At 41.5% G+C, this 257,230-nt stretch overlaps 19 protein-coding genes across 37 annotated transcripts; 10 read left to right on the top strand and 9 right to left on the bottom strand.

Moving 5' to 3' along the window:
- Window positions 1–4,020: 4,020 nt before the first annotated feature.
- On the bottom strand, window positions 4,021–9,107 carry reep6 (receptor accessory protein 6). Its single transcript, XM_085381253.1, has 6 exons — window positions 8,893–9,107; window positions 5,479–5,572; window positions 4,783–4,921; window positions 4,400–4,568; window positions 4,169–4,311; window positions 4,021–4,032 (listed from the first exon to the last, which is right to left on the bottom strand). Exons 1-6 carry the CDS (start codon window positions 9,023–9,025, stop codon window positions 4,021–4,023), a joined length of 690 nt encoding a protein of 229 aa, XP_085237379.1. The 5' UTR covers window positions 9,026–9,107.
- A 1,129-nt stretch (window positions 9,108–10,236) lies between these two features.
- On the top strand, window positions 10,237–26,190 carry sgta (small glutamine rich tetratricopeptide repeat co-chaperone alpha). 2 transcript variants are annotated; one of them, XM_085381466.1, is made up of 12 exons: window positions 10,237–10,374; window positions 12,192–12,375; window positions 18,847–18,950; window positions 19,364–19,454; window positions 21,161–21,260; window positions 21,613–21,717; window positions 22,887–23,022; window positions 23,105–23,167; window positions 24,242–24,279; window positions 24,358–24,501; window positions 24,589–24,712; window positions 25,680–26,190. In XM_085381466.1, exons 2-11 carry the CDS (start codon window positions 12,276–12,278, stop codon window positions 24,698–24,700), a joined length of 993 nt encoding a protein of 330 aa, XP_085237592.1. In that variant the 5' UTR covers window positions 10,237–10,374; window positions 12,192–12,275; the 3' UTR covers window positions 24,701–24,712; window positions 25,680–26,190. The 2 variants fall into 2 exon arrangements, with proteins under 2 accessions (XP_085237592.1, XP_085237593.1); XM_085381467.1 differs by having other exon boundaries at window positions 10,270–10,294.
- Window positions 26,191–29,602: 3,412 nt separating this feature from the next.
- On the top strand, window positions 29,603–36,256 carry LOC146653261 (zinc transporter ZIP3-like). 3 transcript variants are annotated; one of them, XM_085381470.1, is made up of 3 exons: window positions 29,603–29,759; window positions 32,750–33,056; window positions 33,351–36,256. In XM_085381470.1, the coding sequence occupies exons 2-3, from the start codon at window positions 32,850–32,852 to the stop codon at window positions 34,095–34,097; spliced, it is 954 nt and encodes a 317-aa protein (XP_085237596.1). In that variant the 5' UTR covers window positions 29,603–29,759; window positions 32,750–32,849; the 3' UTR covers window positions 34,098–36,256. The 3 variants fall into 3 exon arrangements, with proteins under 3 accessions (XP_085237596.1, XP_085237595.1, XP_085237594.1); XM_085381469.1 differs by having other exon boundaries at window positions 32,747–33,056; XM_085381468.1 differs by having other exon boundaries at window positions 29,677–29,759; window positions 32,711–33,056.
- Window positions 36,257–38,184: 1,928 nt separating this feature from the next.
- Window positions 38,185–39,533, top strand: LOC146653260 (uncharacterized). 2 transcript variants are annotated; one of them, XM_085381200.1, is made up of 3 exons: window positions 38,185–38,298; window positions 38,473–38,778; window positions 38,904–39,533. In XM_085381200.1, the coding sequence occupies exons 1-3, from the start codon at window positions 38,289–38,291 to the stop codon at window positions 39,089–39,091; spliced, it is 504 nt and encodes a 167-aa protein (XP_085237326.1). In that variant the 5' UTR covers window positions 38,185–38,288; the 3' UTR covers window positions 39,092–39,533. The 2 variants fall into 2 exon arrangements, with proteins under 2 accessions (XP_085237326.1, XP_085237327.1); XM_085381201.1 differs by having other exon boundaries at window positions 38,473–38,759; window positions 38,888–39,028.
- Window positions 39,534–42,006: 2,473 nt separating this feature from the next.
- On the top strand, window positions 42,007–73,987 carry slc1a8a (solute carrier family 1 member 8a). Its single transcript, XM_085382247.1, has 11 exons — window positions 42,007–42,255; window positions 62,472–62,551; window positions 64,064–64,279; window positions 66,235–66,277; window positions 66,356–66,563; window positions 70,048–70,147; window positions 71,012–71,245; window positions 71,395–71,589; window positions 71,794–71,928; window positions 72,025–72,127; window positions 73,330–73,987. The coding sequence occupies exons 1-11, from the start codon at window positions 42,007–42,009 to the stop codon at window positions 73,492–73,494; spliced, it is 1,728 nt and encodes a 575-aa protein (XP_085238373.1). The 3' UTR covers window positions 73,495–73,987.
- A 6,632-nt stretch (window positions 73,988–80,619) lies between these two features.
- LOC146653258 (tetraspanin-33) lies at window positions 80,620–88,747 on the bottom strand. The gene is made up of 8 exons (XM_085381749.1): window positions 88,643–88,747; window positions 86,647–86,704; window positions 85,494–85,618; window positions 85,344–85,418; window positions 85,174–85,269; window positions 84,955–85,083; window positions 83,147–83,308; window positions 80,620–83,061 (listed from the first exon to the last, which is right to left on the bottom strand). Exons 1-8 carry the CDS (start codon window positions 88,697–88,699, stop codon window positions 82,921–82,923), a joined length of 843 nt encoding a protein of 280 aa, XP_085237875.1. The 5' UTR covers window positions 88,700–88,747; the 3' UTR covers window positions 80,620–82,920.
- Window positions 88,748–92,577: 3,830 nt separating this feature from the next.
- On the top strand, window positions 92,578–103,689 carry plcxd1.2 (phospholipase C, X domain containing 1, tandem duplicate 2). 2 transcript variants are annotated; one of them, XM_085381746.1, is made up of 6 exons: window positions 92,578–92,945; window positions 94,082–94,218; window positions 102,207–102,335; window positions 102,663–102,818; window positions 102,907–103,090; window positions 103,161–103,689. In XM_085381746.1, exons 1-6 carry the CDS (start codon window positions 92,864–92,866, stop codon window positions 103,424–103,426), a joined length of 954 nt encoding a protein of 317 aa, XP_085237872.1. In that variant the 5' UTR covers window positions 92,578–92,863; the 3' UTR covers window positions 103,427–103,689. The 2 variants fall into 2 exon arrangements, with proteins under 2 accessions (XP_085237872.1, XP_085237873.1); XM_085381747.1 differs by lacking the exon at window positions 102,207–102,335.
- Window positions 103,690–103,725: 36 nt separating this feature from the next.
- gtpbp6 (GTP binding protein 6) lies at window positions 103,726–108,169 on the bottom strand. The gene is made up of 10 exons (XM_085381741.1): window positions 107,558–108,169; window positions 107,138–107,275; window positions 106,990–107,060; window positions 106,760–106,890; window positions 106,587–106,657; window positions 105,711–105,869; window positions 105,388–105,596; window positions 104,443–104,591; window positions 104,145–104,297; window positions 103,726–104,070 (listed from the first exon to the last, which is right to left on the bottom strand). Exons 1-10 carry the CDS (start codon window positions 107,955–107,957, stop codon window positions 103,944–103,946), a joined length of 1,608 nt encoding a protein of 535 aa, XP_085237867.1. The 5' UTR covers window positions 107,958–108,169; the 3' UTR covers window positions 103,726–103,943.
- Window positions 108,170–108,584: 415 nt separating this feature from the next.
- On the top strand, window positions 108,585–119,073 carry LOC146653254 (T-lymphocyte activation antigen CD80-like). 4 transcript variants are annotated; one of them, XM_085381743.1, is made up of 6 exons: window positions 114,607–115,413; window positions 115,489–115,812; window positions 116,558–116,836; window positions 117,326–117,496; window positions 118,693–118,810; window positions 118,971–119,073. In XM_085381743.1, exons 1-5 carry the CDS (start codon window positions 115,260–115,262, stop codon window positions 118,764–118,766), a joined length of 1,002 nt encoding a protein of 333 aa, XP_085237869.1. In that variant the 5' UTR covers window positions 114,607–115,259; the 3' UTR covers window positions 118,767–118,810; window positions 118,971–119,073. The 4 variants fall into 4 exon arrangements, with proteins under 4 accessions (XP_085237870.1, XP_085237869.1, XP_085237871.1 ...); XM_085381744.1 differs by lacking the exons at window positions 114,607–115,413; window positions 118,971–119,073 and adding an exon at window positions 108,585–108,796 and having other exon boundaries at window positions 118,693–118,945; XM_085381745.1 differs by lacking the exon at window positions 118,971–119,073 and having other exon boundaries at window positions 114,607–115,147; window positions 118,693–118,945.
- Window positions 111,852–114,250, bottom strand: LOC146653255 (uncharacterized). Its single transcript, XM_085382146.1, has 6 exons — window positions 114,144–114,250; window positions 113,095–113,333; window positions 112,886–112,997; window positions 112,481–112,569; window positions 112,196–112,368; window positions 111,852–112,032 (listed from the first exon to the last, which is right to left on the bottom strand). The coding sequence occupies exons 3-6, from the start codon at window positions 112,939–112,941 to the stop codon at window positions 112,003–112,005; spliced, it is 348 nt and encodes a 115-aa protein (XP_085238272.1). The 5' UTR covers window positions 112,942–112,997; window positions 113,095–113,333; window positions 114,144–114,250; the 3' UTR covers window positions 111,852–112,002.
- On the bottom strand, window positions 119,029–128,493 carry nit2 (nitrilase family, member 2). The gene is made up of 10 exons (XM_085381748.1): window positions 128,389–128,493; window positions 128,161–128,279; window positions 122,895–123,015; window positions 121,753–121,841; window positions 121,582–121,675; window positions 121,427–121,501; window positions 121,269–121,347; window positions 120,915–121,013; window positions 119,809–119,864; window positions 119,029–119,512 (listed from the first exon to the last, which is right to left on the bottom strand). The coding sequence occupies exons 1-10, from the start codon at window positions 128,414–128,416 to the stop codon at window positions 119,412–119,414; spliced, it is 861 nt and encodes a 286-aa protein (XP_085237874.1). The 5' UTR covers window positions 128,417–128,493; the 3' UTR covers window positions 119,029–119,411.
- A 1,069-nt stretch (window positions 128,494–129,562) lies between these two features.
- On the bottom strand, window positions 129,563–145,839 carry tbc1d23 (TBC1 domain family, member 23). Of its 2 annotated transcripts, XM_085381738.1 has the most exons (19): window positions 145,761–145,839; window positions 144,065–144,176; window positions 141,874–141,979; window positions 140,413–140,617; window positions 140,206–140,329; window positions 139,805–139,929; window positions 139,681–139,727; window positions 139,490–139,593; window positions 139,264–139,386; window positions 139,059–139,151; window positions 138,805–138,975; window positions 138,475–138,517; window positions 137,993–138,099; window positions 137,716–137,858; window positions 137,301–137,345; window positions 136,501–136,589; window positions 136,242–136,377; window positions 132,671–132,865; window positions 129,564–132,560 (listed from the first exon to the last, which is right to left on the bottom strand). In XM_085381738.1, exons 1-19 carry the CDS (start codon window positions 145,796–145,798, stop codon window positions 132,476–132,478), a joined length of 2,091 nt encoding a protein of 696 aa, XP_085237864.1. In that variant the 5' UTR covers window positions 145,799–145,839; the 3' UTR covers window positions 129,564–132,475. The 2 variants fall into 2 exon arrangements, with proteins under 2 accessions (XP_085237865.1, XP_085237864.1); XM_085381739.1 differs by lacking the exon at window positions 137,301–137,345 and having other exon boundaries at window positions 129,563–132,560.
- Window positions 145,840–147,572: 1,733 nt separating this feature from the next.
- tomm70 (translocase of outer mitochondrial membrane 70) lies at window positions 147,573–156,339 on the bottom strand. The gene is made up of 12 exons (XM_085381740.1): window positions 156,009–156,339; window positions 154,350–154,523; window positions 153,767–153,893; window positions 153,562–153,671; window positions 153,320–153,468; window positions 152,837–153,044; window positions 152,440–152,574; window positions 152,248–152,355; window positions 151,079–151,195; window positions 150,619–150,716; window positions 150,401–150,523; window positions 147,573–149,244 (listed from the first exon to the last, which is right to left on the bottom strand). The coding sequence occupies exons 1-12, from the start codon at window positions 156,240–156,242 to the stop codon at window positions 149,091–149,093; spliced, it is 1,737 nt and encodes a 578-aa protein (XP_085237866.1). The 5' UTR covers window positions 156,243–156,339; the 3' UTR covers window positions 147,573–149,090.
- Window positions 156,340–162,843: 6,504 nt separating this feature from the next.
- On the top strand, window positions 162,844–189,768 carry LOC146653249 (chloride channel CLIC-like protein 1). 6 transcript variants are annotated; one of them, XM_085381903.1, is made up of 13 exons: window positions 162,844–163,540; window positions 179,462–179,780; window positions 181,816–181,962; window positions 182,109–182,296; window positions 185,492–185,628; window positions 185,714–185,821; window positions 187,098–187,208; window positions 187,355–187,576; window positions 187,886–188,026; window positions 188,131–188,230; window positions 188,554–188,651; window positions 189,308–189,454; window positions 189,601–189,768. In XM_085381903.1, the coding sequence occupies exons 5-13, from the start codon at window positions 185,497–185,499 to the stop codon at window positions 189,766–189,768; spliced, it is 1,227 nt and encodes a 408-aa protein (XP_085238029.1). In that variant the 5' UTR covers window positions 162,844–163,540; window positions 179,462–179,780; window positions 181,816–181,962; window positions 182,109–182,296; window positions 185,492–185,496. The 6 variants fall into 6 exon arrangements, 5 of the variants coding, with proteins under 5 accessions (XP_085238029.1, XP_085238028.1, XP_085238030.1 ...); XM_085381902.1 differs by lacking the exon at window positions 179,462–179,780; XM_085381904.1 differs by having other exon boundaries at window positions 179,462–181,962; window positions 185,496–185,628.
- LOC146653250 (uncharacterized) lies at window positions 164,898–167,158 on the bottom strand. Its single transcript, XM_085382151.1, has one exon. It carries the CDS (start codon window positions 166,532–166,534, stop codon window positions 165,644–165,646), a length of 891 nt encoding a protein of 296 aa, XP_085238277.1. The 5' UTR covers window positions 166,535–167,158; the 3' UTR covers window positions 164,898–165,643.
- Window positions 189,769–190,117: 349 nt separating the features above from the next.
- Window positions 190,118–207,971, top strand: mcoln2 (mucolipin TRP cation channel 2). Of its 2 annotated transcripts, XM_085381899.1 has the most exons (14): window positions 190,118–190,195; window positions 193,092–193,245; window positions 193,730–193,903; window positions 194,193–194,349; window positions 194,727–194,805; window positions 194,879–194,975; window positions 195,071–195,170; window positions 195,604–195,716; window positions 195,861–196,010; window positions 197,620–197,721; window positions 198,034–198,156; window positions 200,480–200,686; window positions 201,854–201,987; window positions 207,573–207,971. In XM_085381899.1, coding segments are annotated over exons 1-14 (1,641 nt in total). In that variant the 5' UTR covers window positions 190,118–190,145; the 3' UTR covers window positions 207,574–207,971. The 2 variants fall into 2 exon arrangements, with proteins under 2 accessions (XP_085238025.1, XP_085238026.1); XM_085381900.1 differs by lacking the exon at window positions 190,118–190,195 and adding an exon at window positions 190,206–192,601 and having other exon boundaries at window positions 193,092–193,903.
- A 3,764-nt stretch (window positions 207,972–211,735) lies between these two features.
- Window positions 211,736–220,347, top strand: lpar3 (lysophosphatidic acid receptor 3). The gene is made up of 3 exons (XM_085382555.1): window positions 211,736–211,877; window positions 212,848–213,600; window positions 218,407–220,347. The coding sequence occupies exons 2-3, from the start codon at window positions 212,862–212,864 to the stop codon at window positions 218,730–218,732; spliced, it is 1,065 nt and encodes a 354-aa protein (XP_085238681.1). The 5' UTR covers window positions 211,736–211,877; window positions 212,848–212,861; the 3' UTR covers window positions 218,733–220,347.
- A 15,219-nt stretch (window positions 220,348–235,566) lies between these two features.
- Window positions 235,567–242,364, top strand: LOC146653246 (afadin- and alpha-actinin-binding protein-like). Of its 3 annotated transcripts, none has more exons than XM_085382972.1 (14): window positions 235,567–235,664; window positions 237,038–237,152; window positions 237,372–237,523; window positions 237,739–237,942; window positions 238,135–238,245; window positions 238,376–238,511; window positions 238,642–238,717; window positions 239,558–239,738; window positions 239,935–240,091; window positions 240,391–240,527; window positions 240,795–240,968; window positions 241,075–241,192; window positions 241,394–241,541; window positions 241,646–242,364. In XM_085382972.1, the coding sequence occupies exons 2-14, from the start codon at window positions 237,134–237,136 to the stop codon at window positions 241,779–241,781; spliced, it is 1,749 nt and encodes a 582-aa protein (XP_085239098.1). In that variant the 5' UTR covers window positions 235,567–235,664; window positions 237,038–237,133; the 3' UTR covers window positions 241,782–242,364. The 3 variants fall into 3 exon arrangements, with proteins under 3 accessions (XP_085239098.1, XP_085239095.1, XP_085239096.1); XM_085382969.1 differs by having other exon boundaries at window positions 241,391–241,541; XM_085382970.1 differs by having other exon boundaries at window positions 235,599–235,668; window positions 241,391–241,541.
- A 149-nt stretch (window positions 242,365–242,513) lies between these two features.
- On the bottom strand, window positions 242,514–255,107 carry LOC146653245 (vitellogenin-1-like). 2 transcript variants are annotated; one of them, XM_085382967.1, is made up of 34 exons: window positions 255,068–255,107; window positions 253,489–253,509; window positions 253,222–253,373; window positions 252,885–253,136; window positions 252,646–252,807; window positions 252,417–252,565; window positions 252,181–252,343; window positions 251,933–252,090; window positions 251,687–251,852; window positions 251,455–251,580; window positions 251,142–251,360; window positions 250,841–251,058; window positions 250,652–250,749; window positions 250,438–250,562; window positions 250,266–250,367; window positions 250,039–250,158; window positions 249,757–249,946; window positions 249,481–249,574; window positions 247,549–247,734; window positions 247,322–247,442; window positions 247,040–247,244; window positions 246,288–246,958; window positions 246,003–246,095; window positions 245,810–245,890; window positions 245,533–245,736; window positions 245,286–245,428; window positions 245,071–245,206; window positions 244,875–244,998; window positions 244,618–244,798; window positions 244,448–244,542; window positions 244,227–244,321; window positions 243,943–244,108; window positions 243,687–243,848; window positions 242,514–243,603 (listed from the first exon to the last, which is right to left on the bottom strand). In XM_085382967.1, the coding sequence occupies exons 1-34, from the start codon at window positions 255,105–255,107 to the stop codon at window positions 243,512–243,514; spliced, it is 5,310 nt and encodes a 1,769-aa protein (XP_085239093.1). In that variant the 3' UTR covers window positions 242,514–243,511. The 2 variants fall into 2 exon arrangements, with proteins under 2 accessions (XP_085239093.1, XP_085239094.1); XM_085382968.1 differs by having other exon boundaries at window positions 246,003–246,062.
- Window positions 255,108–257,230: the final 2,123 nt, after the last annotated feature.

Here is a 257,230-nt window from a genome sequence, read left to right as displayed (position 1 = left end):
AGATCAGATCAAGAATCAGAGCTTGAATAATAAAATCACTTCAGTTCAGGTGTAGCATTTCCCATTTGGCTTTGCTCACAGTTTGCTTTAAAAAAAATGCCGGTAACATGTATTCTCTTATGACTGGAACAGTACCTCCTGACATGCAACCTCCTAAATGAGGAATCCAACCATGACGGGATGGACATATTTTAGCTTCACTGGGAAGGAGTTCTCATGTTGTTCACCTTCATACATGTGCAATAATTATATATGAATATTAACCAAACCAGCAGTTGTTCAGTACATTTGCTGAAAAATGTCAGAAACTGTTTAAACTGTTGCACATTCATTTTCTTTTGATAGAAGACGAATCAGTAAATCTGCTAGTTTGCAAAGAGTTTTTATAGTTTTTCCTGCATGCTTGGTAGGAGCTGGTGAGGAGAGTTGTGTTAAGAAAACGATGATCTTACTGTCATCATTAGCAGGGATGGGCAAGATTTTCAGATATTTGTAAAGACTTTCATAGGAAACCCTGAATGTTTGTTTTTTATCTTAAAGTACTGTATGTAATTTGTCTTTGTTTCCAGGATGTAATGTACCAGAAGGTGGCAGTAATGCACATAGAAACAATATGTGGGCAATATTTCAAAAATAAAAACAGAAGGTGCAATAAACTAAAGCATGTGTGACACAGTGAGGTTAGATTTTACTGTACGAACAGGAGAAACATGCAAAGCCAAGTACAGAGCCAACTGCTGCTGTTACAAAGTCAAGTGTGCAACTACTTACATAACAAATGATAAAAAAAAAAGGTCAAGTGCAAACTCCATCAGGTAAGCATGTCACAGTCTATCACAACAATGTGCAAACATGTGAACACATTAAAGAAGCCGTTTAGCTGAAGAGTGAAAATTGAATTATTCTGCACAGTTCTCATGTAAAGTGGATCTCATTTCCAGCTCCATGACTCTGCTTAGCTCACAATAGCACAAAAGCATTCATTTATCTCATTCATCTCAAATAGGAACAGGTCTACTACTCTAGTACACCTGTTTACTGTGATTATACAGTATTATCCAGGAACACATGACGTATTTCTTTGCACCCAAAGAATGTGAATATGACCTTCTGATTACTAGAGTACTGTCCATTTTTGCCTTGTTATGCTCATGATACACCTAAATAACAGATCTCCCTGGCAACACAAAAAAATTGTCATTTATTCTATGAGAAGAATAAAGAAGCTACTCATCTAAAGTCAAACTAGTAAAAAAAAATAAAAATAATAAAGTCAAACTAGTCAGAGGGCAGAGCGAGTCACGAAGAGAAATAATTGGAATCCTTGGGCACCAAAAAAAGCAGTGCGGCAAGCGTTGTGCTAAACAGTAGATCCTGCAAATAAGACAAAACAGAAATCATTTCTGCTGAAGCCAGTTCATTCAAGTATTTGGAAAAATTTAAGTGCAGATGATGGAAAAAGTCTTTAGCTGCCCGGGTCTGAAAATAAATGATCACATCTGCAAAGACTTTGACAGACTCAGCTAAACAGTCCAGCCAGCTAGCAGTCCCATAGTTATGCTGCAAAAGTAGAATCCCCACAAACTTAGGTCAGACCAGCCTATAACAAAACCAACACTTAATTTTATTTCATAAAGAATCTTTAAATGTAAGGTGAACTTTTGACTTATTCTTATGAAGTGTGGATGTGAGCTTGATTTACTTTAGCAGACATTTAGATTCTGGGTCTTCTATCTGAATCAGGACAGTAGAAACAAGTAAAATCCAGGGCAACAATACAGCTTCTGTGAGTTATTTATAATCCAGATTCAGGAGGTTTGCATAGAAAAGATTTAATAACTTAAAAAAAAGAAGAAGAAAAGAATTGTTCCCAGAAATCTTGAAACAAAGAAGTAAAAAGATCTTTTCACAATGTCCTGCTGCACAACTACAACATGATTTTTAAAAAAAGGAAATCAGTCTCTTTGACAGAGGTAACAATCCTGTTGAAATCTGTCAGGATGATGAGGAAAAACCCTCTTTCCCTCCTTTTCTTCCTCACCAAGGCTCCTCCTCTTCCTCTGCTGCTATCTAAAGAACTGAATAAACAGCAAAGAAACACAGTCTCATTTATTATTTTACCGGATTGTGATTTCCTGCTTCTTTTTTTAATTTGTCAAGTAAAATCCTACCATAATTATTACGTTAATAAGAAGCATAGACATAGAATGTATTTATTATGGCGTGTTTTCAACACACAAACTAAATCCTGTTACTTGGTTATTTAAAGTAACTGAGTGTTTGTTTGCTTCCTTTTCATGTTCATCTCCTTTAATAGTTAAAAAAAAACTGATTGAATTCAATTACAGGACGTATTTAATCCCCCACCTCCCCTCAAGCTAACTTTTTACTCTCCAGCTCAGTTGTAGAAACTGTTTGAACAGAACACAAATATCTGGATGTGAAGTTTGACTTTCAGAAAATATTTTAGAAAGAAAGTTATTTATCACCTCTGTATTACTTTGATTTGTTATTGTGAGTAACTTACCATCAGTCTACACTGAGTTCATCCTGATGAGCAGACATATAACAGACACAACCAAAGGTTAGAAACAAAAAACATTAAAATGGGAAGTGAAAAGTGAATTATTTGGGGGCGGGGGGGGGGGGGGGGTCCTAAAACAACCTCATGGATTAATTTGAATACTTAAATTAATCTCTGAATGTACAGTTGTGGTCAGAAGTTTACGCACACTCATCATGGGCATGAATGTCATGGGTACTTGGTTTGGGACATTTTAATGTTTTTCACTAATCCACAGATGGTCAGAAGAATACAAACATGAACACAACTGAAACACAAATAAACAATTCTGCCAAGAAGAGTGGTTAAATATCTGCTCAAAGCTTGCTGATGGATACCAGAAGTGTCTGGTCCAGGTGCAACTAGATAATGGACATTTAACCAAACATTAGTGGGGGTATGTGACTGTGTGGACTAGAGAAAATCCAAAATCACTCCAAAGTGCATCCAGTTCTTGTTGTTTTTTTTAAACATGCAAGGTGTACAGTTATTCCACCGTGGGAAGAGGAACAATTCAAAGAAATCTTGAAAAGCCCAAAATACCACGAGATTCATGCAGACGATGCCAATGATGAGTGTGCGTAAAGTTTCTGCCACCATGGTATGTTGATACACATCCAACCCACATGTTCTGCTTTGGTGTAGGTAGTGTGGAAGGAGAGCTGCAGCAAGACTGTAATTCTGGACTTACTCACTTTCAGATAAAATAATAATACTAATAATAATAGTAATTTAGATTTTCTAAACATATTTATCTCATACTGGGCCTTTAGTTCACCCTCTGGTCCTGATCTTTACTCTGACCCAATGTTGAAAACTACTAAGCAGATCATTTTCTAGTGCTTCTGTTTCTTCTGGACCACTAAGAGCTGCAGGTAAAGTTGAGGAGGGAATATTAGAAGGTCAGTTCAGGTCTTCACACCTAGGATAAAGTATCCTGTCTGTTTTAGCTTCAGACCATTAAAAGCACTGCTGGTCTACATGCTTCACACCACATTCACTGTCTGTACAACACTGTGCTACTTTTTTAACACTTAACCAGCTGACTTACCAAACTGGTTAACCCAGGAAAGGCTGGAACAGGTAACAAGATAGCTGTATTAGCAACAGGTCAGAGTTTATTCCTCATCTCCTATATGAACACATAAACACTTGATGTAAATGAAGGACAGGTCTGTTCCAGCATCAACTGTGAGTCCACTTTAGCCAAACACAAGCAACAAAATCATAACTGGAGTCCACTTAACAGCCACAGGTGTCATTAATAACCGTGGATTTCTGTAAGTTATGTGGACAACTTTTATAGAAACAAATCAGCTTTCATCAGAGCCACTTGATCTAAACAATTCTTGAACTCCAAGTACTGATCCGCTACATAAACAGTGTTAGTGGGATTCTATATTGAAGGGACTGCTGATCAGTTTTCCCAGCTGGGTTACTGACAGTAAAGAGAGATGCTACAAGGCTTTCTGAGTGAGAACACATCACTCAGCAGCTTATAGAGAGGACATAAACCAGCAGACTGCAAGTTTCCTGAGCTGCTTTCACTGATATAATTCAAAGTGAACGGACTGAGTAAAGGGTGAAAACGTGTATTTTACATACTCTTCTTTCTTCGTTCATCTCTGATGGACCAACTTTAGCTGTGGATGTTTCTCCTGATGTACTTGGTAAACTTTTAGCTTCAGACTGAGCAACAGGTGGCGATGGTATGATCATGGCTTTATTCTTCACCAGAGTGGTCAGGACTAAGGAGGGAGAAGAGCGAGAGAGGAAGTACGTACATATTTAAATCTTCTGTAAAAGGCCCTAGCGGTGGTCCTGGGCCAGTTTTACCTTCTCTGGTGAGGTTCTCGGCAGCACTCATGGCCTTCCCACCGAGGTCGCTGACCATGTTGTCCACTGTGGCCTCATGGCGAAGGAAGACAGGCCGAACCACTTTGTTGTAGATAATCTGTGAGCCATTCCAGGACATTGGTGCCATGCACCATAGTAAGAAGAGACACTGGAACCACATAAGAAGGAGATTACTGGAGTCACTGAAACCTTTTACCTGATCTCAATTCTAGTATGACGGTCATAGCCCTTCAAAAAAGGTAGTAGTGGATATAAATGCAATATTGTTTCTATATTTCGTCCTAAAAGAAGCATTTTGTTCTTTAGGGTATGCTCCAAAAAGGGGTCTAGCATGTATCATTGCTTGCTACATGTCATCTCACCTTAAAAGCGTAGTAAAATGGGAACCAGTAGAGGAAAATATCAGAGAAGAACTCGCCCAGACTGAAGACACCGTACACCACCCAGTAGGTCAACCATTTTGTGTCATCTTCTTTGCACGGGCTTTCGATGGCTTTGACTCTGCACAAAGTTGGAGTATTGTAAAAGAGCTGAGAAACATGTTGATCCTTCAAATATGATAAAGACTTCTGTGCCTCTGCACCAGTAACACGACTATTTGCTTTAGTCACTGAACCGTATTACAGATATAAATATCATAAACTTTAACAGTGAAATCAGTCACAATTTCAATGATGTCAAAATTATCCAGACAAAGTCATCTTTATCAGTTGTGCTTCTTCAAGGGCAAAACCAGAATACACACCAGACAACATCCTTAAGCTTAATGACATTAATGTCTGAACATCTCTAATAAAATTATTTTTTGAAATGTCTCCAAATGTAGTAAAATGTCTTTATATAAATGCATAAAATGTCCAAATATCATTAAATATATACTGTGGAAAAGATCGCTGTATGCCAAAAATGTCACAAAAAGATAATAATACCAAGAAAACTCAGTGTATTGTAGGCACAGTTGTTATACTGAGACTGCCACATGGATCCACTGAGTATGACAATGACTTCCTACCACAACGAGGAAAAGAAAAAAGAAAAAATTAAAAATAAAAACTTACGAATAATAAGCTGGATAAACAAAACCAATCAGGTTGCAGAGGAGGGAGGCACCATATCCGTACACCAGGTAGAGTCCGGTCAGCGAGACGGCACCTGGATGAAGACACAGATGTTTTGTTTTCTATGTACTGCTGCTATTTATTAATATAGTCTATTTCATTAGACTGCATTGCAAAAAACAGCCAGTTTAGCACAGACTCGACCAATTTGGAACCAAAATCATGCAGAAGAAAGTGTTTCCTGCAAAAGACTTCTTACTGACCAGCAATGTAGACGTGGGCAAAAGAACAGGGCCATAGCATTACATAATTTGATTTCATATCCAATGAACATGTGTTTGGACTATGAGAGGAAGCTGGAGTGTCCAGAGAGAACTCGTGTAAACACAGGTGAAACATGCTCCCCACAGAAAGGCACCAGACTGGATTCAAACTCAGGACTTCTTCTTGCTAAGAGGCAGCATTGCGATCTGTGGTTCCACCTAAATGTACATTTCCATATATTTCATAGCCTTCCATAACTTACAATGAAGAAAGGTGATGTCCATCATGAACAGGAAGTAAAACCTGTTTCGTTATCCATGTAAGACAGGAATAACAAGGTATATTCTCTGCACAGAGTGCAGAGCTCACAGGCCAACAGTGTGGGCGATTCAGCCAAATATCAAAACAAATCTGAACAACAAGCAAAATTTCACTGATTGGCTGACAGCCAGACAGACAGGAAGTACTGTAAAAAAGTGTCCTACCTCTGATCAGCTTATGTTGCTGTTCACACATGGAGGCGGCGCTGCTCTGCTGCCTGTCTCTGTGGATAATCAGCTTTAACGTCAAGGCTCAGAGCGGGAGACAGCGAGCACCAGGCACCACGCTGACATCATGTCCTGCTTAATGTGCTACAAATCCACTGCACCAGCATCAACGTGCTCTCAATACACTGCTGTTCCCTGCTCACTGGATCACTGTGTTCACACGGACCTGAGAGCCCTTTTAACACTACCAACAAAATACGCTGTTTGATCTGTATCTATTTTTAGAAAACAACAAAACTTTCTTGTAAAAATGTCGACATATTTATAAAACAATATAATGTGCAACAGCTTTAGAAATTCAGCAGGAAAGGCAGAAGTAGAGCAACGTGGTTGTTCTCTTCCCATTTCCTGTTAACACTGAACACACTGCTGTGATGTTTGAATAACCTTTACTGAACTGACCGTAGACAAATCAAGTATGGACACACTGAGGTTTTGCCTTTAAGATTTTATGGCAGAAACGTTTTTTATTTCGAGCCAAACAATGAACTCCTGAAGCCACAGAGGTTTTCTTTGTCAAAGCTGGATGGAAATATATCAATCAGCAGCGGTTTGAGAGGGAAAAGCCATTTTTATGGTGAATGGACTGGTTCTTATATAGCACTTTTCTACTCTGTTTGAGCACTCAGAGTGCTTTACACAACTTATACATTCACACAAGCACTTTGTTCGTAGCTGTTTCTAAGCGCTTACTGTCTAACATTCACACACATTCATACTCCCATCCATGCATCGGAGAGCAACACGGGGTTAATATGTTGCCCAAGGATATTTGGCATGCAGACTGGAGCAGACTGGGATTGAAACACCTTCCAGTTAGTAGGTGACCTGCTCTACCACCTGAGCTCCAGTCACCCCATTTTTAGTTTGCTAATTTGGATGATTTGCCCTTTAGAAATGAAGATGAAGTAACATGGTGCAAACTAATTAAAATTCCTGAAACCAGAAACCCAACAAGACAATAAATCCCAAAATAATTAAATATGAAGAACAGTCTGAGAGTCTGTGTAACTCTTCCAAGGCCGGAAGTTTCAACCTTCCACCAAAGGAATTGGGTCCCAGGATCAAGAAGGATATTTGGATCTGTATTAGTTTGTGATGTCCACACAGGACTAAAAATAATTAACAGGCCTCCATCTAAATGGCTAACATGTTGTGACCATGTTAGGGACCACATGGTCTAGGAAACAACTGACAGTAAAGATGTATAATAAAGTCAAAAGAAAGAATCCTGTTAACAACCTCAGCTTCTGTTACCCTCTTGATACCCAAAAGATTACCAAAAATCTGTCGATGGGGAGAAGGTTAGGATTTGTTTTTGGGGGATTATTTGGGGGTTTTTTTGGAGTTTTTTGTTGTTGTTGTTTTTGTTGTTTAGCTTTGTTTTGCTAAATTTGTGAAAACATTTTAAAATCTATAAAATCTGACGTCACAAGTGAAGTCTTGTGTATTTTGCTGTAACAAAGTTTCTTTTAAAAGATTCTCCATTTGTTGCTGCAAACGTGTGAAACTGGATGAGCTGCCAGTGTGGGTACGATTATTCTTTTGATTGTTTCTAAGCAGTTATAATTCTCTTATATCACCTGTCATTGTTTAAAGTGCCCTTTATGCTTATGAAATAATGTATCATTATAAACAATGACTGGCTTTGATCATTAGCCAGTTATCGTGGTACCTCAAACATCTGGTGTCCTATCAGAATTTGTTTGGGGTTTTTTGTCTAAACCAAACTGTGACAGAGAATTTAATTAAAGGTGTTAAAATACAGCTTTAGTTCCACACAAGATACTAGTCCCAGTTTCAGTTTTTCCAATTTCATTGTACTATTGAGCCACGTATGACTGTGCAATAACAATAAAGAGTTATCTTGTCTTCCCCAAGAGAGAGAGTTATTCAAGGTTACAGCTGCAGAAAGCTTTGAGACTCCCGCAGGTTTCACTGAACCACATTAGTGTTTGTAGATATTTACCCATTCAGAGTGAAGGACTCCTGGTATGAAGCCTACACAGATATTTTATGACTGGTCTTCTGTGCAGCAGGCAAAAAGTTACACGTAAGCTCTGCGTAGGACCAGCATCAAACTGGGGTAAAACCAGTCCTTTAAAGCTGCTAACATAGTTGATCCAGGAACTAAAACATAAGAAGATAAGGAGACTTCTGCCCATCACTGCTTAGTCAGAGAAAGTACTAAACAGAAGACTTTCAGCTTTCAGCTCAGGGTGATACATGTCCTATCAAGGAACTGGACACAATGAAGCAGGCACTGCCACAAAACCAGGAGCTTAACGATGCTAAAACCCCGAGGGCCGCAGAGCCAGTTTATCTGAGTTCAGTATGACAAAATATTTATCAGTGCAGAGGATTAACTGCAGAATAAACGAAGCAGAAAACCTCCTGAACATTCCCAGCTTCCTGTTGTGGACGGTAGCTGATCACAGGAGGATTAACTGAATCCTCTTCAGGTTTCCACTGGCCTGCAACAAGCTTTATACAAACCAACTACATCTAGAACGAGAGCAGAATGATCCAGAATTAGCCATGTGCTACTACACAAAGCAGCAAGTTGGGAAAAAATAATTCTAGAAGATTAAATCACACGTACCAAGAGCAATGACCTTCTTCTTGATCCCAGTTTTCTCCTCCATTTTCCCCAGAATATCCGTCACCACATTTTTCTCATTTAGAAACTTTTCAGCTCGGTCTTTGATAGAGCTGATAATATTCAGCAGGCCCATTGTCCTCAATCTGGTCCTCAGACAGCAGAGAAGTCGGAGGACAACAGCCTGCGGTGAGTCCGGGGCCAAGTTTAATCCTCTGACAACCACAATCTGCTATAATGAGGAGGAGGAGCACGCAAGGAGGTGTTGAGAAGTTCTTTTTATAAATATTTTTCATTTATTAAAGACAGAGTAAAAAGTGAAGAAGCTATATACAGGATTATCAGCTAGGCTTTACACAGCTACACAACACTTTAGTGCAGTTTAGAACAATTCAAAATACTTCAGAGAGGAGTGACAAAAGTCTATTGTAAAAAGAATAAAGCCCAAAGCACACATAACAACTATTTAAGTGTAAAAGCATAATAAACATGATAACATAATAATAAACATGGGTTTCTGTATATATGATCCATGACAAAGGTTTGAAGGGAATTTAATACTCTTACCTGATGTTTTTCAAGAAAACTAACTAACCTTTCCTGGTAAAAATGTGGCATTATTCCTTTATGCATGTCAGTTTTCCATATATCAAAAATAAAAACAAATGAAATAGTTACCTGATTTAAAATTGACTCTTCTCACTTTGAGGGACATTTTGTTCTTGCATATTTGGAGCACCTCCATTTCTATTCCTTTAAAAAAAAATGCAGTTCTAAAAAAGTTTGAAAGTGACTGTCATGTGAAAATGGCCAGCTTTATATCAATAATAATAATAAAGAAGAATGAAACAAAGAAAAAGGATGCCTCACCAGTTGGAGGCATCACTTCCTGAAAAATGAGCGAGTCTACTGGATAAAATTCTTTACTTTCTCTCTTTTGGGGGGATTTTTTTTTTTCTGTCAAGTGACCTATATTTGATAACAGCATAATAAAAGGAGAAATTCTATTTTTTGCGTGCCACCCTGATATTTTTAGTGGTCCCCATATGGCCACCCCTATGAAAGAATTCTGGAGGCGCCCCTGTCAGGTACAAATTTTAGTGTCCGTAAAGATGCGTAAGAACGACGGAAATTTAAGCTTCCTTCAGAATGGCCCAGGACAAAGAGTACATACAAGTTGTGTTTTGTGTTAAAACCCTCAGTGTATTGTTTTTTTTTTATTATTATTTTTCTATTATTTCACAGTTGTGTGTTCTGCCAGACTTGTTCAATTTAATATAAATAATTAATTAAAAAAATAATAATAATGCAGTGGCAGTGAGTAAGGTCGCTAAAAATATTACGACCCCTCAACTGCATCCTCGCATGATGACATCATTCTGCGACAAGCTTATGAACGAACTGAGTGAGTGTTCCTCAAAGAAGCTAAGCAACGTAAATTCTCTTTTTTAGGACTGATTCGCATCTGAAACTCGGAGACGACAGGTAGGAGAAACGCTTAGCTGTATTGTCAGCCTCGCTTTGGCAGCGTGGAAGGTTTATTTATAAAGCAGCGCCTATGTACTCAAAGGAAAATGATCAGCTAGCCACCCGTTAGCATCGTGCCGCTATGGTTTGACGAACACGTCACGCTCCTTTCAAATCTCTTGCAGTACATCGTGGTCTTTCTTCTAGAATCTAGAGCGACCCTCAGGTGTAATAGAGGAAAACTTAAAGACATATCTTTAACTCTCGAAATCATCTGTCAAATCCGGCCTGTGTTGCATACAGAAAGTAACACGGGTTGACTAAATACAAGCATTTTAGCATCAGCTTCGTCTTTTTGTTGACACATTCTTTCCATTTCGAGTCATGCTCAGTCTGAAGATAAACCAGCTGCTTGTTAACTTCAAAGGAGATAAATTCGTGTCCGACGAGTCAGTTGTAGTCTTAAGTTTTCAGGGTTTCACCAATACAGCATAACCACCTAATTCAGTACCGATTATAGTAATAGCGTTAGACTGCGAGCTTTGTCATAGCAGTTCCAGGAAACCCATTTTAAAACGTAACGTATACCCTCAAGAGCCAAATAAACCGTAGATGTGTGCTGATTTGTAGTTGTCCTAACTGGTATGCTAGCACGCCAAGCTAGAAATTAGCCAGAGATCTTGAGTCACTGTGTCTGCGGTGACTCCTCATAAACTTCACTGATTTGAGCAGTTTAAAACACGACAGACAGATCTCCTTTATCAGCCCGCATCAGCTGTTGTGTAATGGTTTTATGTTCAGAGGTGTTTAACGTTAGCTCTGCTCACACAGTGCTGGAGTTGCTAGAACATTCTCCATGCTAATACCAAAGGGGGTGGCTAAACATATGGTGTGGTGGAAAGAAGGTACTTCCATGTCCCTGACGAGCATTAATCACTGTTGATACAAGGTGTTAATGTATCATTAATAGCATTATCTGGCAGAATACCCAGACAACTAAACTCTACGCCCCCCTCAAAACAGCAATATAGCAGAGGCTGAAACAAAGAAGTTTGTGCAATGACAATAAAGGCATTCCTTCATGCTGCAGAGATCAAATTCAAAATAAGCAGGTGTGATCAAAGTACATCAAAGTTAGTACTCAATCCTGGTTGATACCAAAGAAAGTAATAAATATAACAAAATGTATGCATGCATATAAATACATGCTGCATGTCTACATATAGAGAGTGATGTGATTTAAAAAAAATCAAACACGTCTGCAATATCTGACAGCTAATGAGGTTAATTACTGACCTAATGAGGTGTAAAAAAGGGCATTACTGATGCTGAGTATTTCAGAATTAAAGATGGGGTCTGCAGTTTGTGAGATAGAAAGAGCTAGCAGAAATGTCATGAGGGCAAAAGGCTGGAAACCTTTTCCTGTGACCCTTAGGCCTGCAGGCAGCACAGTTTTGAAAACAGACTGGTTTTTATAGTGTAAATACGCCGGCACGGCAACATTTCTGGTTTGGTCCGTACCGTGTAAGGTGTTTAACATAAATTCCTATAGTCAACTAAAGTTAGCCACACTCGTAAGCTTGAAAACTCTGGCTTTAGGCTCAGAACACATTACTGATATGCTATGTGCTTACCCTCTGATCTCCTCTTAGTGTTGTTAAAAGAAGAGGTTATGTAGTACATATTGAAACTTTGCTGAAATATGTTGCTCACATCAAATTCAAAGTTGGCACATATTCTTTTTAATGAACAAATGCACTGCACTATTTTCATATAATGCTTAAGCGGTATTTAAATGATTTGGATTTCATTGCATGCATTATGTACATTTACAGGGTTCCGGTTCTTATTGGAAACAAGGTTTTAGTTGCAGGGTGTCTCTCCCTCAGTGAGCACAGAGACGCAGCACCTCTGCCGCCATGACAGACAACAAACGCCTCGCTTTCTCCATCATCCAGTTCCTCCATGACCAGCTCCAGTCAGGGACTCTGTCTTCAGATGCTCAGGAGAGTCTCGAAGGTGAGTCCTCAGACATGAAGAAGAAGAACATGAAGCTGCTCAGTTCATTTCTCTCCTGACTCAGAATGCACACTTAAACTTTCTCATGGGGAATAAGTATGATGTTCAGAGTTTGTGTGGTTTGCTGCCGTGTGTCGTAGTGTCTTATAACCACGGACCAGGGATATCATAATGAATGGAATTATTATTATTATTATTATTATATTTGTTTTTATTACAAAAGCTCAAACTTCCTGTGACTCCATTTGACTGTGATCTTGGTCAAAATCATCACTGACTGTTATGCCAGCAGATCTTCTGACTGAGTCAGCTACAGCACTAAAAAAAAGTTCACTTCAATATTTCTTTCCACAACATATATACAGCAGCACACATAGCCTGGCTTCATATGTCTGAGTCTGGGTTGGGGGAGCAGCAGAGGAAACAGAAGTACAAATACTTCAAAATTAAGCAGAGTAACTCATTTTTAGGTATCTGTACTTTACTTGAGTATTGTTTTTTATGACAACTTTTTACTGTGACTGTCTACATTTTTACACATAATCTTATATTTTTTACCGCTTAAATTTACCAAATGGGTTTGTTACTTTGGGTTTAAGATGTTAGTCTGTGCCTTCAAACATCAGACGGATTTGAGCCAAGTAGCCCAGTTGGGACCAGTAGCACATAAAAGACAGTCCTATTGGTGTATCCATCACCAGGTTGTATCATGTACAAAGAAATGAAAGAGGCTTTGTTTATAGAGCTAAGTGGAGCAGAACAATCCAGTGGTGTTCTTGGTGCAGATATCCCTAAGAGGAGCGAGCATACAGGGAATAACGTGTTAAGTAGCAGCTATTTTCAAATGCAGCGTTTCTGTAATTGCTCAACAATCATCAGTAAACACACAAACTGTTCTTGTGCAGTTTGTCATGGAGTGTGTTTGCTAGCTAAAGGTCCAGCTGCTGTATTTCTCAGGGAGAGAAAAGAATGAGAGATAACTTGAGTCAGAGATAGAGAAAGATGTAGGAGAAACAGGACAGTAGAGGAGGAAGAGGGGTTATCTTTGAAGGTAAGGACTGCCCGCTGACAAACTGATACTAATTGACAAGCTGGATATAAAAGCTACAGTGGGGCAAAAAAGTATTTAGTCAGCCACCGATTGTGCAAGTTCCCCCACTTAAAATGATGACAGAGGTCAGTAATTTGCACCAGAGGTACACTTCAACTGTGAGAGACAGAATGTGAAAAAAAAAATCCATGAATCCACATGGTAGGATTTGTAAAGAATTTATTCGTAAATTAGGGTGGAAAATAAGTATTTGGTCACCTCAAACAAGGAAAATCTCTGGCTCTCACAGACCTGTAACGTCTTCTGTAAGAAGCTTTTCTGTCCCCCACTCGTTACCTGTATGAATGGCACCTGTTTGAACTCATCATCTGTATAAAAGACACCTGTCCACAGCCTCAAACAGTCAGACTCCAAACTACAATAGGCAAGCAGCTTGGTGTGAAAAAATCAACTGTGGGAGCAATCATCAGAAAATGGAAGACATACAAGACCACTGATAATCTCCCTCGATCTGGGGCTCCACGCAAGATCTCATCCCGTGGGGTCAAAATGATCATGAGAACGGTGAGCAAAGATCCCAGAACCACACGGGGGGACCTGGTGAATGACCTGCAGAGAGCTGGGACCAAAGTAACAAAGGTCACCATCAGTAACACACTACAACGGCAGGGAATCAAATCCCGCAGTGCCAGACGTGTTCCGCTGCTGAAGCCAGTGCATGTCCAGGCCCGTCTGAAGTTTGCCAGAGAGCACATGGATGATACAGCAGAGGATTGGGAGAATGTCATGTGGTCAGATGAAACCAAAGTAGAACTTTTTGGTATAAACTCAACTCGTCGTGTTTGGAGGAAGAAGAATACTGAGTTGCATCCCAAGAACACCATACCTACTGTGAAGCATGGGGGTGGAAACATCATGCTATGGGGCTGTTTTTCTGCCAAGGGGACAGGACGACTGATCCGTGTTAAGGACAGAATGAATGGGGCCATGTATCGTGAGATTTTGAGCCAAAACCTCCTTCCATCAGTGAGAACTTTGAAGATGAAACGAGGCTGGGTCTTCCAACATGACAATGATCCAAAACACACCGCCCGGGCAACAAAGGAGTGGCTCCGTAAGAAGCATTTGAAAGTCCTGGAGTGGCCTAGCCAGTCTCCAGACCTCAACCCCATAGAAAATCTGTGGCGGGAGTTGAAAGTCCGTGTTGCTCGGCGACAGCCCCAAAACATCACTGCTCTCGAGAAGATCTGCATGGAGGAATGGGCCAAAATACCAGCTACTGTGTGTGCAAACCTGGTAAAGACCTATAGTAAACGTTTGACCTCTGTTATTGCCAACAAAGGTTATGTTACAAAGTATTGAGTTGTATTTTTGTTATTGACCAAATACTTATTTTCCACCCTGATTTACCAATAAATTCTTTACAAATCCTACCATGTGGATTCATGGATTTTTTTTTCACATTCTGTCTCTCACAGTTGAAGTGTACCTCTGGTGCAAATTACTGACCTCTGTCATCATTTTAGGTGGGGGAACTTGCACAATCGGTGGCTGACTAAATACTTTTTTGCCCCACTGTACATGTAATGTCTTGATTTTTTAATCAAATACTATATATTTATGTGAAGCTTATGTGTAACATTCCTGCAAAATAGACATAATAATGATGCATTGCATTTATATAGTGCTTTACGAGACCCTCAAAGCACTTGATGCACGTGATGCACGAATGCATCGTGTCTATGAATGCATGTTGCATAAAATCCTGCCGTTTAATGCAGGATAAACAAGTTAGCTTGCTGTGCTGTAAAGCACTGTGTCGGGCTGGTGCACAACAGTTATTTTGTTTATGATCAGTATTAAGTCACAGAAAGGATGGCTTACAGGTTTACCCATCTGCCAAATTTCACTTTATCTCCTGACTATACTGTTATTGTGTCATTACAAGGATCAGCACAGGTTTACTTAGCTTTGGGCAAAAACAGCAAGTAGAAAAGAGCTACTGTTTACTCTGAAGTACATTTCAGAGCCTGTACTTTTTCACTTTTACTTGAGTGAAATTTAATCAGTACTTCACTTTTGTTTCACTTTTTTAACACAAGTCTCTGTACTTCTGCCCAGCAAAGAGTGCACATTAGATCAGTCTTTGAATAGAAATCTTGACCTAAAAACTATTCATTACTATAGCAGCCAGAGCCTTTAGATACTGGCGCTTCTTCATCATCCTCTTCCCCCCCTCTTTTCACTCCCAGCGTCCTTATATTGCATGTCACTAACTTTTGTAAACTCTCTAATTTTTTTGTTCTTTGTGTTCTGTTTTTATTTCACACTATACGGTGTCTTAAGACATCTGTTGTGTGTGCTGTAGAAATAAAACTGAATTGTAATAAATCAACAAGGAGCAAAGAGACCACTGAACCTGACACCCTTCACCTGCTGAATGCTGTTGCTCTGTGTTGTCCACAAAGATTATTAATAGAATCTGTGACATAGGGCAGGTTGGCAGTTTGCATTGCCATCACTAATTCAAAACTTGTGCCTGGTAGCCTGATAGAGACCAAATAGCTCACATAGCACTAGAGCTGGGCGATAGAACGATAACGATATGTATCGCGATATAACTTTTACTCGATAGAGAAATTAAACTATCGCGATAGACCTCGCCGCTCTTGTCCTCTTTTTAAAAAAAAAAAAAAAAAAAAAAAGGTCAGCCAATCCAAATTCAGTAGCGCAGAGCCGAACCAATCACAGCCGCAGCGTCACGTCGCGTGACTTGTTAGGTACAGCACAAGTGCCAAGCCGCACATGTGTATTTGTTTGGGAAGCAACCAGCCACCGTACCGCCCGGGTAATGGAGGAAATGAGTGTGCCGACTAGAGAAATCAACCGAGCGTGACCGAAGAGAAAACAGATGATGGTTCCAACGCCGGAGAGATTGTCGAACGGAAGAGCCATAGAAGTTCCGTAGTGTGAAGGTATTTCGGCTATTTCAAGTCTGACAAAAAACAGAGTAGCGTGCACTGTAAATGTGCCGAAAGCAAGTCTGGAAATACAATAAACTGGTGCATGCGTCACACTGTGCGCCACGTTATTGTTTCGGTGAAATGAATTTCTACAATACTGTTAATTCTACTCTCTGCAGTGTTTAAATGCTTAAGATAAGATAACCTTTATTAGTCCCACACGTGGGAAATTTGTTTTGTCACAGCAGGAAGTGGACAGTGCAAAAGTTATGAGGCAAAAATTAGAATACAATAAGAATAAATACAGTACACAACTGTACAGAATAGAATAAAATAAAATACTATATACAGTAGAATAAAATAAATATACAATAAGATAAAAATAGAATACAAATACAAATACTATATACAACTGAGTAAAAATACAACGACAACTTACATATACAACTTACATATACACACAGTTACTGTCCCTCCACACATACGACTCGGTTCTGCTTCTATGCCCCAGCTTTGTTTACTTTTTCCCACCGAGGCTTCTAGACTTCTGATTGGCCAACATTTCTGCACGGTTAGGAATCTAGCGCCACCTGCTGCTTTGGCATGTTCATAGCAGCGTTTTCCTTCATTTCTGCCTTTATGTGTGGACGGGATTATTTTTTAAAACGAAAACGGAAAATCTCCGTTTTCAAAAATACCCGTGTACGTGTGGACGTAGCCTCAGTCTCTGACTGGAAGCGCTAATTCGTCATTCGGCTTTTGTCAGACTAAAGTAACTGTTAAAACTGTTTGAAAAGCTCAGCTATACAACAAGGAGAGATTGAGAATTTCCTTTTAGTTCTCAGTTTATTTGATATTGACAAAAGTTAGTCAATTTTGTCTGTTCTTCTGTAAAACAAACTAAGATTTATTTTTAGAATTAATATTTTGTTTCTAAGTGGAATTGACAATTTAGTCTGTTTCGTTTGTTCTATTTTGAAACTTAAACGCTTTAGCGGCTGCCTTTAGTGTAGTTTACAATATTTGCCTTTATTTATCTGAAAAAGTCTCATGTTCCTTAAGTACATCTACCCTGTTGAACTTATTATGGGAAATAAATATTTAAATAAAAACAAGCTGCTGATTATTTCACATTTTACTTGTGAGCAACGGCACATTTAAATCTTACAAATATAGTTATTTGGCTGATATCGTGATAGATATCGTTATCGCCTGAAATGAAAAAAACATATCGTGATATGAAAAAATCTTATATTGCTCAGCTCTACATAGCACATGTAACACGTGCTATAACACTACATGGATGCCGTTGAATACTTTCTCGAGAAAAACAAAACAAATGGTGTCTAGATGAGTAAACCATCACTTCAAAGTGTCCTTGAGAGGATAAAGAGTTGGTCCAATACGCCTCAATCAGTATGAAAACCTGATTGTTTCTCCTGAATTTGAGGTTCACCTAATGGCTCCTCCGTTACTCTGGCATAGACATTCTCTTATGATGCTCTGTTGTGGACACAAGACAGCTGCAAATATCTGTTGACAAAATTTATATCACTCTGACCTAAGCAAACCATAGTGGACTTCTAGACACAAAGTATAATAAAGGCTTCAGAGAGGGAAAGGCATTTATGCCACGGAATGTTTTACCACCATATCTGGCTATTCCAGAGTCGCTGTCCTCAAGTGTGCCTCTGAAACAGTTGGATCATTTTATCGACGTGTCAACCAGGAAACCCTCACAACACCCGAAGAGCTCAAGACAAACAACATCTGCATAAAGTCCAGTCACAAAATAGTTTTTTAACTAACTCTGTGACCTCAGTTAATCCACGTTTCCCCTCAGAGGATGGAAAAGGACCTCAGGCTCTGCCAGATGCTCTAAGAGAATACCTCACTGTGGGCCAGATGTACTAAATTGGGCAAGATGCCATGTGAGCACAATTTCCAAATAGCACTCATAGGTGTGTTTATTTTTACAGGTGATTTACAAAAGTTGTGCTTTCTTTTTAAACACTGTCAGTCAGTTCATTATCAATTGCAAAAAATAAGACATGCAATTTTTAGTAAATCAGTTTGTGTGCTTGACTTAAATACTCTCCTCTCTGAACTTCCAGAAATAGATGTGCAACAGGGTCAGTCACAACAAACCTCAGTTCCCATTCCCATTGTCCCATTGTGCTCTCGCAGTAAATATCAACAATACTTTTACACCAGAACCAAGTTTGCAGTAGTAAACCTGGCCATACGTGCTCCCAGACTGTTTGTTATCCTCCCCCAACACCTGATCCAACTCCCCAACAGGTGAGAAGACCTCAGGACACACAGGGATGTTTCTGATTCCACATCTTGGAGTAGTTGAAAGATCACGACAGATTGAATTGTTCTTCTTTTTGTGTGGCTCTTTTATTTTATCTTTTAGAACCAGCTTGTTGTTGACATGATCTTATTGTTTTTCAGTTGCTGTTCAGTGTTTGGAGACGGCGTTTGAGGTTTCCACCGATGACCAGAGTCTCGCGGTCCCCATGACGTTACCGGAGATCTTTACCTCCGCTACAGCAAAGGTAAACGCAGAAGACCCTTGCAACTTTCCAAACGGTTTGTTTTGTATTGCAGAGATGACAAGTCTGAACATTTTGGCCTTTGCATCAATGTCCTGCAGCAAGTCTGAGTTAATTTCACTGTTCTTCCAAAGCCAGAGCTGAAACGAAATGCATAATAAATATCAGTATTATTTGCTGTGGCTTACAAAAGGCAAAGTAAGCTATTACATACTGGTGAAGATCCAAATGCCATTCTTTAAACGTTTAAATGGAGCACTGGCCTTAGTGCAGGTTGCACCAGATGTTAATTTTACATGAGCATTTTTTTTTAAGTGTTTCTCTGTGATCTTGCACACCTGAAGAGTCCGTCTGTCTGTTTTTAATAGTTGTTTTACAGGAAGTCTCATTTAACCCAGTGTTTGTTTGTTTGACAGTATTCAGCTCAGTCGCAGGTCAACAACAACTCCACCCCAAACTCCCCAACAGAGGAACAGAAAGCAGAGGCTGAAAGACTCAAAAGTGACGGTGAGTCCAGGCTGGTGTGAACACGTTATCTAGAGCAGCTAGTTTGTCTTTGTGTTCATTTGTAGGGTTAAGCTGGTACAAGGAAGAGATGATGCAAATGAACCTGCAGCTCCTTGAATCAGGTTTTTGGAAAGCTGTAGGAAGTAACCCTTGGTTTTCCTGACACTCTATAACAGAGACTCACAGAGGCAGAGCAGATACATTAACTGGAAATACAGCAGTCAGAAGTAAAGTTACGTGATAATTTACTCAAGCACAAATGCAGTACTGTTGATGTAAGCAGGCAACAACAGTGGCCTCAAGGCAGGTTAATGATGAAAGCTAAAGTGCTGACTTCTGTCTAATCATCTATCCTCAGTATAGAAATAAGAGAACATGTATTTATTGTTATCTGGTCTTTACGTCAGACATCAGCCGTGTCAGGCCCAAACTCTGCTGCAGGTTATAAACTCAAACGAACACTGCAGCATCACTGAGAGTTAAAAACTGCCTAAATTCTTTCATCTTTAATAAAATGATCAGCGTTGCTGCTTTACCAGGTGTAACAATGAAGTTTAACATCCAGGCATCCATGAAAACAGGATTTATTACATTTAACAGAGTTAGAAGTTAGCAGGAAGTTAGCTCGCTAGCTTCCACCTAAGCATGATATAGCACGTTCTGACTGAGAGGTTTCTGAATAAATTCAAACGTACAGCTCTGCTGTCACTTCCAACATAAATGAAGACAGAAAACTAAACAGCAGTGACGTTTGTAGGGTTACTGAAGTTGGGTTAGCTGCTATATAATGATGTGCTACGTGATCACTAGCCACACAACTATGTTAGCATAAACACAGTGAAGCTGGAGGATGAACGCTAACTTTTTTCCACTCGATAAAAGTTAACCTGAGGGCTCCTGATAGTTAGGGACAAATGCAGTCGCATGGCAGGATGCTGTAAACGGACCAAACTTCAGCAGGAGAACAACTGAGATAATCCATCCACAATACGAGGTTAGTCATTCATATACTGCTGCTGGGCTGCAGTTACATCGTAAGGGTTTAAACACTGAGCTGTAAAATGAACAGTGATGATTAAAACCGAGAGAGGCCGACAGTGATCACTGACTGTTTTTATGGGCTTGTTGAGATTAGAACAAGGTACAAAGTATTAAAACATGTTAAAAACACAACAGCCTTAATAAACACGGAGCAGTTTGGACCTGGAAGCAGGATTCATCACGTCATCACTTAGAGGATTAAAATGAAGTTGGGAGATTCCAGCAGCCAAAACAATAAATGCAGTTAAAATAAAAAAATTAAGCTTATAGTAGAGTAGCTCAGTAAAATAAAGGGTAATGTGACAAAAACTTTACTTAATAAGGTAAAAAAAAATCATAAAAAGTGTCTGTAAAAAATAAATAAAGTCAAATAAATAGCTTAAAAAAAGTGAAATAGAGAAAGTTAAAGATAACATTTAAAAGTAAATATAAAAGTCTATGTTTCACATGATACTATAGCATTAGTATCTCTACACAGCAAAATACTAGGAAAAATCAGTGATGCCAAATGAATGGAATAAATATTGTGTAATAATAATTAATGCTAATGATAGCAAGGACAGCAAGTGAGAGATGACATTAGAGTGACTTTGCTGTATAAAGTTTATTGCACAGTGCTCAGGTGAGTGGGGTGTTTTTGTTCTTTTCTGTTTTCTCGACTGGAGGCAACGACCAGATGAAGGTGGACAACTTTGCAGCTGCTGTTGAGTTTTACTCGAAGGCAATCGCCATCAACCCTCAGAACGCTGTCTACTACTGCAACAGGTCGGTCAGCATTTCCTCAGCATCACTAAATATTTGTTGTTCATTTTATTTTAAAAACAGTAAAATTGTATTTGATGATGAACCAGAAACAAAAGAACAAACACTTTTCATGTGTTTTCACTTGTTTTGTCACTTTAGATATTTTTACATACCTTGTTACATAAAACCTTTAAGTTTGGTCCTTTAAGAAAACAAATTCTTCACATCTTGTCACATGACAATATTGTTAGAAACGATTTTTTCTGTGCTGTTTATGTTTGTTTTATGCAAATTCTCTGTTGCAGTTGTTTTGCTGTGTTCAGATTGTTGACGTTCACGTGAAGCAGTTAGTTTTTGTGTGTTTTTTGTGCAGAGCTGCAGCTTACAGTAAGCTGGGGAACTACGCAGGAGCCGTGCAGGACTGTGAACGAGCCATCAGCATCGACCCCAACTATAGCAAAGCTTATGGGCGGATGGGGTATGACAGCATCTTCTCTTTGTCTTTCATTGTTGCCGTGAAGCGATTTCACATTGACATCAAAAACATCTCACATGTAGAAAAAATGTCCTGTGTTTATCAGAGAGGAAACTGCAGGAAGGCATTTCTTTATTCTTAGGCAGCAGAGAGGAGCTTTCCTTTTACACCAAGGATGCGTCTCACAGCGCCACCTGCTGGTGTGGACCCGAGCTAATAGCAAATCTTGGTGTTTTTTTTTCCTATCAGCCTACTCTTTGACATGTTTGTGTAAAGTTTGGTCAGAGGGTTCCTTTGTAAGTGCGCATGTGCCATTAGCCTGCTGCCTGCTGTAACCTATAATTTCCTTCGGGATTAATAAACTATTTCTGATTCTGATCTGCACCCTGGACACTGTTGCATCACGGCTGTAGTTTTCTCCATTACATATACACGTTTATTTTTAACAGACGAATTAGCAACAAAGGCTCATCAGAGGATTGTTGTCTCTATGTCCTTTAAAATCAGACAGACTGGGGATAAAAGAACGTAAATGAAACCAGGTTCTTCGAACAAATGGATTCCACAAAGAGATCCAACTTAAAAATTTTCCTATAACTTTTATTTTCTTAATAAGTGACTTTGGAGCATCAGAAAAGAAAGCTTTCACAGTGTTTGGCTCCTTCAGATCTCAGGATTTATCTGTTGAATAGTAAAATAAAATATAAAAATTGTGTTTTCTTAAGATGATGAGTATTTATACTCTGCCTTTGTAAAAGTATTTTAGGAACAAGTAAAGTTTGCAGTTTTCATAAATGAAGCTCTGTGCTGAAGCTGAATATCTTTGGATTTTGTGAAGCTGGTCAAATAAACAAATCTTGTTTTACGATATTTATGAAGTGTTTTCACTGCCTTTGGAAGAAAACTGTCAGTTATTAAACACAAGTGGCAGATTTACTGAAAATGAAGGTCAGTGCTGACTGCAGCCGTAAAACCAAAGTCAGCCAGCACAAAGTTATTTCCACAAAGTTTTTACATTATTTATTTATTTATTTTTAACCAGTTATACAGGAGTTTGCAGTTGTTTAAGTAGACAAACATGCAGCATTAGAGCATGAAGAATGAAAAGCTGGAAGCTCCTTGCGTTCTGTTTTCAGCTGTCTCTGGCCCTGACTTGTCGTCTTGTGTTTCAGTTTGGCTCTGGCCAGCCTCAACAAACACACAGAAGCAGTCAGTTACTATAAGAAGGCTTTGGAGCTCGACCCAGATAACGACACCTACAAAACCAATCTGAAGATCGCAGAGGAGAAGATGGACACGTCCAGTCCGGTGAGAAGAGGCAGGATGAGGGATCAAATTTCCGACTTCCCGACAGCACTGTGTTTACGTGAACCTGTCTCTGTTCTCTCAGACTGCAGGGCTGGGCGGAGTCGATCTAGCTGGTTTGCTGAGTAACCCCGGCTTCATGAACATGGTGAGATCTGAGTGTTTGGCCTGTAACATTTCTAAGCGGTCACGGAGTTTTGGCAGCCATCAGAACCAGTTGCACTCGTCAGAGCTCACAGCTAATTTTCTTGTTTCGGTTTCCTTTAAATCACCTTTTCTGTTGCATCGAACCATCGTACAAATGATGAGACCACATTCTAAGAGTTTGCCTCTAATATACAAAAGCACAAAGTCATGTGACTTCAGAAATTATTTTGATAATAAACAAGCAAGTGAAGGTTAGCCAGCAACATGCTGCATTGGGTACCACATTATCAGTGTGGCTTACTTTAGCAGAAAGAAAGCCAGTTTTGGGCAGTGAAGCCAAGCTCAGTTCATGGAAGCCACACAAACTCCAACCTGAGCTCTTTGTTTGTCTTTCTGCTGACACAAAATCGAATCCCGTTTCATGCAATATAGTTCTTTGAGTCAATGAGGTCTCCTGATTTTGGCAAAATACGTTATCGGCTAACTTTCCTAATTGACAGTAAACATGTCGGTGCGGTGTAGGTGGCTAACCTTATCTTGCTTGCTCCTGTAAATGCTAGAAAAAATCTGGTTTTGATAGCATTCACATGCTATTGCTATTTGGTTATTTTCAATAGTAAATCACAAATCTGTATGATGGCCAAATTTGCGTCAGAACCTAACGACCTTTCAGATGCAGAAACTGTAACATGCCTATTAGTCCATACAGCACATATAATGCTGGTGTGTGTCTTGTCAGTTTTGGTAGGTAAAACTCACTTGGATACTAATTTCTAAAAGATACATGCACACAGCAACATAATGAGTTCTGTTGACTCAACAGCCACGCATAGCATTGGTATAGTAATGTTTTTTATTTTCTCTTAATTACAAGACACTCCTTTAAAGAAGTGTAGAATTTCAGAAATGACCAGAAAAAACCACAGACACATTTGAACAGTGATTAAATTGCAGCTTACATAGACAGTGAGAACTCTGAGAATTTATCAGCATTGCTCATTATTTTTAATTTAGGTATTTACAGTTTCTGTTTCTACTCGGTAAATTTTTCCATCCTACTCTTGTCTCTTTGCAGGCCTCGTCTCTGATGAACAACCCTCAGGTTCAGCAGCTGTAAGTCTGTCTCACTTCATCTGAAATCCATTCTTCCTCTGTGGCTTTTCAGAGTTAACTTCCTGTCCTATCTTCCAGGATGTCCGGGATGATGTCTGGAGCGTATGGTGGACTGGGAGGTGGGGGCGCTGGAGGGGGAGGAGGTGCAGCCCCGCCTCCTGGGGCTGCACCAGCAGCTCCTAGTGCTGCAGCACCTGGAGATTTATCAAGACTGATCCAGGCGTACGTACCAGAGCACAGGGACTGTATTTTAAAGCTGGTGGTGTCAATGAATAACAGGTGATTTTGCCTTTCTGTTTGCTTCTGCAGAGGGCAGCAATTCGCTCAGCAGATGCAGCAGCAGAACCCTGAACTCATCGAACAGCTGAGGAGTCAAATGCGCAATCAGACACCCAGCTCTGGGAATGAGGAGCAGCCGTGACCCTCGCATAGAGTAAATACACACTAATTCAGTTTAACACACCACAGGTCTTACTGCTGTTCTTCATCCACAGTGTATGAGATGAGCTTCATCCGGATGGTGTCACAACCAGTCATGCATGATTGCATAGTTCATGCAACGTAGAAAAGCTCAGACAGTGAAGTTATTTAATTACAGTCTGTGTGATGTAAGATTTATTTTCCTTTCTTTGCGTTTTTGGCAACTATCATAAAAATGGAACCACAGCAACAAAGACATCAAAGTTTAATGTAATGTTAATGTATCCACTATTGTTCCTGGTAATAACTGCTATTCGCTGAACTCCTGCGCATATTTACAATCTTAAAGTTTGTTCTTAGCACAAACTTAGAGCAGTAGCTTAAACTTAGCTTGTGTCTGTACACATGAAACTGAACCATAATCATTGTCATTATTTCCTGTAAATGGTTTTTTATCATGTCAGTGATCACTGATCACAATACAGAGCAAATTTGCTGGAGAGCTGACGGCCTCCTGTGAGGCCTCAGCGTTGGTCACAATGTTTAGGCAAATCTAGCAGTGCCTTCACCTCGAACTCAGAGCGAAGTTTTGAATATCTGCCTGTAACAGCAAACATACTGAGGAGGAGGAGGACACTGAAAGCTGGAATTTAAAAAGTCATATGCACTATAGCACACTGATCTATGAGATAAAAGGGATTCTACATATTTTTCACCTTCAGCTGTAAAAACATTCAGTTAAAATATACATCTCTGCCCCGATAGCCTGTGTTTAGGTGAGTCCTCATAGATACAGAAAAACTAATAATTGAAAATACAGCGTGACCATATTGATGGTGTAAGACTTTTACACTCAAGTACAAAAAATGTGTTCTTCAAGACATGAAGATGTTCATAATTTCATGCTGTAATGTGGAGCTGTGACTTTATTGATTCTCCTTTTGGCAGGGTTTATATTTTTGTTTCCTTATTTATTTCAGGTGGGACGGGTTTATGGAGGAGGAGGAGCACGCACTGTCTGACCTGTTTTTCTTTCTGATCTGGATCATAATAACTCGGAGGACTCGAAAGAAGTTCTGTTTTCCATCGCTGATTAATTCCTGCATGAGAGAGAGAGCGCAAGCGAGTCCTCCCTTGTCTTTCAGGAGACACGTCACCGAAAACTCCACCCACTTCCTGCAACTGTGTGGTTTTTAGATCAAATGCAGAATAATCAGAGAAGTTCTGATAGGATATTGGACACCAGATGTTAAGCAACTGTAGAAACCTGGAAAGTCTTATCCTCTAGAAACTACACAGTGTACCTGTAAATGCATTTTTGTTGTTTTTGATGGGTGTGTCAGAGTATGAGTGTGTATGTGTGTGAGGATGAGTGTCAGGGTTAATTTAGTGTAAATGAACTAATGACTCCTCGGTCACACGAAGCTCTGAGGAGGCACCAGGGAGGCTGTTTGAACACAGTTTAAATAAAAAGACCATCTCAACATTTTACTCTTTTCCTCCAAAGTGTGGTTATCTATTTACAACCAGCAAAACTAATGCAGCTCCTCTTCTTCAGTGAAGTCTCTTCTTATAGCTGCTCCGAGTTGTAGTGTTGATTTAATTTAATTTAAAATAAGAAGAGATTCTGGCAAACCGTCAGACGTCTCAGGAGGGGAAAGCGGTGCTCTACCTGCACTGTGTATAGTGCTGGCGGAGCGCTGCTGACGTCGACTGAGAAAATTGTCAGGCGGTGGAAGGAATACTTCGAGGACCTCCTTAATCCCACTGACACGTCTTCCGAGGAGGAAGCAGAGTCTGGGGATGAGGGGAATGACCCGCCAATTTCCGGGGGCGAGGTCACTGAGGCAGTTAAACAACTCCTTGGTGGCAGAGCCCCTGGTGTTGATGAGGTCCGCCCCGAGTTCCTGAAGGCTCTGGACGGTGTAGGGCTGTCCTGGTTGACACGCCTCTGCAATGTTGCGTGGAGATCAGGGGCAGTACCTGTGGACTGGCAGACCGGGGTGGTGGTCCCCATCTTTAAGAAAGGGGACCGGAGGGTGTGTTCCAACTACAGGGGGATCACACTCCTCAGCCTCCCTGGGAAAGTCTATGCCAGGGTGCTGGAAAGGAGAGTTCGTCCGCTAGTCAAACCTCGGATACAGGGGGAACAATGTGGTTTTTGTCCTGGTCGCGGAACACTGGACCAGCTCTTTATCCTCTCCAGGATACTTGAGGGTGCATGGGAGTTTGCCCAACCAGTCTACATGTGTTTTGTGGACTTGGAGAAGGCATTCGACCGTGTCCCTCGGGGTGTCCTGTGGGAGGTGTTGCGGGAATATGGGGTGTCTGGCCCATTGCTACGGGCCATTCGATCCCTATACAACCGTTGCAAGAGCTTGGTTCGCATTGCCGGCAATAAGTCGGACTCGTTCCCGGTGGGTGATGGGCTCCGCCAGGGCTGCCCTTTGTCGCCGGTTCTGTTCATAATTTTTATGGACAGGATTTCTAAGCGCAGCCAAGTGGCGGAGGGCTTTCGCTTTGGTGGCCTCAGAATCTCATCTCTGATTTTTGCAGATGATGTGGTTCTGTTGGCTTCATCGGGTGAGGGCCTCCAGCTCGCACTGGAACGGTTCGCAGCCGAGTGTGAAGCAGCGGGAATGAGGATCAGCACCTCCAAATCTGAGGCCATGGTTCTCAGCCGGAAAGGGTGGAGTGCCCACTCCGGGTCGGGGATGAGTTTAGGGCTGCCACGATTAGTCGACTAGTCACGATTACGTCGACTATCAAAATCGTCGACGACTGATTTAATAGTCGACGCGTCGTTTGAAGCTTTGTAAGATCCCAAAAGACGCAGGAATAATAGCAGGATTTAAGAGTGTAATAACGGACTGAAACAGAAGATGGCAGCACTGCATGTACAAGGATGCCAGCTGCCGTTAAACCCCGAAGAAGAAGAAGCAGCAGCAGCTGTGTCCCAGAATTCATAGCGCAGCCCAGCTTAGTTTCCAACAATGGCGGCAGCTAGTTAGTTTTAATATTACTCTTATTATTCTTTCTGGGTCACAAAATAAACGTTTAACATATTTTCAGGCGAGAATGTAGCTGTGTAAACCTCAAATATCTGCTCAGTTTATCAAGACACCACATATTTTCAAAAGCGCTCCGACGTTTTCAGAGACGTCTGTTACCCACTAGCTCGATAGCTAGCCGGGGGCTAGGCTAACTAGAGCCGTGAGAACACCGGACTCCCCGCAAATCGTTTTCAAACCCACCGCAGTCTTTCGCTACTCAGGTTAAACATGATATATGAGTCACTTAGATAACTTAAAAATGTTATTGTTTGGCTTTTTTCAGTATTTTATTTGTTCCTGTTTGGCTGAGATTAAAGTTATAATTTTTACACAGCTGAATAAACGTCAAGCAGACAGCTGATCATCAGAAGTGTGAGATGCTGGAGAATTTACTCCGGTGTCCTGTTATATTTTAGAAAGCAAGGAGTTTATTAAACTTCACCGAAACAATCTGCAAATTTCATTAAAATGTAATAAACTATCATCTTGTCTTTATTTTTAGTTAGCACAGACCTTAAACACTTAAAGCTGTAAGCTAATGATAGTTATATAAGAGCAGATGCTGCTGGTGCAATAAGCTGTACGTTTTACATCCAATGGATGATGATCTGATTAGTCGACTAATCGCAGAAATAATCGGTGACTAGTCGACTATCAAAATAATCGTTTGTGGCAGCCCTAGATGAGTTACTGCCCCAAGTGGAGGAGTTCAAGTATCTCGGGGTCTTGTTCGCGAGTGATGGGAGAAGGGAGCCGGAGATCGACAGACGGATTGGGGCTGCAGCTGCAGTAATGCGGACGCTGCACCGGTCCGTCGTGGTGAAGAGGGAGCTGAGTGTAAAAGCGAAGCTCTCAATTTACCGGTCGATCTACGTCCCTACCCTCACCTATGGCCACGAGCTGTGGGTAGTGACCGAAAGAACGAGATCGCGGATACAAGCGGCAGAAATGAGCTTCCTCCGAAGGGTGGCTGGCCTCTCCCTTAGAGATAGGGTGAGAAGTTCGGCCATCCGGGAGGGGCTCAGAGTAGAGCAGCTGCTGCTCCACATCGAAAGGAGCCAGCTGAGGTGGTTCGGGCATCTGACAAGGATGCCCCCTGGGCGCCTCCTGGGTGAGGTGTTCCAGGCATGTCCCACCGGGAGGAGGCCCCGGGGCAGACCCAGGACACGCTGGAGAGATTACATCTCTCGGCTGGCCTGGGAACGCCTTGGTATTCCCCCGGATAAGCTGGAGGAGGTGGCTGGGGAGAGGGAGGTCTGGGACTCTTTGCTTAGGCTGCTGCCCCCGCGTCCCGGCCCCGGACAAAGCGGATGAAGATGGATGGATGGATGAATAAAAAAAGTCACAAGAAGACAAATCAAGAGCCAGAAAAAACAGAAAACGCTGGTTCCAAAAGTAGAAGTCTACTGAGTCCAGTAAAACACTGGACTAGATGATTTAATTAATTAAGTGTCAAATGTAAGATGGGTTGACTTAAAAAAAAATATTGAAAGAAATATATATTTACAGGAAAACATACACATTTATGAGGGGAGAAATTATAGTGAGAAGGAAACCCGAAGTAGGAATGGCAGAGTTTGGCCATTTCTCATGACTCAAAGGAATAAAAAGAAAAAAGAGGAAGTCCAGTTTATTCAATAACTACTCTTAACCTAATTTCACACCAATCGAAAACAATAACAACATGGTCGACACAATATTTAGCACTTTTGAAAACCTTAAAGAAATTACACGTATATCAAATTTGAATATTTTTCATATAACGGAATATGTTTAAAAAAATGTATGGACAGGAAAAAAAAAATCATACTTAAAAATCCGTTAAAACAATTTTCCTTCGGCTGGTCCTTTCAGGGGTCGTGCGTCTCCATCCTTTGTCACGCCAGGACGCTGCACGTCACCCTGTTTGTGGACTACGTCATCACGCCCGGGGGGGTTGCGTTGCGTGATGTAAACGCGGAAGTATTATTGTGCACCTGCAGTAGATGAGAGCGGATGTTCTAACAGGTAAACACGGTGTTTGAGTGATATTTGCGGTTTATCTTGTTGTTTCGGAGCTAAAGCCGCTGTTAAGCGTGAACAGCAAAGGAAAACAACTGCTTTCCCTACCTGAGCGCCACACCGGTTTGTTAGCCTCTTTAGCCCCCCATGAACAAATGACAGAAAGCTAATGCTAGCGTCAAGTTAGCCGCTGTTAGACAGTTTTCGCACGGAAACAGTGCGGTTATTTGCCTTGTGTAAACTTTCATCTTTGTATTACACACTTGATGAAATGGGACCAAAGACGTGATTACAAGTTGTGACGCTGAATTACAATAATAAATACAAATTGATTAGACTGTCAGACGTAAAGGAGGACCCAGTTGTCTTATTATGAAATTACCCACCGGAAGTAGCATGTATTTCCGCTTGGTGGTTTGACATGTTTTTCTCCCGCATCATATTATATATTAATATAACAAATAAAAAACGGATAAAACCAGTGGGACAGAAAACCGGTGAATGGGGTAATCTCCACAATGGGAGCGCTCGCGGTGTTTGTGTTCTGACTAAAGGTAGTAACTGTGTCAAAGGCGACAACAACGCGTTTTAATGGCTGCCACAAACTAATGAAAATCCACCTTCTGATTACATATGACAATACAAATGACCTAACATTCAGATCATTTTTCCCTCAGTAACAGTTTTTCCGAAACGCTATATTTAAGTTTGTAAATTCGATATTTGATAATAGTTAATGTATTAATAGCACGAGTGGTGTCTAAACTCAGGTGTTGCTTTAGGTCATAGGTGTCAAACTCTGGCCCGCGGGCCAAATTTGGCCCACAGCCTAATTACATTTGGCCCGCGAAGCCATACCAAATTACTATCAGAGCTGGCCTACTGGTATTATACAGCTAATATATATTTTGTTTAGTATTAAGCTTTGCTTTGCTTGTTCCATATTCAGTTTTTTAGCAAAATGTGTTTTGAGTCCATAAGAAAAGATTCATTCTTATATCTGGAGGAATAAATATATTTCAATAAATATTAACGTTAGCCCGCGACTTTGTTCCAGTTTTGAATTTTGGCCCACTGTGTATTTGAGTTTGACACCCCTGCTTTAGGTGACCTGCAAAGCCACTGTTTCATATTTGCTATTTGGTGTTAAGGCGACAACTCAGGTGATAATTCTTATTGAGATTGAGATTAAAAAGTAAAACATGTGGCCAAGAGTGCAGCAGGAATGGCGACAAATGTAACAAAGCAGTTCTATGGAAGGATTTTAGGAACCCAAATAGGGCTGAATTAAAATTAATGTAGAATACAAAGTAGGTACAATATTACAGTCTTTCAAAACAGGTTATTTCTTTGTTATACATATAACCCCTTTGTAAATCCTGTTGATGTCAGCCTGTTTACCAAAATAAGTAATAATACAGCATTAAACATAGAAAACGTATAGAAATGTCAGCAATACTTTTGTGACAGACAGTCACGTTTTTGGCACAGCGCCGGTGATCCAGATTAACTGGTGAGGATAAAACGGGTGTATCATACACCTGATGTTTTAGGAGGAAATAATGACAAACCAGGAAATAAACTCCAAAGGCACCAAAAAGGCATTTAACTGTTGGCATTGTCTCACAAAAGAACAATGCAGACTCTAACAAACCAACCAGATTAAGCTGTGATACATCTGCACCTGGATTCATCCAACCAGATTTTAGCCAGAGACTTCCTGTTCCCTGTTCAGTACATAAGAGATGACCTCTGCAGCTGTTTTTTGTGTTGCTCCATTACAAAGAAACTCTCAAGTAAATTAAATTTCAGTTTTATTTTCACTGTACTATACTTCTGATTAGTTTAATGGTAGTGTAAGTTGGGGTGTACATAAAGTGTTCGAAAGTTAATATAAGATTTGATATAAGAGTTAAAATTATATTAATATGCAAAAATATCGACTTCCAGGTGGTGGTAATGCATAAACTCTATATTTTTATATGTTCCCCATATGGTATAATTACATACATTCTTCACTCATTTAGAAGTACAGATACTTGTATTTTTTTTTAAACTGGTAGAAGATGAAATACAGATTCAACTTATTTACTCAAATAAAAGTGAAAAATACGGCTGAATGTATTTAAGCTGTGAAATTAAAAAGCAGGTCTTTGAAGGACTTTTCTGTTTTTGTGCAAATCTAACTGAACCTCATGTCATAACAATATAATAGTAAAGTAGTATTAATACACGTGAACAGGAGCATTTATTTAAATTCTAATCATTCTAATGAATGTACTCCGCTAGAACACGTGGCTGACTTTGTCTGAACACCTAAACAGAAAAATTTGCATTGTTCTATAAATGATGCATAACTTATTTAAAATGATTTGAAATGGTGGATTTAATGTTGTACTAATAATGACAAGATTGGACCTGCTGACATTTTGTTTATTTCATGGTTTCTTTGTAAGGGAGCGGTACAAAGAACAACTGCAGAGCTCATCTCTGATGATTGAAACAGGAAGTCTCTGGCTAAAAGCTGGTCAGAATGAAACCAGGTGCCATGGAAAATAATGATGGAAATGAGAACATTTACTGAATTCAACACCGGTTAACCTGTAACTTCATCTTGCTCAGGGGCTCTGGCTTTGACCTCTGACCTTCCTCTATAAAATGTCAAACTTCTGTATTGCTTTTTAATTGAAAGAAAATCCAAACCTAAAGATGAGAAGTTATTTTATAATAGTTTGCTGTTAGTAACATGTTTAATTCGTCTCTGTTTAGCTGACTTAATGTTACATGAATGTCCTGATACTAAACTGACTCATTGAACTAAAGAAAGAAAGATGAACACCCCAATTAAGGTATAAGAAAGATGTGAAATATATATGGGGGATATTTGTCGGTCATAATCTTTAGATGCATTCTTCCAGCACAGACCAGTGCAACATGTGTTTATTTCTTGTGTTTAGACCAACATCTGCCTGTGTCTCCTCCACTAAAACCAGCAGAGATGTCCCAGCAGCTCCAGTAAAGCCCATCAGAAGCAGCAGACAGGAGATGACTTTGTGTTCACCGCTCCGTTCGCTCTAGTGTCTCTGAAGCATCAGGATGCAGATCCTGGTGGCCAAGCTGCTTGGCCTGCTGGGCTTGTTCGGCCTTATGCTGGCTGGTGTGCTGGTCCCAGTACGTCTCCTGCTTGTTGACTGTGATAGAGCACAGAGATACAGGAGGCCATTGTCTCTGTGCAATTCATTTGGAGGGGGCGTGTTCCTCGCAACATGCTTCAATGCTCTGCTTCCTACTGTCAGAGATAAGGTAAACACACATCCTCTCACCTTGCACATACTTTGCATTCTTAAAAGTGAAGCCAAACTTTCCAGATGAGTTCATGGGCTCAGTCTCTACTTTCAAGTCTTAGTCTGATTAAACAAAACACAAAGTTCATTTTGTAACTTATGTTCTCACCAGAGCAAAGACTTTGCTCTGATGGTTTGTGTTGTCGTTGGTATTTCATAGCAACTGCCCCCTCAGGATGTCCTGTTTCAGAATACTAAGATAACGATGAAGTTTTATCTGCTTATTGTTGTGGTTTTCGTTTTGCGCCTTCAGGTGGTCGATGTGTTCCAGCAGCTGAAGATCAGCAGCGATTATCCTCTGGCTGAAACAATGATGATGCTCGGCTTCTTCCTCACCGTCTTTATAGAGCAGGCTGTCCTCACCTTCAGGAAGGAGAAGCCATCCTTCATCGACCTCGAGACTTTCAACGCCGGCGGCTCCGAGGCCGGCAGCGACTCTGAGTATGATACCCCTTTTATCTCCTCAGCACGGGGCTCACCGAGCAACGGCGGTCACCGCTCCCACGGCCACCACCACGGACACTTCAACCCGGCCGAGCTGGCGGGGGCGGGTCCTCTGCGGCTGGTCAGCTTGGTCCTCGCTCTGTCCGCACACTCCGCATTCGAGGGCCTGGCGCTCGGCCTGCAGGAGGACGGGGCCAAGCTGGGCAGCCTCTTTCTGGGCGTGGCTGTGCATGAGACACTGGCAGCCATCGCCCTTGGGGTGAGCGTAGCTAAGGCATCTCTCGGCATGAAGGACGCCACCAAGCTGGGTGTGACAGTCAGCATGATGATTCCGCTGGGCATGGTGGTGGGAATGGGCATAGAGTCGGCCCAGACGCTGGCGGGCAGCATAGTGTCCGTGGTGCTGCAGGGACTCGCTGCCGGAACCTTCCTGTTTGTTACCTTCTTTGAAATCCTCACCCGGGAGCTGGAGGAGAAACAGGACCGGCTGCTCAAAGTGCTTTTCCTCATCATCGGCTACGCCGCACTCGCTGCTCTCGTCTTCATCAAGTGGTGACAGACACCCAGCGATGCCAAACTACACTAAGAGTTCACTTTAATGAAGCAATCAGTTGTGAGAGGCGGGAACATGTGGCGTTTCTATTTGCAGTTTTAAACAGGAAATTACTCTAAAATCAGACTTTTGCCCCTGAAGGACGGATGAGTTCATTTATGTGTTTAATAACTAATATCTGTAAGTGGCTGCAGTGAGACTGCTGCTGCTGCACATCTGGAGCTGTAATATAAGGACACTTCAAATTTCCTTACAGCTACTTTATAGTCTATAACAAACCATTTATGATATTTGTAGGCTGCTTGGAGATGCTAAACAAAGGGGCTTAAAATGTTTTTAACTTATTTTTATAAACCTTTCCGTTACAGTGATTGAATCTCGCATTAGAAACTGCAGGTTGAAGGGGGCGACTGCTACATAGGGCTAGCGCTGCATTCACATATATGTGGGGTAACCAAAAAGTTCCAGGAATGAGCCCCTAAAAATAAAAAGCCGTCACTGATTTACATGTAAGGTCATCTTCTTGGGCACTTCTAGACCGTTTTCAAGGCAGCAGCTATTTTTAGATTGCTTCATGAAAGCCCTGCTAGGTCCTGTTGTACTAAGCTTCCTCTGTCTCCTTCACTGTGTCGACATAAGCCAGAACTGTTTTTAATTTGTGGGAAGCTGAAAAGTGCAAATCTGGTGGTCTGTTAATGTGGAAAAAGGGGTCAGAACAGGGCTTCCAGCAAGACATCTAAAAATAGCTGCTCTGCTAAACACTACCTGGATGTGTCTGAGATGATGACATTGACCAAGAGATTGTTTCATATTAAATATGGTCGGGTTGTTTTTATTTTATAGACTCGTTCTCAGGCCTTTTTGGTCATACCTCATAAGGTAGTATGTAATACCTGACTTCTCAGGATTCCATCTCACTGATATTGTTCCTAACATCTAGCATCCTCCCAGTTTTAGGTCATTTGTTTCTACATAGTTTCAGGCCTAAACGTCAGTTTTTATTTATTAGAGACAGGAGTGGTTCTTACGTTTATGAAACGCGCTACATCCTGGACGTTTCTTCTCCAAACTCCGAGTGAAGTCGATTCTTGCCGCTCCACCTATCTGTAAATTGCGAATACAAATGCTTGTCCTCCATTTCTTATTGTCTGTGACATCAGGAAAGTGATGTCACTGATGATGATCAGCTGATTAGCTTTTTCAACATAGTGTGAAGTGAATTTTTCACAGAAGTTTTGTGGATACGCATTCACATTTTCGCTTTGTCCAATCTTACTTCTGCCAATCTGCATCTTTACACAGACTTTGCATGTAACAAACAAAGTCTATGCAGAGAGAGACTTTAAAGTTGTGATTCTCAAACGATGAATGACCATGAAAAACAACTTTATTTTAGGAAAAAAGTGTTTTCTGATGCTGCTCGCTGACCTTTTTTAATTCATCTCCTATCCTTTTTAACCCTCACCCATAAAAGGCTGGTGAGCTGTTGTTTGCAAATACAATAACTCGAGAACAAGGCTTGGTCGGCTTTTCTGAAAATCACCTGTGATTTAAAACTTTATACCATAGGAGGCTATGAGGAGGAGGCTGAGGTGGTGGCCCCCACATTATTTTTTATTGGTGATCTTTGTTGTTGTTGCGCTATGAGAAGCACTGCTGTAGAGAGATTCAGGTTTTCATACAAACTGGGAGACCAACTCAAACATTTGGATGTCAAGAAGACGACAGAGGTGCAGTATCAGCGCGCGGGGATGTTACTGATGATGCAAGCCGAACACGTCCATGTTTATAGTTTTATTTACTATTCGTCTACTCAGTAACAAGCTAAAGCCTTTAGCTTAGAGGACTCAGAAACGGAATCAGAGTTGTCCTGCTCTCCTAGCCTAGAGCTGTGAGCCAAAGGTGAATCCCAGATATTTTCTGTTAGTTTGTCAAAGCTCTTCAGTTTCTCTTCTGTTTTTACATTCCTGCTGTATTCTCAGAAATGCCCACACAAACACACTGGAGCCTTTTAGCTGCTTTTTCTTTCTTCATGTGTTCATATTGAGATCTGGATCAGGTTTGTATTTATGATTGTTTTTGCCATCTTGTCTTGATGTCATTAATATGTTTTGCAAGGTGATTTTTTGTGTGTGTATTAGTTGGAAATAAACTGATTACTATCTGATACATCCATTTACGGCTTTGTGTTTGTTGTTTCACTCAGACTGTAGTCTGAACTTAGCCTAGGGCCTGTGCTATGAACCAGGTTTGGCATACCCAGGATATCACCACCATACGGTTTGCTGATAGCAGATTCGAAAACAAAGAGGTTAAATGCATAATACATGACAAAAGCAACGCAGCTGCACAGAACAAAAAAACTGGCTTAGAAATTGTAAACTTTTTGAAGGACATGAGTAGACAAAGGTTAAAGAGGAAATCAGGTGACTGGCCTGTAAAACCTTCAGTGCACCCTTACTGCTTCCATGGGAAGTAGAGAGCAAATAGCAGCACGATGCTGCTAATCAAATACATTCGATAACTGATCATCAGCGAGCATGAACGCCTCCATGAAAGCAAAAGTTTTGCCAGTTTGCTGGTCTGGAGCATTCAGGTGTGTGTTAACACATCGCCAGGAGTAGATGTAAATTCAGCCATAGCTCAGGCCGTGCAATGCTCAGAGAAACTGCAAAACATGGAAGAGCTGCATCTCAAACTCCACAGGTTTCTCTATATAGAACATGGCAGCATCGCTTAGGTTGGCAAAGTTGCATCTGAACAAACACAAAATTCCTGGAACAATTTCCTTGTTACAGAAGACCAAAGTGATGTTTGGCTATAATGCAAAAACACCGCATTTGATGAAAACCAAACACAGCGTATGAGCACAAACACCTGCACGTTGACAGTTGGTATGAGGTGCAATATCCTCTTAAGTTTATTGTACTAAGAGGATATTGCATATCAGATAGGTGGGTGGTTTGAGCTTGTTTTGCAGTATACTGCGAAGCCATCCCTTTCACCTCCTGCGTCTTTGCTAGTGTGGACCCAGAGCGTTTTCAGACGAAACCGCCATTTTCAAATCTATCCGGGCTAGTGTGGACATAGCCTTAGCCAACCCGTCAAGCTTTCTGACAAAAGTCACACTTTTCGAAAACTTCGGCTTAACGCTTTGGTAAAAGAGTGCTGATGCTGACAGGATGGGAGCTAAACAACTGAAACAGGTCTAACCAGTGTGACTTTTTCCCTTCTCTTGTGTAACTACATTGTGAAATAAAAGATCCTCAGGATTTTCTATACAGGCGCTGTGGAGAGCATCCTCACACAGAACATGACATCGTGGTTCGGGAACAGCTGTGTGAAGGACCAAAAAGCTCTCCAGAGAGTGATCCGTACAGCAGAACGCTGCTGCAGGATTGCTCTCCCCCCGCTTCAGGACACCTACACCAGGAGATGCCGGACTAGAGCAGCGCAGATACTGAAGGACCCGTCCCATCCTGGCAACAAACTGTTCCAACTTCTGCAATCTGGTAGAAGGTTCCGCATCTTCCGGGCAAGGACAGAGAGACTCAAGAGGAGCTTCTATCCCCAAGCCATCCGTGCCCTAAACACACACACCCGCCCTCTCACATCATCTATAATTGACTGAGACAGGACTCTTCCAGACACTAAACCAAGGCACAATGTACATTTCAATTCCTTTAAATTTAAATATGTTTATATCGTCTATCCTGTAAAATAGTCAGATATCTATTCATATTAATGTACAGAATTCACCTGCTTGCTGCTGCTACTACTGCACATTCACCCAGTGTATATACTATATGTGTATATATATATATATATATATATATATATATACACACACACACACACACACACACACACACACACACACACACACACACACACACACACCCCCCCCCCCCCCCCCAATTTTTGCACATGTCGAGGAGCGTGTCAGGCTACATTTCACTGTGTGTTATACTTGTATAACTATGCATGTGACAAATAAAGAACCTTGAACCTTGAAAAGAAAAGAAGACTCATCTAAGGTGTTAGAACATGAAGTGAAAATGTATTAAATTACACCACAGTTTAGGAAACACCCACTCACCAAAACTGTGAATCCAGTATCAGTCTGACATTCTTAACCTTTGAAGAAGCTTCCTGCTGTGTGACTGTGCTGCAGCGTCCGAGTGATACGTTGAGATGGAATCAGGTAAGAAATGTCTTTATATTTCAATCTGCTCACTGAAAAACTGCAAAAACCCTCAAAACAGACAAAAAGAAAATAACTGTCAAAATATGAAGTGGCTGTTTCGGTTATAAATGTGTTGTAACGTAGTTGCAAATGTGAATTTCGGTTAATTCTGTTTAAAATTCTCCCCCACAGTTAATAACATTGATGTCTATGAATACCTGTGGGTCAGTAACCAGGACATTGCTGAGCACACGCTGCATACACCGTGTCTACAGCACATGCAGCTTGGAGACCTGCAGGCAGACAACTATGTCAAATTCATAATCCAAGACATCAACTATCTGGTGGTGGTCACAGACATGTTGGATGAGATGAGAAACAAAGTCGAGGTCCCCGAGGACCTCCACGATTTCATGGAGGATAGGTGTGAAAGCTACAAGACGTATGCTGAAAGCACGTTAAAGGAATTTAACCTCAATGTAAGAAACCTTCAGCAACCTCCTTTAACATTTCTCTATTTAACTGGAATGTTACTGTTTTGAAGTCATTGCTACAATTTATATTTAACCTGTGTCAATAATTAAATCTACTTGTCACATCCACACAGTGTGTCAATCATTAACCAACCCCTGCCATGAAAAAGTACTTGTCTGATTACAAAGACATCATGGAGAATCAGATTCGCCGTGGCTCTGCTTCCCTGCTCCAGGCTGTGGCTGTGGCTAGCCAATCAGCTCAACGAGAACTGCTGCAGCGCATACTTCACCTGGAAGATGTCCAACATGTGCGGCCACCCAGAACAGCACTATAAAGCGCTGCTCAACAAGTATCTGACCACACCAGAACAGAAGGAACTGGCAAACAAACTCTTCCGCCAGCAAATGGACAACAAGCATGACGTTTGTGCGTCTTCACTTGAATGAAACAGGAGCAGTTAATAATAAACCTTCTTGCTTTCAACTGGTTAGAGTTAATGTGCCTCTACTGCCCTCTGCTTTTCATGTCTAACATAGTGCATGTGAAGAACATACTCTTCTTCACCAGTTCTGCACTGCAATAAAAACTGAGCTTTGTTCAGTCGGTGCCTTTAGATTCTTATTGCTGTTTCTCACTTAAAGCAAAATGTCTGTCTATCTATAAAATGTCCTTTATGGCCGTTACAGCGGGAAGTACGCTGTTAACATCTTTGTATTGTTAACATTTTGTCTCTGAATTAATGTAATACTCACTGTGCTTGTTCTTGTGTATTAACTAAAGTACAGTCAAATTTTTATTATATAGCATGTTTCAAGATAAATATCACGAACTGCTTCACAACAAAAATGGTAGAACATCAAAACAGAAAAAGTCACCAAGAAGCAAGTTTTTTTTTTCTTTTTCTTTTTTTTCCTGTCCCGTTTGGCTCTTTTGCATCAGAATTGTTGTCTAAAGGCAAAGAAAGATGCCCAACGGATTTACTTTACCAAATTTACCATCCCAGCCTTGCCGTAATGGTCCATTTGATTCACCTTTTATTGTTTATTTTATTTATTTTTTTAATTTTCACTTTTCAATTTTCACAGACTTGAATGAGGAAAAGAAAAGGGAGAAATGAAGAGGAGGAAAAAAAACAGCGGAGAAGAGGGACGGGGATAAAGGGCAAAAAACAAAAACCAACTAAATAAGCAGACAAAACATACATAAATCAATCACCTGGATCACCTGTTGAGAAAGAAAAAAGAGAAAACAAGCAGAAAAAATAGAGCAACATAATAAACAACATCACGATGATATATGGGAATATGACAGTAAATACTAAATGTTAAACATTATTGTGCAGCACATAAGATCAACAGAACACAGTGTGCTTTGAGGTAGGAGCCAAAAAGGGTGTAGTTTGTGTGTGTGATCACCCGTGTGTACACCTGTGAGCGTGAGCGCGCTTGTTTTTAAAAGGTTCCTTCATGTAATGATCTGCTAGAGGGTGTGGGGGGGCCACAGCCCCGTCCTCCAGGGCATGAAGCAGATATGGAGATCAAGACTCCAGACATCCAGAGGCCCCCAGAACACAAGAGACCAAGGAAGACCAACAGAGGGGCAGCCGCGCCACTGTCCCAGAAAGAGCTGAGGAGAGTCCCAGATGAGGGCTCACTCAGCAGCCGCGGAGCAGAAGCCAGGGGGGGTTGCAGTGACGTGCCCGTGAGCTCCGCCGGCAGCCAGCTGTGCCTGAGTGACCGAGCCCCAGGCCGAGAGGCCGGGGGCACCCCACCTCCAAAGTGGCCCGAGTGAGCCCCAGGCTCCAGGCCCTGACAAGCAGCCACCAAGGAGTGAGCCGGTGTGTACCTGGACGCCCACCCCCGGACACAAAGAACCATCAACGCACCGACACCTGAGGGAGTCCGCCACTGGCAGGGGAAGTGGTGGTGGGTGGAGATAGGCCTCCAAACCTTGGAGGGCCTGAGATGTCCCCAGAGAGGTGGCGCCTGACACCCAACCTGACATATAGACACAGACATACAGGCACACACAGACACAAACATCCATTCCCCCCCTCATGCTCTCATATGCACTTACTCCACACTCAACCAACGTGGAGACAGACATGAAGAGACGCTGTACACACGATCACACTCCCCAAGCGTACTCTACAAACCGGGTCTAGGTACCCTTGCCCCTGGAGGGGGAACTGCACCCAGACCCAGGTGGTGTTACCCTTTTCCCTGCAGTGGGGAGAAGCAGACCGCCCCGACTCCGCAGCAGCAGGGAGGCCCCACACTCCAGACCGCAGTCGGACGGCCAACTCCTCCTCCTCCCCCCCCCCCCCCGCTCCAGCAGGTCGCAGCTAACCAAGAAGCAAGTTTAAAAGATGACTTTTTAGCTGCTTTTAAAAGCAATCAGCAAGTTTCATAGAAGCTCAGAGAGAGATCAGGGCCCACTGCTGTTCTCAGCTCAACCCTTAAACCCACAGACTGCAGGTCCTGCTACTGGAAAAACATCTCCCAGTTTACTCTCATGGGGATTCTACATAATCTAAACTCCAAGAGCTCCAAATAAAAAACTGCAAAAGCACACAAACTTTGAGAACAGTGTTTGTTTGTTTTTTCTTTCTTCACAACATGATGCTTGGCTTAAACTTCAGCACTTAAAAGCATTGGGTTGCTGCCATGTGATTGGCTGATTAGATGTTTGCTAATAAAGTGGCCTCCTGTCTTAAGACAAAATGAAGCCTCTTGATTTATAAATGTGTTCGAAAGATTTGGGCCTTAAAAAAAACGTAGGTGCATGTGAATGTTAAACGTCCGACCAAAGAAATCGAGACTGAACTCTGGAGTAAATATAGTTGTTAATGAAGATTCATTGACCAACAGGTTCATTAACATTTCCTTCCGTCACGTGCAGTCACCCTGACCCTGATTTGAGACTTCAAAGTGAAAGCTTTTTGAGAGTCCAGCAGCTTTTCCTAAAGCTGAAGGTTCCTCTGACCCATGCTCACCCAGACTCTTTTGCCAAAAGGTGTAAAACCGAAACAACAACAACACGATTGAGTCTAGCAGCAGGACCAGATGCCAAAGGCCTGTGATATTTCCTCCACCTCTTTAAGCCTCTTAGTCCTGTAAGTCTGCAGGCTGTCTGCAGAGCTACCTTGTTGCTGATCAGTGATCATTTAATCCTTTAGTGGAAAGGGTTGGGTCTCACAGGTTTGTCTGCCTGCCAGCCACACATATAAACACTCAGATCTTCACAGGTATGGAGGAACTTCTGTTACCGAACGTTGAGGAGGAGGTGCGCTCTGACAGCAGCTCGTACGCGCCTGGAAATGCAGAGAAGACGATGGGGGACCAAATGAAGACTTTCCTCCTGAAGACAGTGAAGGGGGACCTGAGGACGGTGAAGAATTTCTTTAAGAGGAATGGGCTGCTCACGCTGTCAGTCATCTCTGTGATCACCGGCTGCACGCTAGGCTTTATGTTGAGAGGAAGTCAGATGTCTACACAGGTACTGTTCACCTTACAGCAAACAGCATGCCATTAAACTCTCAGCTTCACATTTACATCACGTCATTATGTCGACTGGGCTTCTTTCCTTCAAATATCCTGTTAAGTCACCTTCAGTGGTGCTGCCAGGAGCTCACCTTTAAGCTCCTGTATTGATACTGTCCAACACTTTTCCTGTTAATTACTTCTCTCAGCTTTCTGCTCAGTAGCTGCCTTTAAACACTCTGTTAGGATGTAAAATTTCAGCTTCTATGTTTACATTTTCCTGTGAAGCTGAAGGTAATATTTAAAATAACCTAAAGCTTTGTGTTGATATTTTTATTTCAAATGTCTTTACGTTGCTTCGTGCCTCGATTTATTGCGATATATCTTTTTAAATTTAAATTTCAGCTTCTGTGTTGATTACTTTTTTTTGGTTTGTTTGGTTGGTTTTGTTTTGTTTTCTGTTTATTTTATATATTTTTTGTGGAATTAAGTAAAAAGTATGCAAAACACACAGTAGCAGAGAGGGATGGAAGAGTTACCAAATTAACAACATATAATAACATAAAAAAGAAGATAAATCAAAAAACTGAAAAAAAAACTGCTGAACTTTTGATATTTTAATACAAAGGTTGGAGTCTTCTCCTCCACTTCTCCTAAACTCCAGTGGAGGAGTTCAAGTATCTCGGGGTCTTGTTCACGAGTGACGGGAGCTCGACAGACGGATTGGTGCTGCAGCTGCAGTGATGCGGACGCTGTACCGGTCCATCGTGATGAAGAGAGAGCTGAGTGTAAAAGCAAAGTCCTCAAATTACCCATCAATCCATGTCCCTACCTTCACCCGTGGTCATGAGCTGTGGGTAGTGACTGAAAGAACGAGATTGCGGATACAAACTACTTTATTTTGCTACAGAAATTAAGTCTTCCATTAAATGAAATCATGTCTGTTTAATAGACTCCAGTTTGCATGTAAATGAGAAAAGCTCTGCACGCAAAAGTTAGTTAAGGAGTCCCTCAGGGTTCTGTGCTGGAACCATTATTGTTTAAATGACACACATATTATACAGGCTTCCCTTACACAATATTATTAGAAAACATACATTTTCATTGCTATGCAGATGATACTTTATCTATGAAGATACAAATGAACTAGTTGAATTGCAGGAATGTCTTAAAAACACAAAGGCCTGGATTACCTCTAATTTGCTGAATTCAGGTAAAACTGGAGTTATTATATTTATAAGGCCCCAGTAACACTTTGAAGAATCTTGGAGTTGCTTATGCCCAGGACATGTCCTTTAACACACATATTAAAGTAGCATGTAGGGCTCTCTGCTATTATATCTTCTATTATTTGTGATGTTTAGTTAGTGCATCACTCAAAGACAAACATGTTGTCTTTGAGTGATGCTGAAAACTCGCTAGTTATGCGTTTTTTATTTCTAGACTGTACTATTGTAATTCATTATTATTAAAAGCTCCTTTCAGTTGATCTAGAATACTGCTGTGAGTACTGACAGGGACTTCTCCCGTACTGGTTTCTCTTCCTTTGATCCCTATTTAAGCCAAAATTGAATTTAAAATCAGAGTGTAAAGACTACGTTGGTAACTGACTGCTGGTGTAAACTGGCACTATAACAGTGAAATGAACTGAATCAGTTTCCTTGAATTCAGTTCAGTTTTAATTAAATAGTGCCAAAAACAGTCACCTCACGACCCTTTCGCACACCTTGAATGAGATCCAGAGTTCCTTTACGAAGACTGGTGAACTTTACAGAAGACATCATTGTTGTAGGCTTCTGTGGTGGTGATCGTTCTTTTGCAGCAGCAAATGGGAGACCCACTATTAGAGAGGGAAAGATGGATGTAGGAAAATAAATCCTGATTTTAAAAACATTTCAGCATTTACATTTCAACAAGATAACTCTTTATTTACAGCCTAAGTCTCTGAAGGGGCATGAAAAGTGATAATGTGCAGCAACTATACTTCTCCAGCACTGCCAAGTTTGCTATGTTCTACAAGAAGAACCAGATTTTTTTTTTAAAAAGTGTGACAAACCTGAAGAATAATTCACAGGGAATTTGACACAGTCATTACTGTAAACAAGAAAGAAAAAGACAGGCTTCAGGAAAACTGAAAGTCCAGGCCAGGCTAGATCCAGAATGAAACCCACCACAAGTCCAGGCCTGAACCCAACAGAGCATCTCTGGGGAGAAATAAAGGACAGTGAAAATTGTTTTTATATGTGATTGATTAGCAACATAGTAATATAGGTTGTGCTTCTTAGTTTCTAGTTCATATCAAATTTTTCTTGCTTACTGGATTATATATCTCTCATTAAGGAGAGTGAAGGACACAGCTGAAGGTAAGAAAGAGAGAAAAGTTGTCAGTTCCAGCGTTTGGATAGTTTAGTCCAGTTAGGTTTAGGTTTCTTTAATCACTGTTTTAATGAAACTAAACGTAGTAAAAATGTGACACTTGAATTTATGGTTTACATTTCACTCACATTTTCTTGTACAATCCCAGTGTTGGGGCACTCTAAGAAAAAAAGTAATGTATTTTAAATTATTCCTTCTTTTTTAAAAGATCTGTATTATATATTATTACTGAATTACTCTCAAGAATTACTCATAACAACATCCCAACAACATTATTACATGCTCAAAGGGACTTCAAAGAAGTCACTGCAGCGATTCTACTGTAGCAACATGAAGAGGCAGAAAGGCTCGTCCTTGCTTCTGTTGCCTTCAGTTTGGGCTCTGTCTGCTGGCCTGGGGTCGACACACACTCAGCACTTTAGTTTTGTGTAAATATGCTGTCTGTGCAGCTTGCAAGGAGCCCGTGTGTGTTAGTAGTATAAACGCAGTTGCTTCTGTCCTGGACGCAGCTTGCTCTTCACCATCGCGCCCTTGGCCTTTTGTGCATTGAAAGTAAAAGTAGTGTCCATGGCTTCATTTCAAAAGTTTTTTTTTCTTTGCACAGAAACTGAAGTCAGCTGGTAGCTGACAAAGACATGATTGATGTTTCTTTCTGATCAGATCTTTCTGATCTCCTGATCAGAACCTGTGTAACACAACAACAACATACTTGTAACTATAATGTGATTATTAAATTTAATACAGTAATGTGTTACATTACTGCATTACTGCATTTCCCAAATTACTCAGCCGTGACATCACTCTGGGGTGTTGCCTAGCTTCATGATTGCACAGTATCTCTGCAGATGCTTGCAAAACCCCAAATTTCTCTAACAGAAGAATGAAGTTTTTCTGTCCTTTTATGCTTTCTATATGCAGCATGCAGATAACTTAGGAAGCTTTATAACACAAGTGTCAGTATAACTGTAACTGTAACGTAATTATGGATAACAGTAACAAGTTACTTTGTAACATGTTAACCCAGCACAGGTAATGGTTCCGGTCAGCTCTGTGAAGAACTATATGAACGTTTAAAAAATAAAATTAAACAAATGTCATTTCATAACAAGATTCGTTTTTACATTGTCCAATGAGTTCTTACTGTTAAACGATGAATATGCACACCAAAGAGAGATAAAAGGGAAAACTAAAGTTTGTATCAGAAGCTAATTATCCAGATATGTGTTTACACTTAAACAGCAAATCTACTGCTGCAGAGCAAAGATGATCAAACTGTTTTGATGTCTTGGGCAAGACACTTCACCCTACCGCCTACTGGTGTTGGCCACTGCCCCAGTCTGCCCCAGGGCAGTGGTGGCTACAACTGTAGCTGCCTCCACCAGCGTGTGAATGTGAGAGTGAATGAATAGTGGCATTGTAAAGCGCTTTGAGGGTCTCAAAAAGCACTACATAAATGCAATCCATTATACTGAGGACATATATCAAATAGAATATTTCATTTTGTCTTTGCAGGAGTTTGAGCATGTCTGGTTGCAAAGCTTAATGTACTTAGCATAATAAATAGCTGTTTTTACATTTCAACCTGATACTCATAGGATTACAGATAAATCGAGCACCGTGCAGTTTCAGAGATGCAGATATGCAGGATATGCAGGATATGCAGTGCCACTTAATTTCAGCACAACTGGTCTGTTAAGTTTCCATGTTGAGGGGAACTTTTCCAAGAAATGTAGAGGTCTCTGGCCTTTTAATTCTCTGGAGGATACACTGTAGTTGAAGAAAAACAGTGTCACAGAGCTTTAAGAGCAGCCAGTCCAAATCCACCAACGTTAATCCGTCCATGTAAGGAGTGCCTCTCATGCTCTCAGAGGGCTCCTTCTCTCTGAGCTTTTAAAAGAAACAGTTAAAACAAAGCTGTTTGTGCAGCCTCTGAGCATCTTACTGTAAATATAACCAAAACAACTCTATGATAGTATAAACATAATAATAATAATGGCTCACTTTGATCACCGTTGGTTATTTTCATATTCAGAATACAACATGAGTTTTTTTCATTCATCTTTTTTTCATCAGTTTTTACATTTCAACACGAAATCATAGGATAAGTTCTTAAGCGATTGTTTAACAGTTACTAATTATACTCTTCTAATATAATGTTAATAAATAAAACCAACTCGGTTAAAAATGTTCATCTAGAAAGATTAAAGTTACAGATGAGAAATAAAACTGTTTACATTAATTGTTGCAAGCATGATCAGAATGACACCTCTGTGTCTTGTTTCACAAATCAAACAAAGATTTTAAAGTTAACTGAGATTAACTTAATCTGAAAATGTTGATGTGATTTTCCATCACTGTCAATCTGTGTGTCTGCAGATTCAGAAAACCCAACGAAACTACTCGGTTATGTGAACTAAAACTGTGACCTATGAGCACATGCACTTCAGAGTCTGTGTTTGTTAAAAATAGTTCCGTTTGTGTGTGAATGGTCTTTCTGAGAAGAATTGATCCCTCTCAGCTAGACTTAAGTGCCCTGCAGACTGTTCACAAAGCTGAGGGAACTGGGACTTAACAGCCGTCTGTGTGCATGGGTGTTGGACTTCCTCACTGGCAGAACTCAGGTGGTGAGGGTGGGTAGATGCGTCTCTAACAGCATCACCATCAACACAGGAGCACCACAGGGATGTGTCCTCTCGCCACTGCTCTACTCCCTCTACACTTCAGACTGTGTGGCCACCCATGGCTCCAACACCATTGTGAAGTTTGCTGACGACACAGTGGTGTTGGGTGCCATCTCCAACAACGATGAGGCGGCCTACATGGATGAAGTGAGGAATCTGGGATCATGGTGCCAGGACAACCACCTCCAGCTGACCGTCGGCAAGACCAAGGAGCTGGTGGTGGACTTCAGAAGGGGTCAGCACAGAGACTACAAGCCCATTATCATCAATGGAGCTCCAGTGGAGAGGGTGCAGTCCTTCAAGTATCTTGGTGTCCACATCTCCTCAGACCTGACATGGGCTGCCCACATTCAGGTCCAGACCAAAAAGGCTAGGCAGCGCCTGTATCACCTACGACAACTGAGGAAGTTCAGGGTCTCTCCAAAGATCCTCAGGATCTTCTATACAGGCGCTGTGGAGAGCATCCTCACACAGAACATGACATCGTGGTTTGGGAACAGCTGTGTGAAGGACCAAAAAGCTCTCCAGAGAGTGATCCGTACAGCAGAACGCTGCTGCAGGATTGCTCTCCCCCCGCTTCAGGACACCTACACCAGGAGATGCCGGACTAGAGCAGCGCAGATACTGAAGGACCCGTCCCATCCAGGCAACAAACTGTTCCAACTTCTGCAATCTGGTAGAAGGTTCCGCATCTTCCGGGCAAGGACAGAGAGACTCAAGAGGAGCTTCTATCCCCAAGCCATCCGTGCCCTAAACACACACACCCGCCCTCTCACATCATCTATAACTGACTGAGACAGGACTCTCTTCCAGACACTCTAAACCCAGGCACAATGTACATTTCAAATTCCTTTAAATTCCACAAACATAAATGACAAATAAAATAATGTCAATCCTGCAAACTTATGAGAGAATACTGAAGGTACAAGGTACCGGACTCTGCAATACAACTACCGGGGTTCTCTGTGCACCGCGCGGACAGGTCACAGGATCTTACTGGGATAAGCAGAGGCGGTGGTGTGTGTTTCATGATCAACAACAGCTGGTGTGATTATGCGAACGTGCACCCGGTCAAATCCTTCTGCTCACCGGACCTGGAGTACCTGATGATTAAGTGCCGGCCATTCTGGCTACCGAGGGAATTTACAGCAGTGATTATTACGGCTGTTTACATTCCCCCACAAGCCGACACTGACCGTGCACTCAGGGAACTGTACAGCGCGATCAGCAGCGAGGAAACCGCACACCCAGAGGCAGCGTTTATCACAGCCGGAGACTTTAATAAAGGAAACCTAAAGAAAGTCTCACCCAAACTCCACCAACACATCCATTTTAACACGCGTGGAGAACGGCTTCTGGACCACTGCTACACCTCTTTCCGGGATGCGTACAAAGCCCTCCCCCGCGCCCCATTCGGCCAATCAGATCACTGCTCCATCCTGCTCCTGCCCGCCTACAGGCAGAAGCTGAAACAGGAAGCTCCAACCCGGAGGGCGGTGCACTGTTGGACGGACCAATCGGAGTCTGCGCTGCGGGACTGTTTTGATCACGCGGACTGGGAAATGTTTCACGTGGCTGCTAGGGACATTGATGAATACACAGACTCAGTCTGTGGATTTATCAGGAAATGCGTGGAAGATGTCGTCCCATCCAGAACAGTCAAATCCTTCCCAAATCAAAAACCCTGGATTAACGGAGATGTTCGCGCGGCACTGGCGGCACGGAGCACCGCCTTTGCCTCCGCGAACACATCGGACTACAAACACGCACATTACCAACTCCGGAAGACGATCAAAGCAGCCAAACGTGAGTACAGGGACAGGGTGGAGCAACAGTTTGACAACTCTCGGAGTATGTGGCAGGGACTAAACACGATCACAGACTTTAGAGGGAAAACCAGCACACCGCAGACCACGGCCTCTCTGTGTGAGGATCTAAACGTATTCTACGCTAGATTCGACACAGCGAACACCATGAGACCGGACAGTGTGTCTGAGGCGGATGTGCGGAAGTGCTTCAGGAAGGTGAACGCGCGCAAAGCTACTGGTCCGGACGGGATTCCCGGCCGCGTCCTCAAGTCATGCGCGGCTCAGCTGGCTGGAGTGTTCACGCACATCTTCAACCTTTCCCTCTCTCTGTCTGTAGTCCCAGCCTGCTTCAAAGTGGCCACCGTCGTCCCTGTACCCAAATCCTCCACCATCTCCTCATTGAACGACTGGCGACCTGTAGCCCTGACCCCCATCGTGAGCAAATGCTTCGAGAAGCTGGTCAGGGACTTCATCTGCTCTGCACTACCCGACTCACTGGACCCTCTACAGTTTGCATACCGCCACAACAGGTCCACTGATGACGCCATAGCCCTGACACTACACACTGCCCTGTCACACCTGGAGAAGAGAGACACGTATGTGAGAATGCTGTTTGTAGATTACAGCTCAGCATTCAATACCATCGTTCCCTCGAAGCTGGACAGGAAACTGCAGGATCTAGGACTGAGCAGCTCCCTCTGCAGCTGGATCCTTAGCTTCCTGTCTGACAGACGCCAAGTGGTCAGACTGGGCAGCATCACCTCATCCCCCATCACACTGAACACTGGTGCTCCACAGGGGTGTGTACTGAGCCCTCTCCTGTACTCACTCTACACCTACGACTGCACAGCCACTAACAGCTCCAACATCATTGTGAAGTTTGCGGACGACACTACAGTGGTGGGTCTTATCACCAACGGTGATGAGACGGCTTACAGGGAGGAGGTCAGCGCCCTGACCCACTGGTGTCAAGACAACCATCTCACCCTCAACGTCGCAAAGACAAAGGAGTTGATAGTGGACTTCCGGAGGTGCAGAGAAGTACACACCCCCATCACCATCAACGGCGCTGCTGTGGAGAGAGTGAGCAGCTTCCGGTTCCTTGGAGTACATCTGGCTGAGGATCTTACGTGGTCAGTACACACAAACAAAACAGTGAAGAAGGCGCAGCAGCGCCTCTTCTTTCTCAGGAGACTGAAAAGATTCGGCATGAGCCCCCGCATCCTCAGGACCTTCTATCACTGTGCCATTGAGAGCATCCTCACTGGATGCATCACCACCTGGTATGGCAACAGCACCGCCTACAACTGCAAAGCTCTCCAGCGAGTAGTGCGGTGCTCTGAACGGATAATTGGAGGTGAGCTTCCCTCCCTCCAACACATCTACAGGAAGCGCTGCCTGAAGAAAGCGGGGAGGATCATCAAGGACTCCAGTCACCCCAGCCATAAACTGTTCAGACTACTTCCATCAGGAAGGAGGTTCTGCAGCATCCGGTCCCGTACCAGCAGACTGAGAGACAGCTTTTTCCATCAGGCCATCAGACTGCTGAACACTTCATAGACACCTCAGCTTCACTACTGGAACTTCAACATTATGCACTCCATACTGTACAGTAATGCCGCTGTTTTGCACATATTCAACTCTGTATATTTTTATATTTTATTTTATTATTTTTTTACTATTTAATTTGTAAAAATGTGTATACACACACACACACACACACACACACGTAGGAAAACATTTAGTATACACATCCAGAAATGCATACACTATTATATATTGTACATATATTTATTAGTTTCAGGTTGGCCATTCTTGTATTTTGCTCGTTTGTGTTGTTGTGTGGGGCTCGCACACAAGAATTTCACTCGCATGTGCTGTGCCAGTGTGCCTGCACATGTGATGTGACAATAAAAGTGATTTGATTTGATTTGATTTGAAGTGAAAGACTTCTTCTTCATTTTAAGTTAAATGCACTTTATATAAATTTAGTTTTAACAGCAGTTTTATAAAAAAAAATAATAATAAACAACAGGAAAAAAACATTTTGAATGAGCTGCATTTTTAGAAAGCTGAGAGTAATCACAGTATTTGCATTATGTGTTATGACACAGAGATTTATTCTTGCATCCTTGTGGAATGAATGTTTTTTGGTTTTATTTACTTTTACATCTACCATTTAGCTTGGTCCTAAACTGAACAAAAAACGTGAAAGAAGAGAACGACAGGAATGATGCAACAAAAGCACGACTGGTCTGTGTCATATCAGCAAACACATCCAAACATCCTAACTAACACAATGAACTCACCCGAAACTCTGGCTGATTGGGACCCACACCCAGTTTCACACCTTGGCTCAGGCGATTAGAGGATCATCAGGGGGTCCTTTGTCCCTCTTTGGGGGGAAACTCCCACTATGTTTATATCTGGGACTCTCCACCATTTGACCTTAGAACTGAAGAAGCTTCTCGGATGAGAGGTGAAACATCTTCAAGTAACTTAAAGAAGTCCAGACGCTTTTCTTTGCAAGCTCCTTTGACTACGATGACCTGGATGACTGAGAACCTTCACAGACATGTTGTTGTTGTTGTTACTATTTGGTGTTTAAATTTAATTTGTCTATAACAGATGAGACCGAATTGAGGACCTGATGTGTTTGATTTCTGATAAAGACTCAGTCTCAAATTTTCATCAGAACCTGTTCATAAGAGCTTACAGTCAAGTCATCTTTATTTAAGTATTTAGTATTTATTTATTTATTGTCATTGTCAAGAACAATGAAATTGCGTTTGGGGCTTCCATACAACCCAAAAAAAAAAGAAGAAAATAATAAATACCCCTTAAAACCCAAGTGTACATATTTAACCCAGTGTGACTCCAATGCAATAAGACAATCCTTAGCAATAATGTTCGTAGAAATTCAGACAAAGACCTGAGAAACATGACAAAATACAACAATGCAACCCATTCAATATTATTGTACTGTGAGATATGATATCAGATATGATAGTTATCTATTTAAGAAAGAGGGGGAGGGGGGGGGGGGCAGGAGGGGGAAGAGAATAAAGATATGATGCACCAATGCAGACCAGTTCATTGCTATTAAGAAGTTGGATATGGTTATTGTCCGTGAGAGGGGGGCAGAGAGTTCAGGAGCCTCACAGCCTGTGGATACAGGCTGTTGGCCAGTCTGGATGTTCTGGCCTGTATAGACCTGTACCTTCTCCCTGAGGGCAGCAGATGGAAAAGGTGGCGCGCAGGGTGATGTTGGTCCTGCAGGATACTGTGCACCCTCCTCAGACAGCGAGTGGGGAAGATATTACTGATCTCTGGCAGACTTGTTCCAATAATTCTGCCAGCTTCCTTCACCACCCGCTGGAGTGCTTGCTGATCGGCCTTGGTGCAGCTGGGGAACCACACTAGAAATCCATACGTCAGAACGCTGCTGATGGCACAGTTGTAGAAGTTCAACATCAGAGATCTGGGAATGTGTGCGCTCCGCAGTCTCCTCAGGTAGTAGAGGTGCTGTTGGGCCTTCCGTACAACTGAGGTGATATGGTTGCCCCAGGACAGGTCCTCGGTCACAGTTACCCCCAAGAATTTAAAACTGCTCACCCTCTCCACCGCCTCACTGCCAATGAAGAGAGGCAGATGGTTGTTATGACCCCTCTTCCGGAAATCTACAATGATCTCCTTGGTCTTTTTGGTGTTTAAGACCAAGTTATTGTCGTGGCACCATGACTCTAGTTGTTGCACCTCTGTCCTATAGTTTGTCTCATCATTGTTGGAAATAAGTCCGAGCACTGTAGTGTCATCTGCAAACTTAACAATGAGATTGGACGCGCAGGAGGAAATACAGTCATGGGTGAAGAGAGTGTATAGCAGAGGGCTCAGAACACACCCCTGAGGGGCACCGGTGTTGACCACAAGGGTGGAAGAGGTGTTCTTACCCACTGTAACGGCGGATATGTAAAGCTAGCGCATATTCACGTAATATAACATTTGTGCTTTTATTCTGGTAACTTCCTGTGTGACCGGAAGTGAATGATGTAACGGTAAAAATTGGATGTACAAAAAAGACGGAAGAAAACGGAAAACTAATACTAACGGAGAAAAGGGAGAGAAGATTATGGTTAAATTGTACGAAGACAAATGGTTCTAGCTACAGTCGACAGGGGAACAAGGTTTGTAATGTATAAGATTTAATTTGAGCAAGTTGAAATGCATAATATGTATTATATAGTTTAATAGATAACGGTTAGACCAGCGTAATGAGCGGTTAAGATGCTGTACATGAATAATATGGTAATTGTTTCATTTGTTTGTCTAGCTCTTACGTTGGTTCGTTGTCTGATACACGGCAAGGAATAATAAAGGTCATTCAACAACCATCAGTTCTGGCCTTCTCAGTTCGACTGGATGCTACAGTAAGAGCTTGACCGCCGCCATTTTGCTACAACACGAGGGCTCAAGGTTTAACGGCAATTCCCACAACGTCCAGCAGATGGCAGAAGCAGGTCAGAGAACAAAACGGCGAAAGGCATAAGGAAAATAAAGTTAAAATGGAGGATTCAGAAGAAGACATTAATGAACAGTTTGCAAACAAAGAACAAATATTAAATGAGCCACAAGATAAAGCTCAAAGTAACTCTGCGATTCCAAGGCGTTCAGAAAGTGCCAAGGTGCCAACCGAAAAAATGCTAACTTATCAGAAAGAAGAGATAAGTAAAAAAGAAAAAAGACTATTAACTCTTTATGAACAATGGAAAATACGAGTGCGAGAAACAAGAGAAAGATTAAAGTTGGACATTTCAGAGAAAGAAATGGCAGATCTTGCAGATGATGTAGAGCAAAGAAAAGATGAACTGCTAAAGTTGTACACTGAAATGAGAAGTCACATTGCACCTTCATCAGACATACGAAGAAAAACCGATGCATGTGAAGCAGTTACTCATGACATCGTGAAAGTCATCCTGGAAAGAACAAGCGGTGTAGATGGAGATTTTGATGGAGAATATGAAAGAAAACGTCTACGCAGACTATTAGAACATGATTATGCCCAATCCATCTATGGTTCAACTGCAGCATCGAAACATAGCCAACTGTCTTCAGCCTCACATCTTGCTTCAAAACGAGCAGAGGCAGCAGCAGAACTAGCAGCAAAGGAGGCAGAGTACAAGATTGTACAAGAGGAACAAAGACAGAAGGAAAAGATAAAGGCTCTAGAAGAGGAGCATAAGAAACAAATGGCAGTTCAAACATCAGAGTTGGAACGCCTGAAAGCCGAAAGGGAGGTGGAAGCCGCTCGCGCCAGGTTGGACGCCTACAACAGAGAGTTGTCGCAACTTGATGATGCATATTCAGTTAAGATGGAAAAGGTGAACCCAGAGCACACACCCAAACACACTGTACCATCATACTCCATACCAGCGCCAACAACCCCTCCTAGTGTCAGCCAGCTTGCACAGGCGGTACAAGACAGCATAAGAATAAATAGACTCCCCACGCCAGAACCAACGATGTTTAGTGGTGAGCCAATAAAATTTATTGAATGGAAATCCACTTTCATGTCACTTATTGAACAAACTGGCATGTCAGCAGCAGATAAACTGTACTATCTGAAAAGGTATGTAACTGGCTCAGCTCGCAAGTGCCTTGAAGGGACTTTCTTCAGAAATGATGAAGAAGCGTATAACGATGCTTGGGCAAAGTTAAACCAAAGGTATGGCCAGCCTTTCGTGCTACAAAGGGCATTTAGAGAGAAGTTATCTAGTTGGCCTAAAATACAGTCGAGAGATGCTGATGGGCTAAGGAACTTTGCTGATTTTGTGAATGCATGCACACTTGCTATGCCTCACGTGAAAGGACTGCAAATACTCAATGACTGTGAAGAAAATCAGAAACTGTTGCATAAATTGCCAGACTGGATAAACACAAGATGGAACAGACATGTAACAAAGATACTCATGGGCGGTGGTGAATTCCCCAGCTTTAGTGAATTTGCCTCCTTTCTCTCGCTTGAAGCAGAAGTAGCATGTAACCCAGTCACTTCCATACATGCACTTCGCTCCCCGGAAACAAATGATGACAAAAGAAGTCAAAAGAAACAAGGCAAGTGTATTTAACATTAACACAACTGAAAGAGATGCAAAGACTAAACTATACAACAGTTCTTCATGCACACTGTGCCAAGAGTTGCATCCACTTATAAAGTGCCCAAACTTTCTGCAAATGACCCTGGAAATGAAAAAGAAACATGTAAAGGACAATAAACATTGTTATGGTTGTTTAAAGCAAGGTCATAGTGCTAAGGACTGCAAACGGCGCCTCACTTGTGAAACCTGCTCTAAGAGACACCCGACCTGTCTTCACGATGAGAACTACAGCATTAGTCTGCAAAGAGAAAAGCAAGCTCAAGTGAGTATAGACAACGCAACACAAGGGAACTCACCTGAAAGTGCAACAGCCATAGCGTTAAATGTCGCTAGAGCAGAACACACAGTCAGCACCTCCATGATAGTCCCAGTATGGGTCTCAACGGCTGCTAATCCACAAAGGGAAAAACTAGTCTATGCGCTACTAGACACGCAGAGCGACACTGTTTTTATAGATCAGGATGTAACACAGAAACTGCAAGCAAATGTGTGCCCTGTAAAACTCAGACTTACCACAATGATGGGTAAAAATGCAGTAGTAAGCAGCGGAAAGGTGTGTGATCTTCTAGTGAGAGGTTACAATTCAGCAACTGTGCTAAGGCTCCCAACTGCTTACACAAAGGACTACATACCTGCAAATAGAGAACACATACCAACATGTGACACGGCAAAACTGTGGAGTCATTTGTCGTCCATTGCAGATGAGATCCCACCGCTCCTCAGTTGTGAGGTGAGTCTCCTGATAGGTTATACTTGTCCCCAAGCTCTGGCGCCTAGACAAGTACTCTTGGGTAAAGACAATGAGCCATATGCCATCCAAACTGATTTAGGATGGAGCATAGTTGGCAACTCAGTGCCATGCAGTGCATCAGAGACAACAAGGAGTCTCTGTCACAGAATAACTGTTAAAGAAATGCCTCCATGTACTCCCGCAGATGCAATACGTGCACTAGAAAGGGACTTTAAAGAAAACGAAATAAACGAAAAGACGGTGTCTCAAGACGACCTTAGGTTTCTTGAGAAACTTGAACAAGGCATAACACAAGCAGAAAAGGGACATTATGAAATGCCATTGCCATTTAAAGAAAGGCTACAAATGCCAGATAACAGACAACTCGCCGAGAGCAGACTCAATCAGCTCAAATGTAAACCAATGCGTGATGAAAAATACAAAAGAGACTATGTCACATACATGAATGACATTATACAAAGGGGTGATGCCAAAGAGATTGATGATAATGGACCTGAAGGCGAGACACAAAACAATACTACACCACAGCAATGGTTCTATGTACCGACGAGTGAAAACCCCGCTGACATAACATCAAGGAGCACATCAGTAGCGGAACTGCTATCATCAAACTGGCTCACAGGCCCTCAGTTCTTATGGGAAAAGAAGTTAAACCTTCCAACTAAAGAGTCTATTGAACTTTTGGTGGGAGATCCAGAGGTGAGAAACGTGCAAACACTCAACAGCCAAACTACAGAACACAGAAGTCTCTGTGACCGTCTCACAAGGTTCTCATCCTGGTCACATGCTGTCAGTGCCATAGCACGTCTCAAGCGGTTCCTACTCAGAGACAAATCAAAGTCACTCAGCACTGTAACTGAAAGACAAAACGCTGAAATGGTGATTATCAAAAACCTACAAGGACTAACATTTTCAGATGAGATAAAGACATTAAGCAAAGGAAAGGCACTACATGAGAGCAACAAAATTTACAAGTTGGATCCTTTCTTGGACGAAGACAATGTGCTCAAGGTGGGAGGAAGGCTACAACACTCATCGCTTCCTAACACATTCAAACATCCAACTGTCATTCCAAGAGACCATCATACTACAAAACTCATAATCGCTCACTGTCACGAAAGAATAAATCATCAAGGAAAGAGCTTCACAATGAACGAAATACGGTCCAGCGGTTATTGGATTCCCAAGCTAAGTCAAACAGTATCAGACTACATCCGTCAGTGTGTGACATGTCGGAGACTAAGGAGAGCTGTGGAAGGACAAAAAATGAAAGATCTCCCCACAGAAAGAGTCGAACACTCTCCGCCTTTCACATATTGTGGTATGGATGTTTTCGGCCCGTTCCTAACCAAGCAAGCAAGAAAAGAAAACAAAAGGTACGCTCTCCTTTTCATTTGTTTCTATTTACGAGCAGTACACGTAGAAATGTTAGAAGACCTGACTACGGACGCTTTCATTAATGGACTAAGGTGCTTTATAGCTCTGAGAGGCTCTGTCAGACAAATAAAATGTGATCGAGGTACTAACTTTGTAGGTGCCAAAAATGAACTGTGTGCAGCACTGAATGAAATAGACACTGAAAAACTGACAACCTTTCTATCTGAAAAACAATGTGATTTTGTGTTTAACACACCCCATGCTAGCCACGCAGGTGGAGTATGGGAACGACAAATTCGGACTGTGAGAAACGTCCTCAACGCCACACTTGCTCTCGCAAAGAGACGACTCACCGATTCATCACTCAGAACCTTTCTCTATGAAGCAGCTGCAATAGTAAACAGCCGCCCGTTGACGACAGACAATCTCAATGATCCAAACTGTTTGAAACCAATAACTCCAAATCATCTCCTAACTATGAAAACCACAACAGCTTTGCCTCCTCCAGGACAGTTTGTTAAAGAGGATCTGTATGCTCGGAAGCAATGGCGTCAGGTACAATACCTAACGGAGCAATTTTGGAGCAGATGGAAGAGAGAGTATCTTCACAACATCAGGGTTCGGCAGAGATGGCATGCTGCTAAAAGGAATATGCAAGTAGGTGACATAGTGATGGACAAGAAAGAAATACTGCCACGATCCCAATGGAGACTTGGTAGGGTTGTGGACACCATAACAGACGAAGATGGACTTGTGAGAAAGGTCAAAGTAACCTTTGCAGACAGAAACCTTAGTAAAAAGGGTGAACGTTTGCAAAGGATGTCTACAGTGGAACGCCCAGTTCATAAGTTGATTCTACTGTTAGAAAGTTGTGAAAAGTAAGATGCATTAAGCAGTTAAAATGCAATGAAAATTTGTTGTTGCATATACAAAGGTATTATCATTGTTAAGTTACCTGTTTAGAAATTATTTGTGTTTTATTTTGTTTGTAACAGCAAATAATTTGGTGGGAGTGTAACGGCGGATATGTAAAGCTAGCGCATATTCACGTAATATAACATTTGTGCTTTTATTCTGGTAACTTCCTGTGTGACCGGAAGTGAATGATGTAACGGTAAAAATTGGATGTACAAAAAAGACGGAAGAAAACGGAAAACTAATACTAACGGAGAAAAGGGAGAGAAGATTATGGTTAAATTGTACGAAGACAAATGGTTCTAGCTACAGTCGACAGGGGAACAAGGTTTGTAATGTATAAGATTTAATTTGAGCAAGTTGAAATGCATAATATGTATTATATAGTTTAATAGATAACGGTTAGACCAGCGTAATGAGCGGTTAAGATGCTGTACATGAATAATATGGTAATTGTTTCATTTGTTTGTCTAGCTCTTACGTTGGTTCGTTGTCTGATACACGGCAAGGAATAATAAAGGTCATTCAACAACCATCAGTTCTGGCCTTCTCAGTTCGACTGGATGCTACACCCACTCTGACACTCTGTCTACGGTTAGTGAGGAAGTCCACAATCCAGTTGCACAGAGAGGAGTTAAGTCCCAGTTGGTGGAGTTTGGGACGTAGTTCGTATGGCCGGATGGTATTAAAAGCCGAGCTGTAGTCTACAAAGAGGAGCCGTGCATAGGTGTTCCTGTGTTCCAAGTGCTTCAGTAATGTGTGCAGCACTGTGGCGATCGCATCCTCGGTTGACCGGTTCTCCCTGTATGCAAACTGGTGCGAGTCCAGGGATGGTGGAAAAGCAGCTCTGATGTGTTTAATGACCAGTCTCTCCAGGCATTTGGCGGGAATGGGGGTGAGTGCCACAGGTCTGAAATCGTTCAGACATGTGACATTTGACTGTTTTGGGATGGGAACGATGGTTGCTGCTTTGAAACAGGATGGTACCAGTGAACAGGACAACGAGGTGTTATATATAGAGGTGAAGACGTCCGCCAGGTCCGCAGCACAGTCTTTTAGCACCCGGCCCAGCACTCCATCCGGCCCGGCCGCCTTCCTGGTGTTAATGCTCCGGAACACACGCCTCAGCTCATGAGTGCTCAGGACCGGAGCAGGGTCGGTTGAGGGGAGAGGGGACAGGACAGGGTCGGTGTTCTCCCTGTCAAAACGGGCATAAAAGAGATTTAGATCCTCAGCCAGAGTAGAACTGTCGGCTGAGGGTGATGGTGTTCTTCTTTTGTAGTCCGTGATAGCCCTGATGCCCTCCCAGACCTGCCTTGGGTTTGTGTTGTTCTCAAACCTGGCCTCGATACGCCTCCTGTGCTGCTGCTTGGCAGTCTTGATGCCTCTTCTCAGGTTGGCCCTGGCAGCACTGTATGCCTCCTGGTCCCCGGATTTGAAAGCGTTGTTCCTTGTTCGAATAAGTTGTTGAACTCCGTGTGTCATCCAGGGTGGATTATTAGGGAACACACGGAATCGTTTCCAAGTTGTTACATTGTCCACACAGAAACAGATGTAGTCCAAGACAGTGGAGGTGTAACTGTCCAATGCGACACGATTGTCAGTGTCCTGCACCTTGAATACATCCCAGTCTGTGCAGTGGAAACAGTCCTGAAGCATCGGAATAGCATCCTGCGGCCATGTTCTCACGGTTTTGGTTGTAATCCCAGTGCTCTTGATCTTTTGTGTGTATATTGGGTGTAGCAGAAGGGAGAGATGGTCTGACAGACCCAGGTGGGGATAAGCCTGGGCTCTGTACGCATTCGCCATGTTGGTGTACACCTGGTCCAACGTTCTATCTCCTCTGGTAGCACACTTCACATTACGGTGGAAATTGTGAAGTACAGATTTCAGGTCCGCGTGGTTAAAATCCCCAGCCGCAATAAAGACACTGTCCGGGTGTGCTACCAGGCTGTTATTGATGCTGCTGCTCAATTGTGCTAACGCTAGCTTAGCATTAGCATCTGGTGGAATGTAAACAGCGCAGATGTAAACGGCAGAAAATTCCCGAGGGAGATAGAATGGACGGCACTTTAACACCAACAGTTCTACCTCTGTACTGCACAGTTTTTCCGTTACCGTGACGTTCGTGCACCAAAGGTTGTTAATATAGATGCACAGCCCCCCGCCAGTCTTCTTACCCGAGTCCGCAGACCTGTCGGCTCGATAGGCGGTGCGGCCTGCTAGATCGATAGCCGCATCGGGAATGGCGCTGTCCAGCCAGGTTTCAGTGAAAATCATGCACGAACAGTTATTAAAAGTCCGTCGAGTGGCGATCTGCAGTCGTATTTCATCCAGTTTGTAACGGATTGAACGGGCGTTGGAGAGGAATATGATCGGGAGTGGTGGTTTAAACGGACTAGTCTTTAGCCGTGCCCACAGGCCTCCCCGCTTGCCTCTCTTCTGCCTCCGCTCGCAACGTCTCCTCCTGCGGCTTGCTGTTGCGGGTAGCCCCGGGGGTTGCTTAACGATCTCCGGGGGGATGAGATACTCGGATGTTAGTTGAAGATCTCCACGGCTTAGTTGTAGTAGATCATCTCTGTTGTATTGAAGTAACCCCAGACTGTGTGAAATAATACACAGTACCACCAAAAGTGCAAAAGTGTAGGAGCTCCGGGCCGCTGCGTCTGTGCGCGCCGCCATCTTGGTTGAGTACTTGGTTAATTACTTGGTTAATTAACCACAAAATAGCACATTTAAAGGATATCTGTCTGCCAAAATGCTCAACAGAGGGATAATATAATCAAATAAAAAGAATTAAAATCAATAAGATGAAAACATATAACATAACAGTATATAGCTCACTGGCCACTTAATTAGTTACACCTTGATAGGTGTCCTGTTAGGACCACTTTTTTTGCTTTCAGTGCTTCATTAATTCTTTGTGGCATAGATTCAACAAGGTGCTGGAAGGTCCTCACTTCCTTAGAGATTTTGGTCCAGAGAGACATTATTAGACATTATAGCATCACAAAGTTGCTCCAGATTTGTCAGCTCTACATCCATGATTGAAATCTCATGTACCACCACATCCCGATGGTGCTCCACTGGACTGAGATCTGGTGACTGTGGAGGTCAGTCAGGCTGTGACATGTCAGGCATGTCAATGATCCTCAGTTGGTACTAAAGCACCAAAAGTCTGACAAGAATCTGCTCACTATGACACCTCCACATCCGGTATAAGCTGTTTGTAGGCAGGTTAGAACCATGCTTTCAAGCTGTTAACACCAAACTCTAATTCTACCTTCCAAATGTTGCACCGGAAATGAAGACTCATCAGACCAGGCAACATGTTTTCCAATTTTCTTTAGTGCCGTTTAGGTGAGCCTGTGTGGTTTTCAGTGTCCACTTTGCATTCTTACCTGCTGCTGTAGCTCATCTGCTTTAAGGCTTGATTCACATACTTTGGTTGTAATTAGTGGTTATTATATCTTATCATCTTCTGACCTCTGGCAGCAACGAGGCATTTTCAAACAGACAACTGCTTCTCACTGAATATTTTCTCTGTGTATCAGACAGAGTGAATGTAAGATAAATGCTTGGATTGAAAATTTGGAAACTGAAATCTCCGTGGAGGATTGGAAACCAGGTTGTGCTGTAATTCTGTGAAAACACATTTCAGACTTGCATGCTAACATTATTTAATGGAAATATATGGAACTCCTGTCAGATTCAATTATCTAAAAACGTCATATCTTTTTAAACATGGACCCAGAGTTTCTGTGTGGACAAATGGCATGTTGTAATTATCCGTTATGTGCACTGAGTTTATGAAGTTTTCAGTGATTCAGCACGATGTGCGTCATGTTCAGCGTGTGACCCTCTGTGGGTCTATGACCAATCTGTGGCTCTCCATAAAATCTGTCCAAAGGTTTGTTCCAACTAAAAGTTTAAGGCCATGAAACAAAACTTTAAGCTTTGTTAATCGATTTCTTTTACATTAATCTCTTGGTTAAAACTTTCAGAGAAATTCATGTGATTCAACTTATCAAATGTAAATGAATAAAATCTGTTTAAACTGTTACAAAGAGCTGGATTTAAGACCTTAAATGAACATTTTAAGTCTAACAGATTACAAATGAAAACCTTTGTTATTTTTTTTTTTAAAGTGATTGTTTTTGTCTCTACAGGCCAAGATCTACTTTTCTTTTCCTGGTGAGCTGCTGATGAGGATGCTGAAGATGCTCATCCTTCCTCTCATCACGTCCAGGTGGGTCAAAGTACCGACACACAGTATGACAAGGAAAATCACTGTAATCAGAACCATGAGGCTTTGCAACAGTCTGCATTCTGTAGGGTGCAGTTAGATTTCCTTAAAGTGGACTGTTTTGTATTCTTGTACTAGAGTAGCTTTGTATGATTCAAATAATCCATCCAGTCATGCACATGGGCTGTGAGAAATAGTCCCAATCAAATAATTATTTTTTATGCTGGGCCTTAGTGCAGACCCTAAGTTCACCCTCTGTCTGAAACATTGGAAATAAGCTATTTTAGCTCCTCCCCCTTGAATATAACTTTCTTCTGATAAGATGCTCCTCTCAAACGTCTTCAACCCAAAGGTTGAAGAAGCCGGTTAGTGGAGCTTCTCTGTTCACAACCATAGATGCACATTTAAGGATGCGACCTTTAGAACAGTCTGAAGCCTGAGTTTGTGGCTTGCAGGGATTACTTGTACAGAGGCTGATCTCATTATTTGAAACTCTGGCCATATGAACCCGTGAGAAGAGAAAAGCCCCCTATAGAACTCTTAGATTTAGAAGGCTGTGATGTTAAAGCTCTTGTTTTAACAAAAGCACCTTAAAGGATCATCCCACTTCATTTGAGCTTGCTGTATTTCCTGTGTGTTGTTTTTCTGCAGGTCAGCTTTGCGCTCCTCAGAGAGTGTATCTATGACGTTAAACATGAACTGTGCCAGTTGTGTTAAACTATTATTGTTGTTGTTATTATTATTACAGTTATTTCAGTTAAACATGCAGTACTTTACCTGTTTGTTAGGAACAGTCCAGTTGGCCTTCTAATTGAGACTAAATCTACCAGCAGGTGTTTACAGTGGGACCACATTTTTGTCTGTGTGTTACCACATATGTTTCCTCACCCACATTATTAAAGAAAATCCATAAATTATGCGTATAAAAATATCAAACAAAGGCATATTAACAGCATATTTATTTGGAAAGTTTTGCCTCGAGATACTGATTCTCACACTTATGACACTTATAACATAAATCAAAGTCCAGTCCAATGACAGGACTCGTGGACTTTATTCATATGAGTGATTTAAAGATTCTCCTCCATAAATTTTCAACTAGAAGGGTAAATCCTCTAAAAGAAAAACATGGATAGCTCCACATATTTGACTTGACACAGACTTTCATGGCCGTCCTCAAACAACCTCAGTGTGATTTGTGTCTCCTCCCAGCATCAAATCTACGCAATAAGACCACCCACAAAAATAACTGTGTCCATGGCTTTCTATCAGTAACATTTCAGTCTTTTCTTAAGTAGTAAGTACAGAGTAGTTTTCTAACAGCAGAACAGGATTCTGCTGTTAGATATGTCCCCAAACTGGTTTTAAAACAAATAGTCTGAAGAAGCAGAGATCTGTTATAGATTTTCTTATTCAGTACCTCTCAGTCAGCACTATGGCGCAGTTGTGTATCCTCTCTGTTGATGGATCCAGACTATTTTCTAAATCCCCCTCTGTCCTTGCCTTGCTGTGCAGCTTAATGTCGGGTCTATCATCGATGGAGTCGAAGGCATGTTGCCGAATGGGTGTCCTCACCGTCACATACTACCTCTGGACCACCTTCATCGCTGTAGTGGTCGGCATCTTTCTCGTGATCATCATCAAACCAGGTGTGGGCACAGAGATGGAGAGCAACCGGCTGGGTGGCGGGCCTGTCATGACCTCGGCTGATGCCCTCCTCGACCTCATCAGGTGTGACAGGTCAAAAGTCAGCTGGAGACTCTGGAAGGGTCCCTGCCAGTTATTTGTGTGGTGATAATTGTTCTCTGTGTTTGAAAGAGCAAACTGTAAAAGAAAAAGTGAAAGTAAATGCTAAAAAAAAGGAAGGAAGGAAGAGGACCCCAATGCAGGACTTGTGACACAGGCTGAACCTAAAACACAGCTTTTATTAGCTGGCAACTGACTGGTTAATAAAACACAATGACAGAGCAGGGCAGGAGCAAACTGACTGAGAAACTAGGTCTAGTGGAGAAACATACAGACAGATGAGCACACAGCATAAGGGATAAGAGAGGAAACAGCAAAGAACAGAAGCAGACTGAGGGTTCAAATACACATGAGGAGACTAGGACAGAGTGGACACGGCTGGGGAACACAGCACAACAAAATCAAAATAACAAGCCAGAGGAAGCAAAAACTGAACGTAACACATGAACGTACAAACTTAGTAAAAAAGGGAAATCAGACTACGGTGGAGATAGGACACAGAGAGACGGGACGGACACAGGGACAAAACTGGGGAGACAGAAAAAGGATCAATAAATCAGGAATCAGGAAACTGACAGCACAAAAACCAAGGTCATCGTAAGTCCAGGAATGTGAAAATAACACTATAACCAGAAGACTATAATGCACAGAATACAGAACAAAAATACTGTTATGGCAAATGCAGATGGACGCAGGGAGCAGAGTTGTGGTGAAGACAGTTTATTTACTGTGATGAGGAGGTTTTACAAGTATGTACAATAGCGTATGAATGGGGACGCGGAGCCAGGACGTGCAGGTGACGGAAACACACACAGGTAGTGCCCTCGATTTGGTACTGTTTATAAGCCTCCAGACGGAAACAAACCAGACGAGGCGAAATCCTGGGGAGGAAACAAAACTCCTGACAGTCACCAGAAATAATCCAACGGCTCCAGCAGGCAGGGGCAGAATTACAGACTCCAAAAACGTCAATACTCCGACACTAGTCTTCTGTCGGGAACACTTCTGAAGAATGCAGCTGACGAGTAACAGGTGTGCCAGGTTCAGTGACTCAAACACCACATAACCAGAACCCAACTCCTAACAAATACAAGATTATCAAAAATACAAACGCTGTATTCAGTGTGCTGAATCTCATTCTGTTTTGCTGTGTAGTTCGTAAAAAGTTTCACACTTAACTTGGAGAATGTGCAGAAACTAAATGTGCCAGGCTTTTCCTCTAAACAACAACAAAATTTCCATGAACCTCGGTTGTGCTGGTTTGGAGGAAAACACATCAAAAGGATAATTCTGGTTTATTTCACTTTGGTACATGTCCTGTAATTGTGCTTGTTGCATCTCTGTGGCCTCTGTGAGATTCAGGGAAATGAGGATTGGTGCACAGCAGCATAGAAACGTGCACACAGCTTTACAGTTTGTTTTGGGTATTAGAGATCACCGTCCGGATGCACATCCACTCTGACATGTTCAGCTGAACTGAGGTCAACAAAACGTAGAAAACCAACACACACTCTCTCTTCTTCTCTCACACACACAAATCCAATTAGAGTGCAGGGCTGATCAGTATATTTTTAGTAATCCTGCAGGGATAAGTGATAGATTAACCAAGTCAGTGGCGGTGCATGATCTCTGCTGTGGCACGTTGGCAGACCAAGCTCTCGTGCCATGTTTGAAAGTCACTCCCATGTTGGAAGGATTCGTTGGATTGTTTACCTCCTGAGGTGATGAACCCCTCCCAGCAAAGGGTGCAGACAGTCATCCTGTAGAAGAGCCACCCAAGTCGTGCTGCTAAATAAAATTTATTCCAAAATAAAAAATTAATAAGAACAAAAGAACAACATGGAGGAAACTTAGGCTCCTCCTATGCAGAAGAGGCAGCGGGTGGGAGGAGTTTGTTTGTTTGTTTGTTTAAAGCTAACGATGTAATTTGTTTATCACAGAAACATGGTTCCTTCCAATCTAATTGAGGCCACATTTCAACAGGTAAGACAACAGAATCGTGTTGTTTCTTTAATGCTACAAGCTTGAATCCTGTAACTAAATATGATTTTCTTTCTTCAGTACAAAACAGACCTGATTCCCATCCTCAAAGTCCCAACCAAAACAATTCAGCCCAACTTTGTCTATGTGATCCCTGATGACAATGACCCCAAAGGGCGCATGGTGTACCTCGAGCTGACTCCTCCTCCAGATGTCATATACAAGACAAGTCCAGGCAGCAGCCAGCAGATGAATGTCCTTGGCATCGTTATCTTCTCTGCAACTATGGGTGAGTGGGATCGGGCTTGGTAACATCGTAAATTTTGAAACCTCATCATTAGCGTTTTAACTGCCAACATGTTGGTTTTTGTAACCAGAAATGACCTGATCAGAAATGACCTGTTCATTTCTTTTTGGACTCCACTAGAATATTGTTTGAATGATTGACAGTTAAAAATAATCTTTATTCATACTTCTATAGTGTAGCCCCTAAGTTCATCCACCTTGTGAAACAAGCTTTTCCTGCTGTGAGGCCCTTTAACTCTTTTCTGCTTGAAAGCCTACTAAGAGTAACCCTTGAATCTTTTTTTCTAAACTGAGCAGTTTCTGTCATATCTCAGGCACAGAAGCCTGAGATATGACAGAAACTGCTATTTTGTTATATAACAAACTAATGTTATAAGATATTCTCTTTATATGACATTATATGGGTCCCAGAACTGAAAAAAACTGTCTGAAACTGAATAATCAGAGCACGGTGAAGTCTATTCTTTTGGCTTGGAGAGATTACTTCTTTTATAATATGTGCATGAGCACGAGCAAGTGTGACAGACAATAAGGAAAACACAATAGTTCCACTTTCAGGTTGTGTGATGAACCAGTCAAGACCAATTTTTCTTAATTTTGATTAGATCAAATCAAATAAAATCACTTTTATTGTCACATCACATGTGCAGGTACATTGGTACAGCACATGTGAGTGAAATTCTTGTGTGCGAGCTTCACAAGCAACAGAGTTGTGCAAAATACAATAATGTAAAACAAGCAAAATACAAGAATGGCTACATCTGAAACTAATAAATATATTTACAATATATAATAGTACTGGATGTGTATACAAAATATGTTTTTCTACGTGTGTGTGTGTGTGTGTGTGTGTGTGTGTGTGTGTGTATACATATTTTACAAATTAAATAGAGTAAACAATAAAATAAAAAATATAAAAAATATGCAGAGTTGGTGGCACGGTGGTTAGCACTGTTGCCGCACAGCAAGAAGGTCCTGAGTTCAATTCCACCATCAGGCCGGGGTGTGGAGTGTCTTTCTGTGTGGAGTTTGCATGTTCTCCCCATGTTTGCGTGGGTTCCCTCCGGGTACTCCGGCTTCCTCCCACCGTCCAAAGACATGCAGCTTGTGGGGATAGGTTAATTGGATAATCCAAATTGCCACTAGGTGTGAATGTGAGTGTGAATGGTTGTCTGTCCCTGTGTGTTAGACTGGCGACCTGTCCAGGGTGTACCCCGCCTCTCGCCCTATGACAGCTGGGATAGGCTCCAGCGCCCCCCGCGACCCTGAAAAGGATAAGCGGAAGTGAATGGATGGATATACAGAGTTGGTTGAGACGTGCAAAACAGTGGCATTACTGTACAGTATGGAGTGCATAATGTTGAAGTTCCAGTAGTGAAGCTGAGGTGTCTATGACGTGTTCAGCAGTCTGATGGCCTGATGGAAAAAGCTGTCTCTCAGTCTGCTGGTACGGGACCGGATGCTGCAGAACCTCCTTCCTGATGGAAGCAGTCTGAACAGTTTATGGCTGGGGTGACTGGAGTCCTTGATGATCCTTCCTGGTTTCCTCAGGCAGCGCTTCCTGTAGATGTCTTGGGGGGAGGGAAGCTTACCTCCAATTATCCGTTCAGAGCACCGCACTACTCGCTGGAGAGCTTTGCAGTTGTAAGCGGTGCTGTTGCCATACCAGGTGGTGATGCATCCAGTGAGGATGCTCTCAATGGCACAGCGATAGAAGGTCCTGAGGATGCGGGGGCTCATGCCAAATCTTTTCAGTCTCCTGAGAAAGAAGAGGCGCTGCTGCGCCTTCTTCACTGTTTTGTTTGTGTGTACTGACCACGTAAGATCCTCAGCCAGATGTACTCCAAGGAAGCGGAAGCTGCTCACTCTCTCCACAGCAGCGCCGTTGATGGTGATGGGGGTGTAGATAGATTAGATAAAACTATATTAATCCCTCAAGTGGGTTCCTCCGGGAAATTCGGTTTCCAATAGCACAGCACCAACAGAAGTTACAGAGTGTGAGCAGAAATATACCATATATACACATATATAAATACAGAGACATATATATGCATATACAGAGTATACAAAAGGGATAAATAGAATAAATAGGAATAAGAATACAAGGGAATTGCACATTTCAAGTATTGAAGTCTATTGCACTGTTGGATATTAATAATAATGGATTGGATTTATAGAGCACTTTTCAAGGCACCCAAAGCGCTTTACAATGCCACTATTCATTCACTCTCGCATTCCCTCACTGGTGGAGGCAGCTACGGTTGTAGCCACAGAAGCGAGGCTGCCATATCGCACCATCAGCCCTTCTGGCCAACACCAGTAGGCGGTAGGTGAAGTGTCTTGCCCAAGGACACAACGACCAGGACAGAGAGTACGGGGATCGAACCGGCGACCTTCTGGTTACAGATGCGCTTCCCAACCCCCTGAGCCACGGTCACCCCATTAACAAAAAGTATTTCACAGTGAAAGGCACTACAGCTTAGTTGTCCCCCCCTCCTTTGTCCTCCTGTTTCCCCTCCCTCTCCCCTCCAGAGAGGAGTTAAACAGTCTGATGGCGTGTGGGACAAAGGAGTTTTTAAGTCTGTTAGTTCTTGTCTTGGGGAGAAGCAACCTGTCACTGAACAGACTCTTCTGGTTGTTTATGGCCGTGTGCAGAGGATGCCCAGCATTGTCCATAATGTCCATCAGTTTCTTTAATGTCCTTTTCTCTGCCACTGTCACCAGAGTGTCCAGCTTCATGCCGACCACAGAGCTAGCCTTCCTGATCAGTTTCTCCAGCCTGCATGAGTCCTCCTTTGCTGTGCTGCTCCCCCAGCACACCACAGCATAGAAAAGGACTCCAGCAACCACCGACTGATAAAACATCCTCAGGAGCTTCCTGCAGATGTTAAAAGACCTCAGCCTCCTGAGGAAGTACAGTCGGCTTTGGGCTTTTTTGTACAGGTGCAAAAAACAGCCCGAGGTACTTGTACTTGTTGACCACCTCCACCTCCTCCCCCTCTGAACTGGCAGTGGCCCTGCTCTGGACCTCCCGAAGTCCACACCTAAGTCTTTGAGGTGTTGAGTTGCAGGTGGTCTGTGTGACTCCATGTGACGAAGTTCCTCACCACACTGCTGTACTCCTCTTTCCGATCATCCCAGATACACCCCATGATGGCCGTGTCATCTGCAAACTTCTGAATGTGGCATAATTCAGAGTTGGTGTGTCATAGTGCCAGGAAGGGGGGGAAGCGAGGGAGGTAGGAGAGTGGGGAGAGGGCTCTGTAGGTAAAGGTGAGGGTGGGGGGGTTGTGTGCTGGTCAAACCTGTTGAAGAAGTTGTTGAGTTCGTTTGCCTTCTCCACAGTCTGTGATGGTTTTCCCACCATTCCAGACCTCCCTCATTTATGGGCAAAGTCTGTGATAACATTTACAGAGCTGAAGCTTGCATAGAAACGCAAGCATAATCAGTGTTTATGTGTGCTGCAGGTTTGTTGCTGGGCAGGATGGGAGAGCGAGGAGTCCCACTGATCAATGTCTGTCAGTGCATCAACGAGTGTGTCATGAAGATCATCAACGCTGCTGTTTGGTGAGATGAAAACTCAGAGTACAGTCATACAGCTAGGGGTCTGTTTACCCCCACAATAACTTCAAATTGACAAACTGATGTGCAGACTCTCAGTTTGAATTTGAGGGGTTGAACAATGCCATGCAGAGCCTATGTTACAATTGCAGCTTTCTACACCTGTGTTTGAATCAAAAGTGCATGGTTGGCTTTGTAAATGAGCCATGAAAGCTTGTAGTGACTGATTCATTTGACTGTACTGGTATTCACATTACTGAAAATGAATCTCACTATCCCAACAAAGGTGAGCTTAATTAAACTAAACCACAAAAACAAATCCCACTGGGTGGAAAATAGTCACAACAACACGCATTGTGTATATTTTCTTTATTATATTCTTAACTAGCTGTGTTTTTGTGGTCATATGTGTCAACTGTCAAGACAAATACCAAATACGAGGAGATTTAAAACTGTAGCAAGGCTTTAAAACCTTAACGCTCAACACAAACAGATGCAGCTCTACAGGTTTTATTCTGTATGCATGTATACACCTAAGTCTGAATCAACCCTCAAAGAATGCTACTGTTGGTGAGAGCATTTTTTAAATTGAAAAATATTTTGCGAGTTATTTTAATATAGTAACTCTTTCTTGCAAAACCCGATCAAATTTTCTAAAATAATGCTCAGTGGACTTCAAGAAATCTATGTTCATAATTCTAAACAAACTAATGATATCTGAACTCCACTCAAGAACAAGGTATATATGAAAAATATGTGAAATGAACATGAAAGGAATGAATGTAAAACATTTAAGTTTTGCCTTAAGCTTCAGAGACAAACTTCACGTTTAGCTCTTATAGGATTCATAATGATGTTCTGTTCTTCCAGGTATTTTCCATTTGGGATTATCTTTTTGGTGGCGGGGAAGATCCTGGACATGCAGGATCCGAGCACACTGGGGAAGAAGTTGGGCTGGTACGGTGTTACTGTGCTCACCGGGCTCTTTGTTCATGGACTTGTCCTCCTTCCTCTCTTCTACTTCCTTCTCACCAGGAAGAACCCCTTCAGCTATATCCGTGGCCTCCTGCAGGCCTTGGTCATCGCCCTGGCAACCTCCTCCAGGTCAGCCCTACTTTAACCTGCTTCCTACGCTTCAGTTAGTTAGTCCTGGAAAGGTTCATAGCAAATATGCTAAACGCTAACTGAGGAGTGAAGATACGAAACAGAATATGGGCCTATTAATCTTTTGTTTGAATGCCACCTGTCCACAGCTCTGCCACACTGCCTATCACCATGAAGTGTTTGCTGGAAAACTGTCATGTGGACCGGCAGATCGCTCGTTTTGTTCTCCCAGTGGGTGCCACTATCAACATGGATGGGACAGCTCTCTATGAGGCAGTGGCAGCCATCTTTATTGCTCAGGTTAATGACTACGAGCTGGACTTTGGCCAATTGGTCACCATCAGGTAAAATGAGACAAACAGTTACTTTCACTTTATCTGTACAGAACCAGTCTGTGTGCATGGGAGACACAGATTATACTCTCCTGTAGCCAGTGGAGCCTTTTAAAACTTTATGAAAATACATAATAAACATTGAAGAAGCCTGCTGTCTGCTCATGTTCTTTCAGTTTTGATCTCTAACTCTCCTCATGTCTCCCCGTCTTCCAGTATCACAGCTACAGCCGCCAGTATTGGAGCAGCTGGGATTCCTCAGGCTGGTCTGGTTACCATGGTAATCGTACTCACATCAGTAGGCCTGCCACCAGATGACATCACACTAATCGTAGCCATTGATTGGATCCTGTAAGTACTGATTATGGAAAATCACAGGTTTCAAAGGATGGAATCAGTCCTTGGTGAGGTGGTCTTGTGGCATTTTGTCTTTCCTTCTCTCTGCAGTGACAGGTTTCGTACCATGATCAACGTTCTTGGTGACGCCCTTGCAGCAGGAATCATTGCGCACCTCTGTCGGAAAGACTTTCCCCTGAGCACAGCAGGAAAGGTAAAACCATGATCGATTACAGCTGGTAGTTTCTATTTGCCAGCATGAAAGGATTTGCTTGACAGCACTCTTTGAATTGACCGATGCTATGAACAATGGCAAAGTATCACTCCTCTTGGAAGAATTGGTCAGTCCAGTGAGTGCTGTCCAGCAAAAACTACAAATCATGTTTATCATGTGAGAAGTTTGTAGACCTTGGCCTTGTCAAGTCAAAAGACACTGTCGAACATTCAGCACCTCTTATTAAAGTATTTAAGTGATCATATGTACATATATCAGGCTGGGCCTGTTTCTTCTTGTACTGGCCTAATGTTAGAGATAATCCAAGGCTGAAAGATGGATGCTGTACAAGCATCCCATTCTGGAAAAAGAACAGTTCAAAAAATTAACAGAAAGCCCAAAATGACCATGAAATTTGTTCCTGTGATTAGCGGATGTAAACCTTTGACCACAACTGTATATTAGTATGATCCTGTTTCTAAAAAAGATTAATTTAAAAAGAAATGCTGTGTAATAGGGTAATATAACAGAACGTAGTGATGTGCAAACTGTTTAGAGTTTGTTTTGAATAGAAAATACTTAAAAACTCCCAACAACAAATTCACTCAAATCAGCAAATTCAAAAACATTTGTGTCTCATCGTTGTATTTATGGGACTTTTACCTTTATTAGAGGGTTTGGGACATGTTCCATTTATATGACTGTCTTTATATGACCAACTTTACTGACCACATATCTCTGTATGTACCTGATGACTATAAACCTGAGCCTGTGACCTGTTTCTTCATTCATGTCTATGGACATAATACGATTACAGCAGTAGGTGTGTTCAGATTGGACCAACAACTACAAAGGATTAAAGCTCCTACTGTCATCCTGAGCCTCAGACTAGCTCCTCCCATATCTACTGAACTCAGTGCTCCATGTTGCCAGGAAGAACAGTCTGTTAATAGCACACCAGAAGCTGTTTCTGTCAACTTACCAGCACTGATCAACATTTCTTGAGTTGTTTTGTTGCTTCAAACACCTCTTTGTGAGAAGGCAGATGTTCTTTTCTGTGTTCTGAATGAAGTTGAAGTTAGTTAATCTAGATTAGCAATGAAACTCAAAGCAGGGGCTAACTGGTCGTAGCTAGTTTGCTGATTAAGCATGCTGATCTTGCTGCAGTAAGAGGCTAACATGTTTTTGCACTTCATCTGCAGCCTGCGCCGTCCTATGGGACGCAGACTCCGCACAAAAACTCCAACACGGTCGATGTGCCAATGACGGAGATGCACACACACAAAGACTGCACGTTCGATTTGACGGGTGACTCGGTGAGCCAGATGAATGCACACACAGTCTACTACAACATCTGCCAGGTGTGAATGGAGAGAGTGGAGCAACTCACCTTGCAAAGGTCCAACTGGGTCTGTGAGACCTCATAGTGCCATCTGAACAGGATTGTTAAGAAGAGATTAATTCTATACAGGAACCTCCTTCTTGGTGTCAGCTTGATTAAGCTAACTTGAGGTGGAGGTGGCCAAAACTGGACTGCTTATTTCGGAGCTTCTCTTGCTCATTAAGGACAAGAAATGTGTGAGGTAACACATTTCAGCAGCCTCTATTGTTCTCATTTTCAGCACTCCAGCAACCCCTCAACTCATCTGTTGTCTCAAAAAAGCTCCTGTCTCTTTCAGGCCTGGGCATAAGCCCACATTCATCTGATTAGGCACTTTCTGGAAGCCTGCAGAGGGGCAGCACCCAGTGCTCATGAACAGCACAGAGCAGTCTGAAGCTGGCACTTTTTGTTCACTGGGATTACTTTTACATTTAATAACATCAGAGACTGCAGCAGTGAATGCAGGACAGAAAACAAGAAAAAGCAGATAGGGTCCCTTTAAAAGAAGCCCTCCAGCTACAGGAATTGCAGGCTTTATTGCATCGGCTTATTTTGGTCCACTGTGGCTGAAATAAATGGGTTTGTGTTGCTGTGCTGATCATAGCCACCATGTGGTTAGAATGACTGGGTGTCACATGTCACGAATTAAAGCCACCTAAATGTCAAACTATTGTTTTTATTATTATTGTTTGTAACTGCAGGTAAAATGAGTTTTCCTTTCAGGAGAAGTTCATTTTATTCCGGTTTCATATAAGAAATCCAGTTCCTGATGTTGCCAGTGGAAACATGGAGCTGTTTCCACTGGCAAGACACTGGACTGCGATCTGATTGGCTGATGCTCGGTGCACACACTGGGTGAAGGGTTAAAGTGTAATGAACAAATTCAAGTGCTCTTCCTCTTGTAGAGTCAACCTTCTTCTGATTCCTTTGTATACAGTAGCATGCTGGCATGCGTTCTCACTGACTTCATGCAAAGTCGAGGTGCATTATTTTCTTCTTTTTGTTTTTTGTTTTTTCACTTGAATATTGCAAAGGTAAACAAAGTGCTGTGTGGATTTGTGGAATTTTGTCGATGACAGTTGCAGCTAATGTGAACAGATTTTAATTTAATTCTGGGTCTACTAAACATTCAGAATTGGTTACTTTCAGTGATTTATCAGAAGCCTCTGGAGCCACAAAACCAACTTTCTGTTAAGGCCAGGAGATCTGAAAAGCACACCACAAATAAGTGCTCTCAATTTACTAATTCACTTGTAAGGATTAATGAAAGGAGCTCTGCATAATCTATAGCAAAATCAGCATTATGGGGCTCAAGTTTGTGCATAGCTGATGCTCACACTCCATCCTCAGTGACAAAACATAGTTGACAAGGCTTTTCTGAACCACTAAGATGTACTGTATGTGCTATATGTCTTCTATGTAATACAACAACTCATGTCATCTGAGTTGGCGTGATGAAGATACCAATACTGGCTACGTGCTGAGTGACGTCATGCTTATGTAGCTCAAGATGCAACCAACAGTTGCAAGGGAAAAATTTGGATGTCAGCTACAAATTGAAAGGTTGGTAGTTGGATCTCCATCTGCTCCAGTCAATATGTCAAATATCCTTGGGCAAGTTGCTCTCTGATGCATCCATCGGAGTATGAATGTGTGACAGATAGAAAGCATTTACATAGAAAAAGTGCTTGTGTGAATCGGTGTGAATGGATAAAATGGGTCACGAAGAGGGTGCTGTACCAAAAGCCTCCTTGTGATGGCTTTGGTTGCTAGCAGATTACCCATAGTTTGTTACCCATAGTTTGTTACCCATAGTTTGCATGTAAGACATGAGATTATATGCAAACACTCAAAAGCTACTCACCAGATGGTAGTCAAACTGTAAAAACTGCAACACAAGGCAGATATGGAGAATAACTGCCTTTAACGTAAAAGTTACGTCTCAGCACAACAATCAACACGTTTCAAAACACCCAACTCTATAAAATACATATGTCTATATTAAATTAAAAGCACAACAATAAGTAACTGGTATGTAGAAATTGGTATTCTGAGAGCACAACGTTGTCAGTTGCATGTTGTGTTTGTTGTTGTGTTTATCTTCACAATAATATTTCCAGGTCCGAATGTCAGAAATTCATCAATCTAAACAATATGGATCCCTGGAAATTCTGACACAATAATAGTGTTATTAATGTTTTCTAATTATGTACTTTTCTAACCTTTCCAGTACTTCTTAGCTGTGTATATTACCTTGAGTTTGGGAGTCTGTACTGAAAATAAAAATAGAATGAAATATTGACTATTTATCTTCAGGGCTAAAAGTGAGATGGAGAAATTAAAGGAAAGATTAAAGATTTGTATGCTGCATGAGTTGATGTTCAGTGGTTGAGCTACAGCTCTTTAAACTGCTTGAAGTGCCCCTGAACGTCTCTGTTTTAAAGTAGCTTTTTGTTTGTTTGTTTGTTTGTTTGTTTGTTTGTTTGTTTGTTTGTTTGTTTGTTTGTTTGTTTGTTTGTTTGTTTGAGTTAAATGTGAAAATGTGGACCTGCCTTAATCTACAGTTGTGGTAAGAAGTTACATACAATACATCATAGGGATAAATCCAGCACCAGTAACTTAAGGAACTAAGTTAGTACATGTATATACAGTATTGATTCTATATATAAACATCGAGGCCAGGGGTGGGCATTCTCAGTCCACGAGGGCCGGTGTCCTGCAGGTTTTAGATCTCACCTTGGGTCAACACACCTGAATCACATGATTAGTTCGTTACCAGGCCTCTGGAGAACTTCAGGACATGTTGAGGAGCTAATTTAGCCATTTAAATCAGCTGTGTTGGTTCGAGGACACATCTAAAACCTGCAGGACACCGGCCCTCGTAGACTGAGATTGCCCACCCCTGACCTAGACCCAATTATGATTTTTTTTAAGTCATTAAAGGTATAATGTTCAATTATTCCACTCTGGGAAAAGAACAGCACTAAAAACCATTAAAAGCTCAGTGTTACCATGGCAATAATGTCCATGGTGAGTGAATGTAAACTTCAGACCACAACTGTAAATACTGTTAACCTCATTGTTCTTCTGCCAACACACACCATCAGCCCAACAAACGCTAGCATTTTCAACTTTTACTGAAGTTTTACTGAAATTTTGTCTTCATCAAAATGCATCTTGTTGTATGACACTTGTGTTTTTTTACATGGTGTGTTATTTGTCATTTATGTTTGTTTGTTTTTAAAATAAATACATGTTAATATATACATAAATTCTTTTTCATGAGGATATTTCTGTACATATGTCAAAGTGAGTCAAAAATATCCTGCAATGAATGGAAAGCCAGAACTTCCAAACTTGCAGAACTTGACCTCCATCCATCTTTTTTGACTTATTCAGGATCAGGTTACAGGGACAGCGTCCTAGCAGAGCGAGTGCAGCCTCAGAGTGCATGGGGCCGTTATAGCTATGGCGCTGAAAGTCCAGTGATGTCATTTGTATGTAACACAAACAACACAGCAAATGAAAACATTGAGAAGGTGCTATACCTGCTGCTAAACGTGGTAAACGTGTGCACTGACATGTTGCTTTGTGTGAAGCCATTTCTCTCCTGTGCTTTCAAAAAGGGCAGTTTTGATTTTTGTGAAGGAGCTGCTCCTTCGTGCCACTGACTGACCTATCGGCAGTATGCAGTCTGTTGACGTCACATTTTCAGTGGCGTGCTTCACTTGGAACCCAGAGCAGTAGGTACTAAAAAGGTACCTGGTACCAGGTGCTACCAAATAATGGAAAGCCCTAAAAAAAAGAATTGAGTCACGCCGGGCCCAGTAGGTACTAGTGGAAAAGGGCTATAGAAAGGCCAGCCACCCTTTGAAGAAAACTCATCTCCACCTTTTAGTATCTACAATGTCCTTCTTCCAGTCACTACCCACAACTTGTGACCGTAGGTGAGCGTAGGGACACAATTACCTTTTATTTTGTTCATAAAAATTATAAACTTGGTGACGAAGGGCAGCCGTGGCAGAGTCCTATCCTAACCCTAACCCAATACTTATTGTCCAACTTATTGTTGACAATGCGGCCCAAGCTCTTGCAATGGTTGTACTCCGACTAAATGGCTTGTGGGAACAAGTCAGACAACCCACACAGCCAAAGCACCTCACAAAGGAGGGATGCAACTGATCACCTTCTCTTCACCAAGTTCACAAAACCCATGAGAACCCAGATGCACCTTCAAATATCTTTGAAAGGAGAGAGACCTGATCCAGCATTCTGTAACCAGGATAAAAACCACAATGTTTCTCCTGAATCTGAGGTTAGACTAATGATGAAGTCAGCAGGACCCCACTCCTCCGAATGCAGCTGACAAATGCGTCCTCCTTTTCCCCGAATTTGAAGGATGGGTCGGGTGTGTCCTTCGTGGCCCATCATATCCCAGAATTCATAGCGCGGCCCAGCCAAACTCCAGTTTCCAGCAATGGAGGCCGCTACTAAGTTTTAAAATTACTCATACTAATCTTTCTGGGTCACAAAATAAACTTTTAACATATTTTCAGGTGAGAAAGTAGCTGTGTAAACTTCAAGTATCTGCTCGGTTTATCAAGACACCACATATTTCCAAAAGTGCTTCGACGTTTTCGGAGACGTCTGTTACCCACCAGCTCGATAGCGAGCCGGGAGCGCGAGGGTCACTGAAGCCGCCGAGAACAGCACAACTCCCGGCACATCATTTTCAGATCACCGCGGACTTTGGCTACTCGGTTTAAACGTAATATATAAGTCACTTCGACAACCTAAAAATGTTATTGTTGGGCTTTTTTCAGTGTTTTATTTGTTCGTGAGTAAATCAGTTTGGCTGAGATTAAAGTGATTAGATTAGATTAGATAAAATAAAACTTTATTAATCCCCCGGGTGGTTTTCGCACAACTGAATAAAGTCAAACAGAAAACTGATTAAACAGAAGTGTGAGACGGTCGAGCGTTTACTCCAGTGTCCTGTTATATTTTAGATAGCAAGCAGAAGACAGCCGAGTTTATTAAACTCCACCGAGACAGCGGTGACGCTAATCTGAAGGCTAGACCGTCCAATTTCACGGCCGTTTACTTCCGGCCTACCCGACCTTCTGAGGCCCACGTAGACCACAAAGGCCGGGTCCTCAGGAGGATGCAGCCCATGAATTTGGACACGACTATACTGTGTGAGTAGAGGACTGCTTTCTCTTACTAAGTTGCCCGACAGTGTGCCAGAATCACTTTGTGGCAGATTGAAAAATGCAGCAATGGAAAACTTGCCAAATATTTATCTGCTAATGTCAAACAGCTTACTCAAACACAACAGCTGATTTACAGTAAATGCTGATTGAAGAATGGGATGCCATCTTTATGACCATGCTGGTGAGCAGCATGAGGAGGTGCCAGGCTGCTGTGCCTGTGTGTTCTTCCACACGCTACTGAGGCCACAGTTTATCAAATAAATGAATTGTTAAATTGCTTGTTTCTGCAGATTTCAATCATCTAATTCAATAAACCACAAAAGTCACAATCAACTCCACAGCAGAATAATCTGTTTGGCAATGGAAGTTTTTCATGGGTGCAGCCCACTCAACTCTGCTGCTCAACCCACCAGTGGATTTTTCTTACAAATGTAGCATATTTTAAGGGGAAATAAACAGGATCCAACGATCTAAGCATTGTTACAACAAATAAACAATTCACCAAATGCAATTTTTCCTTTGTTTTTGTGCTGAACTTAAGATGAATACACTGTGGTCATAAAGACATGCCATGAGTGACAACAAAACCAAGGTAGGCTGTGGCATTTAAACAATACTGCATTGCTTTGCTGCCATATGATTGCAGTATATATAACAGTATACCTAATAAAGTGGCCAGCCGGTGTACAATGAATTATGGCTTTTAGTAGAACACTGATAGTAATTGCAGTTTTTTAGTGTGCAGGTTGGACAGTAAAGGGACGTCATTGCTGCAGCTCGATACTGCAGTTATTTTTACCTGCACAAAGCACTGCAGCCATTAATCCAGTAAAGCAAGTGTGAGAGCCACGGGACTGAATCCGTCCAACGACATGCAACTGCAGGTGCCTTAGCTAATAATCCACCACAGATTAAAGGTACTATGAAGACTTAATTAGTTTGGGAAGAACAACAGGGATTAGGCAGGTTTACCAGGGGGGTCTCTTAGCTTTGTAAGTTTTACTTAGCATGCAAATCTTTCAGAGCAGATGGGCACGTTGTAAAATGACCTGATGTTCAGAGGTTTTAGCTTAGCAATAATTAAATGAAATTAAAAGATGCCAAGCCTTGTTGCAACTCTGTAACTCAGGATGAGACTTCTAGCAAGATAACGAGATTGGTCACTGGTGTGATTGCTGTCCAAGTTTTGAATTTACAATGCAGCCTGCAGGGGGCACTAGAGGAACAGAGACTGAAATGCACGAAGGACTGAATCCAGTCCAATCAGATCATTGTTTGGTTGGAAACACCAGTGTGGAATAGAGTCAGTGCAGGTTTTACAAAGTATGAAACAGGAATGAACATTTATAAAAGAGTATGTTCTAATAACAGAATCAGCTTCTTACAAAATCGTAATCATTTTTTAAAGACTTTAAAAGCACCTCAGATGGTCATTATACCCCAGCAGTTGTATAACATGTTTAATCTGTACAACTGTGGAGGGCCAGGAGTGACAAAATGAATTAATTAAATACGCAATTTAATAATTAATTAAATGTTTCATTCATTCATTAAAATTAGAATTGATTAATTGAATAAATATTTCAATAATTAATTACATGCCCATTCATTTGATTTAAAACATTTAAAAAACACTTTTTAAAATTTATTTCAAATTGTATTTAACTATTGACACATTTAATTAATTATTTATTTATTACATTTTTAATTAATCATTGACACAGTTAATTAATTATTAAATTATGTATTTTTTTTTTTCAATTCATTTTGCCACTTCTGACCCTCCATTTACAACAAAGGTACAAATAATGACAGTTTTGCATGTAACCCTGTGAATAATGCACACATTTTACTTTTATTTACTTTTATTCTTATTGCTTGTACCAGTTAAAATCATTTTACATGTGGTAACTTTTTTAATGAAAGAAAATATAAAAATATTGAAAGTAGATAAATAATCAAAGTACGAGGCTCTGATGTGAGAATGTATTCACACCAGGTTTATTATGCTTAATCAGGATTTTAAAAATACACATTTTTCACTAAAAAAAAAAAAAAGAAGAGGGGATAGTGTCCTGCTTTTTCACACAGCTTCCTTCTCTGTTTTCTTGTTTCACTGTTTTTGTCTTTGTTGCCATGACTACCTGTTTCCAGGAGTGTATTTTGTGTCCAATTCAGTTCACATCAGTTCAGCTTCATTTTATTCACAACAACAGTCACCTCGAGGTGCTTAATAATAATAATAATAATAATGGATTGGATTTATACAGCGCTTTTCAAGGCACCCAAAGCGCTTTACAATACCACTACAGTGCTTAATACTTAAAGGCAAGGATGCTTCAATCTTAGAGATAAACTGCAACAATCACACTCTCCCATCTGAGGGAAAAACGCAGAACCATCTGGAAACACCAATATACTGATACACAGCAGCGTTTGAGTACTAACCACAGCAGTATTGGAATTTCTACTCATAAATGTAATATATTGCACATAATTCATTCCGGTTTGGTAAAGTACTTCAGTAGCTTACTCTCTCTGCAACATGGCCTGATATGTATTGTTGTATAATTTCACAATATACACCTCTGGCCCTGCTGAGAGACCCAACCCTTATCCTAATGTAGACACAAACAAGAGCTCTCTGTTAATATTTAAGTTGAAACTCAAAGCAAACAGCAAAGTTCAGTTTACACTGTAAGTACTTTCCATCTAACCAATTAATAAACGACTTGCTTTACCTCCTGAGCTGCAGCCACCCCAATAGCACGTAAGCACGCCATCTCTGCAGGTATTTAGAAATAGTTGATGTCATTCAGCAGCAGCCTTTTCATACAATAATAATTTATGGTAATATGGTAAAACTTAGGTAAGGCAGTGGGATGGCAAGCTGCACAGGCCTGGTGTTTAAATCCAGTGGTTGGCTGGGGCCTTTCTGTTTGGAGTTTGTCTGCATGAGTTCCAGATACATGCATGGGGTTAGGTTAACTGGTTGTCCTAAACTGGCCATAGATGTGAATGTTTGTCTCTCTGGGTTAGTCCAGCAATAGATTGGCAACCTGACGGGAGAGGTTGGTCTGTTTGAACAGCTAATAGCAGACGTGCAGACAAACACAGCTTTTAGAGTTTTTGTTAATTTAGCTCTTTTTTTTTAAAATCTATTTCTATCACAATATGTATTTTATTTATCACATTATAGGATATAAAGGGTTCAGAACAGTTTCATAATAAAACAGTACAAACACAATCACAGACACATGCTCTGCAGTCTCTTTACACCAAAGCTTCCCCAGGCCGGATCTATTGGCAAATTAAACCAAATAAACACAGATCAAAATAAAGACTTTAGTTAGTTTTGTAAGCACATAATATTCTTTCAATGTTCATTCATTTCTTGTTTATAGATCCCAAACAGCCAACACATTCTTTTCCCATGTCAAATGCAGGTCATTCTCATTGCTGGGCTGTAGCATGATGAATATTTATTAAAGCAGCAGGTGTGCTTCAGTTATGCACAAGGTGTCCTTTGGCGTTTGTCATTCCTCAGTGTAAAGGGTCACATTGCATCCAGAGTCACAAGCCCAAACCGAGTAGCTTTTAGTGCAGGCGGCTGAAAACAAAACAGCAAGTGGGATGAAAGGCTGCAGAAGGTCCCACAAACAGGACGCAAACTTCAGTCTCCTGGCTGATAAACATGCAACGCAGGCATCAGGAGGTCGGGGAGATTAGTCAGCCAGGAGAGTGGGGCTGAGCGACAAATGTACTTGGATAGCTTTAGAAATACATTAGGCTTTCACAGCATTAACTATGCTTACTTTAAGCTTTACAAGCCTTCACACTGGACAGAACGAGGCTGACTGACTTATTTCACTGACCAAAGAACAGCTTGCACATGATATGATAATGAAACATTTTCACATTATAAAAAACATATCTGTTCATGTCATGTTTTGACTAACTCAGATCTTTTTGGTGAATTATAAATTCTGTTTAGTAGAAAGGCAGCAAGAGAAACACTGAGCGCTACATAAAAATGACAAAACTGAGTTTCAGGGCTTTACACGAGGTAGTATTTCAACTGCCTCCTGGAGCCCAGCATCGATGCGTTCACCCACTGTACAAACCTCAAATCCATAGCTCAAACCTATAAATTCACAGTGTAAACACAGCATCCCCCACTTTCTCAACAAAGGGTTTTATTAATCATCAAACTCTGCAAAAGGAGGAAACCAGAGGCTCTCCTTCCTCTGCGATTTGCTTTGAGCTGCTTTTCTTTCCTGTCGCTGTAGGACGTTTTTTATCCAGCAGATCTGAACAGCAGCCAAAGCTATCATGCAGACCTGCTCAAGGAAACACACCAAAGATCAGAAACTGCTGTCAGTGACTTCAGAGGGTTTTTTGCAGCCAAACGTTCACTAGTGTTACCTCGAGCAGCAGCAGGCCGGCGGTCAGACCAGCCACCAGAAGCAGATTGTGTTTGGCCCACCAGACAATTTTATCCAGGCAGCCGATGGTGAATATGTCTTGACGGGCCAGTTTCTCCTCCAGCTGCTGCATCCCATAACCACACATGGTGTTCAGTACAGTCTGCAAAAGAAAGAAGCTGCTTAAGGTAACACAAAAAGGGCTTTGATGCACTGAACACCAGCATGGACAAGAAGTTAATTTGTGCATGGATTCAACGTTCACCTGTATCAATAGTTTCAGCTCATCTTGTTTCATCCTGCCCATCAAACAGGGTGTGAGCTGAACTGGAAACAGCCATCGCTGCCTCCCAGTCTCCGAGTAGACACACCTACGGTATAATTTTACAATTTTGTCCTCGAGTAATCGTATTCACAAGATTTTCAGAACACTTGACCTCTGACCGTCAAATTTTCTGAAAAGCTCATTTAAATTTGATACCATAGGTGTGTCTCGTGTGATCTTCTTTGACTTTTTTAAGAATGCCTCCAGTGCTAGCTCTCCACAAGGACGCTACCTAAAAGGTGTACCTTAAAGGATCTGCAGCTACTGAAAAGAGTAAGCATAAAGGGAGGAACGACTTTAGGTGGCAAATAATTTCAAATCCCACAAACACAGTGGCTGTCGTTCTCATGGCCAGTGCTGAGTCACGTCGAGTGTAGCAGAGATTCATTTGCATTTAAGCTGATGATGCTTAGATTAATTCACTGAATTCCACCGTTATACCAACTGTATATGATTTAGTGCAGCGGTCCCCAACCCCCGGGCCACGGACCGGGCCCGGGGGTCGAGGCTCGGGTGTGAAATTTATGGTTTTCAGGGTTTTTATCGTTAACTCGGTTTCCCTGGGTCTTTCTCGTGTTGCAGTTGTGTCTTATTTTGAAAGAAATATTTACGCGTTACCATAGCGACCAGAGTGCATTAAGGGGCAGAGAGGAGGATGTTACTCTCAGTGTTGTTGGTGCATTTCAGGAGGACGCTGCTAATAAAGTTACACAGTGAATTAATATTTATTCTTATATTTACAAAACACCACAGTTTTTGTCTCGGTCGCATCATTTTATTTTGTTGTATTTATCCGCGACACCTTAAAGGCCGGTCCGTGAAAATATTTTCTGACGTTAACCGTTTACGCTGATTTAGTGTAAAGACAAAATACAGCATACTGTTAGTGAAGGAAAGGGAAATCAGCTCATGAAACATCTGCTTACATCCTGTTAAATTCAATTATAAATCCACAAAGACCAGCAGGTCAGCTGATCACAGCCTGAACACAAAGAAAATCTGAGTTCACATTAGAAATGATTGTTAGCTGTGACTCTTTTCCCCACGTGGAGCCACTACAGCCGCTCCCAGCTGTTTAGATGAAGAGGAAAACTTACCATTTACAACGACGCCATTATTGAGGCAACTGAAGAAGTCACTCTTGTGTCCTACATAACCGAATTTAGATTTGAACATTTGTATTATCATGTATAATATTATTTTATTATTATTATATTAATACAGCACAGGGTTCAGTTGCTTTTGCATAAACATCCATGCTAGAACTGTCCTTAGGAGCTACTTTTTACTTTCTTGCTTTGAGAACATTTCAGAGCTTTTTCACCTTTACTTGAGTAAAGAAGGAGATTCAGTACTTCAGCTTTTACTAGAGTGTTTTTTAAACACAAGTATCTGTATTTCTACTTAAGTAAAGAATGGAACAGCCTTGGTACACCTGAGGCATCCCAAACACATCCAGGACTGGCTCACTGACTGGTTCTGACCTGGTTCTGCAAGCGAATGCAGCAGGAGAAGGGAACTCCACAGGCCTCCAGACTCGGGTTGGTGTCCGAACACTCAAAGTAGGCGTTACGGGACCAGTTTTTATAGCTTTCAACTCCACAGCACTGGAACTGCAATCACAGTGAAGCAGAAGCACAGTCATCACAACAGTAAAAAAGAAAGAACAAAAAAGATTACTGACTCTTAAAACTCGTCTCCACCTTCTTCTGGATGAAGTCAATGGCGTTCTCCAGGTCTTGGTCCTCCCTGTATCGTTCAATTGCCTTCATCATCAGCCTCTCAGTTCTCTCCATCACCTGAAAAACAAGAGAACTGTCACGTTGGTTTGTTTACTGCTTCGGTTTAGTACGATTTCTCGACGTCTTGTTACCGTATCAGTGAAAAAGTATCCCACGAATGCAGCTGCGATCTGCAAGAGTAAAATGGCCACCAGGAGTCCCACAAACTGCAGGACAAATAGGAGCTGATTAGAACAGACGGCCAGAGTCAGAACAAGATAAAAACCAGCACACTGACATACCATCTTCAGCAAGCAGATGGTGTTACGCAGCGCCCCGAAACATCCGAGGAACGTGATGAGGAACATCACAGAGCCGACGACGATCAACAGTAGAGCGGGATCAACCGTCAGGGTGTCAACCACATCTATACACACACATACACACATACACACACAGTATATGTTTGCACTTCTATGTTTGTGGATATAATGGATTTCCAGGACCCTTATCCTGACTTAAAGATGATCATAACACGGACCCGAAACCCAAGTCCTTGAAAAATCTCTTTTAAGGTCTTTCCAAAAGTGAAGACATGGCTAAATGTCCTCGCTTACCTATTGTTAGCAGAACTTACCCCGACTTAAACCTGATTCCAAAATGGACCCTGGAACCCAAAAGGTCATTTTGGGAATCCTGGAAAAGTCCTTCACAAAGTCTGCCTCAGTGCTTTGACCGGGTCTAAATCCCAGTTGTTTTCCAGAGGTTCGTGAACGAGCCAACATTCACCTCAACATCAGTGATAACACAAGAGCAAGTAAACGTTGAAACATGTCTGAATAACTTTGTGGCTCATCCTCAGGAATGTGATCAACAAGCCTTGTTTTGATTACCCGACATACATACAGTCGTTATTCCAGGACCACCGACTTGGAGACTTTCACAATCCATAAAACAAATCTTTGCTTAATTAGTTTGAATCTTCACAAAGTGACTGTGTGGACAGATTTTATAACCCTGGCATCAGTAATTAATATTTTACATATCAAGAGACTGGTAGGGTCTGTACTCGTTACACTCTCACACTGTTTCCATGACAACTTGATCAACTTCCTCCCACAGTCCAAAACATGGAAGGTGATTCGAAATTGGCCACATGTATGAATCTGAGTGTGAATGGTTGTCAGACTCTGTGTTGTACCTGCAGTAGACTGGCAACCTGTCCAGGTCGTAGCCTGGTTCCACCCACCCTATGACTCATCTAGAGATAGCTACCAGATATCTATATGTGAGAATTAGACAAAACAAAGCCGAGACAAACCTTCATACAATCTTGACTGTGCACAATAAAGATAACATTCAGACAAAATGCAGAGAAATGAGGCTTAAATTCCTTTCATTTTTTAATAATGCCAGGAAAAAATCAATAATTCAAAGTGGACTAAACTAACCCACCTTTCTCTCTGGCGATCTTAGCATAGATCCCCACTGCTGTAAGTATGGCACTCACAACCTGCAAAGTGGCAGAGAAACGCAGATTTCATTAAAACAGAGGAACAGCTGTAACTAGCTCTACTGTCACTGGAATTAACATCATTTTCATTTCTGTGACTGTGGCTTAGCCTGGATGAGACGAAGCCCACTTGGAAATGACGACATGAACACCTAGATTTGCATCCTGATTGGGTCTTATCAGTCCCACAGATTAGACCAGAGCAGTTCAACTGACATATTGTTTTCACATTGTTGTGGCTTCTGCTGGCGATGGATGTCACACTCGCAGTGCCTCCCGAGTATGCCACCATGTTTACTTTGAAACAGGCCCCAGTCCAAAGTTTCCCCTGCTTTACGTTCCATCTCACTATCGGTCCAAGAAGACACGTTTCTGCTCTTACTTTCTGCTATTGTTCTTCCTCTGCAGTATTTTCTATTGCTTCCTGTTTACCAGCACATACATGCCGTTTTGTGTATGGTGAGAATGTAAGTATAAATGGAGATTATCTCTGAAACTGTTCTAAAAATACTTGACAGAACAGAGATGGTTTTATTGGAAAACATCGTCTTAAATATAAAGTGTATCAGTGTGGTTGTTATCCTGGCCCTTCACACAGCCCCTCACTTCATCCTCTCTGTGAAACAACCCGTTTTGGCCTCCTCTTTCTTTAAATGCCTCCCTAAGAGCCCACTTTCATTTTGATTGGCCAGCTTCTGGAAGCCTGCCCGGGAGCAAGCTACAGCTTCTAGGGCTGAAAAACGAAGCCATTGTGGAAGCATCAAAACCTGCAGTTCCTCTAAAGGCCACTTGGATAACTGTGAAAAAAAAATGTAATCTTATAATAAAGTTTGCACTGTTAAGATGTGGCTTCTTTAGCTGACAGCTAAATACTAACAGTGTTCAGTTGTGATAACAGACCAGGAAGTGTGTGCTCCGGTTTTGTTGAGTGAAGTTCTACTATTTGTATGTCATTTAGCACTGAGTAGCAGATATCTGCTAGCATGCTGGCAATGTCCATCTCTACGCCTGACATATGAAAAATAACTGGTTATTTTTACAGAGTACCTCCTTTGTTACTTTCTGTACACGCCATCTTTCTGGCCTTCATGGGAAAGAAGCCCTCCCCTGCTAGAGATTATTGATGATTGAAATCCGCATCATTTAAAGGCACAGCATAGATTTGTATTGCTATGCAGATGATACCCAGTTTCTATTCATGAAGCCAGATGACAAACACCAGCTAGTTAAACTACAGTCATTTCCCTGCTGGGTGAACCTCCAACTCTGAGGTCATGGTCCTCACCCAGAAAAGGGTGAAGAAATCACGGATACAAGCAGCGGAAATGAGCGTCCTCTAAAGGGTGGCTGGCCTTTCCATTACAGGAAGGATGAGGAGCTTAGCCATCTGGGAGCTGCCACTCTGGCCCTAAAACTCTTAGAATCCAGATACTTACTTTAGGTGGCATTGATTTGGCTTCCAGTAATGTTGGATTTGTTAAATATTTGCACATTAAACAGTGTAGGACTGCTTTCTTGCATTTCCAAAATATCTTTAAAGATGGAAACATCCTGTCTCAGAGTGGCGCTGAAAAAGTAGCTGATGGATTTATTACTTCTAGGTTGGACAATTGTTGTAGTTTATTATTATCAAGCTGCCCTAAAAACTCGCTGATCCAAACTGCTGCAGTAAGGGTACTAACAGAGAGAGAGAGCATGTTTCTCTGATACTGGCTTTTCTTCACTGTTAAATCCAACATATCTAAATAAAATCAGAAGGATAAATGAGTTAATATTAAATATTAAAATGCTGTTTGTAGCTCATCTTCTTCCTCTGTTATGGTGCAACTGAGGCATTTAGTCACTATTATGCAACAGGCTTGCTACTATCACGCACTAATGAAAGTATGATGCTACATTTTTTTAAACAATAAATTGCTTAAAATGGGAGAGACTCACCCAAAAGAAGTAGCAGAAGATGAATAAGGTGTACTTAACGCCTCGGTATCCTCTCATGTCCTCTCAGCAGTGCTGTTGTTCTGTCAGACTGTCGGAGGCTTGTTATCCACTGAGACTAAAGCAGGACATGTGTCGGCCTGCTGAGGCATTCCTGCTGCTGAGGGAGGAGACATCTGTCACTTTCTAATCTCATCCACTGTGTCTCACCTTTTTGGAGACAGCCCCTTCTGTTTATGATTTGATGTCTCCAAATAATCTTTAACTTTTGTGAATTCAGTGAACTTCTAGAATCACAGCTTTGCGATTTCAAAGAAAGAAACATAGCAGGAGAGCTAGCTCATATCATCCGTCTGTGTCACGCTGGTTTCCCTGTGGAAACAAATTAGTTAAAATAACTTTTCTCCACTCACTTCATTCATTGTGTGTTCTGTTACAACTGGCTCATGAGATGCAAAATAAAATCAAGAGTTCACGTTTTTTATTTTATTTTGTGTTTTGGAAACATGGGGTTTATTTGTTCACGGTTTTTATGGGCAGCTGAGGGTATGAGCAGGATGCTGACTCAAAGTAGAGCTGGGACTAATCCATATCAAAAGAAGCAGCTAGAAGGCCCCCTGCACGCCTGCTAGGTGAGGTGTTTTGGGCACACAGCTGCAGACTCAGGACACAGGCTGAAGAGATTATGTAATAGTAAATGGACTTTTTCTGTGCTTTTTTGGGGGGGTTAGGATACTTTGACCAGAGCAGCCAGGGTTTGAACCACCTACCTTCCAATTACACCTCCCTGCTCTACAGTCATGGATTAAAAAAAAAAATACAGGCTCATCAAAGTTCAAATGAACAGGTATTGTGCATATATGGATGCTGGCAAGAACATCTGGACACTTAGCAGTTAAACCCATGCATCACCCAAAGCCACAGTATTGCTAGCAAGGGTTCATAAAATTATGATTACTCATAAAGCTCATTGTGAGCTTTGCAAACAAAACTGTGTGCAGAACAACAGGGCTCCCAGATTTCATTTAAAATATATTTGTCCAGATTTGTGTTTTTAATCATGTATTTCTCTGTCTTTTTTTTAAGAACTCCCACAGCAACACGCCTGTAAGGAAGAGAAAGTTCCCACTTCTCACCTGTATGACCCGAAAGGAACTCCAGTCTGGAACAGGAGGTCCCAGAGAGTCCACACAAACAGGAAGCCATAGTTCTGCAATTTTTTTGAGAAAGAAATTTGGTGAAAGCAATAAACTAACATGCTGCATGAAAATCCACAAAGATCTCATCAGATGTTCACGCAAAACATCAGAAAAGATTCTGCTGTAACTCTGAACTACAAGCCGAGATGAGAACCCACATCAGTGAGAAGGCCACGGGACACGTGGGAAAAGATTTACCCTCAGTAGTAACTTGTCCTCATGATAACTCCCACATACAGTCATATTGAATTCAATTCAATTTTATTTATATAGCGCCAAATCACAACAATATTGCAGACACATATGTAAGAAAACATTATCTGAAGTTAATTTTAAAAAGATGTATTAATACATTTTACAAGATCTGGGTCTCATCTGTGTCACACTACACATGCGTGTCACAAATGATCATTCTTAGGAATACCATGGATTTTTATTTTAAAAGGTACCTATTGTAAATTAATGTATTTAAAATAGTTTCAAACCAAATTCACTAAAGCGATGAACAAATTTCAAACAAATCACTGCTTGTGAAGTAGTCACACTCGAACGTCAAGGAAGGTGGTAGGGAAGCAGACTATGCAGACATTTTGGGTTTCCAAGGTGAGCAATTTATTTGCAGTGAACTTAATTTAATGTATAACTTAACAAAACTTTCCCCAAATCAATTCATTTAACAAAACTCAACATAACATGGCTCTGGTGACACAGCTCACCTCTCCTCTCTCCTGCATCTGGTAGAGACTGGCTTTAAATAGGGCCATCAATTTCCCTCCAATTGCCCAGCCAGTACCACTCACTCAACTGAGGGATCTAAAACTCTACTCAGGTTATCTAAAAACACAAAACCTCTACACACTTCTAATATGCACATTTACACAACTAAATGGCAGTATTAACAAAAGGAAAAACATTCAACAAATCCCTTTAAACATTAACACAAACAAAAGGAAGCATCTCTCTGGAAAAAGAAACCCCTCCACATGGTTTGACCTGATGATGTCATGTGTGACATGATCAAGACTTTAAAATGAGGAAATGCCAAGCGGGCGTTTCCCTACACCTGACACTCATGATGACTGAAAAGACAAACAGAGTAAGTATGAACAAATGACTTAATCTGTAACATAATAAAGTATAAAGAAACATAACTTAGTATTTGTCTTAATTTGCAGAATGTTTGATTTGCCGGCAACAAAACGCTTACACAAACAAACCCGGGATAGTGAGTGAAGCAATGTTACTTGACAAATAGCAAATCATAGCAAAAACATAGAAACAGAATAATGTGTACAATGTGCAAAAATGGGACAAATGGAGAGAATTACAACTGCTTCTCCACTTTGTCACACTGCTACAGTTTCATGTTCAAAACATGAAGTTGTGGGGCTGAAATGCGCTTTGTGTAATGCCCGTTTAGACCACAAGGTGGTGCAGTGACTCAGTAACCTTGAACCAGGCAAGTCAACAAAACAAACACTTAAATGAGACCTTTTATGTTGCTATTACCTGGCATCATAAAAAGCACAGACCGCTTAGGAAAACCATGTGCTGAGGTGTGAGTGCTCTAATATTTAACATTTATGGTTCAGTACCCGCTGAGAGGTTTGTGCCATTTTTCTTGTTTGAGTTATTAATATAATTTGATTTTTACTACAGTTATGCAGCAGCTGGAACCTGGCAGGGCCTGGTGACTGCAATAAAATAAAAACGGCACAGAAAAAACTACTTTGTGAACGCGCTGTTTCCTACAAACACCGGGGTGAACGGTGCCGTCAAGCTGTGGCCCAATAATGCAAATTTCGTGCTGTACGCGGGTTTTAATGCAAATTTGGTGGATCCTGTGAAGCCTGTTAGCGCCATTATTGATTTATTTATTCATTCATTTAATAATTATTATTTATTTCCCGGTCTCGAGTACAGTTTTGGTATTTGGGACGTCACAGCCTTCGAAAGAAACAAAATACAACATTTTCCCGTTTCACAGTAAAGTCTTTATAGAGATGTCCAGCAATGAATCTACTGAAGTCTTTCCAAAATGTTCCAGTGTATGAACAGATCCAGAGGTGCTGCACAGTCTCAGGATGGCTTCCACAAAATCCACAGCTCACATTTATGTCCCTTTTGAACTTCGTCATGTAATGATTAGCAGGATAAAATTCATGCAGTATTTTAAATGAGACTTCCTTCACTTTATTCGTTACCAGATACTTGTTAGGAATTGTCCATACTCTTTTCCAGTTAATGTCACTGACAAAGGAATTCCAATAAGAGACCACATGTGGGAAAGTTAGAGATTCTGTCTGGAACAAAGCACGGATATTCTTATTACTTTTACTGTGGTTTGTTAGACAGATTCTTCCTATGTGTGAATCTAAAGGGTTGGGGAGAGAAACAGATGATATGCAAGGCTGAACACTCCAATGGACCAATCAGCATGCATTAGAAGAAGATTGACGTTTTAATGGCCCAAATCTGCTTCCGTGTAGGAAAACTAAAGAATACGAGTCTTGTGTTATTTACCTTTTCGTCGACTACTGTTATTGTATGTGTGTAAGGTGTCTTAAAGCAAGAAAACAATTATAATTTTCGCTGTTTAGCGCCATTGAGTTTACCTCCCGAGCGCCCTCTGCTGTGCCAACGGCTGAACTGCCGTAAGTAATAGCGGGGCGGCTCTTGGTCCACCATTAAAAAAAAAAAAAAAACTACAGTGATTTAGAAACAGTGACCGACAAATATAAAAATGACGTGTCGCTCAAAACTTCCTGTTTGGGGAAGTCGTGGTGACTTCAAAGAAACCCGCTGCTACGAAAGTTTTCGGAGACTTTTCCAAATGTCCCTAAATGATCCACATATGACTGAGCTGTCAGTGGAAACCAGGAAATTAAAGCTTTTCCTGAGTCCCTCCTCCTCTGTCTCATGTAGTAGCTTGTTTGCTTAAAGATCAGCGCACAGGGGATTAAAACCGCATCGATCACTCGAAACAGATCTACCGGATCAATAACTCGGTGAGTGACTGAGCGACATGGATGCGAGCTGCCGGGACTGGATGTCAGCCTTGCCTGAAGAGCTGTGGGACGTTCCTCTCACACACCTGGCCATTCCAGGTACATTCGCACATTTAGGATTCCTCGTGAATTTATAGACGCACAGCGCAGCCAACAGTCGTGTAATTGTCGTATTTCTGTGTTTAAATATGTTGACAGTCACCTGAAGTTTTAAGGCGCTTTAAACACAAAAATATCAAAAGCATCAGTGTTACAATTTTCTACCAATGGAAAATCACTAAATACGTTTACTTAATATTGAAGTAATACCTGGTAATACTTTATGTCAGTACTATTTATTCTACTTTACATGTGTACTTCAACACTAGACTTTTCCTTCCACTAACGTATTTCACAACTACTTTATATTTTTATTATTTATATGCAGTGTAAGAAATGTGTTATCTCTGTGGTTTAAAACTCTGCATATTCACAGACAGATTTGTTTTTGGCTGTGTGCAAACCAGACCACATTTCCCCTGTTTTGGCTACTTCACACTGGCTGCAGCGCGTCATAGATTTCATTGTTTGTTTTTAAGTCACTGGATGGGTTAGCCCTGCCTCACCTTTCTGGTTTTTAAACTATGCACACTCCCAAAAGATCATTGCTGTCAGCTGGCTGGATGCTTCTGGCCTTTACTGAGAAACAGATTAAGGTGTAGAGGACATCGGGCCTTTGTTGTAGCGACACTGAACAGTTGACCTCACCAACCACCACCACCGACATCTTCAAACCCTGTTTGAAAAATCATTTTCATGTGAAGCTGAGCCGTTTTGCTTGTGTTGTTTGTTATTCTTTTAGTTTTACAAAACTGAAAGAATGGACTCGATGTGTGAAGTTAGACCTGGTCACCCTGACCTTTGGGGCTCCCCTCTCACTGGGAACATTGTTTTTTGTTTTAATTTAATTACATTTCTCTGATATTATTTTGATATTTTCACTCACAAATACAACATTGACATACATATTTTACACTCTGGTATTGTTACTTTCACTGAAGTAAATGATCTTCTTTTACCACTGGACAACAATTCAGACTGGGATTGTTACAGTTACACAAAACAGTCATGATCACACACACACACACAGTAAACAACAAAGTCAACATTTATCAGATAAACAAGCAAGTAAGAATTTTTTTGAAGCAACTTGCGCCACAAACCAGTTTCTTTACTTTTAAAATGTGTTCCTGTAGGAAGCCACGATGCCATGAGTTACTGCCTGGACATAAACTCCCCGTTGGTCAGGGCTGAGTCGGACTTTTTCCGGCTCCTGGATGGAGTTTTTAGCTGCTTCACAAGGCCGGCCATTTTTAGATGGGCCACCACACAGGTAGGCACTGAAAATACAACCACTGCGCTGTCACTATGTCGGCAAAGGTGTGAGGACAACTGAGAAGTCAGTGCCATGGGTGCTGAGACGAGACGGTCCCAAGTTTAAACAGGTTGTTTGGTCTTCTTAATATACTTATTTAAAAAAGTTGTTGGCTGCAGACAGAAAGACTGTAAGTTGATGATAGAAAGCAAAAATGGGAAGAAATACATTTAAACACTCCACATGTGAGTAGTCATGTGATCCAGTGTTGCTGTACAAATATTGATTGTAGTACAAAATGCTGTTTATATGCCAAAAAAGTTCTTAACTAGTCAGTGTGCTTTGCAAATGTATTTACAGACCAGGGCCCTGTGCTTCGTACGTCGCTTACTACATCCAAGATCAAATGAAACATCCAAGACCAAACCATCGCGCTAACCGTGAGCGCGCTAATCCGGTTCCCCGAACACACCTGCTGTTGACGATTAGTACAGCTGGGTGAAGTAATGTGCGATCACTGGGTGCGGTAAAAGGGGCTACGCATCGATAGCAGAAACAGTGATCGGCAACCCTTTGATTGGTCGGCGAAAATGTCGAAGGAGTGCGCTCGGCTCGGTATTTTTCGGCAGCAGAGCAAGAACTCCTGAGTGAGGGATTTCAGGAGTTTCAGAGTTAAATCAGAACGCAAGGGAACACTGCAAAGGCTGCAAAAGCAAGGAGAGAGGGCTGGCAGAAAGTTGCTGACAAATTAAACTCGTAAGTAATTTAATAATAATAATAATAATATATTGGATTTATATAGCGCTTTTCAAGGCACCCAAAGCGCTTTACAATGCCACTATTCAGTCACTCTCACATTCACACACTGGTGGAGGCAGCTATGGTTGTAGCCACAGCTGCCCTGGGGCAGACTGACAGAAGCCAGGCTGCCATATCGCGCCATCGGCCCCTCTGGCCAACACCAGTAGGCGGTAGGGTAGATTTATATTACACTATATTATCCAATATTATATTACATTATATTATATTGTTATATTATATCCTCTTTCACATTAGAGCCACAACAGGACCCACTAGAACATGGGAACAAGTAAAAGTGAAATATAAGAATATCCTACAGAATGGTAATATTTATCACTTATATTGCTTTTAGTCTCTTGGAAAGAGACCCTGAAATAATCTGTTTGTTTGTTCATAACAGCAACCAAGAAAAGGGCAGAGCAAAAAAAGACAGGTGGTGGTCCTGCACCCCCTCGTCAACAAGTTGGTTAAGTGAATAATACCCTCACGGGAAAATCGATATCTCTCTATGAGCACACTGTCGCGCTGAGCTAAAGGATCCTGTCTGTCCCGCAATATACGCTGAATTCTGAGGACTCTCCTTATCAATCTTGCACCTTCCGCAATGGGTTGCTCGCGTAAACGGACAGGATATGACTGCGACAGACTTCCCAAATCCACCTTCGCTTTTATAGCCGTGGTCTCTCATCTTGATTACACGAAGTAATTTACAATTACTACTCTGAAATATGAATTACATCTGAAATAATCACATACATGTAATAGAATGTTAATAGTACATTTCCCTTTTTTAGGAAATGACCTGTATGTATCTGTGTGACATCAATAAAAGGATCAAGTGCTGCATTATCTTTAGTTACATTGATGTTATTTATTTATGGTGAAACAGTGGTGGAATATCACTGGTGTCAAGCCAGCCTCCAATTCGAGACTTGCAGTCAAGCCAGCCTCCAGTTTGTTTTACGTTCCCTGTGTATTCAAAGTATTACGGGAATGGATGTGGAAACCGGATTTCAAAATAAAAGCCAACTTCGAGTGAATTAACAGATATGTTAAGAACATAATAACATATAATTTAGGCTTCTTTTTTTTTTACAAACTCTAATGTTAGATCTATATGACACAGCCTTGTACCCTAATTGTGCCCTGTCACTATCAAGGCCATCTTATTTTGGATTTCAAAGTAAAAGCCCTGTGAATCTTCATTTTTGAACTACTCTTTCAATGACTTAATAATGCTCTTAAAAGCAAAAGTCGTATTTCCAAATACTATTTGAACTTTATATCAACACTTTCCAACCACAGTCTTTTTACAGTGATACCATATCAATATCAAGTCAGTCTGATTTTGCCTTTCATAGTAATGGCCCTTTGAAATTGTCCATAATTGACTTAATCTTCTAACGATTCAAAATGCTCTAAAATGAAAAATTCTTGTTTCCACAGGGTAATTCCACCTTAGATCAACAGTATACAGCCCCACAGTGATACCATATCAATATCAAGTCATTCTGATTATGCCTTCCAAAATAAAAGCCTTTTTAAATTGTCCATAATTGACCTAACTTTCAGTGATTTCAAAATGTTTTAAAATGGAAATTTCCTGTTTCCACAGGGTAATTCCACTCCAGATCAACAGTATACAACCTCACGATGTTACCATATCAATATCAAGACATTCTGATATTGCTTTAAAAAATAAAAGCATTTTCAAACTGCCCATATCTGAGTTGCTCCTGGAACAATTTCAAAATGCTCTAAAATGGCACATTCCTGTTTCCACAGGGTAATTCCACTTTAGATCAACAGTATACAGCCCCACAGTGATACCATATCAATATCAAGTCATTCTGATTTTGCTCTCAAAAATAAAAGCCTTTTCAAATTGTCCATAATTGACCTAACTTTCAGTGATTTCAAAATGCTCTAAAAAGGAAAATTCCTGTTTCCACAGGGTAATTCCACCTTAGATCAACAGTATACAGCCCCACAGTGATACCATATCAATATCAAGTCATTCTGATTATGCCTTCCAAAATAAAAGCCTTTTTAAATTGTCCATAATTGACCTAACTTTCAGTGATTTCAAAATGCTCTAAAATGGAAATTTCCTGTTTCCACAGGGTAATTCCACCTTAGATCAACAGTATACAGCCCCACAGTGATACCATATCAATATCAAGTCATTCTGATTATGCCTTCCAAAATAAATGCCCTTTCAAATTGAGCATATACGGCCTACTTTTTTGACGATTTCAAAATGTTCTTAAACAGAATTTTGCTGTTTCCACAGGATAATTTCACTTTAGTTCAACAGTATACAACCTCACGATGTTACCATATCAATATCAAGTCATTCTGATTTTGCTTTCAAAAATAAAAGCATTTTCAAACTGCCCATATCTGACTTGATCCTGGAACAATTTCAAAATGCTCTAAAATGGAAAATTCCTGTTTCCACAGGGTAATTCCACCTTAGATCAACAGTATACAGCCCCACAGTGATACCATATCAATATCAAATCAGTCTGATGTTGCCTTCCAAAATAAAAGCCTTTTCAAATTGCCGATATACGACCTACTCTTTTAAAGAATTCAGAACGCTCTAAAAATGAAACTTGCTCTTTCCACAGGATGAATCCATGTTAGATCAAAAGTGTACATCCACACCATGGTACTACTTCAATTTCAAGTCATTCTGATTTTGCCTTCCAAAATAATGGCCTGTTGAAAATGCCAATAACTTACCTAACTTTCAGTGATTTCGGAATGCTCTAAAAAGGAAATTTTCTGTTTCCACAGAATAATTTCACTTTAAATCAACAGTATACAACCCCACAGAGATACGATGTTAAGATCAAGTCACTCTGATTTTGCCTTCCAAAATAAAAGTATTTTCAAATTGCCCGTAGACGACCTACTCGTTTAACGATTTCAAAATGCTCTTAAATTGAAAGATGCTGTTTCCACAGGATAATTCCACTTTAGATCAACAGTATCCAACCCGACAGTAAAACCATGTAAATTTCATGTTGGTCTGATTTCGCCTTTCAAATTAATGGCCCGTCGAATTTGTCCATATGTGATATACTCTTTCAATTATTTCAGAATGTTTTAAAAATGAAAATTGCTGTTTCAACACATATTGGGTTTTCATTTTGAAAAGCAAAATCAGACTCAATTGATTATGACAGAATTGAATCATAAAGATGATGTAAAAGGAAGCTGAAATTGCCACTAGGTTGTAATTGATAGTACGTTTATATTTTAAGTCTGTGGAAAGATGTCATGGTTGGTTTGCAAGCTGTTTTGTAATTTCTTTATTTAGAATGACATCTTTCCACAGACTTAAAATATAAAGAGCAATTTAAGAGCATTTTGAAATCGTTAAACGAGTAGGTCGTCTACGGGCAATTTGAAAATACTTTTATTTTGGAAGGCAAAATCAGACTGATTTGATATTGATATGGTATCACTGTGGGGTTGGATACTATTGATCTAAAGTGGAATTATGCTGTGGAAACAGCAATTTTCCATCTTAGAGCATTTTGAATTCGCTCCAAGAGTAAGTCATATATGGGCAAATTGAAAAAGCTTTTATTTTGAAAAGCAAAATCAGACTGACTTGAAATTGACATGGTAACATCGTGAGGTTGTATACTGTTGATCTAAAGTGGAATTACCCTGTGGAAACTGAAATCTTCCTTTTTAGAGCATTCTGAAATCACTGAAAGTTAGGTAAATTATGGGCATTTTCAACAGGCCATTATTTTGGAAGGCATAATCAGAATTACTTGAAATTGATATGGTAACATCGTCAGGTTGTATACTGTTGACCTAAAGTGAAATTATCCTGTGGAAACAGCAATTTTCACTTTTAGAGCATTTTGAAATCTTTAAAAGAGTAGGTCGTATCTTGGCAATTTGAAAAGTCTTTTATTTTGGAAGGCATAATCAGAATGACTTGATATTAATATGGTATCACTGTGGGGCTGTATACTGTTGATCTGGAGTGGAATTATCCTGTGGAAACACGAAATTTCCATTTTAGAGCATTTTGAAATCACTGAAAGTTAGGTCAATTGTGAACAATTTGAAAAGGCTTTTACTTTGGAAGGCAAAATCAGAATGACTTGATATTAATATGGTATCACTGTGGGGCTGTATACTGTTGATCTAAAGTGGAATTACCCTGTGGAAACAGGAAATTTCCATTTTAGAGCATTTTGAAATCACTGAAAGTTAGGTCAATTATGGACAATTTAAAAAGTCTTTTATTTTGGAAGGCATAATCAGAATGACTTGATATTGATATGGTATCACTGTGGGGCTGTATACTGTTGATCTAAGGTGGAATTACCCTGTGGAAACAGGAATTTTCCATTTTAGAGCATTTTGAAATTGTTCCAGGATCAAGTCAGATATGGGCATTTTGAAAATGCTTTTATTTTTGAAAGCAAAATCAGAATGACTTGAAATTGAAGTAGTACCATGGTGTGGATGTACACTTTTGATCTAACATGGATTCATCCTGTGGAAAGAGCAAGTTTCATTTTTAGAGCGTTCTGAATTCTTTAAAAGAGTAGGTCGTATATCGGCAATTTGAAAAGGCTTTTATTTTGGAAGGCAACATCAGACTGATTTGATATTGATATGGTATCACTGTGGGGCTGTATACTGTTGATCTAAGGTGGAATTACCCTGTGGAAACAGGAATTTTCCATTTTAGAGCATTTTGAAATTGTTCCAGGATCAAGTCAGATATGGGCAGTTTGAAAATGCTTTTATTTTTGAAAGCAAAATCAGAATGACTTGATATTGATATGGTAACATCGTGAGGTTGTATACTGTTGAACTAAAGTGAAATTATCCTGTGGAAACAGCAAAATTCTGTTTAAGAACATTTTGAAATCGTCAAAAAAGTAGGCCGTATATGCTCAATTTGAAAGGGCATTTATTTTGGAAGGCATAATCAGAATGACTTGATATTGATATGGTATCACTGTGGGGCTGTATACTGTTGATCTAAGGTGGAATTACCCTGTGGAAACAGGAAATTTCCATTTTAGAGCATTTTGAAATCACTGAAAGTTAGGTCAATTATGGACAATTTAAAAAGGCTTTTATTTTGGAAGGCATAATCAGAATGACTTGATATTGATATGGTATCACTGTGGGGCTGTATACTGTTGATCTAAAGTGGAATTACCCTGTGGAAACAGGAATGTGCCATTTTAGAGCATTTTGAAATTGTTCCAGGAGCAACTCAGATATGGGCAGTTTGAAAATGCTTTTATTTTTTAAAGCAATATCAGAATGTCTTGATATTGATATGGTAACATCGTGAGGTTGTATACTGTTGATCTGGAGTGGAATTACCCTGTGGAAACAGGAAATTTCCATTTTAAAACATTTTGAAATCACTGAAAGTTAGGTCAATTATGGACAATTTAAAAAGGCTTTTATTTTGGAAGGCATAATCAGAATGACTTGATATTGATATGGTATCACTGTGGGGCTGTATACTGTTGATCTAAGGTGGAATTACCCTGTAGAAACAAGAATTTTTCATTTTAGAGCATTTTGAATCGTTAGAAGATTAAGTCAATTATGGACAATTTCAAAGGGCCATTACTATGAAAGGCAAAATCAGACTGACTTGATATTGATATGGTATCACTGTAAAAAGACTGTGGTTGGAAAGTGTTGATATAAAGTTCAAATAGTATTTGGAAATACGACTTTTGCTTTTAAGAGCATTATTAAGTCATTGAAAGAGTAGTTCAAAAATGAAGATTCACAGGGCTTTTACTTTGAAATCCAAAATAAGATGGCCTTGATAGTGACAGGGCACAATTAGGGTACAAGGCTGTGTCATATAGATCTAACATTAGAGTTTGTAAAAAAAAAAAAAAAAAAGCCTAAATTATATGTTATTATGTTCTTAACATATCTGTTAATTCACTCGAAGTTGGCTTTTATTTTGAAATCCGGTTTCCACATCCATTCCCGTAATACTTTGAATACACAGGGAACGTAAAACAAACTGGAGGCTGGCTTGACTGCAAGTCTCGAATTGGAGGCTGGCTTGACACCAGTGGAATATCGCTGTTGCTTTCGTATAAATGAAGCAGACATACCTGCGTGGCCGCGATCTAATCCTGTTTACATAAAGTGAACCTGCTCCCGAGCAGGTTTACGCTTACGGCTCTGTTGCTATGACAGCAAGTCCCGGATGGGCTTCGGGGAACCGAACGATCCAGGATCACGCGAAATCGTCAACAATCTAATCCAGCTAACTTACTTAGCGAGGTACGAAGAACAGGCCCCAGGGCTCAGGAGCCAAGGTCTAAAAAAACGAATCAAGAAAACAGAAAAAGTGCAGCGATACTGTTTTTCACAGTTACTGCTGCTGTAGGAAATAAAAGGTCACGTGCCTGCCAGGTGCGAGCTAATCAAATGAACTTTATTAACTGAGCATCAGCATGCGTGAGTATCTCTGTAAAAGCAGAAGTTGTGACAGTTTCCTGGCCTGGAACATGCAGGTGTGTGTTGACAAGTGTTGACAGATTATTCCCACGTTAAAAACATGCAAAACAGCTGCCAACAGCTGGACATCCCTTCAAATTTCCGTCAGTGTCAAACCCTGCAATGTTCAGAGAAACGACAGAAAGCCCAAGAGCTGCATCTCACACTCAACAGGCCTCAGTTAGCATGTTAATCGTTAAAGTTCAGGATAACAAATTAGAAAAAGGCTGAAGGCTGTTTGGGAGGAGAAACCTTCTCTCTTATAAGAACATGGCAAAGCTGCATCTGAACAATCCACAAGATTTCTGGATCAGCGTCCTTAGGAGACCAAAGCGGAGATATTTGGTCATCATGCCAACTGTCAGGCACGGTGCTGGACATCTAGAGAAAAAGAACTATTGATTAAAAATATATCATTTGTATCTAAACGCAAATGATAAATCGTTTAAACTGGTTATGATGTAGAAAATGAGTGTTAAATAAAGTACTTTGCATGTGGTTGAAACAGGTAAGCTGGATGGAACCATGTAGAGTAAACCGAAGTTAGTCAGTCGAAAAAATGTTTGAAATGAATGCACGCAAAAATGGGAGGTGGTGTTGATGACGAGGTCATTGAATCCAGGACTGGTTTCAGTGACGCCTCCATCAGGAAATCATGTTGACCTCTTTCCTGTCAGGATAAAACGATTGAAGAACAGCTTTCAATGGGGATTCGGTACTTTGACCTTCGTGTTGCACACAAACCAAACGACTCGTCCAGCGACTTGTACTTCACACACGTCATATACACTCATGTGACCGTACTGGTGAGTTTAGCACTTTCACCTGACAGTTAGTGTTATTAGAAAAAACAAATCACTACTGCACAATTTTTTTCAAAGTTCAAGGTTCTGCTGCACCTGAATAGATCTCATTTCTATTGGATTATATTATTTTGAGATGCAACAGAAAGTCTTTTAAACAATATTAGCATTTACCAGCTGGTACAGATTTTATCAGTTTTTGCTGGAGTTCTTTGTATGTCAGTTTATTTAGAGGTGGAGATTTCTACAAAGAGCTTAAAGGGTTCGGTTTATTTTTAAAAGCGTAAGTCTGGCTCCTCTGGTAGTTACAGTGAGTATCCTATTTAACAGGAAACACTTGAGTCTGTTGCTGCTTGGCTCGAGGCTCACCCGAAGGAGATCGTTATCCTCGCTTGCAGCCATTTTGAAGGAATGGATGACAAATGCCACGAATCGTTCATTTGGTCCCTGAAGAAACTGTTTGGCTCTAAGCTGTGTCCCCAGAAGGTGAGCTTGTCTCTCTGCACAGGTGATTTATGGTACAAAAAATGTCTGGTGCACCGGGACTTAAGAGTGGCCCGCTGGTCCTCCACAGGAATCGGCGCTGACCTTGCGGAGTCTGTGGGCGTCGGGTTACCAGGTCATCCTCTCCTATGAATGCCAGCTTGCAGTGAGACATCAGGAGCTGTGGCCTCCCGTCCCTTACTGGTGGGCCAACCAGCGCAGAGCACATGGAGTCATGACTTACTTGGACTGGCACAAAGACCTGGGACGTCCAGGTGAGTTTGGACTGTAGAGATTAGATATGTATGCGCGTCAGTGGCTAAAAACTCCGTTTTCTCTCCTCAGAGGGCTTCTTTGTGTCCGGCCTGAACCTGACAGCTGACAGATATTACATCACCAAGAACCAGAAGGAATCCCTGCGGACGCTCACCTACAGCAACTGGGAGTATTTGAGGACATGGCTTGAGGAACAGAGTCCCGGATCAGACGCCGGGAGCCTCAACATCATCGCGGGAGACTTTGTGGGTTCACTGCCGCTCTGCTCTGCCGTGATTGCACTGAACCAAAAACTTTGCCGGAAGAACTCCAGACGGATGAAAAAGCATTATTAGCCACACCAAACCTCATTTCCTGTGTTCCTCGGTGTCTCACAGTTTACGTGAATTTTTGTCTCCACTAAGACTTGAAAGAACTGTAACTTCTGTCTGCCTCAACATCAACTCATGAGGGCATTTTATGCTTAGTACAACCTTTTTATTCCTATACTCGACTAGAGTGGCTTCGTGAAACCCTCAGTTTACCATAAAAACAAGCTGTTTTAGCCCCTCCCCCTTTAGCCAACTTTCTTCGGACTTGCTGCCAGTCGCAAGCAGAAGGTTTTCACAGCAGGTGTGTGTAGAAAGAGATGAAACTCTGAAACTGAGCATTTAGAGCCATCTGAAGTTTGCCTTTTATCTCTCGTGGGTCATTTGTGCATCTGAATCTTTGTGCAATCTGAGTTTTTACAAGAAAACATTGTAACAGATTTGTATCATTATATATTTTAACATACTGTACAGTAAAAGCAGTCTTTTCTTTAACTGAGGTACAGTCCATTTTTACTTCTGCTATCTCGCCCTTCCTCCCCTCTCATCTGCTTCCAAACAGCTTCTTGTAGCGCCCATGAGCAGCGGTGCTGATGATGACCTTGACAACGGCCGAACCTTCGTCTGCATCCACCTGCACGTCCTGAACGGTGGCCTCTTTGTACAGCCAGCTGTGGAAAAGCATACACATGTTACCACACGTGCTCCATTGATCCAAATGATACGCTGACACAGACAATCCCACCTTAGCTGAGGAGAGCTCAGGTTAACTTTGAGATCTAAAATTTGTTTCCCCGTAGCCTTTAAGATCTCCTCCTCCACTGCTTCCTTCAGCTGTTCCAAGCCCCTCCCCTCCAGGGCTGATATAGGCAGAGCAGCGAGCTCTGCAGACTCGTAACTGAGAGACAACCATAACAAAACAGGTCAGAAATATGTCAGCCATAATACCAATAATAACGTAGTACATTATAAGCAGGTCCTGATGGAAGTTACTGTATATATGTGCTGATGACAGTGGTAGGTGAGCTGGTTTTTGCCCTTACTTGGTGAGGAGATCAGTTTTATTGTGGACCTCTATCATGGAGTTCATCAGCCTGTCGGGCATTTGCAGGTTCTTCAGGACATTCAGCACGTTCACCTTCTGACTCGCTGTCTCTGGATGGCTGATGTCTCTAACATGAATCAGAAGATCCTGAAATGATGAGAAACACAACCACAGTCTCCCGTTTTAAAATGTGCAACTTTACAGCAGTTAGAAGTCTGTCAGGAGTTTTCCTGTAATGCAACTCAGGTCAGAATAAATGACACTCAGACAGGTTTGCAGGTTTAACGTGCACACGGGTGAGAGCTCAAACGGAGACTCACACTCCGCAGCAGTTGCCACCCTTTATTTATACTCAAGCATGTTTGCGTCACAGACACATGCAAGAAGAGATAACATATAACGATCACAGACCCATGAGTGGAAGAGATAACATACAAAGGTAGAGACTTTATGCTGAGCTTTGCACAGTGTAACTTCTCTAGTACAAAGAGCAAACACATCTAGAGAACCTCAAATGAAATGTACTTCTATACATAAACATAATAAAATCTTTCAACAAAGACGTTAAAAGTCGGCTTGGCCCCTACAGTTTTTATTCAGGGGTGAATTTAAATTTAATTAAAGCTTACGATGGTGTGGCTGCTTCGACTGCCACGAACAGTTAACCAAAGTCACACAAGCGCACCAAACCTGGACAACAGACAAGTGGAAACACATGGCTTGATGTCGGCCGCGACATTCAGAGGTTAGGGACAGAATTTGGTACGAACAAAATGAAAGCAGCATCCTTTCCTGTATCAACAGCCCGAACTGTTTCATTTTTTATTGTTTACGCCAAGTTTAGATTTTTATGTTGGATCGCTAAAATGTTTTTCACACCTCGTTTTAGTTCTTAGTTTTACTCCTGCAGCGAGTGTGTGATAAACCTCGGTTTGCTACGTACCGAATGCTTAATATCTTCCAGGGTGGCAGCGAATGAATCGATGAGCTGGTGGGGCAGCTGGGACAGGAAGCCGATGGTGTCCACATACAGAACGGTCATGTGACTCGGCAGCTGGCCAGCATGGACGGTAACGTCCAGTGTGGCAAAAAGCTGGTTTCTGGGCTGGAGGCCGGTGTCCCCCGTCAGAGCTTTGATCAAAGTCGTTTTTCCTGGACAGATGAAATCAGAAGAAACGTGTCACTGTTGTGGATGCTGTAACATTTAACACTTTATATGAAAACAATCTGCTTTTTTACTGGTCTTCTACGTTTCCAGCCTCTCACCACAGTTGGTATATCCCAACACTGAGACGACGGGGAACTCCCTGTGTCTGCGCTGAGATCGCAGGAGGTGCCTCTTTTTCCGAAGTCTTTCCAGCGCCAAGCGGATCTTTATCTCCCGCTCTTTCAACAGCCTCTGCTGGATCTCGTACAGCGTCTCTCCTGAAAGGACCAGAGACTTTATATCATCATTTCCCAGCAGTACGGCTTTCTGCTCATCACTGATACAAATATCTGGCCGGGAAACACAGCCACCGTAGGAGCGCCTAATGCTCACTTCCTATTTTGCAAATAGACTGTATATAAAAGATGGACTTAGCCACCATGATGTTACAAAGTGGTCGATAAGATTGATTGTAAAGCCAATTGTGTTTGAAGCTGAAGCTCAAACCAGACCTGACGCCCCCTGCTGGCTGTTAGAAAGACTGCAAATTATGGGAATAAGATGCATGCCTCAATAATGGCACGAACATATAACTGTATCAGATCCAAATTGAAGAAAACTGATCATATATTATTAAAATTGTCCTGGCATGGTTTGTGAAGCAGAAGGTAGCTCCATGGTGTAGTGGTTACCACCTTACATGTGACAGCTCCTCGGTCTGGGAGCAGATGCACAGCCAGCCTCAGGGGTATAAAATTTAGATTTAGATTAAAAAGCTATTAGAGTTTATTATACTATTAGAGATTAGAGTTATTTTAATTAACTGGAAACAATATAAAATAAGTTATTTCAATGTGGGTAATTGGTGTAAGGGCTTTATGGATTCAGAACCAGATATTATGTCCATGATTTATATACAGTATTGGTAACAACCAATCAAAAAGAGACATCTATACACACAGGTAGACTCGTTTCCACTGTGGATGCTGCATCACCTGATCCGCCAATGTATCTCGATCCTCCGCCCTGTTGATCCAAGTTTGCCATTTCATTTTTCAGCCGTGATCTGCCATTAACGTACCAAATGTGACTTAACACTGATAGGAAGGCATCATCATAACAGACTGAAACATTTTACAAGCCACCCACAGGTAGCAGTGTAAGGTACCTTAACAGAGGGATCTCTGCCAGTGAGATCTGAAGCTTGGCTTCTTTGGTTCTGGCGTTGCAGCGGAAAATGTGGAGGACTACTGAGTATCTGTCAAACACTTTGACCCCCCAGACTTCCTCAAAGTCCCTCTAAACAGAAATGAGTAAGAAAAATAAAGAAGAAGAAAAAGAATCATCAACAAAAGAAACCTTTCATCCAACACAGCCAGAGTTTTCAGACATGCTCACCTCAGACAAAGGAGTCAGACGCTCAACATTGACGAACACAGCAGTGATTCCTGCTGTTTGCCTGATCCTCTCTGCAGGGAAACAGCAGGTAATTCACATGTAAGCAGCACTTGGTCTAGACCTTCTGATTCACCGGAGTGGATCATACCTGTGAGAGTCTGGAAGTTCCCTTTCCCAAATATCCTCTTCTTCTCTGGAGTCTTGGTGGAGAGGATCATCTTGTCCACCACAGTCCAGTTCTCCAAGGTGTTCACAAGCCCCTCAGCCTCGGCCATCATCAGCTCAGCTGCAAATGTAACGGTGCAAACTTGTGATAATCTCCACTGGTGTATCTTTGTTCTTGGAGAGCAATCATAGCTCAGGATAATTGCCTTAAAACTGCTCTCACTGCAGCCTGCCAGACTTTCTTCTTCTTGGCTGCCTCTCACAAACAGAAGCTTTAAACAGCACATGGGTGGAGCTCTAGCAGTGTTTAATATGACACCTACATTAGTCAGAAAATAAGGAAAAACATACATTTAAATCTACTTTTTCCATCTGGCTCATCTGAGCATGTGTGTGCTGTTACCTGTAGTCAGATGCTGTTTCCTGCTTCCCCACTTCACATCTGGGTGGACGATGAACACCCTGTGCTGTTCCTCTCCGATGCCTGCAGGAATCTGCTGCTGGAACAGCTCCTCCACCTCGCTGTCCTCCAAGAAATCTTCATCCTCGCCCTCCTCATGAAACCCGTTGCTGCTGCCGAGGTCATCTGTGCTCTTCGGCCTGAACGCGGAGAGCCCAAATGCCCTGGTCTGCAGGCTAGTTGCCCCTCTCTGCCGCTGACAGGTGTTGACTGCATGTGCGTGATCAGGTGTATGCAGCAGTCTGCAGGTGGCTCGTGCCCCTACCTGACAGCTCCTCGTGCAGGATCGCTGCAGGACGGGCATCCACGAGCTAATCCTCCTCAGGGCTGTCAGGAAGCTCATCAAACCCTGAAGTTCACACAACGTGGATCACCGCAGGTCACACACGCGCGCTGCTGACGTCGTTCTTCTACAGGCTCACCTGTAGAGATCACACTTCCTGTTTGGTTTAGAAAACATAATTTATTTCAATAAATATACAAAAAGTTGGACTATGACTGATTATGAGCGAAAGGACACCAGGATCAGCCCGTGAGTAGCTGTGTTTTGAGTTTCGTGGGGCTTTTGGGTTTTTTGGTCCCCGCGTTTTGCCTTCCAGTTAGCATTTCCTCCATGAGTTCGCACTAAACGACAAATTTACCGTCAGTAAAGGATTTTAAGCTAAACAGAGACACCTGAATGGGATAAAACCTCATTTACATTTAAGATTATTCGCTTGAAAAATAGCGCAATAAGATTTTTTTTGATCCAGTCTGGAGGAAAACGTTTCCTGGAAGACTAAACCCGGGGATGTGAGTATGACTTACCAGTATTTCCTGTTTGCGTCATTTCCTCTGTAGTTATGTTTCCACAATTTTCTAAAACACAGCTGATTGTCAAAATAAGAGTTTAAGGTTATTTAAAAACACAGTTTTAATATTTATATTCAGTGTTTTTAGGTATGCTGATTTCACTCACAATATTGTGATTTATTCCGCCCCCTAAAACGTTACTGCGCAACATCGATTTAACTTTCACTTAGTTTGAGTTCATATATATATATGTGGGGCCTGGGAGCTTGAGGGTCCTGAGCAGTATGTTAGCTGTTCCTAGGACTGCGCTCTTCTGGACGGAGATCTCCGATGTTGTTCCCAGGATCTGCTGGAGCGAATGGAGTTCCCATTCGCCTGCGGGATCCCCAGGTACCTGTAACTGTCCTCTATGTCTGCAATGTTGCCTTCTGGTAGTTCAATCCCCTCAGTTCTGACTACCTTCCCTCTCTTTGTTACCATCCGACTACACTTCTCCAGTCCGAACGACATTCCAATGTCATTGCTGTATAGCCTGGTAGTGTGGATCAGTGAATCGATGTCTCGTTCACTCTTGGCATACAGCTTGATGTCATCCATGTACAGGAGGTGGCTGACAACTGCTCCGTTCCGTAGTCGGTATCCGTAGCCAGTCTTGTTAATGATCTCACTGAGGGGGTTCAGGCCTATGCAGAACAGCAGTGGGGACAGAGCATCTCCTTGGTAGATCCCGCACTTGATGGTGACTTGTGCTATGGGCTTGGAGTTGGCCTCCAGTGTTGCCACATCCCCATTGAGTTCCTGATGAAGGCTCTTAGGGTCCTGTTGATCTTATATAGTTCTAGGCATTCCAGTATCCAGCTGTGGGGCATTGAGTCATAGGCCTTCTTGTAATCAATCCAGGCAGTGCACAGGTTGGTCAGTCTGGTCCTGCAGTCTCGGCTGACTGCTTGGTCTACCAGTAGCTGGTGTTTTGCGCCTCGGGTATTTTTGCCCATCCCTTTCTGTGCCCCGCTCATGTATTGACCCATGTGCCTGTTCATCTTAGCCGATATGATGCCTGACAGGAGCTTCCATGTAGTACTGAGGCAGGTTATTGGTCGGTAGTTGGAGGGGACCGGTCCCTTCTTGGGGTCCTTGGGGATCAGGACCGTCCGGCCTTCAGTTAGCCATTCCGGGTGTCTCTCGTTAACTAGCAGCTGATTCATTTATGCTGCCAGGCGCTCGTGGAGTGCAGTCAGCTTCTTTAGCCAGTAGGCGTGAACCATGTCGGGCCCTGGTGCTGTCCAACTCTTCATACTGGAGACCCTTTCTTGGATGTCTGCCACTGTGATGGTTACTGGACCCTGTTTGGGGAGGTCATTATGGTCTGCCCTCAGATCCACTAGCCACTGAGCATTGCCGTTATGGGTTGCGTCCTTCTCCCATATGCTCTTCCAGTATTGTTCTGCCTCCAGCCTTGGTGGTGCTGTTCTCATATTGTTCCCTTGTCACTGAGAGTACACCTTGGAACAGCTGGTTTATTCTCCTGCCTTCTATCTCTCTGGTGTACCTCCTCAAGCGGCTGGCCAAGGCTGTGAGTCATTGCTTGGCAGTTTCCAAGGAATCAGGTATGGACAGCTTCCTGTACTTCTTAGGCACCTTCCTCATCGCGCCTTTCTGCAACTCCGATAGTTGGCTAACCTCCCTCCGTGCTACATTGATCTCAGCCTTGGAGGGTACTGCTCCTTGTGGCTGTTCAACTTGTAGCCAAGCATCTCACTGATCCCTGCTGCCGTATTGTAGTTACCTTCATGATATATATATATATATATATATATATATATATATATATATATATATATATATATATATATATATATATATATATATATATATATATATATATATATATTTTTTATATATATCATGAAGGTAGCTTCATTTTCATTTTATTTCAGATTTCATCCTATACTGCTGTGTATGTATATGTTTATAGTATGCACAGTATAAATGATTCTTGCACAATAACAACTGAAGAAAACTGTATTAATAAAATAATAAACTGAAAGATCAAATTGGGTATATGAAAGTGAGATAATAACAATAATGCTTCACTCAGAATGTACATTTCATTTGTTGATGTTTTTAAAGTTTTGTTTCTCTAATTGCATTTAATTTGAAATACTTTCACTGCACTATGAGATTTTTAAAATAAAATATGAAATCATGTATTTTCCCAATAAAATCACAAAGCTTCTAAAAACACAGCAGCAGTTATATACTGTCGTTTACAGATTAAAGTGACAGACAGTATGTTAGAACAAACAGTAGGCTTTACACTTTCATTTAGGCAAAATGGTGTTACCAGGATTTTTTGTTTTGCAATGGAGTTGAAGTGAAGTGTAAAAATAAATAAAGTGTAGAAAATTGGTTCAGAAAAATTGCCGGGCTCATTTAAAACCATTTGCCTTAATTATGGATATTTTACATGAAAAATTATGTTGCACAAATATTTTATACTGATTATCTGTTTTAAGTGATAAAACAAGTATTTAGACTCTTTACTGAAGTAAAAGTCGTAAATAATGGCACAAGTAAAGTAAAAGTCATTATGTAAACTCATAAAAATGACTAATTTTTGTATTTATCACGTTTTTTGGGTTTTTTTTAACTGCTTGGATACTGCTGATACTTTCTTTGATAATTAAACAAAAAAAACTTTTATTTTGAAATTTCCTAAACAATAAACAAAGATTTTAAATAAAAGGTACGAAGTACAAAGTGCAATATTTCCATCCAAAGTAGTAGAAGTACAGAGGAGAACAGAAATAAAACAAAGATAGATCTGTTTAAATAAATTAAAAGTAAATTAAAACTTCATAAGTAAACCCAGATAGCAAGGAAACATTGAAACAATGTTGAGTCAATATCAGGCTGTGTCATTGAATCAACGTTGAAGTGTGACGTTGACCTAACGTCACTCTTGCACCCTTTTTTAACGTTGAAACAACGTCAGGTTTTGATGTTGAATCAATGTTGAAACCTGACGTTGATTCAACGTTGTATTTTCTAATACTGTTGACATTGAAACAATGTCAGATTCTGATATTGAAACACTGTTGAGCTATGGTGTTGATTTTCCACCTCTTTCGCATATTTGCTTTTTATTAAAACAACAGTTAAATCATGACTGGAAATCTACCTTTCTTTATAGGTATTTTAACCAATACTAAACTACTGCATGTTTCCATCAATACTTCAACCACCTAAACACATAATTGTACTTATTCCTTAAATTGGACACCCTTTATAAAAAAAACCCCAAATGTCTCACAATGTATCATGTCAACATTAATATCCTAAAATAAGAAAGCATTGCATGTGATGTAAGAGAGAAAAAAAATAAACAAAAAAAGGTCAATAGGCATGTTTCGTTTGCTAAATACTTTATTAAAAGACAGTTTCCTATTTACATTTATATGTTTCACAGAAGTTTGTAATTTTTTTGCATGAAGTGCGTCCTGCACCACCCAAACGATCTGGGGCGTATCGGAGCCATTTCTGCACTGCTTGTGCAAAGACAAACTCGGACATAGAGTTTGCCCCTAACTGCTGCGTCAGGCTCCAATCAAGGCAAAGCGTCTCACCTATAGACACATTTTAAGAGATGGAATTAGCGTGTCTCATGTCTTAAATGTGTATGCAAGTGCTTGTGTGTTTAATCAACAAGCCGTTGTTATGTATTTAAATCACATCTGACAGCTATTACACTTTATAGTTACAAAGTGTACATAACCTTTATATACTTACCATTGCCTTATTTGCCTCTTGTGATTGAAGAGCTGGCTCTGCATTGTTTAGCTCCTCAATGTTGTGCAAGGGCAAATCCAGAGGCAGTACCCCAGCATCTACCGATTCATTGCAGCCGGTATTGCGGATGGCTCTGACCTCCTCACGGAGTTCGTTAACAGCTCTCGTCAGGTCTGACAGAAAAAGATAATTTTTTTTAAGTATTTAAGAATACAGACAACTTGTCAAAAGTTTCCTTGTGTCACACACAGATATGTACAAAGACACTAGACAGTATTTTATTACCTGGTATTTTCACTCGAGGGGCCTGGGGAAACCATTTTTTGGTGGGCTGCTCATCCTCTGAGTCACTATATGTGTACAGGGGATTTGGTCTAAAGAAAAAAAGTTGAAAACGGTCATAAGTAATTACAAATGTGCTTTTGGAATATTTTTTCCTAAAGTTACAGTTTGATTTATAACAACACACACAGGAAACGGAGATGTGCAAGAAGGTACAGTATACAAGGAATTTTTGAAGTGCACAAGTGTACACGGCTTTGCATTTATAAAAAGTTTACAAGCTTCCACTTTTTGGACTATATTATGTGGTGATATTGCAGGTATGCAAGCACCACAGATATGTATAAAAGACAAGATCATAAATTCTTAGCAATCAAAGATATGTTTGTGAAATAAAAAAAGTTTTACTTGTGCTTTCTTTTATGACTGGTCTGAGTTTCAGCTTCGGACTGAAGGTCAGACATATCACAGTGTTCACTTAGATATTTCTGAAGACTGCGTTCTGCTTTGTGAAATGTGTCTGGAAGTACAAACACAATGTATGGCCAGACATAAATTAGGACACGAAAAACTTGTTATTGTTACATTTATACAACACCAATCCAGATGATACCCACCATGGCTTATTAGAAGTCGGACTGGTGCATAGGTGAGCCATGTTGAACCAGGATGAACTCTCCTCTTTACTGTGTCGTGGATCCTGAATGTGTCTCACGGAGGATATGGAGGCCATGACAATTTCTCCCCATTTATCCATGATCTAGGGACTATTTCTGTACCACCAGTGCTAAACTGCACAATGCACCAGTCTTTCATTTTTATCTTTTTTTTAATTTGGAGTCCTTTTTTGCCCTGTCTAGGATAAACAGGAAACAGATAATTACAATATATTTCATAGTCACTACAAAACTTGATCTATTGATTGAACTAAATAATAAATAATAGCTTAAAATGTATATAGGCAACAATTACAAGCAAACCCGTATATGTAAGCATTTAAACACTGAAGATAATAACATTAACAGTATTTTGTCTAAGTCTGCCATTGTAGGAATTCATGGCACCGAGACAAAAACGCACAGTGTGGCGTCAAAATAGGCGCACACCTTTGACGCTGCGTTTTCTCCGTCTTCCTCGTCCACACGTAAATGCTAAACGCAGTTTACGTGTGGACAAAAGGTGCAAACGCAAGTTAGGTGAGCATGCAACGTAAAGTTTGAATTGAGTGCGAATCGAAGCGGGTGCTCTCCAATCATTAAAAGTAACAAAGTCATTGAACACATTTATACAGTTACCTTTACGTTTATCAATCATATATCACAGATTTAAAAATTTTTGTAGTACTATGCTAAAAAGCAACTACAGAGCGAAAGTCTGCGTCAAGCGCCGAGGCGACGGCAAGAACAAAGGAACCCTCGAAGCGTTAAAGCTAGCTTTGTAAGGGAATATAACGGAAAAGTATGAAACGAAAATGTTTTCTTTCTTGATAGACTTTGTTTGCAGTGCAATTTATTTGTTGCCGGATTGTAAGAAGAAAGTAGACACAATTTCGGGCTCCCACATTTTATCCGAAACTTTACATTAACAAGTTTGTTTTTTTTTTTTTTACTGTTATTCAAATGCAACCGTGGAAATAACGAATAGAACAAAAGTCATTCATTCTTACCTTATACTAATCGTGGCGCAGGCCAGTGCAGTGCATGAACTTATACCTTCTCCGGTCAATTCCGCTGAGAGTAAATCTAATGTCCCGCTCTACTGTACAAGACAATGATTACCTGGAGGGATGTACCAATGTGATAGGGGTGCTGCGGAATAGTCCAAGTGGTAGCAGCTTTAATTTCCCGCTCAACCATAAATCGATGGTTTTTCAACGTGATTGTTGTCACCTTGTCAACTATAAATAGATCAACAATCAACGATGACAGAACAACAGTGAATCAATGTTATTTCAATGTCAGTGTCAGGTTTCATCAGTATTTCAATGTTGTTTCAACATTGGTTTTGTGTTGACATTTCAATCCTGACGATTCTGATGGTTCAGATGGAAAATCAACATCTGTTCAATGTCTCCTTGCTATCTGGGAACTTAGTATATTAAGTAAGTACTTTCATCCAGTGGGGTTGAATAACACTCAAAGTAATCTACTGGCACAAGTATTAAAATGAGACAAGTTTCAGAATAATGTTTTTGATTAGCTAATAACTGTGTGTAGATTAACGTGTCCATCACGTTCAGTTAGCAGAAAATGAAAGTAAACTACAAGTACCTTAGAACCGAGTACAGTACTTAAGTAATGACTACTTTTACTTTTATGATACTCTCCGTTTCACAGTCGCGATCAGGTGAAAGAATGAAACACAAACTCGTTGTGTTTCCTCTGGATGAAACGAACGTAACCGCAATAACAGGAAGTTTGATTGTAGCTTCTTCTCCAGATGCTGTGAATGAGTCAGAGTCAGATGTCATCACGTTTCGTGTCGTATGTTTGGGTGTGTTACCTGACATGAAACTGCTGACAGAAACTAACCGTCCTCGAGATTTATGCTTGATTTTTTATTTTTCTACTTTATGTTTTATTTTTAAATCCTTCAGCGGTATTTTTGCACGTTTTTAACTCAGAAAAGACGCGAGAAAGAGAGAGAGAGACAGAGAGGCAGCGAGAGCAGGTATGGCACAACAGGCCGCCGCATGACTGACATTAATGAGGTCGGAGGTGTACGCGGGGTTGGAACGAGCAGAGGACGAGGAAGTGAAGTTTGACTTTTGAATTACGCAGAAATGAGCGAGTTTTGTTTTTCCAAGCTGAAGAGAAAAACGTCTGTTGATAGATTTTCTAGTTTTTGTGCGCAGATGCGCCCAAATCCGGAGACGCCGGTGGCACTTTTACGCGCAGGACTTCTGTTGAGTTTATTTAGTTTGCGCGCCTGTTTGGGTAAGATGCCTGACTGTCTGCAGATCACACGGTGACATAATGACAGTAAATAGCGTGTCTCCTTTTTGTGTGCAGATGACAGTTGTGTTCTGGGGATCGTGGGACGGCCAATGTCTCTGCCTTGCGTTCTCCCTGAGTTAGTCAACTCCGAGAATGTCACCATTGAGTGGATGAGAGACAGTGAGTTGGTACTCAGGTCGGTATGGAAGCCCGATGGAAGTGTGGAGACATGGAGCAATAACAGAGTCGCAGTCCCAGCTGACGCTCCTCTGACTGGAAACGTGTCTTTAAACCTGCCAGCGGTTCGTCCCGTTGAAGACCAAATGTCTTACAGCCTTTTCATGGTGTTAGGGAAGAATCAGAGCGCCAGGCTGTGCACCACATGCCTCAGGACAGCAGGTAAGTCCCGCGGGATTCAGGGGGAAGCAGAAGAAGGATATTTAGAAGTCCAGTCTCTGGTGGTTGGTGGCAGCCATGGCTGTAAATTTTGTCGGAATGAGGACACATTAAAAGCCGTAAATTTTAAGCACGAGACACTTTATTTTTTGTATTTTAGGGATTTTTTAATTAACAAAATTGAACGTTTTCTAGATGTGTTTGTGACCAAAGTCTCTGTATTCATGCACAGACACAACATTCAGGTTCCAGTTCAATATACGTTGCAATATAATGCAGTGAGTGTTTTCTTTTAACTTTGCACCAACACAGTTACAGACATTATTTATTCTTCTTCCCTCTTTGCCTGAGTCCAGATGGGAGTCAGAGTTTAAAGAGTTCTGAATATAATATAAGGTCACGTTTGTTGCTTGTTTGCACCTGTTTACATCACTGGTAGATGATCTTATCATATAAACACCTGAATTGTAACAGTTCAGATGTGTTTCAGCAAAACTCCTGCACATTTATAACATGCCACACGTGTCTGTAATGATTTGTAGGTACCATATGTAGTTAGAAGACTATAAAAAACAATAAACTGCTGCATGAAAACATTCACAATCATATTGTGGGAGTGTTGGAGGCATTGTTTCCATGATGAGTAATGTCTTAATGCTTTCTCTAATCCCTCAGCTTCTTTCATGTAATTACTGGAGGAAAAGAGATTCTAAATATTACTAAATATAGAATCAACACATGTTTGCAGCCAGTTTCAGCACCCCAAAGCTGGAGAAGGAAGAGGCAGTGCAGGGCGATGAGAAGGTCTTCCTGTGTCACTCCACTGGAGGTTATCCCACACCTGCAGTGTACTGGCTCATCAACGACAGCGAGGAGCCCCCCGCAGGGTCGGTGAGGACTCAGATGACATCACTCCCAGACAATCTCTACAACATCACCAGCCACTTGACCCTCAACATTTCCCACGACTCCATTGTGTCGTGCATCATTGATAACCAATCTATGAACCAAACCGTGATGTCAACCTGTAAGTGCAGTCATTAGTGTTCAGACACAGCAGCACGATTCTCCTTATCTGTGAAACTCATAGTTAAGCAAATTCTGCTATCAGCTGGTTCCCTGTACTGGGTAATGTCACGTGTCTGACTGGTTTGATATTAATTAACATTAGCAAACCAGTCCAGTTTTTATCATCTTTGAATTTTTGAAAGCTCTAGTTTAACATGTAAAGACAGACAGTTTTGTGTTTTGTTTTTTAAATCTTATCACTTTTGGATCAATCAGTTAATCAATCAGTCAAAAATTTTAAAAGTCACCTTGACGATGTACATCTTTTAAATACAGTTTATGGATTTGGACTCTTTGGATTTTAAATCTTCTTCTTTAGTGTTTTTTTTTATTGCAGGTTTTTTTTGGAGTCAGGTGTTATTTATTTATTTACACTTTATTTATTGGCCTTGGCTCTATGGCACACTGAAAACATTTTTACTATTGTTTTTTCCTGATGATTGCTCAGATGGAGTGGAGGCCAGGCCTGTGACGAATCGAGCATCGTCGGCCATGTGGATGTTCAGCACAGGTCTGTGTGTGGTGGTTGGGATCATGGTGATAGCTGGAGTGGCGTATCAGATCCACCTGGACAAAATAAACAAGAGGAAGAAGGAAGAGCACAAACAACAATGGAGAGGTAAGCAGATCAATGTGTTTGTTTATCAGTGAATTTAATAGAAAATAGTGCAAATAGTTAAATCAAATATTTGCAGCCTTTGCCGTTAGACTGGAACCTGTGGAGGTTTTTTTTTTTGGTGGACTTTATGGAGAAATTATGGAAATTATGTTTTTGCTACTGGGAAAAATGCCCTGATAAGAGGCTCTTAGCTTCTATTTTTATATGAGTCTGGATGAATGTTTGAGCATGCTGTCATGCTGCAAAGCAAATCTGTGCCTCCTTTAATAAAGCTGTAAGACGTGTGCCTGAGATCACAGCATTAGGAACGTCTTCTGTAAGACGTCACACAGAGCTGGATGTAGAAAATCACACCTGACATCAAGTGTTTAGAGCAGTTTATTTATTTATACATAAACTCAATGTGCTTAATGATAAACACATAAAAACCTGTGAAGGTTTAAAATACCTTAAGGCAGTGAAAACTTCAAAATAAAACTTTACAGAAAAACTACAGTGTTGAGCGCGGCACAGTGATGCGGTGATTAGCACCTCATAGCAAGGTCGTGGGTTAAAATCCCACCTGGGGCCTTTCTTTGTGGAGTTCATGTGTGGGTTCTCTCAGAGTACTCTGGCTTCCCCCCACAGTCCAAAGACATGCAGTTAATGGGATCAGGTTAACTGGTGATTCTAAACTGACCGTGACGTCTGTGTGTTCCCTGCCTTTCACCCTATGTCAGCTGGGATTGGCTCCAGCCCTCCGTGACCCTGAATTGGATAACAGAAAGAAAATGGATGAGTGATGAGCTGCTGAATGGCAGCCTGTGTGAACACAAAAGCTTTTGAGTTTTGATCTAAGGGCATCTTGCTGTACTGGGGCCCAAACCATTGAGTTTTATGAACTATTAAAAGGAATTTTAAAGGGAAGTTTATACTGTGGTGGGAGCCAATGAAGTGTCTGTACTGTACTGGAGTAAAATGCAATTTGAAAGAGCTCATTGTTAAGCTGATGATTTGGAGACCCTGGAGCAGTCTGAAGTCTGAGCTTTTCCCTCAGCAATCACTTGTACGCAAGCTGACCTCACTGTATAAAACCTGTTTAATATGAGCATCCACCACTTTTAAAAGTATTTATATGGCACATAACAAGAGAAAGTATAACAGAGCTGTCAGGTTGTTTGTTGTGCTTTTGTAACTTGTTTATTTGTCACCATCAGGATACAAAAGACGGTATCAATTCAGGTTGGAAGACGAGTTGATGAACCAGGAACAAAGGGAGACGGATGTTTGAGCCTGACGGTCACTTAAAAAACTGAAGCCACAGAGCACTGATGTGTAAATATGTTTGTTGTAATTACCATTTAAATATAGTTTTTAAAATACTGTACAAGAACAATTCTTGGTGGTTGTTTTGTTTAGTTTTTTTTTTTTTGAACCTATTTGAAGATTTAATAAAGACTTCCAAAATGACACCAAGCCCTCTTTTACTTCATAGATCTATAAGGCGTACGAGAGGTGAATTCATATTTCTTTCACAGTAGAAGAAAGCTGCATTGGATTTCAGGTTTGTTTTTTATTCTTGAGCACTGATTCAGAAACAAAGAAAGCTCTGAAAACAAACAAGCGGCCAGTCTTCCCATTCATCTGTAACCAGAAATGATAAATGAGTCACTGCTCATCAAAAAGCTTTTAACTAGATCTGCACTGGATACAAAAGTCACAGCTTTTAATGCAAAGTTTCTTCATTCAAGTTATCTTAAAACAGCCAATCAGCGACTGTCCAGCTGATTCTCATGTTTCCCTCTGCTGGACAGTGAGACAGCGAGCTGCTGCAGGCCTGCTTCTCTCTTCAATCCACTTTAACAAGAATCACATGGATGAGACTTTACAGGATCCTTTTGGCTCGATTTGAAGAGCTGGACCCGAGGTTCAGAGTTCAGCTCGAGCCTTCCTGCACTGACGTCACCGCGTAGAGGTCGTCCCGACGCTGAGATGTGATCGGGATCTGCTGCCGGATGTCGGCCAAATACTGCAGGTCTGAAAACACGCGACACATTTAGAGAGAAGACACAATCACAGCAACGGCAGAGTAAACACGAGCACTGTGCAGTAACTGCTGCTGTGCCAGACTGAAATGCTTTCTCTGTTTTACATTGTCAGGTCTTCATTTTTTAGTATTATTCTGTAGAGGAAATCATTAAAGCAGTGAACTAAAACTTCTTCTCAGAGCAGAAATTCATTTTTCCACTTTCCTCACCAGCTGATCAAAGATTACATAACTGTAAATGACTTTCACATTCCACAGAGACAAGCAGACTTCTGCTTTTCCTCACCGATGTCGGCATAAATAACAGCTTCCTCTGGTCCAGCCTTGGAAATGACTTCCCCCCTGTAACAACAGAATTATTCACAAATCAGCACAAGAAACGCTCCTTTAAACTTCCTCACAGTTGATATTTTCTTATTTCATTTTTACAAAAAAGTATTGAATAATTTATTCTATGTTATAAGAGCTAGTTGTTGTTTTTTATTTTACATTCATATAGATTCCCTGCAGGAAACACATTAAAACTTTAAATGCTAATGCAGTGTTAAGCTTTAAGTTTCATCTGTTTTGTACGGTCATGACGTAAGCCGTCGATTCTTCACAGGCAGGCAGGGACGTGTCGCTGGACACTTTTCAGCTGACGACACTTTCAGAGTTGATGAGTAACTCTTCAGACCTCTTGGTGACACTCACTCGACGTCAGCAGCTGATGCCCGTAGAACAGGTTAAGATAACAAACTGCTCCCAGCACACAACCTCCGCTTAAAGAAACACGTCTGTTCCTCAGACAGACAAACAAAACCCACACATGACAGCAGCGGAGCTGCAGGAAGGTTCAGGTAACACGATGGGGTGGAGTCATCAGAAAGAAACTAAACACCTGGAAAAGCCAAAATTCCCAGATGAACTTTAAAGCTCTTTGGTCGCGCCTGCCAACGTGAAATATTCCCTCAAGCCGTTTGTGTAGCAGCCAAGATCCAAATCAAAAAACCACCGTGGGCTATTTAACCTGCCTCCTGTTACCCGAGTTACACTTTACATGGTGTGCATGGCATCCGAACAATAAACGGCTCAGCGTAGGAAGGCTTCACTGGATTTAAACCTTGTGACAAAGTTTTTAAAGCTCATGAAATACAAAGTTACAATGAATTTGCGTCTGAAAAAAGCTGCTTTTCAAGTTTGTCTACTGTTCCTACTGGAGTTCCTCAGCTTACCCAGAGACGGCAGTGAGATAAACTCTGACAACAGCTTGCTGATTCTACATCTGTACTCCACCCCAACTGCTCTACATTGTTAAAACCCTGAATTCTTCTACTTTTACGGCCTCAAGTTGTCCCTCTGAAAACTTTAACCGCCTTATCACGCCCTGCATTTTTGATCTTATTTTCTTACCACGGGTTCACGACGGTGCTGTGACCCCAGGCCACGTAGGAGGCAGCTTCATCTCTGGCAGGTGATGCTGTGGCCACATACACCTGATTATCAAGCGCCCTGCATAAAGAGACATTAAAACGATTCGTTGCAGATTTAAACAGCAGCAGATCTCAGTTTGTAGTCACTGAGCTCTCGTCATGCTGCGTTTATTATTCAGCTTGTGTTCATTCAGGCGTTCTTGTGCCTTATAAGTAACATGTCTGGTTAACGAAAGCTCAACCCTCAGATCAGATATGTGGCTGAAAGATGACTCTAACATGTCTGCAGTAAATTATTCTTTTGGGAGTGGGTGACTATGACCCTCAGTCTGACCTCCCCCTCTGCAGGAGCTCCCAGTGGGCGGGGCCTGTGGTCATGTTGAAGGCTCCGGGGTAAACCAGCAGCTGACAGCCTGAGGACAAAAGCGCAGTCCAATCAGCTCTGGGACATCACAGGAAAACAAAATCTAAACACTCCTTTCAGACGCTTACCCTTCCTGCTGTAGAGCTGGGCGAGCTCCGCGAACCTCATGTCATAGCAGATCCCAACACCCACTTTGCAGAACGCTGCAGGAGGAACACATCAGATCAATGTATGCTCATCCAGACTGCGAGGCAGAAAGCCAGAGTCTGCGGCTGTCGCTCACGTGTGTCAAACAGCGATAAACTGCTCCCCGGGCTCAGCGTCTCAGATTCCTGGAAGCGGATTCTTCCGGGAACGTCGATGTCAAACAAGTGAATCTTAGAGGAGGAAAGAAAAAAGATGAAGAGGATTCATCTCTGCAACTGACCACACACTGTATATGACCCACACATACCTTCCTGTGTTTAAGAATCATCTCTCCATCAGGGCCAAACACTGTACAGGTGTTGTACAACTTCCCACCATCCTCCTCGGGAATGGATCCTGTGGATGATGACGAGTCGTAAGAGCTTAAAAACTCCAGAGGTTTCAAATGAAAAGGCTCTTGGACGAGAGAGACGGATGTCATCACAAACATAAAGAAGGTTCAGTTAAGACCCCAATGACCTGGACAACTGGAAACCTACATCGACATAATGAAAAGTAGTTTGAACTGAACTTGGATTTAAAGTTATCCCAATCTTCTTAAACGATGACCACGCTTGGGTGGCAAGTGGCCCTGTTACGATCATTACCATCTCCATGTGTTTATCCTCTGACAGAGACACATGAAAGAGACACGACAACCAAAGAAATAAATCTTTGGGAGAATTCTGTAAAACCTCGTCACCTGCTGTACTTTGCACCCAGCATGACGACGGAGAAAACTTTCAACTCAATGCTTAAAAAAAAACAGGACTTCAACAGGTCAGATCGCCATGTCTATTTTTATACTGTCCGTGGTGAAGCCCATCAGTCCATCCTCTGCCTGAGACCAGCGCCTCCCCTCTCCTTTCTTCTGATTGGCCACCTCTTGGAAACAGAAGGTTTGAACAGCAGAGATCAGTCTTTGTGACATCGTACTCATCCAAGAGTTAAAAAAAAGTCTTAAACCTGAGATTTTATCTCATAGGATTACTTGCACATACACCGACCTCGTGAAACGAAACCTTGAGCTTGTTAGTGCGATGGATCTGTTAAAAAGGTTTCTGATGGAACACTTAGAGGATAAAACACGGTAGAGTGCAAGCAGCAGAGCAGCTGTTTTCCAGGAGTTAAACATGCAAAGTTCTCACTATTTTTCCTACAGTTTACCCAGAAACAGATTACATTTTCCACATCGTCTTGACAACCCACAGCAGGAAACACAGTGGAGTTATATATCAACTCTACTACTGGTGAGCTTTTAACTCTGAGGATCTAACACCACAGCGTGATACACACAACTCTTACTGTAGCTGAACTACATGAAGCATCATCAGCTCCTTTACAGTAACATTAGAAGGGAACTTTAATGTACTCTATGTAATAGCTTTAAATCCACGGGTGCTTTCACACCTCCCACCAGATACACCTCGTTCTCCTTTGCTGCCTCCGACAGCACCTGGGTGGATTCTCCTGGGATGTTCTCGGCATATCTGGAGAAGAAGCTGGTCCCATATGGAGAATTGAAGCATTCCTGTGTTAACGACAGGGAGATCATAAGCTCATAGGGTAAATCTGAGCAGTCCAAAAAGGCAGGTCATCTGAGGGTCCTGTGCTGGGAACTTTTTAGAAATATTTCATTCCTGCACTAACGGATGTCCAGAAAAGGGAACAAACAGTTCATAAAAACACAAAGACGACACCGCGTTAATGGTACTGGTGTCAAGCCAGCCTCCAATTCGAGACTTGCAGTCAAGCCAGCCTCCAGTTTGTTTTACGTTCCCTGTGTATTCAAAGTATTACGGGAATGGATGTGGAAACCGGATTTCAAAATAAAAGCCAACTTCGAGTGAATTAACAGATATGTTAAGAACATAATAACATATAATTTAGGCTTTTTTTTTTTTTTACAAACTCTAGTGTTAGATCTATATGACACAGCCTTGTACCCTAATTGTGCCCTGTCACTATCAAGGCCATCTTATTTTGGATTTCAAAGTAAAAGCCCTGTGAATCTTCATTTTTGAACTACTCTTTCAATGACTTAATAATGCTCTTAAAAGCAAAAGTCGTATTTCCAAATACTATTTGAACTTTATATCAACACTTTCCAACCACAGTCTTTTTACAGTGATACCATATCAATATCAAGTCAGTCTGATTTTGCCTTTCATAGTAATGGCCCTTTGAAATTGTCCATAATTGACTTAATCTTCTAACGATTCAAAATGCTCTAAAATGAAAAACTCCTGTTTCCACAGGGTAATTCCACCTTAGATCAACAGTATACAGCCCCACAGTGATACCATATCAATATCAAGTCATTCTGATTATGCCTTCCAAAATAAAAGCCTTTTTAAATTGTCCATAATTGACCTAACTTTCAGTGATTTCAAAATGTTTTAAAATGGAAATTTCCTGTTTCCACAGGGTAATTCCACTCCAGATCAACAGTATACAACCTCACAATGTTACCATATCAATATCAAGACATTCTGATATTGCTTTAAAAAATAAAAGCATTTTCAAACTGCCCATATCTGAGTTGCTCCTGGAACAATTTCAAAATGCTCTAAAATGGCACATTCCTGTTTCCACAGGGTAATTCCACTTTAGGTCAACAGTATACAGCCCCACAGTGATACCATATCAATATCAAGTCATTCTGATTTTGCTCTCAAAAATAAAAGCCTTTTCAAATTGTCCATAATTGACCTAACTTTCAGTGATTTCAAAATGCTCTAAAAAGGAAAATTCCTGTTTCCACAGGGTAATTCCACCTTAGATCAACAGTATACAGCCCCACAGTGATACCATATCAATATCAAGTCATTCTGATTTTGCCTTCCAAAGTAAAAGCCTTTTCAAATTGTCCACAATTGACCTAACTTTCAGTGATTTCAAAATGCTCTAAAATGGAAAATTCCTGTTTCCACAGGGTAATTCCACCTTAGATCAACAGTATACAGCCCCACAGTGATACCATATCAATATCAAGTCATTCTGATTTTGCCTTCCAAAGTAAAAGCCTTTTCAAATTGTCCACAATTGACCTAACTTTCAGTGATTTCAAAATGCTCTAAAATGGAAAATTCCTGTTTCCACAGGGTAATTCCACCTTAGATCAACAGTATACAGCCCCACAGTGATACCATATCAATATCAAGTCATTCTGATTTTGCTTTCAAAAATAAAAGCATTTTCAAACTGCCCATATCTGACTTGATCCTGGAACAATTTCAAAATGCTCTAAAATGGAAATTTCCTGTTTCCACAGGGTAATTCCACTTTAGATCAACAGTATACAGCCCCACAGTGATACCATATTAATATCAAGTCATTCTGATTTTGCCTTCCAAAGTAAAAGCCTTTTCAAATTGTCCACAATTGACCTAACTTTCAGTGATTTCAAAATGCTCTAAAATGGAAATTTCGTGTTTCCACAGGATAATTCTACTCCAGATCAACAGTATACAGCCCCACAGTGATACCATATTAATATCAAGTCATTCTGATTTTGCCTTCCAAAGTAAAAGCCTTTTCAAATTGTCCACAAAGATGTCATTCTAAATAAAGAAATTACAAAACAGCTTGCAAACCAACCATGACATCTTTCCACAGACTTAAAATATAAACGTACTATCAATTACAACCTAGTGGCAATTTCAGCTTCCTTTTACATCATCTTTATGATTCAATTCTGTCATAATCAATTGAGTCTGATTTTGCTTTTCAAAATGAAAACCCAATATGTGTTGAAACAGCAATTTTCATTTTTAAAACATTCTGAAATAATTGAAAGAGTATATCACATATGGACAAATTCGACGGGCCATTAATTTGAAAGGCGAAATCAGACCAACATGAAATTTACATGGTTTTACTGTCGGGTTGGATACTGTTGATCTAAAGTGGAATTATCCTGTGGAAACAGCATCTTTCAATTTAAGAGCATTTTGAAATCGTTAAACGAGTAGGTCGTCTACGGGCAATTTGAAAATACTTTTATTTTGGAAGGCAAAATCAGAGTGACTTGATCTTAACATCGTATCTCTGTGGGGTTGTATACTGTTGATTTAAAGTGAAATTATTCTGTGGAAACAGAAAATTTCCTTTTTAGAGCATTCCGAAATCACTGAAAGTTAGGTAAGTTATTGGCATTTTCAACAGGCCATTATTTTGGAAGGCAAAATCAGAATGACTTGAAATTGAAGTAGTACCATGGTGTGGATGTACACTTTTGATCTAACATGGATTCATCCTGTGGAAAGAGCAAGTTTCATTTTTAGAGCGTTCTGAATTCTTTAAAAGAGTAGGTCGTATATCGGCAATTTGAAAAGGCTTTTATTTTGGAAGGCAACATCAGACTGATTTGATATTGATATGGTATCACTGTGGGGCTGTATACTGTTGATCTAAAGTGGAATTACCCTGTGGAAACAGGAATTTTCCATTTTAGAGCATTTTGAAATTGTTCCAGGATCAAGTCAGATATGGGCATTTTGAAAATGCTTTTATTTTTGAAAGCAAAATCAGAATGACTTGATATTGATGTGGTAACATCGTGAGGTTGTATACTGTTGACCTAAAGTGAAATTACCCTGTGGAAACAGCAATTTTCACTTTTAGAGCATTTTGAAATCTTTAAAAGAGTAGGTCGTATCTTGGCAATTTGAAAAGTCTTTTATTTTGGAAGGCATAATCAGAATGACTTGATATTGATATGGTAACATCGTGAGGTTGTATACTGTTGACCTAAAGTGGAATTATCCTGTGGAAACAGCAAAATTCTTTTTAAGAACATTTTGAAATCGTTAAAAAAGTAGGTCGTATATATGCTCAATTTGAAAGGGCATTTATTTTGGAAGGCATAATCAGAATGACTTGATATTGATATGGTATCACTGTGGGGCTGTATACTGTTGATCTAAGGTGGAATTACCCTGTGGAAACAGGAATTTTCCATTTTAGAGCATTTTGAAATTGTTCCAGGATCAAGTCAGATATGGGCAGTTTGAAAATGCTTTTATTTTTGAAAGCAAAATCAGAATGACTTGATATTGATATGGTATCACTGTGGGGCTGTATACTGTTGATCTAAGGTGGAATTACCCTGTGGAAACAGGAATTTTCCATTTTAGAGCATTTTGAAATCACTGAAAGTTAGGTCAATTGTGGACAATTTGAAAAGGCTTTTACTTTGGAAGGCAAAATCAGAATGACTTGACATTGATATGGTATCACTGTGGGGCTGTATACTGTTGATCTAAAGTGGAATTACCCTGTGGAAACAGGAAATTTCCATTTTAGAGCATTTTGAAATCACTGAAAGTTAGGTCAATTATGGACAATTTAAAAAGGCTTTTATTTTGGAAGGCATAATCAGAATGACTTGATATTGATATGGTATCACTGTGGGGCTGTATACTGTTGATCTAAGGTGGAATTACCCTGTGGAAACAGGAATTTTCCTTTTTAGAGCATTTTGAAATCACTGAAAGTTAGGTCAATTATGGACAATTTGAAAAGGCTTTTATTTTTGAGAGCAAAATCAGAATGACTTGATATTGATATGGTATCACTGTGGGGCTGTATACTGTTGACCTAAAGTGGAATTACCCTGTGGAAACAGGAATGTGCCATTTTAGAGCATTTTGAAATTGTTCCAGGAGCAACTCAGATATGGGCAGTTTGAAAATGCTTTTATTTTTTAAAGCAATATCAGAATGTCTTGATATTGATATGGTAACATTGTGAGGTTGTATACTGTTGATCTGGAGTGGAATTACCCTGTGGAAACAGGAAATTTCCATTTTAAAACATTTTGAAATCACTGAAAGTTAGGTCAATTATGGACAATTTAAAAAGGCTTTTATTTTGGAAGGCATAATCAGAATGACTTGACATTGATATGGTATCACTGTGGGGCTGTATACTGTTGATCTAAGGTGGAATTACCCTGTGGAAACAGGAGTTTTTCATTTTAGAGCATTTTGAATCGTTAGAAGATTAAGTCAATTATGGACAATTTCAAAGGGCCATTACTATGAAAGGCAAAATCAGACTGACTTGATATTGATATGGTATCACTGTAAAAAGACTGTGGTTGGAAAGTGTTGATATAAAGTTCAAATAGTATTTGGAAATACGACTTTTGCTTTTAAGAGCATTATTAAGTCATTGAAAGAGTAGTTCAAAAATGAAGATTCACAGGGCTTTTACTTTGAAATCCAAAATAAGATGGCCTTGATAGTGACAGGGCACAATTAGGGTACAAGGCTGTGTCATATAGATCTAACATTAGAGTTTGTAAAAAAAAAAAGAAAGCCTAAATTATATGTTATTATGTTCTTAACATATCTGTTAATTCACTCGAAGTTGGCTTTTATTTTGAAATCCGGTTTCCACATCCATTCCCGTAATACTTTGAATACACAGGGAACGTAAAACAAACTGGAGGCTGGCTTGACTGCAAGTCTCGAATTGGAGGCTGGCTTGACACCAGTTTAATGGTAAAGCGCCGTCCTCTCAGGGGACACGTCTTTTAAATAAAATCTACAGCTGTATTTGTCCCCGGACACTGGCTTGTTTAGTTGGTTGTATTTTAAAATAAGCACTTCAGACTGCTGACAAGCAGCCGTGAGGCGCCCTTCCTCCTCCTCCTCCTCCTCCTCCTCACCGGTAGCAGCACCACTTTGCTGCCCTGTCCTGCAGCCTCCCTCACCAGCCTCCGGGCTCTGCTCAGGTTGTCTGCTTTGACGCTGCTCACCTGCAGCTGAACCACCGCCAGACGGAACTCTGAGGAAACAAACACGGAACTTCAGCGAGTGACGGAGAGCCGCAGGCTTCAAAACCGCGCTCAGCGATTTAACATTAAACTGCGAAACACGGAGACCTCTGTACTTACTGGACATGACTTTGGCTAAAGTAGACATGTACACACAGGACTATCTGCTCACTACACCGCGCCACAGTCCGGTCATGTGATTCCGGGTGGCGGATTGGTTTTCAAAATAAGAGACCTTCTTGATTTAACATAAAAAAAATAAATAAAGAGTACTAAAAAATATTGACTGTTTTGAAATCGAAAGTGTTATTTTTAGGTGAGTTGACAATATAAATTTAAGCTTATGAAAAACTGAGGTCGTTAAACGTGAAGATTTAAGGCGGTGTAACGTCACAGGGGGTGGGTCGATTCAGCACAAGATCGTCATTATTATTCACTTTTCTGGTTAATAAACAATAAAAATGATGTAAGGATCTCAGTGGCTCTGCTCAGTAATAACGTTCCTAAATATAACATGTATTTCCAAGTAAAAAAAATAAAAAATAAGATGAACTAGCATTAATGAACCTCAGCGATTAAAAAATAGGGGGATTACTCAGGGTACACAAATAGTGTCAAACCTTCCACTGCAGAGAGAATAGCTAAGCTATATATAGGAAAGGAAAAACAAAAATATTCAAAAGGAGGACTGTGACCCTGTTTGAAGTATATAAAGGATTAAGATTTTTAAATGTTTTTTCTCTGGACATAAAACAAATAAGTTGCTTTTTGCTTGCTTCTTGTTTTTTGCTTATTTGACTAATATGATAAACTAAGAAAAATATATTTTGCAGAATAATACTAAAGTAAATGAAGAAAAAATTAGTGTGGGCCATGATTAAAACCACAATTAATTTTGTTCAGGTTTTGAATAATTTTTAGTCAAAGATTTAAACAGCAAAAAAAATTAGGATGAGAAATTTTCCTCCAGGTTGTTAGAACAGGGGCGTGTCCAGAGGGGTGGCATGGGGTCATACCACCCACCCCTGCTGTCTTACTGACTTACCAACGTCTTACAAAGTCAGCACAGGCAGGACTCACGGAGAAAGGTAATTTAGTATACATGCTTACAAACTTTTAATGTTTCATTGTACTTGTACTTTAAGTAATTTCACATTACATTACCTTCTACTTCTATTGGACAATATTTTCAATGCAAATAACGTACTTTCTACTTGATACTGTTCATCTTAAGGCTGTAGTTTAATATTTTATTTTGCAATACTTTTGTTAAAGCCTTGAATTAAGGCTGAGAGTTTCACTTCAATCACATCTTGTTTACAATCCACTTTGCTGTACAGAAAAAATTAAAGTTAATGTCCAAAAACCTTTGGTCACAACTGCATGTCAAATGCTGTTTCACAATGAGTGTGTCCAAACGTGCAGTCAAATAATCTCCATTTATTAAAAACAGAAATGCTTAGAAAATAACAGCAGTACAGTAAGGTGCAAATTACATTTGAGACATGTTGCATTCTGGACTAGTGGTTGACAGCCTGATCCAGTGATGTTACAGAGAATGTAAAGACTCCCAGTCGAGGATGTTCCAGTCAATGGGAAAATATCAGAAAAGCACAACAACGCATGGATTACACAGGAATGCTTCAGACTGGAGGGAGGGTCGGGAACAGATTTTGTCTTGAATTCTACTTTGCTCATAGTTTAAATGTGCTTTTCAGTCTGAGAAAGGGGCCAATGCCCTCTGGGCTGAAGTTTAAACTGCAACTGTCACACTGGAGGTCTCTGTGGGAGGCTGAACACACAACTAGACTTCAAAGCAAATAAATAAGCAGGAAGAAAGCAAGAATGAGTCCAAGCAGATTTCATGACTAAAGAATAAGATACGGCGATCGAGGGGGGCGTGGCAATTCTGAAACAGACCAATCGCACATTAGTGTGACACCCATGTGGAGCTGTTAAAGCATGCAAAATAAAACCGTTCAGCCGAACCTTAAACACCACCGCTCTACGAACAGAACCGCGATTTTAGAGGATCTTCACGCCACTGCTGGTGCCCATATCGCACGTCACAGGCATGAGGCCGAAGGCAACAGTGGCAAGCAAACTGAAACTGCTCAGTATGGACTGCAGACTGCTTAACACAGTATATGGTTTTAGCTAATACATGAGACAGACAGAGATATATATTTATATATAAATATGGATGCACCGATTATGAAATTGGATACTGATGTTACAAAAAAATTTGGCTGATAGATGACGTTTTTCTTTTTCCTCTTATGTTGCCTTTTTCCCAGGGAAACAAATCTTCACCCTGTAAAAATAATTTTTATTTTTTTTAAAGCTTTTCATCACTTTGGAAATTAAGTCAGCACGAAAAATCCTGTGACAGCACAGATGAACACTGGGGCCTGTAAGTGGGAAACATCCATCAGAAGTCAACAGCGGCCCATTTATCAGTGTAGTCGTGATAACTTCACATCAGCGGTTCTCAAACTTTTTGTAGCACGCCTGCCACTCAAAAACATGAGACGATCAATAGCAATAAAAAAAAATCTAATCTGAATTTTAGTGAAATAAATGTCACCACAACCACACCAAACTCTTGTCTACTTTTGTACTTTCAAAAAAAATCATACTCATCCACGGTGGATTAACCCCATGTTTCCCCCCTGGTCATAATCACCTGTGGATCTGTGCACCACAGTTTGAGAACCACCTGTGCTGCTCTTCTATTCTGTGTGGACAGAAAAGTTGTTCATGTGGGTCAGAAATGAGATCAGCTTTTTGTGCACCGTGAAAACCGTCTTTAAAGTGGACTTCATATGCTTTTACTTATTTCCTGTCATACACGAATACTAAACATATGAAACATGGCCACACTTTTAAATAATCACATCAGCTATGTCCGCGTAATCCCCATAAGCCCAAGCTCAGACTTCCGACTGCTCTCAGGGCTCGGGGTTACACACTTTGACTTGTATGATGTCAAAGAGACCACATCAGTGCTGTTCGGGGGCCAATCAGAATACAAGTTGCCTTAAAAGAGGAGGAACTTTAGACAACAGATGAACTGAAGCTGGAGGACAACATAAATAAGGATTATTCTGCACTGCCAGTCATGCAAAGCTACTCTAGTTGAATCCAAAAATAAAAATAGAGCTGCAAATGAGCATATCAGGTCCATTCCTTTCAAACCTCTGCAGCTCGTTAGTGTGATGTTTTCATTCTCCCTAATGTTTCAGCCTTCTGGATATAATTTACTCATCGGGGGAGCGGGGGATGTCATTCACATGGTGAATCTGACTGGGACGAGAAAATACTGAGGTGCTCATAATGTAGTCCAGAAAGGCTTTCTGGGAGCTACATCAGACTGCTATGAGATGAGGTTAATCAATTTTCATAAAACCAGAAAATCAGAAAGAAGGGGAACTTCAAACCTGGCAAAGTTTACAAGTTTCACTGCATATTCTCTCAGGATATGCTTTCAAAATGACATTGCAAAGGTCTGTATACAGAGCAGTTTACACAATATATATATACACATTACATATTTATAAACTAACCGCCAAATAGTTTATATTTAAGGCTGCCTGCTGGAAAAGTAAAGTTATCAAAAACAGTTACTGCAGTAGGAAATCTGCTTCATGTGCCAGTACTGCTTTTCTGGGGTGGGGGTGTGCATCGTTATGTCCGAGCTGGCTGACTCATGCTGACCAGATGATCGTTAAATCTACGCAACATGTTACGAGAAACTCAATACTGCTCACATCAAAAGAATGGGTCATCATCAAAATGCTCAGGTGGAAAAGAAAAGGTCAGTCACGTGTGGATGAAAGAAGTTCGCCACTGGTCGGTCAGTACGCTACGTTAAGGCCAGCGGGAACTCATCAGAGTGGAGCTCCTCTGTAATGAGATCCCCTTTTATACTAACAGTAGAGAAGAACATACACTACAACCAATATTTCTTTTTAAATAAGTATAATATAATGGTTGGATGACAGCGGAGCACCTAAATATTTCAACACTCGCAGCCTGGCTCACAGGTCTGCAGTCAGCAGTGTGCCCACATGTCCCAAAGACAGACACACGGGGCTTCACAGTCAACACTGCACTGGGATCTGTCCAGGAGGGAGAGTAGATTTCACCGGCGGAGCCTCTTCCTACAGTTTGTATTAATCTCCCAAAACGAGCTCACCACCACCATTTATGAGCTCTCCAGGGCATCCAGGACTTTCATGATCTGCTGCTTGATGACCTTCGTGGCATCGCCCGCATTGGGAATCAAATATCTGAGACAGAGAAAAAGACATTAGCTGAAAGGGAAAATGTTAATAAATCGTAAAGCCACTACTTTAAAATTCATGTCTGATTAGTTTTTCATCTGCGTGCAGACAAGCACCTCTCAACCACTGAAATCTCCACTCCAGCTGAATTGTTGGTTCCAAACTTGAACGTGATCAGCTCTGGGTGCTTCTTTTTGGATGTGATCTTCACCACTGAGTTCAGCGCTTGTCTGGACTGGATGTAAGCAAAGCCCTTCCTTGTGGCGATCTCCCTCAGGCAGTACATGTGAGTGGCTGTGATCAACAAATGACTGGAAACACAAAAGAAGAATCAGTGTTAGGAGTTAATGTTTAATAAGTGGCCGCAGCGCTTGCTTGTTTATTCGTTTCTCATTGCACATCGAAGCCAAACTCGTCCACCCTTGGACCAAGGCCAGGAAGATGGTGAAGGACCTCAGCCATCCCAACAACAGACTGTTCTCTCTGCTGAGGTCAGGAAAGCGATTCCGCTCCCTGAAGACCAACACAGAGAGACTGAGGAGGAGCTTCTTCCCGCAGGCGATACGGTCTCTCAATCACACCACCACACAGTACTGACCCACACATACAGTTCTTACACACACACTGGACTTTCTGGACATTGTTTTCACTTCATCACTTAAATCACTTTAAGCATATTTGCACTGCACAAGACATAATGTGGATTGCACAACATGGACATTATTTCTTCATGTCCATTTAATACTTGCACAGCTGCTGTTATTGTGTTATTTATATATATATATATATATATATATATATATATATATATATAAATAATTATATATATATATATAATTTTTTTCATTCATATTCATATTTGCCAGTACCCGCTAGAAAAGCCGTGATCAGGTACCCTGCTGGAGTAATAGGCTGGCCAAAGGAGGAGATAGAAGCCACTGACATAAAGACAAGAAAGCTCCTTACCATGCATGGAGGGTTTCACCCCAAGTCCAGCACCCTGAGGCTGTACGCTAAGCGGAAGGAAGGGGGCCGGGGACTGGTGAGTGTCAGCACCACAGTCCAGGATGAGACAACGAACATCCAAGAATACATTGGGAAGATGGCCCCAACTGACCGAGTGCTCAGTGAATACCTCAGGCAGCAGAAACCCAAGAAAGAGGAGGGAGACGAGGAACCATCATGGAAGGACAGGCCCCTGCACGGTATGTACCACCGGCAGATAGAGGAGGTGGCTGATATCCAGAAATCCTACCAGTGGCTGGACAAAGCTGGACTGAAAGACAGCACAGAGGCACTAATCATGGCAGCACAAGAACAAGCTCTGAGCACAAGATCCATAGAGGCTGGGGTCTATCACACCAGGCAAGACCCCAGGTGCAGGCTGTGTAAAGATGCCCCAGAGACAATCCAGCACATAACAGCAGGGTGCAAGATGCTAGCAGGCAAGGCATACATGGAACGCCATAACCAAGTGGCCGGCATAGTGTACAGGAACATCTGTGCCGAGTATAACCTGGAAGTCCCGAGGTCAAAATGGGAGATGCCCCCAAGGGTGGTGGAGAATGACCGAGCTAAGATCCTGTGGGACTTCCAGATACAGACGGACAAAATGGTGGTGGCTAACCAACCGGACATAGTGGTGGTAGACAAACAGAAGCAGACGGCCGTAGTGATCGATGTAGCGGTTCCGAATGACAGCAATATCAGGAAGAAGGAACACGAGAAGCTGGAGAAATACCAAGGGCTCAGAGAAGAGCTCGAGAGGATGTGGAGGGTGAAGGTAACGGTGGTCCCCGTGGTAATCGGAGCACTAGGTGCGGTGACTCCCAAGCTAGGCGAGTGGCTCCAGCAGATCCCGGGAACAACATCGGAGATCTCTGTCCAGAAGAGCGCAGTCCTGGGAACAGCTAAGATACTGCGCAGGACCCTCAAGCTCCCAGGCCTCTGGTAGAGGACCCGAGCTTGAAGGATAAACCGCCCGCAGGGGCGTGCTGGGTGTTTTTTTTTATTTTTTTATATTTCTTCATACATTCTTATATATTTCTATACTGTGTATTTTGTTGTACAGTTATTTTATTTTCAACTTTAATTTATATATTTTATCTTATTTTATTCCTTCCTAGTTAAATTTACCCTTTTTAATTTTCATATTTATTTCCTATCTTATTCATAGCCTTTTCATTTTTCTTTAGGTCACGAGCAGTTGTGTAAGCATTTCACTGCATATCGTACTGTGTATGACTGTGTACGTGACAAATAAAATTTGAATTTTGACACCCAGGGAAGGATGTCAAAAACTGTGCTCAAGAAGCCAAAAACATACTTTCACCTCAATGGGAAGCATCACGATTTCAGTGAAGAAAATTAAATTATCAAGAAATGTTAGTCATTCACATTTTCTCCTCTTCTTGCAAAGACATACACTTTACTTTGAAAATCCTGAGAGTTCCCAGGACACTTGCAATGAGTTTCTTAATATTCAGTCGATTAATAGGGCTGTGCAATACGACCAAAACCTCATATCCCGATATAAGACATCTATCGTCCGATAACGATGTAAATCACAAAAATGTAACATTTTCTGTAAAGTCTGTGAATCTCGGGCAGCTCGACTTGTGTGAAGTGTTTCCAGCTGCGCGTCATGTAGCTGGAGTCGAGTGTTTTAACCGATGCATGAAACGATACATTTTTAGACATAAGTTTTAACGGCCGCCATTTTCTTTGTGAGTATTTATTACACGGCGTGCTGCGGGGAAAAGCCTGTTCTAACGTTTGAGTCTAAGGTTTATTTTTTAGCACCTGGCGGCTCTTTTTTACTTCTCATCCGTAAATAATCTGCTCTTTCACGTGATTCAGTTTATTTTGAAAAGTCTCAACGGGATCTTGAGCTTTATTGTGAAAGGTTTACGTGGAACATAAACAAGCGGACACGCGAAGGTGTTACCGTCGTTGTTGCTAAGGACAACACATAAAAACAGGCGCTTGTCCGTCAGCAGTGTGGTTATATAAAATATAAGAGAAAGAGAGAACTTTAAGAAATGAATATAGCCACTACAGTGACCATCAGAACCATGACAAATATTGCTGTAAACAGTTTATTTTGCCACACCACGAAACAAACGATAGCGTAAAATGACACGATAGACGTTTTTATATCGTCGTCCGATATATATCGTTATATCGAACAGCCCTATCGATTAATGCTGTCAAATTTAGTCAAATGCAGCAAGACATGTGGGATGGTATTTTATAGCGCAGATGGATAATGATCCAAAGCTTCCTGCAAAGCCAACCCAAGAGTTTCTGAAGGAAAAGAAATGGCCAAGTCAGTCACGTGATCTCTTTTCAGTTACTGAAGATAAAACTGAAAGCAGAAAGTCCCATAAACAAGCAGCAAGTGAAGGCAGACGCGGTAGGCGTGGCAGAGGAAACACAGGATTTATTGATGTTCATGGGTTCCAGACTTTATCCAACTATTAAAAACAATCCTTGTATTTAAACGTATGTTAGCTTGTTCAATTAATTTGGAGCCTCTGAAAATCAGGAACTATGTTCAGGAAGCAGTGAAGCACCTTACCTTAGTATTTAAAGACTTCAACCTGCCCTTATTATGGCTGCCATGCAATATGCTTCAAGGTCACTGTACTCATTTAAAACGTTTCCTAAACAAAACTGACAGCTTACCTGGGGAACATGTGACCCGTTTCTTTCACCTCGTTACATGGAATATGATGTTTTACATCAGGTTTGTTTATCCAGGTCTGAATGTTGACAATCTCCTTCCGGTCATCATCAGATATGGAGGAACTGTCTATCTCATCTGGCAGGAAGATCAGATGGAAGTAATCATTTTGTTCTTCAAAATAAAAGCCCTCACAATGCTTAAATATTTCACAAAATAATACCCTCTTCTAATTGTAATCTGTGTTAGCTGTAATTTTACCTGTATCGTACTCTTCTTCATCAGCAATACTGAACACAGGCTTCACTCCCCGGTAAGGTTTGCCGACGCGGTCGCTGCTGCTCACATGCCTGATTACAGAGGGCAACAAGGCAGGTCAGAGCATTATAGTCACACTAGATAATTATACATTAAGTGCATTAAACAGTTTGCACACAAACATCAATGGCATGAAGACCTCCAGCCTGCAGTAAAAAAAAATATTAGCCCACTACTGCCACAGGTTGTGCTGTTAAATACAAAAAGGAAGAGGTTAAACGAGACATTTCTAGCTCGACATCTGGGTTACAGATTAGTGGTTGTATGATATTCAGGGCTATTTAAAGCAAATTATAGTTTATTTTATGGTTTTGCATAGCCCTGACTATCATCTGAAAGAACTATAATGAAATGGAAAGACAGACTTTTCAGTGCATCTCCAAGCAAACAAAGGTGAAGTCAAAGGCCTCGGTGAGTTAGACTAGAAAACGACGACCTTGTGGATGTAAAGATGACTCAATGCTTCCTAAAAGGCTGGAGCAGCTCCGACAGTGCAGACAAAACAGCAGTTTTATGTTGTTAGTGAAAGCATGAAGAGAAATTCTAAGAAACGGTATCTCATAGACAGCCTGCTGCCCGTACTGTATGGGAACGTGTGGTGTTGTTACATGAGTGTAGGCAGGTGTAGGCGGAGATGCTGATACTAAGCATGCGTTAAAAGTCTCCAAAATCCTGGGAGTGGTGCGGGTCTACAGCCAGTGGGCATGCCAGTGATAAACATCTGGATGTTTGGGAGCTCTTACCGATCTGGAATCACCTTCTCTGGCCAGGGTAGATTGAAAGATATTCTATTATGGGATAAGGCACAAGGAACTTAATTTCATGACAGGAAATATGGAAAAGCAAATATGGTGTTTTCAGTCAGGTGTAAATATGCACTAAACCCAAACTAGCAGGATGTCAAAAAACGGTAAATTTGAACTGTTCTGGTAGAATTTCATCTGAAGAGGGATCAGTTGGCTCTCAGAAGGCGCTCTGGTACTTTGGTTTTTAGTATTTGATATGTGAGAAGAATCACAAACTTGATTTTTTTTCAGTGTTATAATATTAATTTGCATTCTGTTATTGTAGCGAACTGTATGATTTACACAGAAAATTGAGAGTGTGTGTTGCAGTGTGAGCTTCAGTGGTGAATGTTTTGAGGAACTAGTTTCTCACCTGTCGACGGGGGCAGAGGTATTCTCAATGAAGCTGATCATCTTCTCCTTAACATTGACCGACTTGGACTTGAGAGCAAATGTCATTTTGTTGACCAGGGACTTCACACCTTTGCTGTCTCCAGGGCCGCTCAGAGACTCTCCCTGTATTCATGGAAAAATGTAACAATCCGTGCCATCAGACAGAAGATCTCTCTTAACACCTCCAGTGTGGAGCATATTGTGATGTTTATGTCCTTTATGATAAAGGGGGTTGGCTGGCTCCCCTAACTTCTTACATCAGCTGAGCTGAGGCTGCTGTGAGATCCAGATGTGCTGACGATCCAGTGGACGTACGAGGAGTCAAGCCCCTCGACGTTCATGTCTACCAGGTGCTGCTGAAGAGCTGGAAGTACACGTGTCTCTGTGAATTTTAGCTTTCACAATTTTCTGTACTGCAGTTGTGACCAAAAGACAGATATATAAAAATGTGGATGTGTACAAGTTTCTCAGAAACATATCTCTCTCTATCTATCTACCCTATATACATACATATATGTACAAGAAATGAATATAGTATTTTAACTTTATTTCATGCTAAAAAATGATGATGGATTTGTCCAAACAAGATCCTGACAAATCACTGACAGCCACTGCTGCATCACCTCACCGATGTAACCATTACAAAAACTATAACTTACACATACACGCAAAAATAGGCCTCTCCATGTTCATATTACTTCTCTGTGTGTATGCAGAGTATTGTCATTTTCCTACTCACCCATAAAACCTCCTTTTGCGATGCTGACATACTCTTTGTTTTTCTGTAACAGAAAGCTTGAAATTAGCCGATCTGCTAGAATATCATCCATAATATTGCAACACAAAGATCACAAAATCATTTGTTTTGCCAAACAAGGTCACACAATTCTCATTTTTCCAGTTAAAACTTCCAGTGATTACTACTTTTTTTAAAGCATGAATTATAATGACTTTCCTGCTTCTGCTTCGTTTATTTTATTTTATAAGCAAACAGAGATTTTGACAGTTTGAAAAAATCTAAAGGAAACGTTTGTAATCGTTATATATGGATCCCACTTTCACAGCTCACCTGCAGGAAATGTGCCAACACCATGTTCATGTACATGTCTTCCTCTTCTCTCCCGCTGCCCATGAAGCACAGGTGCTCTCCGCTGGCGATGGACCCCGACTCTAAAGACTGCTTCTGTGTCTCCAGGAGGGACTTCACAGAGAGTGCAAACTCAGATGGGTTCTGGAGCATCTGTAAGAAGACATAAAGCTTGTTTTATATTCGTTTACTGCAAATATATTTTTCAACGAATCCCTAAAGCCCCTGTCCCTCACCAGGTCTGAGTCCAGGTGGAAGGCTGTGGACAGATGGCCAGCATTGTACTGCTCTGCAGGCCGGCAATCCACCACGAAGAAACGTACCCCATCCTAAAAAAAAAAAAAAAGAAAAAGTCCAGTTTCCTCACATCCTCTTTCTTCCTTAAACTCACAGGGCAAACTTGAGAACAGTTAATAATTTCCCACTCAAAGTGTCACTGACCTGCTGCAGCTGGTTTGCCTGCAGGATTTCAGGGACAGACACAGGGAGGCACAATGCCTGACTGAGGTCAGTGTCCTCCTCTTTGAGAGCCACCAAACTGCTACCAAACAGATTCTGATTCATCTACAGAAACAGACAAAGGGAAACAAACAATGAGGTTTTTTTTAGATGCTGCCGTTGTCTCTTTGTTTATATTCAAGCACTGCTCAGTTTTTATTTGCTTCACCTTTCTGAGCGACAGAGGGGTTTTGCTCTGGTAATACTGGGCCAGTGAAAACAAGTCTTCAATGTCCTCAGACTCCAGGAGAGAAGGAGACGCTTCCAGCATTTCTGGGATGACATTTTTTTTCCCCACATTTAATTACATTAAAAAGACGTTCAAAAACTGTACAAATGAGAAGAGAGGAACAAACTCACTGATAATGTCCTCTTTGCTTTCTCCCTCTTGTGTAAGTATGGTCTCTCTGAGGATACAAACAAAAACAAACTTTCAGAGCTGGCACAAACAGCCACGAGCTGGATTATCTTTCTGGCTGCATACTTGGCATTGACGAGGATGATAAGCATGAGAAAGAAGATGAGAAAAGGGTCCGCCTGCTGGAGGTACGAGTCCCACAATGTCTGGGTAACTTCAGGAAGGCAGTGGCTTGAAAACAGACTACCCAGCTGTGGAACAGAGACAAACACAGACGCATCGTTTGCCATGGCCACATGAAGAGCAGTGTTACTTGAGCTCTAGAGCTGCACAGGTGGAGAATAGCTGATGAAAAAATATGGAGTAAATGTATGTGAACGAATATCACTTCTGCAGGGGTAAAAATGCTGGTACCAACTTTTATTTCACCAAAATTGAAGCTGTATGCCGTTAATTGTTTTTGACTGAATCTTTTTCTGAAATGGGGCAAAAATGTTGTAAAACTTATTTAACATGAGGCAACATACCCAGTTGATGGCATAGGAGTCTGGTGTGATCTTTTTGGTGTCCAAGAACGAGCACAGCTCTGGCTCGTGATACTGCAGCAGTAGTCTGTACAGGTGGAAGGGTCGGCCTTTGGGCACACAGTCCCTGAAACGGGAAAGCTTTTACAGTCAAAGCCTGCGGGTCTGTGTGAGTGGGGTGAAGGGGACAAGGAGGCTGAGATGACTCACCGAGGGATGTATTTGTTCATGATAGCATAGAAGCAGTTGTAGAGGTCGCTCCGGGGTAGATGAAGCCCCAGCAGCGGTTTGAGCAGGTGCGGCCAGCTGAGCTCAGGGGTGAAAGTGATGTTACGCGACTTGCAGTAGAAAGTGATGACTGACTCAACGTCGGACACCATTTCACTCCTCTCTTCCTCTGACACTGCCAGCTGGTCTAAACATGGGACACACGGAGGGGGTCGGCAGTTTTAGTTATCTTTTCCAAATAGGTCAAGTTTTTTTTTCCTATTGATGCATTAAATGATGTCATTATTATCAGATTTCTATTCAATTGAATCTCTCCCCATAGTTTCACGTCAGCATATAATCTAAACTTGTGACAGCCGTTCATGCTCACAGCTCCGTACTCCTTTAAATAAATGACGGGACTTTTGGTTTGAATTTCAAATTAGAGGAGGGTGTGACAAAGACTGGAGGGGAGGGGAGCTATTCTACTGAACAAGAAGGGAAAAAAGTACAAAGTTAGAGCAGGCTAGATGATTCACGAGGCTACCCCGATGGTATAACTCCCCGTTTTTTTCTATCTAATGTAGGAAGTGGTAAATAAACTCCTCTGCATCTCTTCAGCAGCAAGAGTGCTGCTCCACTGAGGCGTTTTTGCATTATGGAGGGCGGACAATGCTACCACAACAAGGAAGCGTTAGTATCCTCCCACACCAGCATCGGAAACTCACAGGAACATGATAGGAAACTGAGATTAGGGAGAAGATTTAAACCTTTAAAGAAAGTATTTTTAAACCAAACATAACATTTCTGGAGGATCATCAGGGCTTCAGAAGTCTTAGCAGTAGATCACCAACATCACACAGGCACAAACTCTCATATTCAGCCCATTAGCAGCGCATCATATCAGACAAGAGTTGCAATAAGATAAACTGCAAACAGCAGATCGATGTTATTACTAAATACTTTGTGTTTTGTAGACGGTCGTCTCAGAGCCAGCTGCACACAGAGACCAGTGCTATTAGTCCAGAGCAACTCTATTTAATGAAAATGAGCTTTTAGTTTCTTTTCTGACTTAAAGATAAGACCTAACATGCTTTATGAGTTAATAATCCAAAGAGTTCAAATATGTGAATTTTATCCCTAATTTTAAAAATAAATCTCATCTAAGCCGAGCTTGTTTTTCCCCCACAAATATCCAACTTTAAACTCAAACAGCCTATAATTTTTTTTTCTTCAATTTTAGCCCCTTAACCTCACCAGCCAAACCCAGTGGATCTTAAATGTTGAGATATGGAGCCAAAAAACAAAATAGAGCAAAATTCCTGACACAAATAATGCACTGACTTTTACTGAACTAAAAATTTATTCTCAAGTTGGATGTGCCAGAAAACACTTGAGAAACTCACTGCAAATCCAAAAGTCAGGACTGTGTCAACGTATTCAGAGGCACCGACATTTACTCACCGATCAGCTGCTGACTCCGGTTATGAATGAGCTTCTGTTCTGGTAAATCGAGGACACCGTCCCAGGAAGCCAGGCTGTCGCCTTTTCCGGAGACATTGAGAGCAATCTGCAAAAACAAAACAAGGATTCAGTGCTGAGCACGGGGAGAAAAGGAGACCTGACATTCAGGAAATAAAGACTGATCTGCTATAAGTGGCCAAAATCTCACTGCACTGATGGACAACAAATTCATACACATGAAGAAAATACTGTAGAAGCTGCTGATATTATTTTTGGAACATTTTGAGAGAAAAAAAACGAAATTAATTTAAAAAAAAATCTCTGCACCCTCTAGTTCAGCGGTCCCCAACCCCCGGGCCTCGGACCGGTACCGGTCCGTGAGTCGTTTGGTACCGGGCCGCGAGAGTTGAGGCTCAGGTGTGAAATGTCTGGTTTTCAGGGTTTTTATCGGTTTTCAGCGTTATTTTGTTATCGTTTTTATCGTTAACTCTGTTTCCCTGGGTCTTTTCACGTGTGTTATGAATAAATCTTCTTTTTCTTGGTACCAGTACTGGTTTTATTTTGTTGTATTTATCCGCGACACCTTAAAGGCCGGTCTGTGAAAATATTGTCGGGCATAAACCGGTCCGTGGCACAAAAAAGGTTGGAGACCGCTGCTCCAGTTTACCCCAGTACAGCTGCAGAGCGATGAACAGGTAAAACAGGCTTTGAAAAGTAACAAAGTGGTAAAGATACGTTTCTTCATGTCTCCCTTAGGGAGGCCATATTTACTCACCGACAACTTTGAAAGTTCATTTGATATCTTTAGATTTTTTATGAGCAGTCATTTTCATACCTCCAGGCTGTAACATGGAAACCACACGATTACAGACTTTTCATTCTTTTCTTTTTTTTCAAACACACAACCACAGAGTTATCAAGTTGAAGCTGCAGGAATGAGAAGACCATAGTGAACGCTCCAGATTGCAGCATCTGCTTTGATGCGAAGGTTGTACCAGTGTGTTGTGTTAAAGAGAAACCTGACCATGAAGGGAATGCAGTTGATTAACTGGTCAATCTGCGTTCCCACTCTCACTTATGATCAGAATGAGACTGCAGATACAAATGGTAGAAATGAGCTTTCTTCTTTTTTCCTGCTCTAGGGGAGCTTTTTGAGGTAATCTGGGCATCTGACCAGGATACCTCCTGGACATGTCATATGTTTTAGGCATGTCCAACTAGGACATGACCCTCAGGCAGACCCAGGACTCCCGGAGGAGCTAAAGAAAGTGACTGGTGAGGAGGAGGTCTAGGAATTATGGCTTAGACGTGCTATCACAAAACAGACGCCCACTCCACAGAGTTGTTATATTCAGGCTTGTGAAACAGGTTGTTTAAAATCAGAATCCATTACTTTGTTTTGGTAAATGGAGTGCTTAGCTTTAAAAATAAATAAATAACTATTATATAACATATCAATCAAATGTAAATGTCTGGCCCATGATATTTTTTGTAATTTCACGTGTGGCCCAAGTGAATTTCAGTTTATAGTCTATGACTTATACGATGATTAATGGAGCAAAGTGCAAATTTTTACTTTTAGGTCCGAATGTTTTCAGAATTTGACACAAACAAAACTACACCTACTTTATTCTCATTTTTAAGGTTTTCCTAAAGTGAAAAAAGAAATCTTGCATCTGCTCTCCTGCACTGATAAACACTTTGTGTTTGATTTGACTTTAAGCATTATTTGAACTTTTTTATAATAAACCAAATTATTCAATTTTATGAGGTGTAAAATTAAAGGCTCTCTGAACTTTACACAGTGACTAAAAGGTCTCCTAATGATATTATCAAACAGCCTATTATCAGACACAATAAACATCCCATTCAAAGCTGCTTTACAACTGGGTGCAGCCGATGACGTGTCTTTTCACAGGCTGGTATTTTGCATGCGAAGCCAAGACGAGTCAGTCACCTATAAGTAGCATCATTATTGTCATCCACATGCTTGACATACAATACTGACTCTTGTTATGTGATGTAAGACATAACTGAAGTCTTTTCTTTGGGTGTGCCAATAAGGGATGATCCAGTCTACTCACACCTTAACGTAAGAATGCTTGCCTTCTGTCCACAGATGGTAGAAATGTATGTTGTACATGTCCAATAACTGTTTGAAACCACAATCTAACTGCTGCAACGTTCTCACCTTCCACATCTTGGCCCTGTGTTCAGCTGACTGCTCCTGGACCTGGATGGTGCCCCTCTCCATCTCCATGTCTGAGCCACCAGAGTCAAGAGCGTCAATGAGATCCTGGTCCCTGAAGAGTAACGAACGGCACAGTTACAATCCCACAAAATATAAAGATAAAAGTTCATAGGCTGAAAACAAAACATAAGATTTGAAGAGTTCATTTTAAGGTAAATTATTACACCAAGGTTCAGAGTAAACCCATGCAAAGGCTCACTGATGCAGAAACAATATTATTACTAATAATACCACTATAAACGACAAAACTGCCAATCTTCAAAATTGTGCTGTACTGTCCAGCACTACGTTTTATTAAGTTCATACATCCATCTTCCCGAGGGGGCTGCAGTGTATGTTACAGAGCAAGAGACAGGTTGCTAGTTTGTCGCAAGGCTAACAAAGACATACAGACAATGTTTACACCTATGGGCAATTTAGAAACAGCAGTTAACTGGTGAAGCGAGAGTAGTAATCACACAGAGAACATGCAAACTCAAAGAAAGACAGGGTCAGATGGTGGATTCAAATCCATGACTTTCTCGCTGTGAGGCAACAGGGTTAACAACATGCATTATTATTAACTTCATATTTAACTCAATCATTATTCACATCTGTGTAATTATGTAAATTATGTCAGCTTTTACTAAATGCCCTGTGTTGTTTATTGCTCTTAATTTACATCTTAATCTTTTTTTTAAAATACATGTTAATTTAACTCCGCATACAGACAGGTGACAAACTCAAGAGGAAAACAATACAGCAACATCATAAAAGGGGGCATTCACAGCTTCCCTGTGAATCTGTGTGTTGGTTCTCCAAATCTCCAAAGAGATGAACACCATTTTTAGATATTTCCTCATCTGACGTTTTGATGAAGCCGGAGAAGAACAATGTCTAACGCATTTGTTCAAAATCTCCGATGATTGTATGTACACATTTATACATATGTATAAAATCCAGGTCACTTTTATACTCATGGAACTCCTCAGTGACCCGTGCACTGTGACAAATGGCAGTGTCACAGAAGAGGTCTTTCTTAACAAAGTAGAAACATTTCACGATAGATCTGAATGGACACGCACCATTCACACCAACAGAGCTACCAGAGCCCTCTCTGCTGGTCTATCGTTCAGGTTTTTCCTTTAATCTGACACATGAAGACCTCTTTCACGATGCCAACCATCTTAATGGCAGCTGCTTTAAAAGTTTTTAGATATAACCAGCACTTTTCTATAAACTCTTTTCTATATTTCAGAGTAAAATAAAACTGGAACAAGAGAGTGAGGCTGGGGTAGATTAGAGGGAAGCGGCTGTCCGCCTAAATATTAGCTGTCCGGCTAACATTGCTACTAAACTTCCCACTGAGGCAGAGAAACCGATAAAAATGTAGACTTCGTCACCGAACAGACTTAAGAGCTGTTATTTTATCCGTCTGAGATTGATCGACCGTTAATTTATCAGAACCGGGTTAGCTAATTGTCATGTAGCTGGCTAGCTGGTAAGCAGTAACGTCACCAAACTCCAACACTATTTTAAACACAAAAACTCATCTTTAGTTACTTTACACGGAAATCTGCGACAGAAATCCGACGCGACTGTCTGACAATCGAGACAAAGGCTCCGAAAATATTGACTGAACAACAAATTGTCTCACCAGCTGCCCCGAAGAGCTTCCTCCACGGCATCCGCCATTGTTGTGTTGACGGAGACACGTCAGATGTCGTCAACACGCGCGTTATGCGCGGTGACGTCACCGAACAACGAGGGGTCGAGATTGACAAGTGAAATCAAAGTGCGATAAGAAACTGATGAGAAAACTACTTGTTTGCTTTGATTTTGGGCGCTAAAAGTTAATAATTGATCAACAAACAGAGAAAAACAGAAAACATCATCAACATGTGCTGACCTCAGAGTTTAATCCCAACAACCTTCCTGTGTGATGAAGAAACAATTTACACACAGTGACACGATCCTAAACGTGGGTCAAAGTTTGTGTTTGTGTGAGAAAGTGTGGGACACATCACTAAAGTCAGGAGTCAGAAATTCTTTATATCTCACTTAAAACATAAACATATGCAATCGATGCAAATAGGTTATACATTTGGCTCTGATCGTGTGAATGACAGTTATTTTTATTTGAATGTAAATTTTCCTAACTTCAGATAATCATAAATGGAAACTTAAGTTTGTTTTTTAGATTTTGTGTGGTAGTCTTTGCATATACATTATAGTTGTAAGTATTGTTATAAATGTAAACATGTTTTTTAAATAGTTTTCCTTGTGTGCACCACAACAGCTGATTTTAAATTGAACAATCAAGACTTGTTTGAAATGTTTGTAAATTAAAGCCATTGCCAGAGGATTAGCAGTAATTGTACAGTCGACTTAGGTTCTGTTTCATGGAAAAGTGAGGCCTGTTCTCTTGTTATTCTATAACAAATAACAAAGCAAATAAAACCTATTTTCAAGACAAAATTACAAAAATTGTGTCATGCCCAAATACATATAGACCAGACGACATGAATATTTCTTTTTTCTAATGAACTAATAGTTAAATATTATTTATTCTGCTGCCCATCTTTTCATTTTAGTAGCAATGCATTCACAGATATATATTTTTTCTTGCCAGCATCTGCAACACCTGGAGCCAGATCCTTGGCAAACTGTCAAAGTTGCTGTCACAGCTTTACACAATAAAGAAATATAGAAAATTTAATACAGAGTTTGTAACATAAGTCAGTATTAAACTACTTCACTGTTATATCCTTACCTCCCAAACAGCTGTTCCTAAAATATTTCTGCACATAATTACTGGTATACTTAAATACATATTAGAGAGCAAACACCATCACACATTTTGACTCGAATAATAACAGAAAGTTGCTCTTAATGAAATGTTAAATTGTATTTCTTGTCTGGGGAAATATCACAGTGATGTTTTTTATCAATCCAATGTAATATCAGTAGGATGTCCTGATATCCAGGAGCTGCTGTCAGTGGTCAGACATCCAAATATTTTAGGGGTTTCAACTTCGTCATGGAGCAGCAGTCCCAAGAGTCCACATTCATATTTATGGTGCCAGAGCTTTACCCTAAAGCATCTGAAAGGTCACGCTTAAGTGTTTTAATAGATTAGCAATTTTAAAATGGCCCCTCAGAAAAAGATCTAAAAACAGCCCTGTCTTCATAAAATCCCTCACAGGAAAGTTTGCACAATTCCTATTAAACAGATCTGGGAAGGTCAGCTGTGAGGCCTTTTAGGAAATACTATGAAATGACTCTATAGTCTGTTCAATAGACATATCTTTAATACTTACGTGTGCTACTTAGCAAGAAAATCAGAAAAACTGTAAAATTCTATCAAAGTTTCAGATAATCAGAACGAAATTTAGTTTCTAACTACAGGGGTTTAAAAACAATGTGCTGCACAATCCGGGTGAACAGAAATGATCAGATGTAAAACTCATTCCAAGAATTATAACTTTATTAGGACTCATTCTTTCACTTTGGTCACCACACGTATGGTAGATGCAGAATGTCAGTGATATCAAACAGCCAAAATCTAGTTCACATCCATGTTCTGAAGGTTAAGTAAATATGGTTTTAGTTGGAGTCCGTCTCACCAGCTGCAGCTCAAAATGCATGATTTGGTTCCTTGGCATCACCACACATGCAGTGATAGTGTACTGGGGGTGAGACTAATGAATGTCACAGAGAACGGGAGCTTTTTGTTGCATTTTTTTTTTTAAATGCTCCAGACGTACAATCATCAGTGGTGCACAGATGCTACTTGAGAACCAAACCACACACCGTACCAAGAGATTCTCAGAGCTGCATAGGCTGGAGACAATAAGGCTCGGGTTGTTTGAAAAGGAGAGATGAAAAAAGCAAATTAGAATTAAACCACCGTGTTAAGTATTCAGTCAAAAGTAAAAGGAAATGTAGCATGAAGAAGAAAAAAAAAATCACAGAAACTATAAAAAGAATCAGGTTTCCCAATTTACATGAGCTGGGGAAAAACCACTAAATACCCTTCTGACACAAGAGGCAACTTCTTTTAAAAAAAGAAGAAAAAAAAACTAAAAACAAAGTTGGCTAAGTTTGTCTAATCAGTGTTCTGCAAAAAAACAAAAGCCTCAAAAAGGGTTTTCCTAGTGTTCAAGACAGCACGAGCATTGCATTTACATTAATTTATAAAGTGAACATGCTGCACGAAGTATATAAAAAAGCAAACAGGCAATCCCACCATTTAAAACGAAAGAAAAAAAACTTTGCCTAAACTCTGTAGGCTTGTATCCTGGGATCAACTCCAGCATTTCAATACAGACATTGTACATTTGACTATAATTTTAATCTTGCATTCAGAACTGATACTGTATGTTACAATATGGGAGTAGGTGGACACAAACACTTTAGATCAGCATCAAGTAACAAGTGAACAGTCCATTGGAACTATAAAGCTCTCACAGTATTGTCTGTCGATTTAAAAGTGTCTCCAAACCCTTGTGGGTTCAACAGACTGAACATTTCAATTCTCTCTACATCTTCTGACACGTATACGTCTCACTCATCTACACTTTCCCTCCATAAATGACAACCTTTATTTTCATTCTGAGCCATAAAATAAAAAAAAAAAAAAGACAATGACGCCATTGTGGAATTAAGTGTCAGCATAAAGGGCGGTGTTGGTTAAAATCCACCCCCCACCCCAGCCACCCCACATCCTGATAAACCACTGAGTCTACCAGAGACCAGGATCATAGCCTCGGTTTGACTTTGAGTACAAATCTGGTTTCCATGAAAATAATCCCCTTCAGTGTGACGTAAACAGTATATATTCAGGGTTTGTCCTTTTTTTCAAATTCCCCCCCATATCATCCAGTATTTATTTTTTAACAAATCAAAGTGAAGTCAGACAGTTGCACTTTTAACACAGTTAGATTCAACAATGAAGACTGAGATTGGCGATCCATTGGCAAAACGGTTACAGAGTCGGAGGTTTCAGCCCGTACTTCCTCGCCACTTCTGTCTGGGCGTAGGCGGCGTCACATAACGAGTACAAGTGGGCCATCTCCATCTCTGACTTCGCTAGGTTAATTGCTTTGTTGAACATCTCGATCGCCTTGTCAAGATTGCCCCTGTAAAAAGAAAACACTCCAGTTATACCAAGCACTTGAAAAATGTGTAGATTTGATCATTTTTACCACCACAGGAATTTTTTCCCAGGGACTGTGTTTCCATAGCAGTCATCAGAGTTTTAAGTTCTTGGAGGCATCATCTTACTCCCAAAAGAGTCCCATAATGTAAGATAACTAAGCCGAGTGTGGAGCTGCAGCTTCACACTTGGCTGTGAACTGCTGCAGTGCGAGGTGGAGGCCACCACCTGCTAAAGCCAACAGAACCACATCATCTAAGAAAAGCAGAGATGAGATTCTGAGACCGCCCAAGCAGAAGCCTTCCTTCACTTGGCTACACCTAGAAATTCTGTCCATAAGATCATGAACAGAATCAGTGACAAAGTGCAGTCGTGGTAGAGTAACACCCACCAAGAATGAGTTCGACTTATTGTCGGCTAAGCATACCAAGCTCTTGCAACGGCTGTATACAGATCGAATGGCTCCTAGCAACGGGCCAGACAGCCTACGACAGGCGCCAAACACCTTGTGACCACAGCTCAGTACAGCAGCTTCAGCATTGAGGCGCTCCCGATACGCTGAACTGTTGTTTAGGCGAGTGCAGAGGACAGTCAGCACCCGTTCCCTGACCCAAAGGTGCAGGGGGAAAAAAAACAAAAAAAACCTCTTGTCAATCGTGAAAAGCCCCAATTTACAGGGAGCAAGTTGAGGGAATACTAAGATGCCCACCCCAGCCCACAGCCTCCCACCACGGGCAAGTCTAGATTGAGACAGACTGGTTACACGATTACAATATTTCCTATTCCTCCTTTTCCTAACATTAACAAGGGCTCATCCAGACCCAGGAACCTGTCACACCTGAAGTAAGAATCAGATCCTTAAACCGCAAACATGATGTTTGTAACACTTCAACCAGTCTGTTCAAAATGGTACAAATATATTCCTTTAGGGGCAACACAAAAGCACAAAGCGCAGCAGCTGACTGCTTTCTCTCATTTAGTGTTTTATAAAGAAGAAAAATGCACACTATGGGACTCCTAAAAACATCCTGACAGAAATACCAGCATGCTACCATTTTTATCTTTGTACAAGTGAAAACATTACAAAGCAGCAGAGAAATCATCCCTGGGAACAAACACTCACATACTGTGTGACTCACCTTTGAACTTCAATGGTTCCCATGGTTTCATAGGCAAAATCACATTTGTTGTCGATCTCAATTGCCTTACTGATGAGGTCGAGACCCAAGTCGAGATCCTGTTTCCACTGAAGCTGCAACAAACTGCAGACAGAGCAAACAACATGTCACATTTACACAAACAAATCAGAGACATTATATGGATCAATATAGCCACATAACAGGGGAGAAACCCTTACCCCTTGTGGACATATGTTGTAGCATTGTCTGGTTCCAGTTCAATACACTTGTCGTACATTTCATCGGCTTTTCCAAATTGCTGCTGATCAGTCAAAGCCTGAGAAGTACACAGGAGGACTGGTAAAAACGTGCCCACCAGGCATGAAAGCGACACTTTCCCATCCCAACAGGATTATAATGCTTTCACAAAATTACTAAAAATAAATCAGTGCACATATTAACCACATTTCCAAGCAAATGTGGGAAATGTTAAGGATTTATGGCTATTTTGAATACATATCATGAGGAGTTGGCCAAATCAAGATAAGCAGTTTTGTTACAATAAGCTATCACAGAGAAATAGAAGACTGCAAACAAGTATTAAAACAGAACAGAAACACACGGTATTTCTATTTCATGTGTTAATGTAACACTACAGCCTGTCACATTTTGTTTATATCCATCTCCAGCCGAGCATACCTGAGCGTAGAGAGCGTAGCCCTCTGCACATTTTGGAAACCTCCGGATAACATCTTCAAAGCCATCCATGGCTGTCTGTATTTGTGAAATATTACTTCCAGTATATGCTTGTCTGTACTGAAGGACAGAAGAGTCAAATGAAAATGATAAATGGCACAGACAAAAATCACCATATGATCATATAATGAATAGAAATAATTAAACATTTAAGGCAAAATCAGGCAGTTACAGACAGCAGGAACTGGGACGCTCAGACCATTAAGAGGAAACTGAAAGTGATCAGTGAAAAGTGGGATATGCTTGAGGACCAGAGAGCAGGTTTTTCAGGCTTTATCTCAAACATGACTTGCATCCAAACTTTCAAAGACTTCTGGCATATCTTCCAGGTCTCCTCATACCGTTAGCCATTCCTGCTATTTTGGAAAAGTTACCCTAAAATTCTCTCTTCTATTGTGACTTTATATCAGCGCTCCCCAACCTTTTGTGCCATGGACGGTTTAATGCCAGATCTTTAAGCTGTTGCGGATAAATACAACAAAATAAGATGATACGATAATAATACTACAATAATAATAAACGTGACTTCACTGTGTAATTGTGTAACTTTATTAGCAGCGTCCTCCTAAAACGCACCAACAACACTGAGAGTAACATCCTCCTCTCTGCCCCTTAATGTACTCTGGTCGCTATGGTAATATGTAAATATTTCTTTCAAAATAAGACGCACAACTACAACACGAGATTAGACCCAGGGAAACCGGGTTAACGATAAAAGCCCTGAAAACCATAACTTTCACACCCGAGCCTCAACTCTCACGGTCCGGTACCAAACGACCAGGCCACGGACCGGTGGTTGGGGGCCGCTGCTTTATAATATTATATATGTAGATTACTCAGACACACCGTCTAAAGGCTTAAGGAACCCTGCACTGTCTTGTTGTCCCTTTTATTTTGTCACCATCACTTTGGGACTGCAGGGTGACCTGTGGAGTTCTGCCTACACCCTGCTGGTGTGTGCCGGTTCTGAATCAGTGCTGATGTGGACTGATCTCTCCAACAATCTTACCTTCTGTGATTTTTTGAATAGTTTCAGATAGTGGTTGAACCTGTGCATTGTTACATATGAAGAGCCGCACTGCTTTTAACTTTGCCTTTATCTGGTTACTTACAAGGGCAAAGCACTTCTGTGCCTGCGCCAGAGCAGAGTCAGGCCTGAGCAGGATGCACTGATCAAAGTCTACCACTGCCTCATCCACCTGGTCGAGCAGGATCTTCAGCTGAGAGAGAATACATGCATAACTGGATGTTAACAGTTATTACACCAAATCAACAGCAGGTTACTAGTTTACCCTCACTCGTACCTGCCCCCTGTGATGATACACATCAGGGTTCCGCGTGTCGATCTCTGCGGCCGTGTTGAAATCCTGTGTAGAGAGCATTGGCTGCTGCTGCTGCATGTACATGCTTCCACGCTTGATCAGCGCATTGGCCCTCAGCTGTAAAGTTCAGATAAGAGTACAGAAGGCTTTTTAAGACTCCTGTAAAGAAATGGTTTTTGGAGCTTACAAATTATGTGATCTAAAAAACAAGCATGCTCCCAAAGTCACAACTTGGTAAGCCTATTCATCTTCTGGCTAAAACCTAGCTTGTCAGGCAAAATTCTGCAAGAAGTACAATAAAATTACCCGAGACCGTTATTTGACTTTTTAGTCTTTCCACACAAACAACCAAAATACCCCAATAATAAATCGTCTGTACCTTCACGTTGGCGTCCTGCATGTTGATGACCCGATCCAAGTCGGGCTGAGCAGCAGTAGAGTTTCCAATCAGAAGGTAGAAGGTGGCGCGCAGCAGCAGCGCCTCAGCGGTGTATCTTCCTCCTGACTCGATCTCCTTGGTGCATTCGCTGATGATTTTGTCATAATTTTCCTCCTCCATGTACTGTTTTGCCTTCAGGTACCCAGAGCTAAGCATATAGGGAAAACTATTACCTACAGAAATGTCTCCTAATGAGCACACACCACCAGTTTTTAAATTAGCATACCATGACAACTTTAGTCTAATTAAGCCTGCCTGCTTTCGTTAGTCTAAATACGTGCGACAACATGCAGGTTAGATTTGAATTATTCTTCTCAAGAATGGTGCCATAAATAAACACAGTGCTACAGATTCTTTACATTGTTCTGTAACAACAGAAACCGTAGGTTATGAAAAAAGTTTGGATTAAGAAGATATGCCAACCTCTCTGAGACCTCTGCTGCCTCGCCCTCCTTATCCTTGTCTTCGTCTTTCTTCTCCCCCTTCTGCAGAGGCTGGGAGATTATGTCATCAGTGAAGGAGCTAAAGTACGACTTGATGAACTGAGGCGAAGGCATCATTGGCTCACGGTTCTGCAACAAAATGTTTTTGGGAAAAAGAAAAAAAAAGTTCAATGTGAAGATAAAGGCAAAGAAAACTGAAAGTGTCTGAAAGTGAACAAACACCTTGTACTTCTCTTTGGCCTTCTCTTTCCCAAGCTGCTTTAGCACCTTGTCTGCTAGCAGCATGCTCTGTTGGTTCTGGAAGGCCTCGAGAATACACACCGCTGTGACATCTGGAGATCACAGGAGAAAAACGCAGCAGACTGTCAATGAGAGTTGCACCTCAAAAGTTAAACTTGGAACAAACATTTTTATAAAAACATCTCACCCTCTAGACACTCCTTCCTGTTTTCTAGTCTCTCCAGAGCTTTAGCCCTCCTGAACAGAGCCTTCACATAGCGTGGATTCAGCTCAACAGCCTTACTGCAATCCTGTACCACCTCTGTCCACTTCATCTGAAATCAAAGGTTCAGTTAAGTTTTAATTTGAAACATCCCTGCTGTGTCTCAATGAGAGAGATCACTTTAACCTCTCGCTGAGACAAAATGAGATACTTTGTGCGGTAAATCCTCAAATATAAAAGAGGAAAGTTAAGACTCAAACACAATCTTGTCCAAAGAACACGAACCGTTTGCTTCTGCAGGAGCCGACAGAAACCACAGTTTGTTTCATTTAGCATGCCATCAGGGTGTGAGAACAGCAGGACTTTTTAACTAAAGCCATTTTAGGTCCAACCCAACCAGCTTAACCTAGTGAACATCTCTGGGGACAATATCTAACTGAGAACAGTAATAACACTTAAACTGGGGTAGCTGGAGCTCAGTGTACACATTATGCTTCTGAAAATGTGCCTTCAATTATTTTTAAACTCTACAACAACTTCTGCATAGTTTACAGGATGTTGTGCCAACCTGCTGTTCGTAGGCTGCAGCTCTGTTCTGGTAAAACGTTGACAAATCCGACTTCTGCTCTGTGGGGCACAGAGCAATGGCCTCTGTGTAGCACTGTATGGCGTTTTCATACTTTCCAGCTTTGAAGTACTTGTTGCCTTTGTTCTTAGATGCTTGGGCCCGATCCAAAGGACTCTAAATGAAAAAACAAAGAGAGAGGACAATTATTGATTTGTCCAATAAACTGGAAACGTGACCAAGGAAACAAAAAAAATTTATGACAACTACGCAACAACTGGCCGACAGTCTGAGGTTTGCCGAACAAATTGGTGAGCTGCTGCAGTAATTATTGACACCAAGGGCACACTGAATGCCTGATTATGCACTGCATGCACAAATGCTTTTCCCCACTCTACATAACACCAGCATACAACCAAAAACTTTAAGTACACGCAATTAATTTCACCCAAAACCTCAGTAGCATGCAGAGTCTTGGTAATTTCACCCTGGATGCTTCCTTTCGCTAGAATAAATACAGAACTCTTATCTACACTTTTACACTGTGTCGAGAGCAATTAGTGTGATCATTTTAGAGGCCTTTGGAAAGGCACAGTAGGTCCTGTGCCATGTCTTGAGCCACTCATAATTTCTTAATATTATACTGGGAAATATGTGGCAGCAAAGTATGTAAGGCAAAAACAGAGTTTGTACGAAAGTTAATATTTAGTATGACCACAAAAAAAGACATCAGGGTTGATTATACACATAACCAGGAATGGCTTACAGGCATACTTAACAGAAATATGTGCATTTTTTGGTTATTTACGTCTATTTCATAAACAAAAATGAATTTCTCGCTCAAGTAAATAAATCCTACTTTACAAAAACAAAAGAGTTTAACATGTGTTTTATTAAGGTCCTGATGATTTTCCTGAACTAAGAACAGAAACTTCTGTATCTACCTAATAAAACGTTGGTCTTTCATCCATTTCAGTTAGAATTGTCCTACCCATGTGTGTCACACCGTTTTAAGATCATGTAAAAACTTTAGTAAGATGTACATGTAACAGAAAGTAAACCGAAAATGTTTAACATCTATTTAAAACGCACTGGCTTCATTACACTGTTTAGCAAATACAGCCCATCACTGAGGACATTATGCATGACAGTGGAGAGTAAATGAGGTGACAGTCACCTTTGGCTGCTACACTGTCTCTACCTAAAACAGACTCGAACCATCCCCGCCCAACGTCACTTTCTGGGAAAGCAGCCTTAGCCAGCTAAACATTAGTTACAAAACTCAAACCTCATTTCGGGTAATTATTATTATCATGTGGTTGATATCTATTTTACCGCTCAGCATCGGGAATTTTGGCGTCAGATACGGACGTTTTTCAAGTCTTTTGACGCAAACATTTGCAGCCAGGCATGCTGACCTAGCTACTGTTAGCTTGAGTGCTAGCTCTCTAGCGATTAGCATAAGCTAATCTGGCTCCAGTGGACCGGCTGCTGCCGGCCTTGCACTGCGGAGGTAGAGCAGCTGCTTGGAGGCGGTAACGTCCGATGTCCTTGACTGTATTTTTATGGCAATGACACGGTTAGTCAGAAGAGTGTACCCACTGCACGGACACCCATCATGCTAATGTGGTAAGAGTGAAATGAGGGCGGCAGAAGCGTCACCATGCTCTCCTGCTCTCGGCCGGATCGAGATTCGCCGTCCTGGCCCTGCACGGGGCTGGCGCTGCCTTCAGGTGTTTTCCGCTCCCCGGTCCCCTTCTTTTCCTTCGTCCTGCTGCGGTTCCATAGGTAGACCGCCCCGACTCCGAGTACTATGGGAGCCCCCACTAACAGGGCCAGCTGCCACCGGGGTAGTCCAGTCCCAGACTGCGGCTCGACTGGCTTCGAAGCAGCCATGATGTACAAGTGAGCAATAGTTAACCAGCCAGCAGCACCACCTCCTGCATACAGCGTGACCGAGCTCGGCTTCTTCTTCCCGTGCTCCGCGAGGTCACAGACACCAAGGAATCATGGGATACTAAGAGAAGGGAACCCACGGGGCTGAGTGTAGTTGCAGTCTTATATCGACGATTTGTAGTCCAAACATCTCCGGACCACCAGCTACCGCCTTTCCAGTGCAGTTTGTAGGCTAGAACAGAGAGGTTTGTTATGAACCACTGACCACGTGGACCAAGCACTTTGTTGACTGATATTACAGCGACGCCTGCTATATTATTAAGACTGCATAAACAATCAACAGTGATGGCTACGCTACACTTTAGCTATCAGCGAGGGAGCTAATGTAAATAGCAGCAGTGTTACTTGCCAGTGATTACAGTCTGGGAGCATTTAAAAAAAAAAAAAGCGTGTCACGTCTGGAAGAGAAAACACGCACGTCTCTCAGTTCCGGTGCCTGTCTGATACCCTGTCTGGGCCTTTTGGACCCCTCACTGATGAGGTATTTTTCCTCATTGAGAAGACATGTAGAGTTGTGGGCTGTGGATTAATGTGTTGTCTAGAGATCCGGTCTCCCGTTGTTATTATCTCATTGCTGAGATGTCCAAGCAGTCAGCTTGGATGTTTTGTGAGAGGAAGCCAGTGTTAGAGGATGTATCACAGCAGGCAGCAGTACCCTGCTGACTGTTTTAAATGTTTTGAAATCTGATTGATATTTAATAGGGGTTTTGTGCCCTTCTGTTGTGTACTGTGGGTGAAGTGTGCACAGCAGATCAGCAGTTCAACAACAGCAGTAGGAGCGACCCAGTTAACTCTTATTGTTCTGTGTATGGACTTACGCTACAAGTAACACACACACACACACACACACACACACACACACACACACACACACACACACACACACACACAGAGAGAGAGTTTGACATGTGTGTCAGAGTACTGTGCATCTCTGAAGTTCCTTCAATCCCTTTAAATTTGTTCCCAGTATACAATTCCTGAAATCCAGACGGGTGTTTGGAACATGTTTCCCCTGCACCAGTCTAGTTTGATTTCTTTTTTAAATAAGCACATCAGTACACGCATTTGTACTGATAGGGATTGTTATTACAGATTCAAAGCTTTTTCAAGGAAGTCATTCTGTTATTGTTTAAATCTGAAAACTTTTTTTTAAGATTTTAATTTTCTTGTACTTGCTGTTGAATATATGGAGGTGCATTATAATGCACTGCCCCACTGGGGCTTTCAATTGCCTTTGCAGCATGACTGATTTATACATCAGCACCACTGTAGTGGAGCAAAAAACCTGCATTTATTACCTTTTAGCATCATCAAAGATTCATTTTGAGAGAAACTTTATTATTTAAAATTTGAATTAGCATTTGTTTCTGTGCATTTAGTTGTAAAGAACATGGACTATTCAAACAAAGTCATTATCTATGTGAGAGTATCATTTAAAACTTTTTGGTCCTCTATTATCAAGAGTTTCTTGAGTTTTGTAGAGAAGCCTTCTTTAAGCCCTTTTATGATACTAGAGACTCTGTTTTTTGCCACGTCAGTGTAAATGGCTGAGCTCTTTTAAGCTTTACCGTGTATTTGTCGACAGTCTCTTTAATCCCGCTCACAGGTCACAGAGATCAGAATTAAGGAGCTCATGACGAGTGGATCAGACAACTTTTACCATGAATGGCAGAGACTAATCCGGTATAATATTGCTGTAAGTTTGCAAAATATATTTTTGGAAGCTTAAATAAGGTTGTACGGTGTGGATGAGCACGGCCACCCTTCCATTGTTTAAGTAAATCTGCCAGAAAGTAACTGCTCAGCCATCTGTGTTGTGTGTGTGTGTTTACATGTACACTTCAATGGCTAGTGTGATATAATGCCATGATGCATTTTTTGTAATCAGTGTTTTAATGTCTCATTTTGTTTTTAAAATCAAGCCCTCAGTTCTTGTTTTTATCTTTTCTGAGCTGCAGGCAAAGCTAATTGTGTCCAAAACAATCTTGTTTACGTACAAACTAACAAATCCGACCTCCTCAGAAAGAAACACTATTTGTAAGCAGAGCGTTTGAGCTCTAGAGGGCACCACTGTAGAGCCGGTGTTTGGGCTTGGTAATGGCAGATGGAAGATAATCAGCTGTTAAACTACGACTGTGTTATATCTCCAAGTAGTCTTCAGGAACAGTTCTTGAAGGACATCCAAAGCTCTTCTTTGGATGTTGCTGCCTTTTATTCTGCTCTCTGCCAAGATCCCACACTGCTTCAGTAACGTTGAGGTCCAGACTCTGTAGAGATGAATCCATGACTGATAGTGTTGCTTTGTGTGTTTGAAATAATTGTCACGCTAAAAAAAGAAGACGCCACTGTGTTTTCCAGTTACTGTTGTACCGCTCTCCTGATCTCTTCCTTACATATTAACGATCATTCAAACCGAGTAGTTAACATCTTTTGTTGATTTTTAGTCAAGTTTATGTGCAGTTTGACATACCGTGGCCTTTTCTCCGTTTCCCTTCCACTCAGATCATTTCTGATGAGACTACAGCAAACAGTGGCTCAACTGCAAGATGCATCTCTCAGGTCCTGTCTGGATCTGGACCTCAGATCTGGCTTGTTTTCTATTGCTTAAAGACATGACTTTCAGATACTGTTCATCTGCTATAAATGCATTTTTATATACTGCCACTTCTCTTGATAGTTCCTTCACATCTGCCCTCATATCGGTAATTTTCATCGATTCAACTAAAGAAATGGGGTCAAATTATGTTTTGTTTTATTGTTTTGTGACAGGCTGCTAAGAAGAAAAGTGCCTAAAGATACTATGTATAGTTCTTTTTAGCAAGTTGTCTTATGTGTAGACATAACACCAGTTCATCCCTTGAGTTAGGTGCCTTATGTTTGAATGGTTCTTAGTTTTGTGTGAAGGGGCTTAACAATTAAAAGACATGGTCAGAGACAAGGACCGCACTGAAAATGAGTTAAAAACGTATTTCCAAAGACCTGCAGAAAGCCTGAGGCAAAATATCACAATAAGGAGGTGGGGGTCGTGGGGGTCTGGCAGACATAATATGGTCATTGCAGTGGTGCATTGGTACAACTTTTAAACCTGATCAATTTTAAACTCGTGACACATCTTTTCACTTATACAGGCTGTTTTAATCAATTTAATCACTTTGATGTTTTACTTTAAGTCAACAAAAATGAATTATTAGTCTGACAATCAAGCCTTTGATACTTCCCCAGCACTTACTAAAAATAATTACACGCATGTATGGAATGCAGTTCTTTTGCATACAACCTTATATGCAGTGTACAGTGTGGTGTTCATACTTTTACATTACAAAACAAAAATCTAAGTAGTTTTGAAAGCATGCGCAAAATGCAGTTGCTAAAAGTGAACGTTTCATTTTCACTCTGAGAAGTAAAACATGCAGTAAATGTAAACATACATGTCAGTTACTTTGCCTGTTTCAACCAGTCTTATGAAGCCATGCATGTATAAAGTATCAGCCCTGTTCAGCACACACCAACCAGCCAATTCTAACATTTAGTGACTTACTTTTAATTCATTGCTAATCCTTTTGTACTGTTCATAAAGTAAATTGGAATGTAGGATTCTTACATGTAACTTTTAGATAAAAGTCCCCTGTCACAGAGGTCCCACATGGTGCAATTTGATCAGACAAGAAATACAAGGGGTTGCTTTGGGCTGCTGAGGTTAAAGTAAGAGGTACACAGCAGGAAAATGTGAAAAAATAGGGTTTAAAATAACCATCGTTCTCAGATTAATAATTAATTCTATGATAATAAAAGACCCCACAAAAAACAATTGATTGTGGCACAGTCTCCGACTCACACTATGTGGGAGGAAGTAGTTTCTACAATCCAGACTGAATGTTGAACGTGAGACTGGATGGCACCGCTTTGTCTTCTCAGCTCAACTTTCACCTCTGACTTGCAGTGACACATTTCTTTCTTTGTTGGCAGTGTTGTGATAACTAAGGTTGAAAAGCTGTGCAGTCTACATAAAACTGGATAAAAACAGAGGGATGCTCAGGGGAGGAATCACAGTTAAGGAATGGCAGTTAGGCTGCGTTCACACTGCAGGCGAAAGTGCATCAAATCCGATTTTTTTGACCCTCTGCGACCCATATCCGATCATGGTGTGACAGTGTGAACGGCACAAATCCGATCTGGGTCACTTTCGTATGTGGTACTGAATCCGATACATATCTGATGTTTCAGAAAGCGACTGCTGTTTGATGGTCAAGTCGCATTAAATCCATCTTTTACGTCACCGACACAAGACAGACGCCAACTATCAGCGCCAGTGAAGTGCCCGAGAAGACATCGCGAACGCTTCCTGACCATCCGGTGAAACTGCTGGGAAGACAACGTTGGAGAAACGTGAACATTTTATTTGTACTGTATAATCTGCAGATTCTGACAGAAATCTGCAGCTATCCTTTGAAGCACTGCTCCTCTCTAAAACAGCAATAAGGATCATTATTAGGTTAGTTACATTATTATGTAATTAACAAAATAACTTAAAGCAAAAATTGGGAAACGTAAAGTCCGAAGTCTTTATATTAAGGGCCATCAGTCAAACAATACAGGGAGTGCAGAATTATTAGGCAAGTTGTATTTTTGAGGAATAATGTTATTACTGAACAACAACCATGTTCTCAATGAACCCAAAAAACTCATTAATATCAAAGCTGAATGTTTTTGGAAGTAGTTTTTAGTTTGTTTTTAGTTTTAGCTATTTTAGGGGGATATCTGTGTGTGCAGGTGACTATTACCGTGCATAATTATTAGGCAACTTAACAAAAAACAAATATATACCCATTTCAATTATTTATTTTTACCAGTGACACCAATATAACATCTCCACATTCACAAATATACATTTCTGACATTCAAAAACAAAACAAAAACAAATCAGCGACCAATATAGCCACCTTTCTTTGCAAGGACACTCAAAAGCCTGCCATCCATGGATTCTGTCAGTGTTTTGATCTGTTCACCATCAACATTGCGTGCAGCAGCAACCACAGCCTCCCAGACACTGTTCAGAGAGGTGTACTGTTTTCCCTCCTTTAAATCTCACATTTGATGATGGACCACAGGTTCTCAATGGGGTTCAGATCAGGTGAACAAGGAGGCCATGTCATTAGTTTTTCTTCTTTTATACCCTTTCTTGCCAGCCACGCTGTGGAGTACTTGGACGCGTGTGATGGAGCATTGTCCTGCATGAAAATCATGTTTTCTTGAAGGATGCAGACTTCTTCCTGTACCACTGCTTGAAGAAGGTGTCTTCCAGAAACTGGCAGTAGGACTGGGAGTTGAGCTTGACTCCATCCTCAACCCGAAAAGGCCCCACAAGCTCATCTTTGATGATACCAGCCCAAACCAGTACTCCACCTCCACCTTGCTGGCGTCTGAGTCGGACTGGAGCTCTCTGCCCTTTACCAATCCAGCCACGGGCCCATCCATCTGTCCCATCAAGACTCACTCTCATTTCATCAGTCCATAAAACCTTAGAAAAACCAGTCTTGAGACATTTCTTGGCCCAGTCTTGACGTTTCAGCTTGTGTGTCTTGTTCAGTGGTGGTCGTCTTTCAGCCTTTCTTACCTTGGCCATGTCTCTGAGTATTGCACACCTTGTGCTTTTGGGCACTCCAGTGATGTTGCAGCTCTGAAATATGGCCAAACTGGTGGCGAGTGGCATCTTGGCAGCTGCACGCTTGACTTTTCTCAGTTCATGGGCAGTTATTTTGCGCCTTGGTTTTTCCACACGCTTCTTGCGACCCTGTTGACTATTTTGAATGAAACGCTTGATTGTTCGATGATCACGCTTCAGAAGCTTTGCAATTATGAGACTGCTGCATCCCTCTGCAAGATATCTCACTATTTTTGACTTTTCTGAGCCCGTCAAGTCCTTCTTTTGACCCGTTTTGCCAAAGGAAAGGATGTTGCCTAATAATTATGCACACCTGATATAGGGTGTTGATGTCATTAGACCACACCCCTTCTCATTACAGAGATGCACATCACCTAATATGCTTAATTGGTAGTAGGCTTTCGAGCCTATACAGCTTGGAGTAAGACAACATGCATGAAGAGGATGATGTGGACAAAATACTCATTTGCCTAATAATTCTGCACTTCCTGTATTGTTTGCTCTGGGTCTAAACAGAGCGCGTTGTGTGTGACGTCTTCTTTTGCGCATGCGGCCGCTTTGGTTCACACTAGAGCGCGTTTGCTGTCTCATTTTATTTGTAGTGTGAACGAGCAGACAAAAAAATAGGATTTGATCAAAAAATCGGAATTGAGCATCAAGACCTGCAGAGTGAACGTAGCCTTAGAGAGGAAAAAGAGAAGAAGAAAATGCAAAGGAGTGGAGGGGCTAAAAGAACCACTCAGATTTAACAAACCACCCAATCAAGCTGCGTCCTTGGAATTGGCCCCCTCCCTTATTTTTCACCACGTGAGAGTGAAGAAACACAGCTGTGCCTCAGAGGGCTGAAATAGACAGAAACGCTCCGAGAGCATGTGAGAGTTGAAGCGTGGCACGCAAAGAGAAGGAAAGGTCTTACAGAAAACTGAAATCTGCTTTCAAATAAAATAAGAAACTAAAAAAAAACTTAAACAACTGTGAGGAAGAGCTTTGAGAGGAAGACCTGAACTCTCAGGAGATCTGTGTAACAACAAAGCGATGAGCTCAGTGTCTCGGGATGAACACAACATAAAGAGAATAAACCCTGAAAGGAAACTGGATACCAAGATGTGGGGAAAAAGGTGATGAAGAAAATGAAAATGTCCTTTTTAAATATTTTTCCTTCCTCTTTTCAAGTTTTACCTGTCTGGAACAAGGATTCTTTTCTTTTGAGGCTTCTGTGGAACAATGTAAGGTTGTCTTTCCTTTTCTGAGGAGGGCCACATTTTGACAATATCCTACGAGGTGTCGGTGAGCTCCTGTGGAGACTGGCTAATGAGCAAATAGTGAGACATGTCTCTAGAAGATGTCAAAAGCACCACCAGCCTTGGGGCTGAAAGCAGTGCTTCAGATCGTTCCAGTGGCCACTGTCTGAACCAAAATCAGGACCAGGGGGTGAACCAGAGTGAAGGCCAGGATGGGATCGTTCTGGACCGTATCGGCTGTCTGTTAGTGGATAAGTTGGATCCCAGTGACTTCACTGGGAGGTTTTCAAAGATCCAGTTGAGGTCCAAAAATATGAGAAGGATCATTAATAGAGGTATGTGGAGGCTGGCTCTAAAAACTTTGTTTGTTTTGTTTTCTTCTTCTGAGGAGCACAAATGCGAATGAACACAAGATGGGTCAACACAGAGAGGAGGCAATGAGATACATGTTTTGTAATATTCCCAGGACGTTTGAATGTGATTGCTTATCTGTCATGACCTGAGGAGTTACGTTTAAGGGTGGAAATGGCAGAAAGGCAGGTCGAACATCCAGCTGAAAAAAACGATCCTCCGCTTGTCAGCTGGAATGTGGGTGTGTGCGGTTTTTAGCCGCTTTGAGATTTGAAATGGCTCTTTGTTGTCACTTGGAAACTCGACAGGTGTGTTTGTTGTGGGTTTTGAAGACCCTGTGAAAACCGATACCCACCTTGAACATGAATCCAGAAAAAGACATGCTTTTGCATTTCTGGCCTCAGTATTGTTGTTTTCCCCAAACCCCTTGTTCTCTCTCAGCTTACCTTAACCTCCGTGAATTTTATGTCTAAACACTTCCAACATTTTAGGGAATCTTTACAGGCGTACTTGGTATTAGAGTGTTGTTTAAATTTGTGGAATCAAGTAATACTGAATGGCATTTGACGGAAGATTAAAGACGCTTTAGGATAAGAGAAGCAGAATGCTTATTTTGTGAAAAGGGGGAATATTGGTGTGAGTTAGTGTCTGTGCAACAAAGCAGCACCTGCACAAACATGCTGTTATTGAGACTTCTCAATAAATAAGCTTGTAGAATGCAAATGCCATGAAATGTAAGATTATAGAAGCCTCTGCTGATGAGATAATGTACATGTGTTAGTCTGTGATGGTACACAAACGCGTTCTCACTAGAGTTATCTGACCCAGCTGTGTCAAGGACACACTACTGTGTGAGCCCCGTTTTGGTTTTGGTGATTGAGTCAGTTTGATTTATGAAGCTGAAATGATTAATACAATCACAGATGAGTAGACATTTATGCTACAAGTTCATTTCTTGATCGAAACGTAGCATTAAACATGCACAGCTCCAACGTCTCCATCAGGTCTTGAATGATAACAAGTCAAACAATGTCTGTAAAGTATGCATATTATACACAAAGACAGACTTAAATGAAGACATTGATCCGACACATGTAAAATGTAGCCAATTGTGTTTATTGTTATCATTTTATTATCATCTCTCTACCCTGTGTTCTCAAAAGTGAACACAGGGTAGAGAGATGATGGAGGAAATGAAAATGGGGGGGAGGGGTTGTAAAGAAGAGATTAAGAGGACAGATGGGGGGGGGGGGGGGGGTAGATAGAAAGAAGGATAGAGACAGGGGAGGGAAAGCCCCAACAATCATATGACCCCCTATGAGCAAGCACTTTGGCGACAGTGGGAAGGAAAAACTCCCTTTTAACAGGAAGAAACCTCCGGCAGAACCAGGCTCAGGGAGGGGCGGCCATCTGCTGCGACCGGTTGGGGAGGGGCAAGGAAAACAGGATAAAGACATGCTGTGGAAGAGAGCCAGAGGTTAATAACAAGTACAATTCAGTACAGAGAGGTCTGTTAAACATAGTGGGTGAGGAAGAAACACCCAGTGCATCATGGGAATCCCGCGGCAGCATTAGGCTGGGCATGCACTGTGCTCTTTTTGGCCCATTTTGAGCCGATTTTTCAGTCGTGCGACCGTTTTGGGGGTCGTCCCGAGTTTGGCCTTAATCGTGTGTCGTGCATCGTCTACATAACGAGGGTAACGGGGTAATGAGAAGCAATTAAAACCTCACGACCAGCTCCCGATCATCAATCGTTTGCTCGCAAGAAAACCAAACCTGTTTGAAATCCTGTGGGTCGTCCTGAGGGTGTCACCGCAGCGTCTCACACTGCCCACGCGCAAACGCAGAAATGAGAGCGAAAAGATGGAGTCGAACGGCGGTGCGGTGTGTGATCTGGACACAAGCGATGGAGGCACAAACTTCTCACCCCTGCGAGTCAATCGTACAGTTTGAGCAGGAGCTGAATAACGCGACTGAAAGAAATCGCACAGTGTATGCCCAGCTTATTGCAGCATGGAGGATTCAGGGTCACCTGAGTAGGCCATCAGCCTACTAAAAGGATACTGAAGAAACCCGTCGAAATAGTGTTAGTCTTCATCACTGCTGCTGCTGGACTCATTTGAACACCTCCGAAGTTTGCAAACAGGCAAGTATTCCTCTTCTTCCTCAAAGTCCTCTCGGGAACGCTTCCTCGAGCCTCCAGCTTCATGGTTGTCAAGCTCTTCGTGCGCATCTTCAAAAAGTTCATCACTGCTGCTCTCAGAGTGGTCGCACACAGCTGAGCTGGTCCCCGAATCAGAGTTTGCAAGCCTGGATTTTTTGCTATTATGCTCTTCTTCGTCTACATCTTCCTCTCTGGACCTTTTCGTGGATCCACCAGGCTGCGGTTCTTCTTCTGTTACCTGCTGAGGACAGCCCTCGCTATCAGTGTCACAAGCAGAGAAGAAGTCAGAGTCGTCATCAGAAAACTCCTCGCTCCATCTGATTCTTTTGTTTGGTTCCACATCTGCTTCATCCATCTCTCTAGACCTCCTCCTGGATACACCCGGCTGAGGATCCTCTTCTGGGATGTACTGGTGAACATCCTCACAGTCTTCAAATGCCTCATCAGAATCCTCATTTTCAATGCCACCAACAACAACAGCATTATGATCCTCGTGCTGTTCATTGTTGTCAGCATTGGCATTATTGTCCCTCACATTCATATTTTGAATGTTGACATTATTGTCATTGGCATTGTGACGGTAATTAACATATTGTTCCACTAATACATCTATTAGCTCATTCAGCATCCAAAACATATCATTGAGAAGAAAATAAAGATCGATCTGGAAGCCCCGGAGTCCATGAATAGGCTCGAAAGCTGGTCCATTAACTGGTCCATTAACTGGTTCATTAGCTGGTTCCTGATCTCCACTTTCAAACCTTTGTGGGTTAACCTGTCGGCCTGCAAGATCATTTAATCTTTTAATTAGCATTCATAACTATCTGCTGAAAATCTGTTTTTCATCCATTTTAAGACTGAGCACATGTGCTTACCATGACGGTTATTGTGTGATCCATCTCCTCTTCCACTCATTTTGACTACAAGGAACACAAAACAACAATGATCAGTAAACCTCAACTCAGCATGTTCAGAGAATTTGCTTTTTTTGTGATGACTTCAGGCTGCGTCCGAACGTACGCGGCTGTGTTTGAAAACGCACGTTTTCCTTTTTCGTTTAAAAAAAATCCAGTCCACATGTGCAGTTTTGAAAAAATATCTCCTTCCACATGTAAACGCTAAAAACAAACTGAAACGCTGTCAAGAACACGCCAAATCTTAACCGTGTGGAAATGTTGGCCAATCAGAAGTCTAGAAGCCTGGGTGGGAAAACCTCACAAAACCTTACGTACTTCTGAGAAGTTTTTGTCTTTTTCTGGAAAAGCAGCTAATTTTGTGTTACTTTCACGTGCCTTCATCGTTTAAAATGTTAATAACTAAAGACAGCTTTTTGGCTGGAACAGACTCACAACTTTGGAATGGACAAAATGCATACAGCATACATAAATGTCATTTTTTAAAATGACATTTATTCCAAACTGACGTCAGGATTTGGGTTGGGAGAGCGTCTGTGTTGAATGTAGAAGCCACGTCTGATGCCTCTGTGTTTCTAAATGGAGGCACAGTAACTGTGTGTGTATATGTAAGCGTGTAAAAACTGCAGATACTAAGAGTAACAGACACAGTATGTTGTCTACATCGGCCATTGTAGAAATGGATCTCATGTAAACACTAACGTGGCCACAGCGTCAACAGCGGCGCACACTTTTGACATTGCCTGAGTAAATGTCCGTTTTCCTCGTCCACACCTAAACACAAAAACGTCGTTTTCAAAAATCTCCACCCTGGCAGGAGTTTTTAAAAATCTCACCTTTCAGTGACTCAATCTGCTGTTTAGGTGTGGATGAAAGGCCCAAATGCAGAGACAAAGCTGCGCTTTCAGAAACAGCCGTGTACATGTGGACGCAGCCTCAGTTTCTCAGAAATTCTAATAGTTTGTTGGAGAACAAAATGGTCGGGCATTGCACAGCTACAAGCATTTCACCCCCATGTCATACTGTGTATGGTTGTGTGTGTGTGACAAATAAAATTTGAATTTGAAAACTTAAGTCTTCTCTATTTTCCTAAATTAAGAAAATAATCGTGTTAAAAAGAGCTTCTGTCACTCAGATATGATTAAGAACATTTTCTCATTTATGTATAATTTGTCAAATATTACATCAGCTGACAAATAGTTAAGTCTTCATTTGTTTTCCTGAATAATAGATCCACATCATCCTCTCTATGATGGAAAATATAGTCTAGTCTTGCACAATGTAAAGTACATAAATACTGTCCTGGCAGGCAGGAAAATCAGGCTTTATATTGAAGTAAATGATCTTAAGTTTGTAAAGTGAAATTTGAGCTTACTTTAGTTCTTGGTAAATTACAGAGCAGTTAATCCTCAGGGAAACGTCGAAATGTCACTAAATAGTGGTCTGCTTTCATACGGTTGCAGTGTCTCTTCAGTTTTGTGTTCATATGCTGATGTTTTCATTCAAAACATGCTTAAATCCCTAACTTTTCCCTGGAGGCATCGCTATGGCAACAAAACAACATGTTCCAAACAAAAACAACCAAGCTGTTTCCAGAGCTTAATATTTAACATGTCTTTGTTATAAACTTTATTTGTACAAATCTGTGATGTTGATGTGCACAACGTGGGATTTAGACCTCGGAGGGTTAATCAACAACTCACGAAAAATTAGGTTTAAATTTGTGTTCATGACGGTGCAGATTTCTGACATTTTGTGTACTTTAAGCATTTAACAATTTGACTGTTTTCTAATAAAAACGGTGTGAAACTCAAGTTAGACCTGTGTTTGTAAATGAACCGCCCCATGTTGTGTAGCTTTCTGGATTTTATACTTATTGGGCTACATATTAATTTATTATACATGCTATACAGCAGATAAAATCTAAACTCACATGTTTTATGTAACTAAAGTGTTTAATCATGTGGGCTACAGACAATAATCAACTAATGGACTATATTGATATGAGAAACGTGCACACTTACTGCAGTTGAATCATTTTAACCATATGTAACCACCTGCGTATGTCTTTGAAAAAAAAAGGCTTTGATTTTTCCCCTCCATTTGATTTCTTTGCCACCCTCATGCCGCCATAAGAAGATTTTTCTAGATCCGCCCCTGTCGAGACTTTCAACCCCAGGTAGGCCAAGTATGGAGAAACGCAAGAAAAAAAATATCTGAAGAAAACAGAACATTTAATGATGTCTGAGCAGATTTATTTGCGTTTCTGATGAGAGCGGTCTACCAGTATGCCTAATTTGTTGATTGTCGATCTTCCACATATGTATTTGAGTAGCTATCCCACACCTTGAACTATGATAAAAACAAACACCGCTCACACCTCACAGATGACAGCTTACAGTCCTGCGTAAAGAGGAAAGTGACTTCGTACAGCTCCGGTCTGCAGAAGTTCAGGAGCAAAAGTCCCATGTTAAACATATCACGGCAGACCCGACGATGTTTGCATGAACATGCTTGTGAAATGCACTATACACAGGTGTACACACACACACACACACACACACACACACACACACACACACACACACACACACACACACACACACACACACACACACACACACACACAGGTCTTTATCACCAGGTTCCACATTTATTTACAATTTTCCCAGGTTATGACTGAACACAGTCTGACAGCTGTCGGTCCCAGCTGATTTCCCTCTCTCTCCGCTCCTCTCTGTCTCACTATAAAAAGGGAGGGAAACCATTATCAGTCCAAATCGCCATCAGCTGTTCTCACCGGCATCTCCAGCACCGCCCCGTTGAGCCCACTGCACCACTCCTCCCCTGCAGCCGCACCCAGGACCACACCTCCGCCACAATGCTTTACGGCTTCTCTTTATTGACCACTTTTCACACACGGTTTCTGTACACGTGCATCTGGCTAGCTTTCCAGCACAGAGCCCTGTACTAGTGATGTGCGGATCAATACTGAAATATTGATTCCTCCGATACAGTCATTTATGTTCTAGAATCGATTCTCACATTAAAATGTTGATATTTTAGTAATTTAGGGTAAATCTGTAGTCTATCATTAACAGGAACACAGTGGAAAGAAACATAACATTCAAATTCTAATAGTTTTGCCATCCATTCTGCCAGAGTTGCTTCTCTGACAGATTTGTCTAAGGATAGTGGAAAAGGTCTCCCATGAACAACCTCAAATGGTGTAAGTTTTTGAGAGCCTTGTGTTAATCTCATCCACATTTTTACTAGGCCTGTGCATTCAGGCCATGGTCTTCCTGTCTCTTCCATGCATTTTCTGAGTCTCTGTTTTAAGCTGTTAAGGGTTCAATATTGAGGAAGGGTACAAGAGGGGATCGAAGAATAACCACACTGATCCGGCCGGGTGAAGTCAAACGATGATTTTAATACACGCGTGGGAAGATCACCACAGACAGCAATTGATCTTCGACTTAATCAAAGCATAAACAGATATTTTACATCACCTGGGCTTAAATTTAATGACGCCCCTTCAACGTCACAGATACATTTTATACATAGATCAGGTCAAAACCACAATGACTTTTAACACAATTTAAAAAGAACGCCGCCGTCGTCATCATAACAGGTACATCCTGTTACTGCCGGATGCTCTCTTGTCATCCAGACACATCAGCTGCAGTTCTGCGACAAACTGCTCCTTTTGCAACCCCAAGCAAAACATGCTTAAACTTTCACCTATAAATGATTCTCTCTAACTGAGTGTGTGTGTGTGTGTGTGTGTGTGTGTGTGTGTGTGTGTGTGTGTGTGTGTGTGTGTGTGTGTGTGTGTGTGCTAACCACAATTGCACCCTACTTCACCTCGCCGACTAGCTCCTGACCTCTCACCAGACAGAGAGACAGAAGCCACTCTCATGTATGTACTAACCTGAACTGAAACTATGTATATATCATCTACTAAATAAATGTTTTAATCAAGCACCTCTACTAAAAGCTTAATACAAAAATATGAACTTATCAATGATAATAAAAATAACCTGATATAAGTGTTTTGTAAGCATGTATTGCAATTTCTTCTATGTTCTAGTTTCCCTCAGCATGGATCACCTGGACAGTCACGCCAGTGAAGCTTAAGACCCTTAATGAACCAAACATCAACTCAAAATAAGCGCAGATATGCAATGTGTATAACATAATTATAACTGCATCTGAAATACAAAGTTAATATGATAACAGTATGCATAAACATCTTAAGGCCATCTTAAAGCTATCTGTTACATTGTTAAAGCAATGATCATACTGCAGATTATATTATGCTGGTAAAATACTTTTGTTCATCCCCACAAAGCCTAAGCCTGGACTCTGTGGGTGAGAAGCACAATGGTTTCTTATGCTGAATCCTAGTGCTTCAGAGACTTTACTGATCGCATCATTGACAAAATATGTGTCCCATTATCTGATCTTATCAGAGTAGGGATGCCATATGTTGGAATGAAATGGTTACATAGGCATTTTGCAACTGAGATTGCATCTGCTTTTTTTCACTGGCCATTTTGAGAATACGTCTATAATCACTAGAGCATATGTTGAGCCTTGACTTTCACTTAATTCAATGAAGTCCATATGAATGGTGTGAAATGGATGAGGCGGTGTGGGGAAATGTCCTCTTTTTGTCCTCAGACTGCCTCGTGAATTGTGTTTTTGACAGATCATGCATGTTCTCACAAATTCTTTTGCTGAAGTTTCGACATTTAAAGTGTAAAAGTGTGTAATAATGATCTGGATCCTCCCTCCTGATGACACATGGGTTACCCCATGGGTCACTAATGCTGCTGTTCTGTGTAGGGACTTAGGAAGTATTGGTTTTCCTTCACAGATCATCTTTTAGTTGTGCTCCACACTTTAACCATTTCTTTTGTTCTGTGGTTGGTGCTGCGCTTTGTTCGTCTTTAAGGACGTCAAATGGTATTTGCATAGCGGATGCAGACATTAATGTGTCTACAGTTTGTTGTGCGGCTAACTTAGCTGCTTTAGCTGCAAAGTTATTGCCTTTAGTTATTTCTGATTTATCTTTTTGATGTGCAGCACATTTACACAACCCTAACTGTTTTGGCAATATTATTACTTCTAATAGTGTTTGTACTGGGTGTCCAGTGTAATCATTCCTCTGTTCTGCCAAATTTTTGCAAAGTGATGTACTGCTAAAAAAACATACTGACTGTCTGTGTGTATGTTTATGTCTTACCCTTCGTGTAATTCACATGCACGTATTACTGCTGTGAGTTCTGCACTTTGAGCTGAGTATGAGGATGTGAGCGGTTTCGCTTCTATGACTCGCTACATGCAGGTAGAAGGGCTTATCATAGTCAGGCAATGCTAAAACTGTATTTGTCTGTAATGCTAGTTTTAAGTTACTGTATGCTTCTTCTTCTTTTTTTTTTGTAGATGCGACACTACATTTTTATTTCAAATTCAAATTCAAATTTGTCACACACACACAACCATACACAGTATGACGTGGGGGTGAAAGGCTTGCAGCTGTACAATGCCCGACCATTAAATGACAGAAGAAAAGTTTTACAATATTTACAATTTACAGGTTACTACAAAATTTACAAATTAACTTAGGAATTTACAGTAAAGAACGTGCAAATAGCAGAAGAGATTATAAAGATTATAAAGATTATAAATTATAGGAATTATAGGATTATAGGAAATGTGTGGTGGTGCGTGTGAGAGTCCAGTCTTATAGTGACGTGTTTGGGAGAGTCCAGTCCTACACCTGGTTCAGGGCCCGAATAGCCTGGGGGAAGAAGCTCCTCCTCATTCTCTCTGTTTTGGCCTTAAAGGAGCGGAAGCGCTTCCCAGACCTCAACAGTGAGAAGAGTCCATTGTTGGGATGGGAGAGGTCCATCATAGTCTTCCTAGCTTTGGACTTGCACCGCTTGGTGTAGATGGACAGCAGGTCAGGGAGCTCTGATTGAATGATGCGTTCGGCTGAGCGCACCTCTCTTTGCAGATCTCGTCTGTCCTGCTTGGTGCAGATGTTTGCCGTCAGGACGCTCTCGATGGTGCAGGAGTAGAAGTTCTTGAGCACCTTCAGTGGCAGATGGAAGTCTCTAAGTCTTCTGAGGAAGAAGAGACGCTGACGGGCTTTCTTAACCAGGGTGTTGATGTGACAGGACCATGACAGGTCCTGAGTGATGTGGACACCCAGGTATCGGAAACTGTCCACTCTCTCCACTGGTGTGCCACTGATGATGATATTTAAGGCATTTTAGATCATTTCTATTTTTTTCAAAGAATTCACACATCTTACATATTTCAAACTTTTAAGTTAGGATTTAAAAAACTTCTTTATTTGAACTTTTCCCACAAGGTTCCATTCTTTCTATAGCAGCTTCATATAAAGTCTGCACCAGGCTTTTAATCTCAATGTGGATGCATTGCTCACAGCTCTAAAACTAGACATTAGTAAATCATATGCCTAATCATTATGTGTCACTGTGATCCACAAGTATGATCACAAATTTATTTATTTTTCAAACCAACAACACAAACAAACAAACAAAAACAAGTTGCTGATGGCATGAACGCTTTACACACATGAGTCAGGACACAAAAAGAAAAAAGCTGCTGCCAAAAACAAATCAGAAGTGTGAGGAAAAAACTGAGCTCACAGACAGCTGCATGTGTGAGCTTTAATATCATGCAGCTCCTGCTCTAAAAAAAAAAAAAAAAAAAAAATATGTAACTTGCTCATTAGCTTAGCAGTGTCCACATATTTAATTCAGCTTCTTAATCTTGTAGCTTTAGCTGTTGCATACAGGGTTTAGCTTATTAGTTGTTAGTATAGGTGTGCTCTATATCTCAGCAAAGTCTCATCTAGGATGACAGGTTTTCAAAGAGGTCAAATGCCTCTGTGTCACGGGTTGCTTAGAGGATCCACTCGCAGGACTCCTGGGTAGCGTTCAAACAGAGATAGTTTATTACAGATCTTCACCAAGTGTATGTACAGACAGTGCGAGGTTAGTGCTATATACAAGACGTGAGGGGCAGGGGTCCAGGGCTCCAGGGAAAATGGGGAAATCACACACGCGCTCAGAACAGCCTCTCTCCACTCCGCTAGCGACCTGCCACTCCTTCCACACTCCACACGGGGAAACACGGGGACGGGTCCGGGGAATCTAGGAACAAAAGAACACGTTAAGTCTCTGAGACAGAGGCACGGGAAACTTGAGCTAGGTGTGTACTGACAAGAGCCTTCACAACAATCCAGCGTTGAACAGCTGATCTCCTCCTTCTAATATACCAGCTGGTCTGATGAGGCCCAGGTGTGCACGATCCGGGAAGGCGTGGACCGAGGGCGTGAACCCGCCATGAGTTCCGCCCCGGCAAAACAGGGGAGAGGGAGAGAGAGGAAAAAGGGGGGCTAGGAGTGGAGAGATGCTGATCCGCGCCTTGCCGATCCCACAGGTCGTGACACTATGCATTAATTAGTTTAGATATTTTCTTCATCTCATATGTCGTTGTACTGAATTTGAGCAACCTTAAGCTTGATGCAGACTACTTCTAACAATTATCCACCTCACATCATAACTGACTAAGGTGCCTCTTCATATTAATATTATGTCATTATTAATGTTATTATCTTTTTTTTTACATATAACAGCAATGGTAAATGTTAAGCTGAATTGTTAAATGTTTGTCATTTTTATGTTTACCATTTGTACATAGTTTTAAGGAATTATTTCTGTCCTCCCCTCCCCAGATCCTTAAGATTCTGGGAGGGGGGCGGTAGTGTTTATTATCACAGGAACACCCTTGTGAAGGTCTGTTTGATGTGGGGAAAATTCCTCCCCTTTGTATGGCTTCACTGTGCTATCTAGGGTGAACCATCTAGGGTGTGGGGGAGACTACCCTCTTTATGACCAAGGATGTTCCTCCTGTGCTTTTATGTTATATGACCCTTTGATCAGCAGGATCACACACACACACACACACACACACACACACACACACACACACACACACACACACACACACACACACACTGTCATGGTCCTGGGTCGGTGACCCAGCGCTTTTAGTTTGTTATCATTTTCATGATGATGATTGTTTTAGTTCTGTGTTATATTCGGTCTGCCTCTGAGTCTGCGTCTGGATCTGTCTGTCTATGGTGTCTCCCCATCTGTTTGTGAAGCTGTCTGTTTAGATCTGTGTCTTGTTTGGTTCCCCGTGTCTGAGTTTCCTGTTTTATTGTGAAGGTCTCTGTCTGATGTGAGTGTGTTCAGTTTACATTTCCCCTGTCCCGTCAGTTCTGATTTCTCCCAGCTGTGTTGCCCTCCTGTCCCTCATCCCCTGATTACTGGTGTGTATTTAAGCCCTGTGTGTTCTCCTGCCTGTTGTCGGCTCGTCTGCATTCATCCGTCTACCTCTGCGTTCATCCATGTATCACTGCGTTAATCTACATTCATCTGCGTTCTATGGTGTTCCTGTCTCTGCGTCTCTCTGCCCCGCACCCCTTTTGTATGGTCTCAGGTTTGTCACTTAGTTTCTCCCAGTTTAGGTTTCCGTTTGTAAAGTACTCATACCTCGTTGCCTGTTTTTGTCACCACCACCTTTGTAAATAAAACATCACTCGTATCATCAGTTTGCTGCATCTTGGGTCCTCCTTTTCCTCCACACCACACGGCTCCCTCCGCCAGCCGTGACAGTACGAGCCGACCAACATGGACCCAGCAGCATCCGCACCTTCCCAGGAGTTTCGGGAGGAATTAATTGACACTGTTTCAAGGTTGGTCAACTTGTGGCTCGAGCACGAGGGGGAAGGGTTTCACCGCGCAGTAGAAGCCAGGATACAGCAGCTAATCTCTGCCCACTCCTGGCTGCTGGACTCGCTTCACCCGCTAGCACAAGACTTCCTCCTTCATGAGCTGCACCTTCGCCCTCCAGCCGCTACCGCTTCCCAACCCAGCCCGGCGGTGAAGGTTTTGCCCGGCCCGCCGGAGGTTTTGCCCGGCCCGCCGGAGGTTTTGCCCGGCCCGCCGGAGGTTTTGCCCGGGAGGAAGCGACGATCGCGCCGTCGGCGCGTCACCCCACAGCCGGAGATTAGGACTTCGGAACTGCCGGCTGTGGTGAGTGAGAAGGACCCTTTTTCTGTTTTGGACTGTGTGACTGTTTGTTCCGGGGCTGTGTTTTTTGAGTCAGCTGCCCCGCCGGTAGCTCAGTTAGCTGCCCAGCAGCCACTAGCTCAGTTAGCCGCTCAGTCGCCACCTCCATCACATTCAGCCTCACTACCCATAGCCCAGTTACAGTCACAGTCAGATTCATTAGACACTATGTTACAGTCCATAGCCCAGTCAATAGCTCAGTTGGTAGAGTCCATCCAACCCAAAAAGCACTGTTTTTCACCTGTTCATGTCCAGCAGAGAGACACGCCACAACGCAGTAATCAGTCCCCAACAGCTGGCCAGTACAGAGACTGTGACGCACTCCAGGGCCTCCCCAGAGGCTGGGTTCCAGCCCCCAGCCGACTCTGGACCCCTGGAGGTCAAGAAGCCAGCTGAGGACTGCATCCGGCTGTCGCTGCCTGAGCTGAGTCACTGCTCTGTGCAGCCGCAGTCCGCTTTGTGTTCGCCAGAGGCCCGTGCGCCTGCTGGTTCTGCTCTGTCTCTGCCAGAGGTCCCCGTGCCTGCTGGTTCTGTCTTGTTCCTGCCAGAGGCCCGTGCACCTGCTGGTTCTGTCTTGTTCCTGCCAGAGGCCCGTGCGCCTGCTGGTTCTGACCTGTTCCTGCCAGAGGCCCGTGTGCCTGCTGGTTCTGTTGCGTTCCTGCCAGAGGCCCGTGTGCCTGCTGGTTCTGTTGCGTTCCTGCCAGAGGCCCGTGCACCTGCTGGTTTTGTCCCGTGTGTTCCAGGGGCCCCTGTGCCCACTGGTCCTGAGACTGTTCTCGCTGGAGGGCCCGAGGAGCCCGTCCAGCCTCCCGCCTCGTCAGCTGGAGGGCCCGAAGAGCCCGTCCAGCCTCCCGCCTCGTCAGCTGGAGGGCCCGAGGAGCCCGTCCAGCCTCCTTCCGCTTCCTCGTCAGCTGGAGGGCCCGAGGAGCCCGTCCAGCCTCCTTCCGCTTCCTCGTCAGCTGGGGGGCCCGAGGAGCCCGTCCAGCCTCAAGTTTCGTCTGCTGGGGGTTCTGGAGAACCCAGCCAGCCTCAAGTGTCTTCTGCTGGGGGTTTAGGAGAACCCAGCCAGCCTCAAGTGCCGTCTGCTGGAGGGCCCGAGGAGCCCACCCAGCACCACGCCTCGTTAGCTGACGGTCCTGGACGACCCAGCCAGCACATCCTCACACCTGCTGACGGTCCTGGAGGACCCAGCCAGCACATCTCCACATCACCTCCTGCAGCATCGCTGCCGTCAGGTTTTGCAGCCGTCCCGCTGCCGTCATCCACGCCTGGTCCGGCCTCTGTGTCTTCATCCTCGCCTGGTCCAGCCTCCACCTCAGTCTCGTCTGGTCCGGCCTCCGCTTCAACCTCAGTCTCGTCTGGTCCGGCCTCCGCTTCAACCTCAGTCTCGTCCAGCATCAGCATCGCCTGGTCCAGCATCAGCATCGCCTGGTCCAGCATCAGCATCGCCTGGTCCAGCATCAGCATCCTCATCAGCATCGCCTGGTCCAGCATCAGCATCCTCATCAGCATCGCCTGGTCCAGCTACTGCTTCACCTACGCCGTCGCCTGGACCAGCCTCCGCATCGGCTTCAGCCTCGCCTGGTCCAACCTCCGCTTTGCCTGGGGCTGCAGGGGCCACGCAGCCTTCGGGTCCCCTACTACCACCTTCACATCGTCGGTCGTCTGCCAGGCCGCTTGTTGGGCATCATCACCACCGTGGCCGCCCTCCGGACTTCTGTTGCCACCCCCGCCTGCTGCGTGGACGACCTCCTACACGCCGCCGTTGCCGTCTGCACGGTCAGCCCCCGGACCTGCATTTGCGCCGCCGTTGCCGTCCGCACAGTCGGCCCCCTGAACTGTTTCCCCGTCGCCGCCGTTGCTGTCCGCACGGTCGGCCGCCTGAACTGTTTCCCCGTCGCCGCCGTTGCTGTCCACACGGTCGGCCGCCTGAACGGTTTCCCCGTCGCCGCCACTGCCTTCCGCATGGTCGGCCCCCGGAGATGAACTATTCTAGGCTCCTGAGTTGTCAGCCTCCGGGCCGGCCTCCTGAACTATATTTTGGGACCCTGTTCGGGGACTCCAGTGTGTGTTGTGTTTTGGTCAATTCTTTTGGGTCACTGGAGTTTTTTGTTTTTTTGTTTTTTTGTTTATTCCACTTTATTCCTCTTGTATTTATATGTATTCAGTTGGCTCTGTATCCAGCCCTTTTTAAACTTGTACTTTGATCTCTAATTTTTCACTTGATGAGGGATTATTATGTTCTGTTTTTCTGACTGTTTATCTTTTTTTCTCTTGTTTTTTCTCTTTGTTTTCGTCTCACCTATCTGCTTCTTTTTTTCTTTGGTTTTTTTTTTTCAGGCCAGGAAGTATTGTGATTCTTGAGTATGTTTTCCTTTCTTTTTTAAGTCTTTCGTCTCTCCTACTTCTTTTAAAGAGCCTCCTTCAGATGTGTTAGCGCTGAAGGACTACATTTCCCTTCCCAAGTGGGACTTTTATTTTCTTAGGATTTCTCCATCTACAAGCACTGATTTGTCTGGCGCCTGGACATTTCTTTTCTAGCACTGCTCGTCAGCAGTGAGTTTGGTGGGCTGATTCCCCATTTACACAGAACTGCAAAGCCTTCTCTGGCACACTTGACTCGGGAGTGGTGGCTTACACGCCCTTCTACTCCGTGCTATTCATGGAGCGGTGTCAGTTTTATGAGGCGGAACTCAACCTTTCCCCTTTGTCACCAGTACGTGGGCTTTTGCAGGATACACAAACATGGAAGTAGTTCAGCAGTTTATTTGTGCTGTGAAATCAACTTACTTCCAAAACACATATAGACATAGACATTCACGCATTTTTAATAATTTGTCACGAAGTAATTGCAGCTACTTCTGAAACCAGTCTAAATATAATTTATCACGTGTTTATTTCTTTAAACCCTTGCGGCCGGTTAGACCTCTTTAGACCCTTGCGGCGGGCTAGACCTATTGCGCAAAAACCTTACGGCAGTTCAGACCAAAACAGTGTTTTCTCACCCTCAGTCGTCTTTTTGCTGGTTGTTCAGGTTGTCTGGCTGGATCCCAGCGACCAGAACTAATTCACCGGCCTGGACCCGAATTCACATCCCAGGACTTTCTCCTCTACCTGGAGAAGGCTGTCAACAGACTTCGGTGCTGGCTTCCCACGACGTCAGGATGCAGCAGTCAGACCTTGGATTGGAGTCACAGAAACGCGTCTGTTGTTTCCACTCCGGCTCGAAGGACCAATTTAAATGACAGGGGATTTCTAAGAATCTCCCAAACAGTTCTTCAGTTGAGACAACTAAGTTAGAAAACACAAACACTGCAGTTGATTTACTTGCAAGGGCAGCCACAGAGCGCTCGTACTCGCAGAGAGACACTCACGGACTCGTGCTCTGTGACTGTCTGCGTTCTTTATTTATACAAGCTGGTTACATGTGCGTACAAAGATAACAAAGTTATTCCAAGAACTCAGAGCTGAGGTTCCCCTTTTCTACATCTGTATGTTCTCGGAAAAGAGGAAGCTGTTAGTTGCTAAAATAAGTTTATCACTCAAAAGTTGTTATATGGCAAGTCACGTAGACATGTGGTTTGCTTAGTGATCCTAAAAAGGGCACATTTCATGTAGCTGATCACACTATGTACAATTTTCTTTTAACAGGGACATGGGCCCATCCTCCCGCAGGCCCACCACCCGCAGGAGGCGCCATAGGGGTCGGGTGCACTGTGTGCTGGGCGGCAGCCAGGAGCGGAGGCCCTGGCGGACTGATCCCCGGCTGCCAAGACTGGCAATTGGGACATGGAATGTCACCTCTCTGGTGGGGAAGGAGCCTGAGTTAGTGCGTGAGGTTGAGAGGTACCGGCTAGATATAGTCGGGCTCACCTCTACGCATGGCTTGGGCTCTGGAACCAGTCTCCTGGAGAGGGGCTGGACTCTATCTCAGTCTGGAGTTGCCCCTGGTGAGAGGCGGCGGGCTGGGGTGGGTATTCTAATATCCCCTCGGCTTGCTGCTGGTACGTTGGGGTTCTTGGATGAGAGGGTTTGTTCCCTGCGCCTTAGGGTCGGGGAACGGGTCCTGACTGTCAACTGCGCTTATGCGCTGAGTGGCAGTTCAGAGTACCCAGCCTTCTTAGAGTCCCTGGGTGGGGTGCTGGAAGGTGCTCCACCTGGAGACTCTGTTGTTCTGCTGGGAGACTTCAATGCTCACGTGGGTAATGACAGCGAGACCTGGAGGGGCGTGATTGGGAGGAACGGCCTCCCTGATCTGAACCTGAGCGGTGCTTTGTTATTGGACTTCTGTGCATATCACAGTTTGGCCATAGCAAACACCTTGTTTGAACATAAGAGTGTCCATAAGTGCACGTGGCACCAGGACGCTCTAGGCCGCAGGTCGATGATCGATTTTGTAATCGTATCACCAGACCTGCGACCATATGTTCTGGACACTCGGGTAAAGAGAGGGGCTGAGCTGTCAACTGATCACCACCTGGTGGTGAGTTGGATCAGGTGGCGGGGGAGGACGCTGGACAGACCTGGTGCACCTAAACGCGTAGTGAGGGTGTGCTGGGAACGTCTAGCAGAGGCCCCAGTCCGCGAGATCTTCAACACACACCTTCGGCAGAGCTTCAACAGCATTCTGAGGGAGACTGGGGACATTGAGTCCGAATGGACCATGTTCAGCATCTCCATTGCCGAAGCTGCTGCATTGAGCTGCAGCTGCAAGGAGGTTGGTGCCTGCTGTGGTGATAATCCCCGAACCAAATGGTGGACACCAGAGGTGAAGGGAGCCACCAGGCTGAAGAAGGAGTCCTATCGGGCTTGGTTAGCCTGTGGGACTCCGGAGGCAGCCGACAGGTATCGACAAGCCAAGCGGAATGCGGCTCGGGCAGTGGCTGAAGCAAAAACTCGGGTGTGGGAGGAGTTCGGAGAGGCGATGGAAAAAGACTTTCGGACTGCCTCGAAGAGATTCTTGCAAACCGTCAGGAGTCTCAGGAGGGGAAAGCGGTGCTCTACCTGCACTGTGTATAGTGCTGGCGGAGCGCTGCTGACTTGGACTGAGAAAATTTGTCAGGCGGTGGAAGGAATACTTCGAGGACCTCCTTAATCCCACTGACACGTCTTCTGAGGAGGAAGCAGAGTCTGGGGATGAGAGGAATGACCCGCCAATTTCCGGGGGCGAGGTCACTGAGGCAGTTAAACAACTCCTTGGTGGCTGAGCCCCTGGTGTTGATGAGGTCCGCCCCGAGTTCCTGAAGGCTCTGGATGTTGTTGGGCTGTCCTGGTTGACACGCCTCTACAATGTTGCGTGGAGATCAGGGACAGTAGTCCTGGACTGGAAAACCAGGGTGGGTCCTCAGCCTCCCTGGGAAAGTCTATGCCAGGGTGCTGGAAAGGAGAGTTTGTCTGCTGGTCCAGTGTTCTGCCTGGTCGCGGAACACTGGACCAGCTCTTTATCCTCTCAAGGATACTAGAGGGTGAATGGGAGTTTGCCCAACCAGTCTACATGTGTTTTGTGGACTTGGAGAAGGCATTCGACCGTGTCCCTCGGGGTGTCCTGTGGGAGGTGCTGCGGGAGTATGGGGTGTCTGGCCCATACCCTTACTCTGAAGGCAAACCATCACTTTTTCAAGTTGTGCAACTTCTCGGCTATTAGTTAGCAAGTATTTACAGACAGATGTGAAAACTTACAGCCACTGTGGCAACCGGCTGAAAACCAAAGTTGTCACAAGGAGGTCTGTGGTACAGCGCCTTCTTTGCACCGATTTCACCCAGCGACCAGTTGGTGAATAACCATTCTTCCCTACAAACCAATGTTTAAATCACATCCGATATGGCTGAAACCTCATTGCTTTGCTTTCTATTAAGCTGACACATACATTTGCCACTTTTCTACCTTTTTCTAACTGCTATACGTTTTTCCATGCAAAGTCTTCCTAAACTGTGTTCCTTTGTATGAGTTTGGACTTTCTATATGTATGTACAGTTTTATAACCTGGACATGCTTCTCTGTTTAGGCAATCTTATTTACCATCACAACCTTCATCACAGAGCCACTGAAGTACTTCGGTCAGGGATTCAGTGAATTTCTTCGAGTGCTCCTCAAAGATCTTCCGGTTACCCTGCAGATCCCAGTCCTGCTCACTACCATGCCTGCTACTGTGGTAAAACCTGTTACCTTATTCACATTATAGAGCTTTCTATAGATGGATAAGATTAATAGAACAGGTCTCTGTCCAGAAGAGCGCAGAAAAGATGCTGCACAGGACCTTCAAGCTCTAAGGCCTTTTTTTATGTATATCTTCTTCAGGTGATTGTGTATGCAAGTGTGCAAGCAGCCTTCCAGAATGGCATCATGGCACTTTTACGCCGCCCACAAAGGGACCCACCACCACCAGAGCTGAACAGACCACCAGAGATGCTGCACTACTCAGACCTGAGCTCCCGAAGAAGTCGATGATGATGATGACTTCTTGGTTGTTCCTGTGGAAAGTACCAGTGAGTATGAAAATCAGATCGTCAACATGCATGAACAAAACATACACAAACCCCAGACACTTCTCATCATGATCTTAATGTTGTACATATATATTTCCTTATTTCTGCATATTTTGCATCCAGGACAGTTGACAGAGCTCATCTTATGGCCTAAGTTTGGAGCCCTCCAAAGGAACTATACATTTGCCAGTCTGTACATAATTATCCAATATAAATAGTTTGCCTGTCAGTTTTTTAGGTGCTAAAACTCTTCTTAAATGCATCTTTGGGCTCAGGGTTGACTCTTTAGTCTGCCATCTTTAGAAAGAATTTCAGTCTGTGATGTTGGAAATTTGAGGCTGTTTTTGATGGATCTGTCAAGCACAAACCCCTCGCTGGAACAATCAGAGACAATTCTACTACAATGGCCAAAAGCTTTGGACACAAGGCAGAGTTCTTTGTGTGATCTCGTGCGAGGGAGAGAACTGTGACGAGCGCTGCTCCTGACACTCGAACCCCAGTCACTCTCAGTTAGCTCACCCGTAGCACTGGTCTTTATTGTGGTACATGAATATGCATAGTCTCATTAACATATGACGTCATACACAGGCATACATGTGAACAAAGAGTACCGTCTGTGTGTATCAGAATCAGAATCAGAATCAGAATGGGGTTTATTGCCAAATGTTGAGCAGGTTTACAACATTAGGAAATTGCTGCGGTGCTTCAGTGCAAACATGCTGTCATAAATAGCACTTAAATAGACATGGAAAAAAATAAAAGTAGGGATAAGAATTAAAAGTGCTACATGGAAAGATATGTGCATGAGATATACATGAGATATATACATGAGAATAAGAATTAAGAGTGCTACGTTGAAAGATATATACATAGAAATTATCCACACCCTCACTTTCCTTAACTGCACTACTGTATAGCTCTGTGTAAACAATCATTCTGTACATACGATAATTTTTAACCCTACAACTGTTTACAACTTGCATAGTTCCCATTTCTGTATAGCTGTATATCTCAGATTCTGTAAAGTTATTTATTTCATATTCTGTATAGTTTTTCATATTTATATCCTGTTCATATCCTGTACATAGCTTGTACTCACTACAGCCTGTACATACTTATAGTTATAGAATATTCACAACATACTTCATACCGTGTACATTATAACATACCATAATAGACCCATTTCTGTAATATACTCACATATCTATATTATTGCTAATATATATTGTAATATATCTATATCACTAAGCACTTCTGGATGGATGCAAACTGCATTTCCTTGCCCTGTACCGGTGCATGTGCAATGACAATAAAGTTGAATTCTATTCTATTCTATTCTATTCTATTCTATTCTATTCTATTCTATGAGTGCAGGTGGTGATCAGTGCCAAACATAGAATGATGCAGTGACACAGCGTAGGGTCATGTGTTAGTGGCGGGTACAGTCATATGGTTATTGTTCATGTGTCCAACAGCAGAGGGGAAGAAACTGTTCTTATGGCGAGAGGTTCTGGTGCGAATGGACCGGAGCCTCCTGCCTGAGGGGAGCAGGTCAAACAGACTGTGTCCAGGGTGAGAAGGGTCAGCTGAGATCCGAGCTGCACGCCGCAGTGTCCTGGAGGTGTACAGGTCCTGCAAAGATGGGAGTCTGCAGCCAATCACCTTCTCAGCAGAGCGCACAACACGCTGCAGTCTCTGTTTGTCCCTGATAGTGGCTCCAGCGTACCACACGGTGATGGAGGAGGTGAGGATGGAATCGATGATTGCAGTGTAGAATTGCATCATCGTCCGTGTTGGCAGGTTGAATTTCTTCAGCTGCCTCAGGAAGTACATCCTCTGCTGGGCTTTCTTGATGACGGAGGTGATGGTGGGCTCCCACTTCAGGTCCTGGGTGATGGTGGTACCCAGGAAGCGGAATGAGTCCACAGAGGTGATGGGGGTGTCAGTCAGGATGATGGGGGGGAGTGGGGCTGTGTGCTTCCTGAAGTCCACAATAATCTCCACTGTCTTCTGGGCATTCAGCACCAGGTTGTTGTGGCTGCACCAGGACACCAGACGTTCAACCTCCCTCCTGTAGGCAGACTCGTCCCTACACGCATATGTGTAGGTATGCGTGTGTGTGTCAAGATGTGACCCTGTGAACGACTCCCCAAAGCTGGTGCCAGGAGTCCAGCGGTCCACCTAAACAAAGGGCTCTTATACTTAAACAGATACAGAGTAGGTGTCCTCCAGTACCATAAATCAGTAAGAGAAAGTACGACCTCTCTCATGACCTTAGGATGCGTGGGTATGCCAGAGTGCTCTGGAGGGCACACAGAGTCTTTGCAGACTGCTTAGGATGAGACATCCTATCAATATGCAATTGATTATATAACTCTAAGCATATATGAGTAAATGTTTCTAAGCATAAATGACAATCCAACAATATAAACCTAACAGTTTTTATGCTCACTGTGCGCCCCCTGTTGCATGGCAGTGTACATTGATAAAGATGCTCCATCCACTGGCACCCATCCATTTTGCGTTGCACCTCTCAGCTCTTTTTGTAACCTCATGAGTTGCGCTGCTGCTGCCACAGCTGGGTTGAAGACGCATTTAAATAACCTTCCAACGAAAGTGATCTTAAGTTATTGCATCTCGGCATTATTTTAATGTGTCTACAGCCTACATCCTGTGCCTCTGACACTTTATCCCACCCCATTTAGAGCTTTCTTGGATTTCTTTGAATATTCCTTGAAGAAAAACAGAAAAACAAAACAGCTCTTATAACCTTTTTGAGATGTCAGTCATCAAAACTAAATTAAGCACGAGCCTACAAACTTAAATTGCACTCACTTGGTAAAAATGGTAAATGACCTGTACTTGTATAGCGCTTTACATGGTCCCTAAGGACCCCAAAGCGCTTTACACATTCAGTAATCTACCCATTCACACACACATTCACACATTCACACACTGCATCACGTGGTTGTACAGTAAAGCGATTCCTTTTATGGTCACGTCTGTTAGGCTGTTTTGTTTTGTTCCCGCCTCACCCTGTTATACTACCTTTAAGGCCATGTGTGAGTCAGTGAGGCCGAAGCTGCTTTGTAGTTGAGCCTTAAACTTAGCTAACAGTGCTAGCTATAGGTGTCCACCTATGCTTGTTTTCACTGTAAAGGAATTAACACTGGATAAGAGTCTGTCTTCTCCCAGCCAGGATGCTCCTCATTGCTTTGTTGTGCAACCTGTTGCTCACTGCCGTGGGCCAGGAGGAGGAAAGCAAGTGGGTCAACCCTTACGACATGACCATGTATGATGCTACGACCAAAAGGATGAGAAAGCCTACTGAGGTTGGGAGATTTTTACTCTGAGTATTGTGAAGATGTTGTGTTGTCCAGCTCAGACACTTAGTTTGTATGTGTGTTTGCAACGCAGCCAGCAAGCTGTGACAATCTGGGCACTGAAAGACAAGAGTACAATCAGGACTCCAGCCAGACTGAGCCATCGCCCTGCAACAAACAAGTGGAGGAGTTAGAGGGACAGGTTGGTGTTTAGAGGTTTTAAATAGGAAAAACTATCTTCAAATTGTCTAATTATACGCCTCCAGGCTTATCGCTTTGTTCTAACTGGTACACAAAACATGAACGTCAACCGTGTCTAAAAAGGCCATTTAAATAAGGTGAACTCAATGTCATGTACAACAAACCGGTTTTACATGTTTTGAGCTGTAGTCTGTTAGAACAGTGTTTCCCAACCCTTTAGTGCCACGTCACATAGAAAAATCACAACACCAAATAAAAATGTCACAAAAGTTCATTTCTTACAAGATATATTTAAAATCTACTCTTAAGTTACATAGTGTGAAACCTGTGCCTGTTTAGTTGAACACAAAGCTGATATTCTTGCAGGAGTTGAAGGAAGACACACGAAGATCTTCCTCGACAGTCCTGAGTCTGTGTTTTGGTTTTTTCTTGTCTTGATAGCAATCATGTTTATAAAACCCATAGATGGGTTGTGGAGGAAGGAAGCAGAGCTGAAATAACTTTGTTTGCCAGAAAGGGAAAATAGTCTGTGATCTTGTTTTGAAGTCTTGGGTGTTTTGTCTAGAAATGGCATTTACGTTTACTTGGAACCTTGGCACTGTTTGACAGTTTTTCAGCAGCAGGCATAGTGGAATTGGCTTGGTTGGTTCCCCGGTGAATCCAATGGCAAGATGAGTTTCATTGTATTATCTTGAGCTCTCCTTTTGTTTTTTTCTGACCACTGCTCATGCCTTCAGGGCCTTCATCTGAGTCTTCTCCAGGACTCAGGTCAGATTCACTACTTTTTTTATTTTCAGATATTTATCCATCGCTATTACCTGCGGCCCTTCTTCTGTTTTACTGGCGGTTGGCAACCCTCTTAATTTGTGCAAGATGTTGTACTGCCCTCTAGTGGAAGAGAATGGAAATTTTCTGCCTATTACTACATGCTCCTCCCTTACCCATCTGGTGAAATTGGATAATCTTCCATGGCACACCTGATGATTTCTCATGGCATACTTCTGTGGGGCTGCACAGTGGTTTGGAAATGCTGTGCTATAACATCATCTGTGGGCAGACAGTGGTTAGCAACAAGACTAGGCTGAGATGTTTAAATGATGGTGAAGTGTTATTACCGGGCTCAAAGTGTATCGAGAAGATATCATTCAGATCCTTACACCACCAACCAGCCTTAGAAGAGAACCTGGGGTCTTTCCCATAATCCCAGAAGCTTTGACTGGGAAATAGGAACTTATTCAGGACAGGCACTTCAGATATTCTGCCTTGCCTTCATTCAGATTGAAGATCATAAGAAGACGATCGAGCGCATCTCACAGCAGCCAACATGCAGCCCAGTGTTCAAGAGATTTCTTAGCAGACTGTTGAAGGCAATACAAAGAGCTGGTGTGGTAGGTGGTCATCTCATGTTTTATGTTGAATTATGAGATTTCAGTCGAGCATATTGTGCTATCATATTTACTCTCTCGTTTAATAATTTTACAAGTGTGGTGGAAAAAAATGTGCAATTTAAGACACTTCTCCCATTTCTCTCCAGCCCAGTGACTCCACAGATGTCTTTTATGATGCCAAACTCAAAATGTCCAAACAAGCCATGGAGGAGATCCAGGCACATCTGGAGAGTGAAGACAGCTGTAGACCAGGCGCCCTGGACAAAGCCATCAGTCAGATACTTGTGGACGTTAAACCGCATGATTATGGGGCCTGGAAGTGGCCATTTGAAGACACCTTTGGGGTGGAGCTGCATACATTATTGAAAGTAATCTCAGTCTTTATTACTGTGACTCCACTTTCTCTGGTTTGAGGCCAACTCCCCCCAAATCTCTTGTCTAGTGTTGTCTCCATGAACAAGAAGGAGAGCTGTCTGTTGATTTCATGTACACTCAGTATGGTTTCGTGAGAAGTTGTCAGTGCAGATATAAAAACATGTCTTTTTTTTTTTTTTTAAACCAAATGTAGCTTTTACCTTTGACCCCCTTCTGTTTTGACTTTTCTTAATGTGTCTGCTGTGTTTTAATGGTTTCTATTTTCTGTAACCACTTAAACTGTTCTCTGCTCCGTTCTCCAGATCGTGTTATTTATCCTGGTTATACTAGTCATTATCATGCTCCAACTGCGGACAAAGATCTCCTGGTTTGTGCTGTTCCAACAACTGTTTGCTGTCTGCTTATTCGTCAGTGTTATCTGGAACTGGTTTTACCTGTACAAGGTAAATAGGAGCCCCTGCAGTTTTCAGGGGTTTCAGTTCAACTGCAATTCAGTGTTTTGACTGTAAAATAAGATGTTTTTAATAAATATGTATATTTTGTTCAGCTTGCCTTTGCTGAGCATCAAAGTAATATATTGAAGATGGAGAATTTCAATGCAAAATGCACTGGAGTGGAGAAAATGGATTGGATTGACAGTTTGAAAGGTATGCCACTGCCAGTGTTGAACAGACATAGCATTGGTATTCTGTGAAAACCTCCTATATCTAAAATATTAACCGGCTGAGAAAAAAACTTCTTTTTATTTTTATTTTTAGAGCGTATTAAATATCATTTTGAAATACATTTCACTGCACAGCCATGAGATGGAGAGGAATTTAACGACAAGTCCCTCTGCAGTCATTGTGCAAAATCTGAAGTCTCAGCTGTTTTAATAGTTTTAGACTCCAGCACTGCTGTTTTGGATATATTAATTATATTTAGCGCATAACGTCTGCCTAAGCTTAGGCCTGTATTTGATTTCCTGCAGAGTGGTTTAGAAGCACCTGGACTCTTCAAGATGACCCCTGTAAGAGATACTATGAAGTTCTTATAGTTGACCCTCTTTTGTTGGTATCACCAATCAAGGTAAGTCACTCTGTTCAAGTTATTGAGGTCTTGCAGACACATCACTACTAAACACATGATTTAAATTTGTCTACCATTCTGGACATGTGACAAACATGCTGATAGTGTAGGAGTTTGTGAATCAGTTGCCACACAGACCTGGAGACTTGCTCACGACCATGCAACAACCACTAGTTGTGAGATAAAAAGTAAAAGTTGTGCCTTTTGAAACATCTTAACTGCAGCACTGAAGCACAACTTTTACTCTGAAGGCAAACCATCACTTTTTCAAGTTGTGCAACTTCTCGGCTATTAGTTAGCAAGTATTTACAGACAGATGTGAAAACTTACAGCCACTGTGGCAACCGGCTGAAAACCAAAGTTGTCACAAGGAGGTCTGTGGTACAGCGCCTTCTTTGCACCGATTTCACCCAGCGACCAGTTGGTGAATAACCATTCTTCCCTACAAACCAATGTTTAAATCACATCCGATATGGCTGAAACCTCATTGCTTTGCTTTCTATTAAGCTGACACATACATTTGCCACTTTTCTACCTTTTTCTAACTGCTATACGTTTTTCCATGCAAAGTCTTCCTAAACTGTGTTCCTTTGTATGAGTTTGGACTTTCTATATGTATGTACAGTTTTATAACCTGGACATGCTTCTCTGTTTAGGCAATCTTATTTACCATCACAACCTTCATCACAGAGCCACTGAAGTACTTCGGTCAGGGATTCAGTGAATTTCTTCGAGTGCTCCTCAAAGATCTTCCGGTTACCCTGCAGATCCCAGTCCTGCTCACTACCATGCCTGCTACTGTGGTAAAACCTGTCACCTTATTCACATTATAGAGCTTTCTATAGATGGATAAGATTAATAGAACAGGTCTCTGTCCAGAAGAGCGCAGAAAAGATGCTGCACAGGACCTTCAAGCTCTAAGGCCTTTTTTTATGTATATCTTCTTCAGGTGATTGTGTATGCAAGTGTGCAAGCAGCCTTCCAGAATGGCATCATGGCACTTTTACGCCGCCCACAAAGGGACCCACCACCACCAGAGCTGAACAGACCACCAGAGCTGAACAGATCACCAGAGATGCTGCGCTACTCAGACCTGAGCTCCCGAAGAAGTCGATGATGATGATGACTTCTTGGTTGTTCCTGTGGAAAGTACCAGTGAGTATGAAAATCAGATCGTCAACATGCATGAACAAAACATACACAAACCCCAGACACTTCTCATCATGATCTTAATGTTGTACATATATATTTCCTTATTTCTGCATATTTTGCATCCAGGACAGTTGACAGAGCTCATCTTATGGCCTAAGTTTGGAGCCCTCCAAAGGAACTATACATTTGCCAGTCTGTACATAATTATCCAATATAAATAGTTTGCCTGTCAGTTTTTAAGTGCTAAAACTTTTACGCCGCCCACAAAGGGACCCACCACCACCAGAGCTGAACAGATCACCAGAGCTGAACAGATCACCAGAGCTGAACAGATCACCAGAGATGCTGCGCTACCCAGACCTGAGCTCCCAGAAGCGCAGAGTGTCGATCAGGTGACCCCCCCCCCCCCCCCCCCACACACACACACACACACACTTTTTAAAATAATTTTTGTTTAGATTCATCCAATCAGCTTAAATATCAAATTAGACACAAAATAGTGGGTTTTGGTGGAGACTAATGTCCTTATTATTTAATGCTTCTGCTGAGATGAAGTTAAATATTCATGTGCAACATAAATTGGTATCTTAATGTTTAATGAAAACTTTTTATTGATATTTTTGTCTTTTGGGGTTTTTTTCTTTGTTTTTGTTTGTTTTGATACCTGCTGATCTCGTCTTAGTTTTTTTAATGCATTATTGGCTCTACATTATCATTACTGTTTGTTTCTTAGCTTGCACCTACCCACTCGAACTCTGTGCTCCTCCAGTCAGATGCCTTTATTAGTTTCACGCTCCCAGTTCAAATCTACAGGTGACAGGGCTTTTTCCATTGCCGAGACTCTGGAACAGTCTTCCCTCTTTTATAAAATCCTCTTCATCCTTGGAAGTCTTCAAATCGAATCTGAAGACCTCCCTATGTTCCAAGGCTTTCAGATCTCCCACCTTTATTCTGTTTCAGCTTGTCTGATCTTTTATCTCGTTGGATGATGTTTGCATGTGTAGACACGTATACATGTATTTTATGTTCACATATGTGTACTTGTGTGTGAATGTGTACATATTATTATTATTATCATTTTATTTTATTTTATTTTTATTTTTTTTACAAAAATGTATGGATGTCACAATGTTTCTGTTTTCATCTTATCTGTTTTAATTCTTTTTATCATATTCCTCTGTTCAGCACTTTGGCCGACACTTGATGTCTTTTAAATGTGCTATATGAATAAAGATGACTTGACTTGACTTTCTGCTTAATATATGCTGGATTTCTGTTGCTACCACAACATAGACATCTGTGCAAGAACAGTGGATTTTAACCATAGTGAGCTTGATGGAGCTCGCTCAGTATAAAAAGCAATGAAGTGGCTGAAATCCAGTGCATGTCATCGACTGTATCTCCACGTCATCATTTCATTTTTGTCATTTGAGGACGATGATTTACAGTTTTCCCTCCTGTCTGCTGGATGCAAGCAGCTTCAGGAGCTCACAGGCGTTCCAGCTCTGATCTGTGGAAGTCATATTTGATATCAGGAAGTTGACTTTGTTGCTCTGTGTTCATCAGTGGACAAATAAAGTTTTGTCACATCCGTCATGTTTCTTTGTCCAACGTGAGGTTTTGGAACAGAAATTAAACACGGTCCCTGCGTTTCACATTTAACACACTGTAGCTGTCATCTTAGGTGGATGCCAAGCAGCAGTAGATCGTATCAGGAATGTGCTGGTTTCTGTTTAACATAGGACCCGTCTTCCTCCGACCTCTTAGGATATGCTGCATGTATCTGTGAGACTTGGATGTCAAACATAAGGCCTGGCAAAGACACTGTTCCGGCCACTAGATGGCTTTGGGAAAATGTGAAGGATGGCATAAAAATTTGGAGTTTAAAATATTTGTTAATTTAGGTTTTATAGCTTCTCCTTCTGATAAAGACTTCCCCCGTGGCTATTAATACTATATCAGTTAATTCAATTAAATTACAAAGTACCCTGTTTTTTCACTATTGATCATAGAAACAAAAATGGCATCTTGTCTGAATTAACCAACTTTTTCATGTTTAATTACAGGAACATCTGGGCACTGAGCTATCAGGGTTTTTTCAGTAATTTCACACATTTCTTCTATTTTGAGCCCAAAGAATCACGCTGAAATATTTATTTCATGTACTACAGCACCGTTTCTGTATCATGAGGAAAACCTGAGATGTACCATTGAAACGTCTCAGTGGGTGTAGTTAAACTTCATTTCATTGACTGAAAGGGCAGTTTGATTGGTGAATTGTATGTTGCGTCCAATGTAAAATGAGTTTGACATCCCTGCTTTATAGTATCATGTGTGATGACGTGACCTACAGACTCTTGCCTGTGAAATATAGAAGTACCTTATGTCTTCTGTGGAGTTTGTTCCTATATCAGTAACTGCTCCAGGTTTTAATCAGTTCAAAGGTTTTACACTGACGCACTGATTTTCACACACACAGCAACGTTTCATTATTATTTTGTTTTTTCTATTTAAATCTAGTTTCTTAACCACATTATGTTTCGGGCCTTTCCGTGAGCACTCGTTCACTCGTAGATTGCGCACCTGTGCCGCCTCAAACCCATTTCCTGATTGGCTGACTGAAAGCGTCGTGGTCTCGCGGGGCACACGCGCAGCAGAGCAGAGTTGTCTCTGACTCTCTGCCGGAGCTGTCCGGCTTACGTTTAATAATCTCCCTTCAGTCATTTGGCTTTTTCCCCACCTTGCTTTGCAAAAATGGAGTTATTTTCTCGCTATCTGGATAGAAGCAATTCGGTCAGGTAAGCTTTTTATGTTTAAATAAGTTGCGTTCAAATATAGTTTTGTTACCTCATCATTCTGAAATGCCGCATGTTAAAATGTAACAACGTTAAAAACAACCGCGAAAGTCATCAGGAAGTTTTATGACGTGATCAGGGTTGGATTTAACGTTGCACTTTGTAACTTGGAGACTTGGATTTGTGTTGTTTATAGTTGACAAACAATTGGGGGAAATGGTGAAAGTACATTTACTGAGCTAACCTTGAACTTCGTACACGGATCTCTCCGTGTGATTGATTACCAGTCTGGTACACCGCAACAACAAGAGCTGATAAAATAACTGTCTTTCTTTTTAACTTTCACTTCTGCATTTTCAGCCTTCTGGCTGCTTTCTTCTTCCTTCGTAGAGAAACTCCTCTCACCATCTGTTCATTTCCACGAGTTTTAACCGTGTAGCCCACAGCACTGCGATCTGTTTCTGTCATCTGCATGATGGTTGTTGTCTTACAGCTCTGTCATAACTCACGACATTATGAAAGAGGAGAACCTCAGAGATGACCTGAGGTATTATTTCATGAGCCCCTGTGAGAAGTACAGAGCCCGAAGACACATTCCCTGGAAAATGGGAGTCCAGATCCTGAAAATCATCATGGTCACCACACAAGTATGTGCACTGGGGTTTATTGTATGTTGGGAAAGACCAGGAAAGAGGCAGCACTCAGAAGGGGCTTCCTGGAACTGCAATATGTAATCGAAGGCATGCAGCCAAGAGCAGTGTGTATATACATGCTTACACTGAGGGTCCTGCTTAAAATGGGAGAATAAAGGAATATTTGTGTTTGTCTTTATTTTGCTGCTAAATTTGTATTGTTTCGGAAGCACATGGCCCTAAAACAACACAAACGTCTTCAAAGCACCTCATCAGTATTTCACGTAACACTTTAAAACTACTTGTAAATGTGTAGCTGTGGGAGATTGCACAATACTCCATGTCCATAACAACTACAGTTTTGGGTAATCTCCTTTTTAAAAGGCCCAACTGACTGAGAGGTATGTCAGAGATGTAAAGCTACCATAACATGTGTTTTCCACCTCAAAAGGAATAAGACGCGTATATGTTCAACTCTCCTTTCTTGTTTTCCCCACAGCTCGTCCTGTTCGGCCTCAACAACCAGCTGGTGGTTTCCTATAAGGAAGAGAACACCATGGCGCTCAAACACCTTTTCTTAAAAGGCTACAGCGGGGTCGATGAGGACGACTACAGCGTTGCCGTCTACACAAAGCACGACGTCTATGAAAGTCTGTTTTATGTCATGGATCAGGCAAGTAACAGTGACTTTTTTACTGTAGCATTATGAAGTGTATGTAGTGTTGAGTTTTATTATAGAATATGCACATCAGGAACTCCAATCTAATGCTCATATAAACATATCTGGTGTAATTTAAGCATCGCATGAGTTGGAACTGCTTTATTTTTTGAATTTCTTGTTTTATCGTGTTTCACTGCGATATTCCAGTTTTCAGCTTCTTTATTGTCTCGTCACCCTGGAGTGTTTTCTGTTTTTTTTTTTGTTTTTTTTTTATTTTCCTAAAATTTCCTGTTGTGTACAGTACAGTCAGCTGGGCCAGCTCTCCGTGGGCCCGATCAGTTACGCAGAGGATGAAAATGGCAAGTTGCTGCCCCTCACCATATGTAAAGAGTACTATAGGAGGGGCAGCGTGGAGCCTTCAGATGAGATCTATGACATCGATGCTCAGCTGGAGACGGGTGAGAGGGAAAATTTGCATGTCAGTTTGCTGTTATACGCGGCGAAGTTGGTGTCAGATTTGCCATTTAGATAATTAAGCTCAGTGTTGTTAAAATTTCCCCTTTGGGCTCCTGTAGTTTTAATATTTAATGACAAACCTGAATACCTGTAATGTAAATGTGTGATGAGAGTTTTCATTAGAAACGGGACAAAAGATTCATGTTTAAAAATACCATTTCTTATATATTTCAGACATTTTAGAACCATTATGGGATTTACTGGTAATTTAAACAGGTCATGAAATTCCATATTGGAGTATAAGAACAAATTTTGAGGGGGAAACAAAAGCTGTGTCTGTGTTTTTTACACACCTCATATATGTGATGGGTTTTTTCAGTTTGTATGTCACACGATCCAAATACTGCAAACCTGTGGAGAGCAGAGAATTCATCCTTTTTTAATCTGGATTTTTACAGGTATGCTGTTTAAATTATTTACATTACATGCTGACATCCCCTTTTTAAATCAAACATTTCGCCGCTTTTTCAGACTTGTCGACATCAAAATAACCTTCCAGTTGAAGGGAATCAACCTCCAGACGGTGCGTTCGCGAGAGTTACCCGACTGCTACTCCTTCTTTGTTACGGTATAAGTTTCTTGGCTTTATTAACGCCATGTAAAAGCAGCAAACACAGCTGGATTGAAGCACATATAAACACCTGGATCCCTTTGATTTGATAGATAACGTTCGATAACCAGTGTCACAGTGGAAAGGTGAAACTATTCCTGGACATAGACGCTGAAAGCAGCGCGTGCCGAGACTGGAAGATATCGGGGACGGGTAAGGTGAACTTCTCTAACCGAAAAATTAATTAATGGTAACAAATGAGGGAGGAATGAGACAGGTTATGGCGTTGAAAACTGTTTTTCACATTTGAGTAAAACAACAGGTCAGCCTGCAAATGCATGTTTGGAATATTTGTAAAAATATCAAAATGTTGTCAAGTTTTAAAGAATCAGACTAAATAAAAATAAACTCTTGTGGACCAATGTGTCTGTCCAGTTTATTTTGTGTTGCAGCAGCTTGTTCACCACGTTGTTAAAGTGTGTGGAAGGATTTGTCTCCAAACTTGTACCAGGACTGGGCAGTTTCCTGTAACTGAGGCGTTTGCATTCAGACTTGTGTTATCAGTGTCAGAACTGTGAGTGTGAGGGAGTTGAGTGATAAACCCTCTCACACCCACACTTGTGCTTTTTGTGTGTGTGTATTTCAGCTCAGAAGAACACACACTATCTGCTGGTATTTGATGCCTTCATCATTCTGATGTGCCTCACATCAGCCGTGCTGTGCACTCGCTCCATCATACTGGCCGTCAGGTTACTGCAGGTCAGCAACACCATGCAAGCAGCTACCTTTTTGCTTTTTTTTTTTTGCTTTTTGAAATTAACTTAAACATCGTGGATAAAGGTGTGTGTGTGTGTGTGTGTGTGTGTGTTAAATTGACTGAATTTCCATTGTTTTATTTTGAAGAGGTTCTCCAGATTCTTCCATGAAAACTTTAATCGGAAAGTGTGCGAGGACGACCAGAGGGAGTTTCTGAACGGCTGGTACTTGCTGGTCATCGTCAGCGACCTCTTCGCCATAATTGGATCGATTCTGAAGATGGAGATACAAGCAAAGGTAAAATGAATAATCCCTTTCTTTCTTGCAATGGCGTTTAACCATAACCCCCCCCCCCCCCCCCCCCTATTCAGTTGTCATTTAAAAGGTGTCAAATAATTGCAGAAGATTTGAAAATGTATATCTTTATGTAGAAAAGGTTTTGTATAATAAGCTGTTGTCAGAATGTATTTAATATTACTTTCTACACCAGGATCTTTTTCTACGTAGCTGACGCTGGTAACTGTGCAGGGGCAGATCTAGCAAAGTTTAGCCAGGGGGGCCGATAGGGCATGAACAGGGAAAAGGGGGCACAAAGACATACTTTTCTTTCTTATTCTCATTTAAAATGTTGAGCTTTTAATAAATAATTATCTGAATCTTACACCCAAAGTTTTTACCTGATATAAAATGTATAGAAGTCCATTACTGTATGTAGTAACTGTTAAGTCTAATATACCCTAGTAAGCTGTAGTACTTTTTCCTTTGGGAACCATCTGTGCAGTCTGCAGTTCTGTTGAAGAAAGATGTTGAATCTATTTAATTATTGTAGAAAAATCATTGATTTCTGTGCATTTTATTTTACCGGTGCATTTGATTAAGGTTGATTACGTCAATTAAGCATCACGAGGTGGAAAGTGGTTCCCTTTGTTGTTGCTGGGAGTTGGCAACCCTATTAGTTAGGTTGTTTAATATTTCTACTAAGTACTCTTTAAAATACCAGAATAGGGAGGCTAGAGGATTTAAGTTTATTAGATTGATCAGTTTTGCTGAACTATGAAGTTTTTTTTTTTTTTTTTGTTTTTGTATTTGTTTGTATTTGTTTGTTTTTTTTTGTTTTTTAAACGTGAGTATGAACTTATACAAAATGCAGCAAGACATTTAAAAAACTGTTTTATTGATTAAAAAAACACTATATCAGATTCATATCGGACATAAAAAAGTGGTATCGTGCCATCTCTAGTGTGTAGGCAAATTTTTATCATATTTCATTATTTTAATGTTTTATTTATATCCACCGATGTGTTTAAGTTTTAAAGAGTTAGACTCATTTATGCCCAACTTTACTTCTTTTGTATAATTTATCACTGTAGGTGAAGCTCTACTATTATTTGCTACAATAACTTTTCAGCGGAGGTTAAGTTGTCTGATTGCAGCATTAATTCACCAGTTCGGTTTTAATATCTTATAATTACATTGTTAGACGTATAAAGGACAGTTTGGACCTTTAATCAAACTTTAAATTCCAAACCAAATTTCAACGTGACTGACGACACTTTGCATTGTGATTCGGACGTTGATAATAACTTTGAGCAGTTGGACACAAATAGAAATTGCAAAATCAGTGAAGCTGTCCTTTAAGAAACCTGCAGTTTACATTTATAGTTTTCTTCTCAGTGCACATGCATTAAAGCATAAAAGCACATTAAGGTTTATCGTTCCTTGGCTTCACTTTGTACTTTGAACCCTAATAAAATAATCACCCAGACTATGTCATTTACTGCAATCATACAGCAAAACCAGCTTTACTGTAATATAACTTATGTATACTGTGTGTAATTATGTAACAGAGTTTTCTAGAACTATGATTTCATCCCTAATCGTGGACTTTCTCTGCTCTCTTTTGTAGAACCTTACAAATTATGACGTGTGCAGTATCTTCCTGGGGACGTCTACATTACTGGTGTGGGTTGGAGTGATCAGGTACCTGGGATACTTCCAGAAATACAATGTGAGTCCATGCTCGGCACGACTGATGTAAGGCATTAATGTTCTACATTTATGATCTCAGAGTTTGAAGTCTGTTTCATGTGAGCGCTTCCAATGAGCAAAATATTAAGCAGGAGCTCATCACATTAAGCTTAATGCAACAGTGATGGAGAAACTTGTATTAATATGCTGTGAGAATGATATATTTATTTTAATTCTCATCATGCACATGTGTAGACCTGTATCAGTCCGCTCCACTCTCACATAAATCTTTATTTGTTGTCTCATAAGGTTTAAAATTCACTTAAAAACAGTATATTTCTTCCAAGTTTAGGTGCTGATCCTAACCATGAAGGCAGCCTTTCCAAAGGTCCTGCGTTTCTGCTGCTGTGCTGGCATGATCTACCTCGGCTATACTTTTTGTGGCTGGATTGTACTGGGGCCGTACCACGAGAAGGTAACTTTCTAACTGGTTTTGAGGAAATCACTGTGATGGGTGTGACAGAGATGCAGGGGAAACAGTCCAGGCTTCTTTTTTCTTTCTCACGAAATGTTGCTGACGCAACAGATATTGAATTGAGGAACTCCCAAAAGTGCACATCTTTTAAAAAACGGACTTACAGTAGTGTTTTAGGTGATTGTTTTTGTCCCAGATTCAGACTCTTGATAACCTGTAGATGAGATATTCAAAGTTTGATTTTTATGAGTTTTATGAGATTTGCAAATCAGTGATTTGTTTATTTGACAGTTTATTTTTTATTTACTTTTTTGGAACTGTGGTTGTACGATACTTTCCTTTTTATGATGACTGTCAGATTGGACTTGGAGAAGTTAAATCTTAACTTCTCCATCAGGTTTTCCAAGCTCTTTCTTTCAAATTGCTATTTCAGCATGTTGCTCTTCAAACTGAACAAAGTGTACACATGGCCTTTGGCTTCCCTGTACAGGAGCAACTAGAGTTCACAGTGCATTTATAAGACTCTCTAAATAAAACGGCCACTAGGTGTCAGTGCATGATAATGCTTGTTTTGCTTCACTGGCTGCTGTTTGCTGCTTCATTGGTGACCAGGTTTTCAACATTGTACAGTGATTGCTGCCACATTCATAACACATTCATTTGTACACTGATGTGTGTGCATATGCGTGGATGAATCAACCATTTGAGGAATGAATCAAATGGTTGATGATTAGCAACAGAATTGTGCCACATTCAGTTTTGGGCCAACTGCCCCGAAACAGAGCAAATATCTCAAACTGAAAGAGGCTACAAGAAGCAGTTTCCTCCAAATACATACAAGTGAGAAACAAAGTTGAGCGTCTCATGTTTTAAGAATTTGTGGAGATTACAGCTGGACTTGAGCAACATTTGGAGCACTTCTTAAAATCCTGAGAAACTCTAACCTTAACTGGGAGCTCCCCAGACAGTGATCTGTATGTTTAGCTGTTCTGGCTTGTTAAGATAAATTATTTACGGAAGTCTGAGCAGAAGTAGGCGTCTAAACACGGCAGAGCTCCTAATCTGCAGAGGCAGATGTGGGGAAGCCTGAGAACAGCTGCCTCACATCTTGCCTCTCACTGGCTAAATTGTTGATAATCTTGTGCTGAAGAGGAGTAACTACTGTAAATATATTGTGAGCTGATTTTTGTGTTTGCCTTTATGTCACTTCACTACCTCCCATGTTTAGGAATGCCCGTCTGTGGAACTAACAAAGCATCCATACGGTTGGTGCACTGAAGGCATTCAAGCAGGTCATTTTAGCTGTTAAGTACACTTTTCTCTGTTTAACAGTGAAATAGACTCTTATCAGGCCCACATGAAAAGCAAACTGTTACCCGACTACCATTTGTGCAACCAGCTCTGCTATGCCAGCGTTTCACGTCAGCCGTGTTACAGTTCTTTACGTTTGCGCAGCGATGCAGTCAACGGAGACTTTTATATTTATACTGCGATGTTTCGGGGAGTCCCCCGTAGTGACCTGTAAGTGTTTCCAGGATCCTCAGGTTATTTACAGAAGGAAATCAGCAGGGGATGACCTGCGGCTTGCCGTTCCACACGTCTTCAAGTGCTGTCAGCTGAATCCATAGTGTCTGAGAGTGATGTTGTTTTTAGATCTTATCTCATTCTTGTGGAACATGACTTCTTTCTGTTTTGTGTCGGGCTTTCTGATTGGTTCTTTCAACCAACGGTCTCCCTTTTTTCCTTTATTGCGTCATTCCTATCAGTCTTTAGACAAACTCGTTGTCTTATTATTAAGCCTGCGAGGTCCAGCGTTTCTTTTAGTACAACCAAGTACTTTTGGAAACTCCAAGTTTTCTTTAATCTCTGATCAAAACACAGTGAAGCTGACCTATACCTGAGCATTCAGGCTGTTTACTTAAACACTTCTGTTGCCTGTTTAATATGTTGATGGTAATAATCTGTGACTCGTCTTTCTTTGATAAACTGGGTTTCGACCTAAGACTTACTCATTGTCATTTGTTACATCAGCTACTTAAAAGATCAAAACAGTGTTTCAGTGTGAAGAATTTTTACTTGCAATTTATAAGAAAAATAATAAAATAATGTCATGTTGTTCTTTTGAAGTTGGTGATTAACACTAAATTGTATTTTATGGCATTTTTACAGACCAAATGTATAACTTTTTTTTAAAGGAAGAAAAGCTGCAGTAATGTAACAAATTTCTTTCAATCTCCTCATTTGTTTTGTTTTCCAGGAAATCTCAGATTTCTGTGGATTTGTTAACTGCTCACTGCACTGTTATTTCCCTCTTTCTCTGTAGTTTGAGGGCCTGAGTCTTGTGGCAGAGTGCCTGTTCTCTCTGCTGAATGGAGACGACATGTTCACCACCTTCGCCCAGCTTAAGGACAAAAACACCTTGGTGTGGCTCTTCAGTCGGGCTTACCTGTACTCCTTCATCTCCCTGTTCATCTACATGGTGCTGTCGCTCTTTATCGCTCTTATAACCGACGCCTATGAGACCATCAAGGTACTTACGTTACCGAGTGCGAGTCATTTGAAAACTGTGGCATTTTGTCAATTAAACTCTTGGATCTTGTTAGACCTGACAGGAGGCTGGAAAATGTGGACTAAAACTGAACAACAATCCTTACTGTACTTTGAGCTTTCTGCCAGCAAGACAAAAGGAATGTTCACATCTCTTCTGACAGAACCACAAAAAAGGGACGTCCCTGTGTGAGATTGCCACTCTTCAACCAAATGCCACATCAGTGTTGCAGGTTAAGTCTAGCTGCGTGACAAAGAGAAAGGATGGTGCAAATCGAGTGCATTCATATGAGTGAAGTAGTGTGTCTTCACTCTGGGTTGGGAAGCAACTCCTTCAAGTTGAAGGAGTTAAGGTGGCTTCGGGGTCCTGTTCATGAGTCGGGGAATGAGCGGGAGATTGACAGATGGATTGGTGCAGCGTCTGCAGTAATGAGGATGCTGTAGCTGTCTGCTATGGGAGGAGATGGCATCAATTTACTGGGTGCTTTATGCCTCCCACCCACGCATGGCCACAAGCTGTTGATAGCAGCCAGAAGGAGCTTCCTCAGTAGGGTGTCTGGGTTATTTCTTAAAAAGGGTGAAGACCATAGTTATTTAAAAGGGGCTCAGTAGAATGGTACTTGGGCATTTGGGTGCCTCCTGCATGAATCCTAGGTTAGGTGTTTGCGCGCATCACAGATAGTTCAGGGCTGAAGAAACTGCAGAGGAGCTGGATGAGGTTGACAGATGAGTGGGGAGTCTGGGCATCTATGAACCAAATAAGCAGCAGGATGGACGGAGAGAAGTGTCGAGGACAAAAAGAGGGGGGGGTTAAGTGCATCTTGTGCTCTTCTTACATCTTACTTCCTGTCTTGCTTGTCCCTTAGGCAATAATGTAATTGCATCTTGCTGAGAGGAGACAACAATCAGTGAATATCACATCTATAAAAAGCCTTTATTTCAAATTTTATATTTAAATTATGAAGAAAAATGTGAAGAAACCAGTCACAATGTTTCTCAATCCATGTTTCAGTCATTGCGGTACCTGTTTGTGGGCTTGAGTCTACAATATGTGTTAAATTGGTGTGCATTTCTCAAATCTAGCATGGAAAAAGTTTTGTCTTCTGACTTTAAATGTGATGCATTTTGGACTTTTTCTATTTGCTAACAGAGTTACCAGAAAAATGGGTTCCCGCAGACCGACCTGCAGAAGTTTCTCCACGAGCCGACAGAGCTGCCTAACATAGAGGAGAGCGATCAGACAGACGTCAGCGTCAGACACTCTGTACTCTGCTACTGCCAGTGGTACGACTGTTCACAGCAGTGTTGCTTGTTTAATATTTAATCTCTCTTCACACACTCAGCCACACCTGGAACCTGTTCTCTACAAACATCAATGTAACATAAGAGGTATTGTGTTTTAAATAGCTGCTTAGAGTTGTTAGCCAGTGAGATTTAAGATTTTATTATAGTTTGACGGTTGCTTGTTGACTATTAGGGCTATTACTTGGCTTAGCTTATTACTTAGGTCTTAGCTTGAGAAGAAGATGTAGTCTTAACCTCTTAAATCTTGGCCATCAATCAATATCTAAATCAACTGATGGTCAAAACAACTGTCACTTTTAGTTACTGTTAACATGAATGCTGACGGTCATGCTGGCAAGAGTGAAACACATCTCTTGTTCTTGGGAAAGATTCATGAAGTCTTTGGAAAAGAGCTGGCACCAGCGTCAAAAGTGAAGTTGATCAGAGAAATGTCGAGGAAACGCCGTTACATTCTCACTCTCCCTTTCAGTCCGTGTACAAATAAACAGGATTCACGGTAACATTCAGAAATGAAAACAGAGTTTGTGTCGCTTACACCTTGTCGCCATGATATACAGTGGGGCAAAAAAGTATTTAGTCAGCCACCGATTGTGCAAGTTCCCCCACTTAAAATGATGACAGAGGTCAGTAATTTGCACCAGAGGTACACTTCAACTGTGAGAGACAGAATGTGGAAAAAAAAAATCCATGAATCCACATGGTAGGATTTGTAAAGAATTTATTGGTAAATTAGGGTGGAAAATAAGTATTTGGTCACCTCAAACAAGGAAAATCTCTGGCTCTCACAGACCTGTAACGTCTTCTGTAAGAAGCTTTTCTGTCCCCCACTCGTTACCTGTATGAATGGCACCTGTTTGAACTCATCATCTGTATAAAAGACACCTGTCCACAGCCTCAAACAGTCAGACTCCAAACTCCGCCATGGCCAAGACCAAAGAGCTTTCGAAGGACACCAGGAAAAGTATTGTAGACCTGCACCAGACTGGGAAGAGTGAATCTACAATAGGCAAGCAGCTTGGTGTGAAAAAATCAACTGTGGGAGCAATCATCAGAAAATGGAAGACATACAAGACCACTGATAATCTCCCTCGATCTGGGGCTCCACGCAAGATCTCATCCCGTGGGGTCAAAATGATCATGAGAACGGTGAGCAAAGATCCCAGAACCACACGGGGGGACCTGGTGAATGACCTGCAGAGAGCTGGGACCAAAGTAACAAAGGTCACCATCAGTAACACACTACAACGGCAGGGAATCAAATCCCGCAGTGCCAGACGTGTTCCGCTGCTGAAGCCAGTGCATGTCCAGGCCCGTCTGAAGTTTGCCAGAGAGCACATGGATGATACAGCAGAGGATTGGGAGAATGTCATGTGGTCAGATGAAACCAAAGTAGAACTTTTTGGTATAAACTCAACTCGTCGTGTTTGGAGGAAGAAGAATACTGAGTTGCATCCCAAGAACACCATACCTACTGTGAAGCATGGGGGTGGAAACATCATGCTATGGGGCTGTTTTTCTGCCAAGGGGACAGGACGACTGATCCGTGTTAAGGACAGAATGAATGGGGCCATGTATCGTGAGATTTTGAGCCAAAACCTCCTTCCATCAGTGAGAACTTTGAAGATGAAACGAGGCTGGGTCTTCCAACATGACAATGATCCAAAACACACCGCCCGGGCAACAAAGGAGTGGCTCCGTAAGAAGCATTTGAAAGTCCTGGAGTGGCCTAGCCAGTCTCCAGACCTCAACCCCATAGAAAATCTGTGGCGGGAGTTGAAAGTCCGTGTTGCTCGGCGACAGCCCCAAAACATCACTGCTCTCGAGAAGATCTGCATGGAGGAATGGGCCAAAATACCAGCTACTGTGTGTGCAAACCTGGTAAAGACCTATAGTAAACGTTTGACCTCTGTTATTGCCAACAAAGGTTATGTTACAAAGTATTGAGTTGTATTTTTGTTATTGACCAAATACTTATTTTCCACCCTGATTTACCAATAAATTCTTTACAAATCCTACCATGTGGATTCATGGATTTTTTTTTTTTTTCACATTCTGTCTCTCACAGTTGAAGTGTACCTCTGGTGCAAATTACTGACCTCTGTCATCATTTTAGGTGGGGGAACTTGCACAATCGGTGGCTGACTAAATACTTTTTTGCCCCACTGTACGGACACCGTACTCCTCTGTATGTCGGTGTTTTCTTCTCATTCCATTTCCATGAGCCAATCTCCATCATCGGCAGGCAGCCGACTGCAGCGGAGTTTCCTCCACGCTGCGGTTTGGCTCCGTCTTACGTGGTTTGAGAGCAATGAAATTAGTGGTGGGAGCTATGCTGACACACCCAGTGATGGGCTGATTACAGAGAAACTGAGGGCCTCCACACTGAGGAACACCCCTGCCCCCACCGTCCCCTTAAACTCCCAGCACCTCTGTACTGTGTTATGTCCTTGAATGCACAGGTCACAGTAAACATTGTGACTCAAAATGAGCTGAAAAGGCTCAGTGGTGAGTCGAAAGCAGTTTTGAATGCATTGGAGAGACTGGTTTAGCGGCTCTGTTGTGCGTGGTTTTATTAGAACGACCTCACACTGTGTTCTCTCTTTATCATTTACTTAACCTCTTTTCGGTTGTCTGATAACATGAAGTGTTTAACATGCCTGAGAAATGTTTCATTTTATTTCCCGTTATCGTTTAAAGCGGCAGCGCAGTGCCCCGTTTGCTCCCAGCAACACTTCCTCCATCACAGTCAGCACATTACTGTGAAGTTGATGTTTCTGTTCAGGAGAATGTTTCGCTGTAAACGGACACCAGGATTGGTTTCTGTAGCCGTCATCACAATCATTCCACTTCAAAAGCAGGAGACTGTTTTGTGACTGAGTGCATGAGATGTTGTTTACCCAGTAAAGCAACTACTGTAGTCATTTGTATAGAGCTGTGTTTCGCGTTTGCCACCAAACTGTTATTTTTTTCCTGCCAGAGCTTTGAATGTTTGTACACACTGTAAAAATGATCTGTAGTCGTGTACTCGTTGGGAAAGTCCTGGCACTGGGAAAAGTTTCCTTTGCTGTATGTGTTATGATGACACATTGGAGCTTAGACAGTCTGTTTCCTCCCTCGGGGCTCTTCAGCCGTTGTTTCAGCAGACGTTAACACGCCGACTTTGAGGGTTTTGTTTTGGGCTTGTTATTTTATTTTTATTTATTTTTTATGGATGTTTGTCAGCCGTTTTCTATCACCCAGCTTTCCTGGGATTCCAGCTCTGGTTGCCTTGAGTGTTTAAGGAAGTCGAGTTTCAGTTACAGTGCCATTATGTACTGATGTGTAATGTACATCCTCTGTTGAAATTGGTGACCATCTTTTAAAGTTGGTTCAGTTTTCTTATTAGCACTCTTGTAGATTTGCACTGACTATATAATTGCATTCATTTGCAGCCTTTGACCTGGCTAGATCTCATTTTTTACAAGCATCCTTATCTTACTGTCCCAGCAAAAATTAGATCAGTGTTCTCAGTTAACGTTTTAATGTCTTACTGGGTGAAATTTCATCTGGATCTGTTACCTTGTTTGGAAAGGAAGCTGGGAAGTGATCCTTGGGTTGGATTTAAAACTTGTTTACCAAAAGCGTCAGGTTTGTTATCTCTTGTATATTATGACTCTTGTGAATTCAATTAAATGTAATAGAACGTATATGTGTGACAAAGGTTGTAAACTTAACAGTATTTGGACTTAAATGTATCAGCTGCAGTCTGTCAAAGATTATGGCCCTATTCCTCAAAATGTTGACTCCCATCATAAACTCTGAGATCAGCAACTCAGACTTTACAGTTTCAGAACAGGCCGATCAGACTTCACCTGGAGTTTCACGTGCATGAGTAGGAAAAAGAAAGCAGCAGTCAGCGGCGCTCCGATACTATGACTCACCGTAGCATTTGGTAAATAAAGAGAAGAGCCTCCACTTTAATCCGGTGTACTGAGGAATCTGAATGTGTCAGTGTGGATCATGATGTTTATCTTACAAACAGGACAGGTGAATGGAGTCATTTTAATCAGCCTGGGGCACTCTGTCATCATCAGACAGAAAACATTCATGTCTTGTCTTTGGCTGCGTTTTGACAGTCACCACCATTGCTAAGCCTCATATCAAAGACATTACATTCATGCAAATTAATTGTATCCTGTGTGGTCAGCAGGAGGGATTTACACTCTTTGTTATGGTCAGTGTTGGGGTTAACAACACTGTCAGTGCGCCCCAGGGCGGCTGTGGCTACATGTAGCTGCCATAGTGTGTGGGTGGGTGGATGACTGGATGTGTAAAGCGCTTTGGGGTCCTTAGGGACTAGTAAAGCGATATATAAATACAGGCCATTTACCATTTAACACGGAACACCTTTAAGAAAAGTATTGCATTACATTACTGATTTACTCCCAGGAGAAAGTAATTCGTAGCACTGAAAAAGGTCCTGAAGGGCACACACCTCATGAAACGTCTCATAATTACCAGTTAAGAATGTAAAAACCTGAGTGAGTGACTGCGCATCAGTTTGTTACCTGTTGAAGATCAGGGTCTTTGTGCTGGTCTGGGGTCAGCATTCACTCAGCTTTTACTCTGGGTTCTTGGCTAGCTTAGCATTAGCGTGCTGTCTGTGCTTGCAAAGAGCTGAAATATGTTAGCAGCATAATGTCGTTGTTTCTGTCCTGTATGCAGTCTGCACTTCACCACCGTGCACTCGTCCTTTTGTGCAATAAAAGTTTGTTTTCTCCTTTGACAACAAAATGATTAGATACAACTTCCTTGCTCACTTGGTCTCATCGTCGTCATCATCAATCATTCCAATCCTGGAAAATGTTCTGCTTACAGCAGATCATAAAAATGAAGGAAAATTATCTTTTGTTTAAAAACAAAGTGTTTGAACTTACAGCTTTCTTTGGTGGGTTTACTTTGATACAGTGAAGTGTGCAAATCTTTGCTGTGTGTTGCTATCAAACCTGCGTGAAGTTGAAATTACAGATTGGAGAACGAGGCCTTAATGATGCGTGTGTGGGAATTATCCCAAGAACATTACCGTGATAGTGTTGCAAGATTATGCCCTAAAGTGAGAATTCCTGTCTGCTTGTGTAACAAGTTGGATGTATCATCCCAACATAATATTGATACACTTGGGAATAACAGTGTTGCCTTGGTAGCTACATTTAGAATGGCATGTACCCTGCATTTGAACAACCTGTGTAGCTTTAATAAAGCTGGAGCACATTTGATTAAACATGGGACATGCAAGGTCATTCGTATACAAGCATGTAGGAGTCCCATAAATAGGATACTGCCATTATTTAAGATCGTACACTGCTTGCTTTGATTTTGAATACCAGCAGAAACCACCTATTTTTCTTTCTTGAATTTGGTTCATATCATTTATGAGTAAGATGCGTATTGGTGCTTTCTAAAGAGAAGCATTCGCTAACCACGCAATCGAACGTCCGAGTGAAAAGTAGCCTATGCTGTAGTTTGTCATGATGAAAGGTTGGTGGTTTTATGAGTTCTCTCTGTCCTTCCCTCTCTCCTTACAGAGTTCCAGCAAATGATGATGTCATACTTATCAGCTGACGGCTGCCCCGCCTCTGGATGAGACAGTTTAGGGAGGAAAATGCTGGGAACAATACTTCACATGTCTGAGACAAACTTCTCAACGCTGAAACACTGAAAAAATCCTGGAGAATGTAGATTTACACGTGTAACATCCCGTGAGGTGCAATAAGAAAGGCCAAATGAGTTTCCTCCACTGAACGGGAGTCAGGAGCTCAAGATGCGGAGCTGGAACTGGGACTAAGAAGAAGTGGTTGCTTGGATTAATTGTGTATGTTTATAATACTGCTTAGATGTTTATTTGGCCAAGGAGTTTGGTCGAGTGCTGTTGGGGAATGTACAACATTAAAGTTAATTTATTAAGTGTTGAAGTAAAGGTTGCAGCAAGGCTAATCTTCCTATTTGTCCCTTTTTTTTATTTTTTATTTTTTTTATTTTATTTAAATGTAATCATGTCACTGGTGGGAGTGGGGGGTGAGTTTCCTCTGAAGTGCACAAACATGTTTCCAGCAGAGTTGTGAGTAAGACTAGTTTTGAATGAACACACCACAACGATGAGTCAGCTCGATCAGTGTAGAAACCAGCAGGTTAAAGTTAAAGACAAGCTGGAGCATGACTTCTGTTGCAGAGCTGTGCTCCTAGTTTGATCAAAGCATCACATTTCTCCCACATTTTCTCAGCTACGTTGGCCACTAGGTTGCCTTTTATTTATTTATTTTTTAAGTATTTTATCATTCAGCTGTTTAAAATCTTCAAAGCTAGTTTACAAATGAGGCAAAGAAGATATCTGCAGACTGTTAAACGTGCCTGGATCATGAAGTTACAGACCCCTGGACAAAAATGTTTGATGAGCCCTCGCTCATTTTTGTGTTTTGTTTTTTATTTCCTCCTTCTCTTCCCCTTTCTTCAGTAATCAGATGCATCATACAGGAATGTGTGCGTATACAGTGGGGCAAAAAAGTATTTAGTCAGCCACCGATTGTGCAAGTTCCCCCACCTAAAATGATGACAGAGGTCAGTAATTTGCACCAGAGGTACACTTCAACTGTGAGAGACAGAATGTGAAAAAAAAATCCATGAATTCACATGGTAGGATTTGTAAAGAATTTATTGGTAAATCAGGGTGGAAAATAAGTATTTGGTCACCTCAAACAAGGAAAATCTCTGGCTCTCACAGACCTGTAACGTCTTCTGTAAGAAGCTTTTCTGTCCCCCACTCGTTACCTGTATGAATGGCACCTGTTTGAACTCATCATCTGTATAAAAGACACCTGTCCACAGCCTCAAACAGTCAGACTCCAAACTCCGCCATGGCCAAGACCAAAGAGCTTTCGAAGGACACCAGGAAAAGTATTGTAGACCTGCACCAGACTGGGAAGAGTGAATCTACAATAGGCAAGCAGCTTGGTGTGAAAAAATCAACTGTGGGAGCAATCATCAGAAAATGGAAGACATACAAGACCACTGATAATCTCCCTCGATCTGGGGCTCCACGCAAGATCTCATCCCGTGGGGTCAAAATGATCATGAGAACGGTGAGCAAAGATCCCAGAACCACACGGGGGGACCTGGTGAATGACCTGCAGAGAGCTGGGACCAAAGTAACAAAGGTCACCATCAGTAACACACTACAACGGCAGGGAATCAAATCCCGCAGTGCCAGACGTGTTCCGCTGCTGAAGCCAGTGCATGTCCAGGCCCGTCTGAAGTTTGCCAGAGAGCACATGGATGATACAGCAGAGGATTGGGAGAATGTCATGTGGTCAGATGAAACCAAAGTAGAACTTTTTGGTATAAACTCAACTCGTCGTGTTTGGAGGAAGAAGAATACTGAGTTGCATCCCAAGAACACCATACCTACTGTGAAGCATGGGGGTGGAAACATCATGCTATGGGGCTGTTTTTCTGCCAAGGGGACAGGACGACTGATCCGTGTTAAGGACAGAATGAATGGGGCCATGTATCGTGAGATTTTGAGCCAAAACCTCCTTCCATCAGTGAGAACTTTGAAGATGAAACGAGGCTGGGTCTTCCAACATGACAATGATCCAAAACACACCGCCCGAGCAACAAAGGAGTGGCTCCGTAAGAAGCATTTGAAAGTCCTGGAGTGGCCTAGCCAGTCTCCAGACCTCAACCCCATAGAAAATCTGTGGCGGGAGTTGAAAGTCCGTGTTGCTCGGCGACAGCCCCAAAACATCACTGCTCTCGAGAAGATCTGCATGGAGGAATGGGCCAAAATACCAGCTACTGTGTGTGCAAACCTGGTAAAGACCTATAGTAAACGTTTGACCTCTGTTATTGCCAACAAAGGTTATGTTACAAAGTATTGAGTTGTATTTTTGTTATTGACCAAATACTTATTTTCCACCCTGATTTACCAATAAATTCTTTACAAATCCTACCATGTGGATTCATGGATTTTTTTTTTTCACATTCTGTCTCTCACAGTTGAAGTGTACCTCTGGTGCAAATTACTGACCTCTGTCATCATTTTAGGTGGGGGAACTTGCACAATCGGTGGCTGACTAAATACTTTTTTGCCCCACTGTATGTACACAGAACAGTTTTGAAATAGAGAGCACTGCACCTTTTAGTGAAGAAATATCAAAATACAAGTTTTGTAAAAGCTGTATTATCCTTACACTAAATGAAACAGCCAGAGATTGTTTAAAAAAAAAATGATGCTATGTTTTCGTGCACAAGCAGCTGTTATCATCTTCGTCTTGGTTTCTGCCCCCAACGCACCACAACCCTCGAGATTCTTGCCAATCTCGGTCATGGATGATTGTTCGTTGTTGTAACGGAGAGCTTTTCTTGGGAAAAGGCACGTTTGGCATGTGTCCACTGAAAAAGGACCTTTTTTTTTCTTTGATGGGGGAAAAAATCCTGCAGGTAAAACAAAACTATTCCCTGGATGCTAAAGGTTTCAGGTCATCAATCCATTGTGATTAGCTTGCATGTCATCTAACTGACATCTCAATAACTTCACTGAAAGGTTTTCATCCAGAATTATTTACAAAAATGAATCAGGAACACATTTATTCACATTTCCTCTATTGTGCCCATGGGTTTGGGAGTACCTGGTCCACAAGATGTCTAACTTTGGGAGAGCCTACTAGCATCGGCATTGTAGGGGAGAAAAGGGGCAGGAAAAATACATACTACTATATTTTACCAATTATGCCATCCTGGTATGATATAAACAAGACAATATGGTTTAAAAATCTAACGTTTAAGTCGATACAGTTTGGTATTTCTTTTATGCGCCTCTTGGTTGGGGCCCCATCTCTACGAGAACCCCGGTCACAGGCCCTGAATGGCCATTGGATAACCTGAGCCTGCTTCTCGAAACCCCAAAGGAACAAATCCCTTCCAAGGACGATTTACCAGAAAATCAGGTAATGGTGCTAAGCTGCTGGTTAATTGGTTTCAACTTTTTTCAGTGCTGACTCTAATCAGTTTTCTGACTCAAGTAAAGTTGCATTAAAACTAGTTTAAGATGCTGTTGTGTCAAAAAGAAAAGTGCCTATGCAGGAAAAATGCCTCGCCTGTAATTAATATTTTATCAGACATATTTATTATTAATGCTAAGTGGTTGTATTGTTGTTCAAGGTGGAGCTGCTTCTAGCTACCGCACATAGTCTTCTGTAGCTCAGTCTAGGAGCTGGAGTCCTTCCAGCGCTACGTTTCCAGTGTATATGAGACTAGATGAGCAAGGGTTAAAAAAAACAGGTTAAACGTCACATATTATGATGCTTATAGGAATGAAACCAGATGAGTTTAAAGGAGAAATGTTTTTGTGAATGACCTGGTAAAAATTCATGGACATGTTAAAAGTGACAGGGACTCCAAATGACTGATTTTAAAAGCCAAAAAGTTAGAATGTTTCATTATTCACACTGAAAACGCGAATAAGACGTCACACTGTTAAGATGTAACTGTATCCGCAGCTGTCACGTAGTCTAGCTGATAAACTTCTGGTTCATTCAGATCACTGACTTGTTATCGGTTTCGTTTGGTCATCGTGCGCTCGCGGGGTCTCGTGCAAAGAATACAGCAGTGAGCGTGGGTGGCTCCACGCTCACGCCCTCTGCGTCACGCTGCTGAGACCTGGGGAGGAAGACGCTCTGCTCTCACTCTGTCCTGGCAGCGGCGCAGTGAAGTCACCTCCCTCCGTCCTCAGCCGAGGACGCACAGCGCTACAGGAGAAACATGTTCATTAAGTCCAACTGAGGATTTCGCAACTTTAAGTCTGCTGACGCTCAAAGGACAAACATTTCCCACAGGTAAACCCACCTGGCTCTTTTTCCCTTCTGCTCGATCTCCTGTAATTGCCTTTTTTGTTAACTTCTTATTAGTTTTGACTAGTTTTTCTGTGGTTTCTCCAAGTGCTTATCATTTGTCTGTCCCGCTGTTAGAATCTCCTCCCCTGGCTTTGCTGCCCACTGGTTTCCAAGTCGGACCGGTTGTAGTAAAGTTTGAGTGAACAAAGGAGTCATGAAGAAAAGTGTACCTTGCACCGTGTTACAGTCAACTCTGGTTTATTACCATGTATGCAGCGTTTACCCTAAGAAATGTTTGCATACATGGAACTTTCAGATGGGGTCCATATGATTTTCACTCTGATTTTTTAATATATGGCCATGCCCTTCAGCTTTAGTAATGAGGGTTTACTGTGAGTTTAGTTTTGTACAATCAGAGCGGCTCCGGTAAACAGGCTGTGCTGTGTGCGTTTTGGAGTCAAATGAATGAATCTCTTCCTTGGCTTAGGGCAGGGGTGTCAAACTCAAATACACAGTGGGCCAAAATTCAAAACTGGAACAAAGTCGCGGGCTAATGTTAATATTTATTGAAATATATTTATTCCTCCAGATTTAAGAATGAATCTTTTCTTATGGACTCAAACACGTTTTGCTGAAAAACTGAATATGGATCAAGCAAAGCTTAATACTAAACAATATATATATTAGCTGTGTAATACCAGTAGGCCAGCTCTGATAGTAATTTGGTATGGCTTCACGGGCCATATGTAATTGTTTGACACCTATGGCTCAGGGGGAGAGAAAAAACTCAGTCAGTCTAGAGATTTCATCACAACAAATTTGTAGAAGATGATATTAATGAGTTGTGCTTTTTTATAGCTGGTGACTAAGACTGCATAGATGCAACATGAGACAAAAGGTTTAAAGAGTCCATCGTATTGACATGGATAATGAAAAGTTCTGCTTTTAACGTCTTGGTTTTCTCATTTCACAGACCTGCCTTTTAAAATGGCCGAACAGAACACCTGTCATTACAATGAGACGATGAAGTTCTTTTACAACCAGAGCGGAGGTGATGACAAATGGGACACCACTCAGCTCATCCTGGTCCAGGTTGTGGGCTCCATCTTCTGCTGTTTCATCCTGGTCTCCAATGTCATGGTCATAGCTGCTGTCATTACCAATAAAAGGTTTCATTATCCTTTCTACTATCTCCTTTCCAACCTGGCTGCCTCGGACTTCCTCGCAGGGATAGCGTACGTGTACCTCATGTTCAACACGGGCGAGGTGTCACGGCAACTTACTGTCACTGGTTACTTCATCCGCCAAGGTCTTCTAGACATCAGTCTCTCAGCTTCACTGGCAAACCTGCTAGTCATAGCTCTGGAGCGCTACATATCTGTTATGAGCTGGAAAGTTCATAGCAACCTGACGAAGAGGAGGGTGACGCTGCTTATTGTGCTGGTGTGGGCCATTTCCATCTTCATGGGGGCTGTGCCCAGTCTGGGCTGGAACTGTATCTGCAACCTGAACACGTGCTCCAAGCTCGCTCCCATCTTCAGCAGGAGCTACTTGATCTTCTGGTCTGTCTCCAACCTGGTGGTGTTCCTTATCATGGTGTCCATCTACCTGAGAATCTACGCCTACGTTAAAAAGAAGACGGCGATGCTCATGCCACACACCTCCGGCTCCATCAACCGCAAGAGGACACCCATGAAGCTCATGAAGACGGTCTTGGTTGTGCTTGGTAGGTGCTACTCATAAAGTAGTTCCCTGAGGAGTATCGCTGATCAGCGGATCATAAAAACACTATTGTGCTTTTTAAAGTTGTCACAAACTTTAGAAACAATTTGGAGTCTCTGCTGAAGATACTTGATTATAATCTAGATGTTCCTGACAAGATGGAAAAGCAAGTTATAAAAGGGGCAAAAAAAATATTAGCTGCGTTCGCCCAAACAGCAGCCATTCAGTGCCCTCACGTCTGAGAAGCTGTAGCCTCAGAGTAATAAGAAATACCTCTTGTTTTTTAACCGCTGGCACATAAACTCATGATTTAGTGGTACAACGCTTGTCATAATACCTTCTCCCCTTCTCAGTTGACTCATCTTAGACGAGGGCCTCGGATATCATTACTTGGCTCCCTTTGTTGGCGTTTTGCAAGAGGATACCTTTCAATAGAGGCTCAGTAATAAAATCAGACCAGTGCTTTCTATTGTAAACGGTACAATAGGAGTGTACAAGGATATTCTACTGCAGTGCAACTACAGACCATTGGAAGTTACACTGTTTTAAGTACAGTGCTGTGAAAAAGTCTTGAGCCACCCCCCACGTCTGTACATTTGGCTTAGAAAAGGGGCGGCAATTCATTGAAACGTGTGCAAACGTGCACAGAGATTTAGAATACGAGTCAAAAACAGTTAATTATTTGGTATGACCACCTTTATTCTTCAGCACAGCCTGAACTCTCTTAGACAAGCTCTCTTGTCATTCCTTTAAATGGTCTTCAGGAATAGTTCACCAGACTTTGAAGGTCATTTGAAGCTATTTTGTTTGAGGCTCTGGGGCGGCCATTGTGTGCTGTTCTATGCTTGTATGCTTTTACTGCATTGGCAGCATGTTTTAGATAACAAGTACGTCACTGCCAATTTGATATTTTCCAGATGGTTGAATGGTTGATCAAAATCTGAAAGTGTTTTGACATCTTGACAAGATTCCCAACACCATTGACTGACAGGCAGCCTTAAACCATGGCAGAGCCTCCACCGTGTTTTACAGATGGCTGTAGACACTCGCTGCTGCACCTCTCTCCCGACCTCCTCCTCCACACCACATCCTTTCCCCCCAGCTAACAGCTCTTAGTAAATCACCTTTGTGGTCCAAACATACCATTTTATGTCCGTCAAACTGCGTTATCATTGTTATTTTACACAGATTCAGTTCAGGAATAAACTGTTTTTGTGACAGGCTGTTGGCAACAAAGTGCCTAAAGATACAATTTAAAATAGCTTCTTTATGCATAGCAGAAAACTTAGCAGACACAACAATCGTTTATCCCTTGAGTTAGCTGCCTCAGTGTTAGTTGGCTTAATAAACAAAACATTCCTTTGAAAATGGTCAGGTACGAGGACTGGAATGAACTGATTGAAAAAGCAGCCAATGTCCAAAGACAAACTAAAAGAGAACTCGAAGCATTTGCACAGAACTGTATAACACAGTCTATGTATAGTAAGTCACCAAAGCTAGGAATGCAGGCTGGACTGATGCATCTCTGATAGCGCTGCAGGTCAGACGAGTTCCTCAGCGTTCAGTGTGATTGCTTTTTGTTTTGTGTGCTCTTCAGATAAAAGAGAAGGTTGAAGCGTCACACCACAGAGAAATGGTCCGGCGTTGATCTTTCTCAGCTCACACGGGCAGATATCTCAGTGCTGAATGTAGTGTAGAAGATGTTTGTCTGTTTAGACACTTTATTGCAGACGGCTGTGTAATTATCTCTTCCTGCAAGGACACTGCTTCACAGCCTGTGTGGCGTACCATCCACCACACCGCACTGGTTTTCAGTGAACGTCCCCTCCTCCCTACCCAAAAAAGGGAAAAAAGAAAAAGAACCTATACTCGGGGACTTCGGCGATTGCTTTCAGATGCACTTCTCCATGGCTTGAAGTGTAATCACACAAGTGTAGGTTCGTCCCTTCAGTATGTTAATTTATCTGTTGATTTCCTTCTTCCTCTTAACCTATCTCAGCTTTCATAGGGCGAGATATGGTATAAATCTCCTGTCTATCACAGGGCTAAAGCCCTCCACCGCTGCTCACAGTAGCAATAAGCTTCAACAGTTAACACAGAAACTTACTTACTTAAAACTGTAGCTGGAGAGTATGTAACACAATTATTTTAATGATTATGCTTTATGGGAAAAAGTCAATGAAGCTCTTATGGAAGAAACAATTGGACTATCAAAACCTGTAGGGCATGGAGTCAGGTCCAAGGTAAAGGGAAAACTGCTTGTGCAGACAAAAACGGCAGCAGGGCAAACCAGTTCAGAAATGCATACGAAGCACACATGCTTTGTTAAAAGCAGTAAAATAACTGATTGCAGAAAGACTGGAAATGCTATGGCCTTTGTCACACCAAAGAATGAATATGCTAATGCATAAACTGTCCTTTAGAAGTAAAAGGAAACAACAGCTGTCCCTGTTTTCTCTCAGTGTTCGGCCTGTAACAGGTTCGAAGATTGTTTTTAGGGTGTTTTGTTTTTTTGCTCATAATCTTTCCGACTTCATACAATAAATTCACTCAAATTTAAAACAAGTAAGCGTCAGGAATCACTCTTCTTCTTTTTTCATAATTGCGCTTCATGGCACTAGTTTGTCAGCATGCAGTTGTTGTAGTTTAAGCATCCATCTGTTTAAATGTAGCACATCCCAGTGTGTTGGGGCCTGCTTTTGAAGTGAAGCATCGTAATACTCCCGGCAGATTTGTTTTCATTCTTTAAGCGTAACCACAAATCGACAAATGAATAGCAAAAGGAGCAGATGTTCAAAACATGGGCTTCTAAAGCCTTTTTATTTGTAAGAGATTTAAGAGGAAAAAAGTTTGAGCTTGTAGAATACCTCAAAATCTGCACGGTGATGGAATCTCAGTTACAGTTTGGTTCACGTTACTTTGGACATCAAAGATGATGAAAACAAATTCAGGCGGAAGAAGGCTGCATATAAATAACTCGTTTTTGAGTTTTAGAATAAAAGCTGAGCTCAACCCTTCTCCCACACCCCTCTGTCTGACAAAAGAAATGGTGAGCTGTAAAAAAACCCCAAACAAAAAACATGTTTTTCTCCTGCTGTTGACATAAAGCTCAGAGATGCTCTAGTAGAGCAGACAGGTTGATGCTTGTTGGTTCGTTTTATTTCCAGAAAAGCTTTAGTTGCTTTGCTTTGTGCCCAAACATGTTTGAAGTAGATGGCTGCTTCAGTGCCTCCATGACCCACCTCATTATCTGCTACACACAGTTAAGTACTGAGCACAATAATGGCATTGTGTTTCCAACCTGCGTCTACTTGTTTCTCGACTAGAATAGGTTGAATTTAAGCAACGTGGTTCTTTTACATTCTGTGCTTTAACTTCAGGAGTGAAGTTTGTTAACACATAATTCCATTTGTGTAAAATATAACTTCTGCACAATTCCTGATCTCCACATGTGCACAGCAATCGGACACCGGGTGGAAGTTTGAATGTTTATACAGAGCATCCAAAAATCTACAGGCTGTGGTTATGTTTACCGTCTGCTGAAAACCTCTGGTTAATGTAGGTCCGATCGTGACGTAAGGTCGGGCAGAAGCAAATAAATAAATGAAATATGTACAAGTGGCCCCCTCAGCCCAGCAGCATTTATTATGCCAAGAAGATGCTAATGGAAAAATGCAGACTGGCTTCATTTTGGAGTAATAAACCGTAACTATCACCCGACACCTGCATCATCTCTGGCCACACAACCTCAGCAACCATCTTTTTTCATTTTCCTGCTTCCTCTGCTCACCTCAGTCTGTTTGCTAAGCCTTTACATTGATTGTCACGAACTGGCCCAAGTGAAATGCAGCATCCTGCAAACAAAACAAAAAAAACACGAGAGGAATTAATAAGAGTAACCAAACTAAAAGTTTAACATAGTGTGAAAAGAAGATGGAGCACACCGGTGACCTCAGTAACATAAAAATGCCTGCAAGTCTGCAGAAGAGAGAAGTGAATGTTCGCAGCATGTATTGTAAAGAAAAACCACCAGAAAGGAAAGATTAGAGATGACCAAAAACAAACACAGCTCTAAAGAGGCGTGTGGACAGATGAATCGGAGCTCGGCTGTACCGGTTCCTCTGAAAGAAGTGAACTGTTGAGGTCTTGTTCTGAGTCGAAGCATCGGAAAAGGTGTGTCAAACATGGCGGAGGCAGTGAGATGACGTAAGCATGCACACCCTCCAGAGGCAGTGAGTTCATTGATGATGTGCCAGAAGACAGAAGCAGCCAGATAAGCTCTGAAGTGTGCAAAGCTACACTTTCTGCTCTTTCAGCTGAATACACCAAAGCAGTGAAAATGACCCTTTTTTAAAAAGATAACGAAATGAAACGATCTGCAGTGGGAGAGTCAGTCACACCAGGTTAACCTGATTTATCACTTGCTGATGATAAAGTAGTATGATAAGGCAAAACAAAGAAGACTGTTTGCTGTTTGTTTTTGCCTTTTCAAACTGTTCATGACGAAGGTTTTAAAATATGGAAACAAAAGGACGTAATTCCTCAATCTTTAATGCAGTTTTTGTTGTTCGTTTGCTAGGATCAAAGCTGAAAGTCGCCTCTTTAGAACAATTTTCATCAATATTTTAGTTCATACAATAAATGTCCAAAATGTCTTGTCATAACTGTATAATAAGACATTTATTATTTAAGTTTCATCTGCAAAATGTTGAAGATGCGACTTTTCAGACTGCCTTTGTGCAAAAATTATACACATTTTTGAAAGGAAACGTACAGTAGATGATGACGCAGTTTGCTTCTTTCTCTTCAGGGGCCTTTGTGATCTGCTGGACTCCTGGCTTGGTGGTTCTGCTGATGGATGGCCTTAACTGTGAGAATTGTCACGTCATGAAGTTAAAGCGCTGGCTCCTGCTCCTGGCTGTACTCAACTCTGTCATGAATCCCTGCATCTACTCTTACAAGGATGAGGAAATGTGGGCAACTTTTAAGAACCTCATGCGCTGCATTGGCAACGGCACTCGTCGGCAGAGGTCAACAAATGCCAACTCCAAGCCACTGAGCTCTGGGCACGACACGGGCAACAGCCAGCCTCCCTCAGAAGAGATGAAGAATGATGAGGGTTTACTCAAGAACTGAAAACTTTTTCTTTTTTTTCTTTTTTTTTTGAGAACATCTGTCCAGATCTGAACGATCTTTATGAAAAGAGACTGGAGCCGACTTGAAAGAGAAGCTGCACATGTCTCCAGTTGGTCTCAGTGGGTTGTGTTTGTCCTCAGATTAAAAGCAGTCTCCTGAAGAGACATTTCACCCCAACTCCTCCACTGCTGGAGTTGGTTCGATGGAGATAGGGATCTTCATGCACTGCTGTTTCCCCTAATGAATGCAAACGAGCTGTTCTGTCAGGGTTTGATCATGTTTGGACACATACCTCCCATTCTTCCATAATGGGAATCATCCTGTGTTTTTTTTATCATATCCTCTGGGTTGCGTAAGCACGGGTGACACTGCACTCGAATGGCTGATTAAAACAAGTCGGCGTGGCGTGCACGGCTGTTCATTTCCCCTTTAAGCCTGCGAGGGAGTAAACCATATGAAGTGTGACATCAATATGATTTTCTGTATATCTGCTTGATTCTTCCACTAAGTTCACTTCCTGGTTAGCTTTTAAGGAATGCTGTAGTGGAAGAACTAGTCAAGAAGAGTGACATTTCGTTCCAAGTCGGGCACTGTAAAGCTGCGGCTTCGCTTGGGCAGGACGCGGTTTTATGTTTATTTTATGCTTTCAATAGATCTAGCAAAGCATTCTTGAAACTATACTGTGCAGAAAATATGTACTTGGTGTGAGAATTTCAGTCACTTCTTGTTGAGTAGTTTGGCCTCTGGTGGACAGTCTGTCTCCTTTTTTCAGTTCACCTGTGCAAAACTATGACCTGCAGCAAATCACGCAGACAGACTTGTTGTGTAACTTTTCTTTATTCAAACATCCGCTTCAGCTTGCTGAGTGGCTGATGCTGCTCTGATGAAACAGCTGGTCACCAGTAAAAGAGCTGTAAAATGATGTTGCAACACACTGGATTCCAGCTGGAGGTTTGGCATACAGTAGGCCCTCAGGACCTGAAGACGATACGACTGAATAGACTGTACCTCCCTTTGCGAACACAAGCGCTGCAGGCTGATTAGGAAAACTTCCTGGTCAAATCTAAACCACTGACTGGGCTCAAATGACTTTTCTTTGGTTGTAAAGTATTTATGCCATGTATGTTGTAAAGGACGTCATTAAAATTGTAAATTGAGAGACAAGTTAGTGGTTTGTTTGTTAGGCTGAGATGACCTGTGTTCCTGTGTAGTTTTGGACTTTTAAAGCCATAAAACTTTAATGTCTTTTTAAATATCTAAGGACATTCTTTTTTTTTAAATAAGCAAATATAAGAATGTGTACAATATTTCTTTTATGACATGATATAGAAACCTTAAGTTAATTCCAGAAGAATATGTAAAATATATACATTTTTATATCCTTCAGTATTTCCTGTATTTTCAGCCATAACAGCAGACTCGTGGAAATATTAGTTGATTGGTTGGTCAGTTTTTTGTTGTTTTTTTGCTTTATCTTCATCTCCAGAGGACTAATGGTGGAAAATAGCCCCCCCCACCACCACCCCGCCGCATTGTCATCATTACACTGACTTTGGTGGTTTTAAGTCTCTTAACAACCATCAGTTTGTCATAAAGTTTTGCTGCAGACTTTTCAGCTTGACTCTGGACTGTAGTCTTGTTAAATGTTGCACACACCACCCATTTGGCACCCACACCAGTCAAAACAAGCCATGCAATGCCTGAAAATCCAGTTCGACTGAAGCTAAGTGTCTATAGATTTTAACTCTGATGATCAATGCTAAGTGATGACTGATTATAATACTATAAACCTTTGCAGAATTGATTGCACCAAGAAGAAGCACTAAAAGGACCGTCTGTAATGAAGTACTGCAGCTTGAGAGCACTTTGGGATGATTTAGGCTATTTAATGGGCCTCAAGCACTAAACGCTTCCAGTCAATTATATTATTGGGCAACGAGTCTGATAAAAATAAGTAAACCCTGTGTGGATCGCACTGTAAAACTTGGACAATATGCGTCACTGCAACCCCCCCTGGCTTCTGCTCCGCGGCTGCTGAGTGAGCCCTCATCTGGGACTCTCCTCAGCTCTTTCTGGGACAGTGGTGCGGCTGCCCCTCTGTTGGTCTTCCTTGGTCTCTTGTGTTCTGGGGGCCTCTGGATGTCTGGAGTTTTGATCTCCTCCACACCTGCTTCATGCCCTGGAGGACGGGGCTGTGGCCCCCCCACACCCTCTAGCAGATCATTACATGAAGGAACCTTTTAAAAAACAAAAAACAAGCGCGTCCATGCTCACAGGTGTACACACGGGTGATCACACCCACAAACTACACCCTTTTTGGCTCCTACCTCAAAGCACACTGTGTTCTGTTGATCTTATGTGCTGCACAATAATGTTTAACATTTAGTATTTACTGTCATATTCCCATATATCATTGTGATGTTGTTTATTCTATTACTCTTGTTCTCTTCTGCTTGCTTTCTTTTTTCTTTCTCAGCAGGTGATCCAGGTGATTGATATATGCATTTTTTTTCTCTGCCCGTTCTGTTGGTTTTTGTCTTTTGCCCTTCTCCCCCGTCCCTCTTCTCAGCTGTTTCTCTTTCCCTCTTTCTTTCTCCCCTTCTTTCCCCCAGTCAAGTCTGTCCCGTATTCAGTAAGTGAAAATAAAATAAACAATAAAAGGTGAATCAAATGGACCATTACGGCAAGGCTGGGATGGTCAGTTTGGTAAAGTAAATCCGTTGGGCATCTTTCTTTGCCTTTAGACAACAATTCTGATGCAAAAGAGCCAAACGGGACAGGCCAAAAAAAAAAAAAAATTGGACAATATGAATTAAGTATAGATTTAGGCAGTTAATAATAATCATTAAATGCAGGTATAAGAGCGAACTATTCAAACCCACTCTCTAGATTTCGGTCCATATAGATGTAAATTCCTTTCTTTCCAAAGTAAACACTCGATACTGCGTATCATAGACGTAGTTCTTGTTCTCCCCAAAAGCCCTGTTTATGTGTCAGGTCTCCCTCTAATTTACAACAATCAACATGCTTGAAACGAAAGCCTATTGTTTACTCTTAGCAACCACAAACCCACAGCCATTTTTATTTTTCCACAAGCCGGATGTACTGTTTTACTGCATTAACATCCTTTCAAGCTTTAAAACCTCACACGGCGGTCTGAATGTATTGCCCTGTGCAGAAGCAGAACAGGTACATGTATAGCCTGGTTGTAAATGACATCCAGTTTTGTTTCAGTTGTTGAGATATGGGTTGACTCGGGTCATGTGGTTTGCATGTACATGATGCTGCATGGCAGCGCACATTGTATGACCAAAGCAGAGGCCTCTGCAGATCTGTAATTCCTGCTGATTGGCACGCTGGTTCAACCTTCTGAAAAACCTGAACTGTTAACTGCGTTGTGTGGCCGTCTTTTTCTACAGCTGTGCTGTAATTATGCCTTCTTGAAAAGCCAATTAAATTTCACATATGTTCAGAAATGCCGTCTTTTGGTTTATTCTAAATGTTAGGGCAAACAGATGTAGGCACAGATGGGAAATGTTGCGTAAATCATCCCTTTTGCTCTAAAAATAAGGACTTATATCGCATATGAAGGCCAGCTTCAAAATTAAATCAGATTACAGACTTATTCAGCATAAATCAGCAAAAGATAAAAATAAAAAGTTTGTCATGTATTCACTTTATATGGTTCTCACATCCAGAGAACCTCAACATACTTTATTAAATACATCTGTCTGACTGCAAGTAAGTGCAAATTACATCGTATGGCAGCAACTCAGTGCATCTACACTTGTAGGAAGAAAGGTGACTTTGGAAGTGGCCGAGTTGTTGGTGCCAAACATCTGATATTTTAGAAACTGTTGATCTTCTGGGATTCTCCCGACGCAACCATCTTTGAAACTGGCCCGTTACCTGAGAGAAAATCCCTCGTTGATGCCAGCGGTCACAGGAGCATAGCCAGGCTGCTTTAGCTGATAGGAACGCAACAGTAACTCAAATAACCACAAAGGTATGCAGAAGAGTGAAGTCTGAATGCGCAGCATGTTGAACTTTGAAGCAGATGAGCTGCAGCAGCAAAAGACAATGCCCGTGTCACTTTTGTCATCTACGAACAGGAAACTGAGGCTATGGTTCAGAAAACTGGAAAAATGCTCCCACGAGGCTCAATTTCTGCTGCAACATTTGGTTGATGAATGAAACAAAACAAAACATGAAAGCATGGATCCATCTCGCCTTGTATCAACGGTTCAGGCTACTGCTGGTGATGTAATGATTTTTTTTAGCACACTTGGTCCCTTTGGTACCAACTGAGCATCATTTAAAGGCCACAGCCTGCCTGAGGTTATTTAAGACTCTATTTCAAATAGAGATGGGCCGATCCGATATTACGTATCGGTCCGATACTGACCTAAATTACTGGATCGGATATCGGAGAAAAATAAAAAATGTAATCCGATCCATTAAATATCACGAAAGCACCTCACAAAACTTGCAACACACCGTAACTCACCTCAGAACGTTAGCACGTGGAGCAGTATGCATCACGTGATAGAGCGGCTGTGGCATGCGGGACCTGTCGGTGGTCTGGATAGCATGTGGAGCTTCGCTAGCAACCTGGCATTTCATCTCCGACAAAGTTATCCCCGAGAGAAGTAAAGCAAGTGTGTAAGTCCATCTCTGAATGTAAAGCATTCCTGCGTTAAGCTTAACAAGCGATATATGGAGCGACTGCTTCTTCTTGCTGCTACTTCAATCATGAAACTGCTTAACGATCAGCTGATCGGCTTTTCTGTCGGGAGTCCATCTCTCTTGTTTGTTTTTGGCCCACTTTGCACCAGAAAGAGGAAACCAGCGGCTGAACAACAGCAGCACGTTTAAGCTTGATCAGCTGTTGTTAGAATTTATTTAATATTACTTTCTACTCGAGGATCTTTTTCTATGTAGCTGACGCTGGTAACTGTGCAGGGGCGGATCTAGCAAAGTTTAGCCAGGGGGGCCGATAGGGCGTTAACTGGGAAAAGGGGGCACAAAGACATACTTTTCTTTCTTATTCTCATTTAAAATGTCGAGCTTTTAATAAATAATTATCTGACACCCAAAGTTTTAATTTGATGCAAAATGAATAGAAGTCCATTACTGTATATAGTAACTATTAAGTATAATATATACCCTAGTAAGCTATAGTACTTTTTCCTTTGGGAAGGTACCATCTGTGCAGTCTGCAATTTTGTTGAAGAAAGATGTTGAATCTATTTAATATTTCTTGAAAAATAATTGATTTCTGTGCATTTTTTTTCACACTGCATCAAATTAAGGTCGATTACGTCGATTAAGCATCATGAGGTGGAGCGTGAGGGGTGGTTACTATTTTTTATTTATTTATTTTTGTTGCTGGGAGTTGGAACCCTATTAGTTAGGTTGCTTAATATTTACGCTAAGTACTCTTTAAAATACCAGAATAGGGAGGATGGTGCAGGTTTACAGTTTTTTACAGACGCTAGGACACATTTCTCAATACTTAGGTCACGTTTGCAAAACTCCTCACACAGTGAGCACAACAGAAGTCTATGTGGGCTAAACTGAGGACCAGTTATCATTGTTTTGGCACAAAATGCATTCAATGACTACATCTCTCAAATTTCATGAATTATCTTCTCACTCAGACACAACAACTGCCAAAAATCTTTGTACGTACAGGACATTTTGCATGTGCTTACATACTGTTTTCAAAACTGTTAAACTTATGGCCAAAACAATAACACAATGCAAAACTTGAAAAGACCGCAAAATCCAACAGCAATATTTTATTGAAACATATTTTAAATCTAAAGATGCAGTTTAACCAGCCACAGCTGATTCTCATTGTAGATGAACATCTACACAGGTGTTACTCCTTCAATTTTTCAACTCCTTCAATTCTGGCAGCCAGGAGATTCTTTCCTAGGTGTGTTGCCCTAGATGACATAAGATGTGATGTGGATGAGAACCTGTGGCCAAATGGAGAAGACCGAGTAGATTAGCATTACTATTGTATGTGTATCAGTGGATGGTGTGTATACAAATTCTTGTATTTTGGGATTACTTAGTGCAAAAAAATAAAAATACATAAACAAATATTAACGAATTCTGCATGATGTCTGATTCATTCCAGTAACATATATTGAAATTATAAACAGAGATGTGTCCTTGTTTTACACAAGGAAACACTGTGTAATGCTACATGTTGTTAGTGTTTTTTAGGTCATTGTTTTGTGGGTGACAAAGTGTGTTTGTCGGCTGTCAACCTTTGCTAGTGTTCTGGAAGAATGAGTTTATTTGAGACCTGAATGAAGTGTTTTGGTAGTTGTAGTGCATTTTGAATGTGAAATGAGCTGCTTTGCCAAGCTGACGGTCAGTTAGGAGGATTGTGTGAAGAGTTTTGCAAAAGTGACCTAAGTATTGAGAAATGTGTCCTAGCGTCTGTAAAAAACTGTAAGTTTATTAGATTGATCAGTATTGCTGAACTATGAAATATTTTTTTTTGCATACAGGTATAACAGAATAGCTTTAGTGTAGTTGTTGTTTTAAACTTGAGTATGAACTTATACAAAATGCAGCAAGATATTTAAAAAACAGTTTTGTTGATTAAAAAACACTATATCGGATTCATATCGGTATCGGCAGATATCCAAATTTATGATATCGGTATCGGTATCGGACATAAAAAAGTGGTATCGTGCCATCTCTAATTTCAAACACAAAGGACAAACTAACCAAGTATGGCAACTTAGTTTGCAATGTTCAGGTTTTTGTGTAATGCTGAGGAACCCAATTATTTTGCTGTCCCCTCAAAAGGTGTAGAGATTTTTATTATAATGTGTTAGCAGAGTGCTTATGTTGATGCCCACTGCTGATCTTTTCCTTTTATTTTTGGCTTAAGTTAAAGATGTGTCTTAAATGAATGAACATTTCCACTTTACACACATGTGGCTGTCGTGTCTGCTGGGATCTGGACAACACAGTGCTGAACAAACCAAATGACCTATGAACGTTTGACCACCTCCAGCTCTCTGTCTTGCACTCTGTCTCTTGCTGTTTTCCAAAGTTTATGACAGGTTTGGAAAGGAAGGAGGAATTTCAGTGTCTTTGGAGAAACTAGGGCCTCTATAAATCATATCTGTTTGTGAAATGTGCAAATATTGGATATAGTATCCCCGCCTTCAAGCATATTTACACTGTTTGAATGCAAATGCAAACCCATGTGTTGTCACAAGTCAGGCCTCACATTACCCACGAGTAGCAGCAACTATTGGGGAAGAGTTCAGTGTCATGCACACAGTTACAGCTTCAGACTCCTACGAATACAACGTCACAAACAGGATTTTCGAGCTCAGGTGAAGATCTGCCGTGCCCAAAACACACACATACGTATGCAAACACATGCTTGGCATTACACTGAATCAGTGATTGTTACTTTAAGAGCTGCTGCTGGGAAAGACAAAAATGAAAGCGCCTGTGTTAATTACACATTTGTGTAGCTGGACACAAATACTAGAAAAATCTCACAGCGTCTATATAAAAGGTGACTATTCAGAGAAAGCTCTACAACAAGCAATAACAACATCACATGCGAGGAGTTTCAGCTCTGTTTGGTTTTGTGGAGCTTCTGCATTTGAAAAACCGACACAGACTGTCGTGTTGACCGCGCGCTAACTTTCACTTCTAGTAATGCGTCCGAGCATCTGTCATGAACGTGAGCCTGTCACACAGGAGTAACGCTAATGGCACAAACTGCTCGAGTATCAGGGGCCACAACAATATGTGACGCACATCATAATGACAATGCTGAGCTGTTTCATTACCTGTTTAATTAACTGTTAATGTATTTCATATATTTATATTACTGACAGAAACACACACACACACACACACACACACACACACACACACACACACACACACACACACACACACACAGAGAGATATTTGCATTGTTAACGTCCTTTATAACCAAGAGAAATAATACAGAAACATCATCTTCTTCACTCTGACTTCCTCAGGATTCATCTGAAAATATTTGGTACTTAATGCTCGTGTGGTGCTTCTCTTTACTTTCTAATGACTGAACGGCTGTGAACGGCTTAAACTGCAAGATTGGAAGCATTGTAGTGATAAAGCACATAATTCTCTTTGACTCTGTCTCAGCTGGCACACCCAGAATATGCTTCGTGTAAAAACCTTTTAAATTCCTTTTCAAAGCATCATAACTTCATCTAATGTCGCAGCTCTGGTGGAAGATACTTATGAATGAATCCACATGTCTGCAGACTTGAACAACTAGTGTAGAGGAGTGAAAGCACATTTTGTTGGAGCACTTCTGCAAACTGTCTGTTGAAAACAAAAAACCCCCAAGGAGGACTGTGTGACCACCGAGTGTGTGACAGCGGTAAAAATAGTGACTCACAGTGTAACCAAAGCAGGAAGGATGACTCAGAAATACTGGACTTCAAAGGTAAAGCAGCACAAACAAAAAGCGCTGCATATGTTACGCCGGTGTTGTGGACTGGCGTAACGTTGTGTAACATGAATTTCAGAACTGACGACATTTTACTTTTACTTCTACTGACAAAATGCAGCTCTTAAAAACACACACGTGCTCACAGAGATATGCAACAGTGTGAGAACATGTTTTCATTTGCTCAGGCATGTCGCCTAACAGCCGACTCACTGCATATTTGTACCAAATTAGAAGCTGGTGTACTTTGGATTGTGTCATACCTACTGAGTCACGGGATTCGTTTTTAATATTCTGGGAAAATATTTTTTAATATGATTATACATCCATACCAGGTTTTGCAGCTCCGCATCCATGACGTGAATCTCCTGTTCTACCACATCGTAAAGGCGCTCTGCTGGATTGAGAACTGGTGGCTGTGGAGGCCGTTTAAGTGTCATGTTCAAGAAAGCAGTCTGAGATTATCTCAGCTTTGCCACACGGCTTATTATCCTGAAGGAGGCAGCCATAAAAACATGGGCACACTGTGGTCGTACAGGGACAGACACGTCAGCAACTATTCCCAGGTGTGGTGTTTAAATGAAGGTCGTCTGGTCCAAAGGGCTCTGAAGTGTACTGAGAAGTATCCCCTACACCATCATGCTGCCACCATCAGTCTGAACCATTGAAACCAAAATGAAAGATCAAGGTTTTCATGTTGTCTATGCTCAGTTCTGACCCCACTATCTGAATGTTGCAGCTGAAATCAAGACTCGTCAGACAAGACGGGATTTTTCCGACCTTCTTTGGTGAGCCTGTGTGACACGGAGTCTAACATTCCTGTTCTTATCTGACAGGAGTGGCACCCGGTGTGATCTTTGCACATCTGCTTTATTTGCATTATTTGCATTGCTGCTGCCTTCCTATCATCTCATACCAGTCTGGTTTACTCCTCTGGCCTCTGGCAAGAAAGCATTTTCACCCTCTCACTGGACATTTTATCAGTTTCAGGATGATCTCTGTATACCTTAGAGACTGTGTGGGAAAATCCCAACAACCACGCAGCATTCAGCGTCACTTAAATCACCTTTCTTCCTCATTCTGGTGGATTTCAGCAGAAACCTTTGACACTGATGGCATGCTTAAATACCTCGATTTGCTATCATGTTATTTGCTGATTAGATATTTGCATTTGTGAGCAGTTAAAGAGGAATACTTAACAAAGTGGGGGAGTAATTTTAATGTCTATCACAGTTTTATTAAATGTTTATTCAGCAGTTTTTACAGCAAAAACACATTAAATGCAGATTTATGTAAAGATTCTGTCTGTTGCATGAAAAACAAATGATTTTGTCTGAACATGGGGATGTAGTCGACGTGCAGCGTGTTTCATTCACTGCTAGAAAACTCAGTCATTTACTCATTGACTGTATTTAAGTACAGTTTTGAAGCATTTGTGTTTACGCCACTTGTGTTTTTACTGCAATTAGTTGCTTGTTGTTTGGTAGCCTGTTAACACAAAATATGGTACAGAAATAAGTTAGGATGCATTTATATGCAGCAGGGCCAGGTTAGATAAAGATCCCAGTGGAAAAACTATCTGGGTGCAAAGTAGTTATATGTAGTAATATGATACACATCCATCATCCTCTTCTCTTTCTTCCCAATCTTCATCAGTGTCAAGGTGGGCCTTGGGCTTCCAGTCCCCCCCATTCAGCAATGGCTTCATCCTAACCATGATGGTCAAGCTGTGCACTAGAATAGAATAGAATAGAATTCAACTTTATTGTCATTGCACATGCACAGGTACAGGGCAACGAAATGCAGTTTGCATCCATCCAGAAGTGCTTTAGCCGTGATATAGATATATTACAATATATATAGATATGTAAGTATATTACAGAAATGGGTCTATTATGGTATGTTATAATGTACACGGTATGAAGTATGTTATGAATATGCTATAACTAAGTATGTACAGGCTGTAGTGAGTACAAGCTATGTACAGGATATGAACAGGATATAAATATGAAATAAATAACTTTACAGAATCTGAGATATATAGTTATACAGAAATGGGAACTATGCAAGTTATAAACAGTTGTAGGATTAAAAATTATCGTATGTACAGAATGATTATTTACACAGAGCTATACAGTAGTGCAGTTAAGATAAGTGAGATATAATTCCTACAGAGGCTATAAAGTGCTGGTGGTTGTGAGTGGTGGTTCAGTCCATGTTGTTATTATTGTGTGTTTGAGGGTACAGTTGTCCATTGTGTGTGTGTGTGTGTTCAGTCCATGAGTTTAACGTGGGTCAGATGTCAGGAGGCAGAGTTCAGGAGTCTGACAGCTGTGGGGAAGAAGCTGTTCCGGTTCCTGGTGGTCTTAGTCCGGAGGCTCCTGTAGCAATTCTGGATGAATAATCCGGTTGAAAGTATGCATGCAAACACACAGACACACAAATAAATGCATGTGACTCATGTGTTGATGTTTATCTTTTCTTCTCCTTCCTGCAGCGGCTGCAGTACCAGAAACAGAAGATGTTTTGGGCTGAAAGCTGGATCATCAACTACAAGATCATAATATTTGGTAAAAATGTCTCAAAGATGCAGTTTACACTTACACATGCATTTCCACAGAAAACACAACTCACTGGAAGCTCAACAGTTTAACTTTCTTTTGAGAAAAGAAAAGAAAGAGAACAAAGTGTGAAATAATAGACCTTGATTGATCTTTTGCATACTGAGATTTTAATCATATTGATGATGAGTGACTTTTGTCTTTTAATAAGAGCGTTTTTCATCCACGCACACTAGACTCCTCTCAGGATTTGGAGATCACATCAATGTAAAAGCAGCAGGGGTCAACACTTCCTTCAAACAAGGCTTCATACAGCCTGATATATAGTGAGATGCTGTCAAAAATTGCTGACATAACTGATGTCATTTTATTTTGGCCAAGTAACTGGACCAGTCCCAGTCCGTGCATGTTCATGGACTGTGTGCTAATCCACTGTCCCAGTGGAAGCCTGGCTTATGTCCTGCTGAAGGATGACGTCCTTATTAACTCTGGCTTTAAGTGGGAAAAACTCGCATTTACAATATTCTGATAATTTACTATTATTATGTTTTCAATCTACGTTTAACAATAATCATGTACTAGCTACAGATACAGACTATATAGTGGAAATGATCCGTGAACTGATCTTTGCTATAAGAAATATTAGAAATTAATCTCAGTCATTAAAATCAGTAAATACTGCTAAATAATACTAATACTGTTTTGAATGACCGGAGAAAAAATTGAAAATCCTTTCAAAATGTCCTCATCTTACCATTATGAAATGCTAGCAGAAGGCATTTTTGTGTTTGTTTGGGTGTGTTGCTAACTTTGGTTGGAAGAAAACTTGCAAAAGTCAAAATCTCAGATCATCTCATACTGGTTTCTCAGTAATGCTAGTACTGGTATGTCTTTTCCCCTGCAGGCTTTTGTTTGTCACCGGTATCACCCGTAGGATGTCCAGCACAAAAAGTTTCACAAGACACTTGAAACTGTAACAGGTAACAATATGTCATCATAAATTACACAGTGAGTCATGATTATACTGGCAAAACACACAATTTGTGTTACAGTAGTCACACTTACTCACCTTAGCCCTCATAGGAGTCATAGCACTACACACCCTACAACAGCAGCATCGTCCTACTTCACTGAACCCTTGTGCTTTTCTGTGTTCGGCCTCAGATTGTCGACTCTGTGCCTGCAGAAAGGAGAAATTTGACAACTTTAATTTAGGGCATGTAAACCTCATATACGAAACTCCAGAGGTCCTGCCGGCAAGCAGCTCCACAACATCAGCAGCAGATGTGTATCGGTGTTTTGGAGAGACACACTATAAGCAGTTAGTGGTAGTTAAAGCAGCAAAATTGGATTATTGTAGTATTTGGATCATGCAGTTACTCCGTATAGCTAAGCTGAAGACTTAGACTTAGTTACTGAATCTGTCTCTTTTTTTGTGTCTTTTCTGCAGCCTTGACTGTAGTTGTGATTGCAGCTTGTTCTGACCTCATTTCAGCAAGTATGACAGCCCTCTAGATTACAACCTTCAGCATCCTTTTGATCTTTGTTTTGTGACCAGCAGGAACAGGCTGAGGGACTGAGGATGTGGCGTCCCCCCCCTCCCGCCGCCTGAACTCAAAGCAGAAGACAGATAATAACTGTCGTAGTCCCCAAACACTATTTTGAGGTCTGTAACATGTGCAAATATAGCTGGGAATATATGATTTTTGTACAAAGAAAGCAGCTGGTAATTTTAAAGTCGTGTGAAAAGTTTTCACGGTGCTCTATGCTGTCCTGTGAAAAACTAACGCTACCCCGAGTGTTTGCACAGGAATTACGAGGGTGGGTAGCCGCTTTCTGCTGATAATCAAATACACTCGACTAATTGGTTATCAGCAAGTATGAGCGCCTTTATAAAAGCAGAGATTCTGACAGTTTTCTGGTTCGGAGCATTGCGGTGTGTTGACACAGTGTCACAGTCTCCCCAGAAAATTCACCCCAAGGTCAGACCATGCAGTGCTCAACCCAAGAGCTACATCTGAGACTCTTCGGGCTCCGTTAACATGTTAAATGGAAAAGTTCATGACAGGACAGTTAGAAAAAGACTGCACCGGTATGACTTGCTTGAAAGTGTTCACACGAGAAAGCCTCTTTTCTCTCAAAAGAACATTGCAGCATGGTCTGTGTTTGCAAGTTTCATCCAAACAAACCGCAATACTTCTGGAACAATGTCCTTTGGATGGACAAAACCAAAGGGAGATGTTTGGCCTTAATGCACAGCGCCACATTTGGCCTAAATATAACAAAGCACATCAGCAGAAACACTTCATTCCAACTGTCAAGCATGGTGGTGGAGGGGTGATGATTTGGGCTGATTTTGCAGCTGCTGGATCTGGACACCTTGTTGTCTTTGACCCTATCGTGAACTCCTCTGTATGCCAAAGTATTCTAGAGTCAAATATGAGGCTATCTGTCCAATAGCTAAAGACTAAAAGTGGCTGAAAGTGGGTCATGCAAGAGAACAATACACAGCAGCAAATCTAAAACAGAATGACTGAAAACTGAAATGTTGTTGTTGAAAATTAAGAGAGCTCTGCTAAACAAATGCCCACAAAGCTGACTGAACTAAAGCAGCACTGTGCAGAAAATTCCTCTGCAGTGATGTGAGAGACTCGTAAAGTCATGCAGAAAACAACTGCTTCAAGTTATGGCTCCTAAGAATTCTTCTAAAAGTTATTTAACTGTGGAGTTTAGTTGTTCAATTATTGCACAGTGTCCTATGAAAACGTTCTTTTTCACATGACTGTATGTTTTTGCAAATTATAACTTTTGATTTGTTATAAGTCACTCAGTTTTCTTCCCTGTAAAACTTTAGCAGCTCATTAAGGGGTGTTGGTCACAACGAAGCCCAGGTAACGCTACGAAGCATGTAAAGAAGATGCCTGAAAAGATGAACCCCCACACAGTCAGCCCTGTGAACACAATGATGAACCTGGTAAAAAGAAAGTTACATTAGAAATAATTACAGACTGTTATCTTTAAGAAATCCAGGTTTCTGTGAGTTTTAGACTCACAGAAACATCTGGTGTCCTTGGAGGAAGTCCACTAGATCTTCTTCAAGAGAAAGTGAAGACTGATTGATATACTGTAAGAAAAACAATGAGGAGAGATGGAAAGGGTCCACACTGCTTTAATGAGGATTATGAGAAGAGAACACACTAATATATATAGGCCAGCAGAACTTATATTTATGTAATAGGTGGTTAGGAACAGTAAAATATTGTATTACTACTACTTTGTATTTCCGCTGTGCACATTTCACAGTGAAGCATATGAACAAAAAACAACACTTGAATTGAGATTTAAGGACGTAGTGAAATGTACTCACTGCCATCTGGTGGAACATTAGAGACAGTTATTGCTCCAAATACAGAGTGAAAGCACCGTCAGCTGTGAAATGCTGTGTATGCTACCAAAGCTAATGGCTGCACAACATCGGACACAATGCTGTTTACTTCAGCGTTGTGTCCACTGAGCTTGTTTCCTAGTGGATATTATTTCATTTGAAAATAATACGTCTGAAAGATTTATTATCTAAAGGGTAATTTATCAATTTGCTGTCAGAGATTGCCTAATTGTTAGTGGAGCTGTTCCTGTAGTTCCTCCATGGCAGTCTCTGGGGTCCTTGAAGAAAGTGGCATCAATCATGTGGGAGAGGAGAGATTCCCAGTATGGCACTGGATCTTGGGCGCGTCTGGCCCACAGTTCAGATTAATCCTGACACACAGATGAAGATCCCCCAATCTGCTCCTGTGGTCCTCTTAAGCACATCCATCATCCTTTTAACAGTTAGTCTCACCACACAAACTACTGTGCACCATGTCACAAATCAGACTGTACATAAAAATAATCTGACATGCAGATAAAAAATAATATAAAGACTATAATTAAACCACGAGAACAAACGTCAGCTTTCTTTTTACCTAAACACAGCGTTTGCTTAGTTTATTGGGATCCAGTCACCCTGCACATACGTGAAGTCTGATCAGGACTCATAGTACTTCTTTCTCAACTTTTACTTGCGTGTGCATTTCTGTGGGGAAATACATTTACAAACACTCCAGAAGGGGGCGATCTTCAGCACATTCCTGGCCACTGGCAGCGTCGTTGCTGCAGTGATTGGATCTTTTGTGGCATCTCAATGAACAAAGAGGATCCCTAAACCCACCCAAGTTAAACCTAATTATGGTGGTATTTCTTGCATACCATGACATTTGTTTTTTTTGTGTATTTTGAAGGTAAATGGATGCTAAGAACAGATAAGCCTCTCTCATATTTGAAACTGACCAGAAAACACATTTATAAAGCCAGGGAAACTTCACTCCAAATATAAATGCGTGTAACAGATATTTGTACTCATTTCCCATTATCTTGTACATTTCTGGCTTCTTTTCACATGGTAACCTAAAACCTCTTTTTATGTGGGTGGTGGCAGTATGATTACCGGGGAGTGGTTAACATCTCGGTCCCGGGGGACAGGGCTGAAGAGCTGACATTGATGTCTTACTCAGATGGAGCCTCAGCTGCTACTCTCTGCCATCAGATCCTAATGGCTTTATTTAAAATTCAAAGGGGAGACACTCTGCAATATGACTCTCTTCTCTCATTCAGCCACTCTCATTTTCTTTCTTTCAATACAACAGGGAAAAGGTTGTGCATGAATCTTCTATTTGAAAGTTAATGTGAAGTAAGAGTTGTGATAGTTTTGTATTCTCCAATAATTTTTATTTTTTTTTTATTTTTTGACATTTTGACTTTTTTTTAAATTAGTTTCTGTGTTAAAAAAATCTGATTATTATTTTTTAAATGATTAGCTTTTATTTTTGTCTAGAGGGCTTATGTCAGATTTATGAAAATCAGTACAGGTGTTATAATAAAAACACAGAACTTTTTGAAAGCAGTTGACTCACAGACTTGTAGACATCCAAAGTCTCAATAAACATGTGCATCAATGCCTCATTGGGCATTATTAGTTGTAATAACACGGTGACCAAACCAACAAGTACTAAAACTAAAGATATTTTCTTTATATTTTATTTTATTTTTAAAAGCCTTTTTTACGTTTTAGTTTAGTTAACAAAACTGCCTTTTTCACCAGGTTACTATAGTTAACTAAAAAGCATTTTAGTTAGGTCCCAACTTCAATGAGTGACTGATTGCTTCCTAAAACTACAGAAAACCAGTGCGTGAAAAGGCTGTGTCCTTGCAGGCTGTTTAGAGAACAAATATGCAGATAGGGCAATAGGATGAACATATATATCATTATTTAGTTATTAATCAGGATTAACACTTAATCAGGATTGGGTATGTTACAAAAATAGTGTCTGACCCAAACATTGCTTTTGTAATATAAGAATGTCTGTTTTGTCGTTTTGATCATTGTAACTACAATTTGGAGTATTAATTCTACTTTTCCTATAGACATTAAAGTTAATGTGATATGATAATTTTGTTCGTACGATGGTGAATGCATCTGATTACAGAATAATCCCACTATTCACGAAAATGTGCTCCTTCTATAATTAAATCTCCCTCTTATTGCTGAACACTAAATTACTAAATAATAATGAAATAAATAATGAATATATATATATATATATCACTAACATTGTGTATTATAATAAGTGTAATAAATAAAATAAACACTTGCTGTTGAAGCAGATAAAACGCCAAGAGCCAATCACAATAAGCCATGTTTGGTTGCTAGACAACGAGTGGGCCAATTAGCGCTATGCTTGGAGTGCTTGCGGTGGCGTACACTGTCATTAGGAACGACGGGGCTTAAGGAGACGGTCCGGTGCGAGCTGCATTGGAGAGATACGTGTCAAATTGTATCGTAAGGCAAGTGAGTTTTGTTTCCTCATGATGTAAACATTTAAAACACCAACTGTCGAGGCTACCTAACTTGTTCGTCCGGCTGTGGTAGCCCTCCGGCTTCTGTTTTCGCTGTTCTGCGGTGGTAGCGCTCCGTGGACAACGTTAGTTTAGCGCTGACGGCTGGTGAGAAACCCGAATAACATTTGCTTTATTATGCTTTATTTATTTATTTAATTTCATCGGCAAACCTTAACGTTAGCTAAAATAATGCGTGACTGGACACTTTACTTACCTGGGATTTTTGAGTTTCCAATAATTAGGAACACCGACTGCGCAGTTATGGTGTAATAAATCCTTCATTCAAACGGCCAATAATCTTCATTTCCAATTTAAATAATTTTAGAGATGTTTTTAATTTAATATAGCTGCCAATTTTGTAAAGGGATGTAGCTGAACTTTTAATTATATCATATTATATTATACTATTATATGAAGGAAAGATTTACTACAGAGAGCTTTAGCTTCCACCCGGTAAACATAAACAGTGCGGCTTAGTTTAGTTTCTGCTGTGATCCCATCAAGTTCTCCGGTCTAAAATTTCAGTGACTATTTTATGTTATTTCACCATTACACTGTAAACACATTCTGTCAGGACTCAGTTTGTGAATGGTGACCTAATGAGCTAAAGGTTAGTACTTGTTGAGTAGTCTATATAAGCCGGGCCCATGCTCCTCAGGCTTTGTGGCTGAAGGCTTGCCATCTGTTTCTGCAGACTGATTAAGTATCACTGAAACCAAAGGTAGGTCCCCTAAAAGTCACACTTCTCATAACAGATGGTGATAAGAGGGAAAAATGTCTGAGTAAGAGAAATATTTTTAGGTCTCACTCTGGTACAGTAGCTGATGTCTTGTGAAGCGCTGTAAAAGGATGTTGTATGTTTGAAGTAGTGTCAGTGCACACTGTTTATTTTGTTAGAAGGAAATACTTTCCTCACATAATTTTTTTCATTCATGTTTTTGAACGTGAATGCCTGCAGACAAACAAGCATGTTGTCTGTCTGGGATTAGTCTAATCAGCTGATAAGCACATTGTGATGAGAGGATCTCTTGTGTCCCAAACCGTAACCTGTTAGATACTCAGCCTGCACTGACAATGGTTTGATAACAAAAGCTACATTGTTAGATTTGAAGCTAAACGTTTTAAATAAACACACTGTGGGGTAACTGCGAGTGCGCTGGATGTTTTCTGTGTAGCTTGTTGCCACTGATAAGTGAATAAATCACTTATCCTCAGACCGTGCTCTCTAGCTTCATGCCTCCATCTCTCACCACTGCCTCCCAAATCCTTGTAATCCAGACGAGTTGAATCGCTGCTGTTAATCTGATCGTCTATTTCAGGAGCAGGCTGCGTAGGTGGATCCCGTGGCAAACGTTGCCTGTCCTGCAAATGCAGTAGATGATCCAGAGACAAAGCCTGAGGTCTGCACTGCAAACATGCCAGAGTCCTCCCTGGGTGAGTTTTGACTTCTTTAAAGGCCACTGAATATATATCAGTGCAGTGTTGTACCTTCAGTTCTGAATGTCGACCTCGGCTTTGCAGTAAAGAACACTTAATTGATAAATATGATTGATAAAAGCCATTTTTAGTGACACCTAGTAAATGTATTGTTAGACACTGAATCAGCGTAGAGTAATGTACAATACTTAACAGGCTTCTTTCTTTCTCCACAAGTCAAGGACGGTCGCAGCAGCTCTGTTGAATATGGAGCATCCCCCTTGAGACAGTTTAGCCAATCATCACTGCTGCTGCACAGAAACTCCTACATGCTCAGTACCTTCTGCACAGAGCACAATGTGCAACAATGTCTGTCACACATCAATCAGGTTGGTAGCCTTGCACATTACCACAGCTGTTACTGATGTTAGGTGCCCTATTGAAACGTGTACATGACTGCAGTCTCCTGGGTTTGTCTTGTACTGCTAAAACAAATTAGCCTTTAAAGAAAATCTTTATTTGAATGAATGTTTTCAGGGACACAAGACAGAGAGAATTTGTGTCAGTCCTCCTTCACACTTTTCCCTTTGCTCTGCCTTTAAAGGAAATATCTTCTCTTGGCCTCCCACCAGTTTGGACAGAGTCGGGCAACAGCTCAGAGCTGAATATTGTGGCTGTGCTAAATTGCATGTATGACCTGATTCAGCTGCAGCGCCGGGGCCTCAGAACCCTTGAAAGCATGGAAGTGGAGCAGCTTAAATCTAGCAGCAGTATCGATCACCTGCAGCTCACCATCACTCATCTGAAGGTACACTAGCTCACCTGAAAAACACAGGTAGCATTATCTGTAGTAAAGCAACGTGCTGTTGGTGAATTGGCATTAGAGTTTTGTTTCTTCCTTTTATTTCTGAAAAAACATTGTGATGTGCATCCTTTTGTTAAGCTCTCCAAAACACTTCTGGTCTTTTACTGAGTTCCTGCCCATTGTATTATTTTTTAGGAGCAGCTCGAACTCTCTAAAAGAGAAAACACGGGACTTCTTGAGAGAGAACGGCAGCTGCAGCTGAAAGCAAAAAGTTTGCAGAGCTGTCTGAAGAATGAAAAAGAAGAGGTATTTTTATTAAGTGCTGCCACAGACAGTGTGAGACCAATCTGGCTTTCATGGTCTGGTATTTGGGTTTCAGGAGAAAGGGCGCCAATTTTATTAGAAGTCACAGTTTCTTTTATTCACAATCCCCTAGGTTCAAAAGCTTCAGAACATTATTGCAAGCCGGGCCAGCCAGTACAATCACGAGATGAAAAGGAAGGAAAGAGAATTTAACAAACTGAAGGAACGACTGAATCAGCTGCTGGTTGACAAAAAGGAGAAGAAACAGGGTAAAATCCTCTTTACATCATTCGTTGCATCAATAGTTAATTCAATGTCTTGTGTGTGAGAGGTGAAACTTCTTTCCTTTCAAGTCTCAGAATTTCTTATTTTCCCACATTTGTTCTCCGGGCTCTTCAGCCATTGATGTATTAAACAACATTGGGAGAGCTGATGGGAAGAGAAGCCTTTGGAAAACTGAAAAGACAGAAGCAAAGTAAGTTCACTTCTTTTATATGTCAAATCTGGGTTTTGACTGCAAAGAATCAAGTTAAATTACTAACATTTAACTGTTAGTGTGAAGATTGATTGTATGTGTCAAAGTTATAGAGGTTCAGTCTGATACTGCCTTAGTCACATGATCCTAGAGACTGGGCAAAATGCATATTCTCCAACTAATTCTTGAATAGTTGCAATTTTTTAAAATTTACTGGTTGCAGTGTTGAGGCACAACCTTTACTCCGAGTGCCAAAATTCTCAGTTTCCAGTTTGTGTTGCACCTTCCACAGTTTAACTAGCACTCAGTGAGTAGTTGGCAAGTGTTTGCAGACAGCCTGACAGCTACAGTAACCGCGGCTATCTGCTAGTGACCAAATTAATCATAAGGTGGTCTTTGGTGCATCACTGCATACCTCTTTGTGATTATGTTCACCTATTGACCAGCAACCTCCAATAACCACTCGCCTAGAGACACTGGTGTCTAGACCTGTGTGACTAAGATGACTGGAGAGTGGAAAGTTGGCATTAGAGAAATGACCCCTCTGCTCAATCTTTGTTGCTTGCATAAACTCTTAGTAAGGGTGGCCAGTGGCACTCTGAGAACCCTAGATACATAGGTGAACCTTTTTTGGATCAGAGACACTCCTCTATGTTAGTCGCTATACTTTGGAGCCTCAAACAAGAAGCAGATTAGTGCCTTTGTCAGTTTTCTAGGTCACTCTAATGAACATTTTTGGCAGCATGAACCTCAAACATGGCTGGCACTAATCTTGGATGTTTCCTCTTAAATTGAGCGCAACTGTCTAACTGATAAGAGACCTGTGTTTCTCTTCATAAGGCATGAAGGGGAAATGTATAAGACTCTGCTGAGCGACTATGACGCTCGCCACAGAGAGCTCGTGCTGGAAAATGCAGAGCTGAGGAAAGTGTTGCAGCAGATAAAAAAAGACATGGTGTCCATTCTAAGTTCAAGAAAACCAGCTGCGAAAAGCGACAAACCTGAACACAGTGGCGTACAGGTAGTGTTTGATCACCTTTTGTATACTTTGTATTTTTCTTTTGCGACTCTTCCGTCACATTTTAAAGCCGCTGATGACATTTCCTCGCAATTTCAAACAATCAGCCTCCTTCTTTGTTTCACTTAGTCGTTCAAAAATGTTTGTTAGATGTGCTACCAGGAGACTGGAAAATGTTTGATTGATTTATTCACTCCAGGCCACATCGGAGGAGGAAGAGGAAGAGGAAGAGGTGTTCGATTCCAGTAAGGAAAGTGTAGAGCTTTATTGCTTTCATGCCCGGGAGAAACTGACCAACAGTATTCGTCTCCAGTGGAGGAGACTTAAGAGCCACGTGGAAAGACTGGACAGCCAGGGTAAAATACTGTGACATCAACGATTCCTCACTAATTCAAATAATTGTTTAAATTATTAACTGAAGCCTCTGCTGTGATTGCTCAAAGAATTAAAAGTCAGTATTCACACATGGACCTGTTATGTTTTTTTGTCTGTTAAAATCAAGAAATGTTATGAGCTGATTGGAAGCAAAAGATAATGAATGGTTTGAATATTTTATATACAGCGGCTCTGTCACTTTGTGTTTGATGTTTACTTACTGTTCCTTCTTGTTGAATTCAGTATTTATAAGACATGTTTATTTGGGCTTTTTGCTTAGCATCCTTGGTTCAGATGGTGGAAAGCAAAAACACTGATGCTGTTCCACAAGAGACTCAGGAGGAAGAGATGGACAGACTAAAGCTGGAGATCCAGCAGTGCAAAGACTTTATTCAAACACAGCAGCAGCTCCTGCAGGTACGGGTGAATTAGCCCTGAGGTTGTGTGGATTTAAAAGCTGAAATTTGCACACACAGAGAGAAAGTGTCTTTAATATTTATCGGTGTTGAGTGAAAGGAAAATACATTTACCAAAAACAGGATCAGAGATGTCTGCTACTTCTCACGTTACTCTGGAATGAACACCTGACTTACTGTTGTTTGTGTTTTGGTTGAAACTCATTTTGTTTTATAAATAATCAATAAATTGTTGATTAATTCATCCACGTTCCTTTCTTTCCTATAGCATCAGGTAAGCTCTGCATGTGATGAGGAAACCGCATCCCTGCTAAGCAATTGCTACATGCTTCAAGAGAAGGAGCGCCTCGGGGACGAGTGGAAGACTCTGGAGGAGCAGAGGAAGATCTTTGAGAGGGAGAGGAAGAACTTTACAGAGGCAGCCATCAGACTGAGCCACGAGGTGATTAAAAACAAATATTAGTTTACATCTTGTGCAAAGTTGTGTGCATATGACAGGTAAGATGCTTGAACTGTTTTTAAAACCTTTTTTTGGGTTCATTTTGCAGAGGAAGGCCTTTGAGGAGGATCGGGCAACATGGCTCAAACACCAGTTTTTAAACTTGAGTCCATTTGCAGACTCAAAGAAAACCCCATTGTTAAAATCTAAAAGTGCCTTTTTGATATGTGAGTCTCTCAGTTTTCTATCAGTTTCCCTAAAATGAAGAGCAGCAGTTGCTTTAGATGGTTTGAAAATGTTACGTATTGACAGGAGTTGAAAAAAGGAAAATATATCCAAATAGACTTATGACTAAGTTTCTTTTTAAGTGATGAGTAATTTCCATCAATTCCAGCAGTCATTAAATCAGCCTCTTTTTTCCCCAGCAGCTGAAACAGAGGCGGCTGCGACGGTGGCTCCAGAAAAGCTCATCAAATGTCCTTCAGACACAGCCTCCCCCACACCCAGGTGTGTCGCGCTCGCGTCGGCTTCCACCACTGACCTGTGTCGCACGCTTTGCTTTATCCCAGAAAACAGGTGTGGTTGCTTTATGTGTACCACAGTTTCTGAATTAGTAATAAGCATGGCATAATGTACCTGCATGAACTTAATTTGAAGTTTTCCCCTCAATGTGATTGCAGCTCAGTGCAACCAAAGACAAACGGGGAACATGTGGAGGAATCGGGCACGTTTTGTGGAGATGTTTTCGTCCAGCACCAACAGTGGGAGTACAGCGAGGACCACACACTCTCACAGGAGAAGAACAGCTCCATCTGAAGCCAAAAACTCCGTTCACTTGAATCAGACGTATCATGTCCAGTGTTTATGTCTGATGCGTCTGATGGGTGGATGCCAAAGGCCCACAGATGGACTGTAAAATGATTAAACAGCTTAAGAAGGAAAGAGTGACGTTCTGGTTTGCTGGATCTGTATTAATGTACTGCATATAGTATGTAGTTAGTTTACTTATTTATGGTACTGTAAATCATAAATTGGCATATCTTACATTTAGATGCTGCTGATGCAATATGTGACAATATGTGACTGGGTAAATCAAATCAAGTATGCCGGCTCTGTTTACAACACTGAGAATGTGACTGAGTGACAGCTCATTTTTCCAGTAAATGTTGCTGTTAGGTTTGTAACAGGTAGTTTATCTGCTGCTTTGAATAGGAAGAATGTAACATCTTGCACAATTTACATATTATGTAGGAGATAGTGACTTTAGTCCACTGTGACGTTAATATGATTTGTCATGAAACAATTTGTTTCTTTAATGTCACTTTTCTTTTAGGAGCTTTGTGTTGACAGGTGGCCGTTATTTTCCTCTCAAATGTTAAATGACATGTTCATGTTCACGCTCATTATAGTTTTGACTTCTATCGGGGAAGTAATCACTGATTTTTTTTTAATCATCACTGCCTCTCCTGGTTCCCATTCCTCTGTGGTGGACTGAGACTGGAAAACAAAATGCACTATAAGAAGAATACCATGGCACCAATAATTATAGCCATTCAATGGGTGTGTTTATTAAGAGGTAAAATAAAATACTTTATCTATATGAATAGAATACACTTGGTTTTGTATACTAAACACGGCATCATTCATTAATGTGTGTTTCAATGTTCTTCCTTTGCACAAACTGAGTGCATACAAAACTTCTGTTGACTTTAGGACATCACTATGTGTGTGTTTCTGAATCACTAGTTCATTCGAAGTCAACAGTAGAGGTGGACGGATTGATCCAAATAGTTTCGACACCAATGCTGGTATTGGTATCAGATCAATACTTTGTTTCTATCCTCTTAAGTTCAATTTCATTCATAGCCTAAAGCACATTTAAACAACAGAAGTTGACCCAAAGCTCTTTGGAAACAGGCATATTTACATTCCATGTCCAAAAAAATCTTTCAAATTACACAAAAAGCTGAAAGGTGTGTTTTAGTGGCTTAAGTAATTATTGTGCAAAGTAAAAATCACAGTAGAAGTCTTTAAAAGGCGTTCAGAATTTGCAAAATGATTGTGATGTATCTAATAAATGATAACGCACTGCTCTTCTCTACATAAGCTGCCTTTATATGTTAGTAGTCCCACTATCAGTGTTTGGATCGATACCAAAATTTGGAGAATTACACAACACTTGTCATCTGGCATGTGCAAATTAATTGCAGTCACCACACTGTATAAGGGAAGCATTTATGTGGATGATATCACAGAAAGCAGGGAAGTGGATGGAGAATATGGATCACTTATTTAAGCCAGAAGGAAAACTGGCAATTACTGAATTTATATGGGTGCGTTCAGCTTCACACTTTATTTCACAGATGATCTCATTTCTATTGTCTCTGTGTTACAATAAATGTAATAAACAGTCTTATTCGGTACAGATTTTCCTTTTGAAATTCGCCAGAGTTCATTTTTAGCTCAGTAAGTTTATCTGGAGATTCACTTTATTTAAAATAACATTCAAAACCTACATGTAATGTCTGAGACTGACAGTGCTGTTGTTAAGCACACTGAGCTGTGCAGGTGCAGGCGAGGTGACTCTCCGTAGTTTCCATCAGGTCCACGCTCTTATACACGCTGGAGGGGCTGGAACCTGCGGACGTGAAGGGAGCAAAAATAATTAGAAACTCCGTGTTTTTCTCCACGATGTTGCATTTTTAATCTTTGTAGACTCACCAGCTGGAAGGCAGTGGAAGCCAACAGTGACGCTGGTGGTGCGCACAGGGAAGCACCCAGGCATGCAGCGCAGTACAGGGTCGACAGAGTAGCACTTGGAGTTCTGAGCTTGCATGTTTCCCTGCTTCTCCAGCTGCACCGATTCATGCCTCATACGGCACTCTGTAACACAGCAGGGATTTTAGGGTTCCTGATAGATTCAGTATATTATTCTTTAGAAGACTTGCCATGATTACATCAGATATCTTTGTCTTACCAGTGGCGTCTCTGCAGTTCTCAGCTGGCAGAATCCAAGAATGAGCAAAGCTCACTGCTGTCGTGGCTATCCATCCAGTGGGTGTGCGATACTCCTGCATGGTCTCCCCGTCAGCCTTTCCGCAGAGCCCACAAGTCTTCCCCTTCATCCAGTCCACAACTTTAATCTGCATCGTAGGATCACGTGATTAATCAGACGTCAATTTTAACTGAATTTCCATCTCGCTTGGTCTTTTTCGTTTTTCCTTTTAAGCTCATAACCAAAGTTATCAGTTTTGCTTTTACCTTCCATGACTTCTTGTCAAAGTAGACTTCATGAAGACCAAAGCTAGCTGCATACACAGAGATGCCTTCGCCACTTTGTTTGATCTGGATGTCAGCTGTAAGACAAAAAGGTTCCATGATTACTCTCGTTTTTTCAACACAAAGATCTGGGATAAAATTTGATCGTAGGTTTGATGGTAGTTTGCAAAATCCGATTCAAAGGTTTTAGACTGCATAGAAACCTCGGGGATAATGATAGGGCAGCTTGCTCGTGAGTATTTCCAGCCCGTTCACATCCACAGTCACACTGGTTCTCCTCTGATAGAGGTCAATGTCTCTGCACGAGAAGAAATAAAAAGACTCAGTTTTGTCAAAAACCAGAGTTTCTTTCGTGTTTTTAATGAAATCTTACATGTGAGCAATTTTCACACTGATCTGCTTGTGTTCAGTGCGATCCTTCCTCAGTAGAACGATGAATTTCAGCTCGTCTGTGCCGTCCTGTGCCAGAACCTGATAGCAGTTTGAGGGCATCTCGTTCTTTAATTTCTCGTTGTTGAATGTGGTCAGTGTATTGCCGGTGAAGCTACATTCAACTGAGGAGGGGAAAAAAGGATGTGTCAGAAAAGGACACAGCCTGTCCACGTTTAAATGACAGGCACGAGCCATTACCTGCGCCAGCCGCAGCTAACAAGTGCTTGACCTTTCCAGAGACGTCACCGAAGGGAGTAAGATCTTTGATCTCGTTACTTGGCAGAGTGATGGGAAGATGCAAAGCCCGCTTATGAACAGTGCTCTGTAAACAGAATAATTATTGTGAGAAAAATCAAAACATATGATTTTGAAACAACAACTTTGCTGTTCGTACTCTCGGTGTTTTCCAAATCAGGTCGATGATCTTGTCAGATACTACAGCCACAGTAAGCGAGAGCTGCTTGTCGCTGTTTCTGTCCTTTTCCTGAATCAAGCCGGCTGGCATGTGAGCAGAAATGTACTTATACATCCTGCAAAGGAATTTACAGATATCAGATGGTTTCATATTGTCTGTATGACATGCGTGACAGTGTCTGTGAAGTTTCATACGTCTTTGCACAATGCTTGAGATCAGACGGTAACCGATTCCAGTCCACCTTCAACCGAGCTGCAGGGTTTCGACCGACAAGACCAGTTTCCGCTGTAATCGCGGTGTCATGTTGGTTGCATTCTGCTCCCCAGTTCATTTTAGCCTAGAAAGAACAAATCGAAATGACAAATGGCAGAAAGGTTTAGGTTCGTTTTTTTCGTGCTATGCTTAGTTCAACATCCAAAAATAAGGCGGACAGTGTCTCACTTTGACTTTGTGCATGCTCAACACGGCTCCATCAGCACAGAGCCTCCAGTTGTTATCAGGAACAATGTCATCTAGAATGATCTGAAGTCTGCTGGTGGTTTTGTCCATGTAAGCAATGAACTGGTATCCCTGCTTCTTCTTGTCAGCTTTAACAGCACGGAAGATCATGCCAAACACGGCAGCTTGACTGTCAAGGAACCGCTTCTGTGGGGACAACTATTCATGTGAGTACATCCATAAAATCCCTCACCGGAAAGAAGATTTGACGGGATTTGACCTTATGTTGGATAGCGTCCAAGCTTGAGCCACTGCTTCTGCTTCTGAAAACCTCTGATGATGTGGCTTTAGAGGTGTGATGCTACAAGAATGCCATATAGTGCCACGCAAAAGACAACACAAGTTACCACCTGTGCAAACTGTACAATGTGCAGTATTGTCATACTTCAAACATGGTGTAAATGGGTTCTCACTGGAGTCTTGTGACCCTTGTGGTTTTTCTTGTGCTTCTCTTTGTGTTTCTCTTTGTGATTCTCCTTCGATTTGTGGCGATGACTCGCAGGTTGCTATGAAGAAACATTTTGTCAGCAACCACAGTGGCCATATATACTCAGATAACTATGAGATTTCAAATCAATTAAAACTATAGATAGAAAACAGAATATTAATAAAATGCTGACTTATACAATATAAATATTCAAACAGTAGTAGTGACAGCTCAAGCGGCTCTTTGTCTGAATATAATACAGCATGTTTACCTTTCTGTGGTGCACACTGTACTGAGAAGAGCTTGAACTAAGACTGAAGAGCGACGCAAAGCTTGATGCAAAGCTGGACTTGGAAGTACCGACAGAGGTGGAGAAGCTGAAGCTGCTGCTTCTTTTGCTTGTGCTGCTGCTGCTTCTACTTATGCTGCTGCTTCTACTACTACTGATACTGCTGCTTCTACTACTGCTACTACTACTACTACTGCTGCTGCTACTACTGCTGCTTCTGCTGCTACTACTTATGCTTCTGCTGCTTCTACTACTACTGCTACTGCTGCTGCTACTGCTGCTGCTACTCCTGCTACTACTACTTCTACTACTACTGCTACTACTACTACTGCTGCTGCTGTAACGTCTTTTCACCAACTGGACTTGTTGAGCAGTTGCATCAATGGTCTTCCTGCTAGAATGGGATGAAGAGCTGGAGTTAGAGGAAGAGGAGCTGCCAGGAAGGCGAGAGCTCCTGGAACTGGAGGACGACGAGGAGGAGGACATGGTGCTATTCTTCTGGGTAGAGGCCAGGATTTTGTGGAGCTTCATTAAGACTGGTGTTTCCTCGGGGATTTCTTCTTCTCTAAGGGTGATGTGTTTGATGATCTTCTGTGCAGCCTTACTTCCAAGTTGAACCTCTAATTCCAGTCTCTCAGCAGCTTCACCTTCGACTGAAAGCATCATCAGTTAATGCGGTTAGCAGCTAATTTCTGCACTGTGTCACTAGAAAAAGCACTTTTCTAAGTTCTTACTTGGTATGACAGAAAAAACAGCAGAGTGCTTTCCAGCCAGTTTATACACTGCAGCATCCCCCGTGTGAGCAGTGGCAATCTTGAGACAGGCCTTGAGTCCAGCGTTAACAGTCTGAGCGCAGTACTTCTTCTTACTCTTCACCATTTTAGATTTGATGTGCCTGCCAGCTTTCTGACATTGAGAAATGAACTCTGCGGATCTCGACTATGAGGAGAAAGTATGTAAATTACATAAAAAAGACACAATATTTTTTTATATCTCTAAAACGGTTTTAAATTCACCTCATTAGCAGCATCAGAAGAAGTGTTATTCGATATAAGAATCTGTCTTGGGTTGGCAGGGATCACAGGAGTGATACTTTCTCCCGAAACAGGATTTCTTACCACAGCAAAAGTCTCAACCCTGTTAAAGAGAAGCAAGGATGAACCATAATCATCAGTGCAAAGGTAAAAGCATCTCAGAAGCGATGTTTAAGAATATGCAATAAATTAAAGATGTCATGGCTTACTCCACAGCGGTAATGTTTTCAGGCACTGAAACAGGAAGAGCTGTGAAGTTTAAGTAGCCCTCATTGATGTTAAATGTGACTTCAGTTTTGGCAGGTGTGATGGAGTAGAGTTTGGCTCTTGATACCATGACAGCCTGGAGTATGGCAGTGTTTATCCCGAACACAGCAAATGTGTTCACAGCCGCACTAGAAGAGGAGGACAGTTGAACATTATATTACATTTGTTGGTAACACGTCATAATACAGCCGGCGCCCAAGAGGTTAATTCCCCTAGAAATAAGTGGAATTTCCTTATATTACACCTGAAATTACAATATAATTATATTTACCAACAAATACCCAGAGGTAGACTCAGTTGCATAAGGGTAATAATTTAAGTTTTTTACAAGAAAATAATAATTACACTGTTAGTAATTTTACATTATGCACACGTACCTTTAATCTGCATGTAACTTCAGGTATTTTAGAGGAATGGAGACATAAATCATGCAAATTATAATGTGAGTAATTTTAAATAGTACAGAAATACCTGCATCACTCAGGTCGCTTGCACACAGACTCTATTCAGACCTTTTCTTTGCACTACTTCCAACCTGTTTGCAACTATTTTGTTGTCTAACGTGCGCCTTTCCTTTATTTTTGTATATATCCCTCTTGATTGTATATATTCCTGCTGTACACTATTTATATTTTATTTTGGCACAAATAGTGTGGAGCATCTGCAATTTTGTTGTACATGTACAATGACAATAAATGACTCTTCTATTCTATTCTATTCTATTCTAATATCTTTAAATATTGCTTAAGAAAATTCAAGTAGTGCGTATCTTTGAGTATTTTACAGGAAAAGAGACACAAATTGTACCTTAATTTTTTTTCATTTTAAGAAAACAAGGAAATTCATGGATAAGTAACTTTAAGTAGTATGCAAGTAGTTACAAGTATTGTGTTTCCAGGAAAAGACAAATTGTACTGTAAGCAATTTAAACAGTACAGAAGTAGCAATAAAAGTGAGTAAGCAGTGTGTAACTTTGGTTATTTTGCAAGAAAAGAGACACAAATTACACTGAAAGTAATTTTAAATAGTCAAAGGAGCTTGGAAAGAAAAGCGTCTGGACTTCTTTAAGTTGCTTGAAGACGTTTCACCTTCATCCGAGAAGCTTCTTCAGTTCTAAGGTCAAATGGTGGAGAGTCCCAGATTTAAACCTAGTGGGAGTGACCCCCCACAGAGGGACAAAAGGACCCCCTGATGATCCGCTAATCGCCTGAGCCAAGGTGTGAAACTGGGTGTGGGTCACAATCAGCCAGCGTTTCGGGTGAGCTCATTGTGAAACCTGGCCCCACCTTGTCATGTGAATTCCTGAGGTCAGATGGCCCAGGATGTGAGTGGGCGTTAAGGCGTCTGGGGAGGGATCTCAAAAGGGAACTCTCCACCATTTGACCTTAGAACTGAAGAAGCTTCTCGGATGAGAGGTGAAACGTCTTCAAGTAACTTAAAGAAGTCCAGACGCTTTTCTTTGCAAGCTCCTTTGACTACGATGACCTGGATGACTGAGAACCTTCACAGTCATTTTAAATAGTACATGAAGAGTTTTGAGTAATGCATAAGTAATTTTAAGTAGTGCGTAACTTCAGGTATTTTACAGAAACTGAGGCACAAACACAAAATTAAGCCATTTTCAGTGGGGAGCTTCCCCATCTCACACTGCAGGTACCTGCTGTATTTTAGGTTCTCCAACCATCAAGTAGCTTAACTTTGCCTTTTTACATTTCAGTATTCATTATGCTGGTGTGAACCATTCAGGTAAAATAATTTCAGGTAAAATTCTTGGAAATTCCCACTTGATTCCAGGGGTAGAATTAAACCCTTAGTTATGTGCTGTGTTATAAAGTATTAGCCATTTACTATTGTAGCGACAGCTATTGCCCCACCTTGGTGTGACCTTGGTAGTAATGTATATGTCTGCCTTGAGAAGGTATCTGAGATAAAAGTCTTCTGGCAGAGCTGGAGTTGTCGTGACTTTGACTAAGAAAACAGAACAGAAAAGTTACTTTTCTGCACATTGTTATGATATTTCCACATTAATTTATTAAAAGGAAGTTTGCAACTTCTTCTTTCTTTGAAAGAAGTTTAAAAAAATGCTCAAAACTTTTAAAGAAGTTTTGGTGTTGATGGAAATATTAGGTCGTTAAGTAATATTCACTCACTTTGACCACGAACAGCAGCCACAGCAGCAGTGTACAGACCGAGCTCCATGGGGAAACCAGCTATAGTAGGCATGATACGTCTCACCTCATTAGCCAGCAGAGGCTTAACAAAGCGCCAAGTAGGACCAGACTGCAGAGCCTTGAAAACATCTCTACCAAACGTGTCAGCATCGTTATTGCCAAGGATGAGCTGCAGGGGAAGAATATTTTATAAATATTGCGTCTTGCAAAATCGTGATTAAACTGATCTTTAGGTTGATGGGTTGTTTGTTTAAATCGTACATTAAAGGTGTTGCCAAACCAGTTTTTGTCAAAGTCAACAAAGGCAACTTCTTGTCCAAAACACTTGACGTAGATGGAAGTCAGGGGTTTGCTGTTGGGTGCAGACTTCCAGTGAGAGAGCTGTAGAGAGAGAGATGCAGTCCAGCTGATCACTAGTCTTCTGTTTCATTTTGCAGATAGCAGATAAGATGTCCCTGTCGTTCTTGTAACTTTATGGTGTTGCTTACAGCCTTAATGACATGTTTCATCCTGGTGACCCTGTCAGCACTATCAAAAACTGCTGGGTTTTTCAGAAAAGCCTCCTGTAGTCCCCCAGTTCTTACTCCCACCTAGAAAAAAAAAGACAAGTAACTTTCAGGTTAGTTATTAAATATCTGGACTGATTTCGGTTTCCTTTACCTCCAGAATGTCAGCAGCAGCTCCAGCAAAGAAAGCCTTGATCCTAGACGTAATAGATTTGGGCATGATGGTGGCAGCATCATTGATGTAGTAAGCAGTCGCAGCAGCACCAAGCATAAAGGGACCTAACAGAGAGTTTAATGAGATGCAGTTAAACATTATTAAATCGAAAATAAAGATCCAGGTTAGTTAAACCAGGCACGGCGATTCTCACTGTTATAGACGTCGACATGGATGGCTTTGCTGAAACGTGAGCTCAGTTTGTCCAGGTTTGGGCCCAACATTCTCAGGCCAGCTTTGCATGCTGCAGCACTGCAGTGATAACATGAAAGAGCTCACTGCAGGATGGATCAAATCACAGAGATTTATCCGATTGTGACGAAGGATTAGAAAGCACTCTTACACTGAGGCATAAATAACGCTGGTGCTCCAAGTCAGGGACTTCATGTGGGAGTAGGTGAAGCTTGCTACTTGCAAATTTGTATCTGTCTTCACAATATGAACAACAGCTGACACCAAACTCATTGAAGGTTTTGTGTCAAAGAGCACCATGCACGCAAGCATGCGGATCTCTGCATGAAGAGTCTTGTCCCCGTAGAGCTGAAAGGCTAAATACTGGACCTAATGTATGAGAGAACGCAGACTCAGTGTGGAGCTTTGTGCAAAACTAGAATGATCAGGAAATCTCTGCGTTGATAATTCACCGTTTTAGGCTCCTTTTTGGCGATGTTCCTCAAGGCCATCATGGCTTCAGCATGAACTCTCACTGGCAGTGATGAACCTAATTTACTATGTAGGGGCAGCATCTTTGTGATTGTCTTGAGGCTAGAAGGATGCGCAGCATTTCCCAAAGCCTTCACAAACAGGATGATGTCCTCTGTGTTTCCATCTTTCAGAGCCTGTGCAAGAAGGTCTTGAATGGGCTGCAAGAGCAAATAAGGAAGTAAATCACCCGTTCTCTCATTCTTAAATGTGTACGTGATTCTAAGGCAGCATGTAAGGTCAATGTTATATTACTTGTATGAGCTTAGCAGGACAGGAAGTCCTCTCATAGCAGTGTTTGTAAATCATGGTACCGTAGCCAAGGAATACAATCTGGCGCAGAACTGGGTTTCTCGCGATGCTGCTTTCCTTTGATAGGCTCTAAAACATCACACAGAGTTAAGAGTATCAGAGTTAATGCAAAAACGTCCCTTCTTACTCTGGACAAAATAACTTGACTTCACTAGATATGTTGAGATTTACCGACCTCGATGACCTCAATGGCCTCGGTGGTTGCTGTCACCATGTGAAACGAAGTAATCAAAGCCTGAACGGCTTCAAACACAGTTATGGTTTCTGCTAGGTATTTCTCTTTGATAAATCTCAGAGCATCAGGATTTCCCACAGCAGGAATGGCGTCCATGATCCATTTTCTGAAACAATAAAAAGGAAGTTTGCCAAATTGTGCAAATATCTTTACATGATATTTTAAACATTTAATCAGTGAAATCACCTGTGGGCAGAACTCCCTGAGTGTTTGCTCCACAGGTTCTCCAGAGTTTCATTGGAGGCTGCACGGAGGAGTTGAACAAACTTCAAAAATTCCAGAGGTGCATCTTCATGAACTTTTCCTACAGCCTGTTTGACCAGGTGATTCAGAGTGTCCTCGAGCTAATGACACAGGGGTAAACAGGATATCACCGAGCACGGCACAGACTTTTAATTCATGCCTTAGCAATAATCTCTTAATTACGACAATACCTGAGACTCTATGTCGCTGATATTGAGGAGCAGAATGGGTAACTGAAGAAGCTCAGTGGAGAATTGATATGTGAGATTTCCACGGTGTGGATACTGAGCCAGGGGTGGTGGTGTAGTGGGTGCATAAGGGGGTGTTTGAACCTCAAGGAGCATCAAGGATTGCCTTGAATGTGGAAAGAAAAGTTCATTTACGTTCTTTGAATCAATTTTTGTATTCACAGTTGTTATGGACATACTTGGTCTCCATATGGGCAGCTCCATGCTGCTCGCTGAAAGGTGAGAACTGGATCAGCTCATGGACCGATGCCTCCTTGATCTGGATGCCATTATCGAGTGGTTTCATGATGTAACTGTATGATGAAACTCCTTTCAGGTTTTTAGTGTCCTGTAAGAACAAAGCTGTTGCTTGTCATGCATCCCATCACTTTCACAGATGTTTCCTGATATAAAATGTGTAAAACCTACCTCCTGGCACTTTCCACATTTCTCTGTGTATGCTAACCCCATGTCTTTAGTTATTCTTTCTTGACAGTGGTTCATATCTCTGGTCTTTCTCAGATAGACACGTTCAGCCTCTGTGTCCTCAGTGATGGAGTAAAGTGTCTTGCACACACCCTGAGTTCCAGCCTATAGAGCAGCACACATATTCAGTAGGGAGATTCAACTTCTTGTCACACACAGGTTTATAAAGATCTTTCACCAACCTCCTGCAACTCGTAGACATTTTGTGTCTTTTTGATGTTGAGCTGAAAGACATTCAGGATACCTCTGTAGATGTTAAGCACTGTTGTTGAGACGGTTTCAGGGGCGAAGACTTTTCCCACAGCACCATTGACATACTCAAACTTAATGGGAGTCGTGAGCTCAGCTTGGAGGGCTGAAGTCAGCTCAGTTGCTGGGATAAAAGGATCCTCAGGCCAAATTCCACTATACTCCTGGAGCTCAGGTTCCTCAAGCTTTCATATAAGAGTAAGGTTTAATTCAATTAGTATACATGTAAAAGGTAAATGACTGCAGCTTGTGCAGGATTTTGATCTTTACCTTAATGAAGTATGTGTTCTGGTCTATAGCATTGATGCTAACTTTGCTGCTGATATTTAGTCCAGCTCTCGCTGAACCTTTCTCTAGCAGGCCCGCCAGGAGCAGCGCCTCATACTTGTACACGTAGGTTTTACCAGCTTCAAAAACAGGATCTGGAAGAAGTCAGTGAATGTAATTTATATGACTCATTTGTGAAATTATATGAACTATAAACTCTAAACCAGGCCTACAGTTTTTGTTTCACAATGAACACAGTATTAAACTTACCTTGATGTTGAAGATCACCAGCTGTAAGAAAATAAGAAAGAAATCAGTAATACAGCGAGTAAAATCTGAAACTATTTCAACATTTGAAAACATAGTTTGCATTTTGTTTTACAAATTAAAACCAGAGGTAAAAGGAAAGCAGTGCACTGTAAATGTTAAAGGCCGAACATTGTGATTATACAAACCACTAATTCAACCCCAAATCTCTTAAGCATGTTTCAGAACTGAGCCAGACAGAGACTCAAAGCACAAAGAGATTTAGAAAAATCTGTTGAAAAAAAGAAAACACACAAAAAAAGAATCTGAATCCACAAACAATGCCAAAACATATGAATGGGCTTGAATATGCTTTTCAGCAGTGTTTATATGTTATGATTTATATTTACTGTGCAAATTACTGCATGTTCGCTCCAAAGACTCTGCTCTGAAATTTCATTATAATTGTGTACAATAAGACTTCTATTTTAATTCAGATAATGAAGTAGTAAAGATGAGCAACTAAACCAAATGATATGCAAAGTTTTGCTGGAAATGGAAATTTGAATGTCTTTGAATGTTGTGGTGGAATTTTCTGTTAATAAAGTCTGCAACAAGGTCAGCTGTGGTCAAGCCGCTTTATTTACTGCATGCAGGAGAGCAAACGCACATCAAACATCACAGTTCTACAGTCATGAAAGCTTTGTCCTTGAGGCGTCACAGGTCTCTTTTATACCCTCACACACAAAACCCTGCATCTTTTCAGTTACAACTATTTTTCATCCCACCCGACTGTTGCTGGGCAGGAAAGACTTCCCACTACCTATGCTCCAGGAAGCACCTGGACTGGTCTTCTTGGGAATTTTGTCCTTCTACACCTTAACAGTCAGTAGATACATAGTGAAACATCGTTAAGCATAGCTAAGCAGTTACACCTGGTCATATTGAAACACACACACCCTTCATCTAAGAAACAAAAGGTTATACAAAATCCTACAGTGACTAAACACCTGAATCGAAATGTGAGGATAAACTAGAATTTTCCCCATTACAAAGTCATACTGTACAAAACTTAGCGGTTCTTTGTGAGTAGAGTCTACAGTAGCTGACAAACTGACCCATTTTAAACTGATCTTGATCATTTGAATTGATTTTAGTTATTAAAGTGAACTAAAATGCTTTTTCATTTCTAGTTCTAGGTTTTAGCTCCCTGCTTACAAGAAAAGTTGAACTGCTGGGTCTGTATATATTAAAATTCACATAAAGCACCAAATATGTAACAAACACGCAGCATGTTTTCTGTTACATATGCCTAAAAATGAAAACCTTTTTTTAAAAGAGGCATAAACCCACTACCAATTTATAACAAGTACATAACTATAATTTGTCTTTACCTACATTCAACTCAATTCAAATGTTATTTACATTTCACCAAATCACAACAACAGTTGCTTCAAGGTGCTTTTTATTGTTGGGTAAAGACCCTACATTACACTGACATTACCATTCAACGCATAATCAATAAAACTCCAAATATGAAATCAGCATTATTTTTGAACATATTTATAAAATAGCAAAGTTTTGCACAAACATCATCACTCACCCACAACGGCCAGAATCAGGGCGAGCACGAGCGCTCTCATTGCTGACAGGGTGGTGCTGGTCTGCAGAGTAAGCAGCCTTTTAAAGGGAAATTTGTGCTGACAAATTGCACGAAGGTATGATTCAAACCCCTGGACATTTGATCATTGCACTCATATATCAGTGAATGAAAAGTCAGGGTCACCTGCCCTTGTTCTCTTCAAATATGGCAGGCTAAGTCCTGACGTGATGTGTAGAAATTTTCATTGCGTTTCATTCGAAAGTAAAACTGAAAAATAGAATTTTTTTCACAACAATCAAATTTTGTTGCAGTGTATTTGCCGATGTGTTTATCTTTTCACTTTTTTTCCTGACATATAACTAATCTCCCTTTATCCAAAAGACTTTTTGCTATATAAGAATAGCAAAAAGGTTCATTAAAAATAAGGTTTCACTGACATTTTCAGTTGTTTACATACATGTCAAGTGTTTGCTTAAATATTATTTGTCTCATAAAATCAAGACAGTGCCACTGATTTATTTATTTATTTAATGTTGTAACATTTGTGGCATCTCTCCATCAAATTATTCAAATGTGGCTTCAAAGTTCAGATAAAGGGGCAGCGTGACTATTGCTGTTTGCTCACTTTATTTGTTGTGGTCAGACTGTGAAGGCTGTGACATTTTAGCAGATCTGCCTGCTCTGCTTTTATCTGCTGTCATGTTCTGACACCGTTTATTTATTTTTGCTTAATTTCTGCTTGTTGCTTTGACTCTGTCCATTTTTCTGCCAAATATTATGATTTATGTGACGGTTGCTTAAGTAAAATTTACTTTGTTTCCATGTTGTTTTATTTAGCTTTTTTACTTATGCTTCTAAATGTTCCCTTTAAAAAATATGAAATGTTGTGAAATATTAGACAGGACCAAAGACTATAAGATTCAATAAGATGACTATATCATACTTTTAATTGACTAAAATTGAGCAAATTCAGCTGATTATAAATGCAAAGTATGGGGTCACCCCCTTTGCTCACCTTGCAGATCTCATCCCTTATTCCCAGTTTGAGTTTTTAATGGCTTGATCCAGTCCCAGGGCCCATGCTGGATGTCATTCCTTGCTCTCCACCCACCCTCCCCACCCACCCACCCACCCACTCTGTAGCTGTCACTAGCAAATGAGACCAAAAAACAAAAAAACTAATCACATGACTTGTAAAACAGATTGATGATCAGAATGATTAACAGAGCTCAAGTTTCCCAACTGCAGTATCAATGAATTATATTCTAACTTCCTATAAAATTGACAGTGTAACATTACTGAATACTACATAATATTTTAACCATGGTAAGTACATGGCTGTGTCTCAGGCTTCTCATCAAGAGCCCACTTCCCAAATCCCATCTCATTTTATTAACAATGCCTTTTTTGCAATTCATGACAAAATTAATTTAATTCTTAAAGCTTCTCATCCCAATCCTGATATCCTAATATCATCCTATCAATGAAGTTAAGTATAATAATAACTATAATGATCTCACTTTCAATAATTTTGTTATCAGCATAGCTAATCTAGGGAAAATTAGGCTGCTGATCCCATCTTTCACCCGTTGTTCAAATGGTCTTTAATGCAACTATCGAATCAGTCCCACGGCAGCAGCTCAATGCATGTATATGTCTGAGCTGTTGAAGTTCAAATTGAGCATCAGAAGACCAGAGCAGTCTGGGTTATGATTATGATTGTGGATGGCTGCTAACTTTCTGCTTCTTAATTCAGATCAAACTGAGGTTATTGTACTAAAATCTTAGAAATATGGTATCTAAGCAGATTCTTACTCTGGATGGCATTACCTTGGCCTCCAGTAACGCTGTGAGGAACCTTGGAGTCATTTTTGACCAGGACATGTCCTTCAACGCACATATTAAACAAATATGTAAGACTGCTTTCTTCCATTTGTGCAACATCTCTAAAGTTAGAAATATCCTGTCTCCGGCCTCTGGGCCTGGGGCTCGGTCACTCAGGCGCAGCTGGCTGCCGGTGGAGCTCACGGGCACGTCACTGCAACCCCCCCTGGCTTCTGCTCCGCGGCTGCTGAGTGAGCCCTCATCTGGGACTCTCCTCAGCTCTTTCTGGGACAGTGGCGCAGCTGCCCCTCTGTTGGTCTTCCTTGGTCTCTTGTGTTC

This window comes from Rhamphochromis longiceps, linkage group LG15, assembly GCF_057381845.1.
Source record: "Rhamphochromis longiceps isolate RC_006_pf linkage group LG15, R_longiceps_female_GT1.1, whole genome shotgun sequence".
Lineage (NCBI taxonomy): Eukaryota > Metazoa > Chordata > Actinopteri > Cichliformes > Cichlidae > Rhamphochromis > Rhamphochromis longiceps.
The sequence above is the reverse complement of the archived record's forward strand: the minus strand, read 5'-3'. Positions and strand labels throughout refer to the sequence as shown.

What these genes read in the sequence shown, in the direction of transcription:
- plcxd1.2 (XM_085381746.1), top strand. Translation starts at nt 92,864, where the DNA reads ATGGATGCGAGCTGCCGGGACTGGATGTCAGCCTTGCCTGAAGAGCTG. An exon ending in CACACACCTGGCCATTCCAG is followed by an intron (nt 92,946 to 94,081) that starts GTACATTCGCAC and finishes GTGTTCCTGTAG; the next exon opens with GAAGCCACGATGCCATGAGT. An exon ending in TTAGATGGGCCACCACACAG is followed by an intron (nt 94,219 to 102,206) that starts GTAGGCACTGAA and finishes CTTTCCTGTCAG; the next exon opens with GATAAAACGATTGAAGAACA.
- sgta (XM_085381466.1), top strand. Translation starts at nt 12,276, where the DNA reads ATGACAGACAACAAACGCCTCGCTTTCTCCATCATCCAGTTCCTCCAT. An exon ending in GCTGTCTACTACTGCAACAG is followed by an intron (nt 21,261 to 21,612) that starts GTCGGTCAGCAT and finishes TTTTTTGTGCAG; the next exon opens with AGCTGCAGCTTACAGTAAGC. An exon ending in AACCCTCAGGTTCAGCAGCT is followed by an intron (nt 24,280 to 24,357) that starts GTAAGTCTGTCT and finishes CCTATCTTCCAG; the next exon opens with GATGTCCGGGATGATGTCTG.
- slc1a8a (XM_085382247.1), top strand. Translation starts at nt 42,007, where the DNA reads ATGGAGGAACTTCTGTTACCGAACGTTGAGGAGGAGGTGCGCTCTGAC. An exon ending in GCCCTCCTCGACCTCATCAG is followed by an intron (nt 64,280 to 66,234) that starts GTGTGACAGGTC and finishes TGTTTATCACAG; the next exon opens with AAACATGGTTCCTTCCAATC. An exon ending in GCCCTGGCAACCTCCTCCAG is followed by an intron (nt 71,246 to 71,394) that starts GTCAGCCCTACT and finishes ACCTGTCCACAG; the next exon opens with CTCTGCCACACTGCCTATCA.
- LOC146653261 (XM_085381470.1), top strand. Translation starts at nt 32,850, where the DNA reads ATGCAGATCCTGGTGGCCAAGCTGCTTGGCCTGCTGGGCTTGTTCGGC. An exon ending in TTCCTACTGTCAGAGATAAG is followed by an intron (nt 33,057 to 33,350) that starts GTAAACACACAT and finishes TTGCGCCTTCAG; the next exon opens with GTGGTCGATGTGTTCCAGCA.
- nit2 (XM_085381748.1), bottom strand. Translation starts at nt 128,416, where the DNA reads ATGTCTACTTTAGCCAAAGTCATGTCCA. An exon ending in TTTAGCCAAAGTCATGTCCA is followed by an intron (nt 128,280 to 128,388) that starts GTAAGTACAGAG and finishes TTGTTTCCTCAG; the next exon opens with AGTTCCGTCTGGCGGTGGTT. An exon ending in GCAAAGTGGTGCTGCTACCG is followed by an intron (nt 123,016 to 128,160) that starts GTGAGGAGGAGG and finishes TCGTTAACACAG; the next exon opens with GAATGCTTCAATTCTCCATA.
- LOC146653250 (XM_085382151.1), bottom strand. Translation starts at nt 166,534, where the DNA reads ATGCTAATTAAAAGATTAAATGATCTTGCAGGCCGACAGGTTAACCCA.
- reep6 (XM_085381253.1), bottom strand. Translation starts at nt 9,025, where the DNA reads ATGGGCCTGCTGAATATTATCAGCTCTATCAAAGACCGAGCTGAAAAG. An exon ending in GTTTATCCAGCTTATTATTC is followed by an intron (nt 4,922 to 5,478) that starts GTAAGTTTTTAT and finishes AACTTTGTGCAG; the next exon opens with AGTCAAAGCCATCGAAAGCC. An exon ending in CGAGAACCTCACCAGAGAAG is followed by an intron (nt 4,312 to 4,399) that starts GTAAAACTGGCC and finishes CTCCCTCCTTAG; the next exon opens with TCCTGACCACTCTGGTGAAG.
- lpar3 (XM_085382555.1), top strand. Translation starts at nt 212,862, where the DNA reads ATGGCCGAACAGAACACCTGTCATTACAATGAGACGATGAAGTTCTTT. An exon ending in GACGGTCTTGGTTGTGCTTG is followed by an intron (nt 213,601 to 218,406) that starts GTAGGTGCTACT and finishes CTTTCTCTTCAG; the next exon opens with GGGCCTTTGTGATCTGCTGG.
- LOC146653249 (XM_085381902.1), top strand. Translation starts at nt 185,497, where the DNA reads ATGCTCCTCATTGCTTTGTTGTGCAACCTGTTGCTCACTGCCGTGGGC. An exon ending in GGATGAGAAAGCCTACTGAG is followed by an intron (nt 185,629 to 185,713) that starts GTTGGGAGATTT and finishes TTTGCAACGCAG; the next exon opens with CCAGCAAGCTGTGACAATCT. An exon ending in TTGGATTGACAGTTTGAAAG is followed by an intron (nt 188,231 to 188,553) that starts GTATGCCACTGC and finishes GATTTCCTGCAG; the next exon opens with AGTGGTTTAGAAGCACCTGG.
- LOC146653245 (XM_085382967.1), bottom strand. Translation starts at nt 255,107, where the DNA reads ATGAGAGCGCTCGTGCTCGCCCTGATTCTGGCCGTTGTGG. An exon ending in AGCGTTATTTATGCCTCAGT is followed by an intron (nt 250,750 to 250,840) that starts GTAAGAGTGCTT and finishes TTATCACTGCAG; the next exon opens with TGCTGCAGCATGCAAAGCTG. An exon ending in GAAAACATTACCGCTGTGGA is followed by an intron (nt 247,443 to 247,548) that starts GTAAGCCATGAC and finishes TCTCTTTAACAG; the next exon opens with GGTTGAGACTTTTGCTGTGG.
- LOC146653246 (XM_085382969.1), top strand. An exon ending in CAAAAAGGAGAAGAAACAGG is followed by an intron (nt 238,512 to 238,641) that starts GTAAAATCCTCT and finishes CGGGCTCTTCAG; the next exon opens with CCATTGATGTATTAAACAAC. An exon ending in GGAAAGACTGGACAGCCAGG is followed by an intron (nt 240,092 to 240,390) that starts GTAAAATACTGT and finishes CTTTTTGCTTAG; the next exon opens with CATCCTTGGTTCAGATGGTG.
- tomm70 (XM_085381740.1), bottom strand. Translation starts at nt 156,242, where the DNA reads ATGGCTGCTTCGAAGCCAGTCGAGCCGCAGTCTGGGACTGGACTACCC. An exon ending in TGCAGGACGCCAACGTGAAG is followed by an intron (nt 152,575 to 152,836) that starts GTACAGACGATT and finishes TGAACTTTACAG; the next exon opens with CTGAGGGCCAATGCGCTGAT. An exon ending in GGAACCATTGAAGTTCAAAG is followed by an intron (nt 149,245 to 150,400) that starts GTGAGTCACACA and finishes TTCTTTTTACAG; the next exon opens with GGGCAATCTTGACAAGGCGA.
- mcoln2 (XM_085381899.1), top strand. Translation starts at nt 190,146, where the DNA reads ATGCTGCGCTACCCAGACCTGAGCTCCCAGAAGCGCAGAGTGTCGATC. An exon ending in GCTACTCCTTCTTTGTTACG is followed by an intron (nt 194,976 to 195,070) that starts GTATAAGTTTCT and finishes TTGATTTGATAG; the next exon opens with ATAACGTTCGATAACCAGTG. An exon ending in CTGGAAGATATCGGGGACGG is followed by an intron (nt 195,171 to 195,603) that starts GTAAGGTGAACT and finishes TGTGTATTTCAG; the next exon opens with CTCAGAAGAACACACACTAT.
- gtpbp6 (XM_085381741.1), bottom strand. Translation starts at nt 107,957, where the DNA reads ATGAGCTTCCTGACAGCCCTGAGGAGGATTAGCTCGTGGATGCCCGTC. An exon ending in GCAGAGATCCCTCTGTTAAG is followed by an intron (nt 106,658 to 106,759) that starts GTACCTTACACT and finishes CGTTAATGGCAG; the next exon opens with ATCACGGCTGAAAAATGAAA. An exon ending in TGGAAGATATTAAGCATTCG is followed by an intron (nt 104,592 to 105,387) that starts GTACGTAGCAAA and finishes TCATCATTTCAG; the next exon opens with GATCTTCTGATTCATGTTAG.
- LOC146653258 (XM_085381749.1), bottom strand. Translation starts at nt 88,699, where the DNA reads ATGAGAGGATACCGAGGCGTTAAGTACACCTTATTCATCTTCTGCTAC. An exon ending in TCTTCTGCTACTTCTTTTGG is followed by an intron (nt 86,705 to 88,642) that starts GTGAGTCTCTCC and finishes GCCACTTTGCAG; the next exon opens with GTTGTGAGTGCCATACTTAC. An exon ending in GATACTTTTTCACTGATACG is followed by an intron (nt 85,270 to 85,343) that starts GTAACAAGACGT and finishes CTTGTTTTTCAG; the next exon opens with GTGATGGAGAGAACTGAGAG.
- LOC146653260 (XM_085381200.1), top strand. An exon ending in TGTAAGAAACCTTCAGCAAC is followed by an intron (nt 38,779 to 38,903) that starts CTCCTTTAACAT and finishes TCAATCATTAAC; the next exon opens with CAACCCCTGCCATGAAAAAG.
- LOC146653255 (XM_085382146.1), bottom strand. Translation starts at nt 112,941, where the DNA reads ATGTCTGACCTTCAGTCCGAAGCTGAAACTCAGACCAGTCATAAAAGA. An exon ending in AGTCATAAAAGAAAGCACAA is followed by an intron (nt 112,570 to 112,885) that starts GTAAAACTTTTT and finishes TTTTTTCTTTAG; the next exon opens with ACCAAATCCCCTGTACACAT. An exon ending in AAGAGGCAAATAAGGCAATG is followed by an intron (nt 112,033 to 112,195) that starts GTAAGTATATAA and finishes ATGTGTCTATAG; the next exon opens with GTGAGACGCTTTGCCTTGAT.
- tbc1d23 (XM_085381738.1), bottom strand. Translation starts at nt 145,798, where the DNA reads ATGGCGGATGCCGTGGAGGAAGCTCTTCGGGGCAGCTG. An exon ending in ACTCCTATGCCATCAACTGG is followed by an intron (nt 139,930 to 140,205) that starts GTATGTTGCCTC and finishes TCTGTTCCACAG; the next exon opens with CTGGGTAGTCTGTTTTCAAG. An exon ending in ACGGGTCACATGTTCCCCAG is followed by an intron (nt 132,866 to 136,241) that starts GTAAGCTGTCAG and finishes TTGTGTTTCCAG; the next exon opens with TCATTTGTTGATCACAGCCA.
- LOC146653254 (XM_085381743.1), top strand. Translation starts at nt 115,260, where the DNA reads ATGAGCGAGTTTTGTTTTTCCAAGCTGAAGAGAAAAACGTCTGTTGAT. An exon ending in CCAAACCGTGATGTCAACCT is followed by an intron (nt 116,837 to 117,325) that starts GTAAGTGCAGTC and finishes ATGATTGCTCAG; the next exon opens with ATGGAGTGGAGGCCAGGCCT. An exon ending in GCACAAACAACAATGGAGAG is followed by an intron (nt 117,497 to 118,692) that starts GTAAGCAGATCA and finishes TGTCACCATCAG; the next exon opens with GATACAAAAGACGGTATCAA.